The sequence below is a fragment of the Macaca fascicularis genome, chromosome 19, assembly GCF_037993035.2.
Source record: "Macaca fascicularis isolate 582-1 chromosome 19, T2T-MFA8v1.1".
Lineage (NCBI taxonomy): Eukaryota > Metazoa > Chordata > Mammalia > Primates > Cercopithecidae > Macaca > Macaca fascicularis.
In genome coordinates, this window is record NC_088393.1 from 5,902,732 (window position 1) to 6,186,629 (window position 283,898).

At 52.7% G+C, this 283,898-nt stretch overlaps 3 protein-coding genes and 1 long non-coding RNA gene across 26 annotated transcripts in view; 3 read left to right on the forward strand and 1 right to left on the reverse strand.

Annotated features, from left to right (window-relative positions):
• The window catches only part of KDM4B (lysine demethylase 4B), a 185,391-nt gene extending 159,132 nt beyond the window's left edge, over positions 1-26,259 (forward strand). For 5 of the 7 annotated variants that reach the window (XM_065535027.2, XM_065535028.2, XM_074025438.1 and 2 more), the window contains 12 exons: positions 2,982-3,451; positions 3,836-3,956; positions 6,899-7,077; positions 8,349-8,571; positions 10,252-10,328; positions 10,606-10,661; positions 10,947-11,055; positions 16,902-17,087; positions 17,182-17,346; positions 17,991-18,110; positions 23,079-23,171; positions 24,004-26,259. In XM_065535027.2, coding sequence (XP_065391099.1) covers positions 2,982-3,451; positions 3,836-3,956; positions 6,899-7,077; positions 8,349-8,571; positions 10,252-10,328; positions 10,606-10,661; positions 10,947-11,055; positions 16,902-17,087; positions 17,182-17,346; positions 17,991-18,110; positions 23,079-23,171; positions 24,004-24,180 — 1,976 coding nt within the window. In that variant the 3' untranslated portion in view covers positions 24,181-26,259. Of the gene's footprint in view, positions 1-2,981; positions 3,452-3,835; positions 3,957-6,898; positions 7,078-8,348; positions 8,572-10,251; positions 10,329-10,605; positions 10,662-10,946; positions 11,056-16,901; positions 17,088-17,181; positions 17,347-17,990; positions 18,111-23,078; positions 23,172-24,003 lie in introns of those variants that run through there. The other 2 variants (XR_012428267.1, XR_012428269.1) reach the window with 1 other exon arrangement.
• Positions 12,039-14,465, forward strand: LOC135968407 (uncharacterized). The gene is made up of 2 exons (XR_010583163.2): positions 12,039-13,236; positions 13,323-14,465. It is a non-coding gene; the product is annotated as an uncharacterized lncRNA (long non-coding RNA).
• Positions 26,260-77,944: 51,685 nt separating the features above from the next.
• Positions 77,945-212,571, reverse strand: PTPRS (protein tyrosine phosphatase receptor type S). Of its 17 annotated transcripts, none has more exons than XM_005587602.4 (35): positions 212,423-212,571; positions 159,372-159,556; positions 145,969-146,114; positions 145,218-145,359; positions 136,898-137,086; positions 129,903-130,013; positions 117,539-117,808; positions 116,288-116,869; positions 113,191-113,324; positions 111,645-111,789; positions 104,195-104,500; positions 102,401-102,594; positions 102,215-102,241; positions 98,633-98,750; positions 95,305-95,913; positions 94,742-94,839; positions 93,631-93,884; positions 92,890-92,983; positions 92,569-92,784; positions 91,919-92,076; positions 91,386-91,397; positions 91,019-91,131; positions 89,327-89,374; positions 88,120-88,217; positions 87,910-88,033; positions 87,149-87,324; positions 86,948-87,067; positions 84,939-85,093; positions 84,568-84,853; positions 84,193-84,371; positions 83,327-83,453; positions 83,117-83,242; positions 80,694-80,848; positions 80,378-80,513; positions 77,945-79,292 (listed from the first exon to the last, which is right to left on the reverse strand). In XM_005587602.4, the coding sequence occupies exons 2-35, from the start codon at positions 159,460-159,462 to the stop codon at positions 79,224-79,226; spliced, it is 5,808 nt and encodes a 1,935-aa protein (XP_005587659.3). In that variant the 5' UTR covers positions 159,463-159,556; positions 212,423-212,571; the 3' UTR covers positions 77,945-79,223. The 17 variants fall into 17 exon arrangements, with proteins under 17 accessions (XP_005587659.3, XP_065391216.1, XP_005587661.3 ...); XM_065535144.1 differs by lacking the exon at positions 212,423-212,571 and adding an exon at positions 166,359-166,464; XM_005587604.4 differs by lacking the exon at positions 102,215-102,241.
• On the forward strand, positions 149,319-149,903 carry LOC102123756 (large ribosomal subunit protein eL32-like; the record flags this gene model as incomplete). Its single annotated transcript, XM_045380461.3, has 1 exon — positions 149,319-149,903. A coding segment is annotated over one exon (492 nt), but the record flags the coding sequence as incomplete, so codon positions are not given.
• Positions 212,572-283,898: the final 71,327 nt, after the last annotated feature.

Below are 283,898 nucleotides of genomic sequence, written 5' to 3' on the forward strand. Positions count from 1 at the left end.
TGTTGTGTGTGAGGACAGCCCAGTTCTGCGTCCCTGGCCCCCACAGCCCTGGCTGGCGTCCCATGTGCGTGGAGCTGCCTGTTGTGTGTGAGGGGTGGGTGGGTGGGGGTGCCGGGCGGGGGCTCTGATGAGTGTTTCCTCATTGCCTCCTTCCCCACTTCCTCATGTGTGCACTGAGCAGCCCTGCAGCTGGAGGCCATGAGGTTGTGTCCTGGAGTCTTCCTCCCTCTCCTGAGACCATCGACGCCCCAGGTGGGGCCCTCCTGGGCCAGATCCCATGCCAGCCCCCACCCCTGGAGTTGAACCCGACCGGGTGGCCCTGGCTCAGGAAGCTGGCCCAGCCGTGGGGGAGCCTGAGTCCCAGTCCCCGGTGAGCCTGGATGGGCACCGCAGCCTGCAGTGTGGAAGGCAGATCAGATCTGAGTGAGGCTGGGCAGGCGCTATCATGGGCGAAGGAATATTGGATTTCCTTAGGGGAACAAAGCTGTTTGTCCTCAAGTGCCTTTGACACTCGCAGGACGGTGGCTTTCCTGACAGGTGCGCAGGGTGAGGCGTGCGGCCTCTGCAGTCAGCCGGGGCTGCTCCAGCTTCCTGTGGTGAAGCTTCCAGCCCTGGTGAAGGAGCCCCTCCCCTCTGCATCTCCATGCCATGCCTCCACTCCCAGCCTGCCAGGGAGGGGTGTCTCCCCTCTGGCATCCGCAGAGGAAAAAGTGTTTCTTCCCACGCCAGCCTGTCTGCCGTGTCCACTGTTTACCTCCCCTGGCCAGATAACAGCAGAGGGGCCAGTTACCAGTGGAGGGGGTCAGATAACAGTGAGGGGCCCAGATACCAGCGGAGGGGAAGACTGGAGGGGAAGACCGCACTCCCCACAAGGCCAGGCTGGTGGTGTTCCAGGCTCCCCTGCCGGGGTGGAGGTCAGGGAGGAGCCTGGCCAGTGTCCCCAATGCCCCAGAATGCTCAGGACTAGCAGGGGTGGGGGCCAGGGCAGTGGCAGGGGCTGCCTTCGCCTTATGGCTGCTTGCCTGTCCCTCTTGGTGGGCGTGTGCCTGCCAAGGACACCGTGGGCGGTCCCCGAAGCCTGAAGCTGGAGCTGGGGTGGGTGTGGGGAGGAGAGCTGGAGCAGGGAGGGCAGGGCCGCCTCCATCCCTGGGGGAGGCTGTGGGCTGGGGGCCCCTCGTGAGAGTGGGTGGGGCAGTGTGACTTCCTCCTGGCTGCAGGGTCTGCTGGGGGAGGGTCCTCACTTGACCCTTCCTGGGGTCAGCGTGGGTCAAGGGTTAAGCGTCATTCCCGGCCCTTGGCAGCCTCGTCACTGAGGCTCTCAGCACTTACCGCTGGTCCTGGCATCTTGGACTGTGGAACTGGGGACAGCGCGTGGTGGGTTTTATAGCAAGTAGTAAGATGTGGGCGCTGTGCTCCAAACCAGAACCCGTTAAGTGCCACATGGTCAACAGTTTAGTGTGCAGAGACGAATTTCCTTCCCTTGATTTTTCCTTTTTTTTTCCAGCCTATTGGGGGAGGTGGAGGTGGTGAAATGTTAGCAGAGTGACCAGTTCATCCTGGTCTGCTTGGGGCCTTCCAGTTTTAGCACTGAGAGCCCCACAGCCTGAGAATCCCTTGACACCAGCCACTGTCCCTCTTCACAGAGTGTCCGAGAGCCCTGGGGCCCAGAGACACACAGATGGGGCCTGAGCCCCTGTCCCCCTTCTCCAGATGGAGCAGGCAGGGCCCTGGGGCTCCAGGGCTCACAGTGTTCTGGGGTCCACAGTGCGCTCTGCAGCCAGGCTGGTCTTCCTTGAGGACAGGGCTCCGAGGTGCCATGCCACAACTTACCCTGAGCGCAGTGGCCCTCAGAGGGATCGCCCCAGCACAAGCTTCCCACAGCCCGACACAGAGCCCCGCTGGGCCGGGCCCTCCCGGGGACTCCAGGGCAGAAAGCTTTCCCAGCATCTAGAGGCCCCTGCATCCCTCAGCTCAGGTCCCTTCCTTTCCCTTCACAAGCACAGTGCAGCCTGTTCTAGGCTCTCTCTCACTCTCACCCTCCCGCCTCATCTTGTGGGGGCCCTGTGAGGACTTTGGGTCTCCCGGATCATCCAGGATCACCTCCCATTTCACTCAGTCCCACCCACAGAGTCCCCTCTGCCAGAGTCCCCCATGTCCCTCTGTCATGTCCCGCATCCACATATCTGGGAGAGTTGGGACCCGCACGCCTCTGGGGCACTGTGATTCAGCCAGCCAGGCTGCCCATCCCAGTTTTATTTGCTTTACTCACACCCATCCTGGCCCCAAAATAAAATGCCACCAAAGACATATGTCACCTGGCCCCTCCCCGTCATCTGTCAGGAAATGTCCCCAGTGCTGGCCCCGGGGAGTTCCACACAGAAGGGTGTCGGGCCCTGCAGGCCCGTCTGACGCTCCTGGTCCGCTCACGTGACCGCCGGGTTGAGGTTCATTAAGATTTTGTGCGTTGTTCAAGGTTTTACTTCTGTCAGAAGCAAAACCCTTACCGTTTCCACATCAACAGAAGAAACGTAAACAATTCAGATACTCGAGAACACAAAAAGTGCTTCTCCCACACCCCCACCCAGGGAAGTGCCGCTTGGTGCGGCCCACCCAGGTGGGAGCCCGGAAGACAGAGCAGCCTCCTCTGGGTGGGTTTGGTGATGCGTCTCCTCACTTGCCGTGACCCCAGAAGGCACCTAGAGCAACACCTGGTGGGTCCTCACAGGCCTTGGCGGGCGAGTGCTGCTGCTGCGCCTGCGTTCTGGGGAGACCGAGGCCCTGGGGGTGCCTGGCCTGGTGCCCCTGCGGTGATCTGAGGTGGCCCAAAGCCTGTGTTCTCTGCCCCCGCCATGCTCGTTTGGTCTCTCTGGGCTGGAAAGGGCCCTCGACCATCCCAGCCAAGGTTGGGGGATTTCTGGGGAGTGCGGGACCAGCACCTGAGCCCAGGTTCTCCTCCCTGACCGCCTCTCCTCTCCCCACAGAGGATGGGAGGGGCAAGCTGCGACCAACCAAGGCCAAGAACGAGCGGAAGAAGAAGAGCTTCGGCCCGCTGCCCCCACAGCTGCCGACCCCGCCTGCTCACTTCCCCTCGGAGGAGGCGCTGTGGCTGCCATCCTCACTGGAGCCCGCGGTGCTGGGCCCGGGCCCTTCGGCCATGGAGGAGAACCCCCTGCCGGCGCCCCTCAACGTCGTGCCCCCTGAGGTGCCCAGTGAGGAGCTAGAGGCCAAGCCTCGGCCCATCATCCCCATGCTGTACGTGGTGCCGCGGCCCGGCAAGGCAGCCTTCAACCAGGAGCACATGTCCTGCCAGCAGGCCTTTGAGCACTTTGCCCAGAAGGGCCCGACCTGGAAGGAGCCAGCCTCCCCCATGGAGCTGATGGGGCCAGAAGACGGTGGAGCCAGCAGTGGGGCTGGTCGCATGGAGACCAAAGTCCGGGCCGGAGAGGGGCAGGTGGGGTGGATGGGGGCAGGCGGGGAGAAGGGGGACCGGTGGGGCAGAGGGGAGCTGGTGGCAGGGGAGGCAGGAGGCGGGGAGGAGGAGGGCAGGTGGGGCAGAGGGGAGCTGGTGGCAGGGGAGGAGGAGGGCAGATGGGGCAGAGGGGAACTGGGAGAGTGGGGCGGAGAGGAGTGGGCGGGAGGGCTGCCTGCTGGTCTCACAGGGCACGTGGCGTGTCTGTAGTTAGAGAACAGAGGAGCCCTGTGGCCTTTTGCTGGGACTATCACCCCAGGGGAGGAGACTCAGGCCTCAGGCACACTGAGCCCCTGTGTGGCTCCAAGGGAGCCCCACCCAGGGGTCTGTAGTGGGGCCCTCACTGCAGCCTGTTGTGTGTTTCAGGCACCGTCCACATTTTCCAAATTGAAGATGGAGATCAAGAAGAGCCGGCGCCATCCCCTGGGCCGGCCGCCCACACGGTCCCCGCTGTCGGTGGTCAAGCAGGAGGCCTCAAGTGACGAGGGTGAGTGGGGGACCCCAAGTCGGCTCTCGGCCCAACTCTGCTGCTGCTCGTGGGGGGCCCGGCTCCCATGTGGCCTCCGGTCCCCTCCCCTGAACCCAGGCCTGTGGCTCTGCCACCTTCTCTGTAAAATGGGGGTTGTGGGCACTTGGAATCGCCAGGCCTGGCACCGCGTCCTCCATGCAGACCCGTCTCCTGCCAGCACCCCTCCCCCAGGCCTGGGCTGGGTGCCCCTGCTGGCTCCCAGGTGCACGAGGCTGCACTTCCTCCCTCTCACAGCCTCGGACCTGCTCAATACCATTGGCTGCTCCTGTTCTCGAGTGTTAACAGAGCATGACTGTGCGCATGGCAGGGGCCCCGGGGGCGGGGGGGCGGGCAGAAGTGCTGGCCACCCCTACCAGATGGAGGGGATGGAAATGGGCTCAGAGTTCCGGGGTAGCCAGGTGGGGCCTGAGAGCTCAGGTGGGGTCAACATATATCCTCTCCCAGTTTCCAGCTTGTTTCCAGTGCCAGCGTTCCCACAGCCATGTCCGTGCTAGAAACGGCCAGCAGTAGAAGTCTGTTCTCAAAAGTACTGCGGCTGCCTCGGGGGCAGGGGGAAGGCCACTGTATTCAAGTTGCATGACCAGAGGAAAACCCCTCACCCAGCCTGGTCACCCAGGCAGGTGGTCACTCCAGGACAGGTGGTCACCCCAGGGCAGGTGGTCACCCCCGAAAGGTGGTCACCCTGGGCAGGCGGTCACCCCTGATGGGTGGTCACCCCAGGGCAGGTGGTCACCCCCGAAAGGTGGTCACCCTGGGCAGGCGGTCACCCCTGATGGGTGGTCACCCAGGGTAGCCTGTCACCCCCGATAGGTGGTCACCCCTGGCAGGCGGTCACCCCCGATAGGTGGTCACCCCCGATAGGTGGTCACCCAGAGCAGGCGGTCACCCCCGATGGGTGGTCACCCAGAGCAGGCGGTCGCCCCCGATGGGTGGTCACCCAGAGCAGGCGGTCGCCCCCGATGGGTGGTCACCCAGAGCAGGCGGTCGCCCCCGATGGGTGGTCACCCAGAGCAGGCGGTCGCCCCCGATGGGTGGTCACCCAGAGCAGGCGGTCGCCCCCGATGGGTGGTCACCCCTGGCAGGCGGTCACCCCCGATAGGTGGTCACCCAGAGCAGGTGGTCACCCCCGATAGGTGGTCACCCAGAGCAGGCGGTCACCCCCGATAGGTGGTCACCCTGGGTAAGCAGTTATCCAGGACAGGCTGTCATTGGGACAGGTGTCACACGTGTAGGGAGGCAGCTGCTGTTAGAGATGCCTGGCTTCGCTCTGCTGGCTGGGCTGCCCACGATGGGCGGTTCGGGGCCGGGAAGCTCGTGCCTCCCCATGGAAGATTCCTCCCAGGGCTGAGCACAGGCCATCCGGGCCTTGGAGAGGTTGGAACAAAAGGCTCCCGCGAGGCTTTGAGTGGGAGGGGAGAAGATGGAATCTTCGATTTAACCCTCAGCCGAGAGCTGCTGTCTTGTGTGCAGAAGTCCTGCTAAGCCAATTTTTCATCTTCCGCTTTGGCCTTTCCCTGGGGATGCGCGTAGAACCTGAAAATGGTCTGGATGGCGTCTTTCATCCTGCATGCAATTTGAGGGGTAGGGAGAGGAGGGTTCTAGAAGCGCCTGGGATCTCAGGGCGGGAGCTCCCAGGAGTGGAGGAATCAGCAGGGGGACAGAGGCGTGCCCAGGGGCCTCTCGAGCTGCCTCGGGAAGAGGCCTTGCCTTCTACCTGGATATCTTTCCAGAAGGCACCTCCAGGGCCTCCGTGGACTCCCCCACTCCCCACACCCCACTGTGGCCCTTTGGTGAGACCGGAGCATTTGCCTGTGAGATCGTCACGGCCCCAGAACCCCAGGTATCCTGGGGTCGTGAGTGACAGACACAACCAGTGGCTCCGTTCTCATCCCCAGGGTTTCAGGGCCGCTTAGGGCCTTCCCTGGGCTCAGCTGGCGGGACTGTTGCGTTTGGGTTTTTAGAGGAGTCTTGGCCTAAGGGCTTCCTGAGTTCACCGTGGGAGTCCTGGGTCTCCACCTCAGGGAGCCTGCCCTGCCCTCCTCTAGGTGAACCAGGGGTAGTGCCACAGCTGGACTGATCCCAGGACCCCAGGATCCGCTTTAGGTTGGGCTGAGGGTTGGGCCACAGGAATGGGCACCCCACTTCCTGGGGACAGCACCCCTGTGTCCACAGGAGATGCAGGGAGGGGAGGTGGGGAGATTGAGGCGTGACCCCTGGCAGTGGAGGCCTTTAGAGTCCAATGGGAACAGGCGACAGGCGGGAGAGAGACAACTGTGGCTTCTCACCAGCGGCCCTCACCAGAGTTTCCCTGTCACGCACCTCTTCCCGGCACAGGCTGCCTTGGCCTCCTAGCCCTGGGCATAGCCCCTCCTGCCTCCCTGCCACACTCCTCCGGCACCTCACTTGAGTTCAGGGAGTCTGTGCCTGCCCAAGGCAGGAAGGACAGTGTTTCTGAGTCTCTCTGGTCACTGCCGACGCCCCCACACATACTCAGACCCCAGGACAGGTGTAGGGCAGCCGGGGCAGGGCTGGACACTGAGTGTGGCCACTCCTTGGCCCGGAAGGCCCCGGGCGAGTGGACGGCTCCAGATGTCCAGGGAGAACCAGGTGTTGGGGGAGGGGCTCCGAGGAACCACGTTTGGGGGCTCCGGCCTTGGGTAGCAATCGGCCGAGATAGACGTGTCCCCTCCTGTTGATGGGATGGGACGCTGCATTGCCAACTTGATGGGCGTCGTGGAGAATGAGGCAGCCAGGAGGCAGGTGGAAGGGGAGCTATGGGCCAGGGACCCTGTGGGCAGCCAGGGCTATAGACCCAGGGCCATCTCCTGGGCAGTTGGGGTGATTCCTTGGCCAAGTTTTTAGGGGACTCAAGTGTCTCTCCCTCTCCCCCGTTCTTCTAGAGGCGTCCCCTTTCTCCGGGGAGGAAGACGTGAGTGACCCTGAGGCCTTGAGGCCGCTGCTGTCCCTGCAGTGGAAGAACAGGGCGGCCAGCTTCCAGGCCGAGAGGAAGTTCAACGCGACAGCTGCGCGCACGGAGCCCTACTGCGCCATCTGCACGCTCTTCTACCCCTACTGCCAGGTGGGCAGGCGGGCCTTGCAGGTCCCAGGGAACCCCAGAGGCAGGGGCAGCGGGAGAGGGCAAAGGACCGGGCACCCCCCATGCCTCCCTCTCTCACGCGGGGCGGGGTGTTGGCCAGCACCCTGAGTTGTGAGGGCTTGTTCCTGACAGCTGTAGGCGGAGCCTGGTCTCTGGGTTTTGTGGGAATGAAGCTTACCAACGTGCACATCTGCAGCGTGAGCCATGGTGGACGGGGCAGAGGGAGGGTGCGGAGGCTCGGGGTCACTGGCCTCAGGGAGCGCCCAGCCTGAGGGGTGCTGAGAGGGGCCGGGTGGTGTGGGGTGGAGTGAAGGCCCGGGTACACCACCTGAGTGGCCGGGGGGGCTCCTGCAAGCCCTGGCCTGTCTCACTGAGCTGGGCGCCTGGCCGAGGTCCCATTTCTGGTACTCTTTCCACGCTGGCCTCGCCTGTCCTCTGCACCCAGATGGGGGGCTGGCCTCTGCCCACGGCCATCCCAGGCATCAGCACCCAGCCCAGCCATTTTCCTCAGAATCTCTTGGATCCCCCCTCCTCTCCTTCCCTGAGTGTGCAGCCTCCCCAGGACAGGACCTGACCCACGTGCTTTGCACTCCCAGCTCCTAGCCCATGCCCAGCATGTCCAGGCATTGGCAGAGCTGCCCTGGGTCGGGGACCTCACCGCCTGTGCGCGGCTGGGTCTCGGTGGACAGAGCCAGCGAGGGTGCTGTGCCGAGGGTGGCGAGCCTGTCTCGGGGCCCTGCTGCTGGGAGCTGCCCGCACCTGCATCTGTGAGCTGGATTTAGTGCTTTGGTTCCTGAGATAGACAAGACCTGACAGGCGACACCGTCTCCAGGCACTTGCTGTCCTTTGTGAGGCCAGAGAGGCTGCTGGGAGCCACAGGGCCGGGAACGCCGCTTCAAACATGCGTCTTCCTAACTCCCCTTGCCAGGCAGAGTGCGGAGACTCATTCTCACACACACCCCCCAGCCTACCCCAGCGCCAGGGGCCACCCAGCACCAGGGGCCGTGCAGGCCGGCCTGAGCTCTGCGTCTGGACGCGACCCTCATGGGGACAGGGTCAGACAGCGTTTGGGGATCCCGGCTTTCTGGAGGAGTGGGAAGAGGGGCCGAGGTGGCTCTGGGCATCTCCCCGACCTCCCCCCCAGAGCCAGGGGGCATCGAAGCCCGGGGCAGGTGCCCTGACAGAGGTCTGTGCCGCCCACCTGCCTACCCTGCACATGGCTCTGTCCCCTGAAGGCCCCCTCTCCCCTCCAGGCCCTACAGACCGAGAAGGAGGCACCCACAGCCTCCCTCGGAGAGGGCTCCTCGGCCACACTGCCCTCCAAAAGCGGCCAGAAGACCCGACCGCTGATCCCCGAGATGTGCTTCACCTCTGGCGGCGAGAACACGGAGCCGCTGCCTGCCAACTCCTACATCGGCGACGATGGGACCAGCCCCCTGATCGCCTGTGGCAAGTGCTGCCTGCAGGTCCACGCCAGTGAGTGCCACTGTGGGGCCCAGAGGAGCCGCACCCTCCTTCAGGGTGCTGGTGGGGGCGCCGGTGGGGCTCCATCCTCCCATGCGGAGGGCCACGCCGGCCCCTCTCCCCATGCTGTACTTTCAGGGCCGGGGCAGGGGCCTCTTCCGGTGACTTCCTGCAATTTCTGACTTTCTCGTCCCTCCCGTGGTCCCACCATCTAGAGCAGGGGGAAAGGCTGTGGCCGTGGAAGGACTGGGTGACCCCATGCCACCCCGGGGCAGGACAGGGCCTCCACCTCTCCCAGCGTCCAGAAGACGCCAGTGCAGGCCCAGGTGCCAGCCTCTGGTGCCAGCCTCCGCGGAGGAAGCCTCTGCTCCGAGGGGCACTGGGCTCCTCCCGCCCTGTCCCTGACACCCAGAAGCTCACCCTAGGGCCAGAGCAAGAAACGGGCCAGATACCCCATCTCTCCACAGGCTGTGTTCCCTGAGAATGACTGTCTCTGCCAAGTAGCCTTTGGGGGCAGATATCCCTGCCCTTGACCTTGGCCCAGGCGGGGTTCCTCCTCACTGGGCCTCTGGACAGTTCTGCCGAGTCTTCCCCAAGGCCTGGGAGGCAGCAGGAGGAGCTCAGGCACCCGCTACGCCTGTGATTTGGGGCCGTGGTTGAAACTGATGGTCACAGTGAGATTGCAGTGTGGTCAGGGCATCTGATTTATCTCTGCTCTTGGGGACCCCTCCCCAATCCTGAGGCTCGACTGTGGTCACAGACAAGAAAATGAATGTCTGTCTCTTTCTCAGGCGTGAGGGGCAGTGGCAGGAATTGGACTTCCAGGGCAGGAGGAGGGCTTTCTGGCGACGTTTAATTTTCTGTGCCCCTGGCCAAGGCAGGTAGCCATAGATCTCTGTCAGTTTCCTCCTGGCAGTGGCCTGCCTGGGGCTCGCGTTGTCTCCTGGCTGGGAGGCTGTTCACTCTGCTTTGCTGGGCCTGGGTTTGAGACGTGGGGGAAGGGTTGCTGAGGGTCCCAGGCCTGCCACAGCCGGGCCACCCCAGCCAGGGCTACCCCAGCAGATGCCCCCACCCCCAGCCTGTGCCCACCACCCTGCTGCTCTGGAGGCAGTGAGGTCCTCACCCCCAGCCTCTTCAGCGGGCCACCAGCACTGGCAGAGAGCCCCTTCCACACTGCAGGGCAGGACCCCCAGCAGAGGCAGAGCCCTGGGGGCAGGCGGCACCCCTCCCCTCACTTTGGGGGCATGACTCGGCCTTTCCTGCCCTTTCCCCGTTTCCAGACCCAGGGCCACATCCAAAACTGAGTGGCCTTTGTGGCTGGCCTCTCTGGACACAGCAGGAGGAGCTGCTTTTGGGGGTGCAGACCCCCAACAAGGAGGGGCCTTCAAGATACCACCAGACTGAGTGCAGCAGACCCAGCTGGAGCTCAGGGGGCCCTGCTCCCCTTCCTGCGTCCTCCTTCCACACACGCAGCTTCCAGACCTTTCTCTCGCTCCACGTGCAGGGGCCTGGATTGAAGCTCGGAGGGTGGGAACAGCACGCACCCTGAATGCTGCAGCTGTGTGCGGAGGCCCCGTCACTCCACGTGCGGATGCCGGCCCCCGAGTTACCTGGCCCCTCCCGCTGAGTCTCACTCGGCACCCCCAAGTCTCACCTGCCCTCCAATCTCAGCCAGCCCCTGCTGTCTTCCAGGTTGCTATGGCATCCGTCCCGAGCTGGTCAACGAAGGCTGGACGTGTTCCCGGTGCGCGGCCCACGCCTGGACTGCGGTAACTCGCTCCCTGCAGCGGGGGTGGTACTCTGAGAGGCCCGGGCCCCGGCCCCACTCCAGCAGGCTGACTTTGGGGCACAGTCTCCCCCCATGGGCCTGGGTTCCTTCACCTCTGCCCTGAGGGGGTGGAACCCAAGGGATTCCCGCCCGTCACTTTGGTGGCTGCTAGTTTGAAATGTAAGGGCCGAGGGCTGCAGTTGGCAGATCAGGCCCCAAGCAGCGCGTGGGGAGCCTGCTCCGAGCCCTGCTCACCCAGGGCCGTCTGGTCTCTGCAGGAGTGCTGCCTGTGCAACCTTCGAGGAGGCGCGCTGCAGATGACCACCGATAGGAGGTGGGTGGCACCGCGTGTGTGGGCTGGGGGGCCGGAGGGGAGCCTGCCCTGGGCTGAGGCTCTGCAGGGTGTGACCCTAGTACCCGGGGGTCAGCCATCACCTCCGCGTAACAGCCCCATGTCATGGATGGGGTGGCCGGGGCTGAGGAGGAGCACACGCCTGCCCCGACCTCCCTGAAGGTCCCCAGGCCCTGACCCAGCTGACAGCAGCATCACGCCCGGCCCCTCTGTGGCCAGCCCAGGTCCTCGAAGGCGCACCTGACCCCGCCCCACCTGCCCTCCCAGGTGGATCCACGTGATCTGCGCCATCGCGGTCCCCGAGGCGCGCTTCCTGAACGTGATTGAGCGCCACCCTGTGGACATCAGCGCCATCCCCGAGCAGCGGTGGAAGCTGGTAGGTCCTTGCGGTCGAGGCCCACCCTGCCCGTGTCTCTAGGGCCGCCGGCCAGGCTCGGCTCCCCGCCTGCGCCATCCGACGCGGTCTTTCCTCCAAGCTCTGCGTCTCCACCGGCGTGGTGGGCAGCTTTCAGGAAGCCAGTGACCCCGACTTCAGCAGGCGTGTTATTTTTTGAATCGTTCCCCGAGGTGCAAGGTACAAAAGTCAAAAGTCATCAAGGGTGCCGGAGATAAGCAGACCCCGTCAGGTGCAGCCTCGGGGGCGTCCTCTGCAGGACCGAGCACCCCATGCGGTTTCCACCTTTCCACAAAAGCAGAGACGCCACACATGCCCCGACACAATCGGGCCTTCCGATTTTTGTTGTTTTTCTACTTATAACAAGCCTGGGCAACATAGTGAAACCCCATCTCTATAAAAAAACAAAAAACAATAGCTGGGCGTGGTGGCACCACACCTGTGGTCCCAGCTACTCGGGAGGCTGAGTGAGGTGGGAGGATCGCCTGAGCCCAGGATATCCAGGCTGCAGTGAGCTGTGATTGTGCCATTACACTGCAGCCTGGGCGACAGAGCCAGCCAGACCCTGTCTCAAAAAAAAAAAAATAAACTGTAACAGTGCTTAGCATGAGATCTACCCCTTAAGAAGCATCTGAGGTCCCGTACGGCTTTCACCATGGGCCCAGCGGTGGGCAGCAGGGCTCTGCGGCCTGCTCACCGGTCTTGTATAACTGACACTTCGCACGTGCTGAGCAGCAGCTCCCTCCGCCCGCCCCGGCGCCCAGCAGTCTGCTTCTGTGTGTTTGCCTGTATTACAGACCCCACGTGAGTGGGATTGTACAGTCTTTATTCTTCTGCGACTGGCTTCTTTCTTAAAAGACGGGGTTTCTCACTCTTACCCAAGCTGGAGTGCAGTGGTGTGGTCACAGCTCTCTGCAGCCTCAAACTCCTGGGCTCAGGCGATCCTCCTGCCTCAGCCTCCTGAGTAGCTAGGACCACAAGCACATGCCAAAAAATTAGGTTAACTCCCAATTTTTTTTAAGAGATGGGATCTCACTATGTTGCCCAGGCTGGTTTGGAACTCCAGGCCTTGAGGTCTTCCTGCCTTGGCCTCCTGGGTAACTGGGATTACAGGCACGAGTGGTGTCTTTCATTTAGCGTAACGTCCTCAAGGTTCATCCATATTCATTCAACCCAAATACAGCAAGAGTTCCTTCTTTTCCTGGCTGAGTAATGTTCCGCCGTGTGGATGGACCGCGTCGTGTGGATCCGGGCACCCGCCGATGTCTCTGCCTTTTGGCTGTTGTGGGTTGTGCTGCAGTGGATGTGGGAGTGTGGTTGTGGTTTGGAGATTCTGATGTCATTTCCTGTGGATATAGACCCAGCAGTGGGATTGCTGGACCGTCGGGCAGCTCTGTTTTTACACTGGAGGAAACTGCCCTCCCTTGCGACTGGATGGACTCCCATTCGCACCCCCAGGGAGCTGGGGTCTCCTCTTCCCCCCATCCTCACCCACACCTACCTTGGACTTCTTTGTACCAGCCGCCCTAGCAGGTGCGAGATGGTCTCGCTGTGGTTTGATTTGTGTTTCCCTGGTGATCAGTGACACTGGGCGTCTTTGCACAGTCCTGTTGGCCATCTGCATGCCGTCTTTGGAGAAACGTCCGTTTCCTTTGCCCATTCTTTGCCTGGGTTGCTTGGCCTTTGTGGTTGAGTTGGAGGATCTCTGCCGCTCCACTCTCGGTGCACATCGAGGGCCCCCTGCAGATGCACGCAGCCTCCTTGTGCGTGGCGGGGCCTCGTAGTGGGGGCTTGCGAGGCTTCCTCCTGCTCTCAGCAATGATGGTCCCCCTTTGGGGAACCCCTTGGAGCCACGGGGCAGTCGGGGAGTGGTCAGTGCTGGCCACCAGCTGGCTGTGCACTTGGGGCAGATTCCTCGACCTCTCTGCCTCGGCCGTCTCCTCTGTGCTGTGGGGTTGCCACAGTCCCCACTCTGCAGGGCTGCAGTGGTGTGAGCTGGGCCCACTCCCTCCCTGAAGCATGGACCACCCCGTCTGAGCACTAGCAGCTGCTCGGGGCTTGTCAAATCTGCAGCCTCGTCCCCCCAGGCCCCCAGTGTCACCCACTGCGTTTGATCCACACAGTGAGAGCCTGCGGAGTCACCCTGCACTGTCCGTTCTGCAGGTGAGGAGCCTGGAGCCTGGAGGGGCTTGGCCGACGGTGGCCTGGGCTGCAGCCCCACAGGGCTGTCTCTGCTTTGCACCCTCTAGCCCATCTGTGCACGAGGCACTTGGGGCCGTCCACGCCCACCGGAAAACGACACTCAGCTGGCCCTTTAAATCAGCTTCCTGCAGAGCCTTGGGATCTGGCCCAGAAAGGAGATGAGGAGTCCAGGCACCGTGACTCACGCCTGTAATCCCAGCACTTTGGGAGGCCAAGGCGGGCGGATCACCTGAGGTCAGGATTTTGAGACCAGCCTGGCCAACATAGTGAAACCCGGTCTCTACTAAAAATACAAAAATTAGCTCTGCATGATGGGCCATGTCTGTGATCCCAGCTACTCTGGAGACTGAGGCAGGAGAATCACTTGAACCCAGGAGGCGGAGGTTGCAGTGAGCTGAGATCTCCCTACGGCACTCTAGCTGGGACTACAGAGTAAGACCCTGTCTCAAAAAAAAAAGGATGAGGAGAGCGAAATGCAGACTTTGCTGGGGCCGCGTCCCCACTAAAAGGGCTGCGCATGTGGTGGCGTTGATGGGAAGGACGCGTTTGTCCCTGTGCACTCCGGCCTCTGCACATGTGTCTTGTGGGCCTCTGGAGGCTGAGCCCGCGGCCAGTAGTACCCAGCAGCGTCCTGCTTGCTTTTCCTGCCTGGTCTATCTTCCCAGCTGCGGACACAGTGCCCGGTGTTGACAGTCGGGCTCGTGTGGAGGTGGGGCTGGAAGCAGACACGTCAGTCTGGTGGGGCGGGTGATGCCCGCCACAGAGCCCGGGCTCCCGTGCACCGGTGCGAGGTGCCCACGAGCCTGTTGGGCTTGGATGCCGCACTTGGAGCGCACAGGTGCCGGGCCACCTGGGTGGGGCCACACAGGCCGTCACAGAGGCTCGTCTGGAGGGGGAGCCCTCTTTCCTCGTTCGTGGAGCAGAGCGTGCAGCGGGTCATGCCAGCCTGGCCTGGTACGGCTGAGCGATTAGGAAGCTGGCAGCCCGCGGGTGATGCTTCGGAGGCACCAGTGACTTGGTCCACAAACGTGGGCGTAAAAGGCCCCATGATTCAGGTGGAGCAATGGTGCGGTGCCGGCGCAGTGATAAATCCTCCCGCCCCGACGCCTTATGGATCATCTGACATTTCCAGGACGCGGCCTCTTCATTACCGGTGCTTGTAACGATGAATTAAAAATCCTTTTACACAAGGCCCGCTTGTATTGCTTAATGGAGCTTTGCAAGGAGGCGGTGGTTAACTCCTGCTCGCCCAGCCACCCAGCCACCTTCGCAGGCCACGGGCAGGCCGCAGGCATGGGGCACACTCACTCCTGGTTACCCGTCTGTCTCCAGGGCTCCCCGGCCACCGGCTCAGGGCTTCAGGCAGTCCAGGTGAGTCAGGGGCTCCGGCTGGCCGCCCGCCTGGGCCAAGTTAGCACCAGGTTCTCAAGGCGTGCTGCTGAGAAGCCCCTCACCTACCGGCGGGGCAGGTTCCTGGAAGTGGGCAGAAGCACCAGGAGCTTCTGGAAGATCTGGGAGGTCTGGGAGGGGCTTGGGATGAGAGGAGGCAGCTTCAGGGCAGCAGCAGGGGTGGGCAGTCGCACCAGCTCTCCCCGCTGCCCACAGTCCCGCCTGGAGGGGTAGGGCCGGTCAGGAGGGGCTCTCTGCTCCTCAGGGGTTGGGGTGGTTTGTGAAAGCAGGTTGGTGGACAGCCACTGCGCCTCTGTGTGACACGCTGAGGACACAGTGCCATGGGTGGTACCCAGCGGTGACCCCCTGCTTCCTCCAGTCCGTGGTGCCCTGCAGACCTCCGAAGTCCACCCTGCGTCGTCCTCACAGCCCTGTGGCCTCTGAGGAAGGACACTGAGCCGGGAACTTCGAACCAAACACCAGTACCTGGGCCCTTCCAGGCCCCCCAAGGGCCTTAGACCCTGAGTCCCCGGCACACGCTGGCCTGGGCCAGGCCAACACTGGACGCGGGTCTTCAAACCGTGGCTCCCAGGAAGGGAGGTGACAGCCAAGAATGCCTGCCCGACCTCCTGTGGCCACAGCGTGTGGCATGACTGGACCTCGCCTTAGAGGGGTGGCTCTGGGCAACCTCAGCCCCAGGCGCAGCTCCTGACAAACGGCCTCATGGGTCCTGGGGCACACTCTTCGCAACGTGGAGACGCAGGGTCACGGGCCGCCTGCCACCACGGGGCGGAAGGGGATGGTGCTGTGTGCCAGGCTGCCCCGGGGCTGGGTTTCTCCTGGGCCTGGGCTGAGGGGTGGAGGCCTGTGGGTGACGTGTTCAAGATGGCTCAACAACCCCACCTGACAGTGTCCAGGCAGGGCCTCTCCCCCACCCCCAGGCCCTCAGGGAGCACAGCCACCACTCATACACGCCGGCCGCTCTGCTGGAGGGGGACGCCGTGCTGGAGCGCTGCCTGGCACGTGTTGTGTGATGGGAGAATTGGGTATTGACAGTTGAATAATGAGATCTTGATGCTGTCGATCGGCGCTGCTCCAGGCCCTTGGCTCATCTGGCTTTTGAACATGGTTTATAGAGCAGTGACGGTGCCACTTATTAAATGCTTATCGGGGCCTGGCGTGGGTGTGGTGGTCGCCAGGGCCCCAGTGCTGACTGGGGCGGGTGTTGCCGACTCGGGCGGGTGTTGCTGACTGGAGCAGGCTTTGCAGCAGGAGCGTCGCGGGATGAAAGGTGGCTCTCCAGTGCTCCCTCCTCACCAAGGAGGCTTCTTTCAGGGCTTCTTGTTAAAATCCGACGTAAAGGACCCGCACAGTGGCTTACACCTGTAATCCCAGCAGTTTAGGAGGTCAAGGCAGGAGGATCCCTTGAACTCAGAAGTTTGAGACCAGCCTGGGCAACACAGCAAGACTCCACCTCTACACAAAATTAAAAATTAGTCAGGCATGGTGATTGCGCCTGTGGTCCCAGCTACTCAAGAGGCTGAGGGGGGAGGATCGCTTGAGCCCAGGAGTTGGAGGCTACAGTGAGCCATGATCGCGCCGTGCGCTCCAGTCTGGGCGACAGAGCAAAACCCTGTCTTAAAAAAAAAAAGAAAAAGAGAATCCTTCACTCTAACCATTCTAAAGTGTGCCACTCCATGTTTTTTAGTACATTCTGAGTTGTGTCAACTATCACACCGTCTTAATTCCAGAACATTTAATCACCCCATGAAGAACCGGCCCCATTACCAGTCGCTGCCGTCCCCCACCCTGTACCCACGAGCCCACTTCCTGTGTCTGTGGGTTGCCAGCCCTGGGGGTTGCAGATCACGGGGTCACACGGTCTGCACTCACCTGCGTGTTCCCAGGGCACATCTCTGTCGCCCCGTGGTTCCTCTCTGGCTGAGCAACACCACGTGGGGCTCTTTGGTGTCTGCCCCAGCCGTCGCTGACACACGGGGGGGACGGGAGAAGACTCCCCGGGGCTGAGCAGCAGGAGGCTGGGTCAGTGGGTCTGGAGGACTTGGCCAGGGAGGTTGCGGGCTCTGGGCTGGGGAGGGGGCCCCTCGCCGGGCAGAACACAGGGCCACTCCCACCATGCCTCCCTTGAAGGCTATGCCGGGAGGGGCCGGGGCCTCCATCCCAGGGTCCCTAGGGAAGCTCCAGCCCCATGCCCCTGCCTGTGTCCCCGTCCCCAGAAATGCGTGTACTGCCGGAAGCGGATGAAGAAGGTGTCGGGTGCCTGCATCCAGTGCTCCTACGAGCACTGCTCCACGTCCTTCCACGTGACCTGCGCCCACGCCGCCGGTGTGCTCATGGAGCCGGACGACTGGCCCTACGTGGTCTCCATCACCTGCCTCAAGCACAAGTCAGGGGGCCACGCTGTGAGTGCCTGCCCGCCTCATTGCCCCTAATCCCCGGCTCCCGCCCCACCGACGCCCACGCTGACCGTCCCCCACACCCTCCGCACCCTCCCAGGTCCAGCTCCTGAGGGCCGTGTCCCTAGGCCAGGTGGTCATCACCAAGAACCGCAACGGGCTGTACTACCGCTGCCGCGTCATCGGTGCTGCCACGCAGACCTGCTACGAAGTGAACTTCGACGACGGCTCCTACAGTGACAACCTGTACCCCGAGAGCATCACGGTGAGTGTGGGGCGGGGCAGGAGGCGGGGCAGCGGGGGGGGGGAGGCTGGGAGCACAGCCACAACCTGAACCCGAGAGCATCACGGTGAGTGTGGGGCGGGGCAGGAGGCGGGGCAGCGGGCGGGGGGAGGCTGGGAGCACAGCCACAACCTGAACCTGAGAGCATCACGGTGAGTGTGGGGCGGGGCAGGAGGCGGGGCAGCGGGCGGGGGGGGGGAGGCTGGGAGCACAGCCACAACCTGAACCCGAGAGCATCACGGTGACTGTGGGGCGGGGCAGGAGGCGGGGCAGCGGGAGGGAGGGGAGGCTGGGAGCACAGCCACAACCTGAACCCGAGAGCATCACGGTGAGTGTGGGGCGGGGCAGAGGGAAACTGGGAGCAGCCTGACTCCAGATCCCTCCACGAGGTCCCCTTGTCCTCAGGCCCCATCAGGAAAAGCAGTGCTCACTGTGTTGTGCAGAAACAAAGCAGAAAGCGACCCGCAGTCAGGGCTCTGCACCGCCCCTCTACCCCCGCCCCCGCCGCCGGCTTTGGGGCTCCAGGCAGAGAACCTTACTTGCCAGCGTGGAGAGGGTCTAAAACCCAGCGACAGCCGCCGGCGTAGTGTGGCCGGGACCTCACCTCCCGCCTGTTCTCCCTGCAGAGTAGGGACTGTGTCCGGCTGGGACCCCCTTCCGAGGGGGAGCTGGTGGAGCTCCGGTGGACTGACGGCAACCTCTACAAAGCCAAGTTCATCTCCTCGGTCACCAGCCACATCTACCAGGTAAGCGGGAAACCTGGCCGCCCCAGTGTGCCTTCGCCAAGCTCTTCTTGTAGGTGTGGGAACGGGAGGATCACACCCCTGCCCAGGTGCCTTTGCTGGGGCACTGGCGGGCGTGGGCTGTGGTTAGTGAGGCCCACAGGGCCCAGCTGAGCCTCAGCTCGCCTGCCTAAGTTAGAGGCACAGGGCTTGTTCGTTTTCAAAGCTAAAGGGCCCTCCACTCGCGTGGCGTTTCCCTTTGAGACACCTCAGTGTTTCTTAACGTCAGTTCTCCCTTTCACCATTTTGGAGTGTATAGCTCAGTACCCCTGGGGTTTTTTTTAATCAAGTTGGTGGTGAGCTTCTTCTCATGATTGTGGAAGAGAAATTATTTAAAAGTGTGGAATCTTAGACCCGACACGGTGGTTCACCCCTGTAATCCCAACACTTTGAGAGGCCGAGGCAGGCAGATCACTTGAGGTCAGGAGTTCAAGACCAGCCTGGCTAACATGGTGTGGGGGTTTCTGAACGCTCAGTGACAGGTCAGAGAGCAGTCACTGGGTGGCGCCAACCTGCACAGCACGGGGGGGTCCTGGACGCTCAGTGACAGGTCCGAGAGTGGTGACCGGGCAGGGCCAGCCTGCATGGCACGGGGCAGGGGTCCTGGATGTTCAGTGACAGGTCAGAGAGCAGTGACTGGGTGGCGCCAACCTGCACAGCACGGGGGGGTCCTGGACGCTCAGTGACAGGTCCGAGAGTGGTGACCGGGCAGGCCCAGCCTGCATGGCACAGGGGAGGGGTCCTGGATGTTCAGTGACAGGTCCCAGAGCGGTGACCAGGCAGGGCCGGCCTGCAGGGCATGGGGTCCTGGGTGCTCAGTGACAGGTCCGAGGGTGGTAACCAGGCAGGGCCGGCCTGCATGGCACGGGGGCGGTCACCACCCAGTCACCACTCAGACCTGTCACTGAGCGTCCAGGACCCTGTGCCGTGCAGGCTGGCCCCACCTGGTCACCGCTCTGGGACCTGTCACTGAGCGTCCAGGACCCTGTGCTGTGCAGGCCGGCCCCACCCAGTCACCACTCTTGAACCTTGCAGAGTCTTCCCTGCTCCTTGAGAAGGAGGTGGTTTCTGGGACAAGCCATCCCCGTGGCCAGCTCTGTGGGAGCTGCCACCAATCTCCAGACACTGTCACTTCTGCTTAGCTCCAGCCTGCCCCAGGGGAGGCTCAGGCAGCTCCTTGGACTTCCTGATTGTGTTCGGCTTAGACCAAGGGCAGGGTTGATTTGCACCCCTTAGCCCATCCCAAGCAGCGGCAAAAGAGAATAATTCCCGCTCAGCTCACCTGGCAGCTCTTCTCTCAGACTATGAGTTTCAGGCTGGGCTGGGTGCGGTGGCTCACACCTGTAATCCCAGCACTTTGGGAGGCCAAGGCAGGAGAATCACTTGAGGCTAAGAGTTCGAGACCAGCCTGGGCAACAAAGTGAGACCCTCCCCCCCGCCAATCTCTACAAAAAAATTTAAAAAATAAGTTGGGCATGGTAGTGTGCGCGTGTCATCCCAGCTACTCAGCTACTCAGCTACAGGCTGAGGTGGGAGGATCGCTTGAACCCAGGAGGCTGAGGATGCAGTGAGCTGTAATTGAGCCACTGGACTCCAGCTTGGGCGACACTGAGACCCTGTCTCCAAAACACACAAAAAAAGAAAAATATCTGCTGGGAAGCATTCAGGTGCATGTCGTACACGGCAGGATGGGTGGGGTGTGTGTGACAGTGACAGGACCCTCCGCCTGCCCCGGGAGCCTCAGAGTCCGGTCCAGGCAGGTTGGACTGGACTCCAAGGAGGGGAGGTTGAGCCAGGACCTCTAGAACACTGTGGAAGTTTGATCCGGAGATCAGGCTGAGCACGCGCCAGTCTCCTTCCCTCAAGAAACCTATGAAGGTAATAGAAACACGTGAATGAATGAAGAGCCATTTATAACGCACACGGAGCACAGCCGTGCTGGAAAATGACAAGGGAGACTCAGGGTGGATCTTGACAACACCCCACAGAAGAGGCGCCGGAAGCAGCCCCCACCCTGGCGGCGAAGGAAGCGGACGGTGCTCGGGTGCTCCCCGGATCATTGACATGTCACCAGAGCCCAGGAGGGGGCCGGCGTCAGGGAGCTCACCCCAAGGAAGCCGAGCTAACGAGACAGTCAGAAATGAGATGATGCCAGCCAGGTGCGGGGGCTCGTGCTATGATCACAGCACTGTGGGAGGCTGAGGCGGGCAGAGCACTTGAGCCCAGGGGTTCGAGACCAGCCTGGGCAACACAGCAAAACCCTGTCTCTACAAAATAACAAAATTAGCTGAGCGTGGTGGCACGCACCTGTAGTCCCATCTACTTGGGAGGCTGAGTTGGGAGGATCACTTGAGCCTGGGAGGTTGAGGCTTCAGTGATCCAAGATCACGCCACTGCACTCCATCCTGGGTGACGAAGCAAGGCTCTGTCTCAAAAAAAAAAAAAAAAAAAAAAGATGTTGCATCTCCAGAGTGCTCAGGGGCAGGGGGCAGAGGCTGTGGAATCAGTGACAGGTGGTATTGGAAGCCAGCAAGGCACTGTGGAGTGCCCGCCTGCCTGCGAGGTGGCAGCAGGACCTCAGTCACACGATCCTGCCAGCGCCCACTGTGTGGTGGCCGAGGAGGTGGGGCTGGAGCTGCCTGCCCCGAGGCCGAGGCCTGGTCAGTGGGGGCTGGGGCAGGCCCAGGTGACAGCAGGGCCGAGTGGATGGGACACCCACATGCCAAGGCCCCAAGAGCCCCCGCCCCACCGCCTGTCCGGAACACTCGGAACACGTTTCCTTCGCACATGACCCCTCGAGATGCTTCTGAGAAGTGCCAGGCAAGACGTCGCCACGGGGAGCCTGGGCTGAGGCGCGCGCCTCTCTGATTTCCTGTAGCTGCAAGCGTATCCAGTTTTCTCAAAATGTTAAAAAGCAAACGCTACTTTCAGAGCTCGCCCCGTGGAGACTCATAGTGAAAGCAGGTTCCAGGGAGGCGCTGGGAGGAAACAGTCTGAGTCTCCAGTCAGGCCCCAGTTCCCAAATTACCCGAGCACAGAAGTTTCCCGGGAGCTCACTTGGACCCGGCAGTGTGAGCGCTGTCCTCCTGGGCGGTTCTGTGCCCTGAGAATCTGGGGCGGATCTCCCCAGTCTTCCCGACCCAGAAACCTGAGCCAGTTTCCGCTGAGTTTCTAGAATGCGCCTTCCCCTCCCGCAAGGCTGCGCGTGTGCCTGCCTGAGTCGCCGTGTGCCTGCCTGAGTCGCCGTGTGCCGCGCCTGCCAGAAGCCGAGAGGCCGAGTTGGGGCCGGGGGCTGGGGAAAGGCTGCGGGGGGTCCTGGGACTCCTGGGGTGGGAGCTCCAAAACCTGCCGCTGCCCGTGGCAGAGCGGAGCCTGGCCACACCGGGGGTGGAAATTGCTTTCCAGGGTGCTGGGGCTCCGACACCAGGACTCCTGCCCAGATGCTCCTCACTGGGCAGGCGCTGGGAAGGGGTCTTCTCCTGGTGGCTTCCCTCTACAAATGAGACGGGCGGGATGGGGCAGAGGGTGGCACCCAGGTCCTTGGTTCCCGGCGGGTTCCTCCACACATCCCTGGGAGATCTGTGCTGTCGTCCCAGGACATGGCCCAGAGGCAACTGGCCATCCGAGAGTTCACACTGGGCACTCCCAGCCCTGCTTCTCCCGCCACCTGTGCCAGCCAAGAGGCCTGTGGAACCCACAGCAGACTCTCTCCAGGGCCCACCTCTGTCTCCACCCCCAGCCATCCCTGGAGGAGTCACAGGGACTCAGGCTTGGCCGCCCTGAGGCCGGGTCTGCGCCCCCATAGAGAGGGAGGTGCTGTGATGCCGGGCTGCCGCCCTGCACGCTACCCGGGGCATCTGGCCCCAGACACACTTCTGTGAGGGTCTTAGTGTGTGCCTTTTGTTCGTTTTGAGACGGGGTCTTGATCTGTCACCCAGACTGGAGTGCAGTGACATCATTAGAGCTCACTACAGCCTCCACCTCAGCCTCCTGGCTAGCTGGGACCACAGGCACGTGCCACCGTGCCCGGCTTGTTTCGAGTTTTTATATGTGAAAAGCGAGCCCTCTGCTATGGGAACCTTCTCCCCGGAGCAGAAGGGCGGTCAGGGCCGGGGAGTGACCCCTGCACATTTCCTGGCTTGGGAACACGGCGCCCGTCGCCCGTCGCCCGTCGCAGTTATGAGGTGGGCCTGGAGACACACGCCTCTCCCTGGCACGCCCTTCATGGGACAGTGTTGTGTTGCCAGAGGGTCCCTGAGAGAATCTCCGCGAGCCTGAGCTGGCGCCAAGCTTAACGCGGTGGAAGTGGGGCGCTCCCTGTGCCCCTCACCAATCAGGCATCTGCCGCCTGGAACAAGGCACCAGCTGGGGAGGCTGGAAGGGGGTGATTTGTCTCTGAGTTGAAGGGAAGAGGTGACCGAGCTGTTTTCAGGGGGCCACACGTAAGCTGGGGGCCCTGTCCTTCACCTCTGCTTGGGGACTCCTGAGCTCAGGCCCCTGTGTCCCCCTGCCCGGTCTCGCCTGCCTCCCAGGCCCTGTTAGGGCACTGTGCCTCCTGCCCGGCTCTGTGTCCACCCAGTGACTCTGTCGCCTTGTCCTGGGGCTGTGTCTTCATGGAGACAGATGTCTGTCGAGCTGGGAGGGGTGAGGGGTGAGGGCTCTGTCTCCATGTGGAAGCTGCGAGGCCCCGCCTCTGCCCCAGGCTGTCCTGTCCTCCATCGTCCTTGCACCATGGGACGGGACCCTCCGCCTGATCCCTGTTTGCTGCAGGCGGTGTCAGAGGAGGACATGAGCTTCAGCTCGGCTGCATGTGGCCTCTAGCGGGCCCCGGGCACCCAAGGGGGCCGGCCTCCCAGCCCCTGAGGCCGTGGCCTGCCTGGAGCACCTGCCAGCCTGGCAGTGCCAGGCCTCTGAGAGCCACATCCCCTGCAGGTGGAGTTTGAGGACGGGTCGCAGCTGACGGTGAAGCGTGGGGACATCTTCACCCTGGAGGAGGAGCTGCCCAAGAGGGTCCGCTCTCGGCTGGTGAGTGCACGAGGCCGGCCTGGTGGCTCCGGGTGACTCCTCAGGGAGCCCATCTGGGACGAGGCAGGGCACAGACTGCATCTTCCAATGGCGTGGACCACCCCTTCCTCCTGCACCTCTGCTGGAAGGGGGTCCTGGCCGCCCCGGCACAGCTGGCCCATGGGCTCCTGGCAGGAGACGCTTCCTTTGCCTTGACTCCGGGTGCGCAGCTCCTGGGCGATGCCCATCATGTGGGGAGGGAGGGTTGGAGGAGCCCTCCCCTTGTCATGAATGTAGAGCAGACCCACCAAGCCCCCTTGCCCTGCAGGACCCGCGCTGCCCGACCCCGCACAGGGCTGCCGCTGAGCCATCATAGGTTTTGGGGCACAGGCGAAGTACAGGCACCCAAGTTGTCGGCTTAAAAAAGCTTTCCTGAGCTTTTTCCTTATTAAACGGGAGCCTGAGTCCTGGAGGCAGCGGAGGCAGCGCTGGCTTTCGCTCCCGCAGCCCTCATGGGCTTCCTTTGTTCTCTTTCTAATCCAGAGGCGAGGTGTTGAGGGGCAGAGCCCATGGGGGAGGTTCCTGCTCCTGGCCACAGCTGCTCAGCCACAGAGAGGTCCCTCAGGGAAGAGATGGGGGCTGGCACCCCACTAGGGGGCCAGAGGCTGGGGCGAAGGGCAGGGCCCCTCCACTGGCAGGATCAGGGGTTTGCACGAAGATGGGAGCCTCTGAGCAGCCCCCACAGCGATCAGGGCTCTGTGTCCAGCTGGCTCCTCTCAGAGGCCGTAGACGGTGGCCAGGGCTGCGCAGAGCGTCTCCACCATGCTAACACTGTGCTTCCGCTCTCCCGCAGTCACTGAGCACGGGGGCACCGCAGGAGCCCGCCTTCTCGGGGGAGGAGGCCAAGGCCGCCAAGCGCCCGCGTGTGGGCACCCCGCTTGCCACGGAGGACTCAGGGCGGAGCCAGGACTACGTGGCCTTCGTGGAGAGCCTCCTGCAGGCACAGGGCCGGCCCGGAGGCCCCTTCTAGGACAGCTGGCCGCTCAGGCGACCCTCAGCCCGGCGGGGAGGCCACGGCACGCCCCGGGCGTTCGCTTGCTGTGAATTCCTGTCCTCGCGTCCCCGACCCCCGAGAGGCCACCTCCACGCCGCGGGTGCCCCCTAGGGCGACAGGAGCCAGCGGGACGCCGCGCGCGGCCCCAGACTCAGGGAGCAGGGCCAGGCGGGCTCGGGGGCCGGCCGGGGGTGCACCCCACTCAACTACTCAGAATTTTAAACCATGTAAGCTCTCTTCTTCTCGAAAAGGTGCTACTGCAATGCCCTACTGAGCAACCTTTGAGATTGTCACTTCTGTACATAAACCACCTTTGTGAGGCTCTTTCTATAAATACATATTGTTTAAAAAAAAAAGCAAGAAAAAAAGGAAAACAAAGGAAAATATCCCCAAAGTTGTTTTCTAGATTTGTGGCTTTAAGAAAAACAGAACAAAACAAAACAAACACATTGTTTTTCTCAGAACCAGGATTCTCTGAGAGGTCAGAGCATCTCGCTGTTTTTTTGTTTGTTGTTGTTTTAAAATACTATGATTTGGCTACAGAGCAGGCAGGGAAAGAGGCCCAGTAATTGGAGGGTGAGCCTGGGGGTGGGCAGGACGCCCCAGTTTCGGCACAGCCCGGTCACTCACATGCAGCCTCGCTCTCGCCTCTCCCCGGCTCCTGGACTTCCATGGTCTGGGTACCAGTGCCTGTCCCCGCTCTGCACCTGCTGGGAGGAGGCCCAGGCTCTCTGGTGGCTGCCCCTGTGTGCCTGGCCAGGGGAAGCCCCGGGGTCTAGGGCCTCCCTCCGTCTGCGCCCATCTTTGCAGAATAAACTCTCTCCCAGGGTTCGTCTCTCTTTCTCTCTCTCACCCGAGAGAACCGCAGGGGTTCCAGAGGCTTCCTTGCAGACGAAGCACCCCTGGACCTCCCATGGCTCAGGGTGAGGGAGGCCCCAGGCCCTTCTGGTTGGTAGTGAGTGTGGACAGCTTCGCAGCTCTTGGGGCGCAGTCCCAAGAGTGGGTCGGGGACACAGGGCCAAGGCAGGCCTTCGGGGTCCCATTCGCCTGCTTCCGAGCAGGGACAAGGCCTGGTGTCCTTGGTCCACCCGCCCACGCTGCTGTCTTGAGGGGAATCGGCTTCTTAGGAGTGGGTTGAGCTGATAGAGAAAAACGGCCTTCGGCCCAGGCTGGGAAGCGCCTTCTCTGGGTGCCTCTCCCTCGCCAGCTCTGAACCGAGCCTTCCCCGCCTTAGCTGTCTCCTGCCCCAGGGAGGGGTGGAGGGATAATTTGCTTGTATTAAAAAACGGCTGAGGCAGGAGTTTGGGACCAGCCTGAGCTACATAGCAAGACCCCATCACTACAAATTTTTTACAGGTTAGCTGGGTGTGGTGGTGCACGCCTGTGGTCCTAGCTCCTCGGGAGGCTGTGGTGGGAGGATTGCTTGAGTCCAGGAAGTTGAGGCTGCTGTGAGCTCAGATTGCACCACTGCACTCCAGCCTGGGCAACAGAGCGAGACCCTGTCTCCAAAAAAAAAAAAAAAGCAATGTTTGTATTATAAAACAGTGTCCTAACAGTCCCCAGGCTAGAGAGGACTAAGGAGAACGGAGAGAGTTATGCAGGAGCAAGCCTTTCATTTCCTTGGTGGGGGAGGGGGGCGGTTGCCCTGGAGAGGGCCGGGTGGGGAGGTCAGGGGGGTGTCAGCCGAAACGTGGAGGTGGTCCTCTGCACGCAGCCCTTGCCCAGTGTGGCGCTGACACTGTATTCTTACGTTGTTTGAAAATGCTATTTATATTGTAAAGAAGCGGGTGGGTGCCTCAGCTGCCCTTGTCCCTTGGGGGTCACACCCATCCCGTGGTGGGCTCCGGGACAGCCTGCGTAGACGGGCCACAGAAGGGCAGGCCGGAGCTGCACGCTCTCCCCACAAAGGTATCTGTTTCTTACTCTGTGCAAAGACGAGACAAAACCCAGCGCCCTGGTTTTTCCCCACCCGAGATGAAGGATACGCTGTATTTTTTGCCTAATTTCCCGGCCTCTAGGCTCATAATGAATTAAAGGTTCATGAACGCTGCGAAACCCCGTTCTGCGCCCTGGCACGTGTCTTCATTTCTGAGCCTGTGCTAGGGGGACCGATGTCGGGGCCTCCCTGGGGTGGGGCTGCCCGCGCCCCGTTCTCCTGGGAGAAGGTTTGCTTCCAGAGCTGGATGTCCCTCCGCTCGCACTCTCCAGCGTCCCCAGCACTCAGCGGCTGTTGTGCCCCTCACACTGTGGCCAGGCTGGGTGACTGCTGCAGCAGACCCCGTGATTCCCCCCCCAGTTCCCTGAGGGCCTGGGCCTGGCCTCACTTGTCCCAGCCAGCAGCTGCCCTGTCCCTGTCCCCAACCCAGTTCTGGTGACACCTGAGCCCGGGGAGCGTCGCTTGTGGTGGTGGCTGGCGGACGTGCTGGGGCTTATGGCCCTGGATGGCCACTGGGACCCCGCAGTCCTGGCCTGGGTCACTCAGTGCCCACCCCACCAGGCCTGGAGTCAACAGAGGGGACACTGGAGACCTGAGCCTCCCTCAGGGAGGTGACCCTCCTGTGCCTCGTGTGCTGCAAGAACATGAAGAGGCCCCTGTGGCTGGAGCGGGAGGGGGAGGGGGAGGGGGGAGGAGAGGAGGCAGGTTGTGCAGGGCCTTGTGGGCCTCGGGCAGGACTTGGGCTTTGACCCTGAGGAAGGTGGGAGCCATGGAGGGCTGTGGGCAGGGGAGGGATGGGCCCTGACTCAGGTGCTCACAGGCGCCCTCTGGTGATTGTTGTGGGGAGGAGATGGGGTAAGGGCAGAAGCCAGGGACCAGGGCAGGGGTTAGGTGTAGTGAGAAGCAGTGGACTCTGGGTGCATTTTCGGGGCAGAGCCAATAGGATTTGCAGATCATCCGAGTCCCTGGAAGGAGGCGTTGAGCTGGGAGGGGGTTGGATTTGAACGCGAGACGTCCAGGTGACGATGCCGGGCCTGGGGAGGCCGCCCCAAGGCAGGAGGTCAGGGGCCATCAACTGGCAGGTGTTGGAAGTAGAGGACAAAATCACCTGCAGGGAGTGGGTGGAGGCGGGGACCCAGGACTGGGTCGTGGGTGCTGGGGGCTGGGACACCTGGTGGAACCCAGACCCAGCAGCCAGGGTTCAGGGGGACACGGCCAGGCCATCCCTCCCTGGGCCCTGGCATTCCCTCTGCAGAAGGAGGGTCCGCCTGCCTGCTGTGCTGAGGGCTTGTGTCCTGAACAGAGGGGGCCCTTGACAAAAGCTTCATCCACCAATCACCCCCAGCACCGAGTCTCCCTTCTGGGGCCCTCCCGCCTCCTGCATCCTCTCAACACCACCAGGACTCAGTTCCCCTGTCTGCTGCAGGTGAGGAAGAGGGATCCAGGGTGGGGTGAAGCCTGTGGCCACAGGAGGCTTAGAGGCTCCGCCCGCTGCGATTTCCCGACAAAGACTGTGTCCCTCTTCCCCGTCTCGAAAGCCTTCCCTGTGTGTGGGGACAGACACAGCCTGAAGCCAAAGCCTTTGGGGTGCCCCCCTCCCCTGCCCCGGGCCCTGGGTGGCACTGACTGATGGATCAGCGTCCCCAAGCCTCCCCAGGCTGGCAGAGGGACTGTGGCAGGAGCAGGTGGTGCCTGCAACATCCTTTCCGTTGTTCTCCAAAGGCTCTAAAACGGGAAGGCAATATGGGACAGGCCATTGCTGTCTGCTGAGCAGAATAAAAGATGAGTGGATAGGTCCCCAAAAGGACCACCGTGCGGAGCCAGTGAGGCCTGCACTCGGGCCAGGGTGGTCGCCCCAATCCGAGGTCTTGCATCTCGGGGCGGCGTGTGAGACTCTGTAATCAGCACCCGAGTTTGCTTCATTTATTCCAGCGGCAATATTTTTATGCAACCCCTGTGCCAGGCTCTGGGGAGATGGCTGAGGAAAAGGGGGAGAAACCAAAAATACATCTTTAACGCATGCTCTGAAAGACAAGAACGGGTCAGTGGTGGAGGGTAAGCAGTGGTCGGTCACAGACCACCAGAGGGGTGTCAGTGGACACCCTTTTTATTAAAGAGGGACTCTTAAACAGATCTGACCTCCCCATGGGATGGCAGATCAGAGACTCAGGCTGTGGGTACATTGCGTTGAGAGCAGGCACCTTCTAGGGCAAGGCCCGGCAACATACAGCCCTCCAGCCAAATGCAGCCCGCCACCTGTTTTTGTCAATAAAGTTTTATTGGCACATGGTCATGCCCATTTTTTTACATATGGCAGCTGGCGCCCAGCGACAGCAGACCTGAAGAGTCGCTGCAGACCCCACCTGGCCTGCAAAGCCCAATGTAGTTCGAATCTGGCTCTTTATGGAAAAAAATGTGCTCAGCTCTGACTTAGAAAAAGTGAGTAGTGGCAGCCTCCACCCCTTCTCTATGCCTGCAACAGAACGTTCTTCCGTAGGGACAGCCCCTCGGTGCCCAGGTCCACCTAGCCAACTCCCCCGACTGCCATCCGCAGGAGCAGGTGGAAAAAGGAGGCTCTGACCAGGGACTTGGATTCATCTGTCCATCTGGCGGACCCACTGGGGGCGCTCTGCCCTCTACCCTTGGACCACCTGCTGCCCAACTGCTGGGGTCGGGGAGAGCCTGACACACTCAGCCTCTGACCCCGGCAGCGGCCCCTCACCAACCCCACCATTCACGGGCTCCCTGCCACTCTGCAATGGAGAGTTCCGGCTCCAACGCCGCCACAGTCAAGATTCACGGCTCCCATGATGGTGCTGAGATCCCGGTGTGTCTCCCTCTCTCCCTGTGGCCACCGCCCCGGCTCCTCCCACAACCTCCACCTGTCCCTCGGCCCCGCAAGGCAGCTCTGGAACTCAGAGTCACAGCCTGGTCATGACCATCAGGGAGAGAAGCCCCCAGGGACTTCCCGGGCCAGGCACAGAACACAAGGAGGCTGGGGGACACGCCTGGGGCCTTGGCACCAGCCAGGGGAGGGTTATTTATGGATTAGATTTCCCCAGCGCTGCTGCTCTGTTAATGGAGAAAATAAAAATTATTTGCTGCTGCAGGCGGTGTGAAGGGTGACAGCGACCAGGAGGCGGGCAGAAGAGTGGGTGGCTCAGGGCATCCCTGCCTCCCAGCTAACTCGGTGACAGGGACAAATGCTCCCCTTCTCGGCAGCTTCCAGACGGAGAAGGAGGTGGGGGCCTTCTGGCCACAACAGCCTCCACCCCCACCAGCCCCAGCAGCTGCTTTAGAAACACAAAGCCGGCAGTGTGCGGTGGCTCACGCCTATAATCCCAGCACTTTGGGAGGCTGAGGTGGGCAGATCACCTGAGTTCAGGAGTTCGAGACCAGCCTGGCCAACAGAGAGAAACCCTGTCTCTACTAAAAATACAAAAAACTAGCCGGGCATGGTGGAGGGTGCCTGTTGAGGGGCCTGGCTATCTCGCTGTATCCGGGGATCCATAGTTGGCAAAAGCCGGGGATTCCAAGGAACCCCCGCAACTGTTTTAATGTATTAGGGCGAGGATAAGGCAGCATAGGCTGTATTCGTTCCTTGCTGAGGGCCCTGGTTCCTCTGGCTAAGATTAGGCCTAGATATTTGGCTTGTAGGCAGAGCAGGGCCTTCAATTTAGACACCTTGTACCCTTGATTAGCTAGAAAATTCAAGAGATCTGGAGTAGCCTGCTGGCATGAGGTTTCCGAACTGGTAGCCAAAGTAAATCATCCACATATTGAAGGACCAGAGTGCCTGGACTTGAGAAGTGGCCTAGATCTTGGGCCAGTGCCTGACCAAACAGATGAGGGCTATCCCTAAACCCTTGGGGCAAGACCGTCCACGGAAGTTGGGACATGTGGTCTGTGGGATCCTCAAAGGCAAAGAGAAACTGGGAGTCAGAGTGCAGGGAATACAGAAGAAGGCATCCTTGCGGTCCAGAGCAGTGAACCATTCTGCTTCCTCTGGTATTTGAGAGAGCAGGGTATAGGGTTTGGGTACAACTGGATATAGAGGAATTACTGCCTCATTGATGAGTCGAAGATCTGGCACTAGTCTCCACTGACCGTTTGGTTTTTGTACTCCTAGAATTGGGGTGTTACAGGGACTACTGCATTTTCTTACTAAGCCTTCAGATTTTAAATGTCTAACAGTATCCTGTAATCCTTTATGAGCTTCAGGCCTTAAGGGATATTGCATTTGATAAGGAAGGAAAAGTGACGGGGTTTTTTAGCCTGATTTGGACTGGGCGGGCATTTTTTGCCCTTCCCAATTGTCCTTCCAATGCCCAGACTTCAGGGTCGATTCTCTCCTCAAGTAGGGGACAACAAATGGCTAACTTGTTCCCCATATTCATGTAGATAATAGCTCCAGCCTTGGCTCATATGTCCCTCCCTAATAAGGGTGTGGGGCTTTCAGGCATCACAAGAAAGCCATGTGAAAAGAGCAAAGTCTCCCAATTACAACTGAGGAGATGGGAGAAATACCTGGTTACAGGCTGTGCCAGGATTCCTCGTATGGTAACGGACCTTGAGGACAGCCGTCTGGGGCAGGAGATGAACACTGAGAAGGCTGTGCCAGTGTCCAGGAGGAAGTCAATTTCCTGGCCCTCAATGGTTAAATGTACCCAGGGCTCAGTGAGCGTGATGACATGAGCTGGCGTTTGCCCCGGGCACCCTCAGTCCTGTTGTTGGATCGTCTGGTTGGGGGCTTCTGGCTCTGGGGCAGTGCGCCTTCCAGCGATTGCCTCGGCATAGCGGACATGAGTGAGGGGGCAGCTTGTTTCTCATTAGACAATCTTTTTTTTTTTTTTTTTTTTTGAGAGGGAGTCTCGCTCTGTTGCCCAGGCTGGAGTGCAGTGGCGCCATCTCGGCTCACTGCAAGCTCCGCCTCCTGGGCTCACGCCGTTCTCCTGCCTCAGCCTCCCGAGTAGCTGGGACTATAGGCGCCCGCCACCACGTCCGGCTAATTTTTTGTATTTTTAGTAGAGACGGGGTTTCACCGTGTTAGCCAGGATGGTCTCGATCTCCTGACCTCATGATCTGCCCGCCTCAGCCTCCGAAAGTGCTGGGATTACAGGCATGAGCCACCGCACCCGGCCTAGACAATCTTTTTTAAAGTGTCCTTGCAAACCACACTGATAATGAGCCCTCCTGGGTGATTGGCCTGCTCCATTTTCTGTTCTCTCTGAACCACCAAGGTTTGTTTGTCTGAGGGCCATGACTAAGGCTGTGGCCTTTCTCTGATCTCCATTTTCCTTTTGGGCCTGTTCCTCTTGGTCCCTATTATAGAACACTAAGGTTGCCAGGTTTAATAATGCCTCCAGATTTTGTTCAGGGCCCAGGGCTTGCTTTTGGAGCTTTCTCCTGATATCTGCGGCTGATTCGGTAATAAACTGATCTTTGAGGATCAACTGACCCTCGAGAGAGGTGACGGGAGTATATTTTCTTAAGGCCTCCTGTAGCTGCTTGAGGAAGGTGGACGGATTTTCTTCCTTTCCCTGAGTTATGGTAGACATCATTGAATAATTCATGGGCTTTTTCCTAATTCTCCTTAGTCCTTCTAGAACACAGGTCAACAGATGTTTACGACTCCAGTCCCCATGATCTGAGTCTAGATCCCGGTGGGGATCCATACTGGGGACAGCTTGCTGACCGGTAGGGAATTTGTCCCTTTCTTCAACTGTCATCCTATCACTTACTTGACTAAGATACCGGGTATCTCCAAACTCTTGGGCTGCAGCTGAAGCTGCATTCTTTTCATTAAAGACCAGGGTTTGATCGAACGATAGCATGACATCTCTCCAAGTGAGGTCGAAGGTTTGCCCTAGACCCTGTAGGACATCTATATACCTGTCAGGGTCATCTGAAAACTTCCCCAGGTCTACCTTGATCTGCTTTAAATCAGAGAGGGAGAAGGGGACATGTACCCAAATTGGGCCACATTCCCAACCCCCTATAGCTTGAAGGGGACGTAACTGATAGCCCGGGGGTTTTTGTGGTCCCTTGGAGATTTCTTTGCTTGTTTCCTTCTGGGCAGGGAAATTAGAGGAGGCTTATCATTAATAGGAAGGGGAGCTGTAGGGAGGCTAGGATTTGGGGGTAAGCTGAGAGCTCTTCCTGTGGGATGTACACTGCAAGCTTTGCATAGTTGTGGATTCTCCTTCAGTGAAAAGAAAGCTTGGACATAAGGTTTTTCACTCCATTTGCCTTCCCTCTTACAGAAAAGCTCAAGCTGCAGGATAGTATTGTAATTTATACTTCCGTCAGGTGGCCATTTTTCCCCCATCAGAGAGAGAGAATATTGGGGCCAGGCCGTAGTGCAGAAAAAAAAAATGGGCCGCCTCTTTTTCAGGGTTTGCGGGTCAAATTGGTCCCAATGGCTTAGGATGCATTTCAAGGGTGAGCCTGTTGATGCCTGAGTGTTCCATGTGAAAGAAAAACCGCCCACAGTTTTGGTTTATTCCCCCCCCTCCCCCACCCAAGAACCCACAACAGTCCCTGGACCCACTGATCGGAATAGTTGCGCTCACCCAAGCGGCAGCAGAAACACTAGTTTTCCTCCTAGACCACAAAGAGGACCGAGGAAGGTCGGATTTAGTGCCCCTTACCGACGCATTCTTGGAAACCTGCACCCTTGCCTTTCCTCTTAGACCACAAAGAGGACCAAGAAAACTCAGATTTAGTGGCCCTTACCGATGCATTCTCAAAAACCTGTTAGAGTCCTAAGCGTTTTCTCCTGTTAGTATTGGGACCTTACCCTTGTCCTATAAAGATGTTATGCCTCAAAATGGAGTGGAGGGCCATACGGGGAGGGAGGGAAGGGATCTCTAGGGTGATGCCTTTTTTTTTTTTTTTTTTTTTTGAGACGGAGTCTCGCTGTGTCGCCCGGGCTGGAGTGCAGTGGTGTGATCTCGGCTCACTGCAAGCTCCGCCTCCCGGGTTCACGCCATTCTCCCGCCTCAGCCTCCCAAGTAGCTGAGACTACAGGCGCCCGCCACCACGCCCGGCTAGTTTTTTGTATTTTTAGTAGAGACGGGGTTTCACCGTGTTAGCCAGGATGGTCTCGATCTCCTGACCTCGTGATCCACCCGCCTCGGCCTCCCAAAGTGCTGGGATTACAGGCTTGAGCCACCGCGCCCGGCCGGGTGATGCCTTTTGTCCTCACTTCTCATCATACGAATAGGAAGGATATCATTTCCGAGGCTCCCCGTATCCTAGCTTCGGGAACAGCCTTTGTTAGGCCCGCTAGTCTGAGCAGGAATCCTAAAATTCCAGATAGTCTCCCCACCGACAGGGCTTTGGGCAAAGATTATGTGTTTCTGATGGGTGAGCCTGGGTGCCTAAAGAAAGGAACACAGTCCTGAAATTTATACTAGAAATCGTTCTTATAGCAGAAACTAGAAGAGCACCAGAAACAGGGAGTGGTTTTTAGAAGCAGGAGTAGCCTCAGAGAGGAGAGGCGGGAGGGAGTTTGTCTGACGGGCTTTAGGACCCAGGAGGCAAGGGTCAGGATAGATAGGATAAATGGGCAAGTCTCGCTTGGGTGACGTGACTTTGAGAGTTCTGCTGATGGCTGCAGGGTCAACCAACTTTTTCTCAGGACCCTGGAGCTGAACGGCTTTCGTCTCTGTCGACCCTTGGCTCAGCCCGGAAGTACAGGAAAAGCAGAAGCTGGTTCCAGGCAAACCAACACCCCCAACTCCAAAGAGTTGGGGTTGTTAGAGAGCCCTTTCCCAGAAAGCCTGACACCCATGTTGTTAGTCCGGCAGCCACACTAGTTGCTTTTAACTGGCTGACAGGTGCCTGCTGTTTAGCCCCTGAATTCTAAGGAAAAATAGGACAGAATAGCAAGCAAAAGGGGTCCAGTGGTACTCACCGTGTGGCGATATCCTGGACAAGCCCCCAAGATGTGTCCAGAGTTGGTTCCTTCTGGTGGGTTCGTGGTCTCACTGACTTCAAGAATGAAGCCGTGGACCTTCGTGGTGAGTGTTACACCTCTTAAAAGTGGCAAGGACCCAAAGAGTGAGCAGCAGCAAGATTTATTATGAAGAGCAAAAGAACAAAGCTTCCACAGCATGGAAGGGGACCTGAGCGGATTGCTGCTGCTGTTTGGGGTGGCCAGCTTTTATTCCCTTATTTGTCCCGGCCCATGCCCTGCTGATTGGTCCATTTTACAGAGTGCTGATTGGTCCATTTTACAGAGCACTGATTGGTGCATTTTACAAACCTCTTGTAAAACAGAAAAGTTCTCCAAGTCCCCACTCAACCCAGGAAGTCCAGTTGGCTTCACCTCTCAGTCTCATCAATTCCACCAGCTGCTACTGAGCCCTTGTGCTGTGCTGGTTTTTCCCAAGACCACACACACACACACACACACACACACACACACACACACACACACACACACTGGAGAGCCAGACACTGAGGATACAGCAAGTCCTTGCCCCCACAAAGCCCATGCCCTTTAGAGGAGACAGATGCCAGCATCAACATTACCAGATGTTACGAAAGTGCCTGGGAATAGTCTGAGTTCTTCAAAAAGTTAAACACAGACCAGGCTTGGTGGCTCACACCTGTAATCCCAGCACTTTAGGAGACCAAGGTGGGCAGATCACCTGAGGTCAGGAATTTGTGACCAGCTTGGCCAACATGGTAAAACTCTGTCTCTACTAAAAATACAAAAGTTGGCCGGGCGCGGTGGCTCAAGCCTGTAATCCCAGCACTTTGGGAGGCCGAGACGGGTGGATCACGAGGTCAGGAGATCGAGACCATCCTGGCGAACACGGTGAAACCCCGTCTCTACTAAAAAGTACAAAAAAACTAGCCAGGCGAGGTGGCGGGCGCCTGTAGTCCCAGCTACTTGGGAGGCTGAGGCAGGAGAATGGCGTAAACCTGGGAGGCAGAGCTTGCAGTGAGCTGAGATCCGGCCACTGCACTCCAGCCTGGGTGACAGAGCAAGACTCCGTCTCAAAAAAAAAAAAAAAAAAAAAAAAAAAAGTTAGCCAGGCTTGGTGGTGGGCACCTGTGATCCCAGCTACTTGGGAGGTTGAGGCGGGAGAATCACTTGAACCCAGGAGGTGGAGGTTGCAGTGAACTGAGACCACACCGTTGCACTCCAGCCTGGGCAACAAGAGCAAAACTCCATCTCAAAGAAAAAGTTAAACACAGAGTCACTGTATGACCCGGGAATCTGACTTTCAGGACATACCAAAAGAACTGGAAGCAGGGACTCAGATACTTGCACACCATGGTCATAGCAACATGGTTCACAGTGGCCAAAGGCTGGACACAACCCAAGTGTCTATTGTTTGATGGATGGGTAAACACAATGTGGTCCATCCATACAATGGAATATCATCCAGCCATTAAAAGGAATGGGGGTCTGACACAGGCTACAGCGTGGATGAACCTTGGCATCGTGCTCAGTGAAAGAAGCTGGACACAAAAGGCCACACATTGTGTGATCCCATTTCTGTGAAATGTCTGTGATGGGTCAATCTACAGAGACAGGAAGATTGTAGGTTGCCAGCAGCTGGGGCCAGGGGAATGAGGAGTGGCTATTTAATGGGCATAGTGTCTTCTTTGGGGGGTAATGAAAATGTTGGCCGGGCACGGTGGCTCACGCTTGTAATGCCAGCACTTTGGGAGTCTGAGGTGGGCGGATCACGAGGTCAGGAGATCGACACCATCCTGGCTAACACTGTGAAACCCCGTCTCTACTAAAAAGATACAAAAAATTAGCCAGGCGAGGTGGCGGGCACCTATAGTCCCAGCTACTCGGGAGGCTGAGGCAGGAGAATGGCGTGAACCTGGGAGGCGGAGCTTGCAGTGAGCCGAGATCACGCCACTGCACTCCAGCCTGGGAGACAGAGCCAGACTCCGTCTCAAAAAAAAAAGAAAAAAGAAAATGTTTGGGAATTAAAGAGAATTGGTGACTGCACAGCACTGAGTGTGTCAGATGTCACTGAATTGTTCACTTTCAAATGGCTAACTTTTTGTGAATCTCACCTCAATGAAAAAGAAATACAGGAAGGATAGACAAGAAACTAAGTATGTTGGTTACCTACAGGGCACAGGTGGGAAATGATTTAAAAGAATTAGGGCACTAGGCAAGGTGGCTCGTGCCTGTAATCTCAGCACTTTAGGAGGCCAAGGTGGGAGGATCGCTTGAGGCCAGGATTTCGAGACCAGTCTGGGCAACATAGCAGGACCTTATCTCTGAAAAAAAAATTGTTTTTAATTAGCCAGATGTGGTGGTGCACACCTGTAGTCCCAGCTACTCAGGAAGCTGAGGTAGGGGGATCATTTGAGCCTAGGAGGTCAAGGATACAGTGAGCCGTGATTGTGCTACTACAAACTCCAGCCTGTGTGACAGAGCCAGATCCCATCTCTTAAAAAAATAAAAAAATAGAGGAGGCTGGGAGTGGTATGGGAAAAGAGTAGCAGGAAGGAAGAGGGAGTACCTTTGGTATAGCTCTGACTCAAAAATCATAGTCATGTTATACATACCTTAAAAGATAACTAATTAAAATCAAGGATGTGGTGTGTACTCCAAATGGAAAACAAATAGTAAAACATAAACTCAACTGCACTGCAAATGAAAATCAACCACACTGAAGAGTGAGGGGAAGAATGGAGTTGATCTCAGTAAATTTGGGAAACAGTGTTTCCACTGGATACTGTTAGGCTAAACACGAAAATACCTATACACCGACCCTGTACTCTAGTTCAGAAATCTAGTTCTCAGAGGTTAGCCATTCTGTAACTACTGTATGTGAATATTGGAATTGAGCAAATGAGTGAATTAATTGTAGATGAGCTAGGTTTCTCTCTGTCAGCGAAAAAGTTTACAAATACATCAAGGGTAAAGGAAGCAGCTAGAATGAACATTGTGCTGGTTGGAATCAGAAGTGTCAGTATCAATCCATGATTTTCTAATATATATACATATAGATAGATGTTATAGAAATAGTATATATAGTTGCAGAAATAAATATATAAGTATATAATATATAAGTATATATATTTATATTATGAATACAGGTGAAATGGCTCAAACTTGTAATCCCAGCTGTCTGCGAGACCAGGGTGGCTTGGGGAGAATCGCTTGAGGCTAGGAGTTCAAGACCAGCCTGGACAACATGGCACAGCCCCATCCCTACAAAAAGAAAAATGTTAAATAAAGATGTATGTACACATGGCTGATCTGATACCCCAATAGCAGTGAGCACACTAGCACCCCGAGCTAAATACCATTCTCCAATAAAAGGAACAAGGGGAGGAATCACTGATTTTATGACTGGGACAGAGAAAACACAAGACCAGGTATAGGCACATACTGCTGTGCTCACTTAATTTTTTATTTTTTGTGGAGATAGGGGTCTCACTTTGTTGCCTAGGCTGGTCTTAAAGTCCTGGGCTCAAGCGATCCTCCTGCCTTGACCTCCCAAGGCTGGCCATACCCAGCCTAAATGAATGATTCAATGGGGGGCTGGGCTCAGTGACTCATGCTTTTAATCCCAGCACTTTGGGAGGCCAAGGTGGGCAGATCACCTGAGGTCAGGAGTTCAAAACCAGCCTGGCCAACATGGCGAAAACCCATCTCTACTAAAAATACAAAAAGTAGAGGGGCGTGGTGGTGGGCACCTGTAATCCAAGCTACTCGGGAGGCTGAGGCAGGAGAATCACATCAACCCAGGAGGTGAGCCAAGATTGTGCCACTATGCTCTAGCCTGAGCAATAGAGCAACACTCCATCTCAGAAAAAAAAAAAAGAGAGAGAGAAAGAAAGAAAAACAGAAAACACAAGATAAACCTGAAGCATCTTATGTTGCCAGAAAACAAGGAAATGCTCAAAAAAGAGTACAGATATGTAGAAACGACACCAGACCCAACTGAAGCAGCTCCCTCTGGCTGAAGCTGGAGCAATTTGAACAACAAAATAAGTGACAGTGTGGGATTATCACCTAGAGAATAAATACCCAAACTGCTATAAGTAATGGAATAAATACCTAAATGGAGGGAGAAGGGATGGATCTTCCTTACAAATGAGTCACATTATATGTAAGAGGGAGGAGGAGTGTCTTAGTCCCTTTGTTCCGCTACAATGGAATATCATGGACTGGGAAATTTACAAAGATCATAGATTTATTTCTCATGGTTCTGGAGGCTGGGAAGTCCAAGATCAAGCCTCCAGCCTCTGGTGAGGGCTGTTCTCAGCTTCCAGAATGATGCCTTGAATGCCACCTTCTCACATGTCAGAAGGAAGGAGGGGAAAGGAGTCAAAATCTCCAGGAAGCCCTTTTATAATGGCACGAATCCTAACCACCTCCCCAAAGTCCCCACCTCCCAACACTGTTGCTTGTTGCATTGAAGAATCAGTTTCCAACACATGACTTTGCGGGTACCCATTCAGACCATAGCAAAGAGAAAGGAGTTTACATTCAGTCATCCAGCAAACACCTTCACTTTCCTGGTGTTATCCCAAGAGCTTGGGCCACACTGGGCAAAAATGGGGGGAAAAAAAAAGAAAAATCCCTGCCCCCAACAGCTCACAGCCTCTCAAGGGAGACAGATGAGATAAATAACCAAATTCTGGAGCAGTTTAGAAGGTTGTACATGCTATGCAAAAAAGAAGGAAGAAGAAGGAGGAGGAAAAAAGAATAAAAAGAAGGAAAAAGACGAAAGAAGAAAACGAATGGTGACGGCAACAACTGTATTAGGTTGGTGAAAAGTCATTGCACTGGCCGGGCGCGATGGCTCACGCCTGTAATCCCAGCACTTTGGGAGGCCGAGGCACGTGGATCACAAGGTCAGGATATTGAGACCATCCTGGCTAACACAGTGGAAACCCCATCTCTACTAAAAAAATACAAAAAACTTAGCTGGGTGTGGTGGCAGGTGCCTGTAGTCCCAGCTACTCGGGAGGCTGAGGCAGGAGAATGGCGTGAACCCGGGAAGCAGAGCTTGCAGTGAGCCGAGATGGCGCCACTGCACTCCAGCCTGGGCGACAGAGCGAGACTCCGTCTCAAAAAAAAAAAAAAAGGTCATTGCACCACACAATGACTTTTGCACTAACCTAAATATATATGTTATGTTGTTCAGGGTCCCTGCTGAGAAGGTGACATTTGAGCAGAGACCTGAAGGAAGAGAGTGAGTCAAGTGTATATTTGGAGGATGAGAGCTGCAGGCAGTGTGCACAGCCCATGCAAAGGTCCTGGGGCAGGACTGTGCCTGGCATGCAGGAGGAACAGTGAGGAGGCCTCTGTGGCTGCAGCAGAGTGAGCCAGGGAAAGAGAGGAAGGAGAGGAGGGCAGCAAGGTGATGGACATGTCTTACAAGGCCTTGTGGCCCTTGGGCTGTGACCCCGAGGAAGGTGGGAGCTGCGGAGGGCTGTGCGCGGAGGAGGGACAGGACCTGACTCAGGTGCTCACAGGCGCCCTCTACTGGCTGCTGCAGGGAGGACAGACTGTGGGTTGTGGGACTTGGAGGTGGGGGGGCAGTGAGGACGGGAACAGGTGCACCAGTGCACAGGGTCCTGGGCTGGTACAGGGTGGAGTCAGAGGAGAGGAAGAGAAAGCAAACAAAAGGAGACGTAAAAGAAGCTGAGAAGGCTGGGCACGGTGGCTCACGCCTATAATCCCAGCACTTTGGGAGGCCAAGGAGGGTGGATCACCTGAGGTCAGGAGTTCGAGACCAGCCTGGCCAACATGGTGAAACCCCATCTCTACTAAAAATACAAAAATTAGCCAGGCATACTGGTGGGCACCTGTAATCTCAGCTACTCAGGAGGCTGGGGCTGGAGAATCGCTAGAACCCAGGAGGTGGAGGTTGTAGTGAGTTGAGATTGTGCCACTGCACTGCAGCCTAGACAACAGAGTTAGAACTCTGTCTCAAAAAATATATATATATATATACTGCTGCGTGGATGGTCCATCATCTTTTTGTAATTCATCCTTTATGGATGGACACTGACTTGTTCCCAGTGTCTCCCAGTTATGGACGAGCCAAGCAAAGCTGGCTTCTCTGTGCATATTAGCGTCTGCGTGTTTCTCTAGAACAAATTCCTGAAGAAACAAAAGGGAGATTGCCAAATGGAAGTATCTGTAATTTTACTTTGTTTGTTTTTTGTTTTTTGAGACAGTCTCACGTTGTCACTCAGGCTGGAGAGCAGTGGCGTGATCAGGGGTCCCTGCAGCCTCAATCTTCTGGGCTCAAGCAATCCTCCCACTTCACCCTCCCAAGTAACTGGGACTACAGGCAGAGCCACCACACCCAGCTAATTTTTAAATGTTTTGTACAGATGGGGGTGTCACTATGTTGCCCAGACTGGTCTTGAACTCCTGGGCTCAAGCAGTCCTCTCACCTCAGCTTCTCCAAGCGCTGGGGTTACAGGCACGAGCCACAGTGCCTGGCCTGTAATTTTCCTTTTTTCCTTTTTTTTTTTTTTTTTTTTTTTGACGGAGCCTCGCTCTGTCGCCCAAGCTGGAGTACAGTGGCGCGATCTCGGCTCACTGCAAGCTCTGCCTCCCGGGTTCACACCATTCTCCTGCCTCAGCCTTCCAAGTAGCTGGGACTACAGGTGCCCGCCACCACGCCCGGCTAACTTTTTGTATTTTTAGTAGAGACAGAGTCTCACCGTGTTAGCCAGGATGGTATCGATCTCCTGACCTCATGATCCGCCCACCTCGGCCTCCCAAAGTGCTGGGATTACAGGCATGAGCCACCGCGCCCAGCTGTAATTCTACTTTTAATCCTGCGGCCAGGTCACCCCAAATGCCTTGTGCACCCCCAATGTGTGGTAAAGGATAGTGCGTGCTTCCTGCCCTCTACCCGGATGTAAGCTGGACCACGTTTTTGTGATCTGTTTGATAAATGAAAAGTGATATCTGATTATGGTTTAAACATTCATTCCTCTTAGAATGAGCGAGGTTGAGTATCCTCTCATTCGATTAAAAGCCTTTTGTCAGAACTGTCTTGAAACATATTATTTTTCAAATTCCACGATGACCATTTCCTGTCGGCAAAAGGGTTGATTTGATGTTTAATCTTTTGACTTCCTACGTCCATCTAGCTCAGCGTCAGTTGCTGAGATCTGGGTCAGGGGTCACATCCAGCTTTTTCTTCTCTTATATTTGATGTTGATAAAGGAGAAAAACCAGGTCAGATGTAGTGGCTCATGGTGGGAATTCCAACACTTGAGGAAGCTGAGGCGGGAGGATCACCTCAGGAGTTTAAGACCAGCCTGGGCAACAGAGTAAGACTTCGTCTCTACCAAAAAACCAAAAAGTGAGCTGGGTGTGGTGGCGGGCACCTGTAGTCCCAGCTACCCAGGAGGCTGAGATAAGAGGCTTGAGCCCAGGAGTTTGAGGCTGCAGCGAGCTATGATCACACCACTGCACTCCAGCCTGGATGAAAGAATGAGACCCTGTCTTAAAAAAAAAAAAAAAAAAAAAAAAAAAGGCATCGTGTGATGGTGCACACCTGTAATCCCAGCACTTTGGGAGGCCAAAATGGGCAGATCGCCTGAAGTCAGGGGTTCAAGACCAGCCTGACCAACATGGAGAAATCCCGTCTCTACTAAAAATACAAAATTAGCTGGGTATGGTGGCACATGCCTGTAATCCCAGCTACTTGGGAGGCTGAGGCAGGAGAATCTCTCGAACCTGGGAGGCAGACGTTGCAGTGAGCCCAGATTGCGTCCTGCACTCCAGCTGGGCAACAAGATAGAGACTCCGTCTCAAAAAAAAAAAAAAAATTGCCTGGTGTGGTGGTTCACGCCTGTAATCCCAGCACTTTGGGAGGCTGAGGCGGGCGGATCACAGGGTCAGGAGAGGAGATGAGACTATCCTGGCTAACATGGTGAAACCCCGTCTCTACTAAAAATACAAAAAATTAGCCGGGCGTGGTGGCGGGTGCCTATAATCCCAGCTACTCAGGAGGCTGAGGCAGGAGAATCGCTTGAACCCAGGAGGTGGAGGTTGCAGTGAGCCAAGATCACACCACTGCACTCCAGCCTGGATGACAGAGCAAGACTGTCTCAAAAAAAAAAAAAAAAAAAAAAAAAAAAGAGGTTGGGAGTGGTGGGGCTCACGCCTGTAACCCCAAGACTTCACAGGGCTGAGGAGGGAGGATCACTTGAAGTCAGGAGTTTGAGGTCAGCCTGGGCAGCATAGCAAGACCCTGTCTCTACTAAAAAAATTTTCTAATTAGCCGGGCGTGATGGTACATGCCTGAGTCCCAGCTACTTGGGAGGCTGAGGTGGGAGGATCACTTCAGTCCAGGGGTTCAAGGCTGCAGTGAACCATGATCACACCACCACACTCCAGCCTAGGTGACAGAGCAAGATCCTGTCTTAAAATAAATAAAATAAAAATGTTTTAAATCTTGCAAAGAATCCTATCTGAAGCATTTAGATAGAGTTTTTAAATATACTCCACAATGAATCATCCGTTTCAGTCTCCAACAGGAAAAGAAAATCATGATGAATCAGCGAAAGGTCACCCCCTTGGTGACTGAGCCGTTTGTGCAAAAGCTTCATTCTTTTCCGGAAACCCCAATTTGTCCTCAGAGTTAAGACTGTCAGCTCCAAAGGGATGGCCCCAGGCTGTGCTAGTGACTGAAACCCCCCCCCGCCCATGACACAAGCCTGAAATAACCGCTGTGGGTGTGGGTGGTGTTATTGGTGTCATAAAGAAATATCATCTCAAAACTCATGTTTCAAAAGTGCATGTGAGGGCTGGGCATGGTGGCTCAGGCTTGTAATCCCAGCACTCTGGGAGGCCGAGGGAGGTGGCTCACTGGAGGTCAGGAGTTTGAGACCAGCCTGACCAGGTCAGGAGTTTGAGATCCAACATGGTGAAACCCCATCTTTACTAAAAATATAAAAATTAGCCGGCCGGGCATGGTGTCTCACACCTGTAATCCCAGCACTTTGGGAGGCTGAGGTGGGTGGATCATGAGGTCAGCAGATCGAGACCATCTTGGCCAACATGGTGAAACCCCGTCTCTACTAAAAAAATACAAAAAACTAGCCGGGCCTGGTGGTGGGCGCCTGTAGTCCCAGCTACTCGGGAGGCTGAGGCAGGAGAATGGCGTGAACCCGGGAGGCGGAGGTTGCAGTGAGCTGAGATCGCACCACTGCCCTCCAGCCTGGGTGACAGAGCGAGACTCCGTCTCAAAAAAAAAAAAAAAGCTGGGTGTGATGGCGCGTGTCTGTAATCCCACCTACTCAGGAGGCCAAGGCATGAGAATTGCTTGAACCTGGGAGGTGGGGGTTGCAGTGAGCCAAGATTGCCCCAGTGCACTCCAACCTGGGCAACAGAGCAAGACTCCATTTCGGGGGGAAAAAAAAAATCCACCGAAAAAACAAAACACGTATGAGCACCTTTTTCCAGGAATGCCAACATCCTTCCATGGGAAAAGAGCAAAGTCTTGTCACCGCGGTCCAGCTTGTCCCACAGCTGATGAGGGTGATGGAGCTGTTGTAATGTCTGTAGTTTTCTTCCCTGAGCAGATGAGAAGATAAATTGTGAGCAGTGTTTGCTGAGTAAAGCACTGTGGGATTTGTGGTTCCGGAGCAAACTGTTTTTAGGTAGCAAGGGCTCTTCCTGGTTTCTCCCCAAGCTGGTCCCCTTTCTGAACTGACCCCACCCACCCTTCCCAAGTTACTCTGTGGTCCCCAAAACAAAGTTTTTGTTTGTTTGTTTTGTTGGAGACGGAATCTCTCTCTTGTCGCCCAGGCTGGAGTGCAGTGGCTCGATCTCGGCTCACTGCCACCTCCGCCTCCCAGGTTCAAGTGATTCTCCTGCCTCAGTCTCCCAAGTTGCTGGGACTATAGGCCCATGCCACCACGCCTGGCTAATTTTTGTATTTTTAATACAGACTGGATTTCACCATTTTGGCCAGGCTGGTCTCAAACTCCCGACCTCAGGTGATCCTCCCGCCTCCGCCTCCGCCTCCCAAAGCGCTGGGATTACAGGCATGAGCCACCGCACCCGGCTCTTCTAGAGGTTTTGTAATTGCTTTAGTAACATGTTCTGGTCTCTGCCTCACAAAGCGCTAGGATGACAGGCATGAGCCACTGTGCCCGGCCCCAGAACAAAGTTTTGAGGCACATGCATAGCCTTTAAGGTTGTCATTGTTAAGAATCTCACACGATTCTTGGGAAACTTACTATGGATCCTTTGTTTGCATGGGTTTCCATTTTGCAAAACAAATGCAAAGTTATTTTGTTGCTTCTCCCCCTGAAACAACCCGTGTACTTGCCCCTGGGTAACCCGGGTATCTAGACTTTCTGAGCTTGGGCCAGAGTTAAGCCCTTCCTGCCCTGTGTCCTTCTTCCTTTTTTTTTTTTTTTTTTTTTTTGAGACGGAGTCTCGCTCTGTCGCCCAGGCTGGAGTGCAGTGGTGCGATCTCGGCTCACTGCAAGCTCCGCCTCCCGGGTTCACGCCATTCTCCTGCCTCAGCCTCCCGAGTAGCTGGGACTACAGGCGCCCACAACCGCGCCCGGCTAATTTTTTGTATTTTTAGTAGAGACGGGGTTTCACCGTGGTCTCGATCTCCTGACCTTGTGATCCGCCCGCCTCGGCTTCCCAAAGTGCTGGGATTACAGGCGTGAGCCACCGCGCCCGGCCTTTTTTTTGTTTTTGAGACGGAGTTTCACTCTTGTTGCCCAGGCTGGAGTACAATGGCACTCACGCCTGTAATCCCAGCACTTTGGGAGGCTGAGGCAGGTGGATCACCTGAGGTCAGGAGTTTGAGACCAGCCTGACCAATATGGACAAACTTCGTCTCTACTAAAAATACAAAATTAGTTGGGCGCGGTGGCGTATGCCTGTAATCCCAGCTACTCAGGAGGCTGAGGCAGGAGAATCGCTTGAACCCGGGAGGTGGAGGTTGCAGCTGCCTCAGCCTCCCAGAGTGCTGGGATTACAGGCTTGAGCGCCATTGCACTCCAGCCAGGGCAACAAGAGTGAAACTCTGTCTAAAAAAAAAAAAAAAAAAAAAAAGGGGGGAAGAAGGACACAGGGCAGGAAGGGTTTAACTCTGGCCCAGGCTCAGAAAGCCAACTCTGGGTAACCCAGGTATCTAGGTACAATGGCCTTTTGGAAGCATCATGAGCATCTCATTGTTTGCAGCATAGATTGCCGTGGCCTCAGTGCCCTAGCTACACCTCACTCTTGGGCCTTTGACCAAGCTGTGCCCACTCCCCAAAGTGCCCTCCTTGCCACTCAAAATCTAGCTCTTTTTTTTTTTTTTTTGGAGATGGAGTCTCACTCTGTCGCCAGGCTGGAGTGCAGTGGCACCATCTTGGCTCACTGCAGCCTCTGCTTCCCGGGTGCAAGCGATTCTCCTGCCTCAGCCTCCCGAGTAGCTGGGATTACAGGCATGTGCCATGATGCCCGATTAATTTTGTATTTTTAGTAGAGACGGGCTTTCTCCATGTTGGTCAAGCTGGTCTCAAACTCCTGACCTCAGGTGATCCACCTGCCTTGGCCTCCCAAAGTGCTGGGATTACAGGTGTGAGCCACCGTGCCCGGCCCTTCTTCCATCTTTACCTGGTGGTCATTAGATGTTCAACCCTGTGGGGAGACACCCCAGAGGGCAGGCCGGGGCCTGGCCTGCAGCTAGTATTAGAGGCTAAGTTAGCAATTGATAATTGAGGACTTACCATGTGGCATCCACAGGTCCTTCCTTCCTTCCTTCAAGTCTCCCTCTGTCGCCCAGGCTGGAGTGCAGTGGCGCGATCTTGGCTCACTGCAGCCTCTGCCTTCCAGGTTCAAGCGATTCTTGTGCCTCAGTCTCCTGAGTAGCTGAGACCACAGGCGTGCGCTACCCCACCTGGCTAATTTTTGTATTTTTAGTAGAGACAGAATTTCACCATGTTGGCCAGGCTGGTCTTGAATTCCTGACCTCAGGTGATCCTCCTACCTCAGCCTCCCCAAGTGCTGGGATTATAGGCATGAGCCACTGCACCCAGTCCATCTAATTTTTCTTTTTGTTTTTTGAGACAGAGTCTTGCTCTGTCTTGCCCAGGTTGGAGTGCAGTAGTTCAATCTTGGCTCACTACAGCCTCCACCTCCTGGATTCAAGTGATTCTCCTGTCTCAGCCTCCAGAGTAGCTGGGATCACAGGCGCCTGCCACCACACCTGGCTAATTTTTGTATTTTTAGTAGAGATGGGGTTTCGCCACATTGGCCAGGCTGGTCTCAAACTTCTGACCGCAGGCAATCCACCAGCCTCGGCCTCCCAAAGTGCTGGGATTACAGGCGTGAGCCACCACACCCAGCCCATCTAATACATTTTTAAATATTTATTGAGACCTTATTTACATATTAATCAATAAACATATCTTCAGTTGTATGGTTCAATAAGTTTGATAAATGCATACCCTTGCTTTTGGGGTTGAGGTAGGAGGATCGCTTGAGCTCAGGAAGTTGAGGCTGCAGTGAGCTGAGATTGCGCCATGGCACTCCAGCCTGGGTGACAAAAGGAGACCCTGTCAAAAAAGAAAAAAGAAGAAAAAGAAGGAAAGAGAGAGAGAGAGAGGGAGGGAGGGAGGGAGGGACAGAGAGAGAGAGAGAGAGGGAGGGAGGGAGGGAGGGACAGAGAGAGAGAGAGAGAGAGAAAGAAAGAAAGGAAAGAAAGAGTTAGATGCCCTATATCTAACCAAAACAAGATATAGGGCACTTCACTCCCTCCAGAATATTCTCTTGTCAACCCACCACACTCAGCGGCACCTACGGATCTGTTTTCTCTCGCTATCAGTGAGCATTACATGTTTAGCACTTCATATAAATGGAATTATGCAGAATGTCATCATTTGTGTCTGGCTTCTTTCCATTGGTGCAATGCATTTGAGATTCACCCAACAACAGGCGTGTTTCTAAAGTGAAGTCCTTTTTCATTGCTGTGTAGTATTCCATTGTGTTGATGGGCCCCAGTGTGTTTATACATTTGCCAGTTGATGGACATTTGGCAACTGCAGTTGGAGCAATTGTGAACTCATTCATGCATACAGCACTTTGTGGGTATTTTGTGGTATTTTAGCCTCCGATTTCATTCCATCTCATGGAACTTTCTCCTACCAGGGACACCTATGCTAAAGTGATTTCCAACATGGGAACTTTTCTAAAGAAAGTGACAATCAGGCCGGGCATGGTGGCTCACACCTGTAATCCCAACACTTTGGGAGGCCGAGGCAGGCAGATCACAAGGTTAGAAGATCAAGACCATCCTAGCTAACACCATGAAACCCCATCTCTACTAAAAATACAAAAAATTAGCCAGGCGTGGTGGCACGCGCCTGTAGTCTTAGCTACTTGGGAGGCTGAGGCGGGAGAATCACTTGAACCTGGGAGGAGGACGTTGCAGTGAGCCGAAATCGCACCATTGCACTCAAAGAAAGAAAGAAAGAAAGAAAGAAAGAAAGAAAGAAAGAAAGAAAGAAAGAAAAGAAAGTGGCAATCGGCCAGGTGTTGTGGCTCACGCTTGTAATCCCAGCACTTTGGAAGGCTGAGGTGAGTGGATCACCTGAGTCCAAGAGTTTGAGACCAGCCTGGGCAACATGGTAAAACTCTGTCTCTGCTAAAAATACAAAAATACAAAAAAAAAAAAAAAACCCAAAAAACAAACAAACAAAAAACAGCTGGGCGCAGTGGCTCACACCTGTAATCCCAGCACTTTGGGAAGCTAAGGTGGGCGGATCACCTGAGTCAGGATTTCAGGACCAGCCTGGCCAACATGGGGAAACCCCGTGGGGAAAGCCCATCTGTACTAAAAGTACACAAATTAGCCAGGCATGGTGGCGGGTGCCTGTAATCCCAGCTACTCAGGAGGCTGAGGCAGGAGAGTTGCTTGAACGTGGGAGGCGGAGGTTGCAGTGAGCCAAGATCAGGCTACTGCACTCCAGCCTGGGCGACAAGAGCCAGACTCTGTCTCAAAAAAAAAAAAAAAAAAAAAAAAAAAAAAAATTAGCTGGGCGTATGGCGTGCACCTATAGTCTCAGCTACTTTTGGGGTTGCGGTGGGAGGATCGGTTGAGCTCAGGAAGTTGAGGCTGCAGTGAGCTGAGATTGCGCCATGGCACTCCAGCCTGGGTGACAAAAGGAGACCCTGTCAAAAAAGAAAAAAGAAGGAAAAGAAGGAAGGAAGGAAGGAAGGAAGGAAGGAAGGAAGGAAGGAAGGAAGGAAGGAAGGAAGGAAAGAGAGAGAGAGAGAGAGAGAGAAAGAAAGAAAGAAAGAAAGAAAGAAAGAAAGAAAGAAAGAAGAAAAGAAAGAAAAAGAAAGAGAGAGAAAGAGGTAGGGAGGGAGAGAGGAAGGAAGGAAGAAAGGAAGGAAGGAGAAAGAAAGAGAAGAAAGAGAAGAAGAAGAAGGAGAGAGAGAAAGGAAGGAAGGAAGAAAGAAAAGAAAGAGAAAGGTAGGGAGGGAGAGAGAGAGGAAGGAAGAAAGGAAGGAAGGAGAAAGAAAGAAAGAGAAGAAAGAGAAGAAGGATAGAGAGAAAGGAAGGAAGGAAGAAGAAAGAAAAAAGAAAGAGAGAGAAAGAAAGAAAAAGAAAGAGAAAGAAAGGAAAGAATGAAAGAAAGAAAAAGAAAGAAAGAAAGAAAGAAAGAAAGAAAGAAAGAAAGAAAGAAAGAAAGAAAGAAAAAAGAAGAGAAAGAAAGAAAGAGACAGTGGCTGCCCTTGTACCTAATCATAGGAGAGAGGGGAGACCAGACCCAGCATAGGGGAGGGAAGAAGTTAGGGCCATCAGTGGCAGCTGGTGTGCCCGAAACAGCCATGGTAGGGCAGCAGGATGACCCAGACAGGACCTTTGGCTTATCGCAGGGGACAGGAGTGGAAATCAAGTGACCCTGGAGGGCCTGGGGGTCACTTGAAAAGGGTCACAGTGATAGCACCAGGTGGAGCTGATGGCCCAGCCCTGGCCCCCCTGGAGAAGGGGCAGAGGGCAGCCCCCAAGCCCCGGCCTCAGCATCCGCGTGGCTGACACTGGGGCCACCACCATCTGATAATAGGATCTGTTTGGAACAGCTGCCTGGTGACAAGTATAATAAAACGTATTAATGAGGCCATTATTATTCCCTAATTAAAAGCTAATAACTAAGCGTTAATTGCCTTTAAAAGATGAAACAAGGCTGGGCTGGGATTTATCTCTGTTTTCCTTTGCTTGCCTGGATAGGCTGATATTTGGGAACTAATTAATTGAGTCAAATCTTACAGGAAATGAATGTCTCCTCTGCCATTGCGGCTGTTGGATTAAAAAGTGTTCGCTGCGCGTCTGGGCGTTTCTGTGCGAAGGTCTCCTGGGTCCACTGTTCTTGCTGGGGTGGGGGTTGTGGTGGTAAAGCTTCAAGGTGCGGCGGTGGGGGGCTGCTTGTCCTCTCCTCTCCTGCTGATTCTCCCGCAACGGTAGTCCAAGTGTCCATGCAATTTGTGAGTCAGAATGCTCAGATGCTATTCCAGGGAACAGACAGGCCGAGCTTATATCACAGATCTATCATCATCATCACCATCATCATCATCATCATTAAAAAAAAAAAAAATCAGGCTGGGCTCGATGGCTCATGCCTGTAATCCCAGCACTTTGGGAGGCCGAGGCAGGTGGATCCCCTGAGGTCAAGAGTTCCAGACCAGCCTGGCCAACATGGCAAAACCCCCTCTCTACTAAAAATACAAAACTTAGGCTGGCTCGGTGGCAGGTGCCTGTAATCCCAGCTACTCCGGAGGCTGAGGCATAAGAATCTCTTGAACCCGGGAGGCGGAGGTTGCAGTGAGCCAAGATGAGATGGCACCATTGCACTCCAGCCTGGACAACAGAGCTAGACTCCACCTCAAAAAAACAAAACAAAACAAAACAGTGCTCTAATTGCAAGCATACAACTCAATGGCTTTTGTACATTTGAACACTTCAGTTACCAACACTTTAACAAAATAGAACAAGGGTTAGCAAACTCTGGTCCCTGGGCCACATTCAGCCCACTGCCTGATTTTGTATGGCCCATAGACTAAAAATGTTCATATCTTAAAACAATTTTTAATAAGATTCAAGCTTTTGCTCATTCTGTTATTTATGCAATTTTCTTTGAGATGGGGTCTTGCTCTGTTGCCCAGGCTGGAGTGCAGTGGCATGATCATAGCTCACTGTGGCCTGGACTTCCAAGGCTCAAGCAATCCTCCCACCTCAGCCTCCTGAGTAGCTGGGACTACAGGCACCCCATTGTCTCCTCCTGCATTCAACTTGGATGTTGCTTCCTCCAGGAAGCCTTCCATGCCTCCCGATGCCCATCTCTCTGGGTGCCCTAGGTGCTAAGGATGGCTGCGATTATGCCACTGCACTCCAGCCCGGGCAACAGAGTGAGACCTGGTCTCTAAAAGAAACAGACATATTTTGGCTTCATATTTTGGCTTTCTATTACATGATTATCTGGTACAATTTTAGTGAGTACCTAGTAAGTTTAAGCATTATATTACGTGGTAGGATATAGTATACCTATAGTAGGGGTCCTTGCTATAACAGAAGAGCAGGGAAGAAAAACCTTAAACAAATACTTATAAGTGTTGTATGTCATGCATTTTCTTTTTCTTTTTTTTTTTTTTTTTTTTTTTGAGACGGAGTCTTGCTCTGTCGCCCAGGCTGGAGTGCAGTGGCGCGATCTCGGCTCACTGCAAGCTCCGCCTCCCGGGTTCACGCCATTCTCCTGCCTCAGCCTCCTGAGTAGCTGGGACTACAGGCGCCCACAACCGCGCCCGGCTAATTTTTTGTATTTTTAGTAGAGACGGGGTTTCACCGTGGTCTCGATCTCCTGACCTTGTGATCCGCCCGCCTCGGCCTCCCAAAGTGCTGGGATTACAGGCGTGAGCCACCGCGCCCGGCCATGTCATGCATTTTCTGTGCTTTGGGACATATGACTGTAATTTGGAGGGAGGGAGAAGCCTCCCCTCCCTCCCTCCCTCCCTCCCTCTCTCTTCTTTTTTTTTTTTTTTTTTTTTTTTTTTTGTTCAGGGTGTTGCTGGCTGGAATGCAGTGGTTCCATCTCACTGGAGCTTTGACCTCCTAGGTTCAATCCATGAAGCCTCAAAGGATTTCAGGCACCTTTCCGCACTTAACTAAAAAACATACCCCCAGACTGAGATTGAAGCAGCCTTTGTGGACCGGGAGGAAACTGTAAAGAACTTTACAGGGCAGGGCAGGGAGGGGTTGTCAGCAGAAAGATCAGCCCAAACGGAGGTTAGGATGCCGAGCTTATCAGAGGGGGTTCGAGGAGGAACCGGTGTCGGCCTGGGCCTGGCCCACCTGGAGCCCTTGGCGCAGTGAACATCAGCTGTGCTGGTCACGTTGCCTCCATCATTCTGTGCATCTGTGCAGCGTGGCCATGTGCCAGCCATGAGGACCCAGAGTGTAGCAAGAACAATTAGCCCATGACGGATGGTGCCTCGGTCCACCTCACTTTTGGCAAGGCTAATTGTGGAAGTAAAGCTTCCGTCGGGGTCCCTCACTACTGCACCAGGTGGTGTTTTCCAAACCTCGTCTCCAGGAAAGTGACATGGACTGGGAGTTCTGGGAGGGGGTCCCCTGAGCTAGTTTGCTCCCGGCACTGTGGTCTCTGCAGTCTCCCGGGAAACCACTTGGGCTCTGCTAGGAAGGTTTGTCATGTATAAGACCACAGACCTCAGTCCATCCCCTCCCTCCCTTCCTTCCTTCCTTCCTGCCTTCCTGCCAACCTGCCTTCCTGCCTTCCTCCCTCCCTCCCTCTCTCTCTCTTTCTTTTTTTTTTTCTGTTTTTTTTCTTCAGGGTATCGCTCTGTTGCCCAGGCTGGAATGCAGTGGTTCCATCTCGGCTCACTGGAGCTTTGACCTCCTGGGTTCAAGCAATTTTCCACCTCAGCCTCCCGAGTAGCTGGAACCACAGGCATGCACTGCCACAGCCAGTTAGCTTTTCACATTTTTAGTAGAGATAGGGTCTTGCTGTGTGTTGCCCAGGCTGGTCTTGAACTCCTGGGCTCAAGCGATCCACCCACTTTGGGCTCCCAAAGTATTGGGATGACAGGTGTGAGCCACGGTGCCCAGCTTCCTGTCCTAAAAAAAAAAAAAAAAAAAAAAAACTTTTAATTTTGAAATGATTATAGACTCATGGGCAGTTGCAAAGGTAGTACAGACAGGACACAGGGTACTGCACACGCTTCACTCAGCTTCCCCTGATGGTTACATTTTATTACATGATCAAAACCAGGAAACTGACATGGGTACAATGTATCTAGTTCTATTTATTTATTTATTTATTTATTTATTTATTTATTTATTTATTTATTTGTCTCACTCTGTCGCCAGGCTGGAGTGCAGTGGCGTGATCTCGTCTCACTGTAACCTCCGCCTCCCCGGTTCAAGAAATCCGGCCCCAGCCTCCCGAGTAGCTGGGATCACAGGCGCGCGCCACCACGCCTGGCTAATTTTTGTATTTTTAGTAGAGATGGGGTTTCCCCATGTTAGCCAGGCTGGTCTCAATCTCTTGACTTCGTGATCCACCCGCCTCAGCCTGCCAAAGTGCAGTGTATCTTTTTCTTTTTTTTTTTTTTTTTTTTTTTGAGACGGAGTCTCGCTCTGTCGCCGGGGCTGGAGCGCAGTGGCCGGATCTCAGCTCACTGCAAGCTCCGCCTCCTGGGTTTACGCCATTGCCTCAGCCTCCTGTGTAGCTGGGACTACAGGCACCCGCCACCTCGCCCAGCTAGTTTTTTGTATTTTTTTAGTAGAGACGGGGTTTCACCGTGTTCGCCAGGATGGTCTCGATCTCCTGACCTCGTGATCCGCCCGTCTCGGCCTCCCAAAGTGCTGGGATTACAGGCTTGAGCCACCGCGCCTGGCCGCAGTGTATCTTTTTCTATGTAATTGTATCACACGTGTACATTTTTTTTTTTTTTTAAGAGAGACAGGGCCTCACTGTGTCACTCAGGCTGTAGTGCAGTTGCATGATCATACTTAGTATCCTGAGTAGCTGGGACTACAGGTATACACCACCATGCCTTGCTGATTTTTTTATAGAGATGGGATCTTGCTATGTTGCCCAGTCTGATCCCAAATTTCTGGCCCCAATTGATCCTCCTGCCTCAGCCTCCCAAAGTGCTAGCATTACAGGTGCATACCACCACACTAAGCTAACTTTTAAGTTTTTTTGTAGAGATGGGGTCTTGCTATGTTGCCCAGTCTGATCCCAAATTCCTAGCCTGAAGTGATCCTCCTGCCTCAGCTTCCCAAAGTGCTAGGATTACAAATGTGCACCACCACACTAGGCTAATTTTTAAATTTTTTTTGTAGAGATGGGGTCTTGCTATGTTGCCCAGGCTGGCCTCCAACTACTGGCCCCAAGGAATCCTCCCGCCTCAGCCTCCCAAGGCACTGGGATTACAGGCGTGAGCCACCATGCTCTATCATACATAAATTCTTGTAACTAACCACAGACGAGATACAGAACTATTCTGTCCCCACAAAGATCTCTCTAAAGCTACTCCCTGAGAGTGACCCCCAACCCATTCCTAAGCCTAGGCAACCCTTTATCTCTTCTCCAGTCTACAATTTTGTTATTTCAAGAATATTATAGGACAGGCGCGGTGACTCACGCCCATAATCCCAGCACTTTGGGAGGCCGAGGTGGGCGGATCACTTGAGCCCAGGAGTTCGAGACCAGCCTGGCCAACAAGGTGAAACCCTGTCTCTACTGAAAATATAAAAATTAGCCAGGCTTGGTGGCGGGTGCTTGTAATCCCAGCTACTGGGGAGGCTGAGGAAGGAGAATCACTTGAACCCTGGAGGCAGAGAACCAAGATCGTGCCACCGCACTCCAGCTGGGGTGACGGCAAAATTCCATCTCAAAAAAAAAAAAAAAAAGGAGGCCAGGCATAGTGGCTCATGCCTGTAATCCCAGCACTTTGGGAGGCTGAGGCGGGCAGATCACAAGGTCAGAAGATCGAGACCATCCTGGCAAACACTGTGAAACCCCATCTCTATTAAAAATACAAAAAAAATTAGCTGGGCGTGGTGGCGGGCGCCTGTAGTCCCAGCTACTCGGGAGGCTGAGGCGGGCAGATCACAAGGTCAGAAGATCGAGACCATCCTGGCGAACACTGTGAAACCCCGTCTCTATTAAAAATACAAAAAAAATTAGCCGGGCGTGGTGGCGGGCGCCTGTAGTCCCAGCTACTCGGGAGGCTGAGGCAGGAGAATGGCATGAACCCGGGCGGCGGAGCTTGCAGTGAGTGGAGATCGCGCCACTGCACTCCAGCCTGGGCGACACAGCGAGACTCCGTCTCAAAAAAAAAAAAAATTATATATATACATATATGTATATATATGATTAATGGAATTCAAACCTATGTTGCACTTTGAAATTGCCTTTTTTTTCTGTGAACATTAGGCCCTTGGGAGCAGCCAGCGGGTATGTGGGGATATCAGCAGTTCCTTCCTTTTCAGCCCTGCGTAGTATTCCACGGTGTGGATGGACCACAGTTTGTTCAACAATCCACCTGTTGAAGGGTACCCGGGTGGAGTCCAGGTTTTGTGTGTCGGGTATAAAGCTGCTATGAACATATGTAGACAGGTTTTTACATGGACATACTTTCCCATTTTTCTGGGATGAATGCCCAGGAGTGCAATCACTGGATAATGTGGCAAGTGTTTTGGGTTTTAAGAGTTTTCCAAGAGCGGCTATACCATGTTACATCCCCACCAGCAAAGGATGAGGGATCCAGTTTCTCTGTACTTAGAACGTCTTTTATCCTCATTCAGGCTCATCCTGGAAGCCACACATCCCAGCGTTTGCGGAGGCTCCTGGGTTTCAGGGAGAGGTCTGGGAATGGGGAGAAAAATGTGAGCTTGTGGTTCTATTCTAGGAAATCGCCACAGGCTTCGCTCTGGAGTTGGATATCTCGCCTGTGGAGCTCAGGGCCGCTTATGGCATCCAAGATGCCTCACGACTGCCAGACAGAGAATCCACACAGATCGGGCGCCAGAATTTGAAGCAACAGTCAGGCTCCATCAGGACTTTATCTTAAAAAACAAAATAGGCAATTGGCTGGGCCCAGTGGCTCACGCCTGGAATCCCAGCACTTTGGGAGGTCGAGGCAGGCAGATTGCTTGAGCTTAGGAGTTCAAGAGCAGCCTGGGTGACATGGCAAATCCATGTCTCTACAAAAAATACAGAAAAATGAGCCAGGTGGGGTGGCGAGTGCCTGTAATCCTAGCTACTTGGGAGGCTTAGGTAGGAGGATCGCTTGAACCCGGAGGCAGAGGTTACAGTGAACCAAGATCGCGCCACTGCACTCCAGCCTGGGCAAAAGAGTGAGACCCTATCTCAAAAAATGCAATTGCTTTACTTTATCTTATTGTCAATTCCATTTCATTTACCATTGCAACTATGTGCAATGCTTAGAATGAACAAAGAAATTAGAAAGTGTTTAGGGGGAAATGTTGCCATATTATTCTCCCCCTAAATTGCACGCTAAACAGTCCCACATCCTTCCCTGCCACTTTGATTTTGCATCACAAATTGTCATGGGGGACACTTTTACAAGAATAAAAAAATAAAAATAATACTAATAAAAAAGAAGGCCAGGCGTGGTGCCTCATGCCTTTAATTCTAGCACTTTGGGAGGCTGAGGTTAGAGATCACTTGAGCCCAGGAATTTGAGACCAGCCTGAGCAATATAGCAAGACTTCATTTCTACAAAAAAATTACACAATTAGCCAGGCGTGTTGGCACATGTGTGTGGTCCCAGCTACTCAGGAGGCTGAGGTGGGAGGATTGCTTCACCCCAGGAGGCTGAGGCTGCAGTGAGCCATGAGGCACTCTGGGAGACAGAGCAAGACCCTGTCTCAGAAAAAAAAAAAAAAAGAAAGGAAAGAATAAAATGAGGCTCTATTAGTTTCCCCAAAAGTCTCTCTTAATCCACTCTAATCAAATCTCTCTCTTTTTGTTTTTTAACTTTTTATTTTGGACTAATTATAGACTTACAATAAGTTTCGGCCCGGCACAGTGGCTCACGCCTATAATCCCAGCACTTTGGGAAGCCAAGGCTGGCAGATCATAAGGTCAGGAGATCGACACCATCCTGGCTAACACGGTGAAACCTTGTCTCTACTAAAAATACAAAAAATTAGCTGGGCGTGGCGGTGGGTGCCTGTAGTCCCAGCTACTTGGGAGGCTGAGGCAGGAGAATGGTGTGAACACGGGAGGCGGAGCTTGCAGTGAGCCGAGATCGCGCCGCTGCACTCCCACCTGGGCAACAGAGCGAGACTCCGTCTCAAAAAAAAAAAAAAAAAAGTTTCCAAAATAATACATAGTCTTAAATACCCTTCATCCAGCCTCCTCTAATGGTGACATCTTATATGACCTTGGGGCAATATCAAATCCAGGAAATTGATACTGGGATAACACTGCGAAATAGATATACAGATTGCAACATTTTCTAAACCTGCATTGGTGTGTGTGCACAGTTCTATGCAGTCTTATTCCATATATAGATCAATGTAACTACCACCACCATCAAGATACAGAACTGTTCCATCTTTACAAAGTAACTCCCTCATGCTACTTTTTTTCTTTTCTTTTCTTTTCTTTTTTGAGATAGGGTCTCACTCTTGCCCAGGCTGGAGTGCAGTGGTGCAATCTCAGCTCACTGCAACCACCGCTTCCTGGGCTCAAGTGATTCTCCAGTCTCAGCCTCCCGAGTAGCTGGGGCTACAGGCGCGTGCCACCACCCCTGGCTTATTTTTGTAGTTTTTGCTAGAAACAGGTTTTGCCTTGTTGCCCACGCTGGTCTCAAAACACTCCTGCTCTCAAGTGATTCAGCTGCCTCAGCCTCTTTCAAAGTCTGGGATCACAGGCGTGAGCCACTGCACCTGGTCACCCTCATGCTACCTCTTTATATTCAAAAATCCCACCTCCCCTTCCCTGTCCCATCACAACCACTGATCTGTTCTCTATCTCTATGGTTTGGCCATTTTGAGAACATCATATAAATAAAATCAGAGAACATGTACTCTTCTGAGGTTGACTGCTTTTACTGTTTATGAGACAGAGTCCCGCTCTGTCACCCAGGCTGGAGTGCAGTGGCGAGATCATAGCTCACTGTAGCCTCAGCCTCCCAGGTTCAAGCAATCCTCCCACCTCAGCCTCTTGAGTAGCTGGGACTACAGGCATGCACCACCATGCCCAGCTATTTTTTTTTAAAAGATAGAGTCTCCCTCTGATGCCCAGGCTGGAGTGCAATGGCGTGATCTCGGTTCACCGCAACCTCTGCCTCCCAGGTTCAAGTGATTCTCCTGCCTCAGCCTCCTGAGTAGCTGGGATTACAGGTGCCAGCCACCATGCCTGGCTAATTTTTGTATTTTTAGTAGAGATGGAGTTTCACCATGTTGGTCAGGCTGGTCTGGAACTCCTGACCTTATGATCCACCCGCCTCAGCCTCCCAAAGTGCTGGAATTTTTTTTTTTTTTTCTTTTTTGACGGAGTCCTGCTCTGTCACCCAGGCTGGAGTGCAGTGGTGTGATCTTGGCTCACTACAACCTCTGCCTTCCGGGTTCAGACGATTCTCCTGCCTCAGCTTCCTGAGTAGCTGGGACTACAGGTGCCCACCACCACGCCCAGCTAATTTTTATATTTTCAGTAGAGATGGGGTTTCACCATGTTGGCCAGGCTGATCTTAAACTCCCGACCTCAGGTGACCCACCCACCTCAGCCTCAAAAAGTGCTGGAATTATAGGTGTGAGCCACCGCGCCCAGCCAAACTTTTAAAAGCTTTTTTGTAGAGATGGGGGGCGGCGGGGGGTCTCGCTATGTTGCCCAGACTGGTCTTGAACTCCTAGCCCCAAGTGATCCTCCCGCCTCAGCCTCCCACAGGGCTGGGATTACAGGCCTGAGCCACTGCGCCTGGCCTGTTTTCACTTTGTCGTGCTCTTGAGGTGCATCCAGGTTCCTGTCTCAATCTTTTGTCCTTCTTTTTTTTTCTTTTTTTTTTGCTTAGTAATCTTCTAGGCATGGAATGGAGGTACCGCCGTATGTTCAACCGTTCAACCACAGAAGGGCCTCTGGTTTCCAGTATTTTGCTATCATGAATAAAGCTGTTATGAATGTGTGTGTACTATTTTTTGCATGAACACATGTTCTCATTTCTCCAGGATGGGGTGCCTGAATTGTGTTCAATTGGCGGGTGGTATGCAAGTCGCATGTTTCAGCTTTGGAGAAACTGCCAGACTGTTTCCACAGCGGCCACACCCTCTTACATCCCTACCAGTGCTGCCAGAGATCCAGTTTCTCCACGTCCTCACCAGCATTTGCTGTTGTCATTATTTTTTACTGTTCTAATAGGTGTGAAGTGGTATCTCATTCTAGTTTTAACTTGCGTTTCCTAATGACTGATGCTCTTCAACATCTTTTCACAGGCTCATCTCAGATCTTTCTCTTAAAAAAAAAAATCATTCAGGCTTTCCATACAGGAAACACTAGATCGCTCCATTTCACACACACTCACACACACACTCACACTCACACACACACACACTCATACACTCACACACACACTCACATACACACACTCACACTCACACACACACAGTCACACACACACACACATACACACTCTCATACACTCATACACACACACACTCACTCACATACACACACATACACTCACACACACACACACATACAAACACAGATATAATTTTTTTTTTTTTTTGAGATAGAGTTTTACTCTGGTCACCCGGGCTAGAATTCAGTGGCACGATCTCAGCTCACTGCAACCTCCACCTCCCGGGTTCAAGCAATTCTCCTGCCTCAGCCTCCCAAGTAGCTGGGACTACAAGCGCCCACCACCACACCCGGCTAATTTTTGTATTTTCAGTAGAGACAGTGTTTCACCGTGTTGGCCAGACTGGTCTCGAACTCCTGACCTCAGGGGATCCACCACCTTGACCTTGGCCTCCCAAAGTGCTGGGATTAGAGGCATGAGTCACCACACCTGGCTGTTTGTTTTTTGTTTTTTTTTTTTTTGAGACAGGGTCTCCCTCAGTCACCCAGGCTAGAGTGCGGTGGTATAATCTATAGCTCACTGCAACCTCCACCTCCTGGGCTCAAGTGGTCCCTCCACCTTAGTCTCTGAAGTGGCTGGGACTACAAGCGTGTAACACTATGCCTGGCTAATTTTGTTTGTTATAGAGACAGGGGTCTCACTATGTTGTCCAGGCGGATTTTGAACTCCTGGGTTCAAGTGATCCTCCCACAGTGCTGGGATGACAGATGTGAGCCACCGTACCCAGCCTCCTGTGCCCATCCTGATGAATTTTTACATTCATATTGTGAGGGGTGAGTGAACGGCGGGCTTTGGGTGGGGGTCAGAACTCCTCAGCACCCCTACTTAACTCTCACAGAGCTGAGCTTTCTTCTGCGGGCAGAGAAAATTCCCCAGGCGGACTTTGGTGTTTGCAATCAGCAGTCATTCATTAGTGTGTTTAGGTGAACACAGGTGTTGTGATCAGGACCTCTGCAGTAGCCACTGATTTATTTATTTATTTATTTATTTATTTGAGATGGAGTCTCGGTCTTGTTGCCCAGGCTGGAGTGCAATGGTGCGATCTCGGCTCAATGCAAACTCCACCTCCCGGGTTCAAGCGATTCTCCTGCCTCAGTCTCCCGAGTAGCTGGGATTACAGGCACCCGCCACCGCGTCCGGCTAATTTTTGTATTTTTAGTGGAGGCGGGGTTTCACCATGTTGGCCAGGCTAGTGGCCAACTACTAGCCTGATCTCAGGTGATTCACCTACCTCAGCCTTCCAAAGTGTTGAGATTATAGGCGTGAGCCACGGCGCCCGGCCGTATCCACTAATTTAACTATGACTGACTCATTTTCCTGGGCGTCCCACTGTTCTCAGGACACGCCCCTCAATGTGGCCCTCACGGCTCATGCTGAGGTTTGAATGTGCCCCCTCCAAAATTCACATGTTCGGACTTAATGGCTAATGTGATGTATTAACAGGTGGAGCAGGTAGGAGGTGATTGGGGCCTGAGGACACCTTCCTGGTGAATGAGATTAAGGCCCTCATAAAAGAAGCAGCGAGAACGTTCGGTTGTTTTTGCTCTTCCGCCCTGTGAGGACAAAGTGTTCCCCTTCTCCAGAGGACGCAGCAACCAGGTCCCGTCCTGAAGCAGACAGCAGCCGTCACCAGAGACTGACCTGCCGGCACCTTGATCTTGGACTGCCCAACAAGCCGAACTGTAAGGAAATCAATTTCTGTTCTTTATAAATGACCTAGCCTGACGTATTTTATTAGAGCCATGAAAATGGATTGAGACAATCCTCCATCTCTTGCGTCTGCCTCTCTGAACTTGTTTCATGCAATACTCCCCACCTCCACAGTCCTCAAATGCACCAAACCCCATCCATCCTGCCAACCTTTCTCTGGGCTGCTTCCCGGAATCATTTTCACCCTTCCTTCTGGCCAACTCCTTCCTATTCATCCTTTTGGATCTCAGATTAAACACCACCTCCTCCAGGAAGTCTCCCCTGATTGCTACCTTCCGGTCTGAGCCCCTGTTCCAGATCCTCACACCTCCCTGGGCTCGCCTTTGGAGAAATTCTCGTGGCCATCTTTATAACCAAGATTTGCAGGCAATTTACGGCTTCTCTTATCTGCCTTGATTTGCTTAAGGCTAGGGGTTCGAGACCAGCCTGGGTAACATGGCAAGACCACCCCCTATCTCTTCCTGCGGGGCAGAAAATTCAGCCTTGTGGTATCAGAGACACTCAGCCTGGAGCCTGGTATACAGTAGGTGCTCAAGCAGAGAAAGGAGGGGAGCGAAGGGCGGCCTAAATCACACGGCTTAGCCCATTGCACACTTCCTGCTGTTTTCCACGTCCCCCGGGGTGCCCACCGGCCCTCGGGACGCCAGGAATTGAAAGCAAGTGTTCCCTCCACAAATTTCCCCCTATCTATGTTCATCTTCTGCACGGGCTAATTTTATTAAAGTTCTCCAAAGAGAGAATAGTAAATTCATTAGCGCACATCTTAAACCAGACCCTCCTTTACGCTGGGTAGAAAAAGATTAGGAGTCAGCTGGGCTCGATGATAATGAAACAGAAGATGCTAAAACATCATTCTTAATTAAACGGTAATGAGATAAGAAGTTGTCGCCAGCTTGTGGGCCTGGCTTGAGTCGCTCGTGTTCCCATCGTAAATCTGTGATTTATGGTTCTCCTCCCTCAAAGATGTAATTAGGTTTTTCCCCCTCTAAAAAAAATCCTAAACATCGCTTAGATTACATATATATATATATATATATATAAAGCCTGGACCACAATTAGAGGTTTTTATCCAGCTGGAATAATAACTTCAATTAGGAAAAAAATAAATGCTAGAGGTTGAAAGAGGGAGAATTCAAGAGGAGGAGATGAAGGAAAGTCGGGGGAAGTGCCCAGTTCCTTCCTGACCCAGACTCTTGGACTCTGCCCAGGTGGTGCTTCTGCCAGGAAAGCCCTTGGTCATTTTAGGGATCTGCGGACATTTTTCACTGCAGAAACCTTCCCCGGATCCCTGAGCCTCATAGCTGGGTTGTGGCAGGTTTTGTATCATGATAGATCTCGCAGCTGCATGCTTCAAGAATATTTGGGGTCTAGGCCGGATATGGTGACTCACGCCTGTTATTTCAGCACTTTGAGAGGCCAAAGCAGATTTGCTTAAGGCCAGGGGTTCGAGACCAGCCTGGTTAACATAGCTAAACCCCCATCTCTTTAAAAAAAAAAAAAAAAAAAAAAAAAGGCCGGGCGCGGTGGCTCATGCCTGTAATCCCAGCACTTTGGGAGGCTGAGGCGGGTAGATCATGAGGTAAGGAGATCGAGACCATCCTGGCTAACACCGTGAAACCCTGTCATTACTAAAAATACCAAAAATTAGCCGGGCGTAGTGGTGGGCACCTGTAGTCCCAGCTACTCGAGAGACTGAGGCAGGAGAATGGCGTGAACCAGGGAGGCAAAGCTTGCAGTGAGCCGAGATTGCGCCACTGCACTCCAGCCTAGGGGACAGACTGAAACTCTGTCTCAAAAAAAAAAAAAAAGCCAGGTGTGGTGGTGCACGCCAGTAGTCCCAGCTACTAGGGAGGCTGAGCTGGCGAACTGCTTGAGCCTGGAAGTTTGAGGTTGCAGTGAGCTATGATCGCACCATTGCCCTCCAGCCTGGGCAACCAAGCAAGACTCTGTCTGGCTTCCTGGTGTCTCCCTCCCCTCCCCAAGACCAGGTGCCTGACTTTGGGGACTCCACAATCTAGGAGAGGGAAGCTGATGTTCTTCAAAGAGCCACACACCAAAATGAGAGCCTTAGTAGCTGGACAGGGTGGGAGGAGAGCTTTGGGCGAAGGCCCAGAGGTGGGACAGCAAGAATGGGGTGGTGGGAAGCTGGGGAGTGAGGAGTTTGCCTTAGGAGGTCCCAGGAGGTTTAAAAGTCGGTTTTCGTGTGTGTGTGTGTGTGTGTGTGTGTGTGTGTGTGTGTGTGTGTGTGTGTGTGTTTGTTTTTTGTTTTTTGTTTTTTTGAGACGGAGTCTCCCTCTGTCGCCCAGGCTGGAGTGCAGTGGCCGGATCTCAGCTCGCTGCAAGCTCCGCCTCCCTGGTTTACGCCATTCTCCTGCCTCAGCCTCCCGAGTAGATGGGACTACAGGCGCCCGCCACCTCGCCCAGCTAGTTTTTTTGTACTTTTTAGTAGAGACGGGGTTTCACCGTGTTAGCCAGGATGGTCGATCTCTTGACCTCGTGATCCTCCCGCCTCGGCCTCCCAAAGTGCTGGGATTACAGGCTTGAGCCACCGCGCCCGGCCTAAAAGTCTGTTTTAAATTGAGATAATTTACACAGCATAAAAGTCACCACTTTAAAGTGGACAATTCAGTGTTTTTTAGCACAGAGTGTGCAGCCATCACTATGTAATTCCACAATGTTCCATCACCCCAAAAAGAAGCCCTGGCTGGGCACGGGGACTCATGCCTGTAATCCCAGCACTTTGGGAGGCTCAGGCAGGTGGATCACCCGAGGTCAGGAGTTCAAGACCAGCCTGGCCAACATGGTAAAACCCCATCTCTACTAAAGATACAAAAAATTAGAGAATCACTTGAACCTGGGAGGCGGAGGTTGCAGTGAACTGAGGTTGCACCATTGCACTCCAGCCTGGGTGACAGGGCAAGACTCCATCAAAAACAAAACAAAACAAAAAACCATCCCTATCAACAGTCACTCTCCCTCCCCAGCCCTGTGGCAGCCACAAATCCCCTTCCTGTCCCTGTGGATTGGCCTGTCCTGGAGATTTCATGGAAATGAGATCACACGCTATGTGGCCTTTTGTGTCTGGCGTCTCTGAGTGTGAGGTCCTCAAGGTGCATCTGTGCCGTGGCCTGTGTCAGAGCCTCGTTCCTTTTCATGGCTGAATAACATTCCATTTTACAGATAGACCCTGTTTTCTTTACCTATTCTTGTGTTGGACGTTTGGATTGGTTTCACATTGTGGCTGATACAAATCATGCTGCTATAAACATTCATGTAGAAATTTTGGTGCCAACGTGGCCGGGCGTGGTGACTCACTTCTGTAATCCCAGCACTTTGGGAGGCTGAGGCGGGTGGATCACTTGAGGTCAGGAGTTCGAGACCAGCCTGGTCAACATGGTGAAACCCCATCTCTACTAAAAATGCAAAAAGAAAATTAGCAGGGCATGGTGGCTGGCACCTGTAATCCCAGCTACTTGGGAGGCTGAGGCAGGAGAATTGCTTGAACCTGGGAGGCAGAGGTTGCAGTGAGCGAGATTGCACCACTGCACTGAAGCCTGAGCAATAGAGCAAGTTTCCACATTACACCACAGTGTAACCATATCATTTTGCCTCCCGCCGACCGTAGACAACGACTCCTGTATCTGCACACCCTCACCAGCACTTGTGATTGCATGTTTTTCCGTTTGCGTTTGCTTTTTGCTTGGATTCTAGCTTTTACAGTGGTTGGGAAGTGTGGAGTCACACAACGGGTTGTTCACCGAAAGGGATCGCGCTTGCAGGCGGCTCAAACTGGAGTGATGGTGCCAGGGGAACCCGGGGACAGGATGCGATTTGCAAGTCCCTGTAGTTCTCTGTCATTCTCCTGTCCAGGGTCCTATTTGAGGACTCCCATAGTGGGAGTGTTTCAGGAATGGGGTCCCGATCCAGACCCTAAGACAGGGTTCTTGGATCTCACACAAGAAAGAAGTCAGGGTGATTCTGTAAAGTGAAAGCAAGTTCATTAAGAAGGTAAAGGAGGCTGGGCGTGGTGGTTCACGCCTGTAATCCCAGCACTTTGGGAGGCAGAGGCGGGTGGATCAGCTGAGGTCAGGAGTTTGAGACCAGCCTGGCCAACATGGCGAAACCCCTTCTCTACTAAAATTACGACAATTAGCCGGGCATGTTGGCACTCGCCTGTAATCACAGCTACTCAGGCAGCTGAGATGGGAGAATCGCTTGAACCCAGGAGGCAGAGGTGATAGTGAGCCAAGATCGCGCCACTGCACTCCAGCCTGGATGATAGACTGAGACTGTGTCTCAAAAGACAGTAAAGGAATAAAGAATGGCTACTCCATAGGCAGAGTAGCCCCGAGGGCTGCTGGTTGCTTGTTTTTTATTTTTTTATTTTTTTATTTTTTTGAGACGGAGTCTCGCTCTGTCACCCAGGTTGGAGTGCAGTGGTGTGATCTTGGCTCACTGCAAGCTCCGCCTCCCGGGTTCACACCATTCTCCTGCCTCAGCCTCCTGAGTAGCTGGGACTACAGGAGCCCGCTACCATACCCGGCTATTGTTTTGTATTTTTAGTAAAGCTGGAGTTTCACCGTGTTAGCCAGGATGGTCTCGATCTCCTGACCTCGTGATCCGCCCTCCTCAGCCTCCCGAAGTGCTGGGATTACAGGCGTGAGCCACTGTGCCCAGCCTGGTTGCCCATTTTTATGGTTCTTTCTTGATGATATGCTAGACAAGGGGTGGGTTATTCATGCCTCCCCTTTTTAGACCATGTAGGGTAACTTCCTGACGTTGCCATGGCACCTGTAAACTGTCATGGCGCTGGCAGGAGTGTAGCAGTGAGGACAACCAGAGGTCACTCTTGTGGCCATCTTGGTTTTGGTGGGTTTTGACCGGCTTCTTTACTGCAACCTGTTTTATCAGCAAGGTCTTAATGACCTGTATCTTATGCCAACCTCTTATCTCAATCTGTAAGTTAGAACATCTAACCGTCGGCCGGGGGCGGTGGCTGATGCCTGTAATCCCAGCACTTTGCGGGGCTGAGACGGGCGGATCACCTGAGGTCGGGAGTTCAAGACCAGCCTGACCAACATGGAGAAACCCCGTCTCTACTAAAAATACAAAATTAGCCAGGCGTGGTGGCGTATGCCTCCCAGCTACTCAGGAGGCTGAGGCAGGACAATCGTTTGAACCCGGGAGGTGGGGGTTGCAGTGAGCCGAGATGGCGCCATTGCACTGCAGCCTGGGTGACAAGAGCAAAACTCCACCTCAAAAAGTAAAAGAATGTCTAACCGTCTGGGAATGCCAATCAGTGGGTCTCAGCCTCATTTTACCCTACTCCTATTCAAGATGGAGTTGCTCTGGTTCACACGCCTCTGACAGGAAGGAGGGGGTTAAGCCGGCCCAGACATCCCAGAACTGGGAAACTTCAGCTGGGCCCCCAAACACAGTGAGGCTGGCTATTCAGGAGAGCCATTCAGCCATCGCCCTGTTTGAAAAGGCCAAGCCTCCCTGCGCAAAGCCTCAAGGCAAAGTGGCTTCGTGCCTTCCTTTGTAAGGTCCAGCTGCTGGCTCTTTGTCTGGGGGGATGCGGGGGTGGGGACGGGCCTGCCCTGACTCCTCCTGAAACCCTCTGGGCTGCAGCCACCCCTTTGTCTGCCCTGATTGAAATGCGAAGAGAAAATTAGAATTCCCTGGCCTCCTCTCCTCCTCTTTCTTCTGGATTTTAATGAATTCATCCCTTACAGGCTGCGCAGGTGAAGAAAATGGCTTTGGAGATTTGTTGTTGTTGTTGAAAAGAATTATTTTCATTTCCAGGACGATGTTCGCGTTCAACTTCATTCCGCGGAATGTTCCCCCAAAGTGGTCTGGGCTGCCGCTTCCCGATTTCCAGCTGGTTGGCCAGAGTTCCAATCAGACATTTTCTTCTGATTCGACGAAGAGACGTTATAGAGCTTTATCTGTTCTAGGAGGCAGTTAACCAAAAAAATAAATATGAAAGAAAGAAAATTATGGTAATAAAAATTTGCCTGCCCAAGGACTTGAACTTCAAGCCAATGGTCCTAATCATAGTGGTTTATGTATGCCTGTCATCCCAGCCCTTAGGGAGGCTGAGGCAGGAGGATCGCTTGAGCCCAGAAGGTGGAGGCTGTTGTGAGGCATGTTTGTGCCACTGTACTCCAGTTTGGGAAACAGAGACTCTGTCTCTAAAATAATTTTTTTTTTTTGTTTTTTTTTTTTTTGAGACGGAGTTTCGCTCTTGTCACCCAGGCTGGAGTGCAGTGGCACGATCTCAGCTCACTGCAACCTCCACCTCCCATGTTCAAGCGATTCTCCTGCCTCAGCCTCCCAAGTAGCTGGGATTACAGGCACCCACCATCATGTCTGGCTAATTTTTGTATTTTTAGTATAGACAAGGTTTCACCATGTTGGCCAGGCTGGTCTTGAACTCCTGACCTCAGTTGATCTGCCTCCCTCAGCTTCCCAAAGTGCTGGGATTATAGACGTGAGCCAGCACGCCCGGGCTTTAAAATAAGTTTCAAAAATATAAACCATTGGCCGAGCATGGTGGCTCACGCCTGTAATCTCAGCACTTTGGAAGGCCGAGGCAGGAATATTGCCTGAGCCCAGGAGTTTCAGACCAGCCTGGGCAACACAGCAAGACCGTGTCTCTTTAAAAATAAAATAAAATAAAAATTATATAAACTATCCTTCGGAGGAGAGGGCACCGTATCAACCTGCCTGGGCTTCCCACCACATTAATAAAGCTGGGGTGGATGGTAGAACCAGTGAGTTTGTAGCCATCTGCAGTGTCTTCAAATGGCACAGTCTGTCGCTGGTCCTCCCGTGAGCTGTGGCTTCCTCTAGACACAGCCTTGCCCTGCACTCCCCCTCCCCTAGGAAGATCTTGGAATCCTATTCACTGTGCACCTTGAGAAAGTCATTCCTGATGCCTTCCCACCGATGTACCCACAACCACTCATGCCCCACCTGGTAGAGCTCTTGGCACCAAGAATTGAAGTTGCTGAAATTGTCTTCCCCACTCAGCAACAAAACCCATGAAAGCAAGAAGTATGTCTTGTTCACTTTTTTTTTTCCCTCAAGAACAAGGTCTTACTCTGTTGCCCAGTCTGTGGTGCAGTGGCACAGTCTTGGCTCACTGCAGCCTCTGCCTCCTGGGTTCAAGCGATTCTCCTGCTTCAGCCTCCCGAGTAGCTGGGACTACAGGCACCTGGCACCATGCCTGGCTAATTTTTGTATTTTTTAGTAGAGATGGGGTTTCACCATGTTGGCCAGGGTGGTCTCAAACTCCTGACCTCAGGTGATCCACCCACCTTGGCCTCCCAAAGTGTTGGGATTATAGGCATGAGCCACTGGGCGCGGCCTCTTGTTCACTATTGAATTTCCATGGCCTCGTGGCTTGTTCAGGGTAGGAAAGACTTTAGGGCCAGGAGGTCCAAGTTCACATTCTGGCTCTGGTATTTCCTGGCTGTGTGACCTTGGGCAAGTTACTTAACCTCTCTGTGCCTCAGTTTACTAATATGCAAAATGGGAATGATATTCTATCGGAGGGCTGTGAAGTACTATGGGTAACCACTCAATAAATGGAAGCTGTTTTTCATAAGATAGTGGCAGGACCCCAGGAAACAGCATAGTTAGCAAGATACAGCTCTGTCTCAGTCTTTTGTTTGTTTTTTGGGATCCAGGCTGGAGTGTAGTGGTGCAGTCCTAGCTCACTGCAGCCTCGACCTCCTGGGCTCAGGAGATTCTCCTACTTCCCTGAGTAGCTGGGACCACAGGCACATGCCACCACACCTGGCTAATTTTTTGTAGAGACAGGGTCTTGCTATATCGCCCAGGCTGGTCTCCAACTCCTGGGCTCAAGTGATCCTCCCACCTCGGCCTCCCAGAATGCTGGGATTCCAGGTATGAGCCACCGTGTCTGGCCTCCGTCTCATTCTTGTGGCTGCTTCTCTCTGTCCGTGGTAAGCTGCGTCTATAATAGCAGAGATGGATGGAAGCATGTTCCTTTATGTTTTATTTTATTTTTATTTATTTATTTTTTTGAGACAGAATCTTGCTCTGTCGCCCAGGCTGGAGTGCAGTGGCACGATCTCAGCTCTCTGCAACCTCCGCCTCCTGGGTTCAAGTGATTCTCCTGCTTCAGCCTCCCAAGTAGCTGGGATTACAGGTGTGCACCACTACCCCTGGCTAATTTTTGTATTTTTAGTAGAGATGGGGTTTTGCCACTTTGGCCAGGCTGGTCTCGAACTCCTGACCTCAAGTGATCTGCCCGCCTCGGCCTCCCAAAATGCTGGGATTACAGGCCTGAGCCACCGTGCCTGGCTATGTTCCTTTACTTATTTTATTATTATTATTTTTTTCTGAGATGGAGTCTTACTCTGTCACCCAGGCTGGAGTGCAGAGGCACAATCTCAGCTCACTGCAACCTCCGCCTCCTGGGTTGAAGCGATTCTCCTATCTCAGCCTCCGGAGTAGCTGGGATTACAGGCGTACACCACCACGCCCGGCTAGTTTTTATATTCTTGGTAGAGACAGGGTTTCACCACGTTGGCCAGGCTGGCCTTGAACTCTTGACCTCATGATCCACCTGCCTCGGCCTCCCAAAGTGTTAGGATTACAGGTGTGAGCCATAGCGCCCAGCCCTGTTCCTTTATTTATTTTTTATTTATTTATTTTTTTTTGAGACGGAGTCTCACGCTGTTGCCCAGGCTGGAGTGCAGTGGCGCGATCTCGGCTCACTGCAAGCTCCGCCTCCTGGGTTCACGCCATTCTCCTGCCTCAGCCTCCTGAGTAGCTAGGACTACAGGCGCCCGCCACCGCGCCCGGCTAATTTTTTTTGTATTTTTAGTAGAGACGGGGTTTCACTGTGGTCTCGATCTCCTGACCTTGTGATCCGCCCGCCTCGGCCTCCCAAAGTGCTGGGATTACAGGCTTGAGCCACCGCGCCTGGCCTCCTTTATTTTTTAAATTCATTTTTAATGACACAATTACGATATAAAAGCATTTTTCATAATAAAAACAGAAACAGTGCCATAAAAACTAAAGTTCTTGTTCACTCCTCTTTAATCCTATACTCACCGTGGCCCTCTGTGCTAATTTTTTTATTTTATTCATTTTTTAAGAGACAGGGTTTTGCTATGTTGCTCAAGCAGGCCTTGATCTCCTGGACTCAAGCGATCCTCTCACCTCAGCCTCTCGAGTAGCTGGGACCACAAGTGTGCACCGCCAAACCTGGCTAATTTTTAGATTTTTTGTAGAGACAGGGTCTCCCCATGTTTCCCAGGCTGATCTGAAACTCCTGGGCTCAAGCGATCCTCCTGCCTGGGTCTTCCAAAGTGCTAGGATTGCAGGCATGAGCCACCACACCCCGCCCCTTGCCTCAGTATTGAATTTAGTGGCCATGGTCTGTGAGTCAATCCAGCCCACCACTGGTTTTGTAAATAAAGTTTTATTGAAACACAGCCATGCCCATTCACTTTGTCTATCGCTTTTGTACTTTACTGGCACAGGTGACCAGATGCAACAGAGACTCTTTGGCCTGCAGAGCTTAAAATATTTACCATGGTTCTTTACAGAAAAAGTTTGCCAACTTCCGTTCAGAAGTTTCAGCATTATCAAGTTAATGTCTCAAGTTGAGAAAATTCCTTTCCTAGTTTGCTGTTTATTTTAAACATGCCTTAAAAAAAAAAAAATCAAATGCTGGCCTGGCACGGTAGTTCATGCCTGTAATCCCAGCATTTTTGGAGGCCGAGGCAGGAGGATCACTTGAGGCTAGGAGTTCGAGACCAGTCTGCCCAACATGGTGAAACCCCATCTCTACTAAAAATATAAAAGTTAACCAGGCATGTTGGCAGGCACCTTGTAATCCCAGCTACTTGGGCGGCTGAGGCAGGAGAATCGCTTGAATCTGGGAGGCGGAGGTTGCAGTGAGCTGAGATCACACCACTGCACTCCAGCCTGGGCGACAGAGTGAGACTCTGTCTCAAAATAAATAAAGAAATAAAAAGAAATGTTGCCCCAAAGCATTTAAAAAATTGATTTATGGTATTTTTATTATGGAAAAATATTTCCAAAAATTTGTTATGATTTGTTACATTTTTATTATGTTATTCTTTATTTTAGTAAGTGATATCATGGGCTGGGCACGGTGACTTACATCTGTAATCCCAGCACTCTGGGAGGCGGAGGCGGGTGGATCACTCGAGGTCAGGAGTTCAAGACCAGCCTGGCCAACGTGGCAAAACCCCGTCTCTACTAAAAATAGAGCTATTTTTGTTTTTACCATGTTGCCCAGGCTGCCTCTCTGGTTCAAGCAATTCTCCTGCCTCAGACTCTGAGTAGCTGGAACTACAGGCAGCTGCCACCATGCCTGGCTAATTTTTGTATTTTTTATTTTTTAGTAGAGGCAGGGTTTTATCATCTTGGCCAGGCTGGTCTTGAACTCCTGACCTCAGGCGATCCACCTTCCTTGGCCTCCCAAAGTGCTAGGATTACAGGCTTGAGCCACTGCACCCAGCTGTCTGAGTGCATCTTTCGTTGTATCCCACAGGTTTTCATTTGCAAAGTGGTCTTGTCATTCAGTTCTGTGTATTTTGTTTGTTTGCTTTGTGACAGAGTCTCGCTTTGTTGCCCAGCTGGAGTGCAGTGGCATAATCTCACCTCACTGCAACCTCCACCTCCCAGGTTGAAGCAATTCTTGTGCCTCAGCCTCCGGAGTAGCTGGGACTACAGGCATCTGCTACCACACCTGGCTAATTTTGTATTTTTTTTTTTTTTTTTTTTTGAGACGGAGTCTCGCTCTGTCGCCCAGGCTGGAGTGCAGTGGCGCGATCTCGGCTCACTGCAAGCTCCGCCTCCCGGGTTCACGCCATTCTCCTGCCTCAGCCTCCTGAGTAGCTAGGACTACAGGCGCCCGCCACCGCGCCCGGCTAATTTTTTTTGTATTTTTAGTAGAGACGGGGTTTCACTGTGGTCTCGATCTCCTGACCTTGTGATCCGCCCGCCTCGGCCTCCCAAAGTGCTGGGATTACAGGCTTGAGCCACCGCGCCTGGCCTCCTTTATTTTTTAAATTCATTTTTAATGACACAATTACGATATAAAAGCATTTTTCATAATAAAAACAGAAACAGTGCCATAAAAACTAAAGTTCTTGTTCACTCCTCTTTAATCCTATACTCACCGTGGCCCTCTGTGCTAATTTTTTTATTTTATTCATTTTTTAAGAGACAGGGTTTTGCTATGTTGCTCAAGCAGGCCTTGATCTCCTGGACTCAAGCGATCCTCTCACCTCAGCCTCTCGAGTAGCTGGGACCACAAGTGTGCACCGCCAAACCTGGCTAATTTTTAGATTTTTTGTAGAGACAGGGTCTCCCCATGTTTCCCAGGCTGATCTGAAACTCCTGGGCTCAAGCGATCCTCCTGCCTGGGTCTTCCAAAGTGCTAGGATTGCAGGCATGAGCCACCACACCCCGCCCCTTGCCTCAGTATTGAATTTAGTGGCCATGGTCTGTGAGTCAATCCAGCCCACCACTGGTTTTGTAAATAAAGTTTTATTGAAACACAGCCATGCCCATTCACTTTGTCTATCGCTTTTGTACTTTACTGGCACAGGTGACCAGATGCAACAGAGACTCTTTGGCCTGCAGAGCTTAAAATATTTACCATGGTTCTTTACAGAAAAAGTTTGCCAACTTCCGTTCAGAAGTTTCAGCATTATCAAGTTAATGTCTCAAGTTGAGAAAATTCCTTTCCTAGTTTGCTGTTTATTTTAAACATGCCTTAAAAAAAAAAAAATCAAATGCTGGCCTGGCACGGTAGTTCATGCCTGTAATCCCAGCATTTTTGGAGGCCGAGGCAGGAGGATCACTTGAGGCTAGGAGTTCGAGACCAGTCTGCCCAACATGGTGAAACCCCATCTCTACTAAAAATATAAAAGTTAACCAGGCATGTTGGCAGGCACCTTGTAATCCCAGCTACTTGGGCGGCTGAGGCAGGAGAATCGCTTGAATCTGGGAGGCGGAGGTTGCAGTGAGCTGAGATCACACCACTGCACTCCAGCCTGGGCGACAGAGTGAGACTCTGTCTCAAAATAAATAAAGAAATAAAAAGAAATGTTGCCCCAAAGCATTTAAAAAATTGATTTATGGTATTTTTATTATGGAAAAATATTTCCAAAAATTTGTTATGATTTGTTACATTTTTATTATGTTATTCTTTATTTTAGTAAGTGATATCATGGGCTGGGCACGGTGACTTACATCTGTAATCCCAGCACTCTGGGAGGCGGAGGCGGGTGGATCACTCGAGGTCAGGAGTTCAAGACCAGCCTGGCCAACGTGGCAAAACCCCGTCTCTACTAAAAATAGAGCTATTTTTGTTTTTACCATGTTGCCCAGGCTGCCTCCCTGGTTCAAGCAATTCTCCTGCCTCAGACTCTGAGTAGCTGGAACTACAGGCAGCTGCCACCATGCCTGGCTAATTTTTGTATTTTTTATTTTTTAGTAGAGGCAGGGTTTTATCATCTTGGCCAGGCTGGTCTTGAACTCCTGACCTCAGGCGATCCACCTTCCTTGGCCTCCCAAAGTGCTAGGATTACAGGCTTGAGCCACTGCACCCAGCTGTCTGAGTGCATCTTTCGTTGTATCCCACAGGTTTTCATTTGCAAAGTGGTCTTGTCATTCAGTTCTGTGTATTTTGTTTGTTTGCTTTGTGACAGAGTCTCGCTTTGTTGCCCAGCTGGAGTGCAGTGGCATAATCTCACCTCACTGCAACCTCCACCTCCCAGGTTGAAGCAATTCTTGTGCCTCAGCCTCCGGAGTAGCTGGGACTACAGGCATCTGCTACCACACCTGGCTAATTTTGTATTTTTTTTTTTTTTTTTTTTTTTGAGACGGAGTCTCGCTCTGTCGCCCAGGCTGGAGTGCAGTGGCGCGATCTCGGCTCACTGCAAGCTCCGCCTCCCGGGTTCACGCCATTCTCCTGCCTCAGCCTCCCGAGTAGCTGGGACTACAGGCGCCCACAACCGCGCCCGGCTAATTTTTTGTATTTTTAGTAGAGACGGGGTTTCACCGTGGTCTCGATCTCCTGACCTTGTGATCCGCCCGCCTCGGCCTCCCAAAGTGCTGGGATTACAGACGTGAGCCACCGCGCCCGGCCTAATTTTGTATTTTTAATAGGGATTTCGCCATGTTGGCCAGTCTGGTCTTGAACTCCTGACCTCAAGCGATCCACCTGCCTCGGCCTCCCAAAATGCTGGGATTACAGGCGTGAGCCATTGTTCCAGGTCTCAGTTCTACATATATTGTAATTTACCTTTTGACGTATCTTTAACTTATTATGTTAGTATTTCCAGTTCTGTGGATTTGAGAAGCCATAGGTCATCATTGATTTATAATCTGATTGCATTACGGCTGAGTGAGGGCTGAGGGTTGGGCCTCCGTTCGTGTTCTCATACATGGTCTGTTTTTGTGATGACTTCAAGTGCTTGGACAAAATGCCTGTTTTTGTTGGGTACAAAGTCCTGCGAAGAGGTATGTGATCAAGTTTGGTGTTATTAGTCTCCTCGAGACCATTATAATTTTGCTTCATCTTTTAGTTTTCACATCCTGTAGCATAACTGTGATGATGTTGGTTTCTCCTTTGCATGTTTTGCTTTAAACATTTCAAATCATATTGTTAGGGGCAGGGTATGTATTTACTGAGGGCATTTGTACATTTCAGAGAAATAGGAGGCTTTGGCCTCTGACATGTCGTTGAGGTGGGGATGGGGCTTTGTTCCAGGCTCTCTGTCTCCTAGCCTGGGGCTGTCATATGTGGCTAATGTTTGTTTGTTTGTTTTGAGACAGAGTTTTGCTCTGTTGCCTAGGCTGGAGTATAGTGGCACTATCTTGGCTCACTGCAACCTCCACCTCCTGAGTTTAAGTGATTCTCCTGCCTCAGCCTCCTGAGTAGCTGGGATCACAGGTGCTCACTACTACACCTGGCTAATGTTCATATTTTTAGCAGAGAAAGGGTTTTACCATATTGGCCAGGCTGGTCTCAAACTCCTGACCTTTCAAGTGATCTGCCTGCCTCAGCTTCCTAAAGTTTTGGGATTATAGGCATGAGCCACTGTGCCCGAGTGTGGCCAATGTTGACTTTAATCAGGCAGTGCTCAGAGATGCCTTGACCATCCCCCTTGCTGAGGCCAAAGGAGATAGGCAGACCTTGGTCCCAAGTACAGGCTCTATCACTTACCATCTTTTTGATCTTGGATGACACCTGACCTCTTCTTGAGCCTTAATTTTCTTCTTCTTTTTATTTTATTTTCTTTTTTTTTGACAGAATCTTGCTCTGTCACCCAGGCTGGAGTGCAGTGGTGCAATTTCAGCTCACTGCAACCTCCACCTCCTGGGTTCAAGTGATTCTCCTGCCTCAACCTCCTGAGTAGCTGGGATTACAGGCACATATCACCACACCCGGCTCATTTTTCTATTTTTAGTAGAGATGGGGTTTTATAACATTGGCTAGGCTGGTCTAGAACTCCTGACCTCAGGTGGTCCGCCTGCCTCGGCCTCCCAAAGTGCTGGGTTACAGGCATGAGCCACTGCACCTGGCTGAGCCACAATTTTCTCATCAGTCCAATGGTGCATTGGTATAAGAATTAAATGAAACTGCATGAGCCAAGTATACAGTAAGTGCTCAGAAAAATGGGGGCGGATGTTATGGTAACTGTGGTAGGACCAAGGCACCTGGCTCAGTCTTGGTGGTCAAGTCTGTGAGTTGAGGAAATTCCTTAGGGGCCTCTTATTCCAGGGAGTCTGCTGTCACATACCTCTATCATAGCCACGAGCACTTCAAGGGCTGAAGGTCACACACACACACTGACTTTCCCTAAAGATTTTCTTTGTCCAGTTCCCAGTAAGGAGGGCAAGATCCTATCGAGACACTTTAGCCTCAGTGGGCTTGGTGTTTGGCTAGAAGGATGGACAGGAGGCTCAGGCAGCCCAGAAAAGCAAAGTAAGAAATGACTTCTTAGAGGGGCTTTTAGTTCTGGACCATGAGGATTGAGTAGGAGCTCTCTGGGCAGGATAGCCTGTTGGTAAAGTTGTAGATGACTCGGGTAGGACCAGGCTTGGGTTAGAATTACTTTTCCAGGCCTGCCTCGGTGGCTCACACCTATAATCCCAGCATTTTGGGAGGCCAAGGCGGGTGGATTACAGGAGATCAGGAGTTCAAGACCAGCCTGGCCAACACGGCGAAACCTCATCTCTACTAAAAATACAAAAAGTAGCCAGGTGTGGTGGCACAGTGCCTGTAGTCCCAGCTACTTGGGAGGCTGAGGCAGGAGAATCGCTTGAACCCAGGAGGCGGAGGTTTCAGTGAGCCGAGATCACGCCATTGCACTCTAGCCTGGGCAAACAGAGCAAAACTCCATCTCAAAAAAACAAAAAAAGTTTCTGTCCTTTTTGTCCCACAGTTTGTCACTAAGAAGAGGTTCCTCCCCTCCTACTAAAATTCAGAACTCAGAGGCTATGAAATGTAGTTCTTATAATACATGGTTCTTCCCATCTTTCTTTTTCTTTTTGAGACGGAGTCTCGCTCTGTCACCCAGGCTGGAGTGCAGTGGTGCGATCTCAGCTCGCTGCAAGCTCCGCCTCCCGAGTTCACGCCATTCTCCTGCCTCAGCCTCCCAAGTAGCTGGGACTACAGGCGCCCGCCACCACGCCCGGCTAATTTTTTTTTGCATTTTTAGTAGAGACGGGGTTTCACCATGTTAGCCAGGATGGTCTTGATCTCCTGACCTCGTGATCCACTCGCCTTGGCCTCCCAAAGTGCTGGGATTACAGGCGTGAGCCACTGCGCCCAGCCCTTTTTTTTTCTTTTTTCTTTTTGAGATGGAGTCTTGCTCTGTTGTCCAGGCTGGAGTGCAGTGGTGTGGTCTTGGCTCACTGCAACCTTTGCCTCCTGGGTTCAAGCTATTCTCCTACCTCAGCCTCCCGAGTAGATGGGATTATAGGTACCCGCCCCCACGCCCAGCTAATTTTTTTGTATTTTTAGTACAGACGGGGTTTCACCATGTTGGCCAGGCTGGTCTCGAACTCCTGACCTTGTGATCCACCCGCCTCAGCCTCCCAAAGTGCTGGGATTACAGGCATGAGCCACTGCACCTGGCCTTGATCTGCTGGTTTCTAAGAGGCATAGTCCTATTTTTCCCTGAGCTGGGTCCCTGGTCTCACTAAGGTCACCCTTTCTGATTCCTGGAACTTCTCTGAGATCATCCGAGGCTCTTTCATCCTATCTCTGGCTCCCGTCAGTGGCTTTTATGCCAGAGCAAGAAGTGACTCAGGCAAGGGTATAGATACAAAATGGCTCACCCTCCATCACCAGGGGTGTGACTCTGGTTCAGTGCATGGGTTCGCTCACTGAGTGGCCTAGAGGGTGGAGAAGGAAGAGTGTGCCCAACCTGTTGCTTCCCTCCCTGGACTCAGTTCCTCCTCAGGATGCTTCGAGAAGGCAGCACGGTGTGCTGTTCAGGGCTGCGGGTGAGATGGGATCGGATAGGAATTCCAGCTTCACCTCAAACTCATTGTGTGCCCCACCCTGAGTCCCCGTTTCCTAATATGTAAATGGGGCTAACACTTTTTTTTTTTTTTTTGAAATGGAGTCTCATTCTGGCACCCAGGCTGGAGTGCAGTGATGCGATCTCGGCTCACTGCAACCTCTGCCTCTCGGGTTCAAGCGATTCTCCTGCCCCAGCCTCCCAAGTAGCTGGGATTGCAGGCACGTGTCACCACACCCAGCTAATTTTTGTGTTTTTAGTAGAGACAGGGTTTCACCATGTCGGCCAGGCTGGTCTTGAACTCGCGATCTCAGGTGATCCATCTGACTCGGCCTCCCTTTGGTGCTGGGATTACAGGTGTGAGCCACTGCGCCTGGCCAAGGGGATGATAATGTCTGTCTCAGAGTGACTGGCCCATGGTGAATTCTCAATCATGGTCACTTATTGGAATGCGAACACAAGGCAACCCCTATAGGACCAGGGCTTGGGTTCAAATCTTGGCCTGGCCACTTCATCGGTGTGTGGTCAATTTTTTTTGTTGTTGTTGTTGAGACGGAGTCTTGCTCTGTCACCTAGGCTGAAGTGCGATGGCATGATCTCGGCTCACTGCAACCTCCACCTCCTGGGTTCAAGCGATTCTCCTACCTCAGCCTCCTGAGTAGCTAGGATTACAGGTCCCTGCCACTGTGCCCGGCTAATTTTTTGTATTTGTAGTAGAGACGGGGGTGTCACCATCTTGGCCAGGCTGGTCTCGAACCCCTGACCTTGTGATCCACCCGCCTCAGCAGTTGTGTGGTCTCGAACAAACTACTCTGTTCACACCAGGAAATGAGATCAGCTCTCCAGGCCCCCACCGACCTCCACCCCGGGGATGAGACTGGACAGGCAGGGGTGCCACAAAGACTCCACAATGGACCGGGGTCAGACGATCTTCCTTTAATACAAAGTTGATATATCTACATACACGGGGGTGGGAAAACCGCCCGCTGCTTCCGCTGGAATAAACAGTGTTGAAAGTAACTGCAGATCTGCCCTTGTACAAAGAGAAACAACTCGCTTGCTCGGGTGGGTAGAGGGGGTCCCGTCCTTCTGGTTTTGCTCCCAAACTGCCCCATAGTCCCAGGGGGGAAAGGGTCCCTGATGTGGGGCAGCACAGTCATACAGCCCCCGTCCCCGAAGAAGCAGGATCCTCTCCGTCTCCTTGGGGGCGGGAGACGGGGAGACAGCTTGGGCTCTCGGAGGGGGCGGAGGGGGCACTGTCATCTCTCTTTTACAGCAGCGTCTCCCTCAACTGTACCCCATGGGTTTGAACCCAACGCTGCTGGGTCCGAGTTCCCCCATGACCCTACCCTCAGAACTGTATTTGATATGTCTGAAAATTTAATTTATAAAAATGAAACAAAAAGGGGGGGGGAAAAAGCCAAAAAAGAAAAAAGGGCATCCCATTCTTCTGTGGGCAAAGCAACTTTCTGATGGTAGAAAAAATAAGAAAAAGAAAAAAAAAAAAAAGCAAGCCAAGGTACAGCCGTGGGCCCGGTGTGCGCGTTTGCGAACGTAACGTAACTATCAATCACACAAGGACGCTTTCTACAGTGAAAAAATAGACTGTCTTTGAACAGAATATGAATAAGCCAAAGTTGTTCTCTTTGAAAGTTGTTGACTGGCAAGTCTTTTGTTTGTTTCTCTTTAAAAAAAAATGGAAACAAAAATACACTATTTAAAAAAAAACGAAATGTCACGGGATACAGTTACACTGAGAGTTTTAAAAGAAAGCTGGATTCTGGTCCCAGCCCAGTGTCCCCAGGCTGCAGGGCGGGGAAGAGCCCCCGGGTCCTCCCACCACCGCTGGGGAGGACGAGGGGTCTGTCCATGATCTGTGCCCCGCCCTCCTCCGATTGTGGGGAGCACTCCTGTTTGCTCACCGTTCCCCCCACCCCCCACCCCGGAATCTGGTTTTGGAATTGGAAGGAAAGGAGGAATGTGCCAAGTATTTGAAGGCGGCGGCCGGTGCCAGGGAGGTCGCTGGGGCGGCCGGGGCCAGTGGGGGGCCTGAGGGGCTGATGGTCCCCGGAAACGGTGCAGAAACGCAGCTGCTGCCGCCTCCTGCCCTGCCCACTGGGGGTCCAGGCCTCAGGAGGTCCACCCGGGAAGGGCAGAGGCATCCGGGGCCGGTGGTGTCAGGCCGGGGGGGACCATGGCTTTAGGTTGCATAGTGGTCAAAGCTTCCGAGGTACTCCAGTGCCGCCTGGTAACAGAACTGGTACTCATCCTGGGGAAGCAGAGGTGAGCTGTTAGTACCTCCCCTGCTCTAATGCCTCCCAGGGCTCCCTAGCACCCTCAGGAGCAGGCCAAGCTCCTCAGCCCGGTGAGGGTCTCTTGCAGAAGGTCTCTTTGGCCCCCACGGTGCTCCCACAATGAAGTGAGCAACGCCACACCTCTGGCCTAACACAGCTACGCTCTTCACCTGGAATGCCCTCTCCTCCCCTGTCTGCCTGGAGGCCCTATTCATCTTTTCATTTTTATTTATTTATTTTGAGACAGTCTCACTGTATCACCCAGGCTGGAGTGCAGTGGCACTGTCTCAGCTCACTGCAACCTCCGCCTCCTGGGTTCAAGCGATTCTCCTGCCTGAGCCTCCTGAGTAGCTGGGATTACAGGTGCCCACCACCACACCCAGCTAATTTTTGTATTTTTAGTAGAGACAGGGTTTCGCCACGTTGGCCAGGCTGGTCTTGAACTCCTGACCTCAGGTGATCCACCTGCCTTGGCCTCCCAAAGTGTTGGGATTACAGGTGTGAGTCATCACACCCAGCCTCATTTCTATTTTTTTTTTTTGTAGAGATGGGGTCTTGCTGTGTTGCCCAGGATGGGCTCAAGCGATCCTCCCCCCTCGGCCTCCCAAAGTGCTGGGATTACAGGTGTGAGCTGCCACGCCCAGTCCCCCCTACTCATCTTTTAAGACACAGCTGCTGCTCAGAACCCCCTCCATTGGAACATTCCCCTTGGAGCTAGGAGTCTGGGCCTCAGTTTCCTCATCTGTACATTGGTTGGACTTAAGGATCAGTGGTTCATGGCAGGGTCAAGGCTGAGCCACAGACTTGCTGTGACTTGGGGACTGCAATGAGCCCATCTCTGTCCACGCCAAGGGCTGCTTCTTGGCTCTGACCTTCAGCTGACTGTTGTGTTAAGAGGGTTACTGGTCCCCTTCTGGTGCGGGAGGGGTCTGTGGACCATCCACCCACAGTGACCCAGAGAGTCCCAGGTGGCTGTACTCATCTCACAGAGAAGGAAACGGGGGCTTAGGGCAGTCGGGGTGTGAGGCCAGGGTGCCTCCCCTCCCTGTCCCGTCTTTACCTCCGTCTGCACCATGGCCGGCCGCTGCGTTCGTAGCATCTTCACTGTCTGAAAGATGTCCACCACACCTTCGTACCGCATCCGCTCCAGCACGATGCTGAGCGTGATGAACACGCCTGTCCTGCCCACGCCGGCACTGGTGGAAGTCAAGTGAGCACGACCGTTCAGGGGCAGGTGCTGGAGAGCCCTGATCTGACCACCTGATTCCCCGAGGACTCTTAACAGCCCAGACGGGACAGCCTAAGCTTGGGGCTGTCCCTACCAGGCCTCAGTTTCCCCAGCAGGGCCAAAAGCTGGGGCACTCGAGGGAGCTCACCTGCAGTGGACAGAGATGGGGCCGTCCTGACCAAACTGCTCCTTGGTCTTATGCACTTGGCCGATGAAGTCGATGAAACCCTCCCCCGACTTTGGCACACCCTGTTCCGGCCAGTCTGTGAACTGGAACTGCCGGACGGTCCGGGACTGGCCATCCTGGAGTGCAGAGAGCCCAATCTTGTTGTCAGTGTCAGCAGCTGACATGGGGATTTTTTTTTTTTTTTTTTTTTTTTTTTTTTTTTTTTTGGAGACGGAGTTTCGCCCTTGTCGCCCAGGCTGGAGTGCAATGGCGCGATCTCGGCTCACTGCAACCTCCGCCTCCAGGGTTCAAGTGATTCTCCTGCCTGAGCCTCCTGATTAGCTAGGATTACAGGCATGAGCCACCATGCCTGGCCCTCACCCCCATTTTGTACACTCTCTGCCATTCGTTCACCCTGATAACTTTCCGTCCTTCACAATCCAATGGTACTGCTTTCTACAAGAGATGCTCCAACCTCATCCTCACCACTCCTCGCTACCCAGCTGTTCCTCTCCCCACATTTCCCAAACCCACCACGTCCCCTGTGACATCCAGGACCTCCACCCTCCAACCTTCACCATCCCATAGTGCACCCAGCTCTGCCCTTCCCAGCTCCTATTCACCATGATCTTCTGTCATCTTCCTCTCTGTGCCATTTCAGGGCCCTACAGCACAACTCCGCTCCATCACTGTCCATAGCTCATCACTGATGACTCATCTTCTACAACCCAATAGTGGCATCATCTTTCATCCTCCACCATCTAACACCATCTTCCACCATCCGATAATAGTGCCATTTCTACCACCCACTGCTGGTAACTCATCTTCTGTTACACAACAGTCCCATCCAACACCATCTTCTACCATCCACCACTGGTAACTCATATTTCACCACCCATAATCATCCAACACTATCTTCCACAACCTACTGCCATTATCATTCATCTTTTGCCATCCAATGGTGCTGTTTTCCACCATCCACCACTGGTAACTCATTACCTTCTGCCATCCAACAGTTCCACCCGACACCATCATCTTCCATCATCTACCACCATCCCCTCTTGGTAACTCATCCTTAACCATTCAATGATGGGATCTTCCACAGACTGTCTTCATTCCTCACTACTCAACCATTCCTCTTTCCAGTCTCTCTTCCCACCACCCAATGGTGCCATCCAACCACATCATTCTCTGCCATCTTCCATCCTTCACAACTCAATGGTGCCATTTTCCACCATCCATCACTAACAATTCACTCTCCACCATCCAAGGGTACCGTCTTCCACTGACATTCTCCATTCCCCATCATCTACCTTGTTCTAATCCCATTCTCCACCATCAAAATGGTGCCATCCAAAACTGTTATCTGCCACCATTTGCCATCCAATGTACCATCTTTCCCTGATGTTTTACATTTTCCAAAATCTCCTTTCCCAACCCCATCTTCCTTAATCTTGTACCACCCGTTGGTTTATACCATTGACTACTGATTGTTTACTGTCCTTTCTTAGTCAAAGTATTTCCCATTGATTTTCTCACCCCCTGCTGGCCAAACATTCACCCTCCTCCAATTCTGTCTTTCTCCATCCACCACTGATAAAGCATCATCCTTCACTGACCCAAACTACCACATTCCACTGACATTCTCCATCCTGTTATGCAAGTGTTCTTCTCTCCATTTCCAGATCCCACCCCTCCAAGGGCACCATCTTGCACTGCTTGCAGCACAATGCCCAGTGATGGCTGTTCATTCAGCAGACTTCACCATCCTTTGGCGTCATCTTGGCCAACATTCCCCATCCTCTATCATCCCCTCACTGTATTCTCTACCATCATCGATCTTCCACCACTAACTTTGATCCTTTGTCACCCAACAGGGCCACCTTCCACTATGAGTCTTCATCTGTTGCCACCTAATATGTGGCCTTTCTCCCTCCACCTGACACTGCAGTCCTTCATTGAGCCAACACCATCCGTACTCATCTCTCCTCACCCAACAGTGCCAATCCCCACCATCTGACTCTCCTTGTCCCCCGTCTACCACCCATCACCCTCAATTCCTCAAGTCCCTTTCAGCCTTTTAATATCCTCCTCCACAGGTGGCTGCTTCCAGGGGAAAGCCCCATTCATTTCCTTGAATATCATCCCCTGGGACCATGTTCCCTAGTGCGTGGAGACACTACAGGGTCAGCACAGAGACAAGACCCTGTCTTCCACCTATGTGGTGGTAGGAGCAAGTGGCCAACTGGTCCGCTAACATTTCTCCTGATTCCTAGCGCTCATCCCTTACCCTCGGCCTTCGTATCCATCACCAAACAGGGCAGCCCTTTCCAGATCACTAAGGCAACAGCCTGTGGGGCCCAGCCTGACTCCAGCCCCTTCCGCCAATCTGTCTCTAGACTCACCCGGGCATCTGTGACCTTGAACTCTCGCAGGATATACTGAGGCATGTTGTATTCCGCCATCGGATCTACCACAAAGTACTGGTAGCGGGCAGAGCGCTCGGCCGGCCAGTACTGGTGACACTTCTCCTGCAGAGGAGAGGGTGGCCGTGGTCAGTGCTGTCTGAGCCACAGTCTGGTCCTCGCCCTTCCCCGCCGCGGTCCCTGGCTCACCCGGCCCATCTCCCGCAGCTTGGTCAGCATCACCACGATGGTCGAATTGTTCTCCCACAGCATGCGCCAGAAGTCTTCCGTCGTCTCCGCCAGCGGCCCCTGTGTCGCGATGTAGGCCTTTTGCTGCCTGCAGGCATGGGGTGTGTGAGCCCAGGGCTGGCGGGGAGACCCAGCGTGGTCCTCACCTGATGCTGCCCCGGGAGGGTCAGGACCAAGCCGGCAACAGCTACACCCACCACCCCAACTGCCTGCCAGGAATGGATGCCGGGTGCACCACATCCCCTCCTGGTGATCCCGTTTTGCATGCGGGGAAACCACCAGCCTCATGACAAATTCAAATCCCTTGACAAAGCTGTGGGACTGTCCACTAACCTCTCCTGATTTCTCCCCTCCACCTCCTTCAAGGGCCACTGCCCTACTTTCAGCTGCTTCCACGGGCCCGGCTCTCAGCTCCGGGCCCTCGCACGTGTGGCACCCTCTGCCCGGAACGCCCTCCCCTCTCTTGCCAGGATTTCTCAATCTCAGTGCTATTGACATTTGGTACTGGAGTGTTCTCTGGGACAAGCTGTCCTATGTACTGTAGGATGCTGGTGTCCCCAGTCAGTGCCAGTAGTAGTAACCATGACAATAAGAAATATCCCCAGGGTGTCAGAATTACCCCAGTGGAGAACCACTGATATAGAAGAACAGATGGAATCACATTATGGACAGCAGCCATCGGTTAAATATACATCTAAAGATGTGTATTTAAACAGCTCAGGACTGCCAGTATCTTTCCAGCTCTGTCTCCCACAAGACTGGGGGCCTCTTGAAAGCAGAGATGGGGTCCTTCTGGGGCCCCGAGGTGAGAACGGCGTGACACCTACCTGTAGCCATCAATAAAGCTGGCGTTGATGTAGTCAGAGCCCTCCACACCCCGGATGGGCTGCAGACAGACCCGTGTACTCTCATAGGGCATGATGTTCACCAGGCGGTTCTTGAACTTGTTACAAGGCAGATTGGCACTGATGAAGCGTGACGTGTGGGCCTTGGAGTTGGCCAGCCGCTGTGGGGAGGAGGAGGCCAAGGGCCACCATTAGGATGAGGAAGGCTATGCGTTCAGCTGGAGCACCAATGGTGGATAGGTAGGTAGGGGCACCCCGCCGCCACCTTCTAGTCCCCATCGCTCGGGGCGAGCCTGGTTTTTGGCTCTTTGGGCCTCCTCCCCACCCTGCCCACGGCAGCCTCCACCCCGCTGGCACCTTGAACTCGAGTTCCATGCCAGTGACGTGCTCGCCAGGCTCCACCTGGGCCAGCTTCTGGATGTAGGCATAGAGGCTGCGTGCAGGTACTTCTGTGTTGCCACAGCCCACGGCCTCCAGCAGGGCCTCGTGGATGAAGCTGTACTGGTCCTCTGTCTGCACCATGTAGTTGCGCTGGGACCTCATGAGCGTCACGTGGCCATAGACATCGACTGTCTTCTCTGGCTTGATCCGCTCCAGCATGGCGTCGATGACGATAAAGCAGCCTGTGCGGCCCACACCGGCACTGCGGGGACAGCCACGTGGAGTTCAGGGGCTGCTGGGCTGCGGGGGCCGGGGGAAGCAGATGGGGCAGAGCGGGGTGGACGTACCTGCAGTGAACCACGATGGGGCCGGCATCTGGTGGGTTGCAGGTCTTGACTCTCCGCAGGAAAGCCAGGAAGGGCGTTGGGTATTCGGGCACGCCGTGGTCTGGCCATGCCGTAAACTGGAACTGGCGGACCTCGCGTTTCTCACTGGAGCCATTCTGGGGACCACAAGAATGTCACCCGTCACTCTGGCTCACCCTGCCGCCCATGTGCTGAAAATGCCCAAATGGCTGGGCCCGGTGGCTCATGCCTGTAATCCCAGCACTTTGGGAGGCCGAGGTGGGTGGATCACCTGAGGTCAGCAGTTCGAGACTGGCCTGACCAACATGGAGAAACCTTGTCTCGACTAAAAATACAAAATTAGCTGGGCGTGGTGGTGCATGCCTGGAATCCCGGCTACTCGGGAGGCTGAGGCAGGAGAATCGCTTGAACCCAGGAGGTGGAGATTGCGGAGACTGCACCATCGCACTCCAGCCTGGGCAACAAGCGCGAAACTCCATCTAAAAAAAAATGCCCATGTCTGCACCTCCCAGTCTCCACGTCTCTAAGTGCCTGACGTGGGCTCTAGCTGCCCCTGGATGTTTCCAAGTAGAGTCTTGTGGACTCTTCACACAACATGGTCAACTGTATCTGGCCTTCGTCCCAACCCTGCTCCCCCATCTTAGCTGAAGGTGGCTCCAATGGCTCCAACCTTCTGGGCACTCTGGCCACAGATTGAGAGTCACCCTTAACTCTCCCCTCTCACATCTAACACCTCACCCAGGACTGTCGGCTCTGCCTTCAAAGTCTATCCCGATCCACCTGCTCTTCTCCATGGAGGCCAACCTGGGCTAGAACTGTCACCACCCTCTTTGCCCCAGACCTTGGCTCCCACCCAAACCCCTCAGTCTGTCCTCCCTGCAGCAGCCAGAGGGCACCTGAGTGCCTGAGTCAGATCTGGTCCCTCCTCTGTCCACAGCCCTCCATGGCTCCTGCCTTCCACACGGTCGAAGCCCAAGTCTTCCCCAAGGTCCACAGGATCCTGCCCTCCCTGCTGTTCCTCTAACACGCCAGGCACGGTCCTGCCCCAGGGCCTCTGCGTAGGCTACACCCTCTCACCTGAAATGCTCTTCTCCCAAATTTCCCTATCATACCCTCTTCCAGGTCCCTGACACTGTTTTTCTCCCCTATTTTTCTCCAACACGTAAGCTTTCTTGACGTTTCAGTCATGGTCTGTGTCTTGTATACTAGACTGTTAAGTCCCCCAAGGGCAGAACGTTTTATCTGTTTAGGTCCCTGTTGTGTGCTTGTGTCCAGGTTAGCGAGTGAGACATAACACGTGTTTAATGTGTGTGATTGAACCAAGAATTCTCACTCACTCTTGTCCATGTACTCAGTTTTCTGGTACTTAGATCAAGCAGGTGCCTGATGGTGCAATGACCTGGCTGGGTGTTGGGGATACATCATGGTGCCAGTAGCGCCTCCCCTCCCCATTATGACAGTAACAAATGTCCCCTGGATGGCAGAATTGTCCTAATTCAGAACCACAGATGGAGAAAAACAGATGGAACCACACTATGGACAGCAGCCATCAGTTAAATACGTATCTAAAAGATCTTCTCCATCCCAGCCCTGACTTCACAGGGCTGCTAGTATCTGTCCATCTCTGTCTGGACACTCCTTGAAGACAGGGCTGGGGCCCTGCTGAGGCCCCATCATAGGCTCAAGCTGGGTGAGGCCAGAGGACAGTGGGCAAAGAGGACCTGGGGCATGAGTAAAGGCAAGAGGAAATCAGGCTCATTGCTGAGTTGGGCTCTGCCAGCTTTGTCCTGCCGTGGGTGGAAACAAGCAGTGTTCTCTCTGAGCCTCAGTTTCCCCCTCCACGGAAGTGGGTTCCACGAGAATGAAGTCAGTCTGGGTAGACACACTTGGCTTTCTCTCTGTCCTATGGGGAGTGCCCTGGGTAGAAGCTGGGGCCCTCTGCCTCCCTTCCAACACATTCCTCCACCTTCAGCCCCCAGCCCGGGCCTCACCTTGTGCAGAGAGAATGTTCTGACGCAGAACGTGGCCAGCTCGATGGTGTCCAGCAACGTGACCTGGATGAAGCCGTAGGTCTCCGTGCCTCTGTTGGGCCAGTACTGATCACACTTGATCTAGACCAGGCAACAGAATAGGTGTCAGCAAGGGCCAGGCTGGCTGGCGAGGGCTTGAGGGCCGTGGGGTCCAAGGCTCACCCGTGACTTCTCCTCCAGCCGCGTCATCATGACGATGGTGGCCGACCGCTGCTCCCACACCATACGCCAGAAGTCCCCAAAGGTCTCGGGCAGCGGCCCCTGCGTGGCAATGTACGCGTTCTGACGCCGGTAGCCATCCACGTAGTTGGCATTGATGTAATCACTACCCACGATGCCTGCAGCCGGGGCGAGAGGCCAGGGATCTGTGGGGGCTGTCTTGCCAGGCTGGCTCTGTCTGGCCAACCACCTCCTGGAAGTTCACTCTGACTGCTCCCGGATTGTCCCCGAGGTGACCATGGGACGTGTACTTCACAGTTTCTCCCCGTCAGTGCTATCACCATTTGGGGCCAGATTGCTCTCTGTGGTGGGGCCGTTCTGGGCACTACAGGGTGCCGAGCAGCATCCCTGCCCTCCACCCACTCTGTGCCAGCAACATTTCTTCCCCCCAAGATGTGACAATCAAAGATGTCCCTGGACACTGCCAAATGTCCCCGGGCAGCAGAACTGCTCTGATTGATCACAATTGATGCAGAGGGAAAGATGAAGCCATGTTAGAGACAGCAGCCATCAGTTAAATACATATCTAATAGAGACAGCAGCCATCAGTTAAATATATATCTAACGATGCCCAGTGGCCTCCAGCTGGAGCTGGACCAGGTCTATAACCAGAATCAGGCCTCAGTGGCCAAGGGGAGACATGGGATCTAGCACTTTCTGTGCAGTGGGGAAGGGCAGGTTAAGACCGGGGGTCTCTGAGCTACCTTCAATGGGCTGGAGGATGACGCGGGAGTGGTCATAGGCGATGACGTTGGCGTACCGGTTCTTCGGCTTGTTCACTTCCAGGTTGGAATGTTCCCATGTGAACTGCTGTCCAGGGTCGATGGACTGGAGAGGAAGGGGAGGGCGTGGGTGTCAGGGTAGGTGCCTGTGAGGCCAAGGTGATGAGGGCGGGAGGCGAAGGGCGGGCTCACCTCATACTCCTGGGAGAGCTTGAGGCTGTCGTTGGCCTTGAGCCGCTCCGTGTGCTCTGCCATGTCTGCGATGGGGATTGGCGGGTGGCTAAGCATACCTACAGGATGGAGCAGACCCCGCCGGGGTTGGTCACTGGGGGGCCGGCCGGGGACTGGTGGGAAGGGGATGCTCTACATGTGAGTCTGCGATGGGTGAGCTGCGGTTAGAAGGGCGTGGCTGGGGTGGGGCTTGGCAGGAGGGGAAGACTCAGGGTGGCTCACGAAGGGGCTGGGACCCCAGGCCTAGGGGACTCTAAAGGCAGCAGGTTTGAGGCTGCTGCTCGGGGCAGAGCCTGATACCCCTGGAGGGGCCTGGATCACGGTGTTGGCACATCCTGCTTCCTTCTGACCAGGCTGGGGGTGCAGGGGCTGGCAGAAGGGTCACCCCGGAGATGTCAAGCTCCCAGTGCCTTGAGCCAAGAAGCAAGTCTGTGGCACAGAAATTAAATGGCAGATGCAGCTGGCTGGGCTTTGGAAATACTGTCCTTGGGTGGGCGACTGACACCCCTTACTGTCCCTCTGGGATCAGAGGCACTAAATCCTCTTCCAGGTAGAGGTGAGGGACTGGAGAGGGGTAACAGTATGTGTGCGTGTATGTGAGGGGAGTGAGGGGCCCGCATCTGTCCCTGCACTTGTTTGGGGCAGGAGCAGGTGCAAGAAGGCCCTGGCCTGAGAGCTCTTATCCTTTCAAGCACCCCCCGGATGGCTGCTGGAGGTGCTAGGTATGGGCTCAATTCTCCCTTCCCGATATCTGGGTCTGCAGAACCCTGACCTCTCCTGGGACCTGTGTACCGGATGTTCAGCTCTCAGGTGGTTTCCAGGCCAGTTGGTAACATCTGATGTTCTGAGCCTCTCATGTGTCCCTAGCTTCCCCCCAAGAGCTCACATCTAAGGGGCCTGCCTGTCATGTGGGCACGTGCGGGGTACATACGTGCCTCACCCACATCCCTGACACACACATACACACCACACACACAGCAGTAACACACAGCCACCTAAGGGCCCAGTGGACCAACCCCCTGCCCTCTTCCAGGAGCCAGCACAGGACAGGTGGGCAAGGGCCGGCGGTGGGTGGGCGCGTGGACAGAGACAGGAGGCAGGATGGAGAAACCAAAGAGGAAACGAACAGGGGGGCGAAAGGAAGCCAAAAACAGACACAGAAACTAACTTTCAAAGTGAAACCCCGGCTCCCTGAGGGGGCTCCTGAGGCCTGAATCTGCAAACAGCAAACAATAAATAAATGAAAACATGCAGGGGGTGGGGGGCGGTTCCACCTCTGCCTCCCCCACCCCTCACTGGCTGGCGGATGCAAAGGGCAGAGCAATGCGGACAACGTGGGGGACGCATAGCCACCTGGGCCCCCACCTGTGGACTCACGATAGCTGCTAACTGTGTACCCCTCTGGCTGGACGCCAGTCAGTCCTGGTCTTGACCCATCACTCTGGAAGGACTCCAAAGTGCTAGGTTCTTCTGTCTACAAATCCCCTCCCCCAGACCAGCCTGGCCTTGGGTCCCCTCTGTTGAGGTCAGCAGAGGGCATTCTGAGGAAGGAGGATGCAGGATGGTGAAGGAGAAGCTGGGGGAGCAGGGAAAGGACATATGGGCCCATGCCATGAGCTTCAAGGAGGACAGCAGCCATCAGTTAAATGCACATGTTGAAAATCCTTATTTGGATGGAAACAGAACAGACATAAGCTAGTCCAGAGACAGAAATGAAACGGGAACACATTGGCAGTGAATTATGAAACTCTTCATGATCCCTTTAGGAGACTTGCAGCCATCAGTTACATGCACATTTAAAATCCTCATTTGGCTGAAAAACCAAAGCAACATGAATCAGTACAGAGGTAAGAAAGGGAAGAGAATACACGAGGGGTGATACGTGAGGCCCTGCATGATCCCTTTATGAGGACGGCAGTCATCAGTTAAATACGAATGGTCAAACTCCTCATTTGGATGAAAACAGAAGTGACACAAGCCAGTCCAGAGACAAAAAGAAGAAAGTACATCAGGAATGGCATGTGAGGCTGTGCATGAGGCTTTAAGGAGGACTAAAGACATCAGTTAAATACAAATGTTTAAAATCTCCGTTTGGTTGGAAAATAGAGTTGATATGAACCAGTTCAGAGATAGGAAGTGGAGACCGGTACAGTTGGAAGGACAGATGTAACCAGGCTGTGAACCCGTAAGGAGAATAGCAGCCATCAGTAAAATGAAAAATTTCTTACTTGGTTAGAAGCAGCTGGCATGAGCCCATGAAGAAGGGGTTGATGGTGGAGTTTGTAAATCATACATGGAAATGATCAAGGATAAAACCTTGATTCAGTTCTCCTTGACTGGCAGGTGACTTTATAGGGAACTGTAAAGAGGCATGAGCCCCAGCAGCCATGGTGGGAAGAGGTACAAGGCGTGGGGCAGGTATAATTTCTGTACCTTGCTAGGGATATATCCCAAGGGAGTGTGGAAAATGGCTGAGGGCAAACCTTAACTCTCACCACTGAGGAACATTAAAACTAGAGAGATAAACAGAAGAACAGCTCTTTCTGCCCAAAGAAATGAGGGGTAGTTTTGTGTTTTCTCCGTTTTTTATTTTTAAACATCATCTTTAGGCTCCTGAAGAGGAGAGCAGCCATCAGTTAAATGTTAACTTAAAAAGTCTCACTTGGTTGTAAGCAGAACCAACCTATGAGTTCCAAGCCCGGATCCACGTAGGGTGGGAGGTATTTGGGAATCAAGAATGTGGCTGCACCAAGCGTAGTTCAGAGGGGGCCAATGAGGGGCCCCCAAGGTGGCAGCTACTGCTTCTCACCAGCTATCTCCCCTGTTGGCGGTATCCCTGGTACCAGGGATAAGTACATACCTGGAGTCTGGAAGTTAATGCGTCTCATTTCTACAGGGTCCTTGGGGTGGTGAGGGGCGAGGTCAGCATTGTTCAGGAGGCATTTGGTGCGAGGTTCTGAGTCCTTGCGTTTACTTTAGGAGAAGCAAGCAGAACAGTCCAGTTAGTACTGGGACATGTTCATGTGTGAATACAATTCAGGCCCCAGGAATGTATGGTCGGAAAAGGACTGTATACCCATATGACTGGGGTTTCCAGGACCAAGTACAGATACATGTACAAGCTGTGGGAGCAGCCAGACATCCCCTCTCCCGTGGGCACAGTATCAACCCATTCCCTGTCCTCTTCCTCTTGCCTGAAGCCTGCAGGGGGCAGGGCTGGTTCTTACCTGTCAGGTTTGCTGTTCCCGAAAGCAGACACAGGTGAGAAGGGGGGAAAAAAAGAAAGGTGAGGGTGTGCTGGCCACAAAGGACTTGTTCTGTGACTCTCAGTGGCTTCCTTAACCTCCCTGAGCTTTGGTCTCCTCTGGAAAATGGCGTTCCTCTTTCTTGTTTGTCCCCCTGCCTATTGATACCACAAGGAGGCTTATCTCAGCCCTCCCTTTCTAAGCTGGGACATGCCTCATGGGGCCACTACAACTGCTATCCTCATTGAACTTGGACGCAGGCAGCCTCTACCCCAAATCATCTTGCGGAGGTGAAGATAGGGGTTAACAGGAGAAGCCAAGCCACTGGCCTGCTGTGAGCCCTAGCTCTGCCATTCCCATGCCGTGTGACCTTGATCAAGTGGCTTAACCTCTCTGAATTTCGATTTCCCCATGTGTACAACAGAGACCCTTAGTGATGATTCTCTGAGACAAGTCCTCCCTCCTTTTCCAGGAAGCCCTCCCTGCTGTCAAGTCAGGGAGGACATGCGGCTTACTTCTTGTAGAGCAGGATAGCAATGACAATGCAGATTATGAAGACCACGGCCAGCACAGGCCCAATCACCCAGATAAGCCCCTCCTCGCCATCCACGATGGGCTGGGGGTCCGGGTTATCCAGCTGGAAGGGGTCTGAGAAGGGACTGGCTGCAAAGGTCTGCAGGGAAAGGGGGGGGTCTCCATCAGTGTCCACCGTCCTTGCAGTGGCCAGATGGGTCTTTCTCAAATACAAACCCATGTTTCTCCCCTGCTTTAGATCCTCCTATATTCCTAGAACCTTGACCCTGGTGGCCCATATGACCTGGTCCCTGCCAGTCTTTGCTCTCCCCATTCCCTTCTCTGCTCCAGCCACTCTGAAATCCTTTCTGTACCTCCTAGACCTTTGCACATGCAAATCCTGGGATGCTTTCTCTTTTTGAACTCCTACTCACCCCGCAACGCCCCAGACCTTGGAAGGTCTCTTCCTCTTAAGAAACCTTCGTTTCAGGATCCCTCCACTCCCAAGTCTTCCCCACTGCCCAGCCCTGACCACAGAGAGCTGCCTGTGACTGACCATAGAGGATCTGCCTCTGGTTTTGAGGTCAAGGCCCTGGGAAATGGGGTCTGCCTCACTCAGAGGTGTGTCTGGCAGACACCATTCAGGACTTACAGGCTCGCTCTTCTGAAGCACAGCAAGCACAAAGAGGACATAGCGGTGGCCGGGCTCCAGGCCCCGGTTATCGAAGCCGCCATACTGCTTCTGGTCGCCGGGATGGAAGGTGGGTGGCAGCACAGAGAAGCGAGCTGCGATATAGGGCCGGGGCACCTCCAGCTGACGCGAGTGCCGCAAGCTGCGCCTCTGTAGCCGTGAGATGTCCTGGATGAGCTGCAGGAACAGAGTCATGGGTGGCTCAGAGCTCAGCTGGGAGCAACAGAGCACGTGAAAGCTGGGACGTATCTGGGCCCTGCAGGTTTAGCCCCAGGCCCTCACCTCCTCCAGATCCATGTCCTCCGGGCTACCCAGCGGGGTCAGGAATTGGCCTCCGCGAGACTTGCGCAGTGGCACCATCACAATGAAATAGCTCCTGTAGGGAGAAGGGTAAGAGTCAAAGGGGGCCGTCGATAGGGTTGACCAAGGGATGCTACATGGGGGCAAATGGGGGAGGCCGTTTCTCTGAGTCTTCCCTTCTGTTCATACAATGAGCCTATTCCCCTGTGTCCCATCCACAAATGCCACAGTTGCTGACTCAGGCCTCCAGGCCTTGGATCATGCTGCACTTTCTGCCTAGAAGGCTTACTTCATGTAATTATCATTATTGAACTCCTATACATCCTTCAAAGCCCCAGCTTCAATGCCCACATAGCCTTGTAGCCCTTAAATCTTCTCTGCCTCTGAGGCAGAGTGCTCCTCTCCCCACTGGGGACTCTCAGCTTTGCCTCCCCACCAGTTGGGAAGCCCAGAACCAAATCCTTTCAGGGACCCTAGTATTACCCAGTGGAGGGTCAGGAATATGGGGTATCAGGAAATGATGGAAGAGCAGACACAGGGCACATTTAGTGACAATGGCTCATGAGAAGCACTGAATCTTGGACGACCCCATGAACTGGGGCCGATAGGGTCCGTGTTTCATAGGCAAAGAAACTGAGGCACAGAGAGGGCACGTGGCTTGCCCTAGCCACATAGCAGGCTGATGGGGGTGACAAGGAACCCAGAGTATGGGGGTGAACATACTGGACAGGCACGGGGCTCTGGCCGTCAGGAAGATACACCATGATGAAGCCGTCGGCGTCGGGCTTGGGGGCAACGCTGGGCTTGCCGTTGAGCAGGTTGAAGGCGGTCCATGCGGTGACTGTCTGCTGGAGGCCACCCAGGCTGCTGCCGCGATTGGTCAGCACAAAGTTATAGAAGGTGTGGGGCTTGAGGTGTGTGATGAGCTTCTTGGTGGTGCGGCCATCCACATCCAGTGTGAGCCCGTTGTACTGGATCTGTGGACCAGGGCTAGCTCAGCAGGGTCTGGTGGGCTCAACACCTGCCCATGGATTGAGTCCCAGCTCCAGGCTGAGTCCCCCACCCTGACTGAGCCCTGATCCCACTGAACCCTGACCCTAGGCAGAAATCCAACATTGACTGATCCCTGATCCCAGACTGAGTCCCCAACTCTGACTGAACCCCAACCTCACTGAACCCTGATCCCAGATTGTGCCTAAATTCCAGCTGAGCCCTGATCCTAGGTGGAAAACCACTTTGACTGAGCCCTGATCCCACGCTGAATCCCCAGTCCTGACTGAGCCCCAATCCCACTGAAGCCTGAACCCAGACTAATCCTGAATTCCAGCTGAGCCCTGACCCTAGGTGGAAACCTACCTCTGAGACCCGATCCTAGACTGATTCCTGATCTCAGACTGAATCTCAATCCCAGGCTGACCTCCGATCCCAGACTAGGCACCAACTTCAGACTAAACTCCGACCTCAGGCTAAGTACCAACTCTGAGTCCCAATCTTGACTATGCTTCAGTCCCAGCTGAGCCATGATCTAAGGCGGAGCCCCAACTCTGATTTCCAATATGGACTAAATCTTAATCCCAGACTGAACCTCAGTCCCAGCTAAGCCATAATCAAAGGTTGAGCCCAACACTGATCCCCAATATTGACTGAACCCCAATTCCAGCTAGGTCCCAAGTCTGATTCCCAGTATTGACTAAGCCTCCATCCTAGCTGAGACCCATCTCTGACTGAGCCCTGATCCCTGACTTCACACCAACTCCAAACTGAGCCTTAACCCCTGCCAAACTACAACCCCTGACCCTGCCTGCCTGTCTGCCTGCTGGCTGGGCAGTTGCACCTTGTATGGCGTGGGCGAGTTGTAGTTGTCAGGGAACTCCCAGCTGAGCAGAACCGATGTCTTCATGATCATTTTCACCTTGAAGTTCTTGGGCGAGACTGCCAGGGAGGTGGCCGAGCAGGGAGAGAGCAGAAGAGAGGCCCCGTGAGTGCCTGGCACCTGGCGGCGTGAAGCGGGGTGGGGTGGGGCGGCCCAGGCGCTCCCTGTCGTCCGCTGTGCCCATGCCCACGGCCTTCCTGCCTGGCCCTGGCCCGGCCCTGCCCTGTCCTGTCCCAAGTCCCTGCTTCGGGAGACGGCGCGGCTGCAGAAGCTGCAGAGAGAAGGTGGAGGAGGAGGAAGAGGGGGGGAGGGGAGCAAGGGAGGGGGCGGTGGGGAGCGGTGGTGCCACCGAGGCACGTCCCACCTTTGCCAACGCCGGAGCCTCGGGGTCCGGACTTGCCTTGAGTGACCACGAGGAAGCAGAAAAGTGACCACTTACCTGGGCAGGGGAGAGGGAGGGGGCTGGGGTGGGGGTGGGCGCGAGGCCCGGTCCGGCTCTGGTGCAGGGGTCGCCGCGCGCCTACCTTGGTCCCGCAGGAACGTCCGGTAGCGGACGGGGGGGCTGAAGGGGCCAGGGCCCCGGCGCGTGTGGGCTCGCACTTGGAGGTCATAGGCCGTGTCGGGCTTCAGGCCCTGCAGCGTGAGCGCGTTCTCCGCGCCCGGCTCAGCCGCCGCCGGCAGCTCGGTCTCTCGGGCAGGGCCCAGGGCGCCGGCCTCTCGCACGGCCACCGTGTACTTGACGATGGCCCCGTTGCGCTCGGCGGGCACGGGTGGCAGCCAGCGGAGGAGGACGGTCCCGGCCGAGGCGTTGCCGGCCGCCTCCAGGATCTGCGGGTGGCCACGGGGCGTGTCCTCTGGGATGCTCAGGACCTCGGCCGCCTCCTCGCCCAGGCCGCCGCGGCTCCGGGCCGCCAGCCGGAACACATACGTGGCCCCCTTGTGCACGCCTGACGCCGTGTAGCGGTCCTCGGAGGGCGGGAACTCCAGGGTGGCCAGGGGCGTGGAGTCCTCGCGGCCAAACTGCAGGCGGTAACCCAGCACCTGGTCCTCCGCGGTGCCGGCGGGGGGCTCCCAGCGTGCTAGGAGGCTGCCCTCAGGGGTCTGCTGCACCGACAGGGTTGGGCGGCCCAGCACTGCGGGGATAGGGGGCAGGTATCAGGGTCCCAGCACCATCCGCCGGCCCAGGGGCACAAGGTGGGGTAGTATTTTTAATTCTTTTCCTTTAATATAATTTTTTTTGAGTTGGGGGCTTTGCTCTGTCGCCCAGCCTGGAGTGCAATGGTGAGATCACGGCTCACTGCAGCCTCGAACTCCTAGGCTCAAGTGAGCTTCCTGCCTTGGCCTACCAGAGTGCTAGGATTATAGGCCACTGCACCCAGATGGGGTTATTTATTTATTTATTTATTTATTTATTTTATTTTTTTTTTTGAGACGGAGTCTCACTCTGTCCCCCTTGCTGGAGTGCAGTGGCCGGATCTCAGCTCACTGCAAGCTCCGCCTCCCAGGTTCAGGCCATTCTCCTGCCTCAGCCTCCCGAGTAGCTGGGACTACAGGCGCCCGCCACCTCGCCCGGCTAGTTTTTTTTTATTTTATAGTAGAGACGGGGTTTCACTGTGTTAGCCAGGATGGTCTCGATCTCCTGACCTCGTGATCCACCCGTCTCGGCCTCCCAAAGTGCTGGGATTACAGGCTTGAGCCACCGCGCCCGGCCTATTTATTTTTTTGAGACAGAATCTTGCTCTCTCTCCCAGGCTGAAGTGCAGTAGCCCCATCTTGGCTCACTACAAGCTCCGCCTCCTGGATTCAGCATTCTCCTGCCTCAGCCTCCTGAGCCGCTGGGATTATAGGCATGCACCACCACACCCGGGTAATTTTGTATTTTTAGTAGAGACAGGGTTTCGTCATATTGGCCAGGCTGGTCTTGAACTCCTGACCTCAGGTGATCCATCTGCCTCAGCCTTCCAAAGTCATGGGATTACAGGCGTGAGCCACTGCACCCAGCCTGGGGTTGTGATTTTTAAAAGTAGATCTCAAGGCTGGGTGCAGTGGCTCATGTCTGTCAGTAATCCCACCACTTTGGGAGGCTGAGATGGGCAGGTCATTTCAGGTCAGGAGTTTGAGACCAGACTGGCCAACATGGTGAAACCCGGTCTCTACTAAAAATACAAAAATTAGCCGGGTGTGGTGGTGCACGCCTGTAATCTCAGCTACTCAGGAGGCTGAGGCAGGAGAATCACTTGAACCCGGGAGGTGGAGGTTGCACGGAGCCGAGATCGTATCACTACACTCCAGCCTGGGTGACAGAGCAAGACTCTGTCTTTAAAAAAAAAAAGGTCTCAAGAAAGCCTCACTTAAGAAACAAAGCCTTGAAGGAAGAAAGAGAGGAACCACGAGAAGATCTGGGGGAATCGTGCTCCAGGAAGCGGGAATGGCCCATGTAAAGGTGCAGAGCTGGCACTGGGCTAGGGGCACGTAAGGCACAGTGAGGAAGTGAGGACTCAGAGACCCAGTAAAGGAAAACATTGATAGGTGCTGCAGCAGGTCCTCCGCCTTCCATTAATAAGGCAGCAATCTCCTGCCTTGTTTATTTGGCCCTTGCTCAGGCACCTGCCCAATACCCATGGGACATAAAGACATCCAAAATCCCGCCCCTGCTCGTGCTGAGACAGGTTACAGGGTCAGGCAAAGAAGGGGGAAAGCTGGGCTGTATACATGAAAATGGACTTCTCTACTGCAGGACTTATCAGGGCCTTTAATGGACTGCTATGAATACCTAGGGTGGTGGGGAGAGCAGTGTACGCAGTGGGTTCTGCTTAGGAAACACAGCTCTAATACAATGTCCCTGAGAGAGGAGGGAAATGCCCTGCTGGCTAAAAGAAGGGCGGGAGAGATCACAGGAGGCTGCCTGGAGGAGGTGGCATTAGAGCTAGATACTGGAGGATGCAGACAAGGTGGGCGAAGGGAATAGTGTGGACAAGGACAGGCGCCGTGTCCAGCTGGGATGCCTGAAAGGTGGGGTACACAGTCAGTGGTGTGGCTACAAGGGTCCCCAAGGAGAGGGTAGGTGTGGGGACTGGGATGGAAGCCACAGAAGCCCGCTGATTGCTCCTAAAAACCCAGAGCTTGTTCTGTCCACCCCCTCCGCTCCACTCCCTGAGTCTTTCTCTGGGCCGTGCCCTCTGCCCGGTGTACCCTCCCCTCACATCTTCACAGCAGTCTCTTTTTCTTAATTCAGCTCCATTTTGGCTGGAAAAAAAAAAGCCAGCCCCTTGGCGATGATGGAAGGGATAAGGGAGGGGCTAGAAGGGGAAACTGAGTCAGGGCCACCAACAGAAAGGTGGCTTCCTGGTGCGTGTGGGGGAAGACAGGTGTACCACCCTGAAATAACAACCAAGCCGGGGCGATCAGAGCCCGGATGGCGGAAGCACAGGGCACTAGGGGGCCCAGAAGGATCAAGATTGTGGGATGAGGCAATCAGGGAAGGCTTTCTAAGGGAGGTGTACCTTGAGCTGAGACCTAAAGGCAGAGGAGGAGCCAACCAGCAGGAGAAAGGGTATTGTGGCAGAGGGAACGGCCCAAGTAAAGGCTGAGAGGACAAAGGGGTCAGAGGTGGCTGTTAACTGTTTCTGTCTGGTGGGGGACAGGAAGTGAGTGACAAAGGAGGCAGGGGTGGGGGGGCCACGCTGGGCCCTGGACACCCGCCTGACCAGCCCTCACACCTGTCTCACTGTTCCTACTGCCTGGTGCACCCTCTGCCCGCCCTTGGGAGCTCAAGGACTCTGGAGGCACGCTCTGGTGACAGTGGGGGGGCGGGCAAAGAGGCCGTGGGTGGGGGGTGGGCGGGTCGCATACCTGCTCCCTTGGTCACAACCACCTTGGGTTTGCTGCGAGCGCCATCGCCCTTCATGGTGTAGGCGGCTACCGTGATGGAGTATGCGGTCTCAGGCTGCAGGTTTGTGATGACCATCTCCTGCGGGCAGGGCTGGGGGTCAGCACCATGGCTGGGGCTGGGAGCAGCCCTGCCCACCCCCACTCCCTGTGCTGAGATCAAGCAAGGAGGATGCAGGGCCCGGATCATGGGCGGAGACGTGCACACAAGCTCATGCAGAGACCAAGACACGTGGCATGGCCATGCTCAGAGGGTACATGCAACAACCCAGCCCACTGTCACTTGCCAGGACCAACTCGGTCCTCTCTGCTCTGCTCCCCTCATTCCCGCCATCACCCCTGACAGTCTGTCCTCCCCACAGCAGCCAGAGGGCGCCTGTGAGCACTGGAGTCAGGGTCTGTCCCTGCTCTCCCCACAGCCCTCCATGGCTCCCACCACTCTTGGGGTCAAAGCCCAAGTCTTCCCTGTGGCCCACAAAGGGTTCTCCTTGCTGTTCCTCCAATGCACCAGGCACAGCCTGCCTCAGGCCCTTTGGCACTGGCCTTCCCCTCTGCCTCTACACCCACTGGTGTGCTGGAGGTGTCCTGTACCAACTGCTTAAATATTCAGGAATTTTGTGAGCCACTTATGAAGCAGAGCTGTTATTAAAAGTTAAACTGTATAAGGCCGGGCGCAGTGGCTGATGCCTGTAATTCCAGCACTTTGGGAGGCCAAGGCAGGAGGATCACTTGAGGTTAGGAGTTTGAAACCAGCGTAGCCGACATGGAGAAACCTTGTCTCTACTAAAAATACCTAAAAAACAACAAAAAAAAAAGCCAGGCGTGGTGGCCCGCGCCTGTAGTCCCAGCTACTCAGGTGGCTGAGGCAGGTGGATCACTTGAACCCAGGAGTCGGAGATTGCAGTGAGCCAACATGGTGCCACTGTACTCCAGTCTGGGTGACAGAGCGAGACTCTGTCTCAAAAATAAATAAACTGTGTAAAGTTACAATCAACTAAGTTATATTGAAAGCAAAGGCAATAAATACAGCAAACCCACCCTTTCTAGCTATTGCAATATGGTTTCTGTTATCTCTTTGGGTATCTGTAAGGTTACTGCTTTGAGATCATCTCATCTATTGCATCTGTAGAGTAGAAATACACGATGATGAGCTACGCACCTCCCAGGTAGCTTGAGATTGACATGGTGGGAAGTATTTACACCACGGAAATGGTCAAATGCTACAAAATAGGACCGCCCCCTTCTGCCCACCCAGAGAGCTGATTTTTACTTTTATCTCTTATTGAGACAGGGTCTCACTGTGTTGCCCAGGCTGGAGCGCAGTGTGTAATCATAGCTCACTACAGCCTCGACCTCCTGGGCTCAAGCGATCCTCCCACCTCAGCCTCCCAAGTAGCTGGGAATACAGACGTGCACCCCCCACACGCCTGGCTAATGATTATATTTTTTGTAGAGATGGGATCTTGCCATGTTGCCCAGGCTGGTCTTAAATTCCTACCTGCCTCTGCCTCCCAAAGTGCTGGGATTACAGGCACGAGCCACTGTGCCTGGCTGAGAGCTGATTTTTAAACGTTTATCTCACCATCTAAACCCCATCCCCACCACAGCTGTAACCATTTTTTTGTTTGTTGGTTTTTGTTTTTGTTTTTTGAGATAGAATTTCGCTCTTGTTGCCCAGGGTGGAGTGCAATGGCATGGTCTCGGCTCACTGCAATCTCTGCCTCCTTGGTTCAAGCAATTATCCTGCCTCAGGCTCCCAAGCAGCTGGGATTACAGGCACGCGCCACCACGCCTGGCTAATTTTGCATTTTTAGTACAGACAGGGTTTCACCATGTTGGTCAGGCTGGTCTCGAACTCCTGACCTCCGCTGATCTGCCCGCCTCAGCCTCCTGAAGTGCTGGGATTACAGGCGTGAGCCACCGCGCCCAGCCAATGTGTGTTTTGTTCTGATTTAACATCTCTCTCACTAGAGTATGACTGTTAGGGAGGAGGAGCTCTTGTCACTACCACATCCTTGGCATCTAGCATATAGTAGGTGCTCAATAAATGACTACTTGTCCAATGCATGACAGCACAGAACACTCCTCAGCACACGGACTTGTATAACACCTGCGCACATGCTCACAGCATCATGTGTTCCCGTGTCTGCAAGCACACAACCCTTAGCACAGGCCGGCATGCCTGGGAACTGTAGGGCAGCCCCAGGCCAGGGGGACAAGGAGGGGTGATGGGGATGCACAAACAGGGTCTCCTGCCCCTGAGCCTCACAGTCCATCCCTCCCAGGGTCTCTGCGGGAAGTGCAGGGTTGGAGCCCAGGTGGGAACATTCCCTCTAGATCCAGTGTGGGTGAGAGACGGGAGGCATCGGAGCATGTGGGACCAGTGCCTGTTTGGTTATTAGAGATGGGGTCAGCCAGGCCCAGTGGCTCGTGCCTGTAATCCCAGCTACTTGAGAGGCTGAGGCAGGAGGGCAGCTTGAACCCAGGAAGTTCAAGTGAGGTTGCAGTGAGCCGAGATGGCGCCACTGCACTCCAGCCTGGGTAATAGAGTGAGACTCCATCTCAAAAAAAAAAAAAAAAAAAAAAATAGAGACAGGATCTCCCTCTGTTGACCAGGCCGGACTGCAGTGGCGCCATTTCGGCTCACTGCAATCTCCGCCTCCCGGGTTCAAATGATTCTCCTGCCTCAGCCTCCTGAGTAGGTGGAATTACAGGCGCCCACCACCACACCAGGCTAATGTTTTCTATTATTAGTAGAGATGGGGTTTGGCCCTGTTGGCCCAGCTGGTCTTGAACTCCTGACCTCAGATGATCTACCTGCCTCGACCTCCCAAAGTGCTGGGATTACAGGCATGAGCTACCACGCCCGGCCATAGGACCAGTGCCAATTTAATATCAGACTTGGGGTTCTCAGCAGAGGCTGGTGCTCCCGTTTTCGGGGCAGGGAGATAGCCCAGAGAGAGGCAGCAACTTGCCCAAAGTCACACAGCAATTCCTCTCTGGTTTAAAGCACTATGGGGTTGTAACCAGGGTATCACAGATATCCTTCCCCACTGAGGCCCTGCTGACACCTCTCATCACCCGGGGGCCAGAATGAAGAGGACAGCATGTCCAGAGAGAGGCATTTCTAGGTCAGATAGGGCTGAATTGAGCGTCATTAAAGGCTGGGGCTGGGTCTAACAGGAGAGGAGACATACTCACAGGAGGAACGACTAAGGGCAGGGGAAGGACCCAGGAGGCCTGATCCCCACCAACGTCAGGAGCCATTAGGGTGAGAGGGTTCAGGGATGACCCTCAGGTCCTGGTGCTCCAGCCATCCCTTGGGTCTGCACCCTGGGGCGCACGGTGGTCAGAGTATACCATTTCCCTGGGGCAAACACCGAGGCTGGGCACTCCAAGAGGTAATGGGGGCGCGAAGGGCGCACGGGAGGGCCCAGAGGAGGAGACCGTTTTACTACTGATAATAAGGGGCGAGCAGGAGTCACAGCACAGCACGGCCCGCGGGAAGCGCACAGTAGTGGGTGGGTGGCCAGGGGTACTACTTACATATTCGGCCGTGTCATCCGTCTCCCACTGAGCGCGGGAGGAGGCGGCAGGGGAGAGAGGAGGGAGGTGAGCGGGGGAGGCCAGAGATGGAGAAAGAGATGGAGAAAGAGAAGCAAAGGTGGGGGGAGCGCAGGGGAGCGCAGGGGCCCGCCCCCGCCCGGAGCCCGTCCCCGGCCCCCCGCCCACCTGGGCATCGGCCAACATGACGTCCTTGATGCGCGGCGGCCCGCGGGCCTCGGCGCCCTCCATGCGCACGTAGTGGACCTGGTAGCCGCGGATCTGGCCGTGCTGCCGGCCTGGCGCGGGCGAGCGCCACAGCACGCGGATGGCCGTGGCGTTGAGCGCCTCCGCCTCCACCTTCCGCGGCGGCGCGCTGGGCACTGGCGGGCGGGAGGGGAGGGGAGGGGCGGGCGGGACCGTTACCAGGGCGCCCGGCCCTGCCCCGGGCAGTGCCACTGTCCGATTCCAGGATGCCGAGTGGCTGCCGGTGAATAACTGGGCGCCCTTAGCGCTCACCACCGGGCGGGAGGACATGGCCTCCTTCATACCCCCCACAGTCCTGGGAGGGGCCCCTGAGGGTGCGCCCCGTGGACCCAGGCTGCCCCCCAGAGTCTAAACCACCTTCCCAGGGCCTCCAGACACCCTCTTCTTCGCCCTACACTGCTTCCATCCTCATCATAACCCTGCAAGATTGGGTGTCCTGCCATTCTCATTTTACATTTGGGGAAACTGAATCCCAGAGATTTGATTCTGTGATCACAGCCTTAGCAAGAGGCAAAGCCAGGATTTGCACCAGGCAGTCCAGCTGTATGCTCCTAAATACCCAAGCAGGCAGGTGGCCCACTTGGCACTCAGTATCTTTTTCACCCACCCCAGGGTTTGGCATAAAGAAGAGCTGCTTCATTTCTTCTCTGAGCTTAGCACATAATGGGGCTGTCCAACCAAAGTTTCAGGCAAATGACTCAGAAAAAAAAAAAACCAGGTTCCCAGGACCAACAGGCTGCAATTCTTTGAGACAGGTTCTCTTACTCTGTCACCTAGGCTGGAATGCACTGGCAGGATCACAGCTCACTGCAGCCTTGAACTCCTGGGCTTAAGCGATCCTCCCACCTCAGCCTCCCAAGTAGCTACAATTACAGGCCTGTGCCACCATACTCAGCTAATATTTTTTGTAGAGATGGGGTCTCACTCTGTCACCCAGGCTGGAGTGCAGGGGTACGAGCATAGTTCACTGCAGCCTCGAACTGCTATGCTCAGCAGTCCCCCCACCTCAGCTGCTTGAGTAGCTGGGACCACCATGCTTGGCTATGTTTTAAAAAATTTTTTTTGGAGGAACGGGGTCTCACTATGTTGCCTAGGCTGGTCTCAAACTCCAAGACTCATGATCCTCCTGCCTTGGCATCTCAGAGTGCTGGGGTTACAGGCATGAGCCACTGTGCTTGGCTGAGAAGTTGCAATTTTATTGGGAAAGGTGTCTGTCATTTCTCTCCATGATCTAGATTTTGACCATGTGACTCCAAGCTAGGACCACTGCCTTGCTTTCCAGCTTCAAACTTGCTGACTTGAAATGGGCCAGGACGGGAACATTTACACCACGGAAATTGGCCAATGCTACACAAACTGGTCTCTATCCACCCGGGGAGCTGGTTAACCATGGTTATTGCAGGTGCTATTTGCTGCTTCCTCCACCCCATTTCCAAAAGTTTCCACTGTTCCACCAAAACAGAGGGCAGCCAGCGAAACTGTCCAGGCTCAAGGCTCTGGGAGCAGACGCTGCAGAGCTAAGTCTGCCCACATCTAGAATCGCCAGTTCCAAGGTCAAGGAGCCCCGGGTTTCTTGGGGAGGCTGCTTGCTTCCCGGCTTCCTCCGAGTAAGGCTTCTGCCCTTTGACCACCAGCCCAGGTTTCCAGATGGAAGGCTTCGAGGCGGGGGCCGGGCTGGGGCCTGCGGGGGGTCCCGGGCCTGGGGCAGGTACTTACCATCCTCGTCGGTGCGGACGACCACGGGCGAGCTCTCGGGCCCTGGTCCCACCTCTGTGTGAGCGACAGTTGTGATGCGGTACTGGGTCCACTTCTCCAAGGCCTCCAGCAGGATCTGAGTGGTGGTCGGGGGGATGCCGTTCACCTCCTTGGGTTCCGGGTCCTCTGAGCCCAGCGGTCGGTAGCGGACGCTGTAGCCCACCAGGGCCCCGTTGTGCGTTTCCGGCGGCGGCGGGCGCCAACTTACCAAAATGGCCGTGGAGCGCACGCTGACACATTTAACGTCTTGAGGGGGGGCTGACGGTTCTATTGGAGGGGGGGAGAACGTAGGGGGGTGGGGAAGGGAGGTGGGATGGGTGGGGAGGGGGGCGGGGAAACAAAAGATGGGAAAGAGAAAATAAAAAAGAAGATGATAACAAACAAAACAGAACCAAACCAAAGAGAAGTCGAACCCAAAAGAAGCGGGTGTCAACCAAAGGTGGGATGGGCGGGTGGATGGGCGGGCAGGTGGGATGGGGCTGGGAGGGCTGGCCAAGAACCCTGTGCTCACCAGGCTGCACCTACGTGGTGCACAGTAGGTCTTAGGCATTGGACAGCTACGGTCCCCATGCCAGAAACTGGATGGGGGAATAGCAATAGAAGCCCTTTTTATTAGGCACCTACTATGTGCTGGGCATTGTGCCAACGGGGATAGCAACAGGAGCTCCATTTATTGGGCACCTACTATGTGCCAGCACCAAGGGCTTCAGAAAATAGTAAAAGCATTTATTTGTTGAACATTTATGTGCCAGGCCCCATGCCAAGGGGAACGGCAACAGAAGCTCCATTTATTAGGTACCTACTACGTGCCAGCACCAAGGGCTTCACAAAATAATAGTAAAGCATCTATTTATTGAACACCTATGTGCCAATAGGGGAAAAGCAATAGAAGCTCCATTTATTAAGTGCTTATTATGTGCCAGGCACTGTGCCAAGGGGAACAGCAACAGAAGCTCCATTAGGCACCTACTATGTGCCAGGCACTGTGCCAAAGGGAATGGCAACAGAAGCTCTATTAGGCACCTACTATGTGCCAGCACCAAGGGCTTCAGAAAATAGTAAAAGCATCTATTTATTGAATACCTACTATGTGCCAAGCACCATGCTAAGGGGAATAGCAATAGATGCTCCATTTACTAGGCACCTATTATGTGCCAGGCACCATGCCAAGGGGAATGGCAACAGAAGCTCCATTAAGCACCTACTATGTGCCAGGCATGCCAAGGGGACTGGCAACAGAAGCTCCATTCATTAGGCACCATGTGCCAGGCACCATGCCAAGGGGAATAGCCATAGAAGCTCCAATTATTAGGCACCTACTATGTGTCAGGCATTGTGCTAAGGACTTCATAGAATGATAGCAAAATAATCTATATGCCAAACACCTACTATGTGCCACGCACTGTGCCAAGGGCAACAGCAACAGATCTCTTAGGCACCTACTATGTGCCAGCACCAAGGGCTTCACAAAATAGTAAAAGCATCTGTTTATTGAACACCTACTATGTGCCAGGCGCCATGCCAAGGGGAACGGCAACAGAAGCTCCATTAAGTACCTACTGTGTGCTAGGCACCATGCCAAGGGGAGCAGCAACACACGCTCCAATTATTAGGCACCTACTATGTGCCAAGAACCATGCCAAGGGGAATGGCAACAGAAGATCCAATTATTAGGCACCTACTATGTGTCAAGCATTGTGTTAAGGGCTTCATAGAATAACAAAATAATCTATGTTGAATACCTATGTGCCAGGCACCATGGCAAGGGGAACAGCAACAGAGCTCTATGAGGCACCTACTATGTGCCAGCGCCAAGGGCTTCACAAAATAGTAAAAGCATCTACTGAACACCTACTATGTGCCAGGCACCATGCCAAGGGGAGTGGCAACAGAAGCTCCATTTATTAAGCACCTACTATGTGCCAGGCACCATGCCAAGGGGAGCAGCAACAAGCTCCATTTATTAAGCACCTACTAAGTGCCAGGCACCATGCCAAGGGGATCAGCAATAGAAGCTCCATTTACTAAGCACCTACTATGTGCCAGGCATCATGCCAAGGGGAGCAAAAGAAGCTCCAATTATTAGGCACCTACTATGTGTTAAGCATTGTGCTAAGGGCTTCACAGAATAACAAAATAATCTATGTCGAACACCTATGTGCCAGGCACCGTGGCAAGGGGAACAGCAACAGAAGTTCTATTAGGCACCTACTATGTGCCAGCACCAAGGGCTTCACAAAATAAATAGTAAAAACATTTATTTACTGAACACCTACAATGTGCTGCGCACCATGCCAAAGGGAACAGCAACAGAAGTTCCATCTATTAACTTCCTACTATGTTCCAGGCACTGTGCCAAGGGGAACGGCAACAAGCGCCATTTATTAGGCACCTACTATGTGCCAGCACCAAGGGCTTCACAAAATAATAGAGCATCTATTTACTGAGTACCTACTACATGCCACGCATCATGCTAAGGGGAACAGCAACAGAAGTTCCACTTATCAGGCACCTATACTGTGTGTCAAGCATTGTGCCAAGGGCTTCATAGAATAGTAGCAAAAGAATCGTGGCCGGGCGCAGTGGCTCACGCCTGTAATCCCAGCACTTTGAGAGGCAGAGGTGGGTAGATCACGAGGTCAGGAGTTCGAAATCAGCCTGGCCAACATAGTGAAACCCCATCTCTACTAAAGATACAAAAAACTAGCTGGGCGTGGTGGCGGGAGCCTGTAATCCAAGCTATTCAGAAGGCTGAGGCAGGAGAATAACTTGAACCCAGGAGGCAGAGGTTGCAGTGAGCCAAGATCGTGTCACTGCACTCCAGCCTGAGCAACAGAGCAAGACTCCATCTCCCCCCCCAAAAAAAAAACAAAACTCTATGTCACACTTACTATGTGCCAGGCAACAGTAATAGAAGCCCCATTAGGTACCTACCATGTGCCAGGCATCATGCCAAGGGCTTCATACAATAACAGCAAATGCACTTATTTACGGCCACCTACTGTAGGTCAGACATGGTGCCAAGGGCTTCATAATAATTTATGGAAAATATGGTAAAAATTTTCTTATAGTAAAAGCATTTATTTACTGAACACTGGTGCTACCAGGGACCTAAAGCCCATCCCAAAGGCTTACTTCAACTAGGGCCATCCAATTGGCCTCGCTTAAAAATAATGCCCATGTCTTGAGCACCTACTGTGTGCTAGATAGAATGTCAAGGGCTTTATCAAATAATAATAAAAGTGCCTGTTTATTGGACACCTACTGGTGTCAGGTACCAGGCTCAGGACTTCATAGCTCATATTGAGCACCTGCTGTGTGCCGAAATCTTTAAAGATCACAGCACTCCTGTGCTTAGTCCCGACTATGCACCTGGCACCACACTAAATCCACTACTGAGCCCATCAACGGCGAGTCTCATTTATTGAGCTCCACCATGGACTGGGTATGGTAATAGCTCTCTGAAGAGAAAAACAGCAGTTGTCATTTAAGCAGCACCTACTATGTGCCAGGCACTGTGCTAAAGGCTCTCAGAAAACAGTAGTCCCTGCATATTAAGCCCCTACTGTGTACCAGGCACCGTGTTAAAGACTTCATCAGAAAACAGTAGTCATCACCACATATTAAGCACCTATTGTGTGCCAGGTACTGTGCTGGGGTTTATTGAAAAACAGTAAGTTTCCATACATTAAGCACCTACTATGTATTAGGCAACTCTACTAAGGGCCTTATGCAATGTTAATAATTTTCATTTTTTAAGCACCTACTGTGTGCCAAGCATTGTGCTAAGGGCTTTATTGCATAACTGTAATAGCACCTGGCATATTAAGCATCTACCGTGTGCCAGGCATTGCACTAAATACCTTATAGAAAAATAGTAATAGTTCTTATTTATTGCGCACCTACTATTTGCACACACTGTGCCAAGGGCTTTGCAAATAAGTGAATGTTTTCAGTAAAAACTGTAACCAACTCTATCCTACACCCTTTCAAAGTGATAATAGTGCCCATCTGAACACCTACTATGTGCCTCACACTTAGGCTGCCTCTTTATAGCAAGTGCCACTTATTGAGCACTTACTGTACGCCAGGCATTGTGCCAAGAGGTTTGCAGAACAGTAATTGTTGCCACCCATGTTTTGAGTACCTACTGTGCGCCTGACACTAGGCTAAGCTTGATATAAACTGCTAACAGCTTCCATTTACTGAGTGCCAACTAGGTGCCCAGCACTGTGCCAATCCATATGTAGATTAAAACAGCGGCTGCATTAGTGGGGCACCTACTGTGTGCCAGGCAGTATGTTAAGGTCTTTGCTAAATTACAGTGAGAGTTCCTGCATATTAAGGGGAACTGACTCTGTGTTAAAGGCGTATGAATCAGTAAGTATCTATGTGTTGCGTGCCTACTATGGCCAGATGCTGTGCTGAGGGCATTAGTGACAATAAGCTTCATTCTCTGCACGCCTACTGCAGGTGCAGCACCCTAAGCCCACGTTGCATGCATTATCTCATTTAATGCACGCACTATCTCATTTAATTCTCACAACCCCTCAGGTGGTCAGAACTCTCACTCCCCACCTGCCACCCCATGTCAACAGTGGGGAAACCAGATTCCAAAGTCTTTGTCTGTTAGGCTTTCTACAGTCATTGGTTGTGTACGGACTGTGACCAGACCCCACCCTGGAAGCTTTTCCTTATTTTGCATATCACCTCTCGATCTTGCCGAAAACCCAGAAGTGCAGCCCATTTTACAGGTGAGGAAACTGAGGCTCAGAAACAGCAAGCTACCTGCCCAGGGGCAAGAAGTTATGAGGTGGCAGAGCCAGGATTGGAACCCAGACTTGACCGTGGTTCACAGGCTGGCTTGGTTTGAGGTTGGGAGCTCAGACCTCAGCCTTGTGCTGGTTGGGTATGGCGGGAGCCACATTCTCCCAAGTGCCCATGAGTTTAGAATCTACGTCTCCTGGAGGGAGGCCCAGAGAGATTACTGGCCTTGCTTGTGGCAAGAGCATTAGAAATCCTCACCATCAGAGCAGTTTGCTTGGTGGCTGAGCACGTGTTTACTGAGTACTTACTACAGACACTATCCTGCTAGTATCTGGAACCCAGAGATGAATCCTGTCCTCAAAGACACTGGGCTGCCAGAGACTGCAGAGGCCCCCCCAACAGCTTACTTCAACTAGAGAGACCCTCTGGCCTCACTTAAAGCAAAACATTAGAGGCCCCTTCTCCAAAACCAGACAAAGGGAACCCTTCCCCATTTCTTGACCAGCCACACCAACCAAAGGTGCCCAGGGGGGAATCAGGCAGGGAGCAGGGAAAAAACAAAAACAAAAAAAACAAAACAATCAAGGAATGTGTCGGAAGGAATGGATTTGCTGAGAAAGGGGGAGAAAAAATAAAACCGAAACCATAATAAAATAAGAAACAACAGTGATGGTGATGATGATGAGAAAAACCATAATAAAAGAAAGAAAGACTCCTTCCAGAAAACGCCCAGTCTCGTTACCTACCTTCCACTCTTCAACTGCTAACTTACAAGACTTTCTTACGAGAGGGAACGGCCGAGTGCTGAGCTACAAGGCCAGACCGAACTCTGGGTGGGCCTCAGGATGCCAGCGGCCCCCGCAGCCCTGCTCCAGCCCCCAGCGTGCACACGCTGAGGTTCCAGGCTGGAGGCAGGAAGGTGGCACGGTGTCTGCGGAGACCCACGGCTGAGTGGTCTGACCTGCACCTACCCCGTGTTCAGCCTAAGGAGCCCGCAGTCCCTGGGGGGATGGATACGCCTGGCCCTGAGTCTTTGCTGTCGGTTCTCCTGGGCCCCACCCGTCTCGGGGCAAGAAGCGGGGAGTCCCTTCTCCCCAACTCCCTGTCCTGGGCCGCCCCAGAGGTTCGCGTGGCTGGGCCGAAGCCGCTTTCTAGGTGACCACGGAGGTCACGTCCTTCACAATCCGGCCCAACCTGCGTGACATCTTGGGAAGGCACACGTGCAGAGACGTGGATGTGCGTGCGTGGGCAGCGTGGCATGGTGGTGGCACGTGGTTTGGGAGAATTTCCGGGGCCGAATTCGGGCCATGGACTGTCCGTTCAGCCCAGAGCGGCTGGGGCAGGTTGGGGGCACGCAGGGTGGGCCGTTTTTGTGAACCTGCTTGAGACCAGCGTGTACTCACCTTCAGGACACCTCAGCCGGTCTCAGGTGGCTGCCCAAGCCACAGGCCACCCTCACTGACTCCACCTCACACAGACGCGCCCAGACGCCTTGGAGCCGCCGGGTGCTCAGCTCGGCTCGGTTTGTGGGGAGCAGGAAGGAGGGAAGGGGACCGACGGGGGCAGGGGGGGTTGTGTCTCCGAGGCACCCCACCCTCCCCAATCCCAGCGGCTCAGATGCCCCAGCTGGAGTTGATGTTAATCCCTCGACTGACCCGAGATGCCCTGTGTACACACACCCGGGGTGGGCCTTGAAGGTATGACCATCGTGACTGATTCCGGAAGAGAGCCTGGGGTGGCTACGTCGTGACTGACTGGGTGAGGGGAGGGAAGGGGGGAAGCAGGGGGAGGCCACGACAGGGAGACCACGCTGGTGGAGGCCACACCAGTGGAGGCCACGCTGGGCTGAGCTGGGCTGAGCGGAGCCAGGGAGGCGGGTGAGGTGGGGAGACGGCAGACGTGGCCTGTCCAGCCCCAAGCTTGGAGAAGTCAGGGAGAGAGGGTGGCAGTGACCCACAGCCACCTGCCGGGTGAAGGGTGAGTCGCTCGAAACAGGGAGGCCGGGCCAGCACAGCAGAGAACTCCAGAAATTTGAGCCCCGAGTGGGGGCCTGCATGCCCCTACGAAACCTGGTAGTAGCTCCGATTCCACCCCCTCGCCACCCCCGGGAACTGGGACCTCATCCTGGGGCTGGAGAGCCAAGGCTCCCTGCCCAGGGGAGGAAGGCCCACGGGAAAGGTGGGTTTGTCTCTGTGTCCTTTGCTGTCTCTGAGAATGATGGGGTGCAAGCTGTGACCACAGCCTCACAGTACCCCTCAAAATGCCTGGGAAATGGGCACAACATGGCCCTTCCATCAGCCCCCCACTCCAGGATGGAAAGAGGAGAAAGGCGGGCGGCGTGGCCCCAGAACCTCTCCTAGACCAGGGCCAAGATCAGCCACTTCTCCTTGACCCCGAGTCTCAACCCGGGTCACCAGGCCCAGGGGCACAGACAACCCTGTGCTGAGACCCTCGCTGTGCTGATGGGGAAACTGAGGCACAGCACGGGTAGATGGATCCGAGGTCGGGGAGCAAAGCGGAGACAGGCCCGGAGGCGCCCCCCACCCACTGCAGCAGGCCCCGCCTGGGTCCATCCGCCAAGGGGCTGTCTGCGGCCAGGCCGTGGTCCCCCCCGCAGAGAAGGGCGGCCCCGCGAGACACCTACTGGACTGCAGCGTGCGCTGCCGCACCACGGGAGTGAAGGCGCCCAGGCCCTGCGGCGAGCGGGCCGCCAGGCGGAAGGCGTACTCCGTGTTGGGCTTCAGGTCCTCCACCACGTAGGAAGTTGTCGGGTCGAAGGTCCTTCCCACCTGGGGGCAGGGCAGAGAGGGACAGAGAGGGACGGGGGAGAGAGAGAGGCAGAGAGAAACACAGGGGGAGAAAGAGAGAGAGACAGAGAGAAACAGAGGGGAGAGAGAGAGAGAGAGAGAGACAGAGGGAAACAGATGGGGTGGGGCAGACAGGGATAGAGAGGGATGGGGGAGAGAGAGAGAGAGAGAGACAGAGAAACGGGGGGGAGGGAGAGAGAGACAGAGACAGAGATAAACAGAGATGGGTGGGGCAGAGAGGGATGGGGGAGAGAAAAAGAGAAACAGAGACAGGGTGGGGCAGAGAGGGATCGGGAGAGAGAGAGAGAGAAACAGAGACAGGGTGGGGTAGAGAGGGACAGAGAGGGATGGGGGAGAGAGAGAAAAAGAGAAACAGACAGGGTGGGGCAGAGAGGGACAGAGAGGGATGGGGAGAGAGAGACAGAGAAACAGGGGAGAGAGAGTCAGAGACAGAGGGACACAGAATATATGCATTATGGGTGGGTGGATTGATGAATGGGTGCATGTGTGGATTATAGATGGATGGATGATGGATGAAGAGAGGTGGGTGGGTAAATGGATATATGAATTTATAAGAGTATGAATGTATGGATTACGGATGGATGGATGAACAGGTGACAAAGACAGAGACAGAGAAACAGTAGAGGGACAGAGATAAATGGGAGAGACAGAGAAACAGGAGAGAGATGGAGAGAGACAGAAACAGGAGAGAGATACAGAGACAGAGGAATAGAGAAATAGAGACAAGAAAGAGACAGATAACAGAGATAGACAGGGAGAAAGAGACAGAGAAATAGACAGAAACAGACAGAGAGGGAGAGAGAGACAGAGACAGAGAAATGGAGGGGAGAGAGATTGACACAGGGACAGAGAAAGAGAGAAGAGAGAGAAATAGAGATAGAGACAGAAATAGAGAGAGATGGAAGAAACAGACACAGAGATAGACAGAGAGGCAGAGAGACAGAAACAGAGACAGACGGAGATAGATGGAGACAGAAAAAAACACAGATAAGAGAGACAGAAAGAGAAACAGAGACAGAAAGAGACAGAGACATAAACAGACAGAGACCCGGAGGGATGGAGAGTGAGTGTCAGAGGCACCGGTGAAGAAAGACACAGAGAGAAGCAGAGAGCAAGAGAGAGGGGGACGCCGGGACACACGGAGCCAGAGAGAGGCCACCAGCAGCAGAGGAGAAAGACAGAGGAGAAAACAGTGGAGGGAAAGGCAGAGAAGGACAGAGATGCAGGAGAACCAGAAGGGGTGAGGAAGAGCAGAATCCGCAGCACACACAGGGACAAAGATGGGGGAGAGATGGGTGGGCAGCGTCAGAGAGCACCGGGGAGGAGCCCAGGGCAGGCCAGCCCGTCCCCACGCTGCCTCACCTCCCGGCCGTGGTCGCCTTCCCGGAAGAGGAGCTCGTACTTGATGATGCTCTCCTGCCGCGGGGGGCTCCAGGACAGCGTGATGCTGGTCTCCGACCTGGCCTCGGCCCGCAGGTTCATGGGCTGGCCGGGCACTGTGGGGGTGCGGGGAGACAACTAGGAGTGGGGGAGCGTCCACCCCGTGAAAGGGGCCCCACCTGCTGAGTGTCCCCACTAAAAACCTTCCAGCTCGGGGTGCTTCTAGAATGTTTTTTATTTTCCTGGGGATCTAGCCCCCATCCCATTGTCACCTGTCCACCTCCATTCCTCCATCCTCTCTTCTTCCAAAGGAAAAGAACACATTTAAAAATCCCCCCCCCGCTTTTTTTTTTTTTTTGAGATGGAGTCTCACTCTGTCGCCCAGGCTGCAGTGCAGTGGCGCGATCTCAGCTCACTGCAACCTCCACCTCCAGGGTTCAAGTGGTTCTCCTGCCTCAGTCTCCCAAATAGCTGGGATTACAGGCACCTGCCACCATGCCTGGCTAACTTTTGTATTTTTGCTAGAGACGGGGATTCACCATTTGGCCAGGCTGGTCTCAAACTCCTGATCTCAAGTGATCCTCCTGCCTTGGCCTCCCAAAGTGATGGGATTACAGGTGTGAGCCACCACACCCGGTCCAAAAATCTCCTTTTCAAATCATCCCGGTGCCCTCACTGGCTGCGCATTAGATGATAGACAAATTAGCAGGGAGGTATGTGTGCATATTTTATTTCATTTTATTTTAGTTTTTGAAACAGGGTCTCACTCGTTCACCCAGGCTGGAGTGTAGTGGTGCGATCATAGCTCACTACAGCCTCCAACTCCTGGGCTCAGGTAATCCTCTCGCCTCAGCCTCCTAAGTAGCTGGGACTTGACAGGCATGCACCATCACGCTCAGCTAATTTTTAGTTTTTTTGTGTGTACACATAGGGGTCTTGCTATGTTGCCTAGGCTGGTCTTGAACTCCTGGCTTCAGGCAATCCTCCTGCCTCAGCCTCCCAAAGTGTCAGGATTACAGGTGTGAGTCACAGTGCCTGGCCAAGGGTGCCTATTTTAAAATTTGGATCTCCATTCTGTATCCGCTCACAGACACAGCCAGTGCCAACGATCCCGGCCCTTTGCTTCAGCGGGTGCCTGAGTGTGCCCAGACTTTAGGTTTTGAAAGCCTGAGCCCTAAAGGAAAGGGTCAAACACCCTCAGAAAGCTGGGGTCCGCTGTGCCTAAATGCCTCTTCCAAGTCCTCCCACCTGAGCAGGGAGGGAGACTGGCCCACTGCCTTAGGGGTGAGGCAGTTTTCTTTTATTTTTGAGATGGAGTTTCACTCTTGGTGCCCAGGTTGCAGTGCAGTGGCACGGTCTCAGCTCACCGCAACCTCCGCCTCCTGGGTTGAAGTGATGCACCTGCCTCAGCCTCAGCCTCTTGAGTAGCTGGGATTATAGGCACGCGCTATCATGCCTAGCTAATTTTGTATTTTCAGGAGAGACGGGGTTTCACCATATTGGCCAGGCTGGTCTTGAACTCCTGACTTCGTGATCTGCTCGCCTTGGCCTCCCAAAGTGCTGGGATTACAGGTGTGAGCCACCATACTGAGCCAGCAGTTTTCATTTATTATTTCAGAAGCAGTGGCATAGGTCCCTCTAATGAGCACGGCAGACGAGGGGGGCTCTCAAACTCAAATGCCAACAGGGGCAGGGAGTTAACAGAGAAGAGAGAAGGAAGCACATAAGCCCTCCTTGTCTCCCACACAGTCACTGGAATCTACCTGTGTGTTTGATCATAGCCCTTTGGGCTTGTCAAATCAGGTTTTTTTAAGGGGAGTCAAAAATTTGGCTAAGATAACTCTCCGATTTTATTTTATTATTATTTTTTGAGACAGGGTCTCGCTCTGTCGCCCAGGCTGGAGGGCAGTGGCGATATTTCGGCTCACTGCAACCTCCGCCTCCCGAGTTCAAGCGATTCTCCTGCCTCAGTCTCCTGAGTATCTGGAACTACAGGCGTGTGCCACCATGACTGGCTAATTTTTGTATTTATTTTTTTTTTTTAGTAGAGATGAGGTTTCGTCATGTTGGCTAGGCTGTTCTCAAACCCCTGACCTCAGGTGATCCACCTGCCTCAGCCTCCCAAAGTGCTGGGATCACAGCCATAAGCCATCACACCCAGCCCTCTCCAATTTTATTTTAATGTTTGTTTTTGTTTTAGAGACAAAGTCTTGTATGATAGTGGTGCTATCATAGCTTACTGTAACCTTGAACTCCTGGGCTCAAGTGATCCTCCCATCTCAGTCTCTTGAGTAGCTGGGACTACAGGTGTGCACCACCATGCCTAGCTAATTTTTAATTTTTTTTTTTTTTTTTTTTTGGTAGAGATGGGGTCTGGCTACATTACCGAGGCTGGTCTTGAACTCCTGGCCTCAAGAAATTCTCCTATCTTGGCCTCCCAAAGTGCTGGGATTACAGACATGAGCCACTATACCTGGCCCTACATATGTTTCTTAAGAAACAGGGTCTTGCTATATTATCCAGGCTGGACTCAAACTGCCGGGCTCAAGCCATCCTCCTGCCTCTGCCTCTTGAGTAGCTGGGACTACAGGCACATGCCACTAAGCCTGGCTAGCTCTCTGATTTTGTTTTTTTAAATTTAAAAAAATTTTTTTAATGTTTTTGAGACAGCATTTCATTCGTCGCCCAGGCTGAATGCAATGGCATGATCTTGGCTCATAGAAAACTCCACCTCCCAGGTTCAAGGGATTTTCCCGCCTTAGCCTCCAGAGAAGCTGGGATTACAGGCGCCCGCCACCATGCCCAGCTAATTTTTTTTTTTTGTATTATTAACAGAAATGGGGTTTCACCATGTTGGCCAGGCTGGTCTTGAACTCCTGACCTCAGGTGATCCGCCCGCCTCGGCCTCCCAAAGTGCTGAGATTACAGGCGTGAGCCACCGCACCCGGCCTAAATGCTAACATGAAAATATCTGAAAGCACCGTGTAGAACCCACAAACCACTCTGCGGCTTCCAGGGAGCATGCAAAGAGTCAAGCCGCACGGCCGGGGCCCCGAGTCCTGCCAACCCCACGCCTCACCTCCCTGCTGCGTCTTGACCTGGATGGGGTCCGAGAGGGGCCCGTCACCGACGGAGGTGAAGGCGAGCACCCGTACGGTGTAGGTCTCGTCCTCCAGCAAGCTGCCCACGGTGGTCAGCAGGCTGTCGTCCACGTTGTGCTTCTGCCAGTTGCCCACGGGGTGCTCCGGCTCCATGGTGTAGTACACACGGTAGCCACGAATCAGCCCGTTGGGCTCCACCGGCTCCTCCCACTGCACAATCATGGTAGTGGCGCTGAGCATCCGGGCTTGCACGTTTCGCGGCGCGCTGGCCGGGGCCTGCTCGCCCGTGCGGGTGACCACGGACTCGCTGGGGGGTCCCTGGCCGATGGAGTTGACGGCCGACACCCAGATCTCGTACTCCGAGTTGGGGCTCAGGCCGCCAATGCTGTAGCGCGTGGTGGTAATGTCCTCTTTAATCTGATATGGCCCGTCCTGGCTCTTGGATTTATATTCGATGACGTAATAGGATACAGGGTCTGGGTTGCCCGAGTCCCACGTGATGGTGATGCTGGTGGCTGTGTTTTCGGTCACCACAGGAGTCCCGGGAGCTTTGGGAAGAGCTGTGGGCAGGAGGCAGCTGTGTCATGTGTTGGGCACATTGGTTGAGGACCTTAAAGGCTGTGTGACTTTCACCATTCAATTGCCTTCTCTGAACCTTGATTTGCCCAGCAGTAACCATGGGCCTCATGAACCCTGTCATCACCTATGTGGCAAATTATGGCCCAGGGGCCACCTAGTACCCATTTTCTTTCTTTTCTTTTCTTTTTTTTTTTGACAGAGCAAGGCTCCGTCAAAGGTTGCCTGGATCTCAGCTCACTGCAACCTCCACCTCCTGGGTTCAAGTGATTCTCCTGCCTCAGCCTCCCCAGTAACTGGGATTACAGATGTCTGCCACCATGCCCAGGTAATTTTTTTTTTTTTTTGTATTTTTAGTAGACACGGTTTCACCATGTCGGCTAGGCTGATCTCAAACTCCTGACCTCACGTGATCTGCCCGGCTCGGCCTCCCAAAGTGCTGGGATTATAGGCGTGAGTCACTGCGCCCGGCCAGGATCATGTATAACCAATAAATACCTGTTCAAAGAACAACCGTTCCCTTCCTAGCCATGAATGACTGAAGCCAAAAAGGTAACTTGGAGGTGCTCCCACGCTGCCTCCCACCTGTGCCTGAAGTCAGGGATCAACTCCAGCCTGCCCCTCCACCTAGAAGCCCCATGGGCCCTGCTCACATTTCACCGTGATCTGAGCAACCGCCTCGATGACGCCCAGGCTGGACATGGCCACGCAGGTGTAGTTGGCCGAGTCCTTGACGTCTGTGAGTTCCAGCACGTTCCGGCCTACGGGCATGTCATCCTCGGGCGTCAGATCCTCGGCCCCCTGCATCCACTTCACGTACGGCATGGGCGAGCCCACGGCCACACAGGTGATGTTCACGTTGCCCCCTGGCATGATCTCGTGGCTCACGGGCAGGATGGAGAAGCGCGGGGCCACGCGGCGGACTGGGGAGGGGGCGGCAGCGGCGACGGGAGGGAGGTGTGAGGTGGGGTGGGGGTGGGAGGGGAAGACAAGATGAGGAGGAGAAAAGAAAGAAAAGCAGGAAGGAAGAAAGAAAGAAGGAAAGAAAGAAAAAAAGGAAAAAAAAAGTGGAAAACCATTTAAATATAAACGGGGCTGGTTCTTTTCCCTCTGTTGATTTTTTTCCCCCCAAATGAAAACAAAACAAAAGAACCAAATTAAAAAACCAAATTCCAACACAAAGAAACCAAAACTTCAAAGGAAGGTACTTCACAAACAATATATAGAGAGATATATCAATATATAATAGACATGAAGCATTATCTCATAGCAACAGGGTTTCATAGACCAGGGTGGCTGGTCACAGCACAGATACGAACACAAAAATTTATCAGCGGTTTCTCATCTTTGCAGACAGAGGTGGCTTCAGGGGGCAGCCCCTCCGATCACTCCTGAATGGGGGCATCTCCTTCGGGGAGCGCTGGAAGATCCTGGCTGCGAGTGTCAGGATGTGGGTGGGTTAGGAGACGGGGCAACTTCTAACCCTCCCTGGTTCTCGGGATGTGGTGGTCACAGGACAGTTGTTGAGAGACCAGGAGACAGTAGGAGCCTGAGATTCTCAACCCCCCACTTCCCGGGGACTCGGGGCATTGCCCACTTACCCCCCTCCCACCAGGCCCTCCAGGAAAAGATGAGAAACTCTAATGAAATTTTTGTGGTTTTTGGGTATAGAAACCCTTCTAAAAGCTTCTGTCAGATCTGACAAGTTTCCATCAATAGATGCAGCTCTGAGTCACAAACATCATGCAAAATAGATTGAGAGAGAGAGAGAGAGAGAGAAAGAGAGAGAGAAAGACAGAGAAAGGAGGGAAGAACTGCAGGGGGATCTGGATCTTGGGGATCTCTAGTGCACACTTACGTGACACCAGAGAGAGGAGACGAATGAATGGGGAGAAAGAGAGAAGAGGAGAAAACAGGGACAGAGAGCGGGAGGGGCAGAGAAAGAAAGAAAGAAAGGGGGGGGCCCACTTCAATGCTGCATATTAATTCTAGCAGATGTGATCCAATGTGACATGCCACATTGTCACATCACAGCCCTGGCAGAATAATAAATAGGATATTCATAATAATAATAATTAATAATAAACAAGGGAATGAACTTGAACGTTGAGAGAACAGGGACATATTCTGTGCGTTTCTTAGCGGGGAAGTGGATGCAGCCTTCTCTCAGAGACCATGAAGGCAGCAGGATGCATTTCGGGGGCTCCGTTTTCGGAAGTCAGATGGGTTCCGGGGCAGCGGGAAGGGGAGGAGGCTAGCGGGCACCTGAACTTGCAAAGAGCATTGCTGGCCCAGAGGGGCTGTTTAACTGCTGTGGGAAGGACTCGGGTGAACCTAATAAATCCTTCTAGCGGGAAAAGGGGTTGTCCCTGGGTGACAGTCTCAGGTCCTAAAGAAGACACATGGGTGCGTCCCCAGCTTTGGGTGGGTGAAGGAGTCTTGTTTCAACTGCACAGATGACCGACTGGAGGCTCAGTTAGGATCCCCATCAACACCTGCCTCTGATTTTCATACAGGACTGGGGGGATGCAGCCTCGGGGGGTGGTCTCAGGGGGTCTGGTCTATGATGCTAAGGAGGGCGTTCAAGGGGATAAAGGGAGGCAGCCCCAACTCACTCCCTTCCAGCCTCGGTTCCTAGCTGGAAATCCCAACCCCTGCCTTCCTGAATCTGGGCGGGAGGCAAAGAGAAGGGGGGACGTTGACAGGCGTGGGAGTGGGGTCTGGAAGCTGGCAGCCCTTCGGAAAAAGAAGCCCCACGAAAAGTCCAGAGTCGCGCTGGAGACAGGATGGAGGGAGTGGAGGGTACTGCTCCCGGGGAGGAGTCGGGGCAGGGGGAGACAGAAGGGCCATGCACACAGAGTGGAGGTGAGGGGCGAGGTGCCGTGAGATGGGGGGGGCAGGTGGCTTTCTGGTAGGGCTGGGTGGAGGGTGGGGGTGTGGGGGGAGAATGGGGTCCGGCCAGCCGGCGGACGCGGTCCAGGCCAGCCGCCGGCACCCACAGCGAGGCACAGGTAAGATGCCAAGGCTGAGTTGTCATGGAAACGGAACACAATGGAGAAATGAGCGTGGGGGGAGCTAATTATTCAAGGACAGAAAAAAAACGGCATCGACGTCCAAAACAAAACCAGGAAGAACAAATGAAATAACAAAGCAAAAGCAATTAAAAAAAAAAAAGAGGAGAGAATCTAAAAAACAAACAAACAAAAAAACTCCCTCTGAAACAAAACACAACACCCAAAAGCAAGAAGAAAAAGAAAAAAAAAAATCATGGAATGGGTGTGGGGCTGAAAATCGGGGTCTGAAAGGAGGAGGACTGTGGCTTCCCCAGGGAGATACCCTCCCCCTGGCAGAACACAGGATCCGGCCTCCCCACCCAGCACCCAAGAGCCTTGGCCAAGGGTTTGGGGTGGCCACAGGGGTGGGAGCCTCATGGTCAAAAACCCTTCGGAACAAACCAACCCAGCCCGACTCAAGTCTCTCTCTCTAAAGCCCCTCTCAGCCCACTTCTCAACGGCACCCTGCCCCTCTTAGGGCTGAGCGAGTTGGAGGTCCCAGAGCTGAAATCACATAGCAAGGTGAACTCCTCAGGGTCTCAGAATCCCATAGTAAACCTCTCCAGGTAGAGGTGGAGGAGCTGATGTAGCTGAATGAGCCCAGGTGGCCTTGGGAAGATCCCCCGTCCTCCTGGAGTCCCAGTTTCCTCATCTGTAAAATGGAGGGAATTGGGTATCCTGACGAGAAAGGCATTAACCTGACTGGGGCAGTGCCTGGCACAGCAGGTGCTAAATCCAGGCATGGAGCTGGTGAAGTTACCTTTCAGCCTCCCAGGTCCTGGCACGATCAAACAGCTTCTCTCTACCTTAAAGGAGTCCAGGGACGAATTATAAAAAGGAAATGGAGGCCAGGCGTGGTGGCTCATGCCTGTAATGTCAGCACTTTGGGAGGCCGAGGCGGGCGGATCTCCTGAGATCAAGAGTTGGAGACCAGCCTGGCCAACATGGCAAAATCTCATCTCTACTAAAAATACAAAAATTAGCCGGGCATGGTGGTGGGTGCCTGTAGTCCCAGCTACTCTGGAAGCTGAGGCAGGAGAATTGCTTGAGCCCGGGAGGCAAAGGTTGCAGTGAGCCGAGATCGCGTCAGTGCACTCCAGCCCGGGTGACAGAGCAGGACTCCATCTCCAAATAAATAAATAAATAAACAAACAAATAAATAAATAAAGGAAATGGGAACAGTAAGAATTTCTACTGAATCCCCATCTTACTTTCTTCCTTCTAACAATTTTAAGAGGCAAACATCCTTATGCTCATTTTGCAGATGAGGCAACAGAGACTCAGAGAGGTGACAAGACTAGATGGAACTCACAGAAAGGAAGTAGTGTAGCCAGAACTCAAAGCCAGGCGAGCCTGGTTCCTGCCTCTCAGAGAAAACAAGGCTTTTCTCACCATGGTGAGTAACGAGGATTACAGCCAAGTATCAATTCTTGGCATCTGGCTCTTTCAAACTTGTGTGTCCTGACCCACTGCGGACACCAAAGAGGAAAAAAGTACCCATCGCCTATATCAAACTCCAGGTACTGGCCAGTAGCCACTGGTTGAATAACATCCAGTAGCCATCATAATAAATGTCCAGAAGCCATCAGCAAAAGGGTCATACTCAAAGGAATTGGTGGAACATCAAAGGGAGTAAGATCTAGATTTAGGATCTAAAGGTTAAGTGCCAGGCCAATTTATCTCTTCTATAAGGGTCAACATCTTATCCAAAAGACCCCGTTCCTGTTTGATCCAATCTTAAAATATCTCCCCGTAGGGATGTCATAATTTGCAAGGTACTTCTAACTTTTTTTTAGAAGTAGAGACAAGGGGATACCCGTTAAATATGTAGAAGACTTGCAGTACTATAAATCAGTTAACTATAGAGTTCACTATATTTATATAGTTATTATATAACTATATATAAGGTTAACTATAAATCAGTTACATGTGGGAGGGCATTTATCAACAGCAGTAATTTTAGGGCTCACAATCCCCAACATGGCCAGCAACCATCAGTTAAATGGACCTGCCAACAAATTATCATGGCTTCTCTGACACCTAAGAAAATTGCCCACTTGCTTTCTCACCCACCTTATTTGTTTCAAAGGGTGCGCTCTAGGAAGAGGGCTGGTTTGCCACGAGTTTAAGGGAGGATCATGCCCATTGGCACTAGGTGGCTCAGATCTCCCACTCCCTGGGGGCCTGGTAAGGCCTCTGGGCATCCTCCCAGCTGGCAAGGGCGGGCGACTGATGCTGTGTTCTGCCCGGTTTGGTGCTGGCACCCACCCACGTCATCTTTCCACCCCCGGCTGCAAGCTTGAGGTGCAGGTTAGAAAGTAAGGTGGGCACGGAGCCCACGGGACGGAGAGGCCCCGCAGGATGGAGAGGCCCCGCGGGACCCCCGCCCCCAATTACCGACCTGAATGGAGGGTCCAGGCAGGTTATAAGGGGACCACACCAGCCTTGGTCCTCAGCACGCTCCAGCTGGCTCTGGTTTCCAGCTCTTCTCGTCACCGAGTAGCCGGGGGGTCCCAGCGGGGGGGACCCGCTTGGGCGAGGGGGACGGGAGGGTGGGCGGTGGGGTGGGGGGGTGGCAGGTTGTGGGGGGGGTGGTCGCTTCAAACCCCGATTCACATGGAAAAACAACTCAAAAACCGTCAAAGCAACCAGGAGACGACCCCTCCCCCAGGCAGGAAGAGGCAGAAACACAAAAACCAAAAAAGGGAGTTGGGAGTGGGGGGTGAGGGTAAAGGGGGGGGGAAGGAAACTCAAAAGTGAGGTGATCTGGTTGAAGCACTAGGTAAGGAACCCCGACAGTGTCAGACATCTCAACGATTCAGCAAGCCGCAGCTCCAAAGGGTGCGGGGACGGGGTGGGGGGCTCTGCTGGGCATTTTGGGGTGGGAGAAGGTTCTAGATACTTCTCCAAACTCCAAAATGAATATGCGGATGGAGAGGGCAGGGGAGAGATGCCAAGAAATTGTGCAGCCTCCGGGGGGTTTATTTAAGCTTAGATTACACCTGTCGGGGGGGAAGGGAGGGGTTGGAAACATTCCTAATTCCATAGCCCACTTCTTGTCCTCTCCTTTGAACTCCAGCCTGTGGCCCAAGGAGGGTGGGCACCGCCCCTCAGCCCACCTGCGTATTTTCTGCTACCCTTCTCCATCATTTGGCTGTGCCTCCTTCCCTCCCTCCCACCTCCCCGCTCCCACCGCCAGCTCCCTCCGCCATTGAGGTAGCGTGCAAGGCCCGGAGGGACCTGGCTGGCACCGTGGCCCACGGGCTGACCAGCGGCCTTGGCAAGTTGTTGGTATTTTGAGCTGGACGTTTGGATGCGCTCTAGATACTTTTTACATTTTGTTTTGTTTTTGTTTTTTTGGTGCCCGCTCTCTCTGTCTCTCGTGTCTTTTTGTTTTTCCCCCAGTTCTGGCCAATCCATGGACTTCCCTCACCACCCCCCACCTCGCTGCGGCCGCCGGAGACACAGGGCTTTCCAAATGACAAGGTGTAATCTAATATTCCCCTCACAAACCCCCTCCCCCAACAGAGGAAACAGCGAATGCAGAGGGTGTGAGGCAGGCAGCAGGCGAGAGGTGTTAGAGCTCAGTGTTCCTGCAGAATGACCCCCTCCTCGCCGCCCGCCCTGCCCAAATGGAGGGAAGCCTACCTTCCCACCCTTGGAGTCCCCTCTCCCCCATGTGATGAGGGTGGGATGAGAAGGTCTGGGTCCTGATCTAACACTGCCTGCCCCTAGGATCAAGCCAGTGGCCTTGGGTAGGGAGGCGTGGCCAGGTATAGTAAGCACGAACTGGGGAGCTGGCCCACACACCCCAATGCGAGCCTTTCTGGGGATACAGGAGGTGAGGGGTGTTCCAGCCCAATATCTGTGTCTGTCCCTGTTTTGGGGGGCCAGGAGGTAAAGGGAACACCTGGGGTTCACATCCATCAATTTTAGGGCTTGGGTATTGGAAATTTAATTTAAAAAACAATTTTTCCCCACAAATTTGTATACTATGGATTGATCTGAAAAAGCCTGGAGATGGGTCACAAATATTGAAAAAGAGGACCTGGAAATCGGACAGTCTAGGCCTGGCTGGTGTCATACATCAGGAACTGGTTTCTTAGCTCAGCACTTGAGACTCTGCGTTAAATTATGCCAGTCCCATTGGTCTCTTCCAAAACCTTGAAGATATCCTCAGTCCCTTCAAGGTAGAACATTCCCCAACTGGCCAGCGTGGTGGCTCACGCCTGTAATCCCAGCACTTTGGGAGGCTGAGGTGCGTGAATCACCTGAGGTCAGGAGTTTGAGACCAGCCTGGCCAACATGGTGAAACCCATCTCTACTAAAAATACAAAAATTAGCCAAGTGTGGTGCCGGGCGCCTATAATTCCAGCTACTCAGGACGCTGAGGCAAGAAGATCACTTGAACCCAGAAGGCGGAGGTTGCAGTGAGCCGAAATCATGCCACTGTACTCCAGCCTGGGTGACAGAGTAAGACTCTGTCTAAAAAAAAAAAAAAAAAAAAAGGCCGAGTGCAGTGGCTTACACCTGTAATCCCAGCACTTTGGGAGGCCGAGGCAGGTAGATTACTTGAGGTAAGGAGAACAGCCTAGCCAATGTGGCAAAACCCTGTCTCTACTAAAAATACAAAAATTAGCCAGGCGTGGTGGCGGGCAACTGTAAACCCAGCTACTTGGGAGGCTAAGGCAGGAGAATCACTTGAACCCAGGAGGCGGAGGTTGCAGTGAGCAGAGATCGCATCATTGCACTCAGCCTGAGCAACAAGAATGAAACTCCGTCTCCAAAAAAAAAAAAAAAAAGAAAGAAAAGAAAAGAAAAAAAGAAGAAGAAAATTCCTCCTAATGTCTCCAGCTTGTTCCAAGTTCCCCTGGCATCAGAGGACCATTTACATGGGTCCTGTGCACCATGTTTCAATAATGCTATGTAGCTAGACCAGGTGGTAAAGACACTACCTTTAACCACTAACTCATACTCTAAAGGCTTAGAGTTTTAAAGAACCAGAAAAGAACATTCACAGTCAGGCAGAATATAATCTGATCATCTTCCCACCTTGTCAAAAGCCAGAGGAGGGAGAATTCAACTACAGCTGGGAGTGGAGCTGCCAGCTGTATTTTTAAAAAATGGACACAATTTTGACTTCAGCCCTTTGGATCCCAGAGATAAATTTTAGGAGGAGAAGGTCAAGTCTGAATATTTTACCCCCTGTTCCACCCAGAGTCAGCCAAAGCTGGAGATCTGTCAGTTTAAAAAATAAGTAAAAGATTAGAGGTTACATTTTTCCCCCTTTTTGCAATTAATTCCTGTGATAGGCTGCTCTGGCAACAATGTAAATACTTGTAGCTTTCAGAGCATGCCAGGTAGCTCATCTCTTCTGGTGGGCTGGTACTTATCTGCAAGGGTAGCCTTGCACTTAACATAGGCCTTTGTTGTCCCTTTCTGTGGCCACAGAACTTCCTAGGAAATGACAGTGGGGAAAATGAGAGCTATGGCTCTGGGGAGGCCGCTGATTTCATGGGGATGGGGTTGGAGCCAGGAGAAAATGAGATCATGAGATGAGCTCAGGAAAGCACTAGCGAAAAATGAGGTCTGAGCAAATGAATTAGCTTCTGCCCTACAATTATTTTTTAAAGTTTCCCATATGCCATCTTATTCAAACAGTGGACATGTGAAGTACATAACAGGGAAACTAAGACCCATGAAGAAGGGAAGTGACTTGCCCAGATCATTTGCTTGAATCCTTTATTTACAACAATCCTACTGGCAATGCTTGTTACATAGAGCACTTGACAAGCACTGAGTTCAATGAAATCCTTCCAACTAACCTGTGATCGAAGTTCATTTATGATCTCTACTGTTCAGATGAGGAAGTGGGGACTCCAAGTGGTCAAGTGACTAGTTCAAGGTCACATAGCCAGGGAGGGGCACAGACAAGACTGGAATCCAGGTCTGCCAGAGTCCAGAGCCTATGCTCTCATCACTTTCTGGGCTGTAGTGCCCAGAAAGTCCAAGTGATCTTCAGAGACCCTCTGTTCACTCAGTTCCAATGCACCAGGACCTAGCTTTGGTGAAGAAGCTGGGAGCCCCCTTTCTCCCATCGTTTGGCACTGCTCTGAGGGTCAGCCTGGCAGCTCTCATGCTGGGTTAACAAGGAGATCTTATTGCATCTAAAGTCCTCTTGCCAACTTGGTCCAGGATTTAATAATTGGCAAGTTTAGAGAAGGTGGGTGAGGGACAAGAGGGGGAAAAGGTGATTCCAAACTCTGGTTTCTGTCCTCAACATTGTCTAAATTGGGTAGTCAACTGGGGTTGGTGGTTAAAAATCTACATGGATATTTTATTGGGGGGTGTTTTTTATTCGGAGGTTGGAGTAAGACTCTCAAGGGCATGCCTTTTCTTGGGGAGGGGAGCAGAAGATGGGGGGGTGTGCATCTCTGAAGATTTGCAAGAGTGAGAGACACACAGAGAGAAAGAGAGCTGAAAAAGAGAAAGAGGAAGCAGAGGGAGAGTTGGGGAGGCAGAGAGAGCAGGGGAGAGGCTGTGTCCAAGGTTCCCCTGGGCTGTTTCCAGAATTCCACAGCTCTGATGCTCAGGTACTCAGAAAGTGACCATGCTGTGTTGCTGGACAAAAGACACCTGTGACTGGGCTCAGGGTCTGAGAGGGGATGGGGGAAGCAGCTAGTGCTGCCTGGGAGGCAGAGGCATAGTGTTCCAGGTCAGACAACTGGCCAAGTCTTTCTTCCAAAGTCTGCCAGGCTACATCTCCTAACGGGCACTTCTGGATTGGTACCCAGTCAGAATGCATACAGTCATCACAGCAGCTGCCATTTCGAGTGCCGATTACATACCAAGTATGCACAGTCCTGTGAAGATGGTGCTGTTATTGCCCCCTCCCCTCATTTAACACTGACCACAATCCATATTTGGATACGTCACTAAAATGAGTAAGAACTCAAAATGCTAGTGCACATTCAGCAGTACTTCAAATGCCTGGGTTTGGGCTTATTTGGGAGCGCAGGAGGCAGTCTCATTCCGAGGCAGAAGGATGGGAATACTTCGCCTGCTTAAGCTTCCTTCCAACATGGCTGCCTGGAGGCAGGGAGCTGAGTTACTACCTCTGGGGAAAGAGGGGCTGGCCAGTGAGGTCAGGAAATTTGGGCTGCTCTCTCCACATATCCCACCCATGTTCTGACCTCCTGCCATCTGTCTGTGCCACCTCCCTTGTGCCCTTGTGCCTAAGTGGTCACTTTCTGCCCTGGCATCCCAGCTGTGGGATCCCTTCTGCCCTCCTGGATGATAGCTGGGACAGGAACACTGGCTTTTAAATCACAATGCGTTTGGAGAACAACCACAGAACAGCTCAACCCAAGAAACCAAAACCAAAGAGCACAGAAACAAGACAGAACCAAAGACGAGTCACTTTGGGGGAGAAGAGGACCAGGTGAAGGGAATGGGAGGGGAAAAAAGAACCACTTGATTTTTCCCCCCAAAACGAAACAAAACCAAAGAAAAAAAGAAAAAAGAAAAAAGAAATAAAAAGGAAAAAAGAAAACCAAAAGAGAAAAACGGAACGGAAGACGAGAAACACTCCAACAGAAGGCGTTGGGAATTCACCAAACCAAACCGACAAGAGAAGCATGCAGAGAAATTTTTACATTCTCCCAGCATGCATCAGGCCCAAGTTACCATGACGACGAGGAGTGCAAAAAACTTAGCAACAACATTACCAACGGATGCAGAGGCGACCATAATGCAAGCATCGCATGTGTGCGGCCGGCCCTAGGCCGGGCTGGGCGCGGCTGAGATTTTCGTGTCTTTCTGGGTTTTGCTCTTGCTTGGAGGTTTTTTTTTGTTTAGTTTGCTTTGTGCTTATGATTCATATTCCATCTTTTAAGATTGTTGTTCATTTTTCTATTTTTTTCGTGTGCGTGTCAGCGTGTGTCCGTGTGGTGTCTACATGTGTTTTGTGTGTGTGCGTGTCATTTTCAGAATGTAAAAATGTGGGTAAAGAAAGTAAAAAAGAAAAAAACACACCAACCTTCTCGAAGCTCTGAGGGATGTAAAGGGGGTTTGATGCGGAACACAATGACATGGGAAGAAGAGAAAAAATAGGGGAGATACAGAGAGTAAAAAGAGGACTTCCCAAGGCTAAAAGCTGCAATAGTTTGTTGTTTTTTTTTTTCTTTAAACCAAAAAAAAATATTAAAATTAAAAAATAAAAAGAACAGCAATGACCTTTTTGTCTTTTTTCCACTCTGCCCTTGACATATAAGATCTACATTTGCCTTTCTCCATTCTTTTCTAAACTTGATTCTGGAGCATCTAAGACCCAGGCAAAGATGGGGAAGTGGAACCTCACCCCCTCGACTGCCCCCAAGAGGATGGAGGCTCATGCTGGGGACCCCACCTCTGGGCGATGAGGACACAGAAGCCCCCCTCCCTTCTTGCACCCTCACTAAAGGCCCCACCCGGCTCCCTGCCCCATACCCGCTGTCCACACTCTTTTGAGCCCTGCTGGATTTACAAACCCCCATCCCAGGTGTTGGCAGAGAAATAAGCAGGTTAGGTGAAGACCAGTCAGTTGGAGTCACGAACGCGTTACAACTCACCAGAGGTGCCGTGACAGCGGATCAGACGTGCCCCTACCCACCACCCGCCCACACACCCACATTCCCATCCCCTCCCCCTCCATGCGGCCTCCTCCTCACAGACAAAATGCAAAACCCCAGGTCCAGGACCAAGGAGTCACTTCAGGGCCAGCAGGTGCTGTGGATGGTGAGGACGAAGGTGGTGAGTGAGGGTCTGTGGGCGGGGGATGAGCCACACGGCCTCCTGGATGGAGAATGACTAGGGCTTGGCACTTCGCATGTGGGAAACTGAGGCCCAGAGAAGGATGTGATCGAGTCAATTATACAGCGCTAACTGGGGCAGCCCTGGGGATTGAATGGGGCCCTGGCATCCTGGCAGAAGCTGTTTCTACCACAAATCTGATCAGAAACAGCTACTAGGAGGTGAAAAAGGGAGGAGGAGGAGGAGGAGGAGGAGGAGGAAGACTACAAATTCTGAAAAGACCCAAGAGCCAACACACGAGATAAGAGGAGGCCAACGGAGGAATCTGGGGGCAAGGGAGCCCCCTGGCACCTCTGAGGCAGCACCAAGGGACCCACAAGGAAGGAAGCTTCCTTGGGGCCGGGGAGTGGGGAGGTGCTGGGGCGAGGCCCCCACGCTGCTGGGCATGACTGAGTGGGAATTGGAAACCAAGAGCAACAAGCTTCGCTGGGTGCCGTGCCTGCCCCAGCTTGGTGCAACGACCGAGCCCCCCGGGTGCCTGTGCCCGCTGTGGCCCCAGCCTCCCAACGGCCTGGACGGTCCTTCTCCGAGAGTCATTAGGAAGAGACAGAAAGCACCGGGCTCTGGACCAGCCAGTGGGGGGCGGGGGGCAGGCAGCCTCGAAGACCCCTCCCCAACTTCTAGATTGAGGGCCCTGGATTGGGGGGGCAGTGAAGCGGGGAGCTACGAGGCCACAAAGTTAGGAGAAGCAAAGCCAGCACACAGCACGGGAAGGCACGACACGCCACAGAAGCCAACTCGGGTGGGCAGGCGGGTGGGGAGGGGTGGGGCAGAGGCCTGCAGGCTCCCCTGGCCCTGTAGGCCCAAGACTCACCCCCTCACCCTGCCCCACGCCTTCCTACCCCACCATCACTGCCTCCCCAGAGCCCTGCTGCCCACGGGGCATCTGTTGCAAGGCACGAGGAAGGGAATTTAAGCTGCCCCCATTCTACACGTAAGGAAACTGAGGCCCAGAGAGGGACGCCGCCTCGGCCAAGGTCCCACCGCGACCGGGGAGGGGCCTTCCTGCCTGGGTGTGCAGGGGACGGGGGAGCCCGGAGGCGGTGAGCCCGAGGAGGGAGGGGGATGGGACGGGGCGGGTCCCTGCCTTCGACCTGGACACGGCGTTCCCTACCTCGCACGTAGAGGTTGGCAGGTGAGGAGTAGCGCACGCCGGCGCTGTTGGTGGCCACACACTCGTATTTGCCCTGGTCGGTTTCCTCACTGCTTTCAATCTGCAGGGCTCCTGTGGGAAGAGGGGAGAAAGCTTGGTCCGTTAGAGGGGGGCCCAGGAGTGAGCAGGGGAAAGCTGTCCCACCAGAGTGTTGTCCGGCCTGTCTCCTGTTCTGGCTGGGCCAGAGAGGCAGATAAGAGGTGAGAAGCCCCAGCTCGGCCAGGCCTTGTATGACCTCCACCCCCACATCTAGCCCCACCAGGGCCTGGACACACCAGATTCCCCAGCAAATTCTCCACTCGCAGTGGGAAAGCAGCTGGTCATGAGGCTGCTGCTTCATGACTGCCAAGTTGAATTACAAAGCTGGAGAAAAGTGTGGTTGAGAAAGCACTAAATGATGCTCTCCCGGCCAGAAGGAAAGAGTGGGTTGGCATTCACAACTCATAACCATCATTTGATAGATCCAGGGACCTAAGGGGGCCCACCACAAATCATGTGAAAATTCAGGGAGCTGGTGGTTGCTCTGTTTCATTAAGTGCCCATGAGTAAATGAACATGGGTCTGGGTTCCTCAATTGTGTTTGGAATCCTAGTCCTCAAAGTCCTCAACGCCCGTAAGTAAATGGAGACAGGGTTGTACTTCTTCAGGCGTGTTTGAAATTTCAGGATTAGGTTATACCCTGAGGTAGCTAAAGTAAAAAACGTTGAGGCTGGTGTGTATCAAGTATGTTTGAAATCAAAGCCATGGATCTGGATCCAAGCCTTCTGGCCTGAAGTTGATTGAAAAGAAGTCAGAATTTCCCCAAGTATTTTGAGTCGTCGAAGTAAAAGTCTGAATTTACCTGCTTGTATTTAAAACCACAGGCCTGAAGTCAATATCCTGGTGCTCATGAGTAATTGAATAGACTTCGTCGAGTGTGTTTAAAATTATGGTCCTAGACCCAATTCTATGATGCTCATAGGTACACAAGGATTAGATTAAATTTTCAAACGTGTTTGAAATCAGGGGTCTGATTGAAAGCCTCTTATACTCACAAGTAAAGTTGAGGCTAAAATGCTCCAAGCCTGGATCAAAGAATTTGTTGGTCATGAGTAAATACAGATATAAAGAAGACGGCAATTTTTCAAATCACAGGCATATTTAAAATTTAAATATCACAGGCAAAAATCCAAGGTCTTGGTGTTCATGAGTAGATGAAAATAGAACTGATTTCCCCTCAATACATTTGAAATCACAGGCCCAAATCAAAGACTTCACTTCCAATGAACATATAAAAATGAATGAACCTTCTCAAGAATATCTGAAATCACAGGCCTTGATCAAACACTACTGTGCCCGTGAGTAAATGAAAACGAGGCCAAGATTTCCCCAAAGATATCTGAAACCACATGCCTGAAACAAGTCCCTCATTTTCACAAGTAAATGAAGCCGAGTATGTCTTAAATTACAGGCCTTGATAAAAACTTGAGTGCCCAAAAATAAAAAATAAGGCAAAAGTTTCCCCACGTATGCTTGTAATCACAGGCCTGGATCAAAGTCCTTATTCTCATAAGTAAATAAAACTTAGTGTAACATATCTAAGTATGTTTGAATCACAGGCCTGGACCCAAGTGCCTGTCGACCATGAGTAAATGAAGATGAGTGAATATCCGCAAATGTGTTTGAATCACAAGCTTCAATCAGAGCCTACGGCACCAAGGATCCAAACATCCAGACTGAGTTTTCCAGTCTTGTTTGTGATTATCCCACAGAAATGACATGCACCCACAGATGGGGGGATTCTCTCTGGAGGTCATGGATAAAGACTCTGCCCCCATAGAACACTGCCTATTCTTCTTTGACCTCGAGGTTCTGGGAAGCAGGCAGTATCTCCATCACTAAGGAGGCCCAGAGAGGGTCAGGAGACTGCTCTAGGTCACACAGCATTTGTAGCAAAGGTAGGGTTGGACACTGATTCTTCCCCAGGGTTCCCACTCAGGCCTTCTCTTGGCTCTTCTCTGAGGCAGCAGTTGGGTGGGGGATAACGGATGGAGCAGACTGACCTGAGAGCGCGTGTCTCTACGTGTCCTTGGGTTAGACCCTCCAGATCAGAAAGAACTGTGGAGCTGGAAGGCCCACTTTGCTTTTTCTTTTTTTTTTTCTTTTTTTGAGACAGAGTCTCTCTCTGTCACCCAGGCTGGAGTGCAACGGCGTGATCCTGGTGGCTCACTGCAACCTCTGCTTCCCGGGTTCAAGCGATTCTCCTGCCTCAGCCTCCCGAGTAGCTGGGATTACAGGCGCCCGCCACCACACCCGGCTAATTTTCGTGTTTTTAGTAGAGATGGGGTTTGACCATGCTGCCCAGGCTGGTCTTGAATTTCTGACCTCAGATGATTCACCTGCCTCGGCCTCCCACAGTGTTGGGATTACAGGCATGAGCCACTGCGCCCGGCCTGCACTGCTCATTTCAGAGGTGGCTAAACAACATGGGGCTCCCAGCACTCTGGGGGTCTTGCCAGGTAGGGTCCTTCCCAGAGGGGGAGAGAGCCCCCTGGCCTTCCACAGTCAGGTGACCTGAGGAGTCACCTCGGCCACATTCAGGCCCCCCGGCCACAGACACAGACACAGACGCAGAGACCAGACTAACACTGGGTGGAACGAGGGTGGTGGCAGGGTGGACACGCATGGAAGCGGGCCTGGGGACAGCCCCTGTGGAGCCTGAGGGGCTGAGTGGGCAGCGAGAGAGAGCGTGAGTGGCCGGGTGAGGAGTCTCGTACCTCGAATCGGAGTGCTTTCTGTAAGGGAAGCAGAGAGAACCAGGTGAATGTCACAAGGCGGTCATGGGGGGCCAGGGGCCCCAGGGAAGCTGGGCCGGGGCCATAAGCCAGGCCTCTGCACTCTGCCCCGGGGAGGGGATCGAGCCAGCCCTGGGCATATGGACCCTGCAGGCTTTGCTGATGAAGCTGGAAGAGGCCTCCTAAGAGCAGGGTGAGGTCTGAGGGCTTGTCAAAGCAGGAGGGCTTCCTGTAGGAGGCGGGAATCTCTGGGGGTGGAGGGATGGAGTCTAGAAGACTCTCTGGACGGGCTGAGGGGCGTCTCTATGCCCAGGGGAGGTCTGTCAGCCTGGGCCTTTGGTGGCCTTCCCTCTGGGCCAAGGGAGGGAGGTTCATGACCCCCGCCTTCCTTCTTTCCTTCTTAGGGAGCCCAGCAAGGGACTGTTTTCAAGTCCGGACTAGGAAGGGACAAGGAGCAACAGGAATTATCTTGTTAGAGACAGGGAGGTGGGTGGGGTTAGTGCCCCAGGGCCAGGCATTAATACAGCCAAGGAAGGGTGTCACAGACAGGCCAAGTAGGAGGGACGGGGAGAGGCCTGCAGCCTTCTTACCAAGAGGAAAAGAGGAAAGACCTGTTTATCTGGGCCTTGCGGGCAGGAACGGTTAACTGCAAAGCAGGAAAAGGTGGCTCAGGGCTGGAACGTTACCCCTCTGCTCATGATCTAGGGAGAAGTTTTGGGCTCCCTTGTCTCTGCTGCCGATGGCCGATAAGCTGATAACTCGGCCGGCTGGGGCCAAGAAGATCCTAAGACCTGGATCTGCCTGGAGTGGCCAGACACGTGAAAAAACAGCTCATTCTGCGTGGCCCAAACCCATTTTACAGATGGGCCAACTGAGGCTCAGAGGGGAATCTCTGAGGTCCCATCATGAGGCGGGGGTGGGCACTGAGCCTAGCTCTCCGGCCTCCTGGGCTGAGGAGCTTCTGGCCTGAAGTTTTCGGGCTCCCTGTATTATCTTTCGAGGTATCCTCGTGAGGCCACTCTGCACCCTTTACCGGGGAGCAAATGGGAATTTGCCTAAAGTTACACCCTGGAGAACTGGAATCCGAGTCGGCAGAAATCCAGGCTGGCCTTTGCTAGGACATTGGGATGACGATGGTGGAAGCCCGGGTTATAGAAAGTCTTTTCAAGCCGGCCCAGTGGTGTAATCCTGGCACTTTGGGAAGCTGAGACAGGTGGATCACCTGAGGTCAGGAGTTTGAGACCAGCCTGGCCAACATGGTAAAACCCGGTCTCTACTAAAAATCCAAAAATTAGCTGGGTGTGGTCGCGGGTGCCTGTAATCCCTGCTGCTCAGGAGACTGAGGCAGAAGAATTGCCTGAACCGGGGAGGCGGAGACTTTAGTGAGCTGAGATGGTGCCATTGTACCCCAGCCTGGGTGACAGATTGAGACTGTCTCAAAAAAAAGAAGTCTTTTCAAGTTGGCCAAATCACTCAGGGCTATTCTATCAAGCGGAAACAATGTATTTCTTAGACATTAAAAGGTGTTCCACTTCCCACCCGGAGAGAGATGAAAGCACTGATATCATAGACTAACATCAGTCACTCTCACTTTAGTATGAATTAGTCCCACAACTGATTTCAGGGGATTCAGGCTGAATGCTGAGAAAAGGGGATGAGGAGTGCCCAGTAGCAGCTACGCTGGAAAAATCTCCACCCCACGCCCAGCCGCAGCCCCCAAACTTCTGTAATTAAATCCTTTTCCAGCAGGGCTAAGGCCAAGAAGAAAGTGGGGGAGGACGAAGTTCCATGAGCCCGAGGATGCCTCTGAACCCCCCTCAGCCTCCACTCTGAGGTCTGCCTGGCCCCTTGTGGACTTGTCTCTTTTCCTCTTTTCCTTTGGGTTTTTTTCTCCGCTGTACACTAGTGCCCAGCTGGGGAGGGCTGAGGGGCTCGTTGGGGAGGAGGGAGAGGGCGTTAGTATAACATACCAGGCAGAGTGGGTCACAGTTACCATCACGGTGGCTGTTAGTTTGGTGAGGAGAAGGGGGCAGAAGGGGCACAAAGGGGATGGGGCGTTAGTTGTTGACGTGGTGATGAAATCAGACTTACCAAAGGTTTCTGAACGTTTACAACAGGAGGATAAGAAAAGAGAACAGGAAGTTAACAGGTGGTTAGGAAGAATCCTGTGTCCTCATCGAGGAGGGGAGGGCAGGGGAGGAGAGGGGGACGCTCAGAATAATAATAATAATAATAATAACATTTCTTACGGTTCCTAAAGTGGTTTATGTTCACTAAGCACCTAGCAGGCGTTAGACATTCGATCCTGCAGAGGTCACCAGAACACAAGGAAATAGGCATGTTTTATGGGGAAACTGAGGCCACCGCTCCCCTGCTTGCAGAGGCCTCGGAGCTGCAAACATCCTCAGCCAGGCTGGGAGAGGGGAGGCAATTTGTCCCTGCAGTGTGAGGTCTGAGTCTCTCCAGGGAAGAGATTCTGGGCTCCATGTCTGAACTTTTTTGGGGCTTGGTTTTCACTAAGGAGGAGCAGAAAGCGGAGAACGGGTAGGTGGGCTCTTTGGTGGGGGGCAAGGATGGGCAGTGAGTGCGGGGCACTGGGGATGATTTGGGGAGGGACTGCTGCGAGGGGGGTACTCCGTGGCGGGGTCCTCGGAGGAAGGGGAGAGAGAAAGCAAAAGGAGGTGTGTGTGTGAAGGTGCAGGGTGATCTCAACAGTGACCTGAATGAAGGCAGGGCGTCAAGCCCGGCACAACTGAAAACAGTAAATCCATGACACAGACACACACGCATGTGCAGCCACACGTGTGCTCTCCCAATGTAGGGAGACACAGCTCCACCACGTGTCCCCACGCACAAGCACTAGGGAGGTGCAGGCTGAGAGGCACGTGCGCGGGTCACCGCCCTGTGCGCACAGGCACGGGAGTGACTGCAACGTGGGTGCACGTGTGGCCGAGATGCAGGCAGACGCTTTGCTCCGGGTGGGGGAAGGGAGGCCCATGTATGACAGCGGCGAGGCCTGCACACCTGTGCCCACACGCGGGAGGCAGGCCAGGCCGGCACGGGGAGCCCAGACATGCACACGTGGACATGTCGTGAAGCAGGGGGACGACACACAGGCAGACACAGTCCCCCAGACAGATGGACCCGCAGATGGGCCACGTGGGTGCTTTGTGGAGACACAATGGTGGAACCGCCCATCCCCAAGGCTCTGCGTGTCCCAAGGTCTCCCTAGCTCCCCCAGGGCCTGAACAGAGAGGCTGGACTGCCCGCCGGTGCCCCATTACAGACCTGAAGCCCCGCCATCACCTCTGCTCGTCTTTGTCCCATGATGTTCTTACTGCTCAGCCTTGAAGACATTCTCTCCCTGTAGTTTTCTATGGCTCCCCATCACCTTACCTGTCACCTCTGGACACTTACCATTGCCTTACATAGCTTCCACTACTCCTGCCTGTCTGGGTCCCATTGTATTCTCACTGGACATGCCTACTGCTTCTGTATAGAGGATGCTCTCTCTCTGCCACCTTCCATAGCTCCCTATTACATACCCATTGAAGCTGGTCTCCCCTTTTCACCCTCCATGGCTCACCGACACTTCTCCTTGTCTGTCTCCCAATGCTTGGGCACTCCCAATACCCACCATTCTCGGTGGCTTGCTTGCTTTCTTTTTGGAGACTAGGGTCTTGCTACATAGACCATGCTGGTCTCAAACTCCTGGCCTCAAGCAAGCCTTCTGCCTTGGCCTCCCAAAGAGCTTGGATTACAAGCATAAGCCACTGTGCCCAGCCCCCTCAGTGGCTTCCTATCACCCACAACAGTCTGTGGGTGACAGTCGTGATCTCACTGCCTGAGTATGGGAGATGCTCTCCCCCCACCATGGCCCTACATGACTCCTTACCCTTGTGCATGTCTGCACCATTATATCTTCACTGGCCAGGTGTTGAAGCATTCTTCTTCTACCACTGTCTATAGCTCCCCGGTACTCATGCCCATCTGTGCCCCCTAATATCCTCAGTGTGTGGCTTTGAAGACATTTGCCTCCACTCCTCCAGTGCCAATGCCTGCCATGGCCGCACACTGTCTCTGTCTGTCCTCCAGTAGTCCCCACAGCTTGGGGCCTGCAGATGCTCCCCGCCCCCTGCTGCCCTCCGAGGCTCCCACGTCCTGTCAGCCACACACACTCACCCGATCGTAGCTGTTTGATGCGTCCATTGCTGGCACTAGGATCTACGGGCAGGAAGTCCTTGAACCAGGTGATCTCAGGGTCAGGGTTGCCGCTGGCCGCACAGAGCATGGTGGCTGTCCGTGTCCGCTCCACCACCTTCAACTGCGGGCCCATGTCGATGTTGGGGAAGCCGGAGGGCAGCTGGTCCTCTGAGGGCAGAGACGGGAGAGAAATGGGCATGGTTCTGAGCACTGCACGGCCACCCCTCCAGCCTGGGGCTCAGGGAGTGCCCGGCCACGTGTCCGGCTCCTGCCTGGCTGCGTGACCTCAGCCCTGGGTGCCATCCTTTACAGTCAGTTCTCTCTTTTTTTTTTGAGACAGGGTCTTGCTGTCTCAAGTGCAGTGGCACAATCATAGCTCACTGCAGTCTCAATGATCTGGGCTCAAGTGATCCTCCTGCCTCAGCCTCCTGAATAGCTGGGACTATAAGCACGTGCCACCATGCCTGGCTAATTTTTAAAATTTTTGTAGAGAGGGGGTCTCGCTGTGTTGTCCAGGCTGGTCTCAAACTCCTGGCTCCAAGCAATCCTACCGCTTCTGCCTCCCAAAGCACTGAGATTACAGGCATGAGCCACTGCACCTGGCTGGGTCCCTCTTCTGTACAAGGGGGAGGCTCGTGTGAGGGAACTGAGCAGGCTAGAATATTTCTCACTGGGGGGTGACTCTGCTGCCCTGGGAGACACTGGGCGATGTCTGGGGATATCTGAAGTTGTCATGACTTGGGGGTGGGTGCTCCTGGAATGGACTGGGTGGGGCTCAGAGATGCTCTGCCTCCTGCTATGTATAAGCACAAACCTGGCCCCAGGGTCCACGGCGCTGAGTGGGTTCATTTACAGCAGCCTGAGGACACCTTTCTTTTTATCTTTTAAAAAATTTTTGTAGACAGACAGACAGACAGATAGATGTATCAGCTGGGCGCGGTGGCTCATGCCTGTAATCCCAGCACTTTGGGAGGCCGAGGTAGGTGGATCACTTAAGGCTAGGAGTTTAAGAACCAGCCTGGTCAACATGGTGAAACCCCATCTCTATTAAAAACAAAAATTAGCCAGATGTGATGGTGCACGCTTGTAATCCCAGCTACTCGGGAGACTGAGGCAGAAAAATCACTTGAACCTGGGAGATGGAGGTTGCGGTGAGCTGAGATCACGCCCATGCACTCTAGCCTGGGCGACAGAGTGAGACTCGGTCTCAAAAAAAAAAAATAAATAAAAATAAAATAAATAAAATATAGAGATATGGTCTCACTATGTTGCCCAGATTGGTCTCGAACTCCTGGGCTCAAGGAATCCTCCCACCTCGGCCTCCCAAAGCACTGGGATTACAGGTATTTTACAGGTATGAGCCACTGTGCCTGGCCTGGAAGACACCCTTTTTTTTTTTTTTTGAGATGGAGTCTCTCTGTTGGCCAGGCTGGAAGGCACTGGCATGCACTCCACACCCGGCTAATTTTTGTACTTTTAGTAGAGACGGGGTTTTGCCATGTTGACCAGGCTGGTCTCGAACTCCTGACCTTGTGATCCGCCCGCCTTGTCCTCCCAAAGTGCCTGGAATACAGGCGTGAGCCACCGCGCCCGCCTGCCTTTCTAAACATAAACCACACTGCTCCCCCGTGGTACACCCTTCTGTGGTCCCACCACCCTCAGAAGGAGCCCCGGCTGCTTGTCTGCTGCCGACCCCTGCCACCTTCCCTTCTCTTTTTCTCTCTGGCCCAGTCACGCTGGCCTCCACGGCTCTCAAAGTCATCAAGCCCCCTCCCTCGGGTCACCTGTTCTGTTCCCTTGGCCTGGAATTCCTGTTCCCGCATCTGTCTACTGATTGGAACACCACCTGGGACTAGCTCCAACAACCTTGCTCTAAATGCCCCTACACTCCCCACTGTCCTATCTGCAGCAGGGAACTCTGAAATGATGCATCTGCGTCCCTAGCACCCAGGGCAGAACCGGGCATACAGTAGGAGCTCAATCAATGAACAAACAACTCAATCCTGGTTGAGCACTCAATCCTCCAGCACGGTGAGTGGCCCCAGGTCTCCAGCGCTCGGTATCCCTCTTGGGTGGCGAGGTTCTAGCTGCCCTCCATGGTAGATGGAGACTGGTGGTGATGGGGTCGGGGGACAAGGAGGAGAAACTCAGCTTCCTGGGAGCTCCTGGTCCCAGAGCTCCCTGACCGGTGGGAACGTGCTTCTGGGCTGAGGTGATGAGCTGAGCCGGCCGAGTGACAGTCTGCCTCGCATCCAGGGTGCTCTACAAACCAAGATGGGCCGGCCGCAGGGGCTCACACCTGTGACCCCAACACTGTGGGAGGCCAAGGCAGGAGGATCACCTGAGGTGAGGAGTTCGAGACCAGCCTGGCCAACATGGTGAAACCCCGTCTCTACTAAAATACAGAAATTAGCCGGGCGTGGTGGCGGGCACCTGTAATCCCAGCTACTCGAGAAGCTGAGGCAAAAGAATTACTTAAACCCAGGAAGTGGAGGTTGCAGTGAGCCGAGATCACGCCACTGTACTCCAGCTTGGGTGACAAAGCAAGACTCTGTCTCAAAAAAAAAAATTAGGAAACAGCCATGTAGAGCAGACTCATAACCGCTCCCCCCACCCCGCCCAACTCCATTCCAAAGGACAAGTGACAAAAAAGTGACCAATCGCAGTGCAAGAAATAGGCAGCTCGTCTGTATCTGGTAGGAATGCTGGAGTGGGAGGGGGTAAAGGGCCGCAAATGATGGCTTCAGGGCCACATGTGGCCCTGTGGCTGTTTTTGTTAATAAAGTTTTATTGGTCGGGCGTGGTGGCTCACGCCTGTAATCCCAGCACCTTGGGAGGCCAAGGCGGGTGGATCACGAGGTCAGGAGATCAAGACCATCCTGGCTAACATGGTGAAACCCCGTCTCTACTAAAACTACAAAAAAATTAGCCGGGCGTGGTGGCGAGCGCCTGTAGTCCCAGCTACTTGGGAGGCTGAGGCAGGAGAATGGTGTGAACCTGGGAGGCGGAGCTTGCAGCGAGCCGAGATTGCGCCACTGCACTCCAGCCTGGGTGACAGAGCGAGACCCTGTCTCAAATAAATAAATAAATAAAGTTTTATTGGCACACAGCCACACCCATTCATTTCTCAGCTTTCCTACCACGATGGCAGAGTTTTGGGTTGTTGCTGTGACAGAGACCGTCCAGCCTGTAGAGCCAAAAATATTTACTTTCTGGTGCTCTGGAGAAAAAGTGTGCGCTTCCTGGTGTAGACAATGTTGCTGTTTGTTTAAAAGAATACACATGTATTTGCTTACAAAGGCCCAGATGGGACATGGGGCACAGGGCTGGGTGGCTGTGGACAGAGGTGGCCAGGAAGCCACCAACTTGGGAGGAAACTGAGCCCCAGGCAAGCAGCAGGAAGGCAGGAGGCCAAGATGGGGCAAGGGAGAGGTGGGCAGGATCCAGGGAGGTGAAGCCAGAATCAATCCCCGCCTCCCCAGTGTAACAAGAGAGCAGCAGTTCCAGCCCAGGGGTCACTGCTTGATGGGGAAAAGCCCCAGTGGAAAGCCCTGAGCACTAACAGCATCCCAGGCACTGTGCAGGCAACAGAACCTGTGATCTCCTCCAAGCCTTTTTCATAGAGGGGGAAACGGAGGCCCAGGCAGACGCACACTTGTTCCAGGTCACACAGCCAGCATGTAGCAAGGATTTGAACCCAGGCCTGGCTGAGCTCAGAAGCAGCTGAGCGGGATGGGCTGCAAAAGCCCTCCACCCAACCGGGTCTGGACCCATCGGGGCCCTGAAGGGGGTGTGGCTGGATGCTGTCTGAGGAGGTTCAGGCCTCTTGTCCGTCCTTCCTGGGCCAGGGACCCGGACGACCTTGAAACTGGCTCTGATTGGCTACTGATGACATCATCAGAGATTAGGGCCAAAATGACTGGGCCTCAGTCAGTTGGTCTTGGTGCCCACAGCTGGGTCTGTGGGCATTCCCGTGTGTGTGTGTGCATGCCCGTGTGCCTACGAGGGTGGCTTTGATGAGGACGAGAACCCTGTATTTCATTCATACGTGGGTATGTGTGCTCACGCTTGTACATGCTCAAGCTTGCCCTGCGCCCACAAGTGTTCACACGTAAGCACTTCCCATGTGCATGTGGCCCGGCGGGGCTCCCCGTGAGCATGTGTGGGCAGCAGCCAGCCAGGGTGCAGGGGGAGGCCTCGGCCGCCTGATGCTACCGAGAGCACCTAATTAAACGAAAACGTACATCGTGAACCACACTGTGCCCAGTTCCTCGGAGTTTAATTAAAACAACAGTGCGGGAGGCGTGTGCGGGGTCCACAATCAGATGGCAGAGGAGGAGGGAGGCAGGGAGTGGCCCTGGCAGTCCAGATGGTCCCCCGCCAACTGCCAGTGACTGGCCGGGGGTGCCTGGAGCTCAGGGCTGGTGGCAAGGTGGGTGGGGCGGGGACGGTATCCGAGGCCCTGGGCCCCGGCAGGAAGGATGAGCTCTCAGCCCAAGCGGGCCCCTCCAGGCAGCTGGAGAGCAGAGAGAAAAAGAGTGTGGGCTGGGCGCAGTGGCTCATGCCTGTAATCCCAGCACTTTGGGAGGCCAAGGAGGTGGATCACCTGAGGTCAGGAGTTTGAGACCAGTCTGATCAACATGGCGAAACCCTGTATACTAAAAATACAAAAATAAGCCAGGCGTGCTGGTGGGCGCCTGTAGTCCCAGCTACTCAGGAGGCTGAGACAGGAGAATCGCTTGAACCCAGGAGGTGGAGGCTGCAGTGAGCCAAAATCACGCCATTGCACTCCAGCCTGGGCAACAAGAGCAAAACTCCGTGTCAAAAAAAAAAAAAAAAAAAAAAGAGTGTGGATGGATGCAGGGGGCATTTTTCCCAGACTCCCGGGGACCAGGCAGTTGATGGCTTCACAGCTTGTCCTTTGAACACCCTGAGTGCTCAGCGTGGAGGCTGGCACGGGAAAAGAGGAGGCTGTTCCGTCTGTGCCCGGGAAAGGTCAGGGCAAAAATATCTGCTGGGAGGAGCAGGGCGGGCCACAGCGGGCTGACTCCACCCCTGCTCCTCCCTCCATCCCCCGGCGGGACGGGCTCCAGGACTCAGGCAAATGAAATGAGGGGGTCTCTTGTTAGAAAAGTATTAAGACTTTCCAGACCGCAACAGCAGAGGTTTTATCTTTTCTTTCTCCTCCCCCCGCCCCCATTTTAGAGACAGGGTCTTGCTTTGTCACCCAGACTGGGGTGCAGTGGCGTGATCATAGCCCACTGTAGCCTTGAACTCCGGGGCTCAGGGGATCCTCCTGCCTCAGCCTCCTAAGCACCTGGGACTTCAGGCAGGCACCACTACACCTGGCTACGTTTTACATTTTTTTTTGTAGAGACTCGGACAGTGGGGTATGGGGTCTCTACGTTGCCCAGGCTAGTCTCCAACTCCTGGGCTCAAGTGATCCTCTTGCTTTGGCCTCCCAAAGTGCTGGGATTACAGGTATAAGCCATGGCACATGGCCAACAGCAGAGCTTTAAAAAGCACGGGGCCTTTCTTTCTTTTCTTTTGAGATGGAGTCTCCCTCTGTCACCCAGGCTGGAGTGCAGTGGCGCAATCTCAGCTCACTGCAGCCTCCGCCTCCCGGGTTCAAGCAATCCTCCTACCTCAGCCTCCCAAGAATCCGGGAGCTAGAATGACAGGTACACATCACCATGCCTGGCTAATTTTTGTATTTTTAGTAGATCTGGGGTTTCCCCATGTTGGCCAGGCTGGTCTCAAACTCCTGACCTCAAGTTGTCTACTTGCCTCGGCCTCCCAAAGTGCTGGGATTACAGGCCGAAGCCCGGGGCCTTTCTGAGGGAGGGAGCCTGTATGACTCCACAGGTCACTCGCCTGTGATGCCAGTCTCAGTTTCATGGGACCAGAGTCTGAAATCAAGTACCCCTAGGGCAGCTGTGATACCCCCTCCCAGTCCAAGCTGGCCATAGCTGGGCTGCCCTGGAGGACACTGGAATAGCCTCATCTTGGGAAGCGACATGCAGGGGTCACCTCCAAGCTAACGGCTGGCAGTGGCTCATACTCATGGTTGGGATGTCTCTAAGGGTGACAGGTATAGCCCACCCACTTGAGAGCTGCAGAAGAGTTGGTAACAAGCATCTTACTAAACCGGAATCTTCATAGTGGTGAACGTAATAACGGGGAAGTAGAATTGACCAAATATGGCATTGTGCTAATCTCTCTCCCTGTCTCACTCACTCATCTGGTTCACAGAATTACCCCTTGTGGTGAGAACCATTATTAACCGTTTTTTTTTTTTTTTTTTTTTTTCTGTTTTCCCCAAGACGGAGTCTTGCACTGGTCACCCAGACTGGAGTGCAGCAGCGCCAACTCGGCTCACTGCAACCTCCACCTCCCGGGTTCAAACGATTCCCCTGCCTCCGCTTCCTGAGTAGCTGGGATTACAGGTGCCCGCCATCACGTTCAGCTAATTTTTGTATTTTTAGTACAGACAGGGTTTCACCATCTTGGCCAGGCTGGTCTTGAACTCCTGACCTCACGACCCACCTTGGCCTCCCAAAGTGCTGGGATTACAGGCATGAGCCATTGTGCCCAGCCATTTTATTTTTATTCATTCATTCATTCATTTTGAGACAGAGTTTCGCTCTTGTCGCCCAGGTTGGGGTGCAATGGTGTGATCTCAGCTCACTACAACCTCCACCTCTTGGATTCAAGCGATTCTCCTGCCTCAGCCTCCCGAATAGCTGGGACTACAGGTGCACGTCGCCTTGCCTGGCTAATTTTTGTATTTTTAGTAGAGACGGGGTTTTACCATGTTAGCCAGGCTGGTCTTGAACTCCTGACCTCAGGTGATTCACCTGCCTCAGTCTCCCAAAGTGTTGGGATTACAGGCGTGAGCCCCTGCACCCGGCCCGACTTTAGAGATGAAAAAGCTGCAGCTCAGAGAGGTTCATTAACTTGCCCTAGGTCACACAGCAACCAAGTGGCAGCCAGGACTTGAGCTCCACAGGCTGGGCCCAGTGCTAAAACCAAATTGCAATGGAGAAGGCAGCACAGAATGGTTGGGCGAGGGGTTTGTAGGGGGCTGTTTGAAATGATGCTGAACAAGAGTCTGTTCACAAAATTGCTTCCTCATTATAAAACAGCATCATTCAGACAGCCCCCTATCAACTCCTTGCGACTTGTTCCAGAAATGCACTTAGGCTGCATGCAGTGACTCACGCCTATCATCTCAGCATTTTGGGAGGCCGAGGTGGGTGGGCCACACAAGGTCAGGAGTTTGAGACCAGCCTGGCCAACATGGTGAACCCCGTCTCCACTAAAAATACAAAAATTAGCCAGTTGTGGTGGCAGGTGCCTGTAATCCCAGCTACTCGGGAGGCTGAGGCAGGAGAATTACTTGAACCTGGGGGGCGGAGGTTGCAGTGAGCTGAGATAGTGCCACTGCACTCCAGCCAGGGCAACAAAGCAAGACTCTGTCTCAAAAAGAAAAAAAGAATTGCACCTGAACAAGGCCAGCAAGCAGCTCCATAGGCCCGTGTGAATGTCTGGGGAAGTGGGGCAGCTGTTTTTGCCTACCTAGCATCTGTTCATCCTTTATTTTTTGTAGCGATGGGGTCTCACTATGTTGCCCAGTCTGGTCTCACATGTGATCCTCCCACCTCAGCCTCCCAAAGTGCTGGGATTGCAGGTGTGAGCCGCAATGCCCAATCCTGTTTATCCTTATTCCTTTGGCGAAATGACACTCACTCTTGGCTCCAGGGAGGAGTCCAGCCAATCAGAGTGTTTGTTCCTCCTGAGCCATAGTGATTAGTTCAGGGAGGGGCATGGGATCCAAGTTCACTGGGGGTGGGGGAAGTCGCACTAAGGATAACATTAATACAGAAGGAAACAAAGCCAAGAGACAGAGAGTGAACTCTGAGAAAATTCAATGAGCCCCTGGATCCAGCTGAACCTGAAGCCAGCCACTCCACGGAATTTTAATTCTGCACATCAATTATCTTTCTTGCTTGAACCCATCTGAGTTGGATCAACCTCTTGTCATCAGAAGCACATGATGAAGATTATAAGTTAGGATGATTCTAGTCTCTCAATTCCTTCCTTTCTTACAAAGGCACAATAAATCCCCACCAGCAGGCTCTGGGCCCTGAGAGTGTTACTGGTTCAAGAAGGGAGATCAAGGTCCTCCCAAAAAAACCAAAGTAGGAAGGTTTGGGCTCACTTTCATGTATTCCTTTGGTGCTTGTCCCCAAAGCCCAGGGCCCGGTTCATCCTCCGCCCACCCTGGGGAGCCCAATACCTCGGAGGACAGTGAGCTTGGCATGGACTGTAATCTCCCCAACCGAGTTCTGGGCCACACACTCGTACACGTTTTCATCCCGCGGTGTCCTCAGAGGCTGGATCCTCAGCACTGCCCCCGCACTCTCATCAAACTCAATTGTCTGCCGTGGGCAGGGGAAAAAAGGACAGGGTGAGGCTGGTGTCCCCAGGAAGGTTCCTGTCTAGGCTGGGCTGTAGGGGGATGGCAGTCAGCCCCATGATCCTGGGGGTGACCGGGAGAAGAGCTGGAGGCTGAATGTGCATGTGTGTCGGTGTCCAGTATAAATGCTTGGGAGACAGAGACCAGATTTGGGTACATGTGAGAACAGGGTGTTGTGTGCATGTGTGACTGCGATGAATGTTTGCAAGCCCATGTGACAGGCATGCAAAGGCGTGTGAAGACATGCGGAATGTGGCAATGTGCATGTGTGATCATGTGCACGTATTCAGAGTTGTAAAGTTCCTTTTGTGTGCACTGGTGCTGTGTACACTGAGCTGTGAAGAAGACTCAGAGAGGGCAGGGCTTTGCTTGAGGCCACACAGCATGGAGCTGGTAGAACAAGTGAGGCAGGCAGGGCCCCAGCTGGAGTCTGCATAGCCACACTTGCCCGGCCACCGATGCCTGGGCTCCACCTGGGGAATGTGTCCACGATGTCTTCTGTGGCTGAGGTGCTGTGGCCCTGCCTTGGGGGAGCGTTGACCCCGGGCTGCCTCTCCCCACCCCGACTCACCTCAAAGCGCTGAGAGTTGACCTTCTTGCCTTTCTTGTTCCAGGTCACTCGTGGCTTGGGGTCACCCGTGGCTTGACACACGAAAGAGGCCACACCCCCGGACACACCGATCTGGTCCTTGGGTTCTTTGATAAACCTGGGGGGCTCTGGGGATACGGCAGAAAGAAGGGGGGAGCTGATGGGTCCAGGCATCTGGCTAGGATACCACAGAGCCACGAAAACCTGCCCTCCACCCTCTGCCCATAGAAATGCCACGTGGCCAATGGAGACAGAGGGAGGAAAGCAAGGATGACAATGAACACCCTCCCACCTCACCCCCCGCCATGGCACCCAGGTAGCCACATATCCACACTTCCACCTGCAACAGCCATACCTGCCCACACGTGGACACAACCTCACCTGGGCACGCCTGCTCAGACACACTGCCACTGGGAAAGATGGGAGACCCGTGAGATGTGGGGTCCCTAAATTCAGCACCTGAACCCCCCTCCATGGTGACCAGCCAAACCCTGGAGGGCCCTGAAAACACCTGCCAGATGGTAACTTGGTCTAATTCCCTGGTGAGACACGTGAGGAAACGGAGGCACGCAGCATGGGGGTGACCATGGGATATGAAGCCAGAGCCAGCATTCGAACCCAGAGCTCCAGCTTCTTGGGAGGCATCCAGGACATGGCTGGACACAAGGGGTCAGTGCCCACGAGAGTGGTCTGAGCTAGAGGCAGGAGCTCAGAAAGGGGGAGTAATATTTAATATTTAATATTTAACCTCTCCAACAGCATGCAGGGGCAGTGACATCCTGATCTTCATTTTCTTTTTTTTTCTCTTTCAAAGAGAGTCTCGCACTGCTGCCCAGGCTGGAGCACAGTGGTGTGATCTCGTCTTACTGCAACCTCTGTCTCCTGGGTTCAAGTGATTCTCCTGCCTCAGCCTCCTGAGTAGCTGGGACTACAGGCGCCCACCACCACGCCTGACTTTTTGTATTTTTAGTAAAGATGGGTTTCACCATGTTAGCCAGGATGGTCTCCATCTCCTGACCTCGTGATCCGCCTGCCTCGACCTCCCAAAGTGCTGGGATTACAGGCGTGAGCCACCGCGCCTGGGCTTTTCTATTTTTTTTTTTTTTTTTTTTAAAGAGATAGGGATTCACTCTGTCACCCAGACTGGAGTGCAGTGGCACGGTCTTGGCTCACTGCAGCCTAGACCTCCCAGGCTCAAGCAATCCTCCCACTTTGGCCTCCCAAGTAGCTGGGACTACAGGTACAGGCCATCACACCTGTAATCCCAGCACTTTGGGAGGCTGAGGCTGGAGGATCACCTGAGGTCAGGAGTTCGAGACCAGCCTGGCCAACGTGGTGAAACCCCATCTCTACTAAAGAAACAAAAATTAGCCAGATATAGTGGTGGGCACCTGTAATCTCAATTGCTTGGCAGGCTGAGGCAGAATAATTGCTTGAACCTTGGAGATGGAGGCTGCAGTGAGCCGAGATCACGGCACTGCACTTCAACCTGGGCAACAGAGTGAGACTCCGTCTTATAGAGATAGGGTCTATGTTGCCCAGGCTGCTCTGGAACTCCTGGCCTCAAGTGATCCTCCCACCTTGGCCTCCCAAGTAGCTATGTTGTCCAGCCTGGTCTCAAACTCCTAGCCTTGAGCAATCCTCCCACTTCAGGCTCCCAAGTTGCTGGATTTATAGGTGTGAACCACCATACCCGGCTCTGCAATCCCCATTTTATATGGGAGGAAACTGAGACATAAATCAGACAAGGGACTCGCTTTGGCTGGACATGCAGCCAGGCAGTGGCTGAGCTGAACACGCTCCTTTGACCCAGGCTGGCTTTCACACCCACATTCTTCACCCTCCATGACTATCTGATGTATTCATTCAGTCTCTGCAGTAAAGTCTGGAGTAGGAGTGTTTTTTGTGTGTTTGTTTTTGAGATGAAGTCTCGCTCTGTCACCAGGTCACCAGGCTGGAGTGCAGTGGCGCGATCTCGGCTCAGTGCAATCTCCACCTCTCAGGTTCAAGAGACTCTCCTGCTTCTACCTCCCGAGTAGCAGGGATTATAGGCACGCACCACTATGCCTGGCTAATTTTTGTATTTTTAGTAGAGATAGGGTTTCACCATGTTGGCCAGGGTAGTCTCGAACTCCTGACCTCAAGTGATCCACCTACCTTGGCCTCCGAAAGTGCTGGGATTACAGGTGTCAGCCACTGCACCCAGCCTGGAGTACGCGTGTTTTTTTGTTTTTGTTGAAACAGAATCTCGCTGTCGCCCAGGCTGGAGTGCAGTGGCATGATCTTGGCTCACTGCAAGCTCCGCCTCCCGGGTTCACGCTATTCTCCTGCCTCAGCCTCCCAAGTAGCTGGGACTACAGGCGCCTGCCACCATGCCCGGCTAATGTTTTTTGTATTTTTAGTAGAGATGGGGTTTCACGGTGTTAGCCAGGATGGTCTCGATCTCCTGGCCTTGTGATCCACCTGCCTCGGCCTCCCAAAGTGTTGAGATTACAGGCGTGAGCCACTGCACCAGGCTGAGTACCCCTGTTTTAACACCCTAGAGTAACCTCAATCAGCTGCACCTGGGACAGGCTACCATATCTGTGGAGAATTCATTAACACTGTTTCCTTTTTATTGACTATTTTTACAGTAACCTTTGCATCTCCCAGAGGGATACTACATTTCCGTTCACAGGAATGTTACAACGTATCCCCTAAGATGAATGGAGCTACTGCTGAGATTTTTTCTTTTTTTTTTTTTTGAGACAGAGTCTTGCTCTGCCACCCACGCTGGAGTGGAGTGGCATGATCTCCGCTCATTGCAAGCTCCGCCTCCCGGGTTCACACCATTCTCCTGCCTCAACCTCCCAAGTAGCTGGGACTACAGGCACCCGCCACCATGCCCTGCTAATTTTTTTGTTTTGTTTTGAGGGCTGCAACATACTTACAAGAGTCCTCAGGAAGCAGCCTATATATCCAATAAAAAGGAACTGATGAAGCGAATGCCAGGCTATCGATGCAGCAGCGGAATACTACATAAATACAAAAAGGGGGAAAGGCCAGGCGTGGTGGCTCACGCCTCTAATCCCAGCACTTTGGGACGCTGAGGCGGGCGGATCACGAGGTCAGGAAATCGAGACCATCCTGGCTAACATGGTGAAACCCCATCTCTACTAAAAATACAAAAAATCATCTGGGCGTGGTGGCGGGCACCTGTAGTCCCAGCTACCCAGGAGGCTGAGGCAGGAGAAAGGTGTGAACCCGGGAGGCAGAGCTTGCAGTGAGCCGAGATCGTGCCACTGCACTCCAGCCTGGGCAACCGAGTGAGACTCCATCTCAAAAAAAAAAAAAAAAAAAAAAAAGGGGGAAAAGCCTCTCTTCCTCGGCACTGCCTATGGAGATGGCAGTCGTCTCCTCCTTGGCATCATGGCTGCCTCAGACCCCTCATGAAGCCCAAGATTGTCAAAAAGAGAACCAAGCGGTTCATCTGGCACCAGTCAGAACAATATGTCAAAATTAAGCGTAACTGGCGGAAACCCAGAGGTACTGACAACAGGGTTCGCAGAAGGTGCAAGGGCCAGATCTTGATGACCAACATTGGTTATGGGAGCAACAAAAACCAACAGCACATGCTGCCCTGTGGCTTCCGGAAGTTCCTGGTCCCCAGCGTCAAGGAGCTGGAAGTGCTGCTGATGTGCAACAAACCTCCCTGTGCTGAGATCGCTCACAGTGCTTCCTCCAAGAACCGCAAAGCCATCAAAACCATCGTGGAAAGGGCCGCCCAGCTGGCCATCAGAGTCACCCACCCCAGTGTCAGGCTGCGCAGTGAAGAAAATGAGTAGAGAGTTCACGTGCAGGTTTTGTGTTTAAATAAACGTAGAAACTGCCAAAAAAAAAAAAAAAGGGGGTGGGGGTGGGGGGAAGGATGCCTTTTTGCTTCAGACAGGGACTCGCTCTGTTGCCCAGGCTGGAGTGCAGTGGCATGAACATAGCTCACTGCAGCCTCAATTTCCCAGGTTCAAGCGATCCTCCCAACTCAGCCTCCTGAGTCACTACGACTATAGTCACGTGCCATCACGCCTGGCTAATTTTCGTACTGAGTTTTGCCACGTTGCCCAGGCTGGTCTCGAACTCCTGTCCTCGAGGGATCCTCTCACATTGGGATGCTTTTGTTTTTTTTTTTTTTGAGACGGAGTCTCGCTCTGTCGCCCAGGCTGGAGTGCAGTGGGGCGATCTCGGCTCACTGCAAGCTCCGCCTCCCGGGTTCACGCCATTCTCCTGCCTCAGCCTCCCGTGTAGCTGGGACTACAGGTGCCTGCCACCACACCCGGCTAATATTTTGTGATTTTTAGTAGAGACGGGGTTTCACGTGTTAGCCAGGATGGTCTTGATTTCCTGACCTCATGATCCGCCCGCCTCGGCCTCCCAAAGTGCTGGGATTACAGGCGTGAGCTACCGCGCCCGGCCTCGGGATGCTTTTTGATTATTTAATTTATTTATTTATTTATTTATTTATTTATTTATTTATTTATTTATTTTTGTGGCAGGGTCTCACTCTGTCACCCAGGCTCAAGTGCAGGGTGCGATCTCGGCTCACTGCAACCTCCACCTCCCTGGTTCAAGCAGACTCTTCCGCCTTAGCCACCTGAGTAGCTGGGATTACAGGCGCATATCACGCCCGGCTAAGTTTTGTATTTTTGGTAGAGACAGGGTTTCCCCATGCTGGCCAGGCTCATCTCGAACTCTTGGCCTCAGGTGATCCACCTGCCTCAGCCTCCCAACTTGCTGGGATTACAGGCGTGAGCCACCACGCCCGGCCAGGATGCTTTTTAAAATAAACTACTAGGGTAGGAACAAGAAGATAAACTGTTAAATGGAGGGGGTGTGTATAAGCAAGAGGTAATAAAGTATAGCAAATAAAGTATAGTTGCATGATTTTTTAAAATGAAAAAGGGCGGGGCGTGGTGGCTCATGCCTGTAATTCCAGCACTTTGAGAGGCTGAGGTGGGCTCTCTAGATTAGGAGTTCGAGACCAGCCTGACCAACATGGTGAAAACCTCATCTCTGCTAAAAATACAAAAATTAGCCAGGCTTGGTGGTGCGTGCCTGTAATCCCAGCTACTCAGGAGGCTGAGGCAGAAGAATCGCTTGAACCCAGAAGGTGGAAGTTGCAGTGAGCTGAGATCGCACCACTGCACTCCAGCCTGGGCGACATACCAAAACTCTGTCTCAAAAAAAAAAAAAAAAAAGGAAAAAAGAAAAAAGGGAACAATTGTGTGTATGTGTAGAAACAGTACTGCCTCCAGGGAGATGAGTGGCTGGACACAGGGACAGAGACTTTCACTTTGGTACCTTTTTAGATTTAGAACTAAAGACAGGCCGGGCGCGGTGGCTCAAGCCTGTAATCCCAGCACTTTGGGAGGCCGAGACGGGCGGATCACGAGGTCAGGAGATCGAGACCATCCTGGCTAACACGGTGAAACCCTGTCTCTACTAAAAAGTACATAAAAACTAGCTGGGCAAGGTGGCGGGCGCCTGTAGTCCCAGCCACTCGGGAGGCTGAGGCAGGAGAATGGCGTGAACCCGGGAGGCAGGGCTTGCAGTGAGCCGAGATCCGGTCACTGCACTCCAGCCTGGGCGACAGAGCGAGACTCCGTCTCAAAAAAAAAAAAGAACTAAAGACAAATTGAAGAAGTTATTTTTATTATTTTTAATTTTTCTTAGTGTTTTGTTTTTTTTTTTTTCTTTAGCAGAGACAGGGTCTCACGCTCACCCAAGGCTGGAGTACAGTGGTGCAATCATAGCTCACTGCAGCCTCAAACTCCTGGGCTCCAGGGATCCTCTGGCCTCAGTCTCCTGGGTAATTGGGACCACAGGCGCTTGCCACCACACGCAGCTAATTTTTAATCTGTTCTAGAGACAGGGTCTCGCTATGTTTCCCAGGCTGGTCTGGAACTCCTGAGCGCAAGCAAACCTCCCATCTCAGTCTCCCAAAGCTCTGGGATTAGCGGTGTGAGCCACCATGCCCAGCTGAAGTTGTTTATTTTTACTTTTTTTTTTGAGACAGAGTCTCACTCTGTCGCCCAGGCTGGACTCTCTGTAAGCTCTGCCTCCCGGATTCACGCCATTCTCCTGCCTCAGCCTCCCGAGTAGCTGGGACTAAAGGCACCCGCCACCATGCCTGGCTAATTTTTTTGTATTTTTCATAGAAAGGGGGTTTCACCGTGTTGGCAAGGATGGTCTCGATCTCCTGACCTCATGATCTGCCCGCCTCAGCCTCCCAAAGTGCTGGGATTACAGGTGTGAGCCACAGCGCCTGGCCTGAAGTTATTTTAAACTATAAAATTGCTTAAGCAGGCCAGGTGTGGTGGCTCACGCCTGTAATCCCAGCACTTTGGGAATCCGAGGCGGGCGGATCACGAGGTCAGGAGATCGAGACCATCCTGGCTAGCAGGGTGAAACCCCATCTCTAACAAAAATATAAAAACTAGCCAGGCATGGTGGCGGGCGCCTGTCGTCCTAGCTACTCAGGAGGCTGAGGCCAGAGAATGGCGGGTAAACCCAGCAGGCAGAGCTTGCAGTGAGCCAAGATCGCGCCACTGCACTCCAGCCTGGGTGACAGAGCGACACTCCGTCTGTTAAAAAAAAAAAAAAATTGCTTAAACAAAAAAGTGAGCTGATTAAAGAGAAAATGGAGCACAACTTTGTTTTAAGTAAAAGTTTGGGGTCTGAGGAGAGGCAGAGGTCTAACAACTCAAACTTGAGCAACGCTAGGACTTTGAGCCTCTACTACCAGCTGGAAATGGGTGGAGTGAGTCCAGGGGCCACACAGATTGACCAGAAAAGTTCTGGAAAGTTCCAGCTATTCAGAAGTCCAGAGAGGCCTTAAGAAGGCCTGAGGTTCCAAGTGTAGGTCCCTGTGGGCCCCAACGCCTACCCATCCATAGCTCGGGGTGGGCTTTAAACAAAACAGAGTTCCTGCTCCAGTGGCCTGACCAGCCTAACCTCCCTCACTCAAGGCTCTGCTCCTGTTTATATGACCATATGTGTCTGCTTTGAGCATCTGTCCCAAAAGTCACTAGACCTGGTTGGGCGCAGTGGTTCATGCCTATAATCCCAGCACTTTGGGAGAGGATTGGATTACCTGAGGTCAGGAGTTCAGGACCAGCCTGGCCAACATGATGAAACCCTGTCTCTACTAAAAAATACAAAAATCAGCCGGGCGTGGTGGCAGGTGCCTGTAATCCCAGCTACTCGGGAGGCTGAGGCAGGAGAATCGTTTGAACCCAGGAGGCAGAGGTTACAATGAGCCGAGATCATGCCATTGCATTCCAGCGTGGGTGACAAAACTCCATCTCAAAAAAAAAAAAAAAAGTCACTAGAACCACCATGTACAGGAATGCACGACCTCCCTTAACCCTTTTTTTTTTTTTTTTTTTTTTTTTTTTGAGATGGAGTCTCGCTCTGTTGCTCAGGCTGGAATGCAGTGGCGCAATCTTGGCTCACTGCAACCTCTGCCTCCCGGATTCATACCATTCTCCTGCCTCAGCCTCTAGAGTAGCTGGGATTACTGGCGCCCACCACCACGCCCGGCTGATTTTAGTATTTTTAGTAGAGACAGGGTTTCAGCATGTTGGCCAGGCTGGTCTCGAACTCCTGACCTCAAATGATCCACCCACCTCGGTCTCCCAAAGTGCTGGAATTACAGATGTGAGGTGCCGCGCCTGGCCCCTCAACTCTTATTTATCCCTCTGATGAAGCAACAGCCAGTCCCACTGTACAGATTCAGGAATGTTAATGGGTTCACAGAGCTCAGAGCTCAGAAGCTGGGCGTGGTAGCTCACGCCTATAATCCCAGCAGTTTGGGAGGCCAAAGCGGGAGGATCACCCGAGGTTGGGAGTTCGAGACCAGCTTGAAAAACATGGTGAAACCCCATCTCTACTAAAAATACAAAAATTAGCCTGGCGTGGTGGCAGGCACCTGTAACCTCAGCTACCCGGGAGGCTGAGGCAGGAGAATTCCTTGAATCCGGGAGACAGAGGTTGCAGTGAGCTGAGATCACGCCATTGCACTCCAGCCTGGGTGACAGGGCAAGACTCTGTCTCAAAACACAAACCACGACAAAAAAATATCACAGAGCTCAGAAAAAACAACACTGGAATTTGAACCCGGGTTTCTGCCTCCAAGCCGACATCTTACTCTCCTTCCACATCCAGACCTTGAGCCTGATTAGGGCAGATGTTTTGCTCCACATTGAGCCTGGGCCTGCCCCCTCCTTCTGGCCTCAGGAATGGTGACCCGGGGCCATGAGTCCTCAGCCAAGGACATGAGGAAAAGTCACTGTGGCTGGGTCAAGAATGTTACTTCTGGTAAAATCCCTCCCTCTGGAGCTGCTGGAAGGAAGGGCAGAAGCGGGCTGCGGGTAGAGACGCATCCAGCTGCCTGTCTGACCTAGAGCCCGAACACACCCCTTGCCGCTCCACTCCAGCGAGCAAGACCGGGCGGGTGCTACAATCAGCCACTGTCTGTGTTGTTCCTTCCTCCCGGGGTCCCTTCCTCCTCCTCTCGTCTGGCAGCTTCAACCTCAGCTCGGCCAGCACCTCCCCTGGGGAGCTTTCTTGGGTTACTGCAGGCCCGGTCAGGAGTCCCTTATGCCACCGCAGCCTGGGCGTCCCCAGAACACTGGGCTGAAATACCCCCTTGTGTGGCTCTCAGCAGAAAGGCCAAGGGACAGCCTCAGTTCCCTGGGACCTCAGACTTCCTCTCGGTGTCTGGTGAGCCTTGAGAAAACGGAGCTCCCAACATCACTGCCTGCTCTCAGATTTGGAGGGGTTCTACCTCTCGGAAGCACCCCCACCCCTGCAGATCAAACACCCTCTCCGTCTTCTCCAGGCAGCTTTGGGATCCAAGCCAGCCTGGAAGAGCTGTCCCTGCCCACCGCGTTCCCCGTCAGAAAATGTCTTGCGGATGCTTGCAATCGCTCCTTTGGACAAAGCTCCCCACCTTTTTCTCAGCAAAGGAGCAGAGACACAGGAAGGACACCTTCGGGACTTAAGAGGGCCGCACCTGCAGCTCGAGAGGCACAAAGACACGCCATGCGCTAAGTTTTATGCCTGTGGCCAGGAGGAGCCAAACTGAGGCTCAGACAGGTGAAGAGGCTGGGCGCGGCGGCTCAACCTATAATCCCGGCACTTTGGGAGGCTGAGGCGGGCAGATCACCTGAGGTCAGGAGTTCAAGACCAGCCTTGCTAACACGGCAAAACCCCACCTCTACCAAAAATACAAAAATTAGCCAGGCGTGGTGGTGCGCGCCTGTAATCCCAGCTACTTGGAGGCTGAGGCAGGAGAATCGCTTGAACCCGGGAGGCAGAGGTTGCAGTGGGAGCCGAGATTGTGCCACTGCACTCCAGCGTGGGCAACAGAACAACAGAACAAGACTTCATCTCAAAAAAAAAAAAAAAAAAAAAAAGAGAGACAAGGGATCTGCCTTTTAGTCACACGGCGTGTGATAGGCAGAGACAGGATTCCAACCCAGGCCTATCTGGCTCCAGTGCCCTGAAAATAACGCAGGCTGGATAAATGGGGCTGTGGGTTTTTATTGACCACAAGTACCGTGGATGTCCCTGTTTCTCAGATGAAGAGACAGAAGTTCAGGTGGTGCTGCCAGTATCAAAAAAGCTGGGAAGGGAACCCGGCTCTCTCTGGAGGCAACGGGCCTGAGCCTCCCGCTCTGTGGCCTGGCTTGGCGCCATCTCTGTTTTTCCATTTCAGATTCTGCAGACAAGAATTCAGTGCCAGAGCTGGTGACCCACCCACCCTGTCCCCTCCAACCCTGCCCGGGGCCAGCCCCACGGCATCCTGGGAAGGCCCCACTGGACCTGAAGTGGTTTCTAGAGCAGAAATTGTTCCCTTCCACCTGGAATCCCAGCACTTTTGCCTGGAATCCCGGCACTTTCGCCTGGAATCCCAGCACTTTCGCCTGGAATCCTGGTACTCTGGGAGGCTGAGGTGGGCAGATCACCTGAGGTCAGGAGTTCAAGACCAGCCTAGCTAATGTGGTGAAACCCCATCTCTACTAAAAATACAAAAATGGGCCGGGCGCGGTGGCTCAAGCCTGTAATCCCAGCACTTTGGGAGGCCGAGACGGGCGGATCACGAGGTCAGGAGATCGAGACCATCCTGGCTAACATGGTGAAACCCCGTCTCTACTAAAAATATACAAAAAAACTAGCCGGGCGAGGTGGCGGGCACCTGTAGTCCCAGCTACTCGGGAGGCTGAGGCAGGAGAATGGCGTAAACCCGGGAGGCGGAGCTTGCAGTGAGCTGAGATCCGGCCACTGCACTCCAGCCTGGGCGACAGAGCAAGACTCCGTCTCAAATAAAAAAAAAAAAAAAAAAAAAGTACAAAAATGAGCTGGGCATGGTGGTAGGTGGCAGTAATTCCAGCTACTCGGGAGACTGAGGCACGAGAATCGCTTGAACCTGGGAGGCGGAGGTTGCAGTGAGCCGAGATTGCACCATTGCACTCCAGCCTGGACGACAGAGCGAGACTCCATTTCAAAAAAAAAAAAAAAGAAAAGAAAAGAAAAACTGAAAGGGGTCAGTACTGAAGGCCAGACATCCCCAATGCAGGGGAGAGAGGCCAGGAAGACTCAGGCCCTGGAGGCGGCCGGAAACAGATCACGGCGCAGCTATACCTAGCTTCTGGTCCCTGAGGGAGTGTGGTCATGGGGAACTTGGCCTGTGGGACCAGGCAGCTCAGGTTCAAATGGCCACTTCTGGTCGGGCACAGTGGCTCACGCTTGTAATCCCAGCACTTTGGGAGGCTGAGTTGGGAGGATCGCTTAAATCTAGGAGTTTGAGACCAGCCTGGGCAACACAGTAAAAACTCTGTCTCTGTAAGAAATCTAAAAAATTAGCCAGGCCAGGCACTGGGGCTCAGGCCTGTAATCCCAGTATTTTAGGAGGCTGGGGTGGAGGACTGCTTAAGCCCACGAGTTTGAGACCGGTTCGGGCAACATAGTAAGAACTCCATCTCTCCAAGAAATTTAAAAAATTAGCCAAGCCGGCCGGGCTCAGTGGCTCATGCCTGTAATCCCAGCACTTTGGGAGGCCAAGGCAGGAGGATCATGATGAGGTCAGGAGATTGAGACCACCCTGACTAACATGGTGAAACCCCATCTCTACTAAAAATACAAAAAATTAGCCGGGCGTGGTGGTGCACACCTGTAATCCCAGCTACTCGGGAGGCTGAGGCAGGAGAATTGCTTGAACCCGGGAGGCAGAGGTTGCAGTGAGCTGAGATTGCGCCACTGCACTCCAGCCTGGGGAACAAGAGCAAGACTCCATCTCATAAATACGTAAATACATATATATACACACACACACACACATATATATATATATACATACACACATATATATATATATATAAAAATATAAAAATAAGGCACAGAGGCTCATGCCTGTAATCCTAGCACTTTGGGAGGCCAAGGCGCTTCAGCCCATCAATTTTCTTTTTTTTCGGAGACAAGGTCTGAATCTGTTGCCCAGGCTGGAGTGCAGTGGTGCAATCAGTTTCCGTAGCTGTATGACGGGGATGCTGATAATTGCATTCACCTCATCAGGGTGTGCTGGCTGATCTGAACGTATAGTGGCATTTACTAAAAAACAGCATGAAGCCGGATGCCATGGCTGGCTCACACCTGTAATTCTAGCACTTTGGGAAGGCCAAGGCAGGTGGATTGCTTGAGCTCAGGAGTTCAAGACCAGCCTGGGCAACACAGTGAAACCGCATCTCTACAAAAAATTTTAAAAATTAGCCAGGCATGATAGTCCACGCCTGTAGTCCCAGCTACTTGGGAGGCTGAGGTGGGAGGATCGCTTCAGCCTGAGAAGCGGAGGTTGCTGAGATCCTGCCACTGCCCTCCAGCCTGGGTGGCAGAGCGAGACCCCATGTCAAAAAGAAGAAACAACAATTTAAAAAAGCAGCACGAAAATAAGAAAAAGCACAAATGAATGAGTCAGGGGGTGTATGTCTCCAGTTTGTTCACCAGCAGTAACACTTATGCTTGTGGTAACACAGGATTGCTGGCCTGCTATGTGCCCAGCTACGTGCCCAGCTATGCGCCCAGCAGCAGGCAGGGGCTTGACATGTCCACGTCACAAGAATGCAGGATGTGCATAATGATATGAGCCCTGTGACGGTGGGTAAGGGAGGCTGAGCCACTAGCCCGAGGTTGTGCAGCAGGTTGGTGGCAGAGCCAGGATTCAAACCCAGCCTGACTATAGAACCCAGTCTCTTTCCCTACTCCCCTGATCCCCTATGTCCTCATGGGCCTGAGTGATGCCTTCTCCAGGTCCTTCATGGTGGGGTGAGTCTTGGCATTGGGCCCCAAATGGACGCTCATCCTCTTCACATTATAGCCAGAAATGCTGCCTTGCCCATCTCTAAACTATACCAACCTCTTTCATCTCCAGGCCTTCCCAGGTGCTGTCATCCTGACGAGGAATAGCTTTTCTATTGGCGAACTCCTATACACTCACAAAACCCCAGTCCCAATGCCCTTTCTCCCAAGAAGCCTCCCCTGGCTCCGCCTGAGACAGTTTGTCCGTGTGTGTGTCTGCCACCAGGTGTAGCTACTGCCCATAGCAAGGAAAGGTAACTCTGTGGCTCACTAAGGAGTGACCTCAAATAAGTCCTTGCCTCTTTTCAGCCTTGTTTTCCTTCATCGGAAAACATGGAGGGTAACAGAACTGGCACACTGGGTTTTGTCAGGCTCAAGGGAGAGGAAGCAGGTAAAATCTGTGCTTAGCATGGAGCCTGGTGCTGAGTTGATGCTGGGGAAACAGACACCACCACCATCGTTACTGTTATTTATGAATACCAGCATTGTTATTTATCTCTGAATCTCTCAGGGCTCAGCACACAGCCCTCAGCATTCAGCCTCATTTGTGGAGCATAAAAGTTCCACTTGGCGACCGGGCGCGGTGGCTCACACCTGTAATTCCAGCACTTTGGGAGGCCGAGGCAGGTGGATCACGAGGTCAGGAGATTGAGACCATCCTGGCTAACACGGTGAAACCCCGTCTCTACTAAAAATACAAAAAAATTAGCCGGCCGTGGTGGCGGGCGCCTGTAGTCCCAGCTACTCGGGAGGCTGAGGCAGGAGAATGGCGTGTACGAGGGAGGCAGAGCTTGCAGTGAGCTGAGACTGCGCCACTGCACTCCAGTCTGGCCGACACAGCAAGACCCCATCTCAAAAAAAAAAAAAAAAGTTCCATTTGGCAAAATGGAGGGCCCCCGGGAGGAGGTGGGGAGCGTGCTCACACACACACAGCCATAAATGCACACAGGTAAACAAACACGCGGACACCTGCACACTCCGTGCCAGCTTCTTACCTTCTGCTGCGCAGCCTCCAACGAGCAGGACCACAAGGAGGCCCATGGGACCAACCACGGATACCATGCCAGGGCCCCAGGTGGGCGCCATGCTTGGCAGCGACCTCCAATCTCCGCCCTGGAGGGGGATGGCCCCCCGGTCCCTCACAGAGAGGCCTCGAGCCGAGCGTCAGATGGGGCAGCGTCTGCAGAGGCAATGGAGGGCTGTGAGAGGCGAGTGGGGAAATCCAGGAGACCTTCATGGAGGAGGTAGTGGGAGGGTCACATGGAGCAGGGGAGGGTCCTGCGGGGGCTGGTCATGGGAAAATGGGGAAGGATCACGGGGTGATGGGATGGAATGAAAGTGCTGGGCCTCTGCTATTGAATTAATGTGTCCCCCCGCCAAAAAGAAAATCATATGTTGAAACCTAGTCCCCACTCTGATGGTAATAGGAGGTGGAGTCTTTGGTAAGTGACTAAGTCATGAGAGCAGAGACCTCATGAATGGGATTAGTATCATAAAAGCTCTCCCAGAAAGCTCCCTTGCCCTTTCTGCCACGTGAGGACACAGGGAGAAGATGCCTTCCATGAACCAGAAGACAGCCCTCACCAGACACCAAATCTGCGTTGCCTTGATCTTCGGCTTCCCAGCCTCTAGAACTGTGAGGTACGAATTTCTGTCGTTTACAAGCCACTTGGTCTGTGGTATTTGGCTACCCAAATGGACTAAGGCAGCCTCCAACCACCAGCAAAACCCCAACCCCAGCATGAGTCCCCAACCTGGGCTGGGCCCGTGACTCAGACCAAGCCCCACACCAGGACTGAGGACCTCTGGGGGTGCTGAGCCCCGATTTTCTCCAACTCACAGGCTGCTTCTCAGGAAGGAGGGAACTCCAGACTACGCTGCTGTCTGGCTCTAAAACCTGGTCCCCCAAGTCACGAGACAAATCTCTCCTCACACCTGCCTGTCCCTGCCCTGCTCTAAGACCTGCCAGGGCTCCCGGAGCCCCCAGGGGAAGCCACTCCTGCTGACTTCACTGTTTCCCCTCGCTTGGAGGTAGAGCCAGGCCGGCCAAGCTCAGTCCCACCTCCAAGCCTTTGCTTCTGCTGTGCCCTGTGCCTGGAATGCTGTCCCCCACCACATGACAGGTCTCAGCTCAGCTGTCACTTCCTCAGGAAGCCCTTCTCTGCCCCTCAAAGGTCAACTCCCCCTACATTCTACATCCCGGAGCGCCAGATATGACTAAGGTTATCCTCCATGGTATTCACCCTGGTTCCCAAATTAAATGAAAAGATGTTCATCATTCAGCACGTTTCTCCTACAAGAACCTCAACTCCTCCCGGGCAGAAGGGTCCCTCATCACACACCTTGAACCCTGGAACGGCCCCCTCCCCATCTCCCCAATCTCTACTCTGTCCGGAGCCAGGTCAGAGGGCCAGGGAGGGGCAGGGAGAGGCCCAAGGATAAGATTTTTGTTACCCAGTCATGCCAGCACCCATGCCAGCCCATGCCCTGGGCGGGTCCAGGCTGTGGCCACAGGAACTGGTGGTGCATAATAACGGGGCAGCCCCTGTGATTCTGACTCCCAAAATACCCAGCTGCGGTCACCTCGCCCAGCCCTGGGGCGGTCCCAGGGGAAGGATGGGCGGGTAGTGGCCAGGTCACAGCCTAGGGCGAGGAACGGGATTGGGGGGGCCTCGGTGTACATAGTGAGGCCACAGGCACTTAGTCAGACCGGGCACAGAGAATGATGCCTGCTAAATCAGGCCACAGACATACACAGATATACACAGTCAAATCACCAATACACACCGACACACAGTCAGACTGCAAGCAGTTCTGTATCTGCAAGAGACACAGAAATAAACGTATTCACACAGTCAGGCAGCAGAGATGGGCACATGCACAATCAGGCAAATAAAACTTGCACATAGTCAGACCACAAACACAGACAGGCCCAAAATCAGACCACAGACATACACCAAGCCAGAAAAGATACAGACACAGGGTCACGGTGGGGCAGGCAGTACACGTACACAGTTAGGTTACAGGGAACTGCAAACATGCAATTAGATCAGAGATACCTACAGGTGCACAAGCAGGTCAACGTCACACACAGACACAGGTGCCGGCACACTGTCAGACTATAGATAGGCCACTCAGTCAGCAGACCACAGGTGCATGCACCAGCCAGCCAAATAGAGACGCGCAAAGTCAGATTCCCTTCCTACACACATCTGTGCACACAGCCAGGCTACATAGACACGTACACGCATAGTCACACTCTAGGTACACCTTGCACACAACCAGTTGGGGACTGGGAAGATGAAGGAAATGAGGCCCAGAGCACAGTCCCTTACTCTGAGTCCCCGCCCTGGCCCTTTAAGAGCAAAAGTCACCAACAAGGAAGGCGGTGGCCCCAGATGGAGAAAACAGCCTGTGGCCAGCTGGGGCTAGGGTGACCACAGTGGCTGGCCCTGCCCAGAAATGCACATCTGCTTGGCCACACTGGTGGGCGAGGTCAGTCCCAGACCACTTTGAGTAGCTGGGCAGGCCTGCAGAGAGCCTCTGGGGAAACTGAGGCAGCACAGCAAACCTGAAGCTCAGAGAGCATGGGTAGGAGTCACTTGCACAGAGAGCCTAGGTGGGGCACACGTATGGAGGGCCCCAGCCACAGCTGGCTCTCCCACATCCCACGGGGACCTCAGGGCAGCCGCCTTCTAAACCGGGCAGCCCTAATTACACCCTGGCTCCCACGGCAGAGGCCATGTTGGGCCTATACCTCCCTGATGTCTGGGCAGGACAAGGCTGAGCCAGGCACAGGGAGGCAGGGCCTGGCCATGGACTCCCCTTAGATCCGCCACTCCAGCCTGTCAGGGGCGGGGACGAGGGGCTATAGCAACAGCGGCATTTGAGGCACGGGTGATGCCTCAAGAACAGGGTAGTGGGAGGGGCCCAGGGAGTGGGGTTCAGACACTACCGCTGCAAAAGACAAAACATTCCAGGGTCCCTTAGGTGCCAATCCTCCCTAGGGGAACCTCCCATGATGGAGATAGGACCCCGCACACCCACGACCCTCCTACTGACTCCTGCTTCCACGAAAACCCCAGGTGTGGGGTCCTCTGCGAGGACTTGGGAGAAAAGATCCCGAAGTCCCATCAGCTCTGCCTTCAGAATCTGTCCCCAAACTGTCCACTTCTTACCCATTCTTCTGCCTCCACTTCTTCCAGCCCCACTGTCACTGGCCTGGATGGACATCGTCACCTCCACCCTGGTCTCCCAGCTCCCGCCCTCGCCCTCGGTCTGTTCCACCCACAGAAAGCAGAAAGCATCTGCCGGCACCGGAGTCAGGGCCCGTCCTTCCTCTGCCCACAGCCCTCCACGGCTTCCACCTGCCTCGGGGTCAAAGCCCAAGTCCTTCCTGAGGCCCACCAGGTCCTGCACGACCTGCCCCACCCCCTCCCTGCTCTCCCCTCCTCCTTCTCTCCCTTTCCTCCTTCTGCTCCAGCCGCATGGCCTCCTTGCTGTTCCTCCAACACCCCAAGTGTAGTCCAGTCCTACCCCCGGGCCTTTGCATGGGCCATTCCTGGATTTAATATTGGGTGAGGACCAAAAGGTGAATGGGAATTAGGGGCAAGGGTGTCTGTGCACTAGGAACAGCATGAGGAAGGGCAAAGGGGCAGCACCGAGAGGTCTTAGGAGGGAGAGGGGGAGAGATGAGGACAGAGAGGTGCACACAGACCACACCCACAGGACAGCCAGGAGCCCTACGTGGCCCTGGGCAGGGAGGGACACAGTCAGGTTGGTGCCAGGTCAACCCTCCACCATGCCCTCTTGCAACAAGGCAGCCTGGGCCACCAGCCTTGCCACTGCCAAGAAAGGGAAACTAAGTCAGGTGCAGTCATCTGCAAGCTCCCAGGAAATGACACGGCTGTCAGGAAAAGCATGGCAGCCCATGGTGGCCAGTGAGGCTGCGCCAGGGCTAGGGAGAAGGGAAAGAACGGACTGCTGGACCTTGAACCCACGTGGGGCTCAGGGAGGGTCTCTGCCCACCCCGCCTGGCTTTCGGGGGCTAGGCTGCCCACCACTAGCTTGTGGTAGCTGGTCGGAGGCAGGCGCTTGCCTTTTACAGATGAGGAAACTGAGGCTCATGGAAGAACACGGACTCAGCCAAGGCCCCCAGCTGGGGTGGGACTCGGGTCTAGAGCCCATGTTTAATCTTGTGACTGTGTCTTTCCCTAGCCACTGCGGGATCTCTGGACAACTCTCTCTGGGCCTGGTAGAGCCTGCTGGCCGCCTCTGGGGATTCCCCCGCCGTGCTAATGGGGGGCGAGTGGGCACCCATTCCAACCAGGCGCCAGGGCATGGGTCACGCGATCTGGGAGCCGGCTTTGCATGCCCACGCGGTCCAGGGAGCATAAAGGGGTGATTATGACCCAGGCCGGGCAGCAAACAGGCTCTGTCACCCGCACGAGGCGGGGGCTCCTCGGGCCGGAGGAGGCTCCAGCTGGAGAGTCTACCCTGTCCTGTCCTGGGGCGGGAGTCTGGGGGCCTAATTCTAACCCTCAGGGGCCATCCCATGACCCCAGGGCAGGAGAAGCCGAGGCTGGTGACGCCAGCAGTGGGACTCAGGGAAAAGACCCTAAGCCTGCACAACATCTCCACCTTCACATCCACCGCCCACCCACATCTCTCCCATGCCACTGCCTGGAATGTCATTTCCAGGACTGGACCCTGGCCTCCAGCCTCCCTGGACCTAGGTCACTCCCACGTCCACTCAAGCAGGGACAGGCAGCGAGGGCCCCCTTGGGCGGCAAGCCCAGGCTCTGTGGCCACTGGTGGGCTCAAGTCAGCTCTGGCCAAACCACTGTCCCTCCCAGGTCACCATTATCTCCCTATCAGGAAACGGGCTCAGGGAGGGGCTGGGTGGGACTGGCCCTTCCTGGAACTGAAGACGGAAGACCTAGCTTTAATTGACTATTGATTGTATTGGGAAGATGTGACAGCTCAGGGCACTGTCCCCAGGGGTCCTGGTGGCCAGAAGTGGAAGGGTGGGGCAGACAGGGAACCAGGCCCAGCCTTGGAGAGGGAAATCATTAAAGTCCACTGGGTGCCCCTGGGGTGCTGAGCCCCATTAGATGTTCTCTGTGTTTCCTGCTGTTTAACGGATTAGGAAACCGAGGCTCACCAAGAGTCCTGCATGGAGAAGGGGGCTGGGCTGGGTTAGGATTTGAGGCCAGAGCCCGGTTCTCAATCGAGCTCAGGGTCCACGCCCCCTAGGCGCCCAGGCTGCCAAAATCGCCCCATCAGTGTCCCCCATGCTGGTTTCATGGAACAACTTGAGACGCCAAGATCTGGGGGCACCCCTGCTTCTGCTCACACACCCACGGTGGCTCCCAGCTCCTGTGCTCGGTGTGCTGGGCCCTTCTTGATGTGACTGCATCCATCTCTTCCCTACCCCCTCTTCCCAAAAGGTCCTGCAGTTCTCAGAATACACTGCCTCAGGCCTCTGAGCCTCTTCCCATGCAGGTCCCTCACCTGGCACACCCTTCCCCAGCTGGCCCACGCTCACAGTCAGCTCATCCTCTAAGCTGCAACCACGAGATGCCTCCACTCCAAGCTAAGCCCCGTTCTCCTCTGCTCTAAACCCCCCATGGCTCCCATCAACACGCATTAAAACTCAGACTGCTACCTCAGCCTCCAGAGCTGCCAGCCCGGCCTCTACTGACCCCATCACGCCACAACCCCCCATGCCAGGCTTCCCATGCCACCTTGATCCCCCCACTTGTGGCCCCTGGCTCCCATAGGGGTATTGACACGCACTGTTCCTTCCACCCAGCACACCCTTCCATATTCCCATCAAATCTCAGCCCTCACACTCATCCTCAGGTCTCAGCTGAGCTGTCACCTCCTTCAGGAAGCCCTCCTGGATGCCCCAGGTTGGATCAAGACCCATTCTGTGCTACCCCATCACAGCTGTGCTCCCACTGTGGGTCTGTCAACCCTCTGGATGGAAGCCCTCTTCCCACCCCAGGAAAGTCGCTGCGTGCACTGGATGCCAGCTGCATACCCAGCTCCACCTGGCACTTCATCCACATCATCCCTGCGGTCACCTGGGTTTCAGAGGTGGAAACTGAGACCATAGACAGAGACCACCCCAGGCAACGGAGGCCAAGACGGGGACAGCCTCACATCCACCCTAGGGGGTCTGGCTGAGATTTAAAGGGTGAGGGTGAGGCTCTGGAAGGAGCAGACAGGGCTTGGGGTTGACGCCAGCCTGGGGTCTGCCGGAAGCCCCTTGGGGAGGGTCACCAAACTCCATCAGCTCAGGACTCGGGGCCTGGAACGGCTTAGAGCCCAGGGACGGGAATGGGTAACGGAAAGGTACGAGCTGCCCTGACCGTCCCAGAAGACACCACCACAGGCCCCTCCCTGAGGCCAAGCCCCCCAGTTTCTTAAAGCCCCCCAACAAAGCACAGAGGCAACGTGGGGTCCCCAGGCCCAAGGGGAGCTGAAACAAATGGATGGAAGTAAACTTTTGCGATTTTCGGGGTTGGCTAAGAGGAGGAATTCCTGCCATGCACCCCCCACCGCTACCTGCCCCCTCTGCGGTCCTGTTGCCTCCTCTGCCTTCTGCGAAGTCCCCAATCAGAGCTCCCCCGGGCTGGCAGCGAAGGCTGCCCTGCGCCTGGCTCCGCCCCCGGGAGGTGGGGGAGGAGAAGGGGTGGGGGGAGGAGGTCGGGCTGGGGGCCAGGCGGGGGAGGGGACCCTGCGGAGCATAACGGTCTGGAGTTTTCCAAAGTGCAAGCGACGGGCCTGAATGGGGGGGCGCCAGGCAGCAGCAGGCCCAGATTGTCCCTGGAGGGCGGCCAGCCCGGTCAGGCCCGTGCTAGGCTGGGGGGACCCTCGCGTACCCCCGTCGCGGAGCACGGAGGGGGAGCGAGGAGAGGGACAAAGCCTGGCGCGGCCCGGGCCTCGGGATGGAAGGGGGTCCCGGGCGCACTCACCCCGCGGCTCGGCGATCGGGCCCGGGCCCTGCGAGGCCTCCACAGGGCCCGCCGCAGCCGGTCCCCGCGTCCCTCGGTCCGCCCGGAGCGGAGCGCGGCGCGCAGCGAAGACTCGGGAGAGGCCTCGGCCTGGGGAGCTCGGCCTGGGGGCGGGGCAAGGGGCGGGGCTGCAGGGGGCGGGGCTGCAGGGGGCGGGGTTGCAGGGGACGGCCGGGGAGAGGGATTGGGGGGGCAGGGATGGGCCCCGGCCGGAAGTGGGGCGGGGGGACCAGAGGGGAGCCCCATCTGGAGGCGCAGAGAGCCTCCGCGGGGGTCCGTGCAGCATTGAGAGAAGGGGCACCCCAGGGAGGGCATGACCCAAGACCCCTCCCTCCCGAAGCCTGGTCCCACTGGGAGCCTCTACCCTGCTCCCAGCTTCCACAGCTCTGATCGTGGCCATGGCAACGGATGAGGAGGCTGGTGCCGGACGGGGCGGCGGAGGGCTCCCCAAACACACCCAAATACAGGAGGTCGGAGAAGGGGCAGAGTTCCCCTCCCAGTCTGGGTGGGACCTGAGGCCCAGCAGTTGGGGGGGAGGCGTCCCCTCTTTCCCCTCCTAGACCAGAGGGTGGGGGAGGGGCTCAGGCGCAGAGGCTTCCCTCCCGCTGGGGGTCCAGGGGAATGAATGGGGGAACACCGTGGCAGAGGCCCCCACCCTCGCCACAAGCCTGAGGAGGGGGCGGAGAGCGCGGGGCCAGATTGGAAACAGATGGGGCCGCCGTGCCAGGCCCGCGACACTGGAGCAGAGGGAGAGGAGGAGGGAGAGGGAGGGGCAGACCTGTCCGGGCGCCCAATCCGAGCCCGCGCTGCGCCCAGGGTGCGGGTTTGAAAACTCCACTGGAGAGGCCCGGAATGCAGAAGGCCAGCGGGACCTAAGGGTCTCGAGCACGGGGCAGGGGCCGGGATGGAGACCCAAGGGCTCCCGCGTCTGCTCCCATCCCTGGTGAAAACGCCTCTCTTCCCAGCATCCGCGCTGAGGACGAAGCCCAAACGCCAACGCCAACGGGATGTCCTGAGCTCTCAGCTATCATCAGCTGTGCTTCCTCAGGCCACTGGCCACGGCTCTAGGAGGCAGGCCCATCATCACCCCCATTCTGCAAAGAACGGAGCCAAGAAGGAGAGGAAGGGCTGCCCACAGCCAGGAAGAGCAGGGATCGGAACCAGGGTTTGGGTCCAGAGGCGGAGCTCTCACCACAGTGCTGCTGGAGGCCTGGGGCCCCGGAACTGAGGGTACATCACGAATAATTTCAAGTCCCTTGGGTTAATCTAGGGACAGGGCCATCCTGGAGACAGACGGCCCCACTCTCTAGAAGCCATTACTCAGTGGGGCAAAGGATGTGGGCTTTGATGGGAGACACACGGGCGGCTGTGAGAGCCCAGCAGAGACCACTCTGCTCCCGTCCATGCCCTCCCACTGCTACCCCAGTGGGTGGCTCCCACCTCCCTCAAACATCGAATAAATGCCTCCCTCACTGGGGGATCCCACACTGCCCCTTTCCCTTACCACGCATCATCCCCCCTCTGCAAAATGGAGCATGGAATCCCCCCACCCCACCTCCAGCACTAGGTGGCCTAGTCCACAAAGCACCATGCACACAGTAGGTGGTCTGTGAGTGTCTGCACACAGGCTCCCTGCCTCCCCTACAGTAGGAAATAAACACAGGATGCCTTGACGCTTCCCATCCCACGCAGCGCCACCCTCAGCGAGGTACACAGTAGGTGCTTCATGGAGGCGGCGGCCTGGTGCCCCAGTACCACTAGAGGCACATAGGAGGTGCCCTGTGTCAACGAAGGCATAGGAGCAACCAGCATGACCTCCCCAACTCGGCTGGGCACACAGTGGGCCCTCAGGAGCAGAGTAGGCACCTTGTTTGCATCTGCGGCAAGGTAGGGGGCTCATACAGACTCGAGCTTGAATCCAGGGATGCCCCGTGTGTCAAGAAAGGACCCGTACCTCTCAGGCTGACGGTTTCCCCAACTGTCACATAAGTCAAGCACCGAACAGGCGTTCAATGAATCCACACTGTCAGGAGGCTTGGGGCTGTATGACCTGCGGCAGACGGACCTGGCTCCTGCCAGCCCCTTCCCAGCCAGTCCTGCCCTCTCTGGGCCTCTTGCCCATGTCTCTGTGGAGACAGACTCTTGCTCCTATTCCACAGTGGTGACCGCAGTTGGCAGGGGACATAGCTGCCCCCGAGGGGCTGGGGAAGTTGGGCCAGGTGCCCTCCCCCTTGGCTGGGTGGCCCCATGAGCACAAAGCCCTAAGTGCGCCTAGTCCCGGGTCTGCCTCTCCCAGCAGACTGTGACCTCGGTGGACAGAGCAGGGTTTGTCTCGGTCACCCAGTGTCCCCAGCACCTAGCACAGGTCCACGGTACAAAGGAGGTTCTCAGCAAACATTTGCACAATCAGGCCCAGCCTCACCCAGGAGAGCCCCTCCAACCTTATTCTCCTCCAAAAGCCACACCGTGTGCCCTTGTCATAAAGCAGGCATCTTCGCCCACCCTTTTTTCAAGACAGGGTCTCACTCTGTTGCTCAGGCTGGAGTGCGGTGGCACCATCATGGTTCACTGTAGCCTCAACCTCCTGGGCTCAAGTGATCCTCCCACCTCAGCCTCCTGAGTAGCTTGGACTACGGGCACGTGCCACCATGTCTGACTAATTTTTGGATTTTTTTTGTAGACATGGGACCTCCCCAAGTTGCCCAGACTGGTCTCGAACTCCTAAGACACTCAAGTGTTCCTCCTGCCTCAGCCTACCAAAGGGCTGGGATTACAGACATGAGCCTGTAATAAGGTTAAGCCCAGCCTACCCTTTTCTAAACAAACATTTCCAAGCACGTATGCCAGGCACAATTCTAGACGCACAGTGACCAAGACTGACAAAGATGCCTGCCCTCAGGGTGCGGACGCTCTGTTGAGGGTAACACATGAGAAACAACAGAAATAAAATCCACTGTGGGTCAGATGGTGGTAAGGGCTCTGAAGATGATTGGGTTGAGGGTTGTAGGATGAGGCGGGAGGATCGCCTGAAGCCAGGAGTTTGAGACCAGCCTGGGCAATACAGCCCATCATCTCTACAAAAACTTAAAAAAATTAGCTGGGGCCAGGCAAGGTGGCTCAAGCCTGTAATCCCAGCACTTTGGGAGGCTGAGATGGGCGGATCATGAGGTCAGGAGATCGAGACCATCCTGGCTAACACGGTGAAACCCCATCTCTACTAAAAAATACAAAAAAAACCTAGCCAGATGAGGTGGCAGGCGCCTGTAGTCCCAGCTGCTCAGGAGGCTGAGGCAGGAGAATGGCGTGAACCCAGGAGACAGAGCTTGCAGTGAGCAGAGATCCGGCCACTGCACTCCAGCCTGGGCAACAGAGTGAGACTCCGTCTCAAAAAAAAAAAAAAAATAGCTGGGCCTGGTGGTGCATGCCCGTAGTCCCAGCTACTTGGGAGGCTGAGGCGGGAGCATCGCTTGAGGCCAGGAAGTTGAGGCTGCAGTGAGCCATGATGGTGCCACTGCACTCCAGCCTGGGTGACAGAGCAAGACTCTGTCTCTAAAAACATGTAAAATAAAATAAATACAGGATAGGAGAGGGGGAGGTGACACACGAATAAAGACCAGAAGGAGGTGGGAGAAAATGAAAGAGGATTCCAGACAGAGAGCTCAGCCCATGCAAAGGCCCTGGGGCAGCACCATACCTGGTGTGTTGGAAGAATGGCAAAGAGGCCCGTGTGGCTGGAGCAGAGTGAGGAGGGGGAGACAAACAGGAAGGGAGGGAAGGGAGGGAATGGAACAGGATGCGCAGGGCCTCAGAGGCCTCCGGGAGGAATTGGGCTTTGACCCTGAGGAAGGTGGGAGCCATGGAAGGCTGTGGGTAGAGGAAGGATGGGCCCTGACTTAGGTACTCACAGACATCCTCAGTTGCTGTGGGGAGGGCAGACTGTGGGGGATGACTAGGCTGGGGTCAAGGTAGGCAATGATGGGGCTGGGGTGGGTAGAGGATGGGAGAGAAGGGCACATTCTAGGCAGACCCAATGGAATTTTCTAAATGACTCGTTCGGGGATGTACAGAAAAGAGGGGACTCAAGGATGACTTCCGGGTTTTTCGCCTGAGCACCCTAAAGGTTAAGGGTGGCCACCTCCAGGAAGCCCTCTCTGATTGCCCCGCCTACCCTGTGCCCTTGAGGGCTGACCCCTGCAGCCCCTCCAAAAACATTCCATTGATATGTCCTCTGTATACACCCAGGAGGCGGCTGCCCTTGGGGAGGAACACGGGGCTGGATCACGTCAGCTCCCACAGCTGGGACGTTGGGGGGTAATTTTTTTCAAAATAACTTTTCTTCTAATTATAAAATAGGCGCGTGCAGCAGAAAATTAGGTAAAATCAGCATAAAGAAGAAAATAAAAGTTACCCACAATCCATCCCTCGCCTAGAGAGAAACTGTTTCATGAGGCCATTCTCATTCATTCTTTCCCTGTACATGTATTGAGCACCTACTGTGTGCTGTGCTGAGGACACAGTGGTGAGCACGATGGAACCAGTGCTCCTGCCCTTGTGGGGGGGACACAGATAAGTTGGGGGGATGGACACCCACAGAGAAAAACAAACACTGTCAATAATGCAAGGCCTGGCAGTGCTAAGAGATGCCAATAACAAATAAACCACACTGCAAGGCTCCAAAAACTGGGGGATCCCTGAGGGAACCTCTTAGAATTGGTGACAATTGCATTTAGACCTGGAGGAAGAGAGCAAATCAGACATACAAACACCTATGGGAACAGAGTTCCAGGCAGGAGGAACAGCAAATACAATGGCCCTGAGGCTAACCATTTCCTTCCAGTCTTTTTTTTTTTTTTTTTTTTTTTTTTTTTGAGACAGAGTCCTATTCTGTCGCCCAGGCTGGAGTGCAGTGGCACGATCTCAGCTCACTGCAACCTCTGCCTCCCAGGTTCACGCAATTCTCCTGCCTCAGCCTCCTGAGTAGCTGGGATTACAGGTGCACACCACCATGCCCAGCTAATTTTTCGTGTATTTTTAGTAGAGACAGGGTTTCACTATATTGGCCAGACTGGTCTCGAACTCCTGACCTCATGATCTGCCAGCCTCGGCCTCCCAAAGTGTTGGGATTACAGCCGTGAGCCACCATGCCCGGCCTCCTTCTAGTCTTTCTTCTATGCATACAAATGGATGCTTTTCTTTCGTTCAATGGGGATCACCATCAGGAGACTACGTTCCAATGTCCAGCTCACAGAATTTAATCAATTCCCACTTATCCCATTATGTCCCTTATAAACAACACTGTGAGGGACATCCTTAGACACAGCTGTGTCCCTTCATCTCCTGAAGAAACTTCCAAAGCAGGGGTAACTTTGTTCTCAAGCCTTTTAAACCTTTCCTGATGGGGGCCCCTTAGATAAAACCATACCCTTGGCACACCGGGGCAGGACCCCCTCCCCCAGCCTGTCTGTCCCACCTCCTTCATATTTGGCACCAAAAGCCCCCGACATTTCATTTAGGTACAAACTCTGTACTCTTGGCTGCGAGAGCCAGAGAGAAACTGGTCGGGCAGCTTTCTTTTGGTTTCCCTGCCCTGGTCTTGCCCATGCCCAAGGCTCCCGCCTCCTACCTAGCACAGCATTTGTGACCCGGGGCACGGGCGGGTGCAACCAGCCAGAAGCCTGCCTCACCCACGTTCACATCACAGCCCTGGCGCCGGGTCTACCCGCCAGCCACACCGCAGCGGGCATGATGCCCACCACAGGCACACCCCAGCTCCATGTCTGCCTTTTTTACCTGTCCGCCCCCACAGGCCAGGCTACCTTCCCCTTCCTGGAAAATCTGAGACACCTTCAGGCGTGGCTGGATCCAGCAAAGCCATTCCTCCCATGTCTTCCCCAACTCTGCTGACGGCAGCTCCATCCTTCCAGGGGCTCAGGCTAGAACCTGAAAGCTGGCCCTCAATGCTCTTCCTCCCTCACCCCATATGCTATTTGTTTGGAAATACTCTCACGTTTCCCTCCTAAATTTCTACTCACTTTGTCCATCTTTCTCCATATTCCCTTCCCAACCCATCCAGCTGGATTATTGCCTGCTTGGACCAGCACAGTCACCTCTGCCCTGGTCGCCAGCCTCCCACCCTCGCCCTTCACAGTCTGTCCTCCCCACAGCACCCACTACATGGTGCCGGTGAGCACCTGAGTCAGGTCCCGTCCCTTCTCTGCCCACAGCCCTCCATGGCTCCCACCTCCCTCAGGGGCAAAGCCCAAGTCTTCCTGGTGGCCCACAAGGGCCTATACAACCTGCCCATCCCCTCCCTGCCTTCTATTCCTCCCTTTCTCCCCCTCACTCACTCTGCTCCAGCTACATGTGCCTCCTCGCTGTTCCTCCAGCACCCCAAGTGCGGTCCTCCCCAGGGCCTTTGCACGGGCTATGCCTCTGCCTGGAACACTGTTCCTCTACATTTTCATGTCACTTTCCTTCTCACCCTTCCATTCTCCCTCAAGGATCACCTCCTCAGAAGCGCCCTGGCTGACCACCTCGCTCAAGCAGCACCCATCACCCTTTATCTTACCATCACCTGAAATTCTCTCTCTTTACTCACTGGGTCTGAGTTATCAAATACAAGAATCACTAGCGACTGGGTGCGGTGGCTCATGCCTGTAATCCCAGCGCTTTGGGAGGCCAAAGTGGGTGAATTGCTTGATGCCAGGAGTTTGAGACCAGCCTGGGCAACATGGCAAAACCCCATCTCTACTAAAAACACAAAAATTAGCTGGGTGTGGTGGTGCACACCGGTAGTCTTAGCCACCTGGAAGGCTGAGGCACAAGAATTGCTAGAACCCAGGAGGTGGACATTGCAGTGAGCTGAGACCATGCCACAGCACTACAGCCTGGGCAACAGAGTGAGACTCTGTTAAGAAAAAAACAGAAAAGAAAAATGAAGTAAACTTTAAAATTCTGCTTCTCAAGTCACACCAGCCACATTTCCAGTGTGGCTCATGGCCAGAGTACTGAAACCCACATAGCAGACTTCTATCACTGCAGAGAGTTCTGCGGCCAGTTCTGCCAGGGAGAATGGGGTCAGGCCAGTCTTGGTCATCACCAGGGTCGAGTACACAGTATGTGCTCAATAAATGCTTTCTAAATGAAGAAGTGAGCTGGGTGTGGTGGCTTACGCCTGTAATCCCAACACTTTGGGAGGCCGAAGTGGACAGATGACTTGAGCCCAGGTGTTTGAGATCAGCCTGGGCAACATAGGGAGGAGACTCCATCTCAACAAAAAATACCAAAATTAGCTGGGCATAGTGGTGCATGCCTGCAATCCCAGCTACTTGAGAGGCTGAGGTAGGAGGATTGCTTGAGCCCAGGAGGCAGAGGTTGCAGTGAGCTGAGATTGTACCATTGCACTCCAGCCTGGATGACAGAGTGAGACTCCATCTCAAAAAAAAAGGTGGCAAAATATATATAACAAAAAAATTACCATAAAAATATACAGAGATGAAAGAGTGAAGACATGAATGGCTCAGAGGCCTTGCAGAGGCCGGAGGTGCTGACCAATGGCACGGAGATCAGCAGGTACCGTCTGCAGCCACAGTCCCCCACCCACTCTCACTCCCCGAGCAGCCACGTTAGGATATCCAAACTCCACATTTCCAACATGGGGACACGGAAAACCAGAAAGCAAAAGCCACACTGCTGGGCTTTGAACCTGGATCTCCCTGGCTGGCCAGCAAAGCATCCTCTGGGAGCTCCTGCTCTAGCCCCAAGGGTAGAAACTTGGAAAAGGCTTCCAGGCCATAGCCGGAGTCAGTTTCGCAGTGCCAACGTGCTGACTCAGCCGAAAGTGGAGGACGGGGGAGGGACAGAATGGCTGGTCTCCCCGCCAGGTCCCATTGCCAGCCTGGGCCCCTGCCAGGCCCACCGTCTCCCACCTTGAGCCAGCGTTGAGTGCATTAAAGTTGTTGCTGCCTTTTTTTTTTTCTTTTTTTTTAGACAGAGTCCGCTCTGGCGTGATCTCAGCTCACTGCAACCTCTGGCTCCCGGGTTCAATTGATTCTCCTGCCTCAGCCTCCCGATTAGCTGGGATTATAGGTGCCCACCACCATGCTCAACTATTTTTTGTATTTTTAGTAGAGATAGGGTTTCACCATATTGGTCAGGCTGGTCTTGAACTCCTGACCTCAGGTGATCTGCCTGTTTGAGCCTCCCAAAGTGCCAGGATTACATGTGTGAGCCACCATGCCTGGCCGCAAGTGCATTTAATGGATCTGGCCACATCCTCTCTGCAAGATGCCTGCGGGTCTCTTGTTCAAGTGCATCCTCCTGCTCTGCACCCACCAGTCCCCAGGGAGGGTGATCATGGTCTCCCCCAAATCCTCCCCTCCTTGCTCATGACTCTGCCATGTCCCAATACCCCCCACTGATTGATTGATGGATGGATGAATGGAGTCTCACTCTGTTGCTCAGGCTGGAGTGTAGTGGGGCAATCTCGGCTCACTGCAACCTCTGCTTCCTAGGTTCAAGCGGTTCTCCCACTTCAGCCTCCTGAGTAGCTGGAATTACAGGTACACACCACCACACCGACTAATTATTGTATTTTTAGTAGAGATGGGGTTTCACCATGTTGGACAGGCTGGTCTTGAACTCCTGACCTCAAGTGATCTGCCTTGACTTGGTCCCCCGAAATGCTAGGATTAGAGGTGTGAGCCACCACACTCGGCCCCCCATTTAATCATTCATGTAGGTTGGGCATGGCCAGCCTTGGGAGGCCAAGGTGGGAGGATTGCTTGAGCCAGAACTTTAAGATCAATCTAGGCAACAAAGTGAGACCCCCGTCTCTAAAAAAAAATTAAAAATTAGCTGGGCATGGCGGTATGTGTCTGTACTGCCAACTACTTGGGAGGCTGAGGCAGGAGGATTGCTTGTGACCAGGAGTTTGAGGCTGCAGGTGAACTAAGATCCTGCCACTAAATACCAGCTTGGGCGACAGAGCGAGTCCCTGTTTAGAAACAATTTTCATGCCATTGCCTCCCGCCTTTTCCTTAAACCAATTTACTTTAGAAACTAATTTGACAGTATTGTGTATCTCTAAGGAAGACCCAGAAGATTCTGCCCTGCCTTGCAAGTCACCAGAAACATTGTTACAATGAAAATAGTACCCAGTTATCCCATAGCCATTGGATACTGTTGCGAACACCAGCAGCCGGATGGGATTTTGTTACAAAGAAATTGGCAGGTGTTAGTGTTTGAGCTCACCCTGAATCTTCCTGGGCTTTCCTCCCTAACGTTAGGAACTGAAAGGGAGTCACTGCGGGTGTGTGCAGCTCTAGGCTGCCGGATGCCTCCTCCAGAGGCCACCCCCAAACAGCCCCATCCTAGGGGTGCGTTCCTGACTTCAAAAACCACGGCTCACCGGAGGCAGGAAGCCCAGGTTCTCTTCCTGAGGGAGCTGTGTGGACCTGAATAAGTCCTTGCCACTCTCTAAGACTCAGTTTCCCCATCTAAGCACCAGGGAAAATGGGCTCTTGGGTGCCTGGGGCTGATTTTTGTGGGTTCAAAGTCTGTAAAGATCAAGGAAACCGAGGCGCAAACCAGGGAGGTCCCAAAGGCAGGGCTCGGTGTAGCTCCTAATTCCTCTGGGTCCCCTGCACAAGGATGGGATTTGGTTTTGGTGACAGTTGAAACTCCAGCACCCACTGTGTGCTAGGGCTGTCTTGAATGCTGGGGACACAGTAGAGAACAAGGCAGATAACCTCTCAGGGTTTCTGTTCCGGGGAGACAGCGACAGATGGGGACAGCCATGGAAAGACAGGGGCAGAGGACACAGCACGTGCAAAGGCCCCGAGGTGAGGATGAACACACGAAGTTCTGGATAAAGAGGGGGGCTGGTGTGGAGAGAGGGCCGAGTGAGTGAGCAGGGGTGGGATTTGAGGAGTAACAGGAGTGCAGGTTGCAGTGGCTCACGCCTGTAATCCCAGCACTTTGGAAGACCAAGGCAGGTGGATCACTTGAGGTCAGTAGTTTGAGACCAGCCTGGTCAACATGGTGAAACCCCGTCTCTACTAAAAATACAAAAAATTAGTTGGGTGTGGTGGTGTGTGCCTGTAATCCCAGCTACTCAGGAGGCTACTGGGGAGTCTGAGGCAGGAGAATGGCGTAAACCCGGGAGGCGGAGCTTGCAGTGAGCTGAGATCCGGCCACTGCACTCCAGCCTGGGTGACAGAGGGAGACTCTGTCTCAAAAAAGAAAAACTGTCACACCTCGTAATGATTCGTCTCTCAGCACCCCTCCAGCATTTATAAGGCACCTACTGTATACCAGGCTCTGGGCTGGGTACTAAGGACACAAGACGACTGTGGGAGGCAGACAGGGGGCCCTGGAAGTTAAAGGTCAGGTCTTGGCCAGGCGTGGTGGCTCACGCCTGTAATCCCAGCACTTTGGGAGGCTGAGGCGGGTGGATCACGAGGTCAGGAGATCGAGACCATCCTGGCTAACATGGTGAAACCCCGTCTCTACTAAAAATACAAAAAATTAGCTGGGCGTGGTGGCGGGCACCTGTAGTCCCCGCTACTCGGGAGGCTGAGGCAGGAGAACAGCGTGAGTCTGGGAGGTGGAGCTTGCAGTGAGCTGAGGTGTCACCACTGCACTCCAGCCTGTGCGACACAGCAAGACTCCGTCTCAAAACAAAAACAAAAACAAAAATAGCTGGGCGTGGTGGTGTGTGCCTGTAGTCCCAGCTACTTGGCAGGCTGAGGCAGGAGAATCGCTTGAACCCAGGAGGCGGAGATTGCAGTGAGCCGAGACTGCACCAAGATTGCAGTGAGCCGAGACTGCGCCATTGCCTTCCAGCCTGCGCAACAGAGCAAGACTCCGTCTCGGAAACAAACAACAACAAAAAAGGTCAGGGCCATGGGCTGAGCGCGGTGGCTCACTCCTGTAATCCCAGCACTTTGAGTGGGAGGTCGAGGCAGGTGGATCACTTGAGGTCAGGAGTTCAAGACCAGCCTGGCCAACATGGTGAAACTCCATCTCTACTAAAAATACAAAAAAAATTAGCCAGACACGGTGGCAGGTGCCTGTATCCCAGCTACTTGGGAAGCTGAGGCAGGAGGATTGCTTGAATCTGGGAGGTAGAGGTTGCAGTGAGCCGAGATCACATTATTGTACTCTAGCCTGAGTGAAAAGAAAGAAACTCTGTCTCAAAAAAAACAAAATAAAAATACAAAAATTAGCCAGGTGTGGTGGTGCATGCCTGTAGTCCCAGCTACTCAGGAGGCTAAGGCAAGAGAATCACTTGAACCCGGGAGGTGGGGTTGCAGTGAGCCGAGATCGCACCACGGCACTCCAGTCTGGGTGACAGGGAGACTCTGTCTCTATAAACAAAAAACAAAAAGAGATCAGGGCTGTAATGGGGGATGTCACAAGGCTTTAAGGAAGAGGTGAGGTCTAAGATGAGAAGGATGGCAGAAATCGCGCTGCGCTGGGACAGGGGTGTTGGGGAGCAGGAAGGGTGTCCCAGGTATAAGGAACAGCATAAGCCAAGGTCTGGAGGCAAGAGAGGTGCAGAAGAGGAAACCTCATTAGCCCTGAACAAAACAGAAAAGGAGAGGGTGGGGACCCTGGGCCAGGTCCTATCCCACATGAGAGGCAACTGAGGGACATGGGGGGCTGCTGGGGGGTGGGTGGCAGAACTTCCCACGGCCCCCCAGAGCTCAGGTGAGGGCATGGCCTCTCTAGGTGGCTCCCCAAGCTCTCAGGTACCAGGTAGGATAAGGTGGTCTCCCTGAACAGGTATTAGGATCTAGACCCAACCCCATCTCCCCAAGACATAAAAACCCCTATCAAGCACTTAGCAGGGGCCAAGCACTCAGAACTGAGCTGGGCATACAGAAGGTGCTCAGTGAGCACACCAGCTATTATTCCGGGCTTTTCCCACCATCTAGGCACACTAAATCTCCTCAAAACTGCTATTATTTGCCGAGCATGGTGGCTCATGCCTGTGATTCCAGCATTTTGGGAGGCTGAGGAAGGAGAACCACTTGAGGCCAGGAGTTGAAGACCAACCTGGGCAACACAGCGAGACCCTATCTCTACAAAAAAAACACAAAAATTAGCCAGGCAGGGTGGGGCATGCCTGTGGTTGTAGCTACTCTGGAGGCTGAAGCAGGAGGATGACCTGAGCCTTGGAAGTCGAGGCTGCAGTGAGCTATGACAGCGCCACTGCACTCCAGCCTGGGTGACAGAGAGTGAGACCCTGTCTCAAAAAAAAAAAAAAAAAAAAAAAAAAAAATCCTTGTGCCTAGAAGCTGGACACGGTGGCTCATGCCTCTAATCCTGGCACTTTGGGAGGCTGAAGTGGTCGGACAGCTTGAGCCCAGGAGTTTGAAGCTGCAATGAGCAATGATCCTGCCACTGCACTCCAGCCTGGGTGAAAAAGTGAGATCCCACCTCTAATAAATAAATAAATAAATAAATAAATATATTTTTTTTAAAGGCAAATTCCTCATGCCTGGAACAGAGAGAACCAGCAACACAGTAGGCACAAATACTTGAGGAAAGGAGGAAGGGACAGTCCCTCTGATGCTCTCCTAGAAGCAACCTCTGCCATTCGCATCTATCTTTATGTCTTTTCCTCAGGTAGTTATTGACCAAAGGTAACTCTAGCATACGAGGTCTTTTTTTTTTTTTTTTTTCTTTTTTTGAGATGGAGTCTCACTCTGTCACTCAGGCTGGAGTACAGCGGCGTGTTCTTGGCTCACTACAGCCTCCACCTCCCGGGTTCCACCAGTTCTCCTGCCTCAGCCTCCCGAGTAGCTGGGATTACAGGTGTGCACCACCACGCCCGGCTGATTTTTGTATTTTTAGTAGAGACGGGGTTTCACCATGTTGGTCAGGCTGGTTTCGCACTCCTGACCTCAAATGATCCGCCCACCTCGGCCTCCCGAAGTGCTGGGATTACAGGCATGAGCTACCACGCCTGGCCCAGGGTGATTTTTTTTTTTTTTTGGTATGTGAAAATGATATCATTCTGTTTCATGGCGGTTCCTCACACGACTTGTAACTACTGAGCACACAGCCCAGGCCTCTTCTTGCCTGTGGTATGATCTTCCATGACAAGGCTGTGTCATATATCACCCAATTCCCTGTGGACACTTTGGTCGCCTCCATTTTTTCCCAACCTCACCCAATGCCACGGTGAATCTCCAGACCCATATCTCCCAGGTCCCCTTGGGGAAGGATTTTTGTCTCGCACTGGTGTCCAGAAAAGGGCAGCTGGGGTGGAAGGTCGGGTTACAGCTTGTTCTAAACAAGCAGGTTCCCCTCCTACACAGTCGGAAATGAGTAGGTCCTAACAGTCCCCAAGGAGACCATTGGCTATTATCTTCCGAAGTTAAGCTTATACATTCTCTTTAGGCCTGATAACACCACCTCTAGAAATCTACCTGGCAGATACTTTCCTGTGAAAAGACATGTGGAAAAAGTCCTCACAGCAAAAGATCTGAAGCAACCGAAACATCTATCAATAGGAGACTGGCTAAGTAAATAACAATACAAGGGCCGGGCGCGGTGGCTCAAGCCTGTAATCCCAGCACTTCGGGAGGCTGAGGCGGGAAGATCATCTGAGGTCAAGAGTTCGAGACCAGCCTGGTCAACACGGCGAAACTCTGTCTCTACTAAAAATACAAAAAAGCCGGGCGCGGTGGCTCAAGCCTGTAATCCCAGCACTTTGGGAGGCCGAGACGGGTGGATCACAACGTCAGGAGATCAAGACCATCCTGCCTAACACGGTGAAACCCCGTCTCTACTAAAAAATACAAAAAACTAGCCGGGCGAGGTGGTGGGCGCCTGTAGTCCCAGCTACTCGGGAAGCTGAGGCAGGAGAATGGCTTGAACCCGGGAGGCAGAGCTTGCAGTGAGCTGAGATCCGGCCACTGCACTCCAGCCTGGGCGACAGAGCAAGACTCCGTCTCAAAAAAAAAAAAAAAATACAAAAAAATTAGCCAGGTGCGGTGGCCGGCACCTGTAATCCCAGCTACTCGGGATGCTGAGGCAGGAGAATTGCTTGAACCCAGGAGGCGGAGGCTATAGTGAGCTGAGATCATGCCATTGCACTGTAGCCTGGGCAATAAAAGCGAAATTCCATCTCAAAAATATACATAAATAAATGAATGAATAAATAAAAATAACAGTACAAGGGGTCAATAAATGATCAGAGATTAGTATCTTTTAGTGTTATGAGATCAGTATCACAGCTGTGAAAAGGAATGAGAATACCAGATGTGCAATTACAAAATTACTTTTGAGATACTACATTTTTAAGTCGGGGGGAAAAAAAACCAAGGTACAGAACAGCATGTAAAAGATGCTGCCATTTGGTTAAACAAAGGAATATAAATCCAGCCGCCTACTAAATGTTCACAGAAGATTTCTAGATAAACTGCGCTCTTCAAAACGGTAGCCACAAGCCGTATGTGGCTGTTTAAATTTACATGGAATAAAATGGAATAAAATTTAAAATTCAGTTCCTCGGTTGCACTGGACACATTTCAAACACTCAATAGCCACATTCAGCTCAGGGCGACTATACCATGGTGCGTAGACGGAGCCCATTTTTATCATCGCCACATTGGGGGCCAAATCCGGCCCACCGTTTGTTTTTATAAATAAAGCTTTATTGGCACATAGCCACGCCCACCAGTTTATGTATTTATCTATGGCTGCTTTCACGCTCCAATGGCGGAGTCGAGTAGTAGACAGAGATTGTCCAGCCGGCAAAGCTGGAAAGATTTACAAGGTGGCCCTTTATGGAAAAACTACTGACCCCTGTTCTGGGAAGAGACTGCTACTGGGGAAGGAGACAGGGGAGGGGGTCCGGGAGCGGCAGGTAGAGACTCTCCACCATGCATTTTTCTCTGCATTCTCGATTGTATCCCATGTGTATGCATTATCTGGCCAGAACAATACATTAAAAATAAAAGACATGGTGTCACAGAGATGCCGATTTCATCTCTTGCCAGCCGTGCCTGGAGGGCCTGGTTCCCCTCGACACTGCCACCCTGGATAACACCACACTTCAAACAGTTTTGCTACATGGATGGGCGAGAAATGATATCTTGTTTTAATTTGCATCTCCTGGGCAGGAGATGGGAACTCTTTAACTACGGATAAATGCCCGTCTAATCATCCATCGTCCCCCCAGACTCCTTAAGGGCAAGGATTCTATCTGCATAAGTCACTATAGTGTCCCCAGCCCCAGCATGGGGCCAAGCAAACAGCTGAAGCCCAGGACATCCACATGGAAGAGAGGGAATCAGGCCCAGGGCAGCAGCCACAGTGCAAGGCCTGGGCTAGTTGTGGCTGGTGGTGAGCATCGAGTGCCAAGCCAAGCTTCACCGACGCAGTCTCAGGGACAGACTCCATGGGGCAGAGGTGGCTGCCAGCCCCTCGGGGAACCTGCAGACTCAGGTTCAGCAGTGGAGGAAGGGAGCAGGGTGGGCAGGGACCTGGCAGCCTTGGGGGGTAGGGGAACCGTGGGCTCCAGGCGGGGGGAGAGATTATATATTCATCAGAATCTTAAACAAAAGCCCCGCAGCCGCCTGTCAGCCGGGCTATGGCTTTTATGGTAATCAGCAATGAATTACCCACAATGCCTGGCCAAGCGCAAGTGGTTTTTGGCCCGGATCCTAAACTAATTTTTGTATGTTCGTGTGTATATAATTTTGCTTGCTCCCTCCCGTTCCTCTCCCTTCATTAGCAGGAGCACGGGTGGGGTACGGGGTTGGGGGGAGGCAAAAGGAACCCTGGGTATAAAAGTGGAGGATGCTCACCAAGACCCCCTGGCCCTCCAGCCTGCCTGGCACTAGGCCCTGGGCTCAGAGTGTGCTGAGGTGGGAGGTGAGTGCCAAGTGGGAACTAAGGGGAGCCTGGAAACCACCAAAAACTGGAGCTGGCAGCTCCGGGGGTGGAGAGAAAAGAAGGGAGGGGGGTTTGGCTGGCTCTGGTGGTGAGCAGAGTGTGCAGGCCCCTTAGTGGGGTTGAGCCTGTGCCACATGCTGTGTGACCTTGGGCAAGTGCCTTAACCTCTCTGGGCTTGAGCCCCCTGATCTGCAAATTAGACCTTCCCCTCCTGTCCTAACCTCTAGCCCCATCCAACCCCAAGTGAGTAGCCCACAGCCCCTCCCAGGGCCCTGTCTACGCAGGCCACTCTCTAAGTGCTCGACGCATATTAACTCATTTTGTTGTGTCAGTTATTTTTCTCAGATGGGGAAACTGTGGCTGAGGATACGCTGTACCTTGCCCAGGGCCACTGGCTTGCTTGCAGCACCTGAAACCCCCCCGCCATGGGCTAAGTCAGGAGTTGCCAACTCCATGTCTCCAGGGAGAGCCAGCCCACCGCCTCCGGGGAACCTCAGCAGGTGTCCTGCTAATGGGGGCGTTTCCATGCCTGCCTCTCTCACCATCTTCGCCACCTCAGCTCATCTTCTCCGTCTTTACGACGTTCAGGACAGAGGCCTGGGAGTCGTTCTTGACTCATCTCAACCCTACCCTGCAGCCAACCACTTGGGAGAATCCAGCCAACCCTTCTGCAAAATCCTTCTAGAATACAACCCCTCCTCCGCCCTCGCCTGGTCCAGCCCCATCCTCCCTGGCCTGGATCTGTGCTGTCCCCTCTGCCCTGGTCCCCCAGTATCTGCACTCATTGCCCCCAGTCTGTCCTTTCTGCAACAGCCAGGGGTCACCTGTGAGCACCTGGGTCAGGGCTGGTTCCTCCTCTGCCCATAGCCCTCCATGGCTCCTACCTCCCTCAGAGTAAACGCCCAAGCCCTCCTGGTGCCCCACAAGGTCCTGCACAACCTGCTCTGTCCTCTCCCTGCCCTCCACTCCTCCCCTTCTTCCCCCTGCTCCAGCCACACGGGCCTCTTTGCTGTTCCTCCAACACGCCAGGTGCGGTCCTGCCTCACGGCCTTTGCACGGGCTGTGCCCTCTGCCTGGAACACCCTCCCGTCAGATATCAGCAAACATCATTCTCTTTTTCCTGCAGGTCTTACTGAAATGTCACCTCTAATGGGAGGCCGGTCTTGATACTGTAGCTAAAAGAGCCCCTCCTTGCCACCAACCAATTCCTCTGGCTTTTTTCTTTTCTTTTTTTGAGATGGAGTCTTTATCACCCAGGCTGGAGTACAGTGGCGTGATCTTGGCTCACTACAACTTCCGCCTCCTGGGAACCTCGGCAGGTTCAAGCGATTCTCCTGCCTCAGCCTACCGAGTAGCTGGGATTACAGGCGCCCACCACCGCCCTACCCAGCTAATTTTTGTATTTTTAGTAGAGACAGGGTTTCACCATGTTGGCCAGGCTGGTCTCAAAACTCCTCACCTCAAGTGATCCACCCGCCTTGGTCTCCCAAAGTGCTGGGATTACAGGCATGAGCCACTGCGCGTGGCCAACTTTATTTTTCTTAAAGGCATGGCATACAGTAGATCCTTAACACATACTTAATCTATTTGCTTTATGGCTTTTGTTTTTGTTTTTGTTTTTTGAGGCAGAGTCTCCACTCTGTCACCCAGGCTGGAGTGCAGTGATGCAATCTCAGCTCACTGCAGCCTTGAACTCCTGGGCTCAAGTGATCCTCCCACCTCAGCCTCCTGACTAGCTGGGACTATAGGCTTGTACCACCACACCCAGCTAATTTTTGTATTTTTATTTATTATTATTATTATTATTTTGAGACCAAGTCTTGCTCTGTTGCCAGGCTGGAGTGCAGTGGCACGATCTCACTGCAACCTCTGCCTCCCGGGTTCAAGAGATTCCCCTGCCTCAGCCTCCTGAGTAGCTGGGACTACAGGCGCACACCACCATGCCAGGCTAATTTTTTGTATTTTAGTAGAGATGGGGTTTCACCGTGTTGGCCAGGATGGTCTTGATCTCCTGACCTCCTGATCTGCCTGCCTCAGCCTCCCAAAGTGCTGGGATTACAGGTGTGAGCCACCGCGCCCGGCCTTTTGTATTTTTAGTAGAGATGACATTTCGCCATGTTGGCCAGGCTGGTCTTGAACTCCTGACTTCAGGTGATCCGCCCGTCTTGGCCTCCCAAAATGCTGGGATTATAGGCTGAGCCACTGCGCCCGGCCCCTATTTGTTTATTGTCCTTCTGATGCATTCCACAAGAGAAGGGTTTTTCCCTCTGTCTTCTCCATCACTCTGTTCCCAACACCTGACCCTGCAAGGATCAGGGCCTGGTATACAGGAGGTGCTCAATAAGTATCCAGTGATGGAGCTCTAGGCCCCTAGCAGGGTCCTGGGCCCAGAAAGGACACAATGGTTGTTTTCTGAACACACAGAAGCTTTCCTTAGGGTCTGAAGGAAAATTTTAGACCTTTCACCATGTTGGCCAGGCTGGTCTCGAACCCCTGACCTCAGATGATCCGCCTGACTCAGCCTCCCAAAGTGCTGGGATGACAGGCATGAGCCACCGCGCCCAGTCCTGGCCTGGGGTTTAGTGACAACACTCGCTGATAGCCTCCGCCCGATCCCTGGTATATACGGTGGACGCCTAATAAATGCCCCGGAGATGCTCAAGGGCAAAGTGAGCAGAGATGGGGCGTGCCCAGGAGGAGATGGTGGGACTCAGAGAGCGGTCCATTGCACAGGAATAGGTTGGACAATGCTCACTGGGGAATCCATGCAGTCAGCACACACGCGAAGGAAATCGGGTGTTGAGGAGCGAGGAGGCTGGCTCGTCGGAGAACAATTCGCTGCCATTCTCATTTCCTCCTGTGACAGAGATGGGCAGGCCTGGCCGGGGCCCACGGCTGGCACTGAGCCAGAGTCGGCGGGGACCTCCCTACCTGTCTGTGTGATGTGTTTATCAAGAGAACAGGAAATGTCATGACCATCGGGGGCAGGCGGCAGGAGGGGCTGGGGTGGGCGCTTCTTAGATGAGTGGGGAGGGCCTGGCCCAAGGTCAAGGCAGCCCCTGGAGAGCCTTTTCTCCTTCCTGCCTCGGCGGAACCAACCCATCGTTCAATCCATGCTTACGGAGAAACCCTATGACGTGGTTCTAAGACCACAGGTTTGTTGGGCATACAGTAACTCACACCTGTAATCCCAGCATTTTGGGAGCCTGAGGCAGGTGGATTGCTTGAGCCCAGCAATTCAAGACCAGCCTGGGCAACACAGTGAGACTCTCTCTCTCTCTCCACAAAAAAATAAAAATAAATAAAATTTTTAAAAAACCATTAAAAAATTAGCCAGGCAGGCATGGTGGCGTGTGTGTGTAGTCCCAGCTACTCAGTGGGCTAAGGTGGAGGGATCGCTTGAGCCCAGGAGGTCGAGGCTGCAGTGATCACACAGCCACTGCATTCCAGCCTGGGCAACAGCGCAAGACCCTGTCTCAATCAATCAATCAAGACCACAGGTTCAGCGTTGAGTTCAGTGCCAGTCTCTGCTCCTTGAACACTGTGTGACCTTAAGCATGTCACTTCCCTTCCACAAACCTCGGTAAGATAGGGTCATGACCTCTGACCTGGGTCAACCTTCTGAGTCATGCTAAGCAGCATGAACTTTGGATTCAAAGCAACCCAGGGTCTGCATGGTGATTTGGCCTCCTCTTAGCTGTGCAGCCTCAGGTACAAATGGCTCAATCTCTCTGGATCTGCTTTTCTCGTTTGAGCCCCCGGATCCAGCTATGCCTGAAGGTGGTCCATTCTAACATCAGCCTTTTTGGTTCAAGAGCCGATCAACTCCCCGGCTTTTCACTAATGTCGGTTTGATGTGGGTTTCTCCACCTTTCTTATTTATTTAAAAACTTTTTCTTTTTTTTTGAAACAGCATTTCACTATGTTGCCCAGGCTGGTCTCAAACTCTGGGGCTCATGCGATCCTCCTGCCTTGGCCTCCAAAAGTGCCTGAGATTACAGGCATGAATCACCACACCCAGCTGTTTCTCCGCCTTTCAAGCCCACTGTGTGCCTGAGGACAGAGCCTTGTTAGTAGCTGGGGCAGGGAGCTGAAGATTCGAGCCATCACAGGTTATCCCTGCTCAACGGGCGATTAGTTCAGGGGCTTCAGATGAACCTCAAAACTCTGAGCCTTGGGTCATTCAGAATGCAGTTGCTGGAGAGCAACACCCACATGGCGTCATTCAGATTTGGGACTGAGGACAGGGCCCACCAACTGAGTATCTACCATGATGCATTTAGTGAGCACCTACTATATGCTAGGCCCAGTGCAGGCCACAAATGCTTCACAAAGACCTTGTGTGGGAAGCTTTTGCCCATGCTGTTCCATCTGCCTACAACACTCTTCCCTCCCCTCACTGTCCAGTTAACTCCTACTCTACCTTCACTTCTTAGATCAGCCGCCACTGCCACCTCCTCCAGGAAGCCTTCCCTGACTTCCCCTCCCATCATTCACGCCCAGAGCCTCCCATTCTCTATTCCCCTCCCCTATCAATCTCCAGCAATTCCCATATTTTATTGGAAAGGAAAAAATAAAAAACACTGTCACTTAAACTGGTCTGAATTTTCTTGTCATGAAGAATTCTTACTTGAAAGGGCTTTTTTTTTTTTTTTTTTTTTTTTTTGAGACAGAGTCTCACTCTATCACCCAGGCTGGAATGCAGTGGCATAATCATGGCTCACCACAGCCTTGACCTCCTGGCCTCAAGCAATTCTTTTGCCTCAGCCTCCTGAACAGCTGCGGCTACAGGTGTACACCATCATACTTGGCTAATTTTTAAAATTTTTTGCAGAGATGGGGTCTTGCTATGTTGCCCCGCCTGATCTGAAACTCCAGGCCCCAAGTGATCCTCCCACCTCAGCCTCCTGAGTAGCTGGGACAATAGGCATATCATCACAACTGGCTAATTTTTTGCACAGATGGGGTCTTGCTATGTTGTCCTGCCTGATCTGGAACTCCTGGCCCCAAGCAATCCTCCCATCTCAGCCTTCTGAGGAGCTCGGAACACCTGGCTAATTTTTTTTAACTTTTTGCAGAGATGGGGTCTTGCTATGTTGCCCTGCCTGATCTGGAACTCCTGGCCCCAAGCGATGCTCCCACCTCAGCCTCCTGAGTAGCTGGGACCACAGGGGTATGGCATCACACCTGGCTAATTTTTTTCAAATTTTTGCATAGATTGGGGTGGGAGGTCCTATCTTGTCCTGCCTGGTATGGAACTCCCGGCCTCAAGTGATCCTCCCACCTCAGCCTCCTCAGTAGCTGGGACTACAGGCACACGCCATCACACCTGGCTAATTTTTTAAATTTTGTGCAGAGACAGGGTCTTGAATACTACCGCACCTGATCTGGAACTCCCGACCCCAAGCAATCCTCCAGCCTCAGCCTCCCAAAGTGCTGGGATTACAGAGTAGCCACTGTGAGAAAGGGCTTTTTAAATACTCTTTTGGACACAGGTTTTGAGCACTTTTCTTTCCTGAACTACATACAAAAATGGAAAATGTAAGTAAAATAAATGGTTCATGTTTCCTGAAAAGTCCTGTGTCCCGAGTCCAGCTCTCCTGAATGCTTCTTGCCCCAGATTTGCTGATTGGGTTTTTTTCTTTTCTTTTCTTTTCTCTTTTGAGACAGTGTCTTGCTCTGTCGCCCAGGCTGGAGTACAGTGGTGTGATCTTGGCTCACTGCAACCACTCTGCCTCCCAGCTTCAAGCAATTCTCCTGCCTCAGCCCCCCAAGTAACCGGGACCACAGACTCACGTCACCATGCCCGGCTAATTTTTGTATTTTTAGTAGAGAAGAGGTTTCACCATGTTGGCCAGGCAGGTCTGGAATTCATGACCTCAAGTGATCCACCCGCCTTGGCCTCCCAAAGTGCTGGGATTACAGGCATGAGCCACCGCACCTGGCTGTGATTTGGGGTTCTGCACACATAGCACTCTTGCTTGCACTCCCACGCACCGAGGACCTGGCATCTCCCATGGGCGGCTGCCCCACTGCCCCGGGGTTTTCTTCCCAGCCATGCTGAGACATCTTTTCTGAGGGATCCACGAAGGATAGCGACTATGGCTGGAGCTCCTGCTCACCTTCCCACAGCCCAAACACCAGGGTCTGTCAACTCTCACTTTGAGGGCTGGAGTGGCCATGGCGGGACATTAGGAAGAACCACTCTACCCAAAACAATGCCTCATACAGGGCAGGCACTGAGAAAATATTACCTAGGTAGACAAAAAAACAGCTCAGCCTGGCTGGGCGCAGGGGCTCACGCCTATAATCCCAGCACTTTGGGAGGCAGAGGTGGGTGGATCACTTGAGGTCGAGTTCGAGACTAGCCTGGCCAACATGGAGAAACCCTGTCTCCAGCAAAAATACAAAAATTAGCCGGGCGTGGTGGCGGGTGCCTGTAATCCCAGCTACTCAGGAGGCTGAGGCAGGAGAATCACTTGAACCCGGGTGGTGGAGCTTGCAGTGAGTCGAGGTTGCACCACCGCACTCCAGCCTGGAAGACAGAGCAAGACTCCGTCTCAAAAGCAAAATCATAAAACACTGCCCAGGAAATGAGCAATCAGAGAGGTTGGGGAATGGCCACAAAATCACACAGCTAGGGAAGAGGTGAGAGCAGGATTTGAATCCAGGACTAACAGAATCCTAGATTTTCCACTGGTCCAGGTGACTACCGACAGCACAAATTTTCCCAAAACAGGACAGGGCAGGGCAGGGCCCGAGCAAACATCTCAAATGAGAGAACCCAAACTCACAAAGATCTTTAAATTAAGAGGGCGGGGTGTGTGGTCCACCTATAAATTAGGAAGGTCCCAGGTGCGATGGTTCATGCCTGTAATCCCAGCACTTTGGGAGGCTGAGGCAGGTGGATCACTGGAGCTCAGGAGTTCAAGATCAACCTGGCCAACAGGGTGAAACCCCGTCTCTATTAAAAATACGAAAATTAGCCAAGCATGGTGGCGCATGCCTATAGTCCCAGGTACTCGGGAGGCTGAGGCAGGAGAAAAGCTTGAACCCAGGAGGTGGGGGCAGCAGTGAGCAAGACTGTGCCACTGCACTCCAGCCTGGGCAACAGAGTAAGACTCTGTCTCAAAAAAAAAGGGAAGGAATGATGGAATGACCGTGAAATGCTGAGAGATGGAATGAGGACAGGGCAGAACAGGCTGCACCCCAGCCAGGCCCAACAGCAAGGCAGTCTGGCCATGCTGTGTGACCCTGGGCAGGTGACTCGACCTCTCTGGGCCTCAGTTTCCTCATCTATAAAATGGGTATAAAGGTCTCTTCCCTCCCTCTCATGGCTGCTGTGAAGACTGAATCGAAAAGCACACAGAACTATTCACACCACCTGAGAAGCAGCTGATAGACTGCAGATATTATTATTTTGGTGGTGGTGGTGATTATTTTTTTTTTATTTTTAAAGACAGGGTCTTGCTCTGTCACCCAGACCGGAATACAATGGTGACATCATAGTTCACTGCAGCCTCAAACTCCTGGGCTCAGGTATTCCTCCTGTCTCAACCTCCCAGAGTTCTGGGATTACAGGCGTGAGCCACTGGGCCCAGCTGATGTTATTTTTTAAAAAGTTTTTTCTGGCCTAGCTTGTCAGGGTGTCTAGCGCCGGATCCCCTTTGACATTGCTAAGTGAGAGGCCCACACTGCAATCTCTTGATCTGTTTGTATTCTCCATTTAACAGACAGTGAGTCCCTGGAGGGCAAGGGCCTGGCCCGCCCTCCCCTCTGTATTTGTTGCTGAAATTCTGAGTTCTGGAAACTTCTAATGGAAGGATGGCAGAGAAAGCATCAGCTCAGCCTAGCCACTAACCTCAGACATGGAAGGAAAAAAAAGGAGGAACATTCTACCTTCAAAAGCTATCCCAAGGCTGGACGCAGTGGCTTATACCTGGGATCCCAGCACTTTGGGAAACCGAGGCGGGCAGATCACCTGAGGTCAGGAGCTCAAGATCAGCCTGACCAATGTGACAAAACCCCATTGCTACTAAAAATTAAAAAATTAGCCACGTGTGGTGGTGTGTGCCTGTAGTCCCAGCTACTTGGGAGGCAGAGATGGAAGGATCACTTGAGCCCGGGAGGTGGACGTCGCAGTGAGCCAAGATTTCACCACTGTAGTCCAGCCTGGATGACAGAGCTAGACCTTGTCTTTAAAAAAAAAAAAAAAAAAAGCTATCCCAAATCCAGTTGCTGCTTCTACCCACCACCCACCACTGCCTCCACCTGGTCTATCCCTGGCATCGACCATGAGTATCTGAGTCAGGTCCTGTCCCAACTCTGCCCACAGTCCTCCAAAGCTCCCACCTCTCTTGGGCTCAAAGCCCAGGTTCTCCCTGCAGCCCACAAGGCCTGCATGACCTATCCCATCCTTTCCCTCCCCTCGCCTCCTCTCCCTTCCCCATCACTCACTGGGCTCCAGCCACACAGGCCTCCTCGCTGTTCCTCCAACACGCCAGGCACGGTCCTGCCCCAGGACCTTTGCACATGCTGTGCCCTCTGCCTGGAATGCTCTTCCCCCATGTATCTACTTGGTTCCTCCTCACCTTCATCAGGGCTTTGCTCAAACATCACCTCCTCAATGAAGCCATCCCTACAACCCCATTAAAAATGACAACCCTCATGCTTCCCTTCCAAGTCCCCTTTATTCCTTAACTGCTTTCTCTGATCACTCCTGACGTGCTGTATATCGTATTTTGCCTATCATCTCTCTCCCTGATCCACAAAGCCATTCCCTTTATTCCTGCAGGGTCCCGGCACAGAGCCCGGTGGACAGGAGGCGTTCGAGAAATCCCCCCAGATGATGGAAAGCGCAAACTCGGAGGCAGGGGCTGCAGCCAAAGCAGCCGCTGAGACCCCCAGGGCTGATGGCGGAAGCCTCCACGCCTACTCCAGCTGGGGCCTTCCTGTCCCTGTTGGCAAGCCAGGCCCCTGCCCTCTGCCATCCGGCGGCTCAACACCTGCTGTGACACAGCAGGAAGCAGGGGCGGCAGCCAGTGCCCGTGGCCTTGGCCGGACAGGTCCCTCTGGCAGGTTTAATCCCTGCCCCAGTGGGAGAGGGGGATACACGGACCTTGAAGGCAAACACACAGGCTGACTCAAGCACCATCCACTTGGCTTATCTGGCTCCCAGGAAGGGGCCGGTGTGTGGACAGCCTGACAGACGTCTAGCAAACAAACTGATTTTTTGTTTGTTTGTTTTTTGAGACAGAGTCTCACTCTGTCACCCAGACTGGAGTGCAGTGGCGGAATCTCAGCTCACTGCAAACTCTGCCTTCCAGGTTCAAACGATTCTCCTGCCTCAGCCTCCCAAGCATTTGGGATTACAGGTGCACACCACCATGCTCAGCTCGTTTTTGTATTTTTTTTTGTAGAGACGGGGTTTCACCGTGTTAGCCAGGATGGTCTCGATCTCCTGACCTCGTGATCCGCCCGTCTCGGCCTCCCAAAGTGCTGGGATTACAGGTTTGAGCCACTGCGCCCGGCCAGGCCTGAATTTCTTTACAATCACCACACCACCCTCATGCTGAGCCCAGCCCTGATTTGACAGCTTCACCCTATGAACTCACTAGATCCTCCCAAAGAACCTGGGCAGTCAGGTTCTCATTATCCTCATTTTCCAGATGAGGAAACTGAGGCCCAAAGAGGTAGAGTCATTGCCACTAAAGGACAGAGCCATCTGGCCTTAGAATCTGGTTTTTGGCCACTAATCGACACAGTCTCAATGAATGAGAAGAATAAAACAAGGGCCCAGTGCAGTGGCTCACGCCTGTCATCCCAACACTGTGGGAGGCTGAGGCAGGAGGACCACTTGAGCCCAGGAGTTTGAGACCAGCCTGGACAACATAACAAGACCTTGTCTCTACAAAAAAAAAAAAATTAGCCAGGCATGGTGGTGTGCACCTATAGTCCCAGCTGCTCAGGGGGCTGAGGCAGGAGGGTCACCTGAGCCTGGAAAGTCAACGCTGTGGTGAGCTATGATCACACCACTGCACTCCAGCCTGGGCAACAGAGCAAGACCCTGTCTCAACAAAGAAAAATAAAAAGAATAAATCAAGGTAACAGGGAAATGTGAGTCACATCTCCGGACCATTCCGACCTGGGGAAAAGGGCAGCTATGCTTCATCACCCTGACTTCTCCCGACGTAGTGACACAGGCCCATTTTAGGGATGAGGAAAACTGAGTCCCTCAAGGGGGAAGTGATTTCCTGAACCACCTAGAAGTGGCAGGCTCAGAGCTAATGCTAAATTCACTAAACCCTTACCTCAGATCGACAACAGGGTCATTTCATAGGGGCCTCAGTGCTGTAAGGAGTTTGGCTTGTGCCTCGTGAGTACCTACTGTGTGCCAGGCCCAGAGTGGAAAAGCCTCAGATGTCCCATTTCCACACAGGTAAACCGACACTGAGAAGTTCAGCTATTTCCCCAAGCCCTGAGATGTTCCCATTTTACAAACAGGTAAACCGAGGCTCAAAGAAATAGAACCATTTATCCAGGCCCCAAAATCGTCTCTATTTCCAGATGGGTAAACCGAGGCTGGGAACTTCAGCTATTTCCCCAAGCCCTGAGATGTCATTTTACAAACAGGTAAACCGAGGCCCGGAGAAATAGAACCATTTATCCAAGCCCCAAAATCGTCTCTATTTCCAGATGGGTAAACCAAGGCTGGGAACTTCAGCTATTTCCTCAAGCCCTGAGATGTCATTTTACAAACAGGTAAACCGAGGCTCAGAGAAATAGAACCATTTATCCAAGCCCCAAAATCGTCTCTATTTTCAGATGGGTAAACCAAGGCTGGGAACTTCAGCTATTTCCCCAAGCCCTGTCATTTTACAAACAGGTAAACTGAGGCTCAGAGAAATAGAACCATTTATCTAAGCCCCAAAACTGTCTCCATTTCCACATGGGTAAACTGAGGCTGAGTTCAGCTATTTGCCCAAACCCGGAGATGTCCCCATTTCACAAGTAAACTGAGGCTCAGAGAAATTTAACCATTTATCCAAACCCCGAAATTGTCCCCATTTCCATTTGGGTAAACTGAGGCTCAGAGAGGTTTCAACAGTTGCCAGAGGTCACAAGGCCGGCAAGAGGCAGCACTGAGCCTCAAATCTGAGACTTTCTGACCTGACAGGGAACTGCGGGCCCCACGGTCCCTGCCTGAGCTGGCGTGCGCCTTTAACGGAAGCCCTGCCCAGCTCTGCACAGCAGACACCCTCGCGGCCGTGCCTTGCTAGAGTATCCACAGTGACACACAGCCCTGTTGGTGGCTGGGCTTTTTCAGGCTTAAAAGGGAGGTAAAATCACCTAACACCAGCTATATTTTTAAAAACCCCACAGCACTCAGGAGGCTGGCCCGTCAGCGCAGCACCACGTCCGTGGGCAGGCAGAGGCCCCGGAACTCGAGGACGTGGCTATTTTAAAGGGGCTATTTCTGGAGGCTGAGGTGAGAATGCGGGGGTGGGAGGAAGAAGCAGCCGCGGGGACCGACTCGGGCCCGCCCCGGCTGGCCAACTCCCGGTAGGGGGTGGTTAAGAGGGAGAACGTGGAAGCCACCTGCTCCCTGGAAGCACTGCCACCAACCCGCAGAAAGACCTCAGGCGGCCGGGCGCAGCGGCTCACGCCTGTAATCGCAGCACTTCAGGAGGCCGAGGCGGGCAGATCACCTGAGGTCGGGAGTTCGAGACCAGCCTGACCAACATGGTAAAACCCTGTGTCTACTAAAAATACAAAACTAGCCGGGCATGGTGGCAGGCGCCTATAATCCCAGCTACTCGAGAGGCTGAGGCAGGAGAACGGCTTGAACCCGGGAGGCGGAGGTTGCGGTGGGCCGAGATCGCACCATCGCACTCCAGCCCGGGCAACGAGACAGAGACTCCGTCTCAAAAGAAAAAGAAGGAACTAATGCATTTCAGAGCCTCACTTCTTCCCCTGGGAAGGAAGAGCTGTTTAGGCAAAATGTATGCCTGGAGCCCTACTGTGTGCAGACACTGCTACGGACATGGTAGAGGAGGAGACAATGAGTATGAAGCATTCAAGTCTGGGCGCGGTGGCTCACGCCTCTAATCCCAGCACTTTGGGAGGCCGAGGCGGGCAGATCATTTGAGGTCAGGAGTTTGAGACCAGCCTGATCAACATGGCAAAACCCCATTTCTACTAAAAATACAAAAAACATAGCTGGGTGTGGTGGCACATGCCTGTAATCCCAGCTACTCAGGAGGCTGAGGCAGGAGAATTGCTCCAACCTGGGAGACGGAGGTTGCAGTGAACCAAGATCGCACCACTGCACTCCAGCCTGGGTGACAGAGTGAAACTCCGTCTCAAAAAACAAACGAACAACAACAACAAAAAGCATTCGACAGAGAGATGGTGGCGAGGGCTTTGAGTCAGAGAGAGCAGAAGAGGGGAAGATAGGCAACTGGGTGGCAGGGCAGGCTGCAAGTTTAAACAGGGTGATCGGGGAGGCCTTGTTTAAAAGTGACCTGAGACGTAAAGGAAGTCAGGGAGGGAGCTGTGTCCATATTACGGGAAAAGCATTCCAGGCAGTGGGCACAGACTGTGCAAAGGCCCTAGGGCGGGACCATGCCTGGCGTATTGGGGAAACAGCGAAGAGGCCCGTATGGCTGGAGCAGAGTGAGGACGGGGAGAGAGGGAGGAGGGAACGGCAGGGAAGGGACGGAGCAGCTTGTGCAAGGCCTGGTGGGCTACAGGGAGAACTTGGGGTTTCCCCCCAAGAGGTGAGAGCCATAGAGGACTAAAGGCAGAAGAGGGATGGGACCTGACTTAAGAACTGAAAGATGTCATTGTGGGAGGACAGACTGTGGGGATGAGGGCTGGAGTCAGACCAGAGCAGAGGTGACCACGCTGGTCGAGGTGATGATGGGAGCTGGACCAGGTGGTGGAAGCAGAGGATAGAACAAAAATGGAAAAATGAAGGCTGCGTGCAGTGGCTCAAGCCTGTAATCCCAGCACTTTGGGAGGCCGAGGCGGTGGATCGCTTAAGCTCAGAAGCTCAAGACCAGCCTGGCCAACATGGTGAAACCCCATCTCTACAAAATACAAAATTTTAAAAATATATACAAAAATTAGCCAGCGTGGTGGCATGTGCCTGTAATCCCAGCTACTTGGGAGGCTGAGGCAGGAGAATCACTTGAACCCGGGAGACAGAGGCTGTAGTGAGCCAAGACGGTGCCACTGCACTCACTCCACCCTGTGTGACAGAGTGAGACCCTGCCAAAAAAAAAAAGAGAGAGAGAAACAGAGACAAAGAAAGAAGAGAGAAAGAGAGACAGAAGGGAGGGAGGGAGGGAGGGAGGGAGGGAGGGAGGGAGGGAGGGAAGGAAGGAAGGAAGGAAGGAAGGAAGGAAGGAAGGAAGGAAGGAAGGAAGGAAGGAAGGAAAAGAAAGAGAAAGAAAAGAAAGAGACCCGGCGCAGTGGCTCACGCCTGTAATCCCAGCACTTTGGGAGGCCAAGGCGGACGGATCACAAGGTCAGGAGATCGAGACCATCCTGGCTAACACGGTGAAACCCCGTCTCTACTAAAAATACAAAAAATTAGCCCGGTGCGGTGGCGGGCGCCTATAGTCCCAGCTACTCGGGAGGCTGAGGCAGGAGAATGGCGGGAACCCGGGAGGCGGAGCTTGCAGTGAGCCAAGATCTGGCCACTGCACTCCAGCCTGGGCGACAGAGCGAGACTCTGTCTCAAAAAAAAAAAAAAAAAAAAAAAAAAGAAAAGAAAGTAAGAAAAAGAAAGAAAGAGGAAAGCAAGCCGGCCTGTGTACAGTACTCAGCATGCGGTCCAGCACACAGGAAGTGCTCAGTATACATCGGCTTGTATTATTTTTAGGGTCTTGGGCTCTGGACTCTGAACCTGAAACCCGCTTCCCCTAGCAGGAACGTGGGCAGACCCAGGAGGAGACAGGGACCCCTGTGCCTGGAAGGCTTCTGGGTATGGAAGGGGACACAGTTTTCACCTATTGGCCTGTCCCAGGCTGGAGGCAGCCCAGGGCCAGATCTAATGGTTGTAACGGAGGAGGAGAGGAGAAGGAGGTGATGACCCACGGGGAAAAGGGAGGAGGCCCCCAGGCATGTCAGGATGGGGCCCTGCCACAAAGCGTGGCGTCAACCCAATCCTAGCTCAACTCTATTTGCTGTGTGACCTTGCACAAGTCACATCCCCTCTCTGAGCCTCGGTTTCCTTATCTGTGAAAGTGGGGCAGTGGCTGTAGGCTTCTCACAGGGCTGTGCAGATTCAACAGGACCAGGAGGCACTCAGCTAGAGCTGGGAGCCGTGTCAGCACCCGCCACACTTAGTCGTTCACCATCATCCTCATCCTCACACTGGAAAACTTTGAGTCTGGGGTCTCTAGAGCACAGGGGCAAAAAAAGCCACATCCCCAGGAGAGCCACATCGCCAGGAGGTATCCCGAGGTTCATGTCCTGCCACTGTTTGGGTCCAGTTGGATTGCAAATGCCAGAAAAAGCACAAGCAAGGAGTGATTTCTATTTTCACCTAAGGGGAGCTGCCAGGTTGGCCATTCAGGGCTATTTTGCCCTCCCCAGCAATCACTGGGGCCCAGGCCCCTTCCATCTCTTTGATCCGCCATTCTTATCCATGACCCCTGCCTCATAGTCCAACATGGCTGCCTGAGCACCTGCCATCATCTCCATATTCCAGCTGACAGGTAGAGAAGAGCATGTGCCACTTCTCTTGAAAGGCATTTCCAGAAAATCCTGCTTATTTACGCCACGGGTCAGCATTGAATCATATGGTACAGACAGCTGCAAGGTACACCAAGAAATGTTTTGTTTTGCCCGGGTGGCCGTGTGCCCAGATACAAATTGTGAAGTTCAACTGCTACGGAGTGGGGGATATGATGGGATATTGGGAGATCCCGCCGCAGTATCTCATGTGGGCCATGGGGCCAGGTCTTAGGTCTCAAACCTGTACATCTGAGACATTTTAACCTGGAAAGAGAAGAGAGACATCATTGGGGCCAGCCCCCTGCCTCCACACCACGACGGTTTCACTCATCCCAACATCCACTTCCAAAAGACTCCAAGGTAAGAAGCAGTGGCCACGATTCAAGGACAGACTCTGCCCAAGGCGTCCCCAAGGACAGGCCCCCACCGGCAATCTGTGCTCCTCAAGCACCAGGGCCGAACCACCAGGCACCCCCATTCAGCCTCCTTCCTGTCTGCCGAGGACACCGGCCAATTCATCTCCTTCTCCTCAGTAAACAACTGTCAGGGAAAATAAATAGTTTTTAATAGGCTCATTAATTGAATTCAGGGAGAAATCACCTTCTCCCCAGGCCATGGGGAAGCGATGCTCAGTCCAAGAAATTCAGGCTGAAGGCAGAAGGGGCTCAGCCTCCCAGAAAGTCCAGGAGATGCCCCAAACGGTTCTAGCCACATTCAATAACACTAGGACGGGCCTGATGGCTCACATCTATAATCCCAGCACTTTGGGAGGCTGGGGCAGGCGGATCACTTGAGGTCAGAAGTTCGAAACCAGCCTGGCCAACAGGGTGAAACCCTGTCACTACTAAAAATACAAAAATTAGCCGGACATGGTGACGCATGCCTGTAATTCCAGCTACTCAGGAGGGTGAGGCAGGAGAACGGCTTGAACCCGGGAGGTGGAGGCTGCAGTGAGCCGAGATCGGGCCACTGCACTCCAGCCTGGATGATACAGTGAGACTCCAACTCAAGAAAACAAAACAAAATACTGACTCAACCAGCAAGGGGGTCATTCTGTGCTGGGCTTAAGGCTAAAAGCCTCAGGTGGGTGCTAGGATGTCTTAAAACACCTCAGCGGTGCTTAGGCCATAGCTTTCAGCCTGGAACAGACAGAGACAAAAGCAGCAAGAATTTAAGGCCCTTGTTTTGCTCTTATCGAATTTATTTTTAAGGCTGTGCCTTCGAGGACACACCAGGTTTCCGTTCACAAGAGCAAGACGAAGTTTTCTCTTTTACGTCTTAAAAGAGAATGGGTTTAAACAAAACGTATCAAGTACTGGCTGGGCATGGCGGCTCATGCCTGTAATCCCAGCGCTTTGTGAGGCTGAGGCAGGAGGATTGCCTGAGCCCAGGAGCTTGGGGTTGCAGTGAGCTATGATCGCGCCACTGTACTCCAGCCTGGGTGACAGAGTGAGATGCTGTTAAAAGAAAGAAAAGAAATGAAGAAAAGAAAGGAAGAGAAGAGAAAGAGAAAAAGAAGAAGAAGGAAGAGAAAAGAAGGAAGATGGGAGGGAGGGAAGAAGTAAAGAAAGAACAAAAGAGAAAGAAAAGGAAGGGAGGGAGGGAGAAAAGAAGGAAAGAAAGAACGAGAGAGAAAGAAAAAAAGAAAAGAAGGAAGGAAAGAAGTAAGGAAGGAAGGAAGGAAGCTAGCTAGCTAGTCCTTAGGTGATGGGGTGGCAAAGTACCGGATACAGAGTCTAAAGACCCTGCAGAGTGACCTCGGCACAGACCTAGAGAGTCAGAACTGACCCCTTCATACCTGCTGAGGGTTCTGTCCACACTGAGGTGACTCGGTTTCCCCACTGAGGCTGAGGTGGTCCAAGGGTAGCCCCGCCCGCACTCCCAGCTCAGCTCCTACCAGCGTGGCAGCCTGCCCTGCAACTCGGTCTGCCCAGGGCTGGCTGCAGGTACCCGCCAATCTGCTCTCCGCACTGCAGTGGGCACGCTTCAAGCGCAACTCAATGCCCCTGGACACAGTCACTCCCCAGCACCCCCAAGCCCCATATGCAGGTCCCCTGATCTTGCTTCCAGAGGGCACTGCTCATCATGCTGTATTTTATATCTTAGCCAGTTTGGGGCTTACTCCGAGCGTGCTTAGCATAGATCCTTCCAATACCAAGAGCCTTCTACCCAAGAGACAGCCTCACCCCCATTTTGCAGACGAGCAACTGAGGCGCTGGAGGGTAAAACCACTGCCCCGGGGTCACACTGAACAAGCAGCTCAGGCAAGACTCAAACTTGGACTCTTCGAACGCTAAACCCGAATCCCCAAAGAAAGCCTGGCCCGTTCTTGGTGAACTCCTCAATAACTTCTCCACCTGTCTGGCCAGATACACAGGCTGCCCAACCACCACCACGGCTGGCTCAGTTCTTTTTGTTTTTAGAGACGGGGGTCTTGCTCTGTTACCCAGAGTGCACTGGGGCATGATCATAGCTCACTGCAGCCTCAAACTCCTTGGCTCAAGTCATCCTCCCACCTCAGCCTCCTGAGCGGCTGCGATTACAGGTGCACACCACCACACCCGGCTAATTTTTTTACTTTTTATAGAGATGGGGTCTTTCTATGTTGCCCAGGTTGGACTCGATCTCCTGGCCTCAAGCAATCCTCCCATCTCAGCCTCCCAAAGTGTTGGGATTACAGCCATGAGTCACCATGCCCAGGCACTGGTTGACTCTTAAAATCATCTGGCCCAACCACTGCACACTTTTTGGGGGTCCCCAACCCCTCTGGGCCTCTCACCTTCTCACGAAAATCTCACGGACTGTTGTAGAGTTCCCTGACCTCCTGATACTGGTCCTCAGACCCCTGGCTTGAGGCCAGTTCCTCAGAGACACCACCCTCAAAGCCATTCCTTACCACTTCTTTTGTTTTTGTTTTTGAGACAGAGTCTCACTCTATTGCCCAGGCTGGAGTGCAATGGCACAATCTTGGCTCACTGCAACCTCTGCCTCCCGGATTCAAGCGATTCTCCTGCCTCAACCTCCTGAGTAGCTGGGATTGCGGGCACGCACCACCACAGCCGGCTGTATTTTCAGGAGAGACTGGGTTTCACCATGTTGGCCAGGCTGGTCTCGAACTCCTGACCTCAGGTGATCCACCTGCCTCGACCTCCCAAAGTGTTGGGATTACAGGCATGAACCACCACGCCTGGCCCTTACCACTTCTTGCCAGACACTTTGGATATTCATCAGCTCAGAGAGGGTGAGCAAGTAGCTGACAGCACACAGCACTTCTGCTGGGAACCCAGTCTCCCGGCCTCCCTGCCCAAAAGGCAGAGTGAGCTGAGCTATAATCCCAGCACTTTGGGAGGCCGAGACAGGTGGATCACCTGAGGTCAGGAGCCCGAGACCAGCCTGGCCAACATGGCGAAACTCAGTCTCAACTAAAAGTACGGCCGGCCGTGGTGATGCGTGCCAGTAATCCCAGCAACTCAGGAGGTTGAGGTCACTGTGACTGCCTCTCCACGCAACATCACCCATTCCGAGTACTCTCAGGGCAGGACCGGGGGCTCTTGCTGTGAGCTGTTGAGGCGGGGCTTTCCCCGTCGTCACCTGCCTGATCAAGGTCATTAGACACGGCAACACTGGTACATGCAGGTCAGGCGGCAGCTCCCAGGAGCCAGACGGGCTGATCCGGGGGCGGGTGAGGTGTTGTGGAGCTTAGGTTCTAAAGAGGTTGCAGACAGAGTGAAATCGTGAGGGAAAACACAACGGGGTGCTGGAGGCAATGGTGGGGTAGGGTTGGCCTGGCCAGAAACAGAGCTCCTGGCAGAGTAAGGACAAACGCCTGGAGGTGGGAACAGGAGAAGGATGGGTGTACATGGAGTGGAACAGACAAAGGGCAGGGGAAGAGGAGAGATGAGGCCAGCGGGCCACAGACAGGAGTCTGAGGGTGCCATTCAGAGAGGGAAAGTGAATTCCTCAAAGCCACACAGCTTGTAAGCGGCAAAAACATATCCCGGCCGATAACATCTTTGCTCCCAACCACTGCGGGAAGTGGCCCCTGGCTACATCGTGGCTAATAACTGTGCTATAGAATTGCAGGCCCCCCGTGCAAAATGAAACCATGGGGTTTTCCTTGTTTAAAAATTATTATTATTATTATTATTATTATTATTTTGAGACGGAGTCTCACTGTGTTGTCCAGGTTAGAATGCAGTGGAGCAATCTTGGCTCACTGCAAGCTCTGCCTCCCAGGTTGACGCCATTCTCCTGCCTCAGCCTCCCAAGTAGCTGGGACTACAGGCGCCCACCACCACGCCCAGCTAACTTTTTGTATTTTGTTTAATAGAGACGGGGTTTCACCATGTTAGCCAGGATGGTCTCGATCTCCTGACCTCGTGATCCGCCCGCCTCGGCCTCCCAAAGTGCTGGGATTACAGACGTGAGCCACCGTGCTGGGCCAGTTTAAAAATTATTAGGAATTTCCAGGCCGGGCGTGGTGGCTCACGCCTGGAATCCCAGCACTTTGAGAGGCTGAGGCATGTGAATCACCTGAGCTCAGGAGTTTGAGACCAGCCTGGCCAACATGCTGAAACCCTGTCTCTACTAAAAATACAAAAACTAGCCACTGGGCATGGTGGCACACGCCTGGAATCCCAGCTACTCGGAAGGCTGAGGCAGAATCGCTTGACCCCAGGAGGCGGAGGCTGCAGTAAGCCGAGATCGCGCCATTGCACTCCAGCCTGGGTGACAGAGTAAGAGTCCATCTCAAAAAAAGAAAAGAAAAAAAAAATCATTAAGAATTTCCAGGCGCCTGTAGTCCCAGCTTCTAGGGAGGCTGAGGCAGGAGAATGGCTTGAACTCGGGAGGCGGCGGAACTTGCAGTGAGCCAGGATCGTGCCACTGCACTCCAGCCTGGGCGACAGAGCGAGACTCCATCTCAAAAAAAAAAAAAAAAAAAAGGATTTCCAGACGGCATCAACAGAGGATTCATCTAAATGCAGCCCCTTCTGACCACGGGCCCCCGAGTGACTGCGGGGCCCCCGTGAAGCTGGGCCTGGGTGCAGCCTCCACGAGTGTAGAAACAATATCCCATCCAGAAACAACACTTCTGTTAACCTGAGAAAGGGCCTGTCATTCCCAGTTCTCAACCGTCCTTTGTGCCTCAGTTTCCCCATCTGCAAGACAAGGGGACACCTGTCACCTCTTGGGGCAGTTCTGAGGATGAAATGAGAAAACACAGGGCATGAACGACCCCCACCACGGGGGACTTTCCGCCCGCTTGGGTTAGTTCTCCTCTGTTGCAGCTGTTTGGGGAATGTGGGTTTGAGGTTCCAACCTCATCACCCCTAACGGTTCATGAAGCTGCGGGGGAGGGAGGGTAGGGTTATTTGGCTCCTCCTGTGTACCTCGGGCTCCTGGCCCCGTTATCAATGTGACACCACTGAATTCCCAGTGATGCGGCAGGCAAGACTCGTCCCCATTTCACAGATGAGAAAACCGAGGCTCAGGGGAAGGAAATAACGAGGTCATCTCACACGGCCAGGGAGGGCCTGTGTCAGGATCCGAACCTGGGGCGTTCAGACCCCCAATGCCCTTCCCCAGTAGGGCCAGAGTCTGGGCTCCCAGGGCCAGTTGGGGCCAAGAGAAAAAGTCCTGCAAGCTGGCAGCCTCTCTGCACCCTGCTGATATCGGGGAGCTGAAGCCAGCACTGTCGCCGGAAACCCCGGCAGCTCACACTCTCTAGAATGCATCCGACAGGGGCAATTACCCACTTCCAATAATCAATGGGGCGGTGGAACCAGGACAGATGCGCGGAAGGAACCCATTAGCAATCTAAGTGTTCTGGCCCCGCGAGACGTCAGGGAGCGTGCAGGGTGGACGCTCAGGGACAAAGGCACCATCTGCCTGATTTCTCTTACGGTCTTGGGTCTTGAGCATAAGTCAGGGCTTCTTTTTTTAAAAAAGAAAAAAAGAGAGAGGGCCTTGCTCTGTTGCCCAGGCTGGAGTGTAGTGGTGCAATCACAGCTCACTGAAGCCTCAAACTCTTGGGCTCAAGCAATCCTCCCACCTCAGCCTCCCCAGTAGCTGGGACCGTACATGGGAACCCCAACCCTCGGCTGACATTTTTTGAAGTTTTTTGTAGAGATGAGGTCTCACTATGTTGCCCAGTCTGGTCTTGAACTCCTAGGCTCAAGCAATCCTCCCGCTTTAGCCTCCCAAAGTGTTTCCAAAGTGTTGGGATTACGGACGTGAGCCACCATGTCTGGCAAAATCAGGGTTTCTAAACCTCAGCATAGTAGACAGGAGGGTCGGGTCATTCTCTGGGAGGGGGTCATCCTGGCCATTACAGCGAGTTAAGTAGCATCCCTGGCTTCCACCCACTCCATACCAGCAGCACCCCCCTGGATGTGACACTCAAAAATGTCCCCAGACGTCGCCAAGTGTGCCCACGGGAGCGAAAATGACCCTGATTGAGAACCACAGCAGTACATTTAACGAATAATACTGGTAACCCGGGTGCTCCAGCCCCGAGAGCAAAAAAGCACGCTACAGAAAGAACAAGGGATAGAGAAGCAGGTCCTGCCGCCAGTAGATAATTCACAGCCCTGCCCCGCGGGACAGCCGGCTTCCTTCTATGCAGCATTTAATTTAAGTCAAGTTTATCATTATGACCAATATTAATATAATCAGAGCCAACGTTTATCGAGCGCGGACGCTGGCCCAGGCCCTGTTCTCAGCACTCTCTGTGAGCTATCACGCTGGTGCCTTTAAAGAATCACGGAGGTGGTTGGGAGTCTTAAACCCATTTCACAGGCCCGGAAACTGAGGCCCATGGACGGGAATGGAGGTATCAGAGGTCGCGCAACTTTTAAGTGGTGGGGAAGGGGTCAAAGTCCACAGTGGCCCTGGGTTTCTGTACTGTGTCATGTTAAGATGTTTTAACCCAAGGATGTTAAAATAGGACAAATTTTTTTTTTCTTTGAAACAGAGTCTCACTCCAGTCCAGGCTGGAGTGCAGTGGCACGATCTCAGCTCACTGCAACCTCCGCCTCCCGGGTTCAAGCAATTCTCCTGTCTCAGCCTCCCAAGTAGCTGCGATTACAGACATGCACCACCACACCCAGATAATTTTTGTATTTTTAGGAGAGACGGGGTTTCACCATGTTGGCCAGGCTGGTCTCGAACTCCTGATCTCAGGTAATCCACCCGCCTCGGTCTCCCAAAGTGCTGGGATTACAGGCATGAGCCATCATGCCCAGCTAAAACAGGGCAATTTTACTTAAAATCTAGATTTCTGCTTTTCCTTGGAAAAACCAACAGATCTGGCCCTGGAGCCATTCAGGGCTTCCTTGGAGGTTGAAGGAGCCTGCTTGGCCCATACAACCCACTGGAGAGGACACTCCAGCCCTGACAGGCATTATGGTTTGAGAATCACACACCCGCCATGTCTTCCTGCCTCGGGTTCTCCCTTTGGATTGGTGAAAGGGGTTCCTGTCCATCCTCCTGGGCAAGGCCCAGCAGCAGGCAGGCAGGCAGGCATGGCTGTGTGGTGTTGGGCAAGTTTCTCTCCCTCTCTGGACCCTGGCCTGACAGCTGTTCGAAGAAGTATTTCCAATGCTCCAGGTTTTCTGTTGACCCGCTGGGGGATTTCGGAGAACTCTGGCTGCCCATCTAAAAAATGCAATTTGTTAGACGCGGTGGCTCACGCCTGTAATCCCAGCACTTTGGGAGGCCAAGGCAGGCGGATCACCTGAGGTCAGGAGTTTGAAACCAGCCTGGCCAACAGGGTGAAATCCCACCTCTACTGAAAATACAGAAATTAGCCAGATGTGGTGGCGGGTGCCTGTAATCCCAGCTACTCAGGAGGCTGAGGCAGGAGAATCACTTGAACCAGGGAGGCAGAGTTTGCAGTGAGCTGAGATCGCGCCACTGCACTACAGCCTGGTGACAGAGCAAGACTCTGTCTCAAATAAATAAAATAAAATAAAAAATAAATAAAACATGCAATTCACCAGGTGTGGTGGCCAGAATCCTGGCCCTTTCAGAGGCCAAGGCAGGCAGATAGCTTGAGCCCAGGAGTTCAAGACCAGCCTGAACAATATGGTAAAACCCATCTCAAAAAAAAAAAAAAATAGAAAAGTTAGCTTGGGAGGCTGAGTTGGGAGGACTGCTTGAGCCCAGGAGTGAAAACACTGCAGTGAGCCATGATGGCGTCACTGAACTCCAGCCTGGGCAACAGTATGAGCTGTCACACACACACACACACACACACACACACACACACACACACAATGCAATTCGAACTCCTTGGGGTGGGAGGTCCTGTGTGGTCTTCCCCAGCTAAAGTCAACTCTCCTCCTCTTGTTTCCGACGCCCTCACCTCCAGCCACAAAGCAGTAGGTGCCACTCTCAGTCTTTGTCCTTGCTGCCCCCCACACCTGTTCATTTGTCTCCACTCATGATGCAATGTCAAAGTACCCATTTTACAGAGCAGGAAACTGAGACACAGAACAGCTTTATTACTAGCCCAAGGCCCCACACCTGCTTAGATTCTGGCTCCCAGGTTCCTCAGCAGCAGGTTTCCAGCAAATCCTGATGGAACAAATGAATGCACTGGTGAATGAATAAACGCATGTATGCTCGCTCGCACACAATGCTTTCAACCGATCACTTTCCTGAGTGCCCCTCAAATGACTGCTGTCAAAGCCCCAAATGCCCCCCAAATTCCCTCCTTTGGTGATCACTTGGGCCCACCAGCAGCTGTGGAAGTTGGGAGCCACATCTGGGGTTTCTGAAGTGCCCAGAGCTCCCAAGGCAGCCACGTGTCCCTCCTGTCCACCATCCGGGCCCCCCATGGTTCAGCTCCCGCCAGGTGCCCAGTCCTGCCGCAGAAGTGGGACGGCCTTGATTAAGCAGCCAGCAAAGGGGAACGCCAGTTTGCAGTGGCTGAGTCATCCTGACATCTCCCCGGTGCTGGACCCCATTGGGGGGCTGAGGGCGGGGTAGCGGGGCGGGCGCAGACACTGGAGAGCCCCTCTGGGGCAGGTCCTTCAACATATCAATGTAGCTACCATGTTGTCAAAAATAACAAAAACAGCAGCAGAGGCAGCGGCCACTTTCTACGTGCCGTTCTGAATCTGTGCTTACACGCGTTAACTCATTTCTTCCTCCTAACCATCCCTCAAGGTGGGCACTGCTACTCTTCTCATTAGACAGATGAGGGAAATGGAAGCACAGAGAGGTTGAGCAACTTGCCCCAGGTCACACAGCCAACAAGTGGGCAGAGCCGGGATTTGAACCTCACGCAGCCTCAGTCCAGTGTCCTTGCTCTTAACCTCCGAGAAAAGGCAGTCGAGAGCCCTGGGGTGTGTGCTGGGGGGTGTCTCTGTAGCGATTCAGATGGCCCCCCGGCAGATGGACCTGCTGTCCAAACAAACATCCCTGACAATGGGGCAGAGCTCCTTCCAGGCGTTAAGGAATCCAGGTTGTGGCATCCAACGGCTTGTGGGCTGTGTGAAGTGACCTCCGGCCAGTGGAGGCCCCTCTCTGTGCTTCATTTTCCCTCTCTGCAAAATAGGGCTCAGATCACAGCAACTCCGCTGACAGGGGATGGCAGGTTGGAGGAGACGAGGATGCTACTGACTTGCTTACTTAGCAAAGGGCCTGGCACAGGGCGCCAACTCTAAATAAGTCGGAGCAGCTGTTATTATCCCCCCCGACATCCCCTCATTTGCTGATCACGGGGGTTAATTATAAGCGGCATTAAATTATACACACACAGACGCGCCAACCTCGCTTCCCCAGAACCCCTGAATTTCCACTAACTCTCAATTACCCATGTGACAGCGTGACGATGGGCCATCCTCCCAGCCTCTCTCCCCATAGCCTGCCTCATCTGAGGGTCCCAGGCTTCCAGAGCCGTGGCTTCTCAGCCACACCGGATACCCATCTGGGCGTCCAGGAGCAGAAGGACGGATGCATGCGATTGACAGCGGACGCGTTGAGAGCCAGGGAAGGCGTGTTACCCAGAGCATCTCGTGTCAAGGCTCGCCGCAACGCGGACTGCAACTGTACTGATCTTAGAGATGAGAGAATGCAGAGAGGTCGGGCAACCCGCCCTAGTTTGCCCAGCTGAAGTGGGGTGGGTGGCTCAAGTCAGGGCTCTGACCTGGAACCCAGAGGGGTAACCTCATTTAGTAAGTGAGGAAGCTCCTGCACGAACTGAAAGGACAGAGGGGAAGTCACCCAGGGAGGAAGGAAGGCAGGCAGGCGAGATCTAGGAGAAAAAGGGGAATTTTCAGTTCTCCAGGTGGGAGGAAGAGACACCTGGCCCTTCCTACAAGGAGCTTATAGCAAAGATCAAAAACAACTGAAAAGCAGCAGCCACCCAGGTAACGTAGAGTACGAGACGAAATCTGTCCCCACGAAACGGGACATTTGTGATCCAGCCCCAGTTACGGAGATGGGGACGGGAGGAGGGCGTCCCCACGATCCCAAAATCCAAGCTCTGGACCCCCAACCATGGTGGGATCCACGGGAATCAGAAGGAAACAGGAAGCCACACAAAAATCTGGGTTTATTTTCAGGTGTGGAATCCCCTCGGCCTCCGCGGGGCGCTGAGGGTGCCTTGATTCCGGGGAACAGAAGAGGGGATTCCACGGCTAGCCCAGAATAGCACCAGCCCCCAGGTCCAGTCTGGCCAGGCCACGATGTTGGGGGACGGGCAGCTCCACGGGGGAGGAGAAGAAAAAAAAAAAAGAGAGAGAGAGAGAGAGACAAAAATAAAGCGATGTGAAAGTGGAGGGCCTGCCCGTGAATCACTCCTACCCGTTAATTTTCGCCTTTGCAGAAGTGTAAGCCAATTGATTTTTCAAATTCCCCACACACAACCCCCTCCCCAGCGCTTCTCAAATATCAGCCAGAGACAAGACAGAAATGGTACGTCGGGTTTTTTTTTTTCCCCCTTCCCTTTTTGGTTGAGAGTCTTTTCTTTCCTTAAAGGAAAAGGTGGGGGCGGGGGGAAACCACACACTTCATATTCTTGAACCTCAGGGTTAGAGAGACCCGGGTGTCACCTGTTTCCCAGACATTTTGGGGCTGCCACTCTCTGCGTGAGACAACAGCCACCCTTTCTTTCGATCACATCCCCTACGCCTCACTTCCTCTCTCCGCGGTCCCCCTTCCTCAATTCAGAATGTCACCTGGAGATAAAATAACATGCATTTGAGCCTCAACCTCCTTCTGGCACCCCCTCTCCTCTGCCCCACAAGCCACAAGCTGAAAGCCGGCAGCTTTCCGATTCCAGACCAAGGTAAGGTGTGAAGATGACAAAATTCAGTCTGAAAAGCCCTCGAACCTTCAAACCCCCGACAGGTGCCTTTGTCCGTGAACCTGTGAATTTTTGGTTTTTATGCTTTGTTTTGCTTTGTATCAGCTTGCCACACGAATCCTGTGAGGAACAGCAGTTACGTCTTAATCTCCTCTCCTCCTGTCCCCTCCAGAGGCTAGGCCTGGTGAGCGGTTGGAGGGTGGGGTGGAGTGGGGGGTCTCTCTTCAAATTCCCCTCCCTGGGCATCTTTTGCCGCAGGGAAGGACGGAGGAAGGGCAACCTGCACAGGCTTTGCCCGAGAGGGGTTCTCATCCTCCTTGCAAATTCTAAGAGGATGCCCACCCATTGGAAGGTGAGCCAGGAGCCTGCCCTGGATGCAGAGGACAGCCGGGGACTGCCCCTTTCTGGGACCCCTGCCTCCTTCCAGAAAGCACGAGACCCTCCCAGAAGGGGACCACAGCAGTCGCCACTGCGCCCGCCAGACCTAAAGCTCATCTCAAGATCTTCCCGTGGCTCCGACCGACTCCACAAATGGAGCCTAATGGGTAGCAGGGGGAAGGAATTGCTCTCAGCCGAAAAACATTAAGCTTTGTCAATTATCCCCCAAACCCGCTGGGTTTAAAAATATCCCTTTTTATTTTTAGGGTTTTCCCTCCCGCTCGCCCCCATCCCGAACTCTCTCCACGCCCCGCTTCTTCCCCCACGCACACGGCGGCTGCACTGTCACAGAAAGCAGGTGAACGCGGGGCCACGGGGTGCTCGGGTAGAAATGCCACGTCGCGCCACCAAGTCACACCGTCCCTGCCCGTCCCTCTCCGGCCACCCCGCTAACTATCGTCTTGGGGCCATGCAGCCGCTGGAATAATCAGTGAAGCCACAGGTCTCCCCGTCTTGGCAAGTAGAGGTGTGCACTGCCCTCAGACATCTGCGAACCGCTGTTCAATGCCAACCCCAAAGGCAGAAGGGGAAACCAAGTCACCTCCCAGAAAGACGTCTGATGAGCAGAGATGGATTTGCTTCCAGACTGGTACCAGGTCTGGGGAAACCCAGGCAGAGCCCCAGGCTCTGTGCAACTCAAAGAAGAAAAAAATGGGTGCACAGTGATGGCTCCAGGTCCGCCCACCCAGATGCTACCACGAAATCCCTGGCATCCACGAAGCTTCCCCCGGTCCACGGTGGAAGTTGGGGGAAAATGGACTTGTGTCTCCAAGCAGGGTCCATGGACACTTGACAACGCCTGAAATCCCCTGTGAGGCAGGAAAAAAAGGCGCACAGAACGCTCAACCGGGGTATAAGGAGTGATTTTTTTTTTTCTCTGCTGGCAGCAGGCAGGAACCTGGGGTTTGAATGTCCCCTTCTCCGTCGCCACCACAGGCAGACTTCAGAGGCTCTCAAGGTTTCCTGGAGAGGAGGAAATCATGCCCGGAGCTGACCTGCCAACCAGTAGCACCCTCCAGCGCCACAGCCGGGCCACACCAAAATGACCTGTCACCAATCTCCTGCGGGGAGTGGGGAGGGGGCCAGTTCACCGCCTCTCGGGACAGCATCTCCGGACGGCCACTGACAGTACCAGTCTCTGTCACCCCCTGGGGGGTTAGGGGCAATGTCATTGGACAGGGTGGCAGAAATAGAAAAGTGCGTGAGCTCACCAGGCAGCCTGGGTCTCCCGCGACGTTTTGTTTGCCTAAGCCCAATTAGAACAACTCTCAGGGTGATGAGTATGGCGGGTGGTGACCCCCCCGGGGGCTGGGAGGCCTGGCCCCCACGCAGAAGTGCATCGTCATGATGAAGGTGTCCCCCGGGCCTGGGGAACAGGGCAGGACCCTGCTTTCTGGAGGGGAAGAATGAAGACACCGCCAGTCTGCCAGCCAGAAAGAGATGCCCCACGGAAGGCTTTGTGGAGGGCAGCGGGGTGGGGGGGGGTTCCCAGGAGGGGGCTCAGGCCCAAGCTGGGGGGCTGTGGGATTTGGGGGCGGGAAGCAGCCGCCCCCAGCCCCAGCTGCCTGCCTTCCACTGCCAAAATATCAGCTGGCAGAGAAAGAAGAGCAGAGGGACAGAAGGCAGGCGCGATTGGCAGGGGGAGGGGGCACAAAGGAAGGGACCCTGGGAGGGGGAGGGGACTTATGCAAATGGCAGATTCGACCAAGTCCCTGGGCCATTAATAAACGCTCCAGCAGCTGCCGCTGGTACCGCAGGAGCAGAGGCGCTGGCTGGCTCCCTTCTCCCGGGCGGAAAGCAGCAGAGAGAGGGAAGAAGGGCGCCCCAGACAAAGAGGCGCCGTCACCCCCTGCACCCCAAGGACAGCAGCTATAGGGGGGCAACCAGAGAAGGCCAGAATCCCAGCAGCCAAAGTCCGCGTGGTGGCGGAGGGGAGCCCGGAGCGGGTGGGTCCCTGTCCTTGGGACCCTAGGGGTCTTCCTGCCTCCTCCGGCTTCTAGGTGTATCCCTACTGCTCAGCCGGGACTCGGACACCTCGGACACCCGCTTCACCAGCTTCGGCTGCCGGGATGTGTTTTTAGGGGCTCGGCCAGAGGCAGAAGGGACCCATGCTCAGAAGGGGGCTCCCCTAGATTGTGACAGTGGGACAGGGGAATCCCAGCTGAGCCCAGAAGGGGGAGGCAAGGCACCCCCATGATGCGCTGGGAGGGTTGTTAATTTGGGGGATGAGGTCCCAAGAGGTAGCTGGATTTGAGGAAGGGTTGCAGAGGAAGGAACGTTCTTGGAAGCTGCATATTTAGGGAACCACGAGAAGACGATGTGAGATTGGGGAAAGAGGGTCAACCGAAGAAGGAGGTCCCAGATTTGGGGCGGGGGGGTGTGGTTGAAAAAAAGAATCCCAGTTTGTGGGAAAGGTTCCCTGATATGAGGATCCTGGAGAGAAAGCGGCCGAAGGGGAGTTCCCCAATTTGGGAAGGGGGGGAATTGCTGGGAAATGTCCAGGATTTGTAGGGGGAGGTCCGAAGGGGAGGATCTTAATTTTAGGAGAGATTCCCATAAAGAGCGGTGAACTTGGCCGCAGCCTGGCCGAACCCTCGCACCCACGGCGGCGCGGGCACTCTAACCTGGGGGGCTCCCCTCAGGGCACGCCCCGCGCCCCCTTTAACCCGGTGCCGGCGGCCCCGCCCCCGGGATGACGTCACCGCCCCTCCCCCCCGCAGCCCCCAGGGGGCTCCCGGAGCGTGCGGAACCCGCGGGGCTGGCGGCTCCAGGGGCGGCTTCCCCACTCTTGGGATCCCCACGGGGCCCCCAGCGTGGAGGGGAGACTAGGGTGCTGGGCGTGCGCGTCTGCCCGCCAGAGCCCCTGGGGCTGGGGGCTGAGGTTCGCCCCTGGGTGGGAGCGCTGGAAGGGGGCGCCGGGGCCGCAAAAGGGTGGGGCAAGGCCCGAGTGCCGGAGGGGCGACCTCCCATAAGGCAACGACAGGGCCCGGAGTGTGCCAGGGGAGACGGCGTAGACTCGGGGGTCTCCAGGGGAGGGGGACCCGGAGAGGAAAGGAGGCGGGCGCAGCAGCCCTGGAGCCACCCCGCCTCCAGCCACCCGTCCCGGCTCCTCTCCGCTCCGGGGCGCCTGCACGACCCCGATCCCCCGGCACAGCGCCCCCTGCCTCCAGGACCCGCCCGGGGACCCAGGCCGGACGCCGCTGGGGCCGGCACCCGCTCCGCACACACGCGCGCCCCCCTCCGCGCCTCTGCCCCGCCCGCAGCCCGGGGTGGTGCAGCCGGCGGCGCTGGGCAGCTTCCAACACCGCGCTTCGGGCGCTTCCAGCCCAGCCCCCTCCCACGCCGCGGGCGAAGCCCCCCAGCCCCGCCCGCCGAGTGCTCCCAGCGCGGTCCCGGCCCAGCCCCTCGGGGTATTGTCCGGGCTCAGCTCCCGGGACGCAGGGGCTGGGCGTGCAACCGGCTGCAGTCGAGCATCCTCCGAGCACAATGGCCGTGCAGGCTTCCCCGGCACAAAGCCGGCGCGCTGCCCACTCAGCTGCCTCCGAGACCCCCCTTGGAGCGCCTGCATTTTTTTTTCCTCGAATCCATGATTTTTTTTTTTTTTTTTTGGCTTTACCTGGAGGCTGGCTGGGCTGGGCTCCCCCGGCTCTGCCCCGCTTCACATCCTAGCTGTTGCATGGAATCCGAGCGGAGCCCGAGCGCCAGCGGCTCGCGGCGTGCGCGCGCCGGCCGGGCTGCCGGGCGGGCGGCGCGAGGACACTCACTGCGGCTCGCGCTCCCCTCGCGCCGGCTCGCGCGCCCCCCCAGCCGGTGACGTCATCCCTTCCGCCAGCGCCGCCGCCGCCGCCGCCGCCGGGTCGGGGGCAGGGCCGGCCCGGGCGCGTCACTGCGCAGCCGCGCGGCTGCCACGCCCCCCGGCCAATGGGACGGCGCGGCGCGGTCACGTGGCCCCGGGGTGTTCAAAGGGCCGCGGGAGCACGTGGGGCCCTGGGCTTCGCGGGACACGTGGGCGGCGGTAGTGTTGGTGGTGGCGGCGGGAAGGGCCCCTCGGGCTACTGTCCGTGCGGGAGCCCCAGCGTCCTGGGTGCAAAGGGCCTGGCACTTTCTGTGTGCTGCTCTAAACTCTGCCAGGGCTCCCTAGTGTCCTTGGAATAAAATCCAACCTCGTCTCTGCAGCTCGCCGTTTCACATTAGCGCACACTACCCTGTCCCCTCCCCCTGGCCATGTCATTGCTCCAGCAAAACCAGCTACTCCTTCTTGTCTTTTTAAGAGATGAGGTCTGACACCCAGGCCTCAGTATAGTGGTATGATCATAGCTCACTGCAGCTTCAAACTCCTGGGCTCAGGTGATCCTCCTGCCTCAACCTCCTGAATAGTTGGGCTCAGGTGATCCTCCCGCCTCAGCCTCCTGAGTAGTTGGGCTCAGGTGATCCTCCCGCCTCAGCCTCCTGAGTAGTTGGGCTCAGGTGATCCTCCCGCCTCAGCCTCCTGAGTAGGGCTCAGGTGATCCTCCAGCCTCAGCCTCCTGAGTAGTTGGGCTCAGGTGATCCTCCCACCTCAGCCAGCTTCTTACAGTTCCTCTAACTTGAGCATCCAAAATCATCTCCTTCTCATCTTTCCAGTTTCTGCTCAGATAAGCAGCGCCTGGGAGAAGCCCTCCCTGACAACAGCTACCAGCCACGCCCCACTCCACTCTATCCCATTATCCCGTTTTGTTGTTGTTGTTGTTGTTTGTTTTTGAGTCAGAGTCTCACTCTGTCGCCCAGGCTGGAGTGCAGTGGCACAATCGCGGCTCACTGCCACCTCCGCCTCCCGGATTCAAGCGATTCTCCTGTCTCAACCTCCTGAGTAGCTGGAATTACAGGCGTGCTGTCACCACGCCTGGCTACTTTTGTATTTTTGTTAGAGACGGGGTTTCACCATGCTGGCCAGGTTGGTCTTGAACTCCTGACCTCAGGTGATCCGTCTGCCTCAGTCTCCCAAAGTGCTGGGATTACAGGCGTGAGCCACTGCGCCCGGTCCCATTATCCCGTTTTTATTCTAGTTATACTACAGTGTGGCTCCAGGGATCCCTATGTGCAGGAATGAATGGATGATGGAGCACTTCCTATAGAGTAAGCACTTTACACAGGTCTCGACTAATTACCATTCCCGGCTGCCCTGGAGTCAGGACAAGCCACAGCTGGAACCCAGCTAAAACACTGACTTGCTGCATGAGACCCTGAGCCTCACTTTCCCCATCTGTAGAATGGATTTGCCTCTGGATCTCGGCTCTTATCTGTAAAATGGGGCAAGGTAGCCCCTGCTCCCAAGGAAGGTGTGATGATGAATTGCTGTAATGTGGCTGCCTGGCTGCCATTGGTGCCTGAAGATGGAATAATAAGAAAAAAGAGGCTGGGCCCAGTGACTCACGCCTGTAATCCTAGCACTTTGGGAAGCCGGGGTGGGCAGAGCACTTGAGATCAGGAGTTCAAGACCAGGCTGGCCGACATGGCGAAACCCCATCTCTACTAAAAATACAAAAATTAGCTGGACGTGGTGGCAGGTGCCTGTAGTCTCAGCTACTTGGGAGAATGGGGCAGAAGAAACGCTTGAACCCAGGAGGTGAAGGTTGCACTGAGCCGAGATCACGTCACTGCACACTCCAGCCTGGGTGACAGAGTGAGACTCCACCTAAAAAAAAAAAAAAAAAAAAGGCAGAAGTAAAAAATAAAAGGGGTATATTGACAAAGGTACAGGGGTTGGACGGCTCACAGCCACCAAACAAGATTGCACATCAGTCCTTGTGTTTTGATCATGTCGAAAGCATTTATTTCCTCAAGGCACATATTTGGAGAAGGTGCCCAACAGAGGAACCCAACTTTAGAATTGGCTTTTTTTTTTTTGCCTCCAAAATTGTTGATTCATTCATTCCGGGCCAAAGATGCAGATAAACAAAAAGCATTAACCCGGGGAACAAAACGATAAGGCGGAAGTCATAAACAGGAGAAGAGAGAGGAGATAATGAATAATTTAACAAGGAACCTAAATTAAGCTTGGAGTTTCCCAGCGGCCAGTGCAGCGGCCAGGTTTGCAGAGCCTACTTTGTTTTTCTTCCTGGCAGGGTGACCCTGACCTGACCGTCTACAATCTGGCCTCAGTTTCCTCATCCAAGCAATGGGAATATGATCGCATTTTGAAGGATCAAATGGGGCAGTCTGTGCACAAAATGCTTAGCGTGGTTTCTCACGCACAGTGGGTGCTCAAGCCTTGCATAATTGGTGGAGACGCAGTAAAATGAGATGGCCGATCGTAGGGGGGTTGATCGTGGCATGAACCCCAGCCCAGTGACCTATTTGGGGAGTGACCTTGAACAAGTGGCCGCAACACTATGAGCCTAGCTGTCCCCATCTAGAAAAGGAGGACAACCACTTGTACCTCTGAGGGATTTTGTGAGCAGTTGAAGAAAACAGATTTAAAATGCATTGTGGCAGCTGGGTGCCGTGGCTCACGCCAGTAATCCCAGCACTTTGGGAGACCAGGACAGGTGGATCACTTGAGGTCAGGAGTTCGAGACCAGCCTGGCCAACATGGCAAAACCCTTTCTCTACTAAAAATACAAAAATTAGCCAGGTGTGATGGTATGTGCCTGTAATCCCAGCTACTCAGGAGGCCGAGGCAGGAGAATTGCTTAAACCCAGGAGGTGGAGGTTGCAGTGAGCCGAGATCACACCACTGCATTCCAGCCTGGGCAACAGAGTGAGACTCCTTCTCAAACAAAAAATACATTGGCCTGGTGCAGTGGCTTATGCCTGTAATCCCAGCACTTTGAGAGGCCGAGGCAGGTGGATTGCCTGAGTTCAGGAGTTTGAGATCAGCCTGGCTAACATGGTGAAACCCCGTCTCTACTAAAAATACAAAAATTAGCTAGGCATGGCGGTGCGTGCCTATAGTCCCACCTACTCAGAAGACAGGAGGATTGCTTCTACCCAGGAGGCAGAGGTGGTAGTGAGCTGAGAGCCACTGCACTCCATCCTGGCAACCGAGTGAGACTTTGTCTCAAAACAACAACAACAACAAAAAAAAAAACATTCTAGCATGTGCTTGGGAAACCCATCCATTCAGGCCATGCATTCGGCCCCCCTCCCAGGTTGTTTGAAGTGCTGTGGACAACAGAAGTAAACGAAACAGTCTAAAATCCCTAGAGTTGGCTGGGCCCTTTGGCCCAGCACTTTAGGAGGCTGAGACGGGAGGATGGCTTGAGCCCAGGTATTTGGGACTAGCCTGGGCAACACAGGGAGACCCTGTCTCTACAAAAATGTTTAGAAGTTAGCTGGGCATGGTGGTGCACATCTGTGATCCCAGCTACCTGGAAGGTTGAGGTAGGAGGATCGTTTGGATGCGAAGGTTGAGGCTGCAGTGAATTCTAATCATGCCACTGCACTCCAGCCTGGGTAACAGAGCAAAAATTCCTGGAGTTAACAGTGCTGGGAGGAAATAGGAAATATCTCACTTAGAGTAAGAGCTTAAGTTCTTCCCACAGCTCACCAAGCTCTGCATAACCTACCCCCTTCCCCTCCCTACCCTCCCCTCCTCCCTCTCTCACCCTTGTTCACTCTGTTCCAGCCACTCGGGCCCCCTTGCTATGCCTCCAACACACCAGGTAAGGTCCTGCCACAGAACCTTTGCACCCTCTGTTCCCTCTGACCAGGATGCTGTTCCTCCTGCTTCTCTGAAGGCCAGGTGTTCCTCGTTGCTCTTTGAGTCTCTGAGAGACCTTCCCAGACCATCTTACTGAGGTGGCCATATGATCATCTTCACCTCAGTATCAGATTATTTATCATGATTTGGAATGATATTGTATTTTGGCCATTTTGCTTGTTTCCTGTGTGTCTCCCTACTCTAGCTGTGCCTCAGTTTGCCTGTCTGTAAATGGGAATAATAATAATCTTGGTTCCTTAGGGCTGTCTGGAGGGTGAAATGAATCACACTATGTCAACCACCTGCTACCAGGTGCAGACTCAAGAGAGGATTGTCCAATAAGTGTGGTCACTGTAGGCTGGGCGCGATGGCTCACACCTGTAATCCCAGCACTTTGGGAGGCCAAGGTGGGCAGATCATCTGAGGCCAGGAGTTCAAGACCAGCCTGGCCAACATGGTAAAACCCTGTGTCTACTAAAAATACAAAAAAATAGCCAGGAGTGGTGGTAGGTGCCTATAATCCCAGCTACTTGGGAGGCTGGGGCAGAAGAATTGCTTGAACCTGGTGGGCGGAGGTTGCAGTGAGCTGAGATTGTGCCATTGCACTCTGGGTAATAAGAAAGAAACTCTGTCTAAAAAAAAAAAAATGTGTTCACTGTAAATGAGAAAACTATGGTTCCCTAGCCAGAAACAAAAGATGATCATACAAGTCAATACAACAAGAACAGAAAATTATATAATTCTTTTTTTTTTCCCCAAGACAGGGCTTCACTCTGTTACCCAGGATGGAGTGCAATGGCACAATCACAGCTCACCGCAGCCTCGACTCAAGTGATCCTCCCAGTGCAGCTGCCCAGGTAGCTGGGACGCCAGGCACAGACCACTACACCTGGCTAATTTTTAATTTTTTTGTAGAGACAGGCTCTCCCTATGTTACCTGGCCTGGTCTTGAACTCCTCGGCTTAAATTACCCTCCCACCTCCCCCTCCCAAAGTGACGGGATTATAGGCATGAGCTACTGTGTGCAGTCAAGCCAAGAACAGAACATTCTAGTCTGATGCGGTTGCAGCCTCTGGACAGCCACAGGAAATTGACACGTGTTAGAAAGGTGTTAAAGACACAACAGCACCAAGCTAACTAAGCCTTCCTGCAGGCCAAGGCTTGAAGAGAACCGAGGAGAGAATGTCGTCCCCAGGGGCATGGCTCAACCCTCCAAGTTCCACACCGTGAAAAACACTCAGATTGGGAGGTAGGGCATGGTGGGTTCTGGGTCTCTTTCCTGTCTGCTGACGTGGTGACTGGCGCACACACACTGAGGGTGTGAGTCATTGTTGGGTGAAAAGTTCAGTCAATAAACATTTGTTGCTTCTTCAGGAGGGTTGTGGGGGGGGGGGCGGGGCTCTTCCCACTCTCCCACCCTCCTCTTCCTTTTCTGCCAGACCAACCTCTGCCTAGGAGTCTCCCAGAACCTGGTAATTAGCTCCATTGTGGTTTTGTTGAGATAACTCCAAGGGAACCATCAGCCGCCCATCACTGTGTACAAACAGGACTCTTCATGCCAAGTTCAGGATTGTCTGCAAAGAACTCAGTCTTAAATTCCTGTGAGACAGGTCCAAAACATCTCCCCTAAACTTCGCCTATGCCAGAGATTCCACTATCATTACACATTACTTCAAATTTAATGTTGTTCTCTCTGCTCCTCTCTCTGTCTCTTTCTCCCCGCAAATTCCTTCAAACACCAAAGAGAAGAGGAGCAAATAGGAACATCCCATTTGCTGTACACCTGCTCTGTGCTGGGCTCCATTTGGGGTTCACTTGGCGGTCCCCTGATTTAGCTGATTGGGTAAGTGTTGGAGGATTTGGGGAGGCATGGGTTAGTAAAACACTCAACAAACTATGCATAGAATGAAACTTTCTCAACCTAATAAAAGGCATCTACAGTCAATATCATACTTTATGGTGAAAGACTGGATGTTTTCCCTCTAAGATCAGGAACAAGGTGAGAATGCTCCCTCCCACCACTTCTATTCAACATTGTACTGAAACCTATAACCAGGCAACTAGGCGAGAAAATAAAATAAAAGGCATTCATATTGGAAAGGAAGAAATTGAACTCTCTCTATTTGCACATGACATCATTTTGCATATAGAAAATCCTAAGGGATCCACTAAAAACCTATTAAAACTAGTAAATGAATTCATCAAGGCAGCAAGATATGAAATCAATACACAAAAATCCATTGTATTTCCTATGCAGTGACAATGAACAAACCAAATGAAATTAAGAAACCAATTCTATTTACAATTGATGAAAAAGAATAAAATACTTAGGAATATATTTCCAAAAGAAGTGCAAAACTTATACTATAAAAATAACAAAACGTTGAAAGATTAAAGAAGACTTAAATAAATGGAAAGACATCCCATGCTCATGGATTGGAAGAATAATATTGTTAAGATGTCTATACTCCCCCAATTGATCTAAAGATTCAACCCAATCCCCATCAAAATTTCAGTTAGCTTCTTTGCAGAAATTGGCAAGCTGATCCTCAAATTCATGTGAAAATGTTCAAGGAACTTAGAACAGCCAAAACAATCTTGAAAAAGAACAAAATTGGAGGACTCGGATTTCCCAATTTCAAAACTTATTACAAACCTACTGTAACCAGGACAATGACATACTGGCGTAAGGATAGACATACAGATCAATGGGGTAGAATTGAGAGTGCAGAATAAACCCTCATATCTATGGTGAATTGATTTTCATCAAGTTGTCAATTCAGTGGGAAAAGAATAGTCTTTTCAACAAGTGGGGCCAGGACAATTCCATATTCACATGTAAAAGAATGAAGTTGAACCGCCACCTCACACCATATACAAAAATCAACTCAACATGGATGATAGACCTAAATGTAAGAGCTTAAACTATAAAACTCTTAGGAAAGAATGCAGAGGAATAAATCTTAATGATCTTGAATTAGGCAATGGATTCTTTTGAGGTTTCTTTCCAGGTGATTAAAATGTTCTGAAATTAAAATGTTAAAAATGTTCTAAAATGAAATAAAATTTAAAAAAAATGTCTAAAATATGGATGATTGGTGATGGTGATGTCCCTTATACAAAGGGGAAATTTGGACAGAGACAGACCCACATAGAGGGGAGATGATGTGAAGAGATACAAGGAGAAGGCAGCCATCTGCAAGCCAAGGAGCGAGGCCTTGGAGTAACCAATCCTGGCTGGGTGCGATGGCTCGCGCCTGTAATTCCAGCCCTTTGGGAGGCCAAGGCGGGTGGATCACCTGAGGTAAGGAGTCTGAGACTAGCCTAGCCAACATGGAGAAACCCTGTCTCTACTAAAAAAAAAAACAAAAAATTAGCCAGGTGTGGGCGGTGGTGGGCACCTGTAATCCCAGCTACTTGGGAGGCTGAGGCAGGAGAATCACTTGATCCTGGGAGGCAGAGGTCGCAGTGAGCTGAGATCACATTATTGCACTCCAGCCTGGGCAACAAGAGTGAAACTCTGTCTCCAAAAAAAAAAGAAAAATTGTTTTTGCCATGTTGGCCAGGCTGGTCTTGAACTTATGACCTCAGGTGATCCACCCACCTCGGCCTCCCAAAGTGCTGGGATTATGGGCATGAGCCACCACACCTGGCCAGGATTGGTTACTTCTGAGGCCTCTACTCCTTGGTTTGCAGACTGCCGCCTTCTCCCTGTGTCTCTTCTTCACATCATCTTCCCTCTACGTGGGGTCTGTCTCTGTATCCAAATTTCCCCTTTGTATAAGGACACCCATCATATAGGATCAGGACCCACCCTAATGCCCTCATTTTAACTTTACTTCTGTAAAGACCGTATTTCCAAATAAGGTCACATTCTGAGGTCCTAGGGGTTAGGACTTCAACATCTCTTTTGGGGGAATGCAGTTCAACCCCATAAAAGACCCTTTCCCTGACAGTGGCTTCACTGATACCCCTCAAGGACTTTACCTACTCCTGGACCAGGAGCTTGACATCCCCATGATATACAGCAAGAGATGCTAGACCCTAGCCCAAAATCCATGAGCACCCTTTGTTGATTGCAGTAAGATCCAGGTTAGTGGGGAGGCAGGGGATGCCATGCAGCCAGCCTCTCAGCTCTGGGGCCTGGCTGGCCCTTGAAAAGATCAAGGGGCTTTGTTCTCTCACTCTTTCTGGGGGATGCAATGACAAATTCAAATCAGGCCTCTGTTGTCTCCTGCCAGCTGGCAGTGCAGGCGGGGCCTCTTGGTTCATCCCTTCTCAAGGAGAGAGGCTTGGATTCTCCACCAGGTGGGGTCTGTGCTGGGTGTTGTGTGCAGAGTCAGAGGGACATGCCTGACAATGCCATCTGGACCCCTGCCACAAGCCTCACCAAGCCAAGGGCCTTCTAGGGCCATCAATGTGGGCCCCGAGTGTGGCACTTGAAACTTTGAGAGGCTACAATTTTTTTTTTTTTTTTTTTTTTTTTTTTGAGAGAGAGTCTCAGTTTGTCACTTGGGCTGGAGTGTAGTTGCATGATCATAGCTCACTGCAGCCTCAAACTCATGTACTCAAACAACCCTCCCACCTTAGCCTCCAAGTAGCTGGACTTACAGGTGTGCACGCCAGCCCGCCCATCTCATTTTTGTATTTTTTTTCTTTTTTGAGATGGAGTCTCGTTCTGTCACCAGGCTGGAGTGCAGTGGCACGATCTTGGCTCACTGCAACCTCTCCCTCCCGAGTTCAAGTGAGTCTCCTGCCTCAGCCTCCTGAGTAACTGGGACTAGAGGCCCGTGCCGCCACGCCTGGCTAATTTTTGTATTTTGGGTAGAGACGGGGTTTCACCCTGTTGGCCAGAATGGTCTCGATCTCTTGACCTCATGATCCGCCCACTTCGGGCTCCCAAAATGCATTTTTGTATTTTTTTTTGTAGTGATGGGGGGTTTCACCATGTTGCCCAGGTTGGTCTGGAACTCCTGGGCTCAAGCGATCCTGACACTTCAGCCTCCTGAGTTGCTGGGACTACAGACATGTGCCACTACGCCCAGATAATTAATTTTTTTTTTTTTTCTGTAAACATGGGGTCTCGTTGTGTTGCCTAGGCTGATCTCGAACTCCTGGCCTCAAGTGGTCCTCCGTCCTCAGCCTCCTGGAGCCCTGGGATTACAGATGTGAGCCACCATGCTGGCCTCACAAAGTGATTTTAAGTTCTAGGCACGGAGCATGAAACACTACGGAATCATTGCCTGCCAGTTATTCACCTCTAAGAACACGATTTTCCTTGAGCTTGTTAATGTCCCTAGGATTTGTTAATTTCATGGCTGGGTCTTTATTGTTTTTCTTTGTAACTTTTCGTCTTACTTATTCATTTGACTTGTTACATTGTTACTTGCATTTGTGTTTTCATTCCATTGATACTTGGATCCAGCACTGGAGACATGACCTAGTTTCTTTCAGGCTGAGTGCGGTGGCTCACACTTGTAATCCCAACACTTCGGGAGACCTAGGTGGGTGGATTGCCTGAACTCGGGAGTTTGAGACCAGCCTGGCTAACATGGTGAAATCACGTCTCTACTAAAAATACAAAAATTAGCCTGGTGCGGTGGCTCACACCTGTAATCCCAGCTAACTGGGAGGCTGAGGCAGGAGAATCATTTGAACCTGGAGGTGGAGGTTGCAGTGAGCTGAGATCATGCTACTGCACTCCAGACTTGGACAGAGGAGACTCCATCTAAAAAGAAGAAGAAGAAGAAGAAGAAGAAGAAGAAGAAGAAGAAGAAGAAGAAGAAGAAGAAGAAGAAGAAGAAGAAGAAGAAGAAGAAGAAGAAGAAGAAGAAGAAGAAGAAGAAAGGAGGAAGGAGGAAGGAGGAAGGAGGAAGGAGGAAGGAGGAAGGAGGAAGGAGGAAGGAGGAAGGAGGAAGGAGGAAGGAGGAAGGAGGAAGGAGGAAGGAAGAAGGAAGAAGGAAGAAGAAGGAGGGACATTTATTTAGGCCAGGTGTGGTGACTCACACCTATTATCCCAGCACTTTGGGAGGCTGAGGCAGGTAGATCACCTGAGGTCAGGAGTTTGAGACCAGCCTGGCCAACAAAATGAAACCTCATTTCTACTAAAAATACAAAAATTAGCCAGGCATGCTAGTGCCCACCTGTAATCCCAGCTCCTCCAGAAGCTGAGGCAGGAGAATTGCTTGAGCCCAGAAAGCGGAGATTGCAGTGAGCTGAGATTGCGCCACTGCACTCCAGCCTGGGTGACAGAGTGAGACCCTGTCTCAATAAATAAATAAAAAATAAAAAGACATTTAGTTACTGTATTAGTCCGTCCTCACATTGCTGTAAGGAAATACCTGAGACTAATTAATAAAGAAAAGAGCTTTAATTGACTTACGGTTCCACATGGCTGGGGGAAGCCTCAGGAAACTTACAATCAAGGTGGAAGGCACCTCTTCACAGGGTGGCAGGAGAGCGACCGAGAGAGGGAGAAACTTGCCAAGCATTTATAAAACCATCAGATCTCGTGAGAACTCACTCACAGCATGGGGAAACTACCCCCATGATCCAATCATTTCCCACCAGGTGCCTCCCACGACAAATGTGGATTGTGGGGATTACAATTCAAGAGGAGGTCAGGTAATGGCTCACACCTGTCATCCCAGCACTTTGGAAGGCTAAGGGAGACGGATCACCTGAGGTCAGAAGTTCGAGACCAGCCTGGCCAACAGGGTGAAGCCCCGCCTCTATCGGGGAAAAAAAAAGGGGGGGGGGGCCGGGTGTGATGGCTCATGCCTGTAATCCCAGCACTTTGGGAGGCTGAGGTGAGCAGATCATGAGGTCAGGAGATCGAAGCCATCCTGGCCAACACAGTGAAACCCCATCTCTTCTAAATATACAAAAAATTAGCCGAGCATGGTGGCGGGTGCCTGTAGTCCCAGCTACTCGGGAGGCTGAGGCAGGAGAATGGTGTGAACCCAGGAGGTGGACCTTACAGTGAGCCAAGATGGCGCCACTGCACTCCAGCCTGGACGACAGAGCAAGACTCCATCTCAGAAAAAAAAAAAAAAAAAATAGCTGGGCATGCTGGCGTGCACCCGTGGTCCCAGCTACTCCAGAGGCTGAAGTGGGAGAATTGCTTGAACCCAGGAGGCAGAAGTCGCAGTGAGCCGGGATCGTGCCTCTGAACTCCAGCCTGAGCGACCAAATGAGACCCTGTCTCAAAACACACACACACACACACACACACGCGCGCACACACAAACACGCACACACACACGCGCACACACACGCACGCGCACACACACGCACAATTCAAGATGAGATTTGGGCAGGGACATGGCCAAACCATATTAGTTACCTAAAAGCAAACAAGTGGATGTAAATAAAATGTTAAGTAACTGATGGTATGCACAGAGTGGGAGGAAGTTGTTTGAAGAGGACTGAAGTGAGGACAGGTTGAACCACCTCCTTGAAATGTGCTAACACCCAGGCAGCATGGGCCTTCATAGACCCATTTTATAGTGGAAGAAACTGAGGCTTGGGGAGGTGGAGTCACTGGCCCAGGGACACGTTTGAAGCACAGGTCAGCCCGACTACAAAAGATGTGCTCTTTCCTTCCCTGGCGGTCCTGCCTCTGGATATTTCCTTGAGCTGTTCCAACCACCTGGCTTTTCCTCTGCCCATCTCTGCCACTTTATGCCCCTGCCACCTCCAGAAAGCCCTCCTGACTCTTCCAGCCCACAGCCCCTGGGTCTTTCATCACTATGACGGCTGGGCTGGGGTCTGGCACAGGCAGGGGCTTATCCACTCATCCCACAGAAGGGAGCACACCATGGAGCTGGCTGGATACCTGTTGAGTTTGTGAGACCTTGCATTGGCACAAAAAGGGTTAACTCACTTCATTTGCATACGGTGCCCAGATTCATCTTGGGAATACACTGCAGCATAATTGAAGAGAGGAAGGGGAGTTGCTGATACCCTGGAGGGGTGGATGAAGGGGAAAGGGCTCATTGTAGGCGAAACTAGAGGATCCTGGGCTGGGGGAGGGGAAAGGACTTAAGGCACAGATCACCCTAACTGATGTGGGGCCACTTAGAATGATATTCTTCCTCTCATGACACACTGGTTTTGTTTTTGCATATTTTATATATTTTTCCTCAGACTATAATAAGGTTAATCTTGGTTCATATAGATCGGACACATAGCACATCCTTCTGAAAGCTGAGCAAACAGCAGTCCTAATGGGCGATTCAACCCACCTAGTGTTAACCACTGTGCAGATCAGTATGTAAGTCTATCAACAAATATCCATGAGCAGCTTCTAGTTGAGTAGTTTAATGACATGCAGTTCTTAGAGCAGTACGTGGCACATAGCAGGCACTTAACAAATACCACAGTTTTTTGTTTTTTTTTTAGACGGAGTCTCGCTCTTTCACCCAGGCTGGAGTGCAGTGGCATGATCTTGGCTCACTGCAACCTCCGCCTCCTGGGTTCAAGCGATTGTCCTGCCTCAGCCTCCTGAAAATAGTTGGGACTACAGGGCCACACCACCATACCTGGCTAATTTTTGTATTTTTAGTAGAGACGAGGTTTCGCCATGTTGGCCGATCCGGTCTCGAACTCCTGACCTCAGGTGATCCGCCCGCTTCGGCCTCCTAAACTGTTGGGATTACAGGCGTGAGCCACCGCGCCTGGCCAATATTGTCATTTCACACCTTCAGAGAAGACAGCAGGCATGCATGGATGTGAACTTAACCCTCCCGCAGCCACCCTCGCTGGCTCCCACCCACCCTGGCCCACAGGGAATGGCTTCGACCAGGAGGCTGAGACCATGAGGCAGCGAGTGGGATCGTCCTGGCAGCGGAGATGTTGCACAGGATAAAACGGGAAGGGCTAAATAAATCTGCTTGAGATGTGTCCCAATTACCCGCTCAAACTCCTCTGCCTGTGCCTGGCACTCTGGGGCCCTGGAGAGGGGAGATTTTCAATGCCCGAGAGGCTCAGGGTTGCTGCGGCATTTCAGATGCAGCACACAGGTCCTCCAGCCTGTGGTCATTGTCCTTGCCCCCCAATATTGTCATAATTTTTGGGGGGGGACAGAAAGAACCCCAAATATTGGGGTGTCTCTGAGCTGGGAAGGCCCCAACATAGAGCAACAGAACCTTCCATCGGATGATCACCTGTTAGGTGCTGTGGGCCAAGACCTTCCCAAGCAGCTGGGCAGCAAAAATCAACGCTAGGAGATCAGACTAATTATTTTCGTTCCCTTTTTGCAGCTGAGCAAACTGAGACTCAGAGAGGGAAGGGTGATACTGACCCTCCGATAGCTTGGGAGAGGCAGGGCTGGGCTTTCAGCCTCAGGTCTGACTCTGGCTCATTCCTTAATTCACTTACGTGTTTAACAGATATTTATTGAGCAACTACCAAGTGCCAGGCACTGTTCTAGGCACGAGGAAAAAGCAGGGGACAAAATAGAGCAATAACTCCAGCCCTCATGGGCTTACTTTTTTAATGGGGGAGATGGGCATGAACCAGATTAAAAAAAAAAAATGTATCATGGGTCAGATGGGACATGCCAGGGAGGAACATGAAAGAGGAAATGGGAAGGGTTGGGGTGTAATTGTGCATAGGTGGTCACAGAAAGCCTCACTGTGATGGATTTTTTTGTTTGTTTTTTATTTTTATTTATTTTTGAGACAGCATCTCACTCTGTCACCCAGGCTGCAGTGCAGTGGCACAATCTCAGCTCACTGCAACCTCCACCTCCTGGGTTCAAGCGATTCTCCTGCCTCAGCCTCCCGAGTAGCTGGGATGACAGGCATGCGCCACCACACAGGCTAATTTTTGTATTTTTAATAGAGATGGGGTTTCAACATGTTGGTCCGGCTGGTCTTGAACTCCTGGCCTTAATAGATCTGCCTGCCTTGCATCCCAAAGTGCTGAGATAACAGGCATAAGCCACTGCACCTGGCCCATCACTGTGATGTTTGAACAGAGGCCAGGATGACGTGAAGGAAGAGCTTTCCAGGCAGAAGACACAGCCCATGCAAAGGCCTTAGGGCAGGACTGTGCCTGGCGTGTTGGAGGATCAGCAGGGAGGCCCATGTAGCTGGAGCAGAGTGAGGAGTGGGAAAGAGGGAGTAGAGAGGGCAGAAACAGGGCAGGGTGTGCAGGGCCTTCTTGACCACAGGAAGACTTGGGCTTTTTCCCTGAGGGAGGTGGGAGCCATGGAGGGTCATAGGCAGAGGAGCGGCAGGACCTCATTCAGATGCTTACAGGCGCCCTCTGGCTGCTGTTGCGGGGAGGACAGACTGTGAGAAGGCAGGTGAGACCCGAGGGACCAGGGTGGAGATGACTGCACTGGCCCAGGTGGGCAATGCTGGGACTGGATCCAGGGAGAGGCTGAGGGAGTGGGAGAAGTGGCCAGTCTAGGGACAGACAGAAACGAAGTGACCCTCGGCCAAGCTTCTGACCTGCTTGCAGGCTTTCTGGGGCCCGGACAACCTGAAGCCACCTATGAGGGCCACAGGCTCATCATTAACCCAGATGATGGGGGTTCAGGAGGTTGCTGCCTGATCAGGATTTACTTACGGGTGTGCACCAATCAGGGTCGGTACCCAGAACCCCTGAGTCTCCTGGCCTCTCCAGCTGCTACCCCCAGGCCCTCTGCAGCAAGGTTGAGGAGGGTACACACCCACCCCCAGGCCAGGCCGCTTGTGCCCCCAGTGACTCTGTGTATTGGCACCTGTTCTACCCTTTAGCATAGTTGTGCATTCCCCTGAGCACTTTAGCAGGAGTCCCCAAAGGGCGGAGCGGGAAGCACCAATGACATCATTCTCAGGGCCTGCCACTCCCAGTGTGCACCAGACCCGATCAAGATCCAAAGACAACCAGAGTTCCCAGATGACACTGGGGCTGGAGGCAGCGCCTGAAATAGCATTTCATGAGCGCAGCCTCTGTTCCAGGCACTGTTCCTGGGGCTTTCCAATGACCCCTGCCCTTGCAATCCTAGGTCTGTGCTGTTACTGCCACATTTTATGGGCGAGACACAGAAAGCCTGACCACCAGCCCACACCTACACAACACAGCCAGGATTGGAAACTGTCTCTGGGCAAAGGTTGTCCCTAGGTCTCAGGTGGGTGCCTGCGCTGCCCTCAAATCAAGGGAAAGGTGAGGGGCCTGAGAGATCAGTGATCAGTGGATTTCTCAGAGCAGAGATCCCTTCCCAACACAAACTGGATTTGCATACTTCCAGTAATGGGACCCTCACTCCCTGTACAGGAGACGCGCCTTGGTTTTGGACAATGCTAAGAGTTATATAATGTTTCCTTGCAGCCACTTGGTCTCCGTCGCCTTCCTTTAATCTCCCTCCTTTGACCCTGCTCCTCCTCTTCGGAAGCTGTGCAGAAAAAAAATCGCCCTCTCCCCTCCTTTCCCTTCCTCTCTATCCTTCCTCTTTCTTTCCTCTCCCTTCACATCTTTCTCTTTTTCCTTTCCCCCTCCTCCATCTCTCTTTCTTCTTCCTGTCCCTTTTTCCTCTCTCTTCTCCTCTCCATTCTCTCTTCCCTTCTCTTCCTCCCCTCCTCTCCTCTCCTCTTCCTCCGTGAAAACTTTTCAGCTGTTCCTCTGAGGATCAGAACTTCATAGAAAAGATGATCCCCTGAATTTGGAGTCAGACACTTCATTACCTCAAAACTCTGTAGCCCTGGGCAAGTCATATCATCTCTTTGAGACTCAATTTCCTCATCTGTTAAAAAAAAAAAAAAAAAAGTGATATTCCCTGTCTTGGTTTCCCCTGTAGCCTCAGTGACTAGCTCAGGGCCTGGGACACAGTAGTTGCTCTATAAGTGTTTGCCGAATGAATGAATGTTGTCACCCTTTCTTTTTCCTTTCACTTCTTGGCCCATTGATTATTCCTCGTATGCCCCAGATCCAACCCTACTCAAGAGAGGGCTTGGCTGGACCTCATGGCCAGTGTGAAACTGAAAAGTTAGACAAAGTCTGCCTCCTGGCTCTCTTCCTCGTTGAACAATTTGCATTCAAATCATGAACTGTAATAGTTAATTATGTCATTAGCTGCTTAACATGTCTTCCCACGCATTCTATGTGCCAAGAGGGCAGGGCGGGGAGTTTTATTCACACTGTTCACGCTTGTAGTTCCAGCACCTTGGACAGCACCTGTCACTCATTAGGTGCTCAATAAATGCCTGTGTGGGTGGCTGAGGGGTGGGGTGGGGGGGATGAATAGCACATGCTATATCCTTTTCTGCTTCCTTTTTCCTTATGCTCCAATCGATCAAGTTTTCTGGATCAAACACATTCCTCTTAGTGAGGTTCCAGGCAGAGAACGTGGCATGATCACCTCCCTTTTTCTGCGCTCCATACTCCCGTTAATGCAATCAGCACTTTTCTCCCTTTTTATGCTTTTCTTCTTCAGGAGAGGAAAATGTTAAAAATGTGATGATGCAGTCGGAAGTGTTTTAAGCCTTCAGACAATTCAGATTTGAGAATCAAGTGATGGAGGAAGAGCTAAAAAAAAAATACATTCTCGTTTATTAGGGGGAGAAAGAAAGTGCCATCTCAATAAGATCGAGGCTCGTTAATGCTGGAATATAAAGATAGACACTTCCTGTCCTCGACAGGCAAACTTCACCCACAGCTGTGAGCGCCAGGCCTTCAAGAGTGGCTGGGGCAGGACGACTACAAAGAGAATTTGATTGCTCCGGAGTTGAAGCCCAACGTGTTCGAGGAGTCATGCCAAGATTCAGTGAAGGTCACACAGGATGCGCGCTGCTGTGGGGAGGGGCTGTCCTTGAGACTCTCCTAGGACACGGGAAGGCTGGACTCCCATGAGAAGAGGATTCTCCCTCCTAGTCTGTTACATGCAAAGGTCTTGTCTGAGCCAGGTCTTGCCCGGATGTCTCTTTTCCCAGGATACTCACTGCATGACCTTGGGCACATATCACCCCCTCGCTGGGCCTCAGTTTCCCCATCTGCCAAACGTAGAGAATATTTTAATACTTGACATGCTAATAGTAGCTCTGATGGGTTGCTGTTATTATTAGCTGTTCTTACTCTTTTTATTGTTGCTTCCATAATACCCCTGCTAGGGTGTTTGTCCAGCCCGTGGGGATTTTCTTGACCCTCTGTCCCTCTGACACATCACCAGCTGCCTCACTCACTGTGTGACCCCACCCTCTGGTCTCAACAGATTGGACCTGGGTGGCTGTCACCACCCAGGTTATACAAACAGGCTGAGCCTATATGATTCTTTCTTTTTCTCTCTTTCTCTTTCTTTCTTTCTTTGTTTTTTCTTTCTCTTTCTTCTTTTTCTTTCTCTCTTTTCTCTCTTTCTCTCCTTCCTTCCTCCCTCCCTCCCTCCTTCCCTCCCTCCCTCCTTCCCTCCTTCCCTTCCTTACTTCTTTCTTTTGTTGTTGTTGTTGTTTGTTTGTTTGTTTTTGAGACGGAGTTTCGCTGTTCTTACCCAGGCTGGAGTGCAATGGCGTGATCTCGGCTCATTGCAACCTCTGCTTCCTAGGTTCAAGCGATTCTCCTGCCTCAGTCTCCCGAGTAGCTGGGATTACAGGCACCTGCCACCACACCCGGCTAATTTTTTGTATTTTTAGTAGAGACGGGGTTTCACCATGTTGGCCGGGCTGGTCTTGAACTCCTGACCTCTGGTGATCCACCAGCTTCGGCCTCCCAAAGTGCTGGGATTACAGGCATGAGCCACTGCGCCCGGCCCCAGAGGAATTTTTTAACAGGGAAGGGATTCCATGTCTGGCTATAAAAGGTCGATCTAGCACATGAAGGAGCAACGTTTCCTCAAAAGTTAAAAGTCAGCCTGTATTTATCCAACGACCCCAATGGCCCAACCAGTTCATTGATGAGAAGTATTTAACAGCTGTTTAGGACTGTGTTAAGAAGGATTCTTAGCCTGTGTCTCAGTTCTGCAGGGAAAGGAGTGCTGCAATCTATTAGTGATGCCTGGGTCTTGACTCCCTGGGAAAGAGTTCTGTTATTGATTAGTGATGCCTGCCATTTACCATAGACTGGACCCTGGTGGTCTGTTTGTTATACATTTGCTTTCCCAGGGTTAAGTAGCTGCTTCTCCTCAGAGAAAATCCTCCACACCCTCCTACAGGGGGCAGTAGGATGGCTCCCAGACTCAGACAGTCAGGGGTTCCAGTCTTGGCTGGACTGCTTTCTCCCCGTGTGACTTTGGACATGTGGCTTCTCATCTCTGTGCTTCATTTTTTCTCCTCTGCAAAGAGGGAACAGAAGTGTAACCTACACAGAGTTCTTCTGCAAATAGTTTTAAGTATCCAGCATGCAGTAGGATTCTGCTGTGGTTGATAGTGGCCTCTCCAGGGTCCCCTCACTGCGGCCCAGGGTCTGAAGCTAAATCAGTTTTATTTCCAGCTCCAGCTCCAAGGTTGGTTCCAATTCTGCCCTCAAGACCTGGCAGACACCCTCAGCTGCATCTTGCACCTGGGGTTTGTCCCCAGCGCTGCCACAGACATGCCCCCACCTGGTGGTGGTGTGCATGAAGCAAAATGGACACAGGGACCATTTGGCTTGGGACTCTCCTGGGGAGGAGGTCCCCACGCCTGGCATCCGCTCACCTCCCTGTCCACCTGGACTTGCAAAGGTGCTCCTTGCCAGCCTGAGTGGGGACTGTCCCATGCCTGGCTGCTTCCAGCACTTGGCCTGATGTCCCATCATCAACATTTATGTCTGCAGGTGGCTGGGACCACTCTGCCTTCTTTGTGAGTTGGCATGGATTGGAGGGAGCTCGGGGAGCTGAGGGAGAAGTGGACGCCTCAACAGCATCTTGCTGGTGCCTGACCCCTGACCGAGAGGTGACTTTGGAGACTTTTCTGCAAAGACTTTTCTCTTTGGAGAACAATAAAAGTATAGAATGGTGGGTTGGGTGCAGTGGCTCACGCCTGTAATCCCAACACTTTGGGAGGCCAAGGTGGGTGGATCACAAGGTCAGGAGTCTGAGACCAGCCTGACCAACGTGGTGAGACCCGGTCTCTACTAAAAATACAAAAATTAGCCGGGCATGGTAGTACACACCTATAATCCTAGCTACTCAGGAGGCTGAGGCAGGAGAATCACTTGAACCCAGGAGGTGGAGGTTGCAGTGAGCCGAGATCGCACCACTGCACTCCAGCCTGGGTGACAGAGCAAGACTCTGTCTCAGAAAAACAAACAAAAAATAGTACAGAGTGAGGCAGGGTTCACTCAGCCTCGGGACCAGTGGGGAGATGTGCTATTCCCAGACACCCCTGGCTCCTTCCCAGCCCCCTGACTTTACTCCCACACACCACTCGGACTTTGTGCCCTCCACTCAGCAGCCAGACGAACATTTAAAAACATGAATGTGGCTGGGCATGGTGGCTCACGCCTGTAATCCCAGCACTTTGGGAGGTCGAGGTGGGTGGATCGCCAGAGGTCAGGAGTTCGAGACCATCCTGGCCAACATGGTGAAACCCTGTCTCTACCAAAAATATAAAAAATTAACCAGGCATGGTGGTGGGTGCCTGTAATTCCAGCTACTTGAGAGGCTGAAGCAGGAGAATCGCTTGAACCCAGGAGGCGGAGGTTGCGGTGAGCCGAGATTGCACAACTGCACTCCAGCCTGGGAGACAGAGACTCTGTCTCAAAAACAAACAAACAAACAAACAACAATAACAAACTGGAATCAGATAAGGCCACCCCTTCTCCAAACCCTTCCATGGGCCTCCTCCTGTGCTCTCTCCATAAAGTTCATATTCCTCCCCAGATCCCTGCCCATCTCTGAGCCTCAGTTTTTTCGTCTGTCAAATGGGTCTATGAACCATCAGACTATGAGCCCACAATTGGCCATCTTGTTCCTTGCTGTTTCACCAGCACCTAGAACAGCACCAGGCACACAGCAGGTGCCTAATAAATGAATGGAGGAATAAGCAAGCAAACCGATCAGCAAATTCATTCACATAGGCTCAGCTCTGTCCTTCAGTGGCCTCAGTGACTCCTGCCTGGTCCACCTCTGGCTGCCTCTCTGAGTTCTGTCTTTCTGGGATTGATGAGTTGGGTCTAAGCAGAGGCCCAGGGTACAGATGTCACTGTGGCCTCTGTGTCCCCCACCTGTGTCCCTGCAGCTCCTGGGCTGCAGCCTGTGAGGGAAGACAGATGGGCTCATAATATCCAACGAATCGTAGCCGCCGCATCCCAGCCTGGACACATGCCCAGCCCACTCATCCACGGGTCTGTGACATGTAAGAGTTGGTACTAGTGTTTCCCTGTGTGTGCCAGACCCTGTGTGGCCACCTGGGTTGGTGTCATCCAGGGGAAATAACAGCCTTTGTCCTCCCCGCTCCACCTGACCCATTTTCTCCTCTCTGCCACGAAAGTGAATATTCTGGAAAAGGGTGGGAGGAAGAGGTGCCTTCACATTTTCCAGGAGAACTAACATTAATTAAGCACTTAATGTGTAATGGGCCCCATTTGGAGCCCTTTATTACAGTTCCCACATTTAATCCTCCTACAATCCTATTACTAGCCCCATTTTACAGATGAGGAAACTGAGGCACGAATGACTTGCCCAAGGCACAGAGCCACCAAGAGCGTTTACGGCAATATTGTCTCCAATAGCAAAAATGGAAACAACCTAGATGTCCACCCATGGGGAATGATTAAAATACTCTGATTTTAATTAAAACATTAGCCCGGTGTGGTGGCACACACCTGTAGTCCTGGTGACTTGAGAGGCTGAGGAATGAGGACCACTTGAGCTCAGGAGTCAGAGGGTTCAGTGAGCTATGATCGCACCACTGTACTCCAGCCTGGGCAACGGGGCAAGACCCTGTCTCTAAACAAGAAAACAACAACAACAACAACAACAATTAGACCAGGTGTGGTAGCTCACACCTGTTATCCTACCACTTTGGGAGGCTGAGGTGGGAGGGTTGTTTGAGGCCAGGAGTATGAGCCAGCCTGGGCAACATAGCAAGACCCCATCTCTAAAACAAATTAAAAGAAAATTAGCCAAGCACTGTGGCACACACCTGTGGTCCCAGCTACTCGGGCGGCTGAGGCGGAAGGATCGTGTGAGCCTGGCGGGTGGAAGTTGTAGTGAGCAGAGATCGCACCACTGCACTCCAACCTGGGTGACAAAGAAAGACCCTGTCTCAAAGCAAAAGGAGAGAGAGAAAGAAAAATTTGTAAGATCTGTCTGGTTCCATATAATACCCAAAAGAATTTCAAACAAGTGTTCAAACAAAAACTGGTACACACATATTCATAACAGCTTGATTTACAATTTTCAGAAGCTGGAAACAACCTAACTGTCCGTCAACGGATGGATGAATAAGCTAAATGTGGTCCATGCATGCCATGGAATATACTCAGTCATAAAAAGGAATGAAGTTCTGGCCAGGCGTGGTGGCTCACGCCTGTAATCCCAGCACTTTGGGAGGCCGAGTCAGGCAGATGACTCGAGGTCAGTAGTTCGAGACCAGCCTGGCCAACATGGTGAAACCCTGTCTCTACTAACAATACAAAACTTAGCTGTGCGTGGTGGTGGGTGCATGTAATCCCAGCTACTCGGGAGGGTGAGGCGGGAGAATCACTTGAACCCGGGAGGCAGAGGTTGCAATGAACGGAAATGGTGCCACTGCACTCCAGCCTGGGTGGAAGAGTGAGACTCTGTCTCAAAAGGAAAAAAAAAAAAAAGGGAAGTTCTGATCCGCACTGCAATGTGGGTGAACCTTGAGAAGGTTATGCTCAGTGAGAGAAGCCAGACACAAAAGAGCAAAGACTGTATGATTCCACTTATCGAAATGTTTAGAATAGGCAAATTAATCAAGACAGACAGTAGTGTAGAGGCTCGGGAGAGGAAAGCAGGAAGGTATTGCTTCAGGAGTTCAGAGTTTGGGGTGATAAAAATGATTTGCAAGTAGATGGTGGTGATATTGAACAACATTGTGAATGCACTTTAATGCCACTGAACATTTTTATTTTTATTTTATTTATTTATTTTGACATAGAGTCTCACTCTGCTGCCCAGGCTGGAGTGCAATGGCGCGATCTCGGCTCACTGCAACCTCCGCCTCCCAGGTTCAAGCGATTCTCCTGCCTCAGCCACCTGAGTAACTGGGATTATAGGCGCTCACCACCATGCCTGGCTAATTTTTTTTTTTTTTTATTTTTAGTGGAGATGGGGTTTCACCATGTTGGCTACCGCGCCCAGCTCCACTGAACATTTTTAAATGGATAAAGTAGTAAAGTTTCTATTATGTGTGTAATTTACCACAATAAAAAAATGAATAGTCTGGGCCAGACATGGCGTCTCAAGCCCGTTATCCCAGCACTTTGGGAGGCCAAGGTGGGTGGATCACCTGAGGTCAGGAGTTTGAGAGCAGCCTGGCTAACATGATAAAACTCCGTCTCTACTAATAATACAAAAATTAGCCGGACGTGGTGGTGGGCGCCTGTAATCCCAGCTACTTGGGAGGCTGAGGCAGGAGAATCACTTGAACGTGGGAGGCAGAGGTTGCAGTGAGCAGAGATCGATACATTGCATTCCAGCCTCGGTGACAAGAGCTAAACTGTCTCAAAAAAAAAAAAGTCTGCCTTATTCCCTCAGTGGACTACTATGCAGCTGTGTAAGAAGTGGGTATCATTTTGTTTTGTTTTAAGACAGGATCTCACTCTATCACCCAGGCTGAAATGCAGTGGCACGATCATGGCTCACTGCAGCCTTGACCTCCTGGGCTCAAGTGTTCATCTCACCTCCGCCCCCTGAGTAGCTGGGACTAAAGGTGCACCACCATGCCTGGCTAATTTTTTAGTAGAGATGGGGGATCTCACTATGTTGTCCAGAGTGGCCTCGAACCCCTGGCCTCAAGTGATCCTCCCATCTTGGCCTCCTAAGGTGCTGGGATGACAGGTGTGAGCCACTGTGCTCAGCAGAAGTGAGAATCTTTGTGAACTGAAAGGAAATGATCTCGAAGGTGTCTTGTTAAGTCAGGAAGGTGCAGAACAGCTTGTGGGTACACACTCGTGTATGAAAAAAGCAAGTAGGCAAGAAAAATAGGCACACAAGTGCTTGTGTGTACACACCCTGTCCCTGAGAGGGAGACAGGGGACATAGGATAACAATGGCTACCTCCGGGGATGGTTACTGGGTGATCAGGTCCAGGATAGGGAGGGGAATTTTCTCCCCATACCTTGAAAGGCAAAAAAGCATGATAGTAAAAGCTAGCTCTGGACTAGGCGCAGTGACCCACGCCTGCAATCCCAGTACTTTGGGAGGCCAAGGCGGGTGGATCCCCTGAGGTCAGGAGTTCAAGACCAGCCTGGCCAACATGGTAAAACCCCATCTCTACCAAAAATATAAACAAATTAGCTGGGTGTAGTGGTGCATGCCTGTGATCCCAGCTACTTGGGAGGCTGAGGCAGAAGAATCACTTGAACCTGGGAGGCGGCAGTTGCAGTGAGCCGAGAGCGCACCACTGTACTCCAGGCTGGGTGAGAGTGAGACTCTGTCTCAAATAAATAAACAAACAAACAAATAAATAAATAAATAAAACTTAAAAATTCAGCTCTGCTTTGAACAAGCTGTGTGACCTCAGGCAGGTCACTTCACCTCTCTGTGCCTTAGTGTCTTCATCTACAAAGCAAGCATGATGAACACCAACTCAGAAGGATGACGATGAGGCTCTACTGCATTAACACTAATAGGGTAGTGGAAGTAGGGTTTGGCATAAGACAGGTGCCATCTAAGCATTTCTTTTGACTTGTGTACTCTTTTATGCCTTTATCTATCCAAACAAAGAAATATCTAAGACTAAAGTTTTTGAATGTGGAATGAAGGGTGTATGGAGAGTGTTTAGCTCCTGGCACCCAGCCCATGTTTGGCATCTGCAATCTCTGGGCTGGTGAGCTCACCCCTTCTCCTCTCCACTTCTTCCCCAGCCCATCCCCAGTGACCCAGCCTCGGAGCAAGTGATGCAACCTGGGGAAACTGAGTCCCTCCGGCCACGGGTGCTCCCACCACACCTTGCCTGCATGGAAGATGGAGGGCCTCCTGGCATTTTGTTCTCAGGGGATGTGGAACGAGGATGGGAAGTGTCTCCCAGTCACCTTAATTAGCATCTCAGAGGAGCTGGTTGCCATGACATCAGGAGGAAGTTGCCAATCGGGGCGGAGCCTGGCCCAGGTTGCCCCAGGAGGGACTCCATTCTTCTCAACGGCTAGCTTGGGGGATGGTTACTGGGTGATCAGGGCTGGACTGTGGCTGGCCTGGCAAAGTCCCTCAGCTCTGGACTCAGGCTAAGATGGGTTTACATCCAAGCTTCACTTCTCACCCTCTGAGACTTTTTGTCTTCTGGGAAGTAGAAACTAATTAAAAAAAAAATCTTCCTAGGAATATTGAGAGAATTCAATGGGCTATAAAATGCCCAGGACTGGGTTAGGAGACTTAACTATTGTTATTATTTCCTTTGGAGAAAGTGTCTTTAAATATGACCCCCAACCTTTTCTTCTTTCTCTTTCTCTCTCTCTCTCTCTTTCTCTCTTTCTTTCTTTTTCTTGCTCCATGCTGCAAGTTGGAGTGCAGTGGCGCAATCTCGGCTTACTGCAACCTCCGCCTCCTGGCTTCAAGTGATTCTCCTGCCTCAGCCTCCCCAGTAACTGGGATTACAGGCATGCACCACCACACCTGGCTAATTTTTTTGTATTTTTTAAGTAGAGATGGGGTTTCGCCATGTTGGCCAGGCTGGTCTTGAACTCCTGACCTCAGGTGATCCACCCACCTCAGCCTCCCAAAGTGCTGGAATTACAGGTGTGAGCCACTGTGCCTGGCCCCCAAACCTTTCCTATGCATAGAAAGATGTCCCAAGAACGCACTTCACAATGTTAGTAGTGGTTATGTCTGGGGGCTGGCAATATTACTAAAACTGGCACATTTCATTCTCCCAATGACTCTGAGATGGGGTGGTTGTGCCCATTGTACAGATAAGGAAACTAAGGCTCAGAGAGGGAATGCAGCTTGTTGAGAGTAACTGGGATTTGAAGCCAGGTGGCCAACTCCCTGACACTCCGGATCCACCACAGGACTGTGGATTACTCCTTTCTTTTCTTTTTCTTTTTTTGTTAATAGAGATGGGGTTTCACTATACTGCCCAAGCTAGGTTGCAGTGGTACAATCACAGCTCACTGCAGCCTCAAACTCCTGGGTTCAAGCGATCCTCTCTCCTCAGCCTCCTGGGTAGCTGAGACTATAGGTGCACAGAACCATGCCTGGTGATTTTTTTTAATTTTTGTAGCTATGGGGTTTCACTACATTGCCCAGGCTGATCTCAAACTCCTGGCCTCAAGGGATCCTCTCACCTCAGCATCTCAACAAACTGATATTACAGGCATGAGCCACTATGACTGGTCTGGATGACTCATTTCTAAGCTCATTGGTTGGGGGTGTCTGGTCCACAAGCACCTCCCAACTTGAGATAAGGAGGCCACCCTCTAAGCAGTATCTGGGGGCCAGCCTACGAAGCAAGCACATCTATATAACCTCCCTTTCCCCCCCTCCTCTCAAGGGAAGAAGCCGGGGGTGCTGAGACCCAGAGAGAGGCTCTGCCTTAGGTTATGCAGCAAGCTTCCTCTGCAGTGGTCTCTACCTCTCCACTTATCCATCTCTGTCCAGGTCTCCGGGGAGGGTATGAGAAGTAGAAATAAGATGTAGTGATTTAAAAAAAATAAAAAGCAATGATTGATGCTACTGCTAAGGAGTCTTCTGATTAAGGAGACATCAGAGAGCAGCATTTTGGGTGCAAGGGGAGGCTGGGTCCTCCAACCTTGCTCCAGGGCCAGATAAGCCCCCTGGAGGGACTTTTTTCAGCTGGTGTGAATGTTGTGGGCCCTGAGACTTGGAACCCATAAGGGTTCCTTCAGAGAAGGGCTGTGTTGGTAGGAGCTCTGCCCCATTCTGAGCAGAGCTACAGCCTGGGAGAGCAAGGGACAGCCTGACAGGCTCTGGTCCATTCAACCAACTCAGGTTAGTGCTGATGCTGGCAAGGCCATGTGTTGGCAGTAGTGGGGAGGAGGCTCAGGAAGAAATCAAAGAGGCAAAGCTGGGTAGTACCTTGTGGAGCTCAAGAGAATGGCCAGAGGGGCAGGTGGATGTGGCAGCACAAACCTGGAGATAGAACAGAGCATAGGGTCTAGAATGTGTAGACACTGAAGGGATGGGTGGGAGAATGGATGTGTTAGAATTGATGGATGGGTGGATGGATAGAGGCATAAATGGTTGGGTGGATGGGTTATGGATGGATGATGAGTGCTGCCTCCTGGCTTCAGCTGCTATGGGTGGATGACAGATGATAGATGGGTGAATGGATGATGGATGGATGGATGAGTGATTGATCAATGAATGGGTAAGTAGGTACATTTGTGGATGAGCTGGTGGGTGAATGGGTTATAGATGGATGATAGATCACAGGTGAGTGATGGACGGATGGATGAGTAGGTGGATGAGTGATTGGTGGATGGATTATGGATGGATAATAGATCATGGATGGGTGATTGATGGATGATGGATGGATGGATGGATGGATAGGTAGGTGGATGAGTGGTTGGGTGGGTAGGATATGGATGAATGATAGATGATAGATGGATGAATGGATGAATGAGGGATAGATGGATAGATAGATGGGTAGGTGGGTGAATGGTTGGGTGGATGGGTTATGGAAGGATGATTGGTGATGTATGGATGAATGAGTAGATAAATGAATGAATGGATGGATGGGTTACAGATGAGTGTAGATCATGGATGGGTGATAGATAAATATATGGATGAATGGATGGATGGATGAGTGGTTGGGTGGATGAATTATGGTTGGATGATGGATAGATGGATAGATGACGGATGGATGAATGGATGGATGAGTGATTGAGTGGTTGGATTATGGATGAATGATAGATGATGGATAGATGGATGGTTGGATGAATGATGGGTCAATGAATGGGTAGGTAGGTACATAGATGGATGAAAGCATGGGTGAATGGATGAATGGATTGGTGGATAGATAAATGGGCAGTACTACTAACTGTAATGGCAACAGCCCAGTGATACCAACTCTTACCAAGAAGAATATGTGCTGAGCATATGACTTCACTAAATCCTCAGACTGACTGAGTGTGGGGTTGGCTGTGGCTCTGATGCTTTCACTCTACACTCAGGGTATCTGAGCTCTAACCGAATCCCTTCCTTAAAATCTCAGTGGTGTGGCCAGACACGGTGGCCAGACTCCTGTGATCCCAGCACTTTGGGAGGCAGAGGTGGGCGGATCACAAGGTCAGGAGATCGAGATCATCCTGGCTAACATAGTGAAACCCCATCTGTACTAAAAATACAAAAACATTAGTGGGGCGTGGTGGCGGGCACCTGTAGTTCCAACTACTTGGGAGGCTGAGGCAGGAGAATGGCATGAACTTGGGAGGTGGAGCTTGCAGTGAGCCGAGATTGCACCGCTGCACTCCAGCCTGGGCGACAGAGCGAGACTCCGTCTAAAAAAAAAAAAAAAAAAAAAAAAAAAAACCTCAGTGGCGGGCTCTTCCCAGTACTATTCTAAGATTGCCCTTGTCCAGGTGGTTTCCCAGTGTCCAAATCCAGTGATCACTTCTCAGCACCCATCCTCCTCACACTCCTATCAACATCTGCCCTGGGTGGTCCCTCCTCCTGGGAGCATCATCACGTGGCCCCCAGGGTCCCCACATTTGCCTGCATTCACCCTCCTCTCTGTTGGACCCTTCTCAGTCTCTCTGCAAGCTTCTCTCTTCTGCTCAGTGCGAAACACAGGGTAGCCCTTGGGCATAGTCTCTCTCCCTTCTTCTCATTCATCCCCATGGACCTGAATACATTCTAACACCATGGACTGTCAGATTTATGCCTTCAGAGGTCATCTGTCCTGGGAACATCAGACTCATATCCAAATGGCCCCTCTGCATCTACATGTAGGTGCCCAAAAGGTGGCTCAAACTTAACAAGCCAAAGCCAAATCTTGGTCATCACCCCTCCCCCTTCTGTGGCTCCTACCCCATCCTCTATCATCCATCCATAATATATCTACCCAACCATTCATCCATCCACTCATTCAACCAACCATTCATTCACTCATCCATCCATCCATACACCCATCCATCGTCCATCTACCCATCCTTTATCTGTTATCCATCCATGACCCATTCACCCAACCACTCACCCATCCACCCACCTATTTATTCATCCATCCATCCATCCATCCATCCATCCATCCATCACCCATCCATCCATCCATCACCCATCTATCCATCTATCCATCCATTCACTCATCCATCCATCATTTATTATCCATAACCAATCCACCCAACCACTCACTCATCCATCCACCCATCCATCCATAATTTATTCATTCATTCATCATCTATTATCCATTCACAACACATCAACCCACCCACTTATCCATCCATCCATAATTCATTCATTCATCATCTATTATTCGTCCATAACACGTCCACCTACCTACTCTTCCATCCATCCATCCATCCATCCATCCATCCATCCATCCATCCATCCATCCATCCATCCATCCATCCATCCATCCATGCTTATTCATCCATTCTCAGCCTCCCCAAACTCATACTGATAGTTTGCACCTCTAACCTCCAAGGGGCTCAGGTCAGACACCCTGGAATCAATCTCAAGTCACCTCTTTTCCTCACATTTCACAATCAGTCCTTTAGAAAATCTTGTTGGCCCTGCGTTCAAATCTATTCACAATCTGCCGACTTCTCACCCCTCTTTTACATCCCCAGGTCCAGCCCCATCATTGCCTGCCTGGACCAGTACAGTTGTCCTCACCTGCTAACCCATCAGACCGTTCTCCCCTCAGCGGCCAGAGGGCGCCTGTGAGCACTTGAGTCAGATCCTGTCCCTCTTCTGCCCCACAGCCCTCCATGGCTGTCACCTCCCTCAGGGTCAAAAATCACGTCCTCTCTGTGGCCCACAAGGCTCTGTGTGACCTGCCTTGACACCTCTCTGCCCTCCCCTCCTGCATCTCTTTCCCTCACTCACTTTGCTCCAGCCACAGCGTTTTCCTCAATGTTTCTCCAACACACGAGGTGGGGTCCTGCCTCAGAGCTTCTGCATGGGCCGTGCCTTCTGTCTCCCTCCCCAACCTCCACCTCCTTTGGTCTCTATTCAAATGGCACTTCTCACAGAGACCTCCCCTGGCCACTTCCCCACATTTATCTCCCTCAGAGTCCGTTCTCCTTTGCTGCTGGTTTCCCTTCCCCTGCCTTAGCTCTTACCACCATCTGACCCACTGTATATTTTACTTGTGTGTGTCTTTGTTTGTTTGTTTGTTTTGTTTTGTTTTGTTTTGTTTGATGGAATCTCACTCTGTTGCCCAGGCTGGAGTGCAGCAGTGGCGCAATCTCGACTCACTGCAAGCTCCACCTCCTGGGTTCACACCATTCTCATGTCTCAGCCTCCCTAGTAGCTGGGATGGGATTACAGGCATTCTCCACCACACTTGGCTTGTGTGTGTGTGTGTGTGTGTGTGTTTAGTAGAGATGGGGTTTCACCACATTAGCCAGGATGGTCTCGATCTCCTGACCTCGTGATACACCCGCCTCAGCCTCCCAAAGTGCTGGGATTACAGGCGTGAGCCACTGCACCTGGCCACTTGTGTATTTATTTATTTATTTTTTAGACAGAGTCTCCTTCTGTTGCCCAGGCTGGAGTGCAGTGATGTGATCATAGCTCACTGCAGCCTCAAACTCCTGGGCTCCAGCGATCCTCCCTCCTCAGCCTAAGTACCTGGAACTATAGGCACACCATTATGCCCTGCTATTTTTGTTGTTGTTGTTGTTGTTGCAGAAGTGAGATCTTACTATGTTGCCCAGGCTGGTCGCAAACTCCTGGGCTCAAGTGATGCTCCTGCCTCAGCCTCCCAAAGCATTGAGATCACATGAGTGAGCAGCTGTGCCCCACCTACTTGTGTGTGGGGGTTTTCTTTGTTAACATGTAACATCAATTCTTCAAAAACAGAGATCTTCATTCTGTCTAATTTGCTATTTCCTCTCAGTACCTAGAACAGTGTCTGACTCAGTTATGACGTGTTGAATAATTAAATATTTAAGGGAAGTCTCAACCCATTTGTTGAGCACCCACTATTGCCAGATGCTGAAGAGCTTGTCCAGAAAAGAGAGAAAGTGTTTGCTAAACATGCAGAGACCACACCCCAAACCTGTTCAGAATGGCAGATCCCCTCCAAAATGTGGCAACGATAAAGGAAGTCTGCGGGGTGCAGTGGGTTCATGCCTGTAATCCCTGCACTTTGGGAGGATGACGCAGGAGGATCACTTGAGTCCAGGAGTTCGAGACCAGCCTGACCAACATAGCAAGACCCCATCGCTAAAAAAAAAATTTAAAAAATTAGCTGGGCATGGTGGTGCACACCTGTAATCCCAGCTGCTTGGGAGGCTGAGGTTGGAGGATCACTTCAGCCCAGGAGGTTGAGGCTGGAGTGAGCTATGATCACACCACTACACTCCAGCCTGGGTGACAGAGTTAGACTCTGTTTCCAAAAAAAACAAACAAACACACAAACAAAAAAACCCAAAAAACAAAAGAGGAAGTCCTTTCCGTCTGGGCTTTCCTCGCCTCCTACTCTGAGCCACTGGTTTCTTCAGGCATCCTGAAGCATGGACTTGCCTCCCATTTGCTGCTCTCGGGCCCCCATCCCTGGCTCTGCTCTTTCTCTCACACCCTCAGTTCCCAAGTTTGAGGAAGTTTTTCTTCCGAGAACGTTCACGCAAGCCTTTCGCACCCTGGGCCGGCGACACGTGAGCCTAGAAAAAATCTTAAAGGTCAATGTCTATAATTGAATTTTCCTCTAGATAAAAATAGCATCTTTGTAATCGTTTAAATGGTTCTGAGGGAGGGAGAGAGGGAGCGAGAGAGAGAATGAGGGAGAGGACGAGAGGCACTGAGGGATGCTGTGTCTCCCAGCTAGCAGGTGCATGTGTGAGGGCATTTGTGTGGGTACACGTGTGTGTGCCTGTGTCTGTGTTTGTGTGTGCATGCACCTGTGCACATGAGCTCATGTTTGTGTGAATTGTATGTATGTGTGCATTTCATGTGCATGTATGCACACATGAGCAGTGCATGCATGTGTTTTGTGTGTGCATGTGTGCCTGTGTGCATGTCATTGTTCATGTGTATGTATGTGCACACATGTGTGTATGTGTGCCTACATGCATGAATGTGTCAGTGTGCATCTGTGTGTGCAGGTGTGTTCAATGCATGTGTGCACACATGCCTCTGTGTGCACATGTGCCTAAGTGCGAGTGTGTGTATGTATACACATATGTGTCCATGTGTCCATGTTTGTGTGTGCATGTATATTTATGTTTGTGTGAATTGTGTATGTGCATGCATTTGTGAATATGCATGTGTGCACGTGTGCTTATGTGCATGTGTGTGCATGTGTGAGTTTGTGTGTATGTACATGTTTATGTACTTGTGTGTCTCGTGTGTGCAGGTCTGCCAACATGCTTGAGTGTGTGAGTGTGCAGACATGTTCAATGCATGTGTGCAGACATGTCTGTGTGTGCACATGTGCCTAAGTGCGAGTCTGTGTTTGTATACACATGTATCCATGTGTCCATGCTTGTGTGTGCATGCATGTTCATGTTTGTGTGAATTGTGTGTGTGCATGCATTTGTGACTCTGCATATGCGTGCATGTGTGCACATGTGCTTATGTGCATGTGAATGCCAGTTTGCACGCACATACATGTTCAAGTGCACATGTGTTACATGTAACCATGTGCACATGTGTTTGTGTGTGTGCATGTATGTTCTATGCTCCGTGTGCGCTCATGAGCATGTGTCACATGTCTCTGTGTGCGTGTGTGCATGTATGCCTACATGCATGTAGGCACCCATGTTTGTGCGTGAGTGTGTGCACAGGTGTGTTGTGTATACACTGTCTGGGACCTGCCTTCATGCTTCAGGTGCCCATTCCACCAGAGCGGCTGCCTGCTCTTGGAAAATGAACTCTGGTCTCAAGCCTTCCTGAGCTCCAACCAGCCCTGCCTGGGCGACCCTGGGTGTGTCATCTGTAATGCTGAGCCTCACATTTTCCCCATGCAAACTGGCAGGTGGGGTGAGCACAGCCACAGACAGCTCCTCTGACTGAGTCTGTGCAGAACTGGAGCTGGGGGCTCAGCTGCAGCTGGAGCTCGACCTGGATGAATGGACGACACATGGAAGATGCTGGTGAGTGACCCAAGGAGGGTGAGGTGGGCGTGGGCTTCTTCTCTGGGCCTCAGTTTCCCCTCCTTACACTGGAGAGTTAGACTCAAGTCTCTCTTGATCCTTCTAGTGACACATCCCACACTTGGCTGTATCAGGGCTCCTCCTTCTGTCCCTCATTCTCAAATCCCCCCACCTCATCTTGGGTGTGGCCTGTGAATTGGAAAGGCTCTCTCTGGGCCTCAGTTTCCCCAGCTATAATGGAGAAAAGTCACTTGGGTGGGTCCAGAGGACCATAGCCCTCTAACATTCAGTAATGTCCTCATGGGAATACATTTCCTCCTTACCAACTTTCTTTTTTTTTTTTTGAGACGGAATCTGGCTCTGTCGTCCGGGCTGGAGTGCAGTGGCCGGATCTCAGATCACTGCAAGCTCCGCCTCCCGGATTTACGCCATTCTCCTGCCTCAGCCTCCCGAGTAGCTGGGACTACAGGCGCCCGCCACCTCGCCCGGCTAGTTTTTTGTATTTTTTAGTAGAGACGGGGTTTCACCGTGTTAGCCAGGATGGTCTCGATCTCCTGACCTCGTGATCCGCCCGTCTCGGCCTCCCAAAGTGCTGGGATTACAGGCTTGAGCCACCGCGCCTGGCCCTTACCAACTTTCAACAGAGGAAAGTTTAGCATCCATCTGCCCTTGCTTTTTGTTTCTGTTTCTGTTTTTTTTTTTTTTTTTTTTGAGACAGGGTCTCGCTCTGCTGCCCAGGCTGGAGTGCAGTGGTGATATCTCAGCTCACCGCAACCTCCGCTACCCGGGTTCAAGCGATCCTCCCACCTTTGCCTCCCAAGCAGCTGGGATTAAAGGCATGCACTCACAGCTATTTTTGTATTTTTAGTAGAGATGGGATTTCAGCATGTTGGTCAGGCAGGTTTTGAACTCCTGACCTCAAAGTGATCCACCCCTATTTGCCTCTCAAAGTGCTGGGATTACAGGTGTGAGCCACCACGCCTGGCTGGAGTGCTTTTCTCCCAAGAGATCCACTTGAGTCCTCCCTTCTCCTCTTCAAATCTTTGCTCAAATGTCACCTCCTCAGAGAAGCCCTCCCTGACTACCCCAGCTAAAGAAGCCATGTCTCCACCAGTCTTTACACCCTCACCCTATGTTATTTTTCTTCATAGCCTTTTCAGAACCATTCATTATTTCCTACCTCGATGAGTGGCCATGCCTCATCAACCCTAAGGCAGCCATTTTTGCCTGTCTTTCTGTTGTAAATTTCAAAGCAAATTCCTAGAACAGAACTTGGCACACAGTAGGTGCTCAAAATCCTTGTTGAATGAATGAATGAATGAATGAAGGATGGAAGGTAGGAGGCTGTGAATGCCCATTCACAGATATGGACACAGTGGGTCGGGAAGGGAACGTCACTCAGTCCAAGTTCCACAATGGTCAGTGGCAAAGGTAGGGTTCAAGCCCAGCTGGCTGGTCCCTCCTGCTCTTCCTCCCACTCATGCCCCAGGTCTGAGGGGCTGCCGAGCTGCTGCTAGCGATCTGACTTTGACCTCCAAACATCGATCCACCAGAGGCTGCTCTGTGGGGTGCACTTCCTGATTTAGCTAAAACACCCTGCGCTGGCTACAGCGGGGTGATCGATGGCCCCACAGTCATCTCAGGCACCCCCAATGCAGACACACACATTTGAGGCCTCTCTCTAGCCCTTGCCCCTGCAATCCCAGGCTGAGGTGGTCCTGCTGGTGGGAAGTGGATGGAGCACATGCCGTGTGGTTCTAGACGGCGGTGGCCATATCTCCTGGGCACCTGTATTCTGCCAAGAGGAAGGGGAAACATTGCTGTGGTCAAGGAAATGGAAAATCAAAACCAGAACAAGATCTTGCTTCACATTGATCAGATTGGATAAATGAGGGGGGAAATGGATGAAATTAACTATTGATAAGGGTGAGGGAAATGGGACTCAGACAGCTGGTGAGCCCAGGAATGGTGGGGGGCTTTGCAGTGTCAAATAAAACTGCGATGTGGCAACTCTACCCAGCTCTCTAACCCAGAGAAGATCTGCATGTGTGTGCAAGGACGCCTGTTTGCTGATGTGCCCTGCAGAGTCATGGTGGATAAACTGTAGAAGGTGCATCTTATGGAAACATATGCAGCTGTTAAAAGGAAAGAGGGGCCTTGCATGGTGGCTCATGCCTTGTAATCCCAGTGCTTCAGGAGGCTGAGGTGAGAGGATGGGTTAAGGCTGGGAGTTTGAGACCAGCCTAGGCAACATAAAGAGACTCCATCTCTGCTAAAAAAATAAAAAATAAAAATAAATTAAAAAAATTAAAAATCAGCCAGGCATGGTGGTGTGCACCTGTAGTCCCAGCTACTTGGGAGGCTGATGCATGAGGATCGCTTGAGCCTAGAAGTTGAAGGTTACAGTGAGCTATGATTGCACCACTGCACTCCAGCTGGGTGACAGAGTGAGACCCTGTCTCAAAGCAGAAGAACAAGAGGAAGAGGAAAAAGAGGAAGGAGAAGGAAGAAGAGGAGGAGGAGGAGGAAGAAGAAGAAGAAGAAGAAGAAGAAGAAGAAGAAGAAGAAGAAGAAGAAGAAGAAGAAGAAGAAGAAGAAGGAGGAGGAGGAGGAGGAGGAGGAGGAGGAGGAGGAGGAGGAAGAGGAGGAGTAGTAGGAAGGCTGATCCACGTATCCTGACCTGGCAAGGGCTTTTGAGAGAAAGGACCAGAGGTCACCTAGGCTGGACTGCATTGGCGTGATCTGGCTCACTGCAGCCTCAAACTCTTGGGCTCAAGTGATCCTCCCACTTCAGCCTCGTGAGTAGCTGGAACCACAAGTGAAGACCACCAGGCCTGGCTAATGTTTTGTAGGGACAAGGTCTTACTATACTGCCCAGGCTGATCTCAAACTTCTGGGCCCAAGCGATCCTCCCACCTTGGCCTCCCAAAATGTTGGGATGCCAGGCAAGAGCCACTGCACCCAGGCAGAATCACCTGTTCTTTGATGCCCATGTCTGCACTCCTACTCTCTCTGTCCTCATTTGTTCCTTTATTCATTCAACAAACATTGACAACCATGTGCGCATGGCCCCGTTCTAGACACTGAAGACTCAGCAAAGAACAAGAGAGACAATATTTCCTGTACTCCTGGAACTGATGGAAGCTGAAGAGAGACAGAATTTGCAAGTAAGCAAAAGAAAATCATTTTTTTTTTAGATAGAGTCTCACTCTGTCGCCCAGGCTAGAGGGCAGTGGTGCAATCTTGGTTCACTACAACATCTACCTCCCAGGTTCAAGCGATTCTCCTGCCTCAGTCCCCTGAATAGCTGGGACTACAAGCATGCGCCACCTGCCCGGCTAATTTTTGTGTTTTTAGTAGAGATGGGGTTTCACCACGTTGGCCAGGCTGTTCTTGAACTCCTGACCTCAAGTGATCCACCTGCCTTGGCCTCCCAAAGTACTGGGATTACAGGCGTGAGCCCCTGTACCCAGCCGAAAATGATCATTTCAGACAGTGATGAGTGATAAACAGAAGTGAAACTGGGTGAGGTGGAAAAAAAGCGATGGATTGGAGGGATGCAGTTTTAGCTGGGGTGGTCAGGGAGGGCCTCTTTGAAAAGGTGACATTTGAGCTGAGGCCTGATGAGAAGCAGCTAGCTGTGAGAACATGAGGAGGATGTTCCAAGCAGAGGGAACAGTCTGTGCAAAGGCCCTGAGGCAGGACAGTGCCTGGGGCATTGGAGGAACAGTGAAAAGGCCTGTGTGGCAGAAGCAGAGTGAGGAGGGGGAGAGAGGGAGGAGGGGAGGGCAGGGAAGGGACAGGAGGACAGGTCATGCAGGGCCTTGTGGGTCACAAAAAGGACTTGGGGCCGGGCATGGTGGCTCACGCTTGTAATTCCAGTACCTTGGGAGGCCAAGGTGGGCAGATCACTTGAGGTCAGGAGCTCAAGATCGGCCTGGCCAACATGGTGAAACTCTGTCTCTAATAAAAATACAACAATTATCTGGGTGTGGTGGTGGGCACCTATAGTCCCAGCTACCCCTGAGGCTGAGGCAGGAGAATCGCTTGAACCTAGGAGGTGGAGGATGCAGTGAGTGAGATCGTGCCACTGCACTCCAGCCTGGGTGACAGAGTGAGACTCCATCTCAAAAAAAAAAAAAAAAAAAAGGGACTTGGGCTTTGACCCTGAAGAAGGTGGGAGCCATGGAGGGCTGCGGAGAGAGGAGGGACAGGCCCTGACTCAGGTGCTCACTGGCGCCCTCTGGTGGCTGCAGTGGGGAGGACACACTGTGGCAGGTGAGGGTGGGACCCGAGGAATCAGGACTGAGGCAACTGCACGAGTTCAGGCAGGCAGTGATGGGGGCTGGACCTGGTGGAGACCACAGAAGGAGGAGGAGGAGGAGGTTATACACATTTCATCTCACTTCCCTCCACCATGAGTGGCTCATCTGCAGGGCAGTGGCACGTCCCCAGCACCACCAGCACCACAAGCTCATGAATCCCCAGAGTCTCTGCAGCTGCAAAACTCTTAGCTAGGAGTGCCCTCAGAGGCCCAGAGACATCCAGTGTCACCCCCAGATCACCCGGCAAACTAGATGCAGAGCCAGAACTTGTGCCCTTGGTGCCACCTCCTCTCTGGCTCAGCTGTGTGCTCTGCCACCTCTTCCAGGGACAAAGATTAGGAGTTTGTTTACTGATACTATTTTTATTGATCTTTTTTTAAAACAAGTGCTCAGCAAAAAGATGCACTTAGCCAAACTGCTCCTATGATATCTGTGGGAATTCCTCTAAGCTATCCCAGGCATGGGGACTATTGGGTGGGAAAAGCACAGAACCTGATCTCTTCAGATTTCTTTTTAATTTATTATTATTATTATTAAGATGGAGTTTCGCTCTTGTTGCCCAGGCTGGAGTGCAGTGGCGCCATCTCAGCTCACTGCAATCTCCGGCTCCTGGGTTTCAAGCGATTCTCCTGCCTCAGCGTCCCGAGTAGCTGGGATTGCAGGTGCCGGTCACCACGCCCAGCTAATTTTTCTTTCTTTTTTTTTTTTTTTTCGGACTCTCGCTCTTGTTGCTCAGGCTGGAGTACAATGGCACGATCTCAGCTCACTGCAACCTCTGCCTCCCAGTGCAAGCAATTCTCCTGCCTGGGCCTCTGAGTAGCTGGGATTACAGGCACCCGCCACCACGCCCAGCCAGTTTTTTTGTTACTTTTAGTAGAGACGGGGTTTCACCATGTTGGCCAGGCTGGTCTCGAACTCCTGACCTCAGGTGATCCACCCGCCTCAGCCTCCCAAAGTGATGGGATTACAGGTATTAGACACCATGCCCAGCCAGCTACTTTATTTTCTATAATTTAACTTAATTTCAGATCCTGAGACCTTCATCTTTCCAGTATCAGTTTCTCTTGGGAGTTCACTAACTGAGACAGAGAGTAGAACATTGGTGACTGGGGGCTGGGGGAGGGGGACAGGGAGGAGAGTGTTTCATGGGGACAGAGTTTCAGTTTGGGAATATGAGAACGTTTGGGAAATGGATGGTGGTGATGGTTACATGACAATGTGAATGTGCTTAACACCACTGGATGTTACACCGAAAGATGGTTGAAGTGGCAAATCTCATTTTATGTGTATTTTACCACAATAAAAGAAAAAAGACTTGGGCGGAAAAAAAAAGTGACCAACTGAGAGACGATTATTGCCAAAACCATAACAAAGGATGTGAATATATAAAGAGCTCTTACAAATCAGCAAGAAAAAATTAAAAATGGGCAAAGCACATGAACAGGCAATTCTAGAAAGTGAAAATACAAATTCAAATGGCCAGCTGGGCATGGTGGCTCACGCCTGTAATCCCAGCACTTTGGGAAGCCTAGGCAGGTGGATCACCTGAGGTCAGGAGTTTGAGACCAGCCTGGCCAACATGGTGAAACCTTGTTTCTTCTAAAAACATAAAAATTAGCCAGGCATGATTGTGGGCACCTGTAATCCCAGCTACCCAGGAGGCTGAAGTAGGAGAATCGCTTGAACCCAGGAGGCGGAGGTTGCAGTGAGCCGAGATCATGCCACTGCACTCCAGCCTGGGTGACAGAGCAAGAGTTCATATAAATATAAATATAAATAAATATATATATATTTATTTATATATTAAATGGCCAAATTACATAAAAAGGTGCTGACTCTCACAGTAAAATAAGACTATAAACAGCAAGATACTTTTAAGATGCATTAGACTGGGGAAAAAATCAGTTCATCCATAGGCAGTGTTGAGAGGTCATGAGATGTGGGTTCAGTGTGGACGCTGAACAAGCATCTTGCATGTATTGATTCCCAAACTGAACATCTTCCCTAAGCTTCTCCATCTGAGTAAATGGCACCCATTGTCTAAGCTCAAAACCTGGAGTTGTCTGTGTGTCCTTCCTTTGCCTCTACTGCCAAAATATATTCTAGCCCCTTCCTCTCTCTTTCCTCACTGCTACTGCACACGTCCAAGCCTTCATCATTTGTCATCCATCCTAGCCTCCTATTCCACTTCTGCCCACTATGATCTATTTTCCCCACGGCCATCCTCAGTCCAAACCCTGCAATAGCTCCTGCTGTTAGCACAAAAGTATCCATTTCTTGCCACAGGCAGGATCCTTCACGATCTACTTCATTCCCTCGATGTTACCCTCTTACTTCCCACTTTCCCCCGTCCTCTCCTCTCCAGCACTCAGATTTTCTCACTGCACTCTTATTATAATTATTGTTAAGGTTTGTTTATTTAGTTATTATACTGGTAAAATGTACATAACATAAAATTTACCATTTTCACCACTTTTAAGTATATCATTCAATGGAGTTAAGTGCACTCACAATGTTGTGCAGCCATCACCGCTATTTCCAGAGCTTTTCATCGTTCCGAACAGAAACTCTGTACCTGTTTAGCAATAACTCTCCATCCTCTCTTCCCCTCAACCTCAGGTAACTTCTCTTCTACTTTCTGTTTCTATGACTTTCTATTGCTATGACTTTAATTACTCCAGGTACATCTTATAAGAGGAATCATACAATATTTGTCCTTTTGTATCTAGTTTCTCTCCCTTTCCTTCCTTCCTTCCCTCTTTCCTTCCTTCCTTCCTTCCTTCCTTCTTTCCTTTCCTTCTTCCTCCTCCTCCTTCTCCTCTCCTCCTCCTCCTCTTTCTTCTTCATCTTCTTCCTCTTTCTTTCTCTCTTTCTCTCTTCCTTTCCTTTTCTTTCCTTTTCCCTTTCCTTTTCCCTTTCCTTTCCTTTCCTCTCCTCTCCTCTCTTTTCCTTTCCTTTCCTTTCCTTTCCTTTCCTTTCCTTTCCTTTCCTTTCCTTTCCTTTCCTTTCTGTTTCTCTCTCTCTCTCTTCCTTCTTTTTAACTTGAGATGGGGTCTCCCTCTGTCACCCAGGCTAGAGTGCAGTGGCATGATCATGGCTTACTGCAGCCAGCCTCCCAAGTAGCTGGGACAACAGATGTGCACCACCACGCCTGGTTAATTTTAAAACTTTTTGTAGCAAGGGGGTTTTGTCATGTTGCCCAGGCTGGTGTTGAACTCCTGGGCTTAAATGATACTCCCCCCTTGGCTTCCCAAAGTGCTGGGACTACAAGCAGTAGCCACCACACCAGACTGGCTTATTTTACTTAGCATGATGTCCTCAAGGTCTGTCCATGTGTGGCATGGGTCAGAATCCCTCTTTATTTTAAGGCTGAATAATATCCCATGGTATGGATGGACCACATTGTGTCTCTTCATTCACCCATCCGTGAACATGGGTTGCTTTCACCTTTTGGCTGTTGTGAACTTGTGTGAACATGGGTGTGCAAGTGTCTGTTAGAGTCTCTCTTTTTGGCCGGGTGCAGTGGCTCACACCTGTAATCCCAGCACTCTGGGAGGCCAAGGCGGGCAGATCATGAGGTCAAGAGACGGAGACCATCCCGGCCAACCTGGTGAAACCCCATCTCCACTAAAAATACAAAAAAATGTTAGGCGTGGTGGCGTGCACCTGTAATCCCAGCTACTCGGGAGGCTGAGGCAGGAGGATTGATTGACCCTGGGAGGTGGAAATTACAGTGAGCCGAGATCATGCCACTGCACTCCAGCCTGGCGACAGAGCAAGATTCTGCCTCCAAAAAAAAAAAAAAAAAAAAAAAAAAGTCTCTCTTTTCAATGCTTTAGGGCACAAATCCTCAGGGTTTTTCTGTTGTTTGTTTTTTGAGATGAAGTTTCACTCTGTTGGCCAGGCTGGAGTGCAATAGTGTGATCTCCACCCACTGCAACCTCCACCCCCTGCGTTCAAGCAACTCTCCTTTCTTAGCCTCTCGCATAGCTGGGACTACAGGCGTGCACCACCACACCCGGATAATTTTTTTTTTGTATTTTCAGTAGAGATGAGGTTTCACCATATTGGTCAGGCTGGTCTTGAACTCCTGACCTCAGGTGATGCCCCCACCTCGGCCTCCCAAAGTGCTGGGATTACAGACACGAATCACTGCACCTGGCCCCTCACTGTCCTTTGAACATACCAGGTATGGCCCTGCCACAGGGCCTTTGCTCTGGCTGTGCCCTCTGTCTGGAATGCTCTCTTCCAGATCTTTTTTTTTTTTTTTTTTTTTTTTGAGACGGAGTCTTGCTCTGTCCCCCAGGCTGGAGTGCAGTGGCCAGATCTCAGCTCACTGCAAGCTCCACCTCCCAGGTTTACGCCATTCTCCCGCCTCAGCCTCCTGAGTAGCTGGACTACAGGCACCCGCCACCATGCCCGGCTAATTTTTTGTATTTTTAGTAGAGATGGGGTTTCACCGTGGTTTCGATCTCCTGACCTTGTGATCCACCCGCCTCGGCCTCCCAAAGTGCTGGGATTACAGGAGTGAGCCACCGCGCCCGGCGCTCTCTTCCAGATCTTTCCATGGATGGCTCCTTCTTATCTAACCGTGGTACCATCATGCTGACCCAGCCATCGTTCTCCACCAAGACACTGGACGCCTGCCACCAGTCGACAGGACGCATCACTACCTCCTGACCCAGAGAAATTTCACCCTAGCCTGGCTGGGACAACCCCTATCACTCCAAGCCCCTCTGCATGCCTTTGAATCCTGCCTTTGGCCCTGCTGTGGTTGCCAGACACAGCCATGGGGAAATCATAAGAAACACATCAGGGTGGATGACAATAACAAAAGCAATAATTACACTAATGTCAACAGCAATTAGAAAACAAAGGCCTTGGGCCGAGCATGGTGGCTCATGCCTGTAATCCCAGCACTATGGGAGGCTGAGGCGGGTGGATCACAAGGTCAGGAGCTTGAGACCAGCCTGGCCAACATGGTGAGATCCCGTCTCTACTAAAATAACAAAAAATTAGCTGGGCATGGTGGTGGGGACCTGTAATCCCAGCTACTTGGGAGGCCGAGGCAGGAGAATCACTTGAACCCAGGAGGCAGAGGTTGCAGTGAGCTGAGATCATGCCACTGCACTCCAGCCCAGGCGACAGAGCCAGACTCTGTTTTAAAAACAAAACAAAACAAAAAAAACAAACAAGGTCGTGCACAGTGGCTCATGCTGCAATTCCAGCACCCCAGCACTTTGGGAGGTCGAGGTGGGCAGATCCCTTGAGGTCAGGAGTTCAAGACCAGCCTGGGCAACATGGTGAAACCCTATATCTACAAAAAAAACCCAGAAAAAGTAGCTAAGTGTGCTGATGCACTCCTATAATCCCAGATACGCAGGAGGCTGAGGCGGGAGGATCGCTTGAGCCTGGAGGCAGAGGTTGCAGTGGGCGAAGATCACGCCATTGCACTCCAACCTGGGTGACAGACCAAGACTCTGTCCAAAAAAAAAAAGAGAGAAAGAAAGAAAGGAAGAGAGAGAGAGAGAGAAGAAAGAAAGAAAGAAAGAAAGAAAGAAAGAAAGAAAGAAAGAAAGAAAGAAAGAAAGAAAGAAAAAAAGAAAGAAAGAAAGAAAGAAAGAAAGAGAAAGAAAGAAAAAGAAAGAAGAAAAAAATGAAAGAAGAAAAAGAAAGAAGGAAAGAAAGAAAGAAAGAGAGAAAGAAAGAAAGGGAGAGAGAGAGAAGAAAGAAAGAAAGAAAGAGAAAGAAAGAAAAAGAAAGAAGAAAAAAATGAAAGAAGAAAAAGAAAGAAGGAAAGAAAGAAAGAAAGAGAGAAAGAAAGGAAGAGAGAGAGAGAAGAAAGAAAGAAAGAAAGAGAAAGAAAGAAAAAGAAAGAAGAAAAAAAATGAAAGAAGAAAAAGAAGGAAAGAAAGAAAGAGAGAAAGAAAGAAAGGGAGAGAGAGAGAAGAAAGAAAGAAAGAAAGAAAGAAAAAGAAAGAAGAAAAAAATGAAAGAAGAAAAAGAAAGGAAAGAAAGAAAAAAAGAAAGAGAGAAAGAAAGAAGAGAGAGAAAGAAAGAAGAGAGAGAAAGAAAGAAAACAATTATAAAATAGCCACTGTGTATCACGTTTCTACCTTGTGCTGGGCATGGTGCTAGGTGCCTTATGTGTGACATCTTATTGAATCCGGAGAGACGAGGATTATCGGTGCGCCCATTTTACAAATGAGGAAACTGAGGCTCAGCCAGAGGAAAGCACCTACCTAAACTGGCAATACCAGGACTCGAACCCGGGTCAATCTGCTCCATACCTACCAAGCAAGTGCTCCTAGCTCGAGTCCCCAGGGAACACAATTAAGCACAAGTCCACATAGGGTGGATTGGAAAGGCTGGGATGGGGCAGGTGCATCCCACTGGCTTCCTCTAATTTGTCCACAGCAGCGAGAAATTAGCTTTTTTTTTTTTTTTTTTTTTTTTTTGAGACAGGGTCTCACCCTGTCACCCAGGCTGGAGTGTAGTGGTGTGATCTTGGCTCACTGCAACCTCTGCCTCCCAGGTTCAAGCGATTCTCCTGCCTCAGCCTCCCAAGTAGCTGAGACTACAGGCGCCCACAACCACGCCTGGCTAATTTTTGTATTTTTAGTAGAGATGGGGTTTCACCGTGTTGGCCAGGTTGGTCTTGAACTCCTGACCTCAGGTGATCAGCCTGCCTCAACCTCCCAAATGCTGGGATTACAGGTGTGAGCCACTGAGCCCGGCCTAATTAGCTTCTTATTCCATCCCCTCCTTGGTTTCCATATCAGCCATGCGGGCACCACACACATCCCCATTTTACAGATGAGAAGAATGAGGTTCAGCACAGAGAAACCTCTCGTTGGAGGTCTCCTAGGAGGATTCACGTCCGGATAGCCAAACTCTAGTCCCCAAGGTGGCACCACCTGGCTCTGTGCCTGGCTGCTTGGTGGCATTTTACTTTATTATTTCCCAGGCGCCCTGTTAATCGTCCGCACCAAGCGATTAGCACATCATTTATATATGGCCTGGTGTCTAATTGTCCAGACAGTGGAGCTGGTGGCTCAAAACCTCCCTTCCTAATTGTCTTCCCTGCACAATTAGTACCTCGTTATATACGGCTCTGTGGTTGTCTACACTTCTGCAGTCTACCGGCCTCGCTTCTAATTGTCCAGGCTCTGTAATTAATGCCTCAGGAAAGGGCTCCCTTTCTTCTCTCTGCAGTTACAGCTATACTCATTCCTGTAGCAGGGCTGGGGCAGTGTCCAAGGGAGGAAAATATAGTCCCTGACTCCAGGGAGGTCATTGTCAAGTGAGGAAGATGACAGGCAAAAAAAACACATGATTCCTGGGAGCTACAAATCCTGGTTGTAGAGTGGGGTACTGACCAATGGTGCCCTCGGCTGGGAGAGAGATAATGAAAACTGGGCTTTGCAGGATGTATAGGAGTTTGTGAGGTGGAAAAGCATTCCAAGAAGAGGGAACCGCATATGCAAAGGTTCAGATGTTGGAAAGAGCTAAGTATTTGAGTGGGTAAAAAAGTTAGTAATAAAGTCTGGCTGGAGTGTAGAACTATAACAGGGGTAAATTTAGGGAGAAAGAAGGCCTAGAAAAGGCTTTAAACACTACATTGAGGGACTCTGATCTTAACGTCTGGGAATCTATGACGGGATTTAAGCAGGAAGAGAGACTTGATCATGAAAAATTTTTTAAAAAAGAAACAATCAGGCCATGCACAGTGGCTCAAAACTGTAATCCCAGTACTTTGGGAGGCTGAGATGGGCAGATTGCTTGAGCCCAGGAGTTCTGACACCAGCCTGAGCAACATGGTGAAACCTTGTCTCTACAAAAAATAGAAAAATTAGCCAGGTGTGGTGGTGTACGTACACCTGTGGTCCCAGCTACTCCAGAGGCTGAGGTGGGAGGATCGCTTGAGCCTGGGAGGTGGAGGTTGCAGTGACCTGAGATTGTGCCACTTTTTGAGACCCTGTCTCAAAAAAGAAGGAAGGAAAGAAGGAAGGAAAGAAGGAAGGAAGGAAGGAAGGAAGGAAGGAAGGAAGGATGGAAGGAAGGAAAGAGAGAGAGAGAAAGAAAGAAGAAAAGAAGGAAGGAAGGAAGGAAGGAAGGAAGGAAGGAAGGAAGGAAGGAAAGAGAAAAATTAGCTGGGCATGGTGGCACATGCCTGTAGCCGCAGCTACTCTGGAGGCTGAGGTGGGTGGATCACCTGAGCCTGGGGAGGTTGAAACTGAAGTGAGCCGTGATTGCACCACTGCACTACAGACTAGGTGACAGAGTGAGACCCTGTCTCAGAAAGGGAAGGGAAGGGAAGGGGAGGGGAGGGGAAGAAAGGGGAGGGGAGGGAAAGGAAGGGAAAAGAGAAAGGACAAGGGCTCACCCTAGTTGCTGTAGGAAGGGTACATTGGAAGAGGAGAGAACAGAGGCCATGAGACCAGGGAGGAGGTGATTCCTGTTGTCTAGAGGTGAATGCAAAGTGGCCTGAAGAGATCAGAGGCCATGAAAATGGAAAGGAGGGGATGGATGATAGGAATGGGCAGCATGTGGGTACTGACCAGTGATGGGTGACAGTGAGGGAGGAGAGGCAACTCACGCCCAGGTCTTTGAACGAATGAGCCTCATTCTAGCAAATGTTGTCTTCTGGTTTGGAGCACAGAAACCAGCTCAGGTTTAGGGTCACAGATGTGGGAGCCATCCCTAAAACTGCAGGAATAAATGTGTCCGCCTAGAGAAAGATACAACAGGGAACTGTGAGCAAGAAACCAACATTTGGGCTGGTGCGGTGGCTCACACCGGTAATCCCAGCACTTTGGGAGGCCAAGGTGGGTGGATCACCTGAGGTCAGGAGTTCGAGACCAGCCTGGCCAACAGGGCAAAACCCCATCTCTACTAAAAGTATTGAAACTTAGCTGTGTGCAGTGGTGGGCACCTGTAATCCCAGCTACTCATGAGGCTGAGAATCACTTGAACCCAGGAAGTGGAGGTTGCCATGAGCCGAAATTGCACCACTGCACTCCAGCCTGGGTGACAGAGTAAGATTCTGTCTCCAAAAAAAGAAACAAAGAAAGAAAAAGAATCCCAACATTTGTTGTGATAAGCCAATGAGATTCAGAATGATTTGTTATGTGGCATTAACACAGCACTTGCTGACTGCTACAAGTCTCCGTCAACTGATGGAGAGTTCCCCAAGGCCAGGCTCCTTTTGACAGATGAGAAAATGGAGGCCAGGGATGTACTCAACATTTTTCATCCTGTCTGGACCAGCCCCATCTACACATCTCTGAAATCTCTAGCTAGGCAGGAATCCGGACTCCCGTAGCTGCTCTGTGAATTAAGAAACTCAAGGGGTTCCAATAGGTTCTGTGGTAAATTGCCCATGAAAGTACTAGAGGAAACCTAGCTCAGAGGGGAGAAGATCTGTGATGATATATCTCCAGGAAGGAAAAAAAAAAAAAAAAAAAAAGATTTGGGAGCTCAGCAGCGGAATGTTCTATAAGAACCTTTTAAAAGCAAACACAGGAGACACGAGCAGTTTTTAAAATGACAGACAATACAAAGGAAGATAATATATTTAAAACCTATATCAGTTGTTAACAGACCATAAAAATACAGCTACATTAATCTGAGCTGTCTGTCACGGGCTCTCAGAGCAGCTGTGTGATTTTATAGTTTCGCTCCTGCCGGTTTCTTGACACTTTCACAAATACATCTCAATTTATTTGGATAAGGACAATAGAAAAATATTGCTCTTGTTTTTTCATTGATTCTCTCTTTCTTCTCCCTCTTCTTCCTCTGCTATTCTCCAAACAGCTAAGAGATCTTACCGGGCTGGCTGAGTGCCAGTGGGGAGGGGATCTTTTTTATTTTTATTTTTTATTCCACTGGGAGAAAAGTTTCCATGAGGGTTTACCTTCCCCACTGAGTCTCAGGCTTGTGGGGAAATAGCCGATGGGCATCAGTTGCTGCTGTGTGTCTGTGGTCCAGTGTCTCACCTTCTCTGAGGTTTGTTGGCAAAGAGTCTACACATACCTGCTCCTGATTTCTGTTTCTTTTGTTTGTTTGTTTGTTTGTTTCTTTTGTTTTTGTTTTTTTTGAGATGGAGTTTCTCTCTTGTTGCCCAGGCTGGAGTGCACTGGCGTGATCTCACTGCAACCTCCGCCTCCCGGGTTCAAGCGATTCTCCTGCCTCAGCCTCCTGAGTAGCCAGGATTACAGGCACCCACCAACATGCCTGGCTAATTTTTTTGTATTTTTAGTAGAGATGGGGTTTCATCATGTTGGCCAGGCTGGTCTCGAACTCCTGACCTCAGGTGATCTGCCCGCCTCGGCCTTCCAAAGTGCTGGGATTATAGGTGTGAGCCACCGTGCCCAGCCCCAATCTGAGTTTCTTTCTTCCCAGAGAGGCCTCATCGCCAAGTCCTGCCCTCCTTAGTCATGGCAAAATCCATGCCTTTTAGAATCCTCCATGTCCCCCCTACCCCACCCTCTCCTCCCTGCCCTCCCCTCCTCTTCATCTCCCCATTACTCACTCTGCTCCAGCCACACGGACCTCCTCGCTGCTCCTCCAGCAGTCCAGGCGCAGTCCTGCCCAAGGGCCTTGGCACATGTGGTGCCCTCCATCTGAAAATCCTCCCTCCATCCTCCCCAGGACTGCTCGCTCTCTCCTTCCTTCCTTCCTTCCTTCCTTCCTTCCTTCCTTCTTTCCTTCCTTCCTTCCTTCCTTCCTTCCTTCCTTCCTTCCTTCCTTCCTTCCTTCCTTCCTTCCTTCCTTCCTTCCTTTTTTGACAGAATCTCCCTCTGTTGCCCAGACTTGGCTGCAGTGGTGCCATCTCTGCTCACAACAACCTCTGCCTCCTGGGTTCAAGCGATTCTCCTGCCTCAGCCTCCTGAGTAGCTGGGATTACAGGTGACTGTACCACGCCTGGTTAATTTTGTTTTTGTATTTTTTGTAGAGATGGGGTTTCACCATATTGGTCAGGCTGGTCTTGAACTCCTGACCTCTTGATCTGTCCACCTCAGTCTCCCAGAGTGCTGGGATTACAGGCATGAGTCACCGCGCCCGGCCCTCCTTTCTGTTTCAGCTGTCAGCTCAAAAGACCACCACTTCCTCAAAGAACCACGCCCCTGCAACCACCCTGGGCTAACCAAGCCTCCTGTGTCCCTCCATTCACATCACATCATGTTCTGTGTCTGTCCCAGCATGTCACTAGTTGAAAATAGCTTAGGCCAGGCCACGCCTATAATCTCAGCACTTTGGAAGGCTGGGGTAGGAGGATCACTTGAGCCCAGTTCAAGACCAGCCTGGGCAACATATTAAGACTTCATCTCCACAAAAAATTTAAAAATTAGCCAGGTGTAGTGGTACACACCTGTAGTCCCAGCTACTGGGGAGGCCGAGGTGGGAGGATCCCTTGAGCCCAGGAGGTTGAGGTTGCAGTGAGCCGTGATTGTACCACTGTGTTACAGCCTCAGTGACAGAGCGTGACTCTGTCTCAAAAACAGAAAAGAGGCCAGGTGCGTTGGCTCACGCCTGTAATCTCAGCAGTTTGGGAGGCCAAGGCAGGCAGATCACTTGAGGTGAGTTCGAGACCAGCCTGGGCAACATGGTGAAACCTCGTCTCTACTAAAAATACAGAAATTAGCCGGGTGTGGTGGCAGGCGCCTGTAATCCCAGCTGCTCAGAACACTGAGGCAGGAGACTAGCTTGAATCTGGGAGGCGGAAGTTGCAGTGAGCTGAGATCACGCCACTACACTTCAGCTCTGGGCAAAGGAGCGAGACTCTGTTCTGAAAAAAAGAAAAAAGAAAAGAAATTAGCTTATTTGTTTATCGTCTGACCCTTACACCAGAATGAGCCCCATAAACTCAGAGGATTTTTTTTTTTTTTCTTGGCTTCCTGTGTTTACTGGTACACACCAGATGCTCAATACGTTCTTGTGAAGGGAATGAATTCAAAGGGAAGTGAAAGTGAACAGGACTCTCTTAGCGAGGGGAATTGCTGGGATAAGGGCTTGGAGGTGGGGACTTGTGAAGGGAAATTGTGAACTCCAAGCGTTTGAAGTGGGAACCCAGCCTCCTCCCGTTCCATGGTAAGTTTCCACGTCTGACCACTCAAGCATCACAGACCCCATCTGCAGCACCGTGTTGGCCACTCTGGGAGCTGCTGCCTGTCCCCATGTGGCCCCCTTCTCATGACAGCCTCCTGGCCCGAGACCACAGGTGGCTCCTTTGCTCCAGCCCTGCCTTCCTGCCTCTCCATCGGAGACATCCCAGACGACGCTGCTGCCACAGATGAAACACACTTGGTGCTGGGGAAGGCCTGGCACAGATGTCCCCGGAATGGAACATCTGGGCCGCATGTTGCTGGCAGCTGGTGGGAACCAGGACGCCGCGAAGTGCAGCCACATCTCTGGGAAGCTGGGTGGCCCTGAGCCGCCTCCTGTCCTGCCATCTGTCTGCGGTCAAAGATTCCCTGATGGTTTCTCTGGGTTAAGGAGGAAAGGACCCAAAACTGACTGTCATTTCTAATTTCTCCATCTCCCTCCCTCCCCACTTCCTTCCATCATCGAGACCTGGGGCTGTCACTCTTAATTATACCCTGGATCCAAGCACATTGCTCCAGCTCACTCCCACTGCCCTGCCCGAGCTAGGCCAGCACCATCATTTGCCTGGACTAGTGCAATAGCACCTACTGGTTAGGTCTCAGCTACTTCCCCGACCTGGCCTCCTCTTGCTCTTCCTGCCTCACTAACTCTGTTCCGGCCATGCTGGTCTCTCTGCTATTGTTTGAATATGCCAGGTATGCGGAAGCCTCAGAGGCTTCACACTGGCTGTTCCCTCTGCCTAGAATGATCTGCTCCCCAGATCTCCCCATGACTTGCTCCTCCTCATTCTCCAAATCTCTGTTCAAATATCAGCTCCTCCAAGAAGCCCACCTGATTTCCCTTGCACATTCAACCTCCGTGGACTCTCTGACTCCAACTTCTCCCTCTCAGCTCCAGCTGCACAGGCCTCCTTGCTGTTCCTCCAACACGCCAGGCACAGTCCTGTCCCAGAGCCTTTGCCTGGGCTGTGCCCTCTGCCCAGAACCCTCCTCTCTTTTGCCTGGGAAATTTCTGCTTATCTTCTTAACCCCAGCTCCAGTGTCTATCCCCCAGCTCCTCTCCCCAGACTCCCCCAGATCCCAAGAGCCTGGGTGTGTCTGTGTCTGGCTGTGTCTCCACAGCAGCCTGGAACCCCCGGGAGCCCCTTTGTACACAGCTGGTCACACAGCGGTCATCTTAAACCATTTCCTGACCTGAATTCACTTTTCCTTTTCAGATGCCTCTCAGCCTGCGTTTCTCTCCAGAATTTCCATGAACCAGGGGGCTGGCTGCAGTGTCTGTTTGGAAGACGTGGCTGGAAGTATGAGGGGTCTACCTTGAAGCTGAGTTTACATGGCAGGCTCACCTTTCAAACTTGGATGGTCAGTTTCCTTGGGGTGGCTTTGGGGTTCCTGATAAAGGTTTTAAAGGAGTTGAAAGCCCCCCAAACCATCCCCTTGGAAGTGCCCATCTCCCCCTCTGGCTACCCAGGGTCCCATCTCTCTCTGGATATCTCCTTCGTGGTCCCAGTTCCCTGCTCCGATCCCCCAATGTGGACGTCACTTCAGGGGGCATTGAACTACATGGTCAGAGGCAAAGACCAGCCTGGTCGCTAACACTGATCCTGGAGCCACGTGGCCTGGGTTCGGGTCCCAGGTTGTGTCTTCTGTTCATAGTGTGTGATCTTGACCTCTCTGAGTCTCAGTTTCCCTATCTCTAAAATTGGGATAATGGAAGCTCACGCCCATGATCCCAGCACTTAGGGAGGCTGAGGCAGGAGGGTTGCTTGAGTGCAGGAGTTCATGACTAGCCTGGGCAATATAGTGAGATCCCCATCTCTTTGAAAAAAACATTTTTTTAATTAGGTGGGCGTGGTGATGCATGCCTGTGGTCCCAGCTACCAGGGAGGCAGAGGTGAGAGGATTGCTGAGTCTAGGGGGAAGAGGTTGAGGCTGCAGTGAGCTATGATTGAAGGACTGCACTCCAGCCTGGGCAAGAGAGTGAGATCTTGTCTCTAAAATGAATAAACACATAAATAAAATGGGCATAACGGCACCTCCCTGTCCACTTTATGTTAAAGGGTTAAATGGCTTCATATGTGTTTATACTTAAAACAGGGGGTTGCAGACCACTGAATTATGAGCTGCTGCTATTCTTCCTGTTTCCATTTTCTCCGATCTCCCAGGGCTCAACCCGGCGACGCTGTCCTCTACTCCTGAGTACAGGGTCTCGGCCCCTCAGGTCCCGCTCTGCAGCAGCCACGGCCGCTGGAAGAAGGTTCTAGAAGAAAGGGGAAGGGCTGCCTGATGGCTGCTCTCCGTGCCACATTTGCAGAGTGAGCCGAATGTATTTACTTAGAACAGACGTTTTTGTTGTGGACTTTGGGGAGTTTGGTGGGGAGAGGGAGCGGCTGAAGGTCCCCCCACCAAGACCGCCCCTCTGACGGGCTAGGGCCGCTCCAGCATCGCCGGGGACGAAGGAATTAAAAATCAAGATCCCATTCCAGACATCCCACTTCGCGTTGGGTGGCGGGGACCTTGAAGAAACCCCTAGAAGTGACCCCGGGGTTGACCTTTGCCAGTAGCCTCGCTCAGCCAATGAGGAAGCCCACTGCGGGTGCTTGGAAACCGTTTCCATGACACCCAGGAGCCGCCAGTCCTTGGAAGGGCCTGGTCTGAGAGTGAGGGGCTGGAGTGGGGGGCGGGGGGCGGGGGGGCGAGAAGCTTGCTCGGTAACCATGGCAACGCCAGCAGCTGCAGGAGGCAGGCCCAGCTGGCACGGAGGCGCCTGCCCCTCTTCCCTCCCCACCGTCCCGGCGCAGCCGCCACCTCCGGGCTCTCCTTCTGGCACAAACAGGAAGCCTGAGGCCCAGGGACATCTGTCATCCGCTCCAGGTTGCCCTCCCGGAATAAGAACTGCACCCTACAGGGTGTTAACACTGGGGGCCCCAGTGGAAAAAGGCCGGGTCTTAGGAAGCAAAGCAGCAGGGCCGGGCGTGTGGCGGCTCACACCTGTAATCCCAGCACTTTTGGAGACCAAGGCCGGAGGATCGCTTGAGGCCAGGAGTTCAAGACCAACCTGGGTAACATAGTGAGACCCCGTCTCTACTAAAAATATATATAAAAAAAAAAAAAAAAAAAAGAAGAAGAAGAAGAAGAGAAAAAAATTAGCCAGGCGTGGTATCAGACACCTGTAATCCCAGCTACTTGGGAGGCTGAGGCATGAGAATCAGTTGAACCCGGGAGGCGGAGGTTGCGGTGAGCTGAGATTGTGCCACTGCACTCCAGCCTGGGACACAGAGTGAGACTCTGTCTCAAAAGAAAAAAGAAAGCCATGGGGCCAGGCCTGGTGCCTCATGCCTGTAATCCAAGAGACAGAGAGAGAGAGAGAGAGAGAGAGAGAAAGGAAAGAAGGAAGGAAGGAAGGAAGGAAGGAAGGAAGGAAGGAAGGAAGGAAGGAAGAGAGGGAGGGAGGGAGGGAGGGAGGGAGGGAGGGAGGGAGGGAGGGGGGAGGGAGGGGAAAAGAAAAAAGAAAAGAAAAGAAAAAAAGAAAAGAAGAGGTCCAGAAGTCTTGACAGGGAACATCTGGAGGGCTTCCTGATGGAGGTGAGCGTTTCCCAAGCTTCCTCAGCCAGCACCAGGGTGAGGGTGGCCACCACATCAGTGCCCCACCTGTTCTAAGATTTATTTAACATTTTCCTCCCAACTGAATCATGTCCTTGCTAGTGAGTGTATTTAAAAACAGCAGCTCTGCTTTCCTGAAAATGGAGAGCCGGTTGCACCTGCCACAAATAGAAGGTGGGTGGTAAAACTCACACGATGGAAACAAAACGCGGTTATTTCATTCTAGTGAGGTGTCGCTGCCCGCCCAAGGCTGGGAGCCTGCAGCCTGTGATGGCTTTACCTAAAAAGAGAATTCATGAGGGCTAGGAAAGGGTTAAACCCCCCTGATTACCCCGCAGAGACCCTGTCCTTTAAATCATCAGAAGGAAGGAAAGAGGATTGGAAAGGGGCTGACTGTCTCACCCTGCCAGCTAATGCTATTTAGAAACTTGTTTGGGGATGATCTGAAATCACTCTGGGCCCCACCGGTGAGGGGGATCCTGACCTACAGAATGAGGATTTGGTTAGGAGGAGAGGAAAGGGGTTCCAGGATCAGGGTACAGTATAAGCAAAGGCTAAGAGGAAGGACTGAAGAGGTGACGTGCCCCTGGGAGAGATTTTCTCTGGTGTTTTCCAACAAGGGAGGGCTTGGGGGAGGGAAGCCGATGAACAATGAGGTCTGAGCCAGCGGGAACCTGAGGCATCATCTGGGGCTGTCGGGGAGGAGGAAGTGTTTTCTGGGAGGTAGAGGAAGAAGGGGAGGGAAAGACCAGCAACAGAAGGAGCCAGTATGGCGGACATTGGTGAGCAGGTGACTGTCATGGGCACCCGGGACTTGATCCTGCTGGGTACCACTGTACAAGACACGATTCAGAGGGGTCCCAGCAGAGGGGCTAGGGAGCTGGGGTATTTATCCTCCAACACTAGCCAATCCTTGTCTGAGGGCTGCTCCTAGGGGCCAGTCCCTGGCACACGTGGGTCCAGTGCAGTCCTGAGGCCAGAGAATGCCAGTAGGTGGAGGGATGCATCTGGGCACATGGGCAGGGTACCTGTGGCATCTGCCTCATCCCCTTTACAGACACATCCCCAAGGTCACTTGGCAATGCAAGGATTTGAACCCAGGCCTGTGACATCAGGTTCCCTGCTATTTCCACAGTGGCTGAATCTACTCCCTTGAGAAGTGTCTGAAAACAAAGAGTTCCAGGCTCAAATAAGTTTAAGAAGGTACCTCCTTCCTCCCCCACCTTGGAGACTCAGATTTGTATAGTAAAGGCTCTGACAAGTCCTGCAGACAAAAGACACCTGTTGAACAGTTTCCCAGGTGAGCAGAAACATAGGCTCTTTTTTCCCCCCTTCTTTTTTGAGACAAGGTCTGGCTCTGTCATCCAGGCTGGAGTGCAGTGGTGTGATCATGGCTCACTGCAGACTCCACCTTCTGGGCTCAAGTGATCCTCCCATCTCAGCCTCCCAAGTAGCTGGGACTACAGGCATGCACCGCCACGACCGACTAATTTTTGTATTTTTTAGTAGAGATGGGGTTTCACTCTGTTGGCCAGGCTGGTCTCAAACTCCTGACCTCAAGTGATCTGCCTGCCTCGGCCTCCCTCCCAAAGTGCTGGGATTACGGGCGTGAGCTACCGCGCCCGGCCTGGGCCCAGTGTCTTTTCTACCCTCTTCACAGCTAGAATATAGTGCCTGGCATGTGACAGATGTCCTGTGAGCTCAATTCCCTCAATGAATAAATGAATGAATGAGCGAGTGCAGATCCTCATACCCACCTACTGGATGAGGAAGCTGAGGCATGGAGAGGTTAAGTTGCCTGGATGGACAGCTGAGCTTTAGCCACCGGACACCCTAGAACGAAGGTTTTTAATCCTGATACTGAGCTCCCCAAGAGAGCCCCAGCGTAGGGAGTGAGAGGGGGAATGGCAGTGAGGGAGTTAACTGCTCCCCCTCCGGATTCTTCAGGCCTCGGTCACTTTGTGCCGGAATTCACGAATTCACGTAGAGTTTCCCTCTCCCCTGGCTCACCCCGCCTCCAGGGGGAAGCATATTCGTTTCCATGGCAACCACGTTGTCGGCTGTCCGACTAGGGCTGAGTGACAGCTACCAGGGCCAGATGAAGTCACTCGCCACCCACACTGGAGACAGAGGAGCCGGCCCAGAAGTGCCAACACCAGAGACAGGCTTGAGGGGTTTACCTCGTCTGCCAGCAAGGCGGGGAGCTGGTCGGGGCGGGGGAAAATCTCCCTGCTGGCCGACATCCCACCATGATAACTCCGTGCCTTGGTGTCTTAAAGACTCTGCTGGCTCTGGGGCTTCCGAGAGAGCTTAGATCTTAGCCGTGTCTGCCTGAGTACCCTAAAGGAGAGACTGCATTTGATCTATTTTATAACACCCACTCCCAGCACTGAACCTGGTACACAGTAGGTGTCTAATAAATGCTTAGGATGCAAGGGAGGGAGGACTGGAGGGAGGGAGGAAGAGATGATTGGCCAAAACACGTTAATTCTTACCTAACACTCAAGTTATCTTCCAACATTCCACTTATCAGCCAGGCTTCTCTTATCAGTTAACCTTTTAGCTATCAGCCCACACTTTAGTTGTCAGCTAACACCTAAGTTATCAGCTAACACTTTACTTATCAGCTAACACCTCACCTATCATCTTTGTCAGAAAATTTCAGGACAAGCTGAAAAATGGAGACCTGAGCCTCAGAAAGCAGGATTCTTGCTTCCAAATCCCTCCTCTTCTTCCCACCTCTACCCCACTGACCCCCATGAGGCAGAAGGAACTGATTATGGCCAACATGGAAGGATTGGAGGCAGGGAAGGGCAGGTTCTGGGACCAGAGAGAATTCCAAAGTGATAAATGCGTGCTCAGTTCTTAAGGAAGGATTTTTCAACACCTGTGGAACTGTCCAAAGCCTGAATGGATCGCCCTAAGTGGTAGTGAGGTCCCCATCACAGGAGGTAACTAAGACAATCTATAAAACCATGCCAGGAAAGTGATGAAGGAATTGCAGTAGGGGGATCCCAAGACTCCTTTCTTTCTGATTCTATGATTGGGTGGCAGTTCTAAGACTCTACATCTGGGATTCAGCAGCAATTCACAAGCTTCCACGATGCCACAGGTCTATGCCGTCATTCTAAGATCTCTCGATTAGTCCTAGGATTGACCAGTTTCGAAAACATTTATTGCCCACATGCTGTGAGCCAGGCCCTCTTCTAGGAGCTGGGGACCAAAACATAAAACAGGCCAGGCGCAGTGGCTCATACCTGTAATTCCAGCACTTTGGGAAGCCAAGGTGGGTAGAACACTTGAGGTCAGGAGTTCGAGACCAGCCTGACCAACATGGTGAAACCCCGTCCCTACAAAAAAAAAAAAAAATTGCCAGGCGTAGTGGCACGCACCTGTTGTCCCAGCTACTCGGGAGGCTGAGGCAGGAGACTCACTTGAACCTGGGAGGCGGAGGCTGCAGTGAGCCAAGATGGCACCACTGCACTCCAGCCTGGGTGACAGACCAAGACTCTATCTCAAAATAAAAGAAACAGTTACAGCAGTGGGTTATAATCCATCTAGTGCCATGGGCAGAAAGCAAGCAGAGGAGGAGGGGCTCTGGGAGTGACTACAGGAGAAGGACTCTCCAGGTGATCCAGACACTCGAGCTGAGACCTGAAGAAGATGATGGAGCTATGTAACCAAAGGGAGTTCCTGGCTGGGGGAAATACCAGGGTAAAAGCCCCCAAGGCAGAAATGTACTGGGCATGCTTACAAAACAGCAAACAGGCCAGGCCTGGTGGTTCATGCCTGTAATCCCAGCACTTTGGGGGGCCAAGGCGGGAGGATCGATTGAGGTCAGGAGTTTGAGACCAGCATGGGCAACACAGTGAGACTCTGTCTCAACAACAACAAAAATTTAGGCTGGGTGTAATGGTTCACGCCTATAATCCCAGCACTTTGAGAGGTTGAGATGTGCAGATCCCCTGAGATCAGGAGTTCGAGACCAGCCTGGCCAACATGGTGAAACCCCGTCTCTACTAAAAATACAAAAAAAAAAGTAACCAGGCATGGTGACGGGCACCTGTAATCTCAGCTACTTGGGAGGTGGAGGCATGAGAATCGTTTGAACCCAGGAGGCGGGGACTGCAGTGAGCCGAGCTCATACCACTGCACTCCAGCCTGGGGGACAGAATAAGACTCTGTCTCGAAAAAAATAAAAATAAAAATAATTAGCCAGACCTGATGGTGCACTAGTTCCAGTTACTTGGGAGGCTGAGGTGGAAGGATCACTTGAGCCCAGGAGGTCGAGGCTGCAGTGAGCTATGATCACACCACTGTACTCCAGCCTGGGTGACAGAGCAAGACCCCGTCTCAAAAAAAACAAGACAAAAACAAAAACAGCAAGGAGATAGTAGAGAGGGGGCTGGAGGGTGCGACTGAGGAGGGGCCATCTGAGTTGAGAAGGAGCCAGGTGTACGAGGAGCCAGGAGTTTCCAAGCAGAGAGAACAGCACGTACCAAGGACCATTGGTGGGAATGAGCTTGGAGACACAGACACACAGAATCAGAAATAGCCTGAAACAAAGAGACAGAGACAGGCGCTCAGAGAAACTTTAACAGAGACAGAGAGACAAAAAGACAAGGGTCTCTCATTGACCGGCAATGTGGGTTACGTCATGTCTCTCCCAAAAAAACCTGTATGTTGAAGTCCTCACCCCTCAGAACCTCCGAATATACTGGAGTTGCTACGGATGTAATTCAGGAAGATGACATCAGAGTAGAGTAGGTTGGGCTCTAATCTGATATGACTGATGTCCTTATAAAAGGGGGCAATGGGGTCCACGCCTGTAATCCCAGCACTTTGGGAGGCTGAGGCGGGGGGATCACTTGAGGTCAGGAGTTCGACACCAGCCTGGCCAACATGGCAAAACCCTGTCTCTATTAAAAATACAAAAATTAGCTGGCCGTTGTGGTGCATGCCTGTAGCTCCAGCTACTCAGGAAACTGAGGCAGGAGAATCGCTTGAACCTGGGAGGCGGAGGTTGCAGTGAGCCAAGATTGCCCCACTGCACTCCAGCCTGGGTGACAAGGGTGACAAGGGTTTGTTTGTCTCAAAACAAACAAACAAAGGGTCAGGGGGACAATGTGGGCGCAGGTATGCATACAGGGAGAACGCTGTGGGAACATGAAGTTGCCGTCTACAAACCAAGGAGAAAGGCCTGGGATAGATCCCTCCCTTACATCTCTCAAGAAGCAGCAGCTGGCCAGGCGTGGTGGCTCCTGCCTGTGATCCCAGTGCTTTTCAGAGACTGAGACGGGAGGATTGCTTGAGGCCATGAGCTCAAGAGCAGCCTGGGTAACAGAATGAGACTCGTCTCTATCAAAAGTAATAATAATATTAAAAAAAAAAAAGCCAGGTGTGGTGGTGCAGGCTTGTGGTCCCAGCTACTCGGGAGGGTGAGGTGGGAGGATCATTTGAGCCCATAAGGTCGAGGCTGCAGTGAGCTGTGATTGCATCATTGCACTCCAGCCTGGGTGACAGAGCAAGACCTTGTTTCAGAAAACTGAAAGAAAGAAAGGGAAGGAAGGAAGGAAGGAAGGAAGGAAAGAAGGAAGGAAGGAAGGAAGGAAGGAAGGAAGGAAGGAAGGAAGGAAGGAAGGAAGGAAGGAAGGAAGGAAGGAAGGAGGAGTGGGGAGGGAGGGAGGGAGGGAAGAAGGAAGAGGGGGGAGCGAGGGAGGAAGGAAGGAAGAGTGGGGAAGGAGGGAGGGAGACAGGGAAGAGGGAAGGAAGGAAAGAAGGAAGGAATGAAGGAAGTGAGGAAGGAAGGAAGGGAGGAAGGAAGGAAGGAAGGGAGGAAGAGTGGGGAGGGAGAGAGAGAGGCAGGGAAGAAGGAAGAGGGGGGAGGGAGGGAGAGAGGGAGGAGGGAAGGAAGGAAGGAAGGAAGGGAGGGAGGGAGGGAGGAAAAGAGGGGAGGGAGGGAGGAAGGAAGGAAGGAAATAAGAGAGGAAGAGGGGGAGGGAGGGAGGAAGGAAGAGTGGGGAAGGAGGGAGGGAGAGAGGGAGGAGGGAAGGAAGGAAAGAAGGAAGGAAGGAAGTGAGGAAGGAAGGAAGGGAGGAAGAGTGGGGAGGGAAGGAGGCAGGGAAGGAGGAAGAGGAGACAGGGAGGGAGGGAGGACGAGTGGAGAAGGAGGGAGGGAGAGAGGGAGGAGGGAAAGAAGGAAGGGAGGGAGGAAGAGCGAGGAAGGAGGGAAGAAGGAAGGAAGGAATTAAGGAGGGAAGGAAGGAAAAAAAGAACCAGCCCTGCTGACAACTTGGTTTCAGACTTCTAGCCTCCAGGACTATGACACATTTCTGTGACCAGTTCATGGTCACAGGAAACTCACACAGCAGGTACGTCAATGAATTAACAAACGACTGCACTGTGGGAGTCAGAACTGTCTTGCAAAGCTCCATGTCAACTCAGGCCAACCTCACCTCTAAATGGTGGAACAGAATGCAGGGAATCCCCTACTTCAGAGGCCCAAACCTTGCACTTGTGTCTCCAGAAGGAGAAAGAGATGGAGATTGCTCACTAAGCCGAGAACTTTTCTGTGACCCATTGCACAGCATCCTCCCCATGGTCCTGCAAAGTAGGAACTCACTATCCCTTTTACAGATGAAGAGACTGAGGCTCAGAGTGGGCACTGTAGGAGCAGCTTATGAAGATGTCCTCATTTGATCCCACTTCGGGTACTCCTGCCCTTGTGGAATCTCTTCCCTTTCTTCTAAAGGACAAAATACAGCTGGGCGTGGTGGCTTGCACCTGTAATTATGGCTACTTGGGAGGCTGAGATGTGAGGATCTCATGAGCCCATGAATTTGAGGCTGCAGTGAGCTATGATCCCATCACTGCACTCCAGCCCAGGTGTCAGCAAAATTACATCTTTTTTTTTTTTTTTTTTTTTTTTTTTGAGACAGGGTCTCACTTTGTCACCCATGCTAGAGTGCAGTGGCATGATCACAGTTCACTGCAGCCTCAACTCCCAGGCTCAGATGATCCTCCCACCTCAGCCTCCTGAGTAGCTAGGACTATAGGCATGTGTCACCATGCTCAGCTAATTTGTTTAAAAAAAATTTTTTTTTGTAGAGATAGAAGCGGGTGTCTCACCCTATTTCCCAGGCAGGTCTCAAACTCCTGGCCTCAAGTGATCCTCCTGCCTTGGCCTCCCAAGGTGCTGGGATTACAGGCATGAGCCACTGTGCCCAGCCTCTTGCTAGCTTTGATGAAGCAGGCTGATGTGGTCAGGAGCCCACATGGCAAGAACCTGGACTGCCTCCATCCAGCAAGGAACCGAGTATTGTTGACAACCATGTGAATGTGGAAGCCAATCCTACCCCAGTTGAGCCTTCAGATGAGACTCTATTGTTGGCCACCCCCTCATGACCGCCTGAAGCACAGGGCCCAGTCAAGCTATGCCTGGATTCCTGATCTGCAGAAACTGAGATCGTAAATGATTGTTGTTTTAAGCCACTAAGTTTGGGGGTAGTTTGTTACACAGCAAAAGCTAACCAACACAAACAATCAGTCACCTGAGGTCACACAATAGAAGTTAGCAGAGTCAGGCTGGGTGCAGTGGCTCAGGCCTGTAATCCCAGCACTTTGGGAGGCCGAGGCAGGCGGATCACCTGAGGTCAGGAATTTGAGACCAGCCTGGCCAACATGGGAAAACCCTGTCTCTACTAAAAATACAAAAAATTAGCCAGGTGTGGTGGCACATGCCTGTAATCCCAGCTACTCGGGAGGCCGAGGCAGGAGAATCACTTGAACCCAGGAGGTGGAGGTTGTAGTGAGCCAAGGTCACATCACTGCACTCCAGCCTGGATGATGGAGTAATACTCTGTCTTGAAAGAAAGAAAGAAGGAAGGAGGAAAGGGAAGGGAAGGGAAGGGAAGAAGGAAAGAAAGAAAGAGAAAGAAAAGAGAAAGAAAGAAAGAAAGAAAGAAAGAAAGAAAGAAAGAAAGAAAGAAAGAAAGAAAGAAAGAAAAGAAAAGAAAGAAAGAAAGAAAAGAAAGAAAGAAAGAAAAGAAAGAAAGAAAGAAGGAAGGAAGGGAGGGAGGGAGGAAAGAAGGAAAGAAAGAAAGAAAGAGAAAGAAAGGAAGAGAAAGAAAGGAAGAAAAAGCAAGCAAGCAAGCAAGCAAGCAAGCAAGCAAGCCAGCCAGCCAGCCGGGCGCGGTGGCTCAAGCCTGTAATCCCAGCACTTTGGGAGGCCGAGACGGGCGAATCACGAGGTCAGGAGATCGAGACCATCCTGGCTAACACGGTGAAACCCCGTCTCTACTAAAAAGTACAAAAAACTAGCCGGGCCAGGTGGTGGGCGCCTGTAGTCCCAGCTACTCAGGAGGCTGAGGCAGGAGAATGGCGTAAACCCGGGAGGCGGAGCTTGCAGTGAGCTGAGATCCGGCCACTGCACCCCAGCCTGGGCAACTGAGCAAGACTCCGTCTCAAAAAAAAAAAAAAAAAAAAAAGCAAGCAAGCAAGAGAGCAAGCAAGCAAGGAGGGAGGGAGGAAGAGAGAGAGAGAGAGAGAAGAGAGAGAGAGCAACCGAGAGAGTACAACCATTCTCCCTCACAGGGAGGACTGCTGGCTGCTGCAAACGATGGGTGAGAAGGCCAAACCCTGGGGTTTCCTTTCCTCTCCTGGCACCAGGGATGTGTCGCTGTCCATGGTGCTGAACGGTGCTGGTAGGAGAGCGGCTTACAGGAGGGTGGAGCATCTCCTGTCCCCTGCTAGCAGCTCCTTGATAGGGATCCTGCACTGCCCACATGCAGGGCTGTGAAATTTGGGGCTTTTAGGAACTTGCATGGTTCTTTCATAGAACCACCTCCCTGGCTCCAAGCTTGGTAGCTTCTAGCGTGAGCCTGGCCTTCTGGGGAGGCTGGCCTCCCAGATCCCACCTGGCCGCAAACCCTACCTACCCACGTGAGAATTCAGGGGATCCTGGATTGTTGGGGTAACAGACCCAATCAGTTATCTGTCTCTCTGTCTCCTTGTCTCTGCATCTGTCTTTATCTCTGTCTCTCTATTCTCTTTCTGATTTTCTGTTTTTCTCTGTGGCTCTCTGTCTCTGCCCATCTCCGTGTCTTCCTATCTCTGTGTGTATCCGTCTCCCTGTCTCTATCTCTGTCTTTGTCTCTCTGTCTCTGTGTCTGTTTGTTTCTGCCTGTCTCTCTATTCTATTTGTCTCTGTGTCTCTGTCCACCCGTCTCTCTGTTTCTATCTGTCTTTGTCTCTCTGTCCCTGTGTCTCTTTGGCTTTGCCTGTCTGTCCTTTCTATTTGTCTCTGTGTCTCTGCCCACTTCTGTCTCTCTCTCTCTTTGTCTCTACCCGTCTCTCTATTCTCTTTCTCTCCATTTGTCTCTGTGTCTCTGTCCACCTCTGTACCTCTCTGTCTCTGTCTCTGCCCGCCTGTCTTTCTATGTCTCTTTCTGTCTCTCTGTGTGTGTCTCGGTCTCTTCCTCTCTTTCTGGCTCTGTGTCTCTGTGTTTCTTTCCAGCGCTCTCTCTCTCCCTCTTCACCACTCTAAAAGCGTCAAACCCTTCTGTCTGCCCCGCAATGGGCCCGACTCTCTCTAGCCACCTGAGGAGAGGGAAAATGAAGCGAAGACCCCAGTCACTCACCCAGCCCGCATTCACCACTTATAAGCGACAGCGTTTTGGGGCATAAACGGTTCTTGAGGCTAACTCCTGCCCCAGTCCACCTCTGCCTCCCGTCATCCCTTGTCCCCATCTACACACTGACATGATTGATAGGTGATCTCTCACTGCCCCTCTGATTCCCAAGGGCTGCTCCCCGCTCCACACCTAAAAACAAACCTCATCAGCCCCCAAACACCTGGAAGCAGGAACATGAGGGGTGTGAATAATTTATTTTGTGAGTCATTTTAATATTTTAACATAATTGCGAGGAACCACTTGGTATTGTGTGGCTGTTTGAGTGCCATTAAGACAGAGCCAGGGCTGGGCGCGGTGGCTCATGCCTGTAATCCTAACATTTTGGGAGGCCGAGGTGGGCGGATCACTTGAGGTCAGGAGATCGAGACCAGCCTGGCTAACAGGGTGAAAACCTGTCTCTACTAAAAACACAAAAAATTAGCCAGGCATGGTGGCATGCACCTGTAGTCCCAGTTATTCAGGAGGCTGAGACAGGAGATTCGCTTGAACCCAGGAGGCGGAGGTTGCAGTGACCTGAGATCATGCCACTGTACCCCTGCCTGGGTGACAGAGCCAGACTCTGTCTCAAAAAAAAAAAAAAGACAGAGCCAGGGATGGGCCCTGCCACCAGGGTACCTTGGAATCTATTGAGGTGAGCTGTCCCCAAGGGGGCACGGGGCTGGGGGCCAGGCTGAAGGAAGAAGACAGCCTCAAAGCATATTGAGGGTGGCCAGGTGCCACTTAGCAATCGGTGAGCTGTGAATGGGTCAAGACTGCAGCTCTGTCTTAGCCATGTTTCATTCACTCATTCATTCATTCATGCACTCATTCAAACTCTCCCCCAGGTCCTTTATTGCACTTAAATCAAGCTCAAACCCTCCACCGTGGCCTAAAAGACCCCCCAGGCCAGGTGTATTGACTCATACCTGTAATCCCAACACTTTGGAAGGCTGAGATGGGAGGATCGCTTGAGCCCAGGAGTTTGAGACCAGCCTGAGAAACATAGCAAGACCCCTGTCTCTACAAAAACTACAAAAATTAGCTGAGCGTGGTGGTGCACACCTGTAGTTTCAGCTACCTGGGAGGCTGAGGTGAAAGGATCACTTGAGCCTGGGAGATCAAGGCTGCAGTGAGCCATGATTGCACCACTGCACTCCACCCTGGGTGACAGAGCAAGACCCCGTCTCTGTAAATAAATACATAAATAGGCCAGGCGCAGTGGCTCAAGCCTGTAATCCCAGCACTTTGGGAGGCCGAGACAGGAGGATCACGAGTCAGGAGATTGAGACCATCCTGGCTAACATGGTGAAACCCCATCTCTACTAAAAAAATACAAAAAAACTAGCTGGGCAAGGTGGCAAGCGCCTGTAGTCCCAGCTACTCACGAGGCTGAGGCAGGAGAATGGCGTAAACCCGGGAGGCGGAGCTTGCAGTGAGCCGAGATCGTGCCACTGCACTCCAGCCTGGGCAACACGTCTCCAAAAAAATAATAAAATAAATAAATAAATAAATAAATAAAATTATAAAAATAATAAAACGACCGAGCATGTTGGTTGATGCCTGTAATCCCAGCACTCTGTGAGACCAAGGCAGGTGGATCACTTGAGCCCAGGAGTTCAAGACCAGCTAAGCAACATGGTGAACTGCACCTCTATCAAAAATACAAAAGATTAGCCAGGCGTAGTGGCACGTGCCTGTGATTCCAGCTACTCAGGAGGCTGAGGTGGGAGGATCACTTGAGACTGGGAGATGGAGGCTGCAGTGAGCTATGATCGCATCACTGCACTCCAGCCTGAGAGGCAGAGCAAGACCCCATCTCTAAAAACAAATAAAATTACACAAAATAAAAGACCCCCTTTCCCTTCAAAATCCAGCCCCTTCCAGCCTTCACCTCCTCTCCAACGCCCCATTCTGCTCCAGCCACACTGGCCTCCTTGCCACTCCTCCAATGCACAAGCACCTTCCCATCCCTGAGCCTTTGCATTTTCAGCCCCCTCCTCCTAGCATGCCCTGCCCTGGACTCCTCCCGTAATGAGCTCCTTCTTATCCTTCAAGCCTCAGCTCACACGTCGCCTCCCGGATCTCACAGTGGTAGGATTTAGAGAGGGGGCGTAGGGTAGGAGGGTGTGCTTGGCAGGGAGCTCTGTGTGGGCAAGGACTTGGTGCCAAGACAGTTGAGACTGAATCAGCTGAATATGAGGACGGGCAGGTGGGTAGGTGGGCGGGGCTGGGAAAACCGGGTTGAGGGAGAAGATGCCTGGAAGAAGAAGGAAAAAAAAAAAAAAAAAACGGCTAGGGGCTGGGTTCCAGAGGGCCTCAGAGATGAGGATGAATAATCTGGGCTCCATCCCGGAAGAAAGGACTTGAGAATCATTCCTTATTTCTTCATGGAGCTGGGTCACGCTCCACCTTCACTGTTCATTCCTCTGCATGGTGGACTCCACATTGTCTCAAGTCCCTCCATGCTCGTGAGCCCAATTCTAGCCAGTCACCTGGGCCATTTCTTCCCACTAGAGAACCTCATTATGGCCCACACTGATGTGGCAGAAAACGTCTGGCATCCATTAAAAAAAATCCATGCCCCACTTCCCACAATGTAGAGTGGCCCTGAGAAGTGGCTGCCCACTCGTGGACTACATTTCCCAGATGCCCTTGCAGTAGATATGATCATGTGACATGTTCTGACCAATGGGATGTGGGTGGAAAAGATAAGTAGTATTCCCAAGTCAAATATGTCTTAGTTCCCCGCAAATTACCAAAAATGTAGTGACTTAAAACAACACAAAATTACTATCCTAGAGTTCTGGAGATCAGAATTCTAAAATGTGGAAGGTTGTGTTTGCTCTGAAGACTCTAGGGGAGAAGCTGTTTCCTGGTCTTTTCCAGGTTCTAGGGGCTGACCACATTTCTAGGTTCACAGTCTCACATCCCTCTGACCTCTGCTTCTGGCTTTGCTTTTTGATGCTCCTGCTTTCCTGTTATAAGGACCCCTGTGATGACATTGAGCTCACCTGGAATCTCCAAGCTAATCTCCTCATGTCCAGGTCTATAATTTAATGACACCTGCAAATCTCTTTTGCCATATAAGGTAATAAATTAACAGTTGTGAGTGTTCTTTATGTATTCTAGATACCTGTACCTTATCAGATATATGATTTGCAAATATTTTCTTCCATCCTCTGGGTTGCCTATTCACTGTCTTGATGGTGTCCTTTGAAACATAGCATTTTAAAATTTTGATGAAGTCCTATTTATCTAATATTTCTTCAGTTGTTTGCACTCATAGTGTCATGTCTAAGAAACTATTGCTAGTCCCAAGATCATGAAACCCCTTTGTTTTTTCCCAAGAGTTTTGTTGTTTTAACACTTACATTTAAGTCTATGATGTATTTTGAGTTAAGTTTTGTACGTGGTGTGAGGTAGGGATTCAACTTTACCATTTTGCATGTGGATATCCAGTTGTCCTGAAATCATTTGTTGAAAAGATTATTTGTTTCTCCATTGAACTGTTTTGGCCCTTGTTGAAAAGCAATTAACCGGCCGGGCGCAGTGGTTCAAGCCTGTAATCCCAGCACTTTGGGAGGCCGAGATGGGTGGATCACGAGGTCAGGAGATCGAGACCATCCTGGCTAACATGGTGAAACCCCGTCTCTACTAAAAAATACAAAAAAAAAAACAAAACAGCCGGGTGAGGTGATGGGTGCCTGTAGTCCCTGCTACTCGGGAGGCTGAGGCAGGAGAATGGCATGAACCCAGGAGGCGGAGCTTGCAGTGAGCTGAGATCCAGCCACTGCACTCCAGCCTGGGCGACAGAGCAAGACTCTGTCTCAAAAAAAAAAAAAAAGAAAAAAGAAAAAAAAAAAAAGAAAAGCAATTAACCATAAATGTGAGAGTTTATTTCTAGATTTTCAATTTTCTACCATCGATCTTAAAGTCTGTCATTGCACCAGTACACCATTGTCTTAATTATTCTACCTTCAATATAAGGTCTTTCTTTCTTTCTTTCTTTCTTTCTTTCTTTCTTTCTTTCTTTCTTTCTTTCTTTCTTTCTTTCTTTCTTTTTTTTTTTTGAGATGGAGTCTCACTCTGTCACCCAGGCCAGAATGCAGTGGCACAATCTTGGCTCACTGCAAGCTCTGCCTCCTGGGTTCATGCCATTCTCCTTCCCCAGCCTCCTGTGTAGCTGGGACTACAGGCTCCTGCCACCATGCCTGGCTAATTTTTGTTTTTTTTTTTTTGTTTTTTTTTTTTGAGACGGAGTCTCGCTCTGTCGCCCAGGCTGGAGTGCAGTGGCCGGATCTCAGCTCACTGCAAGCTCCGCCTCCCGGGTTTACGCCATTCTCCCACCTCAGCCTCCCGAGTAGCTGGGACTACAGGCGCCCGCCACCTCGCCCGGCTAGTTTTTTTTTTTTTTTTTTTTTTTTTGTATTTTTTTTAGTAGAGACGGGGTTTCACTGTGTTAGCCAGGATGGTCTCGATCTCCTGACCTCGTGATCCGCCCGTCTCGGCCTCCCAAAGTGCTGGGATTACAGGCTTGAGCCACCGCGTCCGGCCTAATTTTTTGTATTTTTAGTAGAGACGGGGTTTCACCATCTTAGCCAGGATGGTCTCAATCTCCTGACCTTGTGATCCGCCCACCTCAGCCTCTCAAAGTGCTGGGATTACAGGTGTGAGTCACCACGCCCTGCTGATATAAGGTTTTAATCAGAAAGTGTAAGTCCTTCAACTTCATTATTTCATTTCAAGATTATTTTGGATACTGTAAGTGCCTTGAATTTCCATATAAATTTTAGAATGATCAATTTCTAAAACAAAAAGCTAAGATCTTAATAGGGATTGTTTTGAATCTACAGATTGGTTAAGGAGTATTAACAATATTACATTTTCTAATCCATGAATATGAGAGGTTTTTATTTAGGTCTTAAATTTCTTTCAACAATATTTTACAGTGCTCAGAGTATAAATTTTGCACTTTTTTGTTAAATTTACTCCTAAGTATTTTGTTGTTTTTGATACTATCATAAAGATAATGATTTTCCTAATTTCACTTTCAGATTGTTCTTTTATAATATATACAAATGCAATTGAGTTTGTTTTCTTCTTTTTTTTAATTTTCTTTTTCCAAATTTTTTCACTTAAAAACAAATTGATTCTGGGCCCAGAAAGTCGAGGCTGTAGTGAGCTATGATCACATGACTGCACTCCAGCCTGGGCAACAGATAGAGACTCTGTCTCCAAAAAATAAAATAAAATAAAATAAAATAAAATAAAATAAAATAAATATATGGCTTCAGCAAAGTTGAAGGATACAAGACCACTACACATAATTTGTTGCATTTGCTTGCTCAGATGATCTACAAAGGTAATGTTTTTAATTTTTAAAAATCAAGGCCAGGCGTGGTGGCTGACGCCTGTAATCCCAACACTTTGGGAGGCCGAGGTGGGCAGATCACAAGGTCCAGAGATTGAGACCATCCTGGCCAACATGGCAAAACCCTGTCTCTACTAAAAATACAAAAATTAGCCTCGCGGCTTCAAGCGATTCTCCTGCCTCAGCCTCCCAAATAGCTGGGACTACAGGTGGGCACCATCATGCCCGGCTAATTTTTGTATTTTCAGTAGAGACGGGGTTTCATCATGTTGGCTAGGCTCGTCTCGACCTCCTAACCTCAGGTGATCCACCCGTCTCGGCCTCCCAAAGCGCTGGGAGGAGCCACCGTGCCTAGCCTTTTTTATGTTTTTATTTGAAATCTGTATATCCTCTTCGACAGTGTTGTTCAAGTCATCCGCCTGTTTTTTGGTGGGTTTTTTTGTTTTGTTTTTCTCCTTTTTGTTTCAAGACAGATTCTCACTCTGTCACCCAGGCTGGAGTACAGTGGCGTGAGGACAGCTCACTGTAACCTCAACCTCTTGGGCTCAAGCAATTCTCCCACCTCAGTAGCTGGAACGGCAGGCATGCCCCACTATGCCCAGCTTATATATATATATATATATATTTTAGAGATCAGGTTTCACTATTTTACCCTGGCTTGTCTTGAACTCCTACCCTCAAGCGATCCTCCCATCTCGGCCTCCCAAGTAGCTGGGACTTGAGGTGTTCACCACTACACCCAGCTAATTTATTAATTTTTTTGTAGAGATAGGGTCTTCCTGGGTTCCCCTAAATGGTCTTGAACTCGTGGCCTCAAGCAATCCTCCCATCTCGGCCTCACGAAGTGTTGAGATCACAGCTGTGAGCCACTGCACCAGATCACTTTTTTATTTTTTATTTATAGGAAAACGTACAATAGGCTGGGCGCAGTGGCTCAAGCCTGTAATCCCAGCACTTTGGGAGGCCAAGAGGGGCGAATCACGAGGTCAGGAGATCGAGACCATCCTGGCTAACGCAGTGAAACCCCGTCTCTACTAAGAAAAATACATAAAACTAGCCGGGCGAGGTGGCGGGTGCCTGTAGTCCCAGCTACTCGGGAGGCTGAGGTAGGAGAATGGCGTAAACCCGGGAGGTGGAGCTTGCAGTGAGCTGAGATCCAGCCACTGCACACCAGCCTGGGCAACAGAGTGAGACTCCATCTCAAAAAAAAAAAAAAAGAAAAAAAGAAAAACATACAATATTCAGTTTTTAAAATAATACAGAAAAACATGGCAGTAAATCTTTTTTTTTCCTTTTTTTTTTGAGACGGAATTTCTTGTTGCCCAGACTGGAGTGTAATGGCATGATCTTGGCTCATTGCAACCTCTGCCTCCCGGATTCAAGTGATTCTCCTGCCTCAGCCTCCTGAGTAGCTGGGATTATAGGTGCTTGTCACCACACCCAGTTAATTTTGTATTTTTAGTAGAGATGGGTGTTTCTCCATGTTGGTCAGGCTGGCTTTGAACTCCCGACCTCAGGTGATCCACCTGTCTCGGTCTCCCAAAGTGCTGGGAATATAGGCATGAGCCACCGTGCCTAGCCGGCAGTAAATCTTAATGACTTTGAATTAGGCAATCATATGAAACCAAAAGCAGTAATAAAAGAAAAAACAGATTCATTGGATGACATCAAAATTAAAAACTTTTGTGTTGCCAATGATAGCATCGAAAAAGTAAAAATACAATCTATAAATTAGTGAAAATAAACTTGTATACAAATGTGAAAAGAACTCTCAAAACTCAAAAATAAAAAGATTAATAGCCCCCCCCCCCCACTTTTTTTTTAACAGAGTCTCACTCTGTCACCTAGGCTGGAGGGCAGTGGTGCAATCTTAGCTCACTGCAACCTCCCTCTCCTAGGTTCAAGCAATTCTCCTGCCTCAGCCTCCCAAGTAGCTGGGACTACAGGTGCCAGCCACCACTCCTGGCTAACTTTTGTATTTCTAGTAGAGATGGGGTTTCACCATGTTGGCCAGGCTGGTCTCAAACTTCTGGCCTCAAGTGATCTGCCCACCTCGGCCTCCCAAAATGCTGGAATTACAGACATGAGCCACCACACCAAGCCTAATAACCCAATTTTTGAAATGGGCAAGTGATCTGAGTAAAGATTTCTTCAAAGACAATATACAAATGACCAATAGTCACATGAAAAGACGCTCAACGTCATTAGTCGCTAGGAAAATGCAAATCAAACCCACAATGAGATACCACTTTACACCCACTAGGTTTGGTAAAATTAAAAAGACAGACAATAGGCCTGGTGCAGTGGCTCATGCCTGTAATCCCAGCATGTTGGGAGGCCAAAGTGGGCAGATGACTTGAGATCAGGAGTCCGAGACCAGCCTGGCCAACATGGTGAAACTCTGTCTCCACCAAAAACACAGAAATTAGCCAGGCATGGTGGTGCGGCCCTGTAATCCCAACTACTTGGGAGGCTGAGGCAGGAGAATCATTTGAACCCAGGAGGTGGAGGTTGCAGTGAGCCGAGATCATGCCACTGCACTCCAGCCTGGGCAACAGAGTGAGACTCCACCTCAAAAAAAATTTAAATTTAAATTTAAAAATTAAATAAAAAAACATTTGTATATGCAAAATCTTTTTTTCTTTTCTTTTGAGACAGAGTCTTGTTCTGTCACCCAGGCTACAGTGGAGTGGTGTGATCTCAGTTCCACCATGCCCAGCTAATTTTTTTTTTTTTTTTTGAGACACAGTCTTGCTCTGTCGCCCAGGCTGGAGTGCAGTGGCGCAATCTCGGCTCACTGTAAGCTCTGCCTCCCAGGTTCACGCCATTCTCCTGCATCAGCCTCCCGAGTAGCTGGGACTACCAGTACCCACCACCGTGCCCAGCTAATTTTTTGTATTTTTAGTAGAGATGGGGTTTCACCACGTTAGCCAGGATTGTCTCAATCTCCTGACCTCATGATCCACCTGCCTCGGCCTCCCAAAGTGCTGGGATTACAGGTGTGAGCCACTGCGCATGGCCAATTTTTTGTATTTTTAATAGAGGCAGGGTTTCACTGGGTTGGCCAGGTTGGTCTTGAACTCCAGACCTCAAGTGATCTGCCTGCTTCTGCCTCCCAAGGTGCTGGGATTACAGACGTGAGTCACCACGCCTGACCTCATGCAAAATCTTGAGGATGAATGTTGATAGCAGTATTATTAATAACAATTCAAAAAGTGAAAACAACCTGATTCTCCATCAACTGATGAACAGAAAAGTCAAACGTGGTCTGTCCACACAGTGGAATATATTTGGCCATGAAAAGGAATGAAACCCTGGTACAGGCTACAATGTGGGTGAACCTTAAACACATCATGCTCCATAAAAGAAACCAGACACAGGCTGGTGCAGGGGCTCAAGCCTAGAATCCCAGCACTTTGAGAGGCCGAGGCAGGTGCATCACGAGGTCAGGAGTTCGAGACCAGCCTGGCCAAGATGGTGAAACCTCCATCTCTACTAAAAATACAAAAATTAGCCGGGTGTGGTGGCGGGCGCCTGTAGTCCCAGCTACTAGGGAGGCTGAGGCAGGAGAATTGCTTGAACCTGGGAGGTGGAGGCTGCAGTGAGCTGAGATTGTGCCACTGCACTCTAGCCTGGGCAACAGAGCGAGACTCCATCTCAAAAAAAAAAAGAAAAGAAAAGAAAAGAAAGAAACCAACCAGACACAAAGGCCAAATATTTTATGATCTTGCTCATATGCAATTTCCAGAACGGGCAAATCCAGAGACAGAAAGTGGATTCCTGGTGACCAGGGGCTGGGGAAGAGATGGGGAGTGATTACTAATTGGTTTCTTTTTTTGTTTGTTTTGTTTGTTTGTTTTGAGACACAGTCTTGCCATGTTGCCCAGGCTAGAGTGCTGTGGCACGATCTCCGCTCACTGTAACCTCCGCTTCCCAGATTCAAGCAATTCTCCTGCCTCAGCCTCCAAAGTAGCTGGGATTAAAGAACCCCCACCATGCCTGGCTAATTTTGTATTTTTAGTAGACACAGGA

What these genes read in the sequence shown, in the direction of transcription:
- PTPRS (XM_005587602.4), bottom strand. Translation starts at nt 159,462, where the DNA reads ATGGCGCCCACCTGGGGCCCTGGCATGGTATCCGTGGTTGGTCCCATG. An exon ending in CATCAAACAGCTACGATCGG is followed by an intron (nt 130,014 to 136,897) that starts GTGAGTGTGTGT and finishes CTCTTCCCACAG; the next exon opens with GAGCCCTGCAGATTGAAAGC. An exon ending in TGCTTCAGAAGAGCGAGCCT is followed by an intron (nt 92,077 to 92,568) that starts GTAAGTCCTGAA and finishes CTTTCCCTGCAG; the next exon opens with ACCTTTGCAGCCAGTCCCTT.